The sequence below is a fragment of the Camelus dromedarius genome, chromosome 14, assembly GCF_036321535.1.
Source record: "Camelus dromedarius isolate mCamDro1 chromosome 14, mCamDro1.pat, whole genome shotgun sequence".
In the NCBI taxonomy this organism is placed as follows: Eukaryota; Metazoa; Chordata; class Mammalia; order Artiodactyla; family Camelidae; genus Camelus; species Camelus dromedarius.
Window position 1 is genome coordinate 53,225,174 of NC_087449.1, and position 275,969 is coordinate 53,501,142.

Consider the following 275,969-nt stretch of genomic DNA (forward strand, 5'->3'; position numbering starts at 1 on the left):
GGCTTGGCAGGGATTTAAAGTTGACTCTTTCTTGTTGTAGATGGGGGCACTTTTCTGGTTTCCCCCCAGATCAGAAACTGAGACAGAAACTTAGGTGCAAATAGTTTATTTGGGAGGTGATTCCAGGAAGCAAAGGAGGGGGAGTGGGCAGAGTGAGACAAGGAAGGAGGTAGAGTACAAATGAGGGTTTGTCTACGAGGTTGCAGCTTGAGGGGTCCAGAGACCTCTCTGGGCTGGATCCAAGGCTGCCTCAGGCTGACTCTCTCCTATGGACCATTTCTGGCCTGGGGGCAGCACAGACCCACAGCCTGCTTACGTGGGAGTACAGATCCTTCCACCACTGCCCTCTACTCTGCTGCTACTAATTCCTTTGTGATTCTCAAGCAGGAGTCAGATACCAGACTATGGAGTTCCAGGGGATGCTCACCATCTCTCTGATGGATCTCCTGATGCCCCCTCACTAGGCTTGAAGTGAGAGGAAAGCCACCCCACTCCACCCCACTCTATCCAGAGAAAACCTTCTCTCTAATCTCTAACTCCAGGCTATGCATCACCTTCAGGAGATAGCCCTCCCACCATGGTGAGGCCCTCTACATTTTCACCCCTCCCTACCTTTCTAATGTCATCTGCTGCCACCAGGTCCCCTATGCTCCAGCACCACGACGTGATGGTTCATTCCCTAAATTTACCCCACCACTCATACCTCTGCCCCTTTGCACATGCTGTTCCCTCTGCCTGAGAAGTTCTTTCCCCTCCTCATGGCTTGGTAACTTCCTCCTTGTCCTGTAAGACTCACCCCAAGTGGTCTTTAGGCAGTGAGTCTCTGGAGGAAATTGGTCCCTCCTGCATTGCACTCCCAATGCACCAGTCATGGTTGAGATTGTGGGTTTGAATCCTGGTTGCTATGTGTATGAGTCAAGGATTGCTTCAATGATGCTGTGTAACAAGCCACCTGGAAATCTGGGGGCTTACAGCAAGCCCTTATTTTTCTCAATTATTGGCAAAGGGAAGTGGTAAAGAATTGAAATAGAGTGATTGCTGGCATTTACCAAGCAGTCATTCTATGCCAGGCACTGTGAGCTCATCACATGTATTGTTTCATTCACTCCTCATGACAACACCATATGGTAAGTAGTATTAACTTGTTTTAGAGTGGAGGAGGTAGATGTCCAGAGAGGTTACATAACTTGCCCAGGGTAACACAGCTGGTTAAGTAGTAGAGCTAAGATGTGAACCCAGGCAGAATGCACTCATGTGCTTTACTACTTTGCTGCCTCCAATGAATGGCTGAACCTATTTTGGGGAAAAGACTAGAATGTGTTCCAGACAGCTCAGGCTACCTGACTTGTCCTTTCTCCTACTCTGAGTCCACTGAAGCCTGTCCTGATGGTCTCCCAGTTCAGAGCTTGACTTCTGAGGCTTTTGGCTCCTTAGGCCTGCCCAGGAATCCAGTCTCCCAGGAGACCTTGTTCCTCCAAGGGCTGAGCCTGGCCCTCAGAGGGCAGCTGGATGATGCACAGTTTACCAGATTGGTCCCCCTTCCAAGGTCTGGACTCAAAAGATTACAGGGCTTTGGGATCCTGGAGCAGTGGAATCTCTGGGCCTCACCCAGCTGGCCTGATTTGGGGGAGGGAAGGGAAGGGATGCCCTTGGCTGCCCTGCTCCCACCCTGCCTGGGCTGGGAAAGGAGTTGGAGCAGAACAGGGTAGGGAAGGAAGCGTCCCAGCCCCACAGCTTCACTCTTTGATACCAGCACTGTGCAGCAGATAAGAGCTGGACTTGGATCCAGGCCTGCCACTAGCCAACTGGATGGCCTTGGGCAAGTAGCATCCTCCCGAGCCTGTTTCCTCATCCACAAACTGAGATAATGACAGAACCACATCCTGGGCCTACAGTGCATCTAATGGGCTTTGCACATGGCAAGTGCTTCATAACTGACCACTCTCCTTACTTTTATTACTTTTATCATTCAGCTCTCAAATATCCACAGCCAAGTTTCACAGTTAAGTGGCTTTTCTCCCCCAGGAACAACTTCAGGTCCACTTCCCAGAGCCTGAATACAATGGGAGCTATGTGACCTGAAATAAATTATTTCTCCCCCCGGGCCTCAGTTTTTCTATCTCTAAAATGGGGGTCATCACGCTCACCATGCAGGAAGCAATGAGGCCAAATGAGATAATATAACAGTCTTGTGTCCCCTTTCTGAGCCTCAGTTTCCCAATTTGTAAAATGGGTTAATAGGGTTGTTCAGACCAAAGGAGGTAGTCATGGCAACTGTGTAGTGCACCGCTCTGAGCATGGCAAGAGCTTAATAAATTATAACTTCAAAAACAAGTCCAGGACAGGGCAGGTGTTTCAAAAATGGAAGCTGAGTCCAAGTCACCTTCCAAGTTTTTATTCACTGTGATAGAATATAATCTCAATAATGTCCTTATTTGTTTTCATTTCCTATATCCTACCTGTTCTAAATGATTGGATTTTCTATGCCACTTTTTCTATCCACAGGGGTAATGGACATTTAAGTAATTCTTGTGTGATTGAAATTGTTGAAGTAAATTGAACATTCTATTACCTCATGATCATATATGTTTTGTTATAATGAAGAAATATACATTCCTCTAGTACACTGCAGTTGACAAAGAATCTTAATATCCATTGCTTTATTTAATTCTCTTAACAACACTGTCAGGTTGATATTATTATCTCCAATTTACTGGTAATAAAACTGAGGCCCAGCGAGAACAAGGAGACTTGCCCAAGGTCACAGGATGAGTTGGGGGTAGCACCAGGACTTGGGTCCTGTCATCATTTCTGCAACCCACAACTGTCTCTCAAAGTTCCCTGAGGGCAGAGCAGTGTCCCTGCTAAACTGGCTCCTCTTGGCATTCCATCCATCAGGCTGGGTGCAAGCAAGATGAGGTGGGGGTATCTCCCCTCTCTGCCTGGTCCAGATCTTCACGCATCTGAGGAGCAGACAACCCCCGCCATTGTTGGTCCATTATTTACTGAGGGCCTTCTATGTGATAGGATTCCTCATCCTTCAGGTGCTCCCTCTCATGAGGGGAGATGTTACACTGAGTAGAAAGTGGGTGTTTTAATAGAAGTCCAAACAAACTGCCTTGGCTGGGCGGATCAGGGGAAGCTGCCCAAGGAGAGGGCTTTAGGTGGGACCCTGAATAAGACAGGGGCACAGAGATGAGGATGGGGAAGGTCGGGCGTATTTCGACCAAAAGTACCCTAGTGAGGTGAGGTATGTGGGTTTAAGTGGCTTCAAGCCTGGGCTGCGGGCTCTAGCTGGGAAACTTGGATGCTCCTGCTACAACTTGCTCTCTTCCCCTCAGGTCAGTCGGGTCCAGACTCGGGAGCTTGCGGTTCAAGTCGACCGGAAATCGGAACCGCTCAGCTGGAGCCTCTGCTGGACAGCCACTTCTGCCCTCTGGGCCTCCGAGTCTCCATCTGTACGAGGACCACAGGAACTCTCAAGACTGTTGTCGCCGGTGTGGGTGAGCCTGTCGCCTCCGCGTGCCACACGTGGATGCGGTGTGGGAGAGGCTGCTGGCGCCCAGCCAGGCGGGAGCTGTGGGCGAGTGAGATTGCCCTCGTCGGGGCGGGCGGCAGCCCGGCCCTGAGCACCGAGTCCCGAGCGAGCCCACTCCCGCCCGCCGCCGCTCCGCCTTTCCCCGGCTCCGGGCGGGGCCTCCGCCCGGCTGCCCCGTTAACTGCCGGCTCACTGCCCAGACGTCGACGGCCTCTCGTAGCTCCGCAGGTACCGGGCTGGGGGAGAGTGGGCGGGGCAGGGCGGGCGGCGGGCAGAGGGGGCGCTCCCGTAGGAGCGCGGGGAGCTGTGCGCCGCGGAAGCTCAGGGATGTGTCTGTGTGTGGCGGGGCGGGGGGAACGGTACGTGAGGAGCGAGTGAGGACACGCAGGACTGCGTAGCTGGAGAGGAAGCGGCTCCTGTGGAGAGTGGGAGGATGCCAGGGGGAATCAGCTGGTGGTGGGGGTGCGCCACTGCGGAGGGGCGGGTGCAGGAAGGAGAAGCAGAGCTAGAAGGGGAGCATCCCAGGGAGGAGTAGGAGGAGGCAGGAGCAGAGGGGCCATCAGAGCTGGAACAGGAGCACTTCATTGAAGGAGTGGGCGGAAGGGCTATGTGCCCTGGGAAGGCCATGGTGTCCTGGAGGAGGATAGGCACCGAGCACGCCCCTTGCACTGAAGGAGGACTCTAGGGAGATTCGGGGGAGAAAAGGGGTGTGAATATATGGAACTGGGTGATGTGGGGGGCTCCCAGTTGGGAAACGGGAAACAACGGTAAGAGCACTGTTGGGGGCGGAGAGGGGCTCTTCCTCCAAGGAGCTGAGGCCCTTTGGGATGGGGAAGACTTTCTTGGTGTCAGGAGAGAATGGGGGTTCCCCCACCCAGCGAGGGAAGCACTTGGCTCAAGACTAGGCATTGAGGACTTCCAGAAGTTTCCCTGGGGGCTCCCACTGTCCCCAAGGCCTGCTGGGAGTGAAAGGTCAGGTCAAGTCAGGCCAGGGCTGGGGAGTTTAAGAGTTTGATTTATTCTCAGAGCCTGGCTGCTTCTAGGTGGGTGTCACATTGGAGAGGGCCCCAGCCTCCCATCATGGGGCTTGTGTCACTTCGGGGCCCCTTGGTGAGAGGCTGCCTTTCCCCAGCCTTAGTTCCCCTGCCAAGAGGAGCCCTTGCAGGTCAGTGATGAAACCCAGGTCCCTTTTCTGTCCCCCTGTGCTAGGCACCTGTAGCTAGCTCACCCAACCTCTTTGGGTCTGTTTGCATCCACCAGGTTCTTCCTTGTCCTCACAGTTGTGAGCCTGAGATGCACAGGAATTCCTTTAAGAGTTATTTATTTCAATCTGATCACACTTTTCAGTGCAAATAGAGGCCCAGAGCAGTTACAAAAAAACAAAAACGGTTTCTGTTCAGTTTTGGAAGACATGGAGGGACTTTTTGTTTAACCACATTGGGCTGAACTGGGGAACTGGTTTGCATTGAGGGAGGTAACCCAGTTGCTGAGATATCAGGAGGTCAGCCAGGGATGAAAACTTTGCTTGTATAATCTATGGCCACCCACTGGGGGCTTGGGAACTGACCACAGTGGATAAAGGGCAAGGGCACTGGTTTTGGAGTTAGATAGATGTGCTCTGCCACCCTGCCTCTGCTGCCGTGACACCAGCTTAGCCGTAGGTTCAATGAGTTGCTTCAAGGGAGAGGTGAAGTGAGTATGAAACTTCTTTGTAAACAGCAAGCCACTGTAAATTATTAATGCTAGTGCCAGTCTTATGAATAATATCTCAGGCTCTGCTATATTGTGTCATTCTTGTCAGAACCTCTCAAGAGGGTTTGCCTCTGACAGCCCCCTTGTTAGCACTGGTCTGGCCTTATTATTTTTATCTAATGAGGTTAAACTCTGCCTTCGACGGCAAGATAAAGTTGTTTTGCTGAACCATCAGGGCCCAGAGAAGCAACAATGAATATTTTGCATGGCAGGAAGGAGGCAAAAGAAGAAGTGGAATTATAATCAATAGTATTTAGAATAGTTAGGTGCTATTTAGTTAGGCTATTAAGCTCTAAGAGGGCAGGGTATTAATACCCTTAGGTGTTACCCGCAGCTGTTAATTAGCTGGGCTCTTAGTTCTATAAGAGCAGTGTTTTAACTGCTTAGTTCACTGCTGAAGCTTCAGCTCCTGACATGTAGTAAACCTAAAACAAATACTGTTGGAATGTCTCAGGGCCTAAAGGGCCCATTGAAGTCACTGGTGAATTCACTCTCTTTCAACATTTGGAGAAACAGGACCAAGAGCAGAACGGACTTGTCCAGGTGTCATGCAGGGTCTGGGTGGCTGAGCCAGGACTAGAATCCAACAAAAATAGTGGAGCTGATGTGGTGCCAGAGCCAACACCTAGTATCCGTGACTTTGTTTTGCTTTTGCAAGAGCCCAAGAGGTAGCTATTATCATCCTCTGAATATAAATGAAGAAACAGGCTCAGAGGGATGAAGGGACTTTAGTAAAGTCACACAGCTGGCAAGTTCCAGACACAGACCTGAAATCCCATCCTCACACAAGAATGCGGACCTGGCTTCTCCTGAAATATCTGCCCGAAGTGAGTGGTAGTTGGCCTCCCTGGGCAACTGTCTCTAGTTCTCCATGGTTACCACATGAGTGGCTTCTCTCTGGGCTGGATTTTTCTGGGCCCACGGGCATTTCATTTATGTGGGTGTGACCTGGAAGGGCAGGGAGCCTGTCTGCCTCAGTCACTGTGTGCCCCAGCCTTGTAGCCTTGTGGCTGGCATATAGTAGGCCCTGAGTAAAATCTGTGGGATGAGTATAACTCAGGGCTTTCTTGCTCCAGAGCCCACTTACTACCCCATCCCCACAACCTGGTCTGCTGTTTTGCCCTCAGAGATATCAGGGGACTCTCTGACAGTGTGTATCAGGTGGAGACCAGGAGGAACTAGGGGGTGGCAAGCTTTGGCTGAGGAAGGAGGTGAGGAAATTGACCCTGAGTTTAGAAAAGGGGATGTGAATTGGGAGGGCTGGGGAGGTGAGAGGGGAGACAAGGAAGGCACTGCTCAGACTGACAGAGGAACTCCCACGTGGGCCCTGGAGATCTCAGTTCTGAAGTTCAGCCAACCCAGAACCTCCCAAACCTTCCAGATGTGCCCCAACCAGGCCACATGCCTTTTGGATTACCTGCTAGTACAATCTACCCCCTTTACTCTCCCGCTCAGGGATCTGGCTCTTGGGGCTGCTGGGGTGGAGGCCCTTTTCCCTGGGGATTTCACTTCTCATCCACTTCTCTTAGGTCAAAGGGCAAGTGCAAATCTTCAGAGCTCTGTGAATCCAGAGAGGTTACTCTGAATGATCTTTGCCAAGAACACTTTAATTAAGTAAGGTCAGTATCCGCAGAAGTCCAAATTCCAGCCACATTCTCTGGTCCCTAAATAAACCCTCAGAGAAAGGTAAATGTTTAAAGAGACACAGAATACTTTCTAAGACCCCCAAACCCCGTGGAATCAGCTACTGAGGGCTAGAAGAGGACTGAGTTTATTAAAGAACCCCAAGCAAATTATTCAAGCTGGAGATGTATTTTTTTAAATTTATTTTTTATTATGCAAATACAGAGGAGCATCATTATTATTGTTGTTGTTGTAAAACCAGGTGCTGAAGAGTTACAGGCTTCTTTTTTTTTAACTTTTTTTATTGAGTTATAGTCATTTTACAATGTTGTGTCAGATTCCAGTGTAGAGCACAATTTTTCGGTTATACATGAACATATATATATTCATTGTCACTTGTTTTTCGCTGTGAGCTACCATAAGATCTTGTATATATTTCCCTGTGCTATACAGTATAATCTTGTTTACCTATTCTACATATGCCTCTCAGTATCTACAAATTTTGAAATCCTATTCTGTCCCTTCCCACACCCCACCCCCTTGGCAACCAAAAGTTCGTATTCTATGTATATGAGTCTTTCTGTTTTGTATTTATGTTCTTTTTTTTTTTTTAGATTCCACATATGAGAGATCTCATATGGTATTTTTCTTTCTCTTTCTGGCTTACTTCACTTAGAATGACATTCTCCAGGAACATCCATTTTGTTGCAAATGGCATTGTGTTGTCAGTTTTTATGGCTGAATAGTATTCCACTATATAAATATACCACATCTTCTTTATCCTGTCATCTGTTGATGGACATTTAGGCTGTTTCCTTGTCTTGGCTATTGTAGATAGTGCTGCTATGAACATTGGGGTGCAGGTGTCTTTTTTGAAGTAGGGTTTCTTCTGGATATATGCCCAGGACTGGGATTCCTGGGTCATATGGTAAGTCTATTCCTAGTCTTTTGAGGAATCTCCATACTGTTTTCCACAGTGGCTGCACCAAACTGCATTCTCACCCAGCAGTGTAGGAGGGTTCCCTTTTCTCCACAGCCTCTCCAAAAAATGGAGATATTTTAAATACTAATGCTCAGACTGGAGACACTTCAAATACTACTGCTCTTAATAGTAATAATTAATTATTACTACTGTTAATAATCTATACTAATGATAGCAATTATTTATTGAGTCACCAAACTGTGCTGAAACTTTTTTCTAATAAATTTAATCTTTGCAGCAATGTATGAGGTAGGTAATATTACAATTCTCACAAGGGAGGCAAGGATCAGAGAAGGTGAGTCACTTGTCTTAGGTCACACAGGTAGTATGTTATGGAATCAGGAGTCAAACCTGGCTTGTCTGAATCTGAAGTCCATCTCCTTCATGAGCCTTTATAGTGTTTATTTTCTCCTTAATTCTTAACTTCTTTCCATTCTGATTCCCCCTGAGTAGGGGACAGAAGTCAGTCAGGTTTGCCTGACATTCATCAACCAGGCTCTAGACACCTGATCTTAGCCCAGCTTTGCCCACCTTACTGTGTGATCTTGGGTAAGTCACGGCTTTTCAGCCAGCCCTCGGGTTCCCGACATGTTTCATGCAGAGGTTAACTATGAACTTCCTTCTGCAGCTGAGGCCTGGCTAGAGGGGCAGAGTTTAACCTGGATTTGACCAATGTGGGAGTGGTGTTAGAGGAGAGGGGAGAGGGTGGAGGTTGTCTTTAGCTCCACCCTCTGGTGACATCACACAAGACACCTACAGTCCCTGGAAGCCCCGCCCCTAGTGACCCTCACCTGTGGAAGTGCCACCCAGTGCTTGGCATCTGGCGAATTTGCCCTCTTCCACAGCAGGTCATCAGCCCCCAGGTTCAAGAGAAACCCCTAGGTAACCAGTGCAATTAAGGAGGCTTGGAGGGGGGCCATGGAAGTGTCCTGGACTTGGGTGGGATGCCTGGTTCTGGCAGCCTCGAGGCAGACTACTCAGAGTATGCCCCGAGGGTGCCCTCTGGATACCCACTCTCATCCTTCCAGCTCATGCTAGACCCCTGCCCTTGCTCCTTTTCCCTGGATCCAGGGCCCCTTTCCATGGAGTCAGGAGATGGGAACTAATTCTGAAAATAGACCTATTCAAATTGAACAGGGCCGCTGGCTGAGGTCGAAAGTAAATAGGGTGGCTTGACTGCTGCCATCCCAGTATGTGGTCTCTGGGTTCTGCGCTTAGGGCCCACTGTGTCTGGGGGAGGTGAAGGGCTCCCCTGGGGGAGTGAGCTATCGACCACCTGAGAAGGAGCTGTGAGCTTCACTGGTGCAACATGAGTGGGTAGCTGTAACTGGGGGAGACTGAGGTCCCTGGATGCAAGTCACTTGTCAGAAGCCTCAGGAAATAATTTATGGGAAAGGACCTGGTTGCCTGCTTTAGACCAGTGTTTTCCAAAGTAGTTCTTTGGGATGCAGATAGGTATGACAGGAGGTGGGGCAGCAAGAGAGTATCTGTGCTCTGCAGTCAAAGAGCTGGGGCCAAATCCTGCCTCCATCTCTCTCTCCCTCCCCTCCCCCGCCCCTTCTCTCTTCCTCTGTAGGTATCACTTTGGGTAAGGAGCTCCTAATCTGAGTTTCACTATCCTCAACAACAAAACGGGCATAATAGTACCTACCTCACAGGCTAGTTATGAGAATTAATTGCAGCAAGGCTATGAAGAGTGAGCATATAGTAAATACTTACTGCATTTCAGCTAGCTTTAAAATATAATTATTACTGGGAAAGGAATCCTTGGTCACGTAAGCTCAGCAAATGTAGGTTTAACAAAGTGAAGCAGGTTTCTTTGGTACAGTACTTCTCAGAGCCTTTAACATGCTGTTAGGACTTGCGAAGTTCTAAGAGTAGGATATGGAGTATTAGACTGAACAGATCACAGGGGCTCAGCAACTAGGGCACCATCACGTGTCATCAGTCCCTGGTCTTTTCCCACGTGGTGGAATGGAAATCTGGCTGCACTGGGCAACTCTGGGAAAGGCCTTCCAGCCTCTGGGCTCTTGCTTCCTCAGTATAAAACAAAAGACCTGCATGAGATGTTTTCAGAGGTCTTTTCTGGCCCTCTGAGGTTCTGAGTTGGGAAGACAAAGCTGTAGACAAGGGCGGAGGCCTCGTTGAGGCTGAAGCCTTGTCTTTTGGGGAGGAGAAGCCCGGTGCTGGCTTCCCAACCAGCAAGTGGGCTGGGGGGTTCTTGTGCTCTGGATGGAAATGGCCCCACTAATTAGTTTATCAGCAAGGTCTGCTTCCTAAACCTGCCAGGCTCTTTGGGAATAGAAAGTAAAAGAGTCTTGTACTGCCTGTCATAGCATCCCTCATGCAGTGGTGTAATGACTTACTTAACTCCTCCCTCCCTCCTAGACTAGGAAAGGCCAGAGACTAGAGATGACTCCAGAACTGTCATGCAGAAGGAGCTTAGGGATGCAAATCTGGCTGGGGGTGAGGAGGAGTGAGGGCTGGGGGCTTGTCTTGATGTTGCCTTTCCATAGCAATCACTATGCATTTACCTGGACTGTGTGCAAATTATTGGGTGGCGTTGAGGGTGATCATAGTCCTGCTGGTGGCAGAGAACTTGACTGGTTTATCCAGCCCCAATCTCCTTGCCTCTTAGAGTGACTGGTGCAATAAATATCTGATGAATGATGGACAGAGTACATCTGGTTGCTGAGTCCAATAAGCTTGCTGGGGAGAATTTGAGGGAGGAGAGTTGTCTGGCAGCTGCTAGTTTTTCAATAGATAGTTGACCTAATGAATGATACAGTGAATAATGATAAGCCTGAATTAGGCAAATGGTACCAGGCAGAACAGTATATAATTATGAAATGATTAATAGTACTTGCCACCTTGTCTTGCAAAGGGCAGTTTAAGGCAGTGGTTAAGATTGTAAATTGAGTTTAGAACGAACCTCTGTTGCTTCCTAGGCAGTGTACTTAACTTCTCTGTGCCTCAGTTTCCTTATCTGAAAAATGGGCTTAATGATAATACCTATCTCACAGAGTATTATGATGTTTAAATGAGTCAAACACGCACAAAAGTGCTTAAGACAGTGTCTGGCAAATAACATGTGCTGTATAAGCATTTACTATGCTTTGTTTTCCTCTCTATAACCTCTCTCATATCATGAAGTTTCTGAGGGCAGGGATGAAATTATTTTCCACTCTGTTCTCCCCCGGACCCAGCACAGGATCTGAGGCAGAGCAAGGGATCAGAAGTATGTGCTAAATGAGTGAATGAGTATATTTACATGCTAAATTGTATAACCCATTATAGATTTCCCAGAGAGGAAAGTGAGGGGGGCAATAAGAAGGTCCCCTGGAGATGGCAGCTTATACTGGTATTAAAGGATTTCAGTAGAGGGAAAGGAAGTTGGCACAGGGTGTGACATTTGGGTTAGGTGGGAAATGAGGGTAGGAGCAGGTCATGAGTCTTGAATGCCAGAGTGAGGCATTAGATTGAATTTATTTGCAGTTAGCAAGTATGGAAGCGCTGGAGCGGGGAACTTTTTAGTGGGGGTGTGGCTAAGGGAAAGGGCTGTTCTTATAGGATCAGTTGTTACTAGGGACTTTCAGGGGAAAAGTGGCTTTTTGAGTTGGGCCTTGAAGGGTATGAAGTATTATCAGAATGCTGTTACGTTGTTTTTTAACTCAGCCAACATTGAGCACCAGCTACCTGCAAATCACCAGGGGTTCACAAAATAATAAGAGAAAGTGCTGACCCTGGAGGAGCTTGCATTAACAATTTAATGCCCATGAGATGTGTTATAATGGTCAAAGGATGGTAGGCATTCAAGTAGAAGGTCATCACCAGAGGTTTGGTGGACCAGGGAAACCAGGGCAAGTATCACAGACAAAATGTATAGAAGTTTGCCAGATAGGCAAGGTGACATAAATGTCTCAGGTAGAGGGAACAGCTTGTGCAAAGCTATCAGCTTGTGAAACAGCAGACCCAGGGATTTGTTGAGGCTGTGGCTGGATATGAAGTGCATTATGGTTGAGGAATCTGGCTTGAAAAGGTAGTAGGGACCAGATCACGTAGGGTAATGGAGGGTCAGTGGGAGACTCTGGCCACTCTGAAGGAGCTAAAGGTAGAGGCAGCAGGTGTCTTACCAAGGTCATTGTTGCCACCAGGTGAACACTGATGGCAGCATGAACACAGGAGAAAACAATGGGGGCTGCTGTGTGGAGCCTGGACTGGAATGGAGTTGGCTGAGGTAGTGAGCCTCATTACATAACGCATGCCTCACACATTTATTGAGCACCTATCATGTGCCAGGCACCATTCTAGGCACCTGGGACACATCAGGGAGCAGAACAATCATGAATTAGAGCTGAGGGCTCCCTTAGAATGACTCCTCTCCTCTTAAAGTCAGTGTAGGGAGAAGGGGGTAGGGAAGAGGGAGGAAGAACTGGGAAGTGCAGCCCCTAGTTGCTGCTTTTGGGGCAAGAGGGTGAGGACACCAGCCCCCTGATTTTTCTCTGGCCTTTCCCAGCTCCCTGCCTGGGTCACAGCCATGGCCACAATGGTGGCCCAGAAGCTCAGCCACCTCCTAACCAGTTTGCGGCAGGACTACCAGAAGCCTCAGCCGTCTGTGCAGCCAGAGCCTGTATTCACGGTGGACCGAGCCGAAGTACCACCCCTCTTCTGGAAGCCATACATCTATGTGGGCTACCGGCCGCTGCATCGGACCTGGCGCTTCTATTTCCGCACGCTTTTCCAGCAGCACAATGAGGCGGTGAACGTCTGGACCCACCTGCTGGCGGCCCTGGTGCTGCTGCTGCGGCTGGCCGTCTTTGTGGGGACTGTGGACTTCTGGGGAGACCCGCACGCCCTGCCTCTCTTTATCATTGTCCTCGCCTCCTTCACCTACCTCTCCCTCAGTGCCTTGGCTCACCTCCTGCAGGCCAAGTCCGAGTTCTGGCATTATAGCTTCTTCTTCCTGGACTATGTGGGTGTGGCTGTGTACCAGTTTGGCAGCGCCCTGGCACACTTTTACTATGCCATTGAGCCCACCTGGCATGCCCAAGTGCAGGCCATTTTCTTGCCCATGGCCGCCTTTCTTGCCTGGCTTTCCTGCACTGGCTCCTGCTATAACAAGTACATCCAGAAGCCCGGCCTGTTGGGCCGCACTTGCCAGGAGGTGCCCTCGGCACTGGCCTACGCGTTGGACATCAGCCCTGTGGCGCACCGCATCCTCATGTCCCCTAACCCTGCCGTGGACGACCCAGCTCTTCTCTACCACAAATGCCAGGTGGTCTTTTTTCTGCTAGCTGCTGCTTTCTTCTCGGCCTTCATGCCTGAGCGCTGGTTCCCTGGCAGCTGCCACGTCTTTGGGCAGGGCCATCAGCTCTTCCATGTCTTCTTGGTTCTGTGCACACTGGCTCAGCTGGAGGCTGTGGCACTGGACTACGAGGCCCGGCGACCCATCTATGAGCCTCTGCACACCCGCTGGCCCCACAACTTCTCTGGCCTCTTTTTGCTCACCGTAGGCAGCAGCATCCTCACCGCGTTCCTCCTGAGCCAGCTGGTACGGCGCAAACTCGATCTGGATCAGAAGACTCAGTGAAGGCTGGTGGCAGCTGGTAGGGAGGGAGGTAGAGTGGGGGCCAGGGTCCGGGCTTGGCTCCAGATGGGAATGAAGCCTGGTAAAGTTGTTTGTGTCTAGCCTGTGGTGACTCTCTGTGCATGCCTCAGCTGCCAAAGGTGGCACTGGCCAGTCCTTGGATTTGAGTATTGGCTGGAGCCGCTGGGGTGCACTTCTGGGCCTGCTCCAGCTCCCTGCCCTGAGAGAGAGAAAGAGAAAGATGTGGGCTACTCTGGTTTGCCTCCCCTCATTGCCTCTCACTAGGGGTGAGAATGGGAGATTGGCTGGGGCCAAGACCTTGGTTTGGGGCTTCCAGATTATTTGGGAGGGGGTGAAGCTGGGATTTAGGTCAGAGTCAGATCTGAGCTGAGAGACAGGGGAAGCATCAGCAACCCCCCTCTACCCACATGTCACTGGTGCATAGGGAAAGGACAGACCCCAAATGTGTGCAGAACCTTACTGTTCCTTGAACCCCAGCCTGGAGTTTTGGAGCTCCAGAGAGCCCCCGCCAAGGTAGAAGATTGTGCCAGATAGAAATGGATCCCACCCAGTGCCCCATACTTCTTCAGTCACTGTCCCAGATGGTGAGCCCCAACCCTCCTAGCTCTGGCTTCTATGTCCCACACATTCTGTTCCCAGTGTCTTTCCTCATTCCCTTGTTCACATTCAGTGTGTATCCATTCAATGTGTCTTGCGCCTCTGCTCAGAGGCAGATCATTGACTGGGCCCTGTGGATCAATGCAGGATGGTAAAGGCTTTAATATCGGAATGAACTCAGGAAGCACTGAGGAGGGAATAATTAGCACTACTTGGGACCCTTAGGGTCTTGGGTTGCCAAGGGTGAATAGGAGTTTGCAGATGGAGAAGAGGAGGGGCATTCCAGGCAGAGGGAAAAACCTGTCCAAAGGCTAAGAGGTATGGAAGGAGGATTTTACTGGGGCTGGAGTTAGGGGTGATATGGACTCTGATATATCCTGGATGTAATAAAGTAACTGTGATAACAGCTGCCTCTTTGTTTTACGTCTCCTGTCCTTGAGAAGGATCCCTGGTGCCCTCCCTGGGCCTGCTCCTGGTGTTGGAGGAGGTTTTCAGGGGGAAGCTGGGGGTGGGCACAGGGAGGAAGGAGCAGTTTCTGTTTTCTCTTTGCCTGGGGGTGGGGTTGGGGCCTTATTCACTATATATGTGAACTTTTTCTTTTTTGGTAGGAAAGGTGAAGTCAGTTTTATTACTAAATAAGTTTTAGAAGTTAAAAGAATACGTTTAAAATACATAATTTGACAAAGATCACATTTTTTGTCTTTCAATCAAGGAGAATCTTATATGTTAACTTTTATAATACTATTATACGTTAACGTTTGTAGCATTACCTTTTCCATAGCATACAAGCATACGGCAATATAAATAGTGAGGGAAAATTAGGAAGTACAGATAAGAAGAAAAAAAAAACTCCGAATGAGTAAGAAATGTCACTCCACTGCTAAAATATTCTGTTATTTATGTATGACATCTATGGAGATTGTGGTTAGGGATGGAAGAAGGACGGGTGGGTTGCCAGCATTTTTGCATTTCTGAAGGACTTTCAGAATTTACAAAGATTTCACATATCTTACATAATCCTCTTTAAAATCCAAGGCCATACAGTAAACACTGAAAGCAGGACTGAAATCTAGTTCTTGACTCCAACTTTTTAGTTTTCATTCTACTTAACGCGTTTCTAAATCTTCTCCCATGTGGTTTCATAGTTATGCTTAGCTTTTTGTTTTGAATTACAAAAGTAATTCATAAACTCGAGTGTACTGTAACCATTTAGGGCAGTGTTAAGGACCCCAGCTTTAGAGTTGGCGGACCAGAGTCTCGGCTTCTCTCCTTCTTTTTGCGATGTTTGTGAGGATTCAGCGAAGAGAAGAAAACCCTGAAGCTAGGGTAGTTATGAATAAGAAAATGCAACTAACTCAGCAAAATGAAAATGCACATTCCTTGTGCAATGTCGCGAACGCATCCAAACAGCACAGTTCCGGAATACAATTCCGGAATGAGAAGACCAGAAAGAACGTGGTCCTGCTAACGGTAAAGGCGCTCCACGCATCAAAAGATCTGTTGAGGTGGAGTTAAGGAGTCGCGTAGGATTTAGGGAAGGGGCGGAGCTTGGGCCTGGGCGGAGCTGACGTTGGGGGCGGTGCCTGCTCCCCGGCGGCCGCGGCGTAGCTCCGCCCCCAGCGTTGGCGCGAGATCTGAACTCCTGAGGAGTCTGTTGTGGCGGCTCCCTGAGGAGGCCCGAGTGCTAGCAGAGTTTCCCGTTGGCTTGTTCTCCTCAGCGGCCATGAAGCGCAGAGGCCCGGAGGAGGAGGCCTGCGGCGTGTGGCTGGACGCGGCGGCGCTGAAGAGGCGAAAAGCGCAGGTGGGGCGTTGGAGCGAGAGAGGGCGGGGGGAGGGGCTAGGGACCCGGCGGCATGAGAAGGGAGGAGTTTGGGGGGAATTGGAGGTGGTGGAGGTAAAGTCCGGGACCGAGAGCGAAACAGCTTTGGGAGTTCAGGAGAGAGAAAGATTGGAGTCTGAAGAAAGTTGAAAAATGGGGTTTGGGAAGTGTGAAGAAAAAATGGCGGAAGGCAGGCAGGCTGTGGAGGGATATGGAGAGACTGGGCAGCAATGTTTGGAGGTGAGGGGAGAGGGTGGAGACAAAATTTGCTCAGAGGAGTGTAATGGAGCAGACTCCTCAGGAGCTCAGAGTCCCTGCCGGACGGTAGCAGAGGCTGAAATACGGAAAGGTGGGTGCGTATGTAAACTCGGAAAGTTCTCGCCCTGAGGGTCCGCTCTTTCCAACTTGCCAGGTTGCCGGCTATCTACAGAACAGGTAACTTTAGGGGAAAAAAATAGACGAGACGAGAAGGGGAGCTGACCTAATACTTGTTGAGCATCCACTGGGTGTCACATACTGTATTAAGTATTTAATATGTATTATATGTATTGTTACGGAAACGACAGGCCAGCCAAGAAACAAGCACCACTCGGAGGGTAGGAGTACTCAGATGTATTACGCCGGCGGGCTCAGAGGGGCTTCTGCTCCGAAGCTCTGAGCACCTCCAAGATGTGCGCATGAGGTTTTATAGGGTAAAGTACAAGCTTGGGGTATCCGGCCAATAGGCATGGAACAGCTTTAGCAGCATCATTATCACAAAAGTGGAGGCAGGGAGGCAGCAAACCAACATTCCAAAGCCAGATATATATCTTTGAAAATCCAGCTGGCTAGCAAAAAAACATGAACAGCAAACGAACACTAATTAACTTAGATTTACAAGTTAGTCCAGTAGAACTCAGATCAGTATTCTGATACTTAGATTTGTGAGTTATCTTGTTAGACCAGCCCAGCCTCTCCTTCACATTCCTAGACTTGTGAGTTATCTTGTTAGACCAGCCCAGCTTTTCCTTCACACACACGGAGTAATTTAGTTTGGCTAAAGTGTAGGGTATATGTAGGGGAATTGAGAAGGTGAGATTAGGAGAGTAAACTCTTGCCATGTTGGAAATTCATGGAAGGCATCTGACATAATGGGAGGTGTCTCTAGGAAGATAAACCCAACAGTGGTTATATGAAAGCAAGTGGTACACTGAAAGGTAGGCTGGAGGAATTTGGAGGATAATGCAGAAGTTTAGGCAAGAAATAACAAGGGCCTAATCCAGGATGGTAGAAATTGAAGTTATTTATATTTGGTGGATCATTGGTCTCTGTAAGTGTTACTAAACCTGGTTTGTCTGCCCGATGCACAGTAGGCCAAATGCTAAGATGCTGAGGTTTGCTGCAGAGAAGGGGTTTATTCACAAGGTAACTAAGGGAAAAGAGGGGAGAACAAATCTCACATCTGCCTCCCTGAAACTAAGGGGCCTGGGATATTTATGAGATAAAGAGGCAGGGTGGTCTCAGGTGTGGGGAAGGATGATTGGCAGCAAGAAAAAGGTAAAGTAATTGGTGTTCTGTGCAGGCATATCTGAGTTACATGCTTTTATCATGGGACGCATGTTCAGAAAATGGCAGTGTTAGCATGATCTGAGGGTGGAGTTTTTGGCCCTTTTACAATAAAATGTCACCTATCTGACACTCGCAGCCCAGTTGAATGGTTGGTGGTCACAACTGGTTTGAACTGGGCAAGACTAGCTGCATGTTCTAGAAAAACAATTTAAGCAACCATCACTATAATGACCCATAAGTCAGAGGTGTTATCTATAGGGCGTGGTTAAAGGAATCTTGTGATACACTGTCTAAGCTATGTGAGGCTTGGAGGGTATTCAGTTTGTAAGTACAATTAAAGCAAACTTGGTCAGTGAAGGCAGGTTATAGTATGTTATTTCAGGTAATAGGATATTATTTATTAAGCAAGTTATAGTTCATGGGATCTAACTGATGACTGCCCTTGGTTTTATAAGTATATATCTGAAGTATATTTATGCTCATAAAGGACCTACATGTGGGCTTGCATGGGGGGAGGGAGGAGTTGCTTAAATATGTTTTTAAAGCTGTGAGTTTGATCTAGTTATCTGCAGTCCTCAGTGTCTCTCACTCTTTAAAGGTGCATCTTCCTTTCATTTCTGTTTACATCTAGGAGCCAGAAATTTGTACCTGAGTAAATAGAGGCTGGTTATAGAGAAAAAAATTAAAAATATAACTTGAAATAGTGCTTGGAAATTGGGAGAAGAGATACAGTATAGGCTGATTTTGTGTATGTATATTGTAGGGGCAGAAAAAATTTCCCTTGTTCCTTTCTAGGGTCTTTGGCTTGTCTAATAATTAAGTTGATATAAGACAGACTAAAAGGAGAAAAATCAAACAAAAGTTTAATAGCATGTATACTTCCTGTATACATGAGAGAGACCCAGGAAAACAGTAACTCTCAGATATGGCCAAAATTATCGCCTTAAATACCATCTTCAGCTAAAGACAAAAGAAGATGTTGAGGGTGGGGAGTCAGTTACGGGAGGTTACCAGGAAAAAACACAGTAAACAAGGGTAAAATTGTTATGCAGATTTAAGTTGTTGTCTTCTCCACTGATGAGAGTTTCTAGATACTGAGTCATCCTTCTCTTCCTGGTACAGAGAGGAAGACTTCCTTACAAATGGAGATTTCCCTTATGAATATAAATGTCTCTTATAAAAGGGTAATTATGCAGTTTTTAGAGCTTTTCCTGTGTCTGCTGTTTCTTAAAAATAATCAGCCTAAAATAATCCTTATGTCAAAGAAGCAGGCCTATTTTGGGGTGACAAATCCTGCTCCCCTTCAGAGTGTGTGTGTGTGTGTGTGTGTGTGTATGTATGTATAAAATACACACATCTAATGCTTTTATTCACAGAGTTGACATCTACTAGGTGGATTCAGGGATTTGTCCCAGAGCGGGGACTCCCCCTCCATTGCATTTCAGTTGAGGCACCTACATTACCATTTAAATGAGCACGGTGCTCTTTAATGGGATGGATCTCTGCTATTGGGAGGGTTACATGTGGCCATTCCTGTATTGGAAATAGTTCAAGCAGGATGTTTAAATAGATCTTCAATAAATAGTCTTTATTAGGGCAAAACTGATGATAAATGTACTAAAATATTGTACTGCAATTAATTCTGACATGCATGACATCCTTTAAGTGAGACAAATCTCATTAGTGAGAATCACCTTTGTAAGAGTATTGTTAGTGGATATAGTCAAATCAGGTCTCTAGTTTAGGAGTTGTGATACTTAGAAGAAATTGCTGTTCATTTATCCTTGTGAATTTTCATTAAGTTTAGATGAAAAACCAGTGCCAGGTGGTTCTAGAGAAGATTCTTGAAATAGTTTTCTATTACTAGATTACTTTAGGAGGAAAATCTTCAGTTTTCAGTGGGTATACCCTCCTATCTGTGTTCTAGACCTTATGTATATGAAACGAAAGTTAAAATGGAGTCAGTACTGCTAAGAGAGCTTTCTAAAATGGAGCTGGAGGCCATTAAGGAAATGTGACTTAATGCACATATCAGCCTGGATGGAATCTGACCTTTTGACCACCTGTTGTCCTAACGAAGACATCCAGAACATCTGCCAGAAATTCAAGATACTTAGCGGACCCTTACCCTAAAATAACTCGTGACAGCCTATCTACTTACGTTACTGAGTCCAAACTGGTTCTGCTTGATGCATGACAGGCCAGTAAATTGGGAGATGAAGTGTTGGGGCAAGGAATAACGACTTTATTCGGAAAGCTGGCAGACTGAGAAGATGGTAGACTAATGTCCTGGAGAACCATTTTCCCACAAGTTAGAATTCAAGCTCCTTTCATTCTAAAAAGGGGAGAGTGTGTGGTTGGTTGTTGCAAATTTCCTGGTGTTGGAGTCCTTTGTTCTTGCAGCTGTCTACATAGGGTCAGGTCAGGTCGTGGTGTTCCTGCAAACCTCCAACAAGACAAATGTTATTTTCTATTCTGCAACTTTTTTTCATTATATGAATGGGAAAGTGTTATACTTTTAAAGGTCAGTGTCTTGAGAATGGGCTATCCTGTATATTTCAGGCTGTAGGCATCATTCTTTAACAAAAGGTACAGGACCAGCATGACTCAGCACAGGAAGCAGAGCACAGGGTTAAAGTCAAAGTAACAGATCTAAGATGGAGTCAGATTTGTTCCTTTCTCTTACAGTTACTGGAACCCTACCCTAAAATAACTTGTGATTCCTTAAGGACAAATATTTCATGACTCACATCAGAGTCAAACACAGCTCTTGCCAGGCAACTTTGAACAACCTCATGGCTTTTTGTCTTTATAAGCCCCTGACTCTTTCTCTTCTCTGAAACACTATTCCAATTTTACCAGAATCGGTGTCTACCAAATTGCAGTTCTTAAGACCACCCCTCCCCAACTCTTATTTGCAGCTTTATGCATTGTTTTTTCGTTGACATGTGTGACATCAACTTACAGTGACAGGAGCTCATCTTAGCCTTGGTCACAGTATTAGAAAAGCCTTAAGTTTTTTCTGAAAGCTTTGGTGATGTTGAAAATGTAATGAGTAGGTATATATAAAATGGAAAACTTGAATGTATCCTTCCTGTATATCCACTTTCTTCCTAAAATATTTATTGAATTGAGTACCTGCTGTGTGTATTAAGCTGTTTTTGTGGAGGATAGAAAGCAAAGTTTGTGATTCAAATGTTGACCTCAGGATTTTGTAGTATAACTCAAGAAATACCATGTGATAAATGTCAAGTTCAGAAGAGGAAGAGGTCACATCTGCCTGTGGGAATCAGGAATGCTTGGCGCTAAGTTGAATAACGCGTAACATTTCAGAATTGGGTGTGAAACAGGCCCTTTTATGTGAAAAACAGAAGTGAGGAAGGTGGAGGCCATAACAGGGACTGGCATCTAGCTGAGTATTATGTTACAGTGTGCATAAGGGGTTTTTGGTAATAGAGAAAAAGGAAACGGGAATAATATCAACGTGTGCAGTCTGAGAGTCTACATTTTATGCTATAGGTTCTTGCCAGAACAAGATGGTATGATCACAGTTGTGCTTTAAGGTTAATCTAGATGTTGGATATGGGACTATTGAAACAGGTAGTAAATGGGGGCCAAGCACTTATGAAATCCTGAACTAGGATGGTATGTTATTTGTTTTGTGGGTTTGTAGAGTTTGAAGCAAGTTCTGAATTAATGCTTTGTTAGTAATTCAACAGAGCTGATTTATTTTTTTGGGAGATGATGAGAATTTCTTGGTTAGACTCCTTAAACAATCCTCCTTGGGGTGACTTATATTAGGTAGCATTATCCTTTCATCTTGACTTGAATGAAGCATGATAGTGATTGATGGGGAAAGGTTTTCATCCAAAACTTCATCAAATTAGTGCTATGAAAGACTAAAGAGGAAGGGGGGACTTGAAGATGATGCTGTCAGAGACTCTAGAAGTGGGAAAAGATGAGTATGGACCCTGGGAAGCAAAGGAATAAGTCGCATGGCAAAAAGAACTAAATAACGGGGGGGGGGGGGGGTACAGCTCAAGCTGCAGAGTGCATGCTTAGCAAGCACAAGGTCCTGGGTTCAATCCCCAGTACTGCTTCTTCAAACAAACAAACAAACACACACCTAATTCTACCCTCTCCCACCGCAAAAACAAACAAACAAACAAACAAAAAAACGCAAATTCATGTATTTCAAAGCTGTCACTTTATATGGAAATTGATACGTCATACACAAATTGAAGATCAGAGTAACCATTATGAAAAAAGGAAGTTGGATCAAATTATGTACTAGGCTTGAAGACAATATGAATTAAAAACGGGGGGAGATTAAATTGCTTTAAAAGTAGAATTTTGAGACAAACTTGCAGATTAATTATCAGAGAGATAAAGATAGAATGAGGGCTAAATAGAATTTAAATGCTGTGGAAGCATGGAAACATTTTCTAATAGTGAAGTAATGTATATGATCTCAGATTTGCTTTGATACCAGAGTTGTGAGTATTAAGAGTGGGTTACTCTTGGTGTGACTTACAGCACGTCACCCCCCCGCCCCAAAAAAGAAAAGTATCACTCTCTAAGAGAACATGTCATAGGGGGTCCTTGTAATAGCAAGAATAGCATGAGCTCCATAGATATAGGAAGTCAATTTTTCCTTCTACCTCTCTGAAAGAAGACAGCTTGATTGGACCATGAATGTGCTATACCAAAAGACTAGACATTCTTTGGTTTTGGAGGGAATGTGTTTCTTGAAGTTATGTTCTTCTTGGCATTCTTACAGGGTAAGATTGTCAATACCTAGGCTGTGGCTTACTAAGGGGAGGTCCTGTAGGAACCCTGTGCCTTTTAGTATGCTTTCTTATGCTATGTAATGTACATACAGGGTTTGTCTTTGTTTTGAGGTAGGGTAATCAGCTGAAGGACTTTGTACCTGGGCCCTCTTCAGTTCCAGATGACCTGTTCTCACGTGGGGTCTTAGTTGAGAGAAATGTAAATCCTTGAAGCCATGGGTTTTCTGAGAGGTCTGTAACTGGGACGGTATTACTCCTGACATTGCTCTGACCTAAGGAAGGAATCTTTCTAATCCTGCTAATAAGTATAGCCAATTTGGTGAAAAGCTTATTCCCAGATGTTTTGCTAATTGAGGTCTTACTGTTTTCTGATAAGCTGCAGTTTTCTCTAAGTCATCTTTATAAGATTTAGCATACTTGCAGCATTTTAAATAACTCTTTACTAGTTTGTCTGTTTTCCCCTTTAAGCTGTAAGCTTTACCAGGGCAGAAACACTTTTGTTCATCACTATTTCCCGAGTACCTAGCATATAGGTGCTCAAATACTTGTTGGCGTACTAACTCACGTTATTTCACATATCTTGGATGTGTTTCCCTTATAATTTAGAGAGCCATTTGCCTGCTTGGGCTTCCTTGTAGCATGGTGGCCAGGTTCCAAGAGTGAGCATCTCAAGAAAGCAAGGCAGAAGTACATGGCATTTTTATGACCCAGTTTTAGAAATCATGTAATGTTACTTCTGTCATACTTTATCAGTCAGGCAGTCGCAAAGTTCTTCACTAGTTAATGGTGAGGGAATATGGCTCTCACCACTTGATGGGAAGAGTAGCAAGGTCAAATTATAAGAGCCTGTGAAATGGGAGATTTTGTATTTGCCATCTTTGAAAAAGAGACTCAGTTGTTGTAGTTTTCATCAAATTTGGAAAGATTTTGGCTATTTAAGTATATTCTCTGCCCTTTCACATTGTTTTTTTGAAATTCTCATTGTATATATGCTTGATATCCCACAGACCATTAAGACTATTCTTTTCAGTTTGTTTCTCTCTGCTTCATTTTGGATAGTTTGTATTGCTGTGTCTTCAGGTCTACAGTTATTTTTTTCCATAGTCTCTAATCTGTTCTTAAGCCCACCTAGTGAAATTTTCATATCTTCTATTTCTCTCATTATTTTCCCATTTTCCTTTAAATCCTTGAAAATATTTGTAGTAACTGTTTCAAAGTTTGTCTGCTAATTCTGTCATCTCTGACATTTCTGAGTCTGTTTCCATTAACTGATCCCCCACTCCATCCCCCCACCCCCCATTATGGATTGTTTCCTTACTGCTTCACCTTATCTAGCAATTGTCTGTTGCATGCTAGGCCATGAGTGCTACATTGCTCTCATGCTGGGTTTTTTTTTTTTTTTTTTTTTTTCGGTCTTCAAAGAATATTGAAATTTGTTTTGGCAGGTAGTGTTCATTAGCTTGCTTTTAAGTTTTGTTAGGACAGATTTGGAGTAAGTTTTGCTCTGGGGCTAGTTTAGCTCTACTGCTAAGGGGTGATCCTTCTGTGAATTCTGTTGAATGCCACTGGTATTGAAAAGGTCTTTCTGCTCTGGTTAGTGGGAAGCCCTGTGTGAGTTCTGGGAATTGTTCGTCTTGCAGTTCCTGGCATTTCTTTGGCCTCATGGGGTTTTGTCTGACACATGTCTAGGTTAATATTCAGTAATGAACTGAAGGGATCTCTATGTAGATTTCTGGATGTATTTCTCTGTGCTGCAAATCCCAGGCCACCTTTTCTTCTCCAAATTCCAGCCTCTGTCTGCTCAGTTCATCAAGACTGCATTGTTCTGCCTGGGTACTCTATGCATTGCAGTCTGACACGTGTTTGCAAGCAGAAAGCTAAGGTGATCCCAGGGTTCACCTCATTTGTTATCCTGCTCTCTGTGATCCTGCACTGCCTATTATCCTTTGTCTAAAATCAGTTGTTTCATGTAATTCTTACCCAGTTTTCTAGTTTTGTATGGTGGAAGGGAATGTTCCATATCAGTACTACAAGTCAAAGCATGAATTTTATGTCCAGGATTTCTTTTGTCTTTTAACCACTTAAAGTGCATTTTAGTTTCCATATGTAAAAATTAAATGAAGTCAACTTTGGGCTAAAATTAATAATTTGGGTTCAAGTTTCAGGCCTACTTCCAACTTGGTGCATAGATATTGGCAAATCCGTTTTTCTTTTGTGGCTTTCACAGCCAAATTGATATAATCCTATTCTCCTTACTTCTCAGGCATTTCATAACAAGCAAATGGGAACAAAACCAAATCACACTTAAATAAGGATGAGGCATAAAAGTTGACATATCCCAGACCTCTCTGGCCCATCTACTAATTCAATTTCTAAAGTATAAAGGGGCCTCAGATGAAAGTTTAGTACGGCCGGAGCTGTTTCATTGCTCTTCCTCTTAATAATAGCCAACCATTATTGAGTATTATCTGTGTGCCAGAACTGTGTGAGCCTTTTACGTGAATTAACTCACCAAATCCTCATAACTGCCCTGTGGGCTAGGTACAATGATTGTCCTCATTTCACACATGAGAGTGAGACAGAGATTAAACATCTTGCAGAGGGTTACGCAGCTAATAATCGGCAGTGGCAGAATTGGTATTGATTTGAACAGAGGCTGTGTGACTAGGGAGCCATGCTATTAACCACTATGTGACTATTTGAAAACTACTGAGAATGTATCAACTGCTGCTGATGTAGAATCATTAACTATAAAGGCAAGAACATCATCCCTGGAATCCCTTCAACAAATCCTATTTATTTAGTCAGCCTGACTGATTTCCACGGGGAAGCAGGAGTAGGCTATAGTTGGAATGCGTGATTCTTGAGGAAAAACAAACACCATCAGTATGGCAGAAGGTGGTGGGAGATGATGTACAGCAAAAACTACCTAGAGAACAGGATATGAGTGGAGTCCAAAAGGTCCAGTGTGGTTCCAGCAGTCACTGGTGTTTATTGAATCTCTCCTATCTGACAGCTGTTTTTTTTTTTTAAACATTTTTTTTATTGAGTTATAGTCATTTTACAATGTTGTGTCATCTGGCAGCTGTTTTGATGTTAATAGGTTCTATTATTTTTCTCCCTCTTCTCAGACACATTTAACCAAGTCAAGCACCAAAATGCTAACACTCTTTCCTGAAGAGAGAAAGGCCAAGATTTCTTTTACTCAAAGAAGTCATCCACCTGCAGGCACTCGGCAAACCAGCATTGCTTCCTTCTTCACCTTGCAGCCAGGTATGGTGACCCACCTGGAAGCAACCAGGGAGCAAAGAAATTCTGGTATTTTCTGTGTACTCTGTATTAAAATCTTAGGCAAAGTTGAGAACTCTTATAAAACAGTTTCTGCAGTACAATTCTTGGAGAAGGAAAGAAGAAATCAGTCATTCAGCTTTGTGTGTAATTAAATTTTGGTATAATTTTGGGGTGGGGAGCAGGAATTCCATGTCATTTATCCTTAACGCAGACAGGACCATTCCACACCTGATAAAATGGACAGGCTGGACACTTTTGTATTGTCCTTTTCTACTGATTGACTTACGGTTCTGTATCTTTACCCCCTTTCCCATGAAATGTCTGGGCAGTGGGAGACCCACATATTCACAATGTCATCAGAAGGTTTCTTAGTTGGCTGGTTAATGTTATCTTCTGAAGACTTTATAAAAATGGTGTATATTGAACAGGTTTCTCAAAGGATAATATCTAGGAGTAATATTTGGCCAGGTTCATTATTTAGCAGAAATTACATTAAATTAAAGAAAAAAAGCAAAACTTACGTACCCTATGTTAAACCAACCTCACAAAACATGAAAACTCAAGCTGGTAAAGTGGGCTATGGTCTGATTGTATACCCTTTTTGACTATATCTATCCATATATTTGAGTAGGGGAATGGAAGCTGTGTTTTAGAAAGATCGTTCAGGAGAGAATAGAGTTTGAAAGCAGGAAGATCAGCTTCAAAGGTCTGTGAAGAGTCCTAAGACTCCTGCACTAGGTAGTTATGGTGGCTGATACTGATTTCAGAAAAAGCCACCAAAATCCTGCTCAGGTGTTTTCCTACAGAATAATGTTTGTTCATGTCTATTTTACTAGGAAAGACAAATGGTGGTGACCAGAGGGGTGTTTCATCTCATATAGAAAGTCAGACCTACAAGGAATCTAAGGAAGATGCAACCCAGCTACACCATCTGATCGAGGGCTTGGGGGATGATTGTGTGGCACCCCCTTTAGCCACTTCAACCCCTGCAGACATCCAGGAAGCTAGACTTTCTCCTCAGTCTCTCCAGGCTTCTTGCCACCGTGAAATAGGAACCCCATGCTTGTCTGTGTTGTCTTTGTTCCAGACTGATACCTTAATCTGTGCTGGAGAGAGAAAAGCCTCACCTGCCCATTCCTTCACCCAAGAGCTGGAGAATTCTTGCTTGCTGGACCAAAAGAAGGGAGAGAAGGATTCTTCCTGGAAAAGGGAATGGCTTCATGGATCTAAGAAAAAGAACTATCAGAGTGTGCAGAGACACAGTAAAACACCTGAAAGCAAGGGCTATCAGCTCTTGGACAAGACTAACTTGGAAGAGGTGTCAGCCAAAGGAAACAGGCAGGCCCCTGCCCTTCATACATACAAGGATTCTTGGAGTGGAGCAAATACATCAGTGAAACAAAGCCCTTGTCCTATTCCTGTGTTTTCCTGGGACAGCGAAAAGAATGACAAGGACTCCTGGAGTCAGCTTTTCACTGAGGATTCTCAAGGCCAGCGGGTCATTGCCCACAACTCTAGAGCTCCTTTCCGAGATGTAACCAATGACCAGAATCAGGGCTTAGGGCAGTTTCCCAACAGCCCTTGGGCTCAGTGCCAGGATAGGCCCACTCAGTTAAATCCGCAGCCTGATTTGCTCTTTACCCAGGACTCTGAAGGTAATCAAGTTATCAGGCACCAAGTCTAAATGTCTTTGTGAGGGTTTGGTTCTAAAAGTACCTTGAAATGACATGTGAGAAAGTATCTTCAGTGAGGTATGTTTGAATAGGGGAATGTAAGGTGATGTTTTAGAAAGATCATTCAGGACAATAATCTTGGGTGGGAGGCAGGCATGGGATGAAGTTGTTGTTATTAAGCATTTTCTTTGTGTAAATACAGCAGGTGGTGCCACTTGAGATACTGTGGTTGGCGTTGTGCTGTTCCCCTGAAGAAGTGGCTGGTAAATTCCCTGCATGAATCTATGGTGAGCATTGAGAGGGAAGGGCAGGCACTCATCCCTCCACTAAAGAGCCTGCTACTCAGCCTGCACAGAGCCACTTCTTTGTCCTTTCAGATGCCTGACTGGCACATTGCTTCTTATGGATGTATGTTCTTTGAATCTCTGGTTGTTGTAATCTTACCCACTCAACCTAAGCGCGGACCATTACTCCTGACACTGAGTGACAAGGCAGATCTCCCAGACCCAGGTGTGCAAGGGGCAGGGAGGATAGAGAGAGGTAGAATGATGGTAGTTTTGTTGTTTTATTTTTGTGATAACTTTACAGCATTTTAAAGTTATATACTCTGTTTAAAAATCTCCCTAAAAAGGCTGAACTGTATAACAATCTAAATGTGACTATATCACTCTACTACAAGGTGGGAGAGAACCCCTTTGTAAAACTATGAAGCCAAATAAATGACTGTGTACAAAGCTGGCTCTGATGGTAATTAAAACATTACCAATTTTATTTTTGGAAAAAAGCAACTTTTTAATAGTATATGCTCTATCAATCATTGCCATGGGTCTGATCTGAACACAAGTCTAATTTGACTTGTGTTCTACACAAGACATCCACCAGATAGCAGTTTCCCATGTTGCAGGTGTGGTAACAGGCTTAAAAATAAGCCTCTAGGGGGCAAGCTTGCAAGTTATAAGATGGAACTACTTTAAGAGCTTAGGACAAAATCTCTACTGAAAGTGACAAGAAGCTCCCTAGGGACGTTTTCTCTTATAAAGGTAGGAATATATATAAGGAAAGGGGTAGCCAGGAGCTTGTTTACAAAAGTTCATATACCTTAAAATTAATAGGAATTCTATACCTGTGGGGGATACTGGGTGATCACAACTCAGCAAATGCAGTATCTGTCTAAATCCTTCCTTTAATGTCAGGTAGTGCTTCAGCCCGAACACACAGGATACATACTGTAGAGAAAGGGACCCGAGGGCATCTGAGTCATGCATGGTGTGGTAGGTACAAACCTTGGCCCAACACAAAGGAGCAGTCAAGGGCCTGGAGGAAGGATGGTACTCTTCCCCCTCCCCATTTCTCTTTTCTACTGGGCTTAAAGTCCATGAGAGAGAAAGCTTTAAATCAGTGGAACCAATGAGGCCCCAGGGCCTTGGAGGGTAGATTTGGTTGTACAGTATTACAAAATATATGTAAGAAAAAAACAGCCCAGGCCTCCTGGCAGCAGCCCAAGTATCAGCTGATCCAGCGGCCTGACCTCTACATGTAAGTGTTGGACAGGGAAGGGGGAAAGTGATTGCTGGGCACTGGCATCAGTTCATGACGGAGCAGCGTAAGATTTTCCCTACCCTGTGAACATGTAGATAAACATTTATAGCCCCCTCAGCCCTGCTCTGCTGCAAGGAAGCGGCTGAGAGTGACAGCTGGACACAGAGTGCTCGGTGAGACCAATTATGTGGTCTAATGCTGTGAAGTCTTTCATTTAGGACCTATTTTCACACAGGGGCAAGGAAAAACCAGAAAATTCTATCTCACCTTTTAACCTGGGACATTCCAACCTACAGTTACCTGTAACGTGTCTCAGCTCAAAACAGGCCTTAGCTTCTGCTAAGGTTTTAAGTATAGAAAACATAGTGCGGCTCTTCTCTTAGTCTGAGCTCTGGCTTTCGGCAAGACTGTTGCAGAAGATTTGTAATTGAGAGGCAGAAACATCTGCAGTGAGGAAGGCAGCTATTGAAGGAATTCCAGGAGCGTGAGACTGAGTTTGCAGAGCTGAGTGCTATCAGTTTCCTTTTCTACTGATATCTTCTTCCTTCAGAGCAAACTTCCTCCTCAGGACCTCAGAGATAAGGACAGCAGGGTCTTCCTCCTTCAATAAACTCCGGTTCCTAGAGACACAATAATAGCTTCTATTTATTGAATACTTATTCTGTCCTAGGCAGTGTTGTAATTTAATCCTCACAACACTCTTATGAGGTAGGTGCTATTACAATCCTCTTTTACAGAAGCGGAAGCTGAAGCACAGAAAGGTTATGAATTTGCCTGAAATCATTAGTCACTCAGCCAGTAAGTGATGAATCCAGAGTTCAAAACCAAGCTAGCTGGTTACAGATCTCATCCCTTAACTAGACATGGCTTTACTATTTCCTGAAATGGCTGTAAAATGTTGACAAAGTAAAGGACCACCATCCTGTTAGCACTGGCCTGTGGTGGCTAAGCTTCTGCTTCTACCTTCTGGCCTTATCTTTTCTTAGCAGCATTTCCCCAGGTCAGTAGGGGAAGTGACTGATGACTCTTAGCTTTTCTGACCTTCATTTATTCTAGGGGAAAGGTGTGCTGAGGATATACTACCACCTTGTCTCCCCATCAGGGGAGCTGAAAGGTGTTTTTTTATAAGTGATCCAGAATTTATCGTAAAATGTTCACATGATAAAGGACCCATGGGAACAAAACCAGTTCCAGATTAGGGTAGGTTCACACTACCTGTTAACATCATAAAAGAGGTTCCTAGATACCTGGAAAATGGTTGCCTGAAATTCTAGTGAACTTACATATGTCCTCATGAAGACATTTTATTGGTCATTATGCTAGATACAAGGGCCAGGATTGATTATTAAACCTTAAAGACAAGAGGAACTGCCCTCAGTCTGTCACATTTCTGAACCTTGATGATGAGGCTACTTTCCCACTGTTAGTCATCAACCCAGTTCCTTCTATCAACAAAGGAGAAAAGATCCCATGACAAGAATGAGAGGAGGGGCTTGGCACAGGGGTAAGAGATCTAATATGGTACAAGAGGCAGGTATAAGATGGTTTGAGAGTCAATCTAGTAAACACTGACCAGATGAAGAAGGCTCAGGGTGGTCCAGAAGCAGCAGCAGCTGAATTTAGGAATACAGGAGACCAAAGAACTTCAGGTCAGTATGACCAGCCTGGCTAGGGCCACAGAAGGAACATAAAAGTAACTTTCCTACAGGATTGACTACCAGGACCCTTGTCCAGTTTTCAGAAGGAAATGGGGCCAGAAACACAAAGCGATCCTTGTGTGAGGTAACTGTCCCTTCAAGAGGAACTTCATCAACTCAGGAGACAGCCCTCACTTCCCTAGCCCCCAAAACAGTTTTTTAATTGCATTAACTAACACAGCTGCACACCTGGCCTCTGGACTTTGAGGTCCGGATGTGAGATAGTTCATTGCCCACGAGCCTTCTTTTAAATAAGCTCTTCTAGTATGTCCCGTGCAGTGGAGAAACACTGCAAGGTGCTGAATCCCTCAGGCTGGAGCTCTAGGGCTTCTTGACTAGATGAGTTTCTCACAGTGGTTATTTCCCAAATTCCTTCACAGGCCCATCAAAAACAACTAGAGCTCTACTCCTTGGGGGTTCAACTTTGGTATGTTTAAGGTATATTTTGAGCAATTCTGATAGGAAGCCAGGTTTAGGAACTATCTAGGAGTCTCAAAAGCTTTGTAAATCTGAATTTGCAGAGTTGGTTTGAATAATGGATCACTGTGATTAAAGGAAATGCTCCTTCTACCAAATAAGTCTACTTTTTAAAGATAATTATGTAACTGTACTTTGAAGGGTGGGGCATGGTGACACTTGTCACTAGCATTATGAAAACTGAAGGGGTGAAACCCCTCTGGGGGACAGAACTTGGATTAGATGAGCCTTCTTGTAAAATCCCTATTAGGCTAATGACATTTGGTTGGGTTAGCTCACGCCAACCAAATGTAAAGTGTTGCTCTTTCCTCAAACTGGAGCCCCAGGCATTAGCAAGCAGGCAAGCAAGCCCTGTGAACAAAGTCACACATGGCTGCCACCGAGGACTTACTATGTAAGTACCTTCTATTAGATAATTGGCCACAGGCAATTTAAAACAGTAAACAGACCATCATAGCTCTTTATAATGCTTACAGGTCTTGGCTCTGCTTCATCCGGTGAAAGTCCTTTAGGATACCCATCATATCTGCAAAGCTGCTGGCCTTGGACAGAGACACGCAGTCATCCTCTTCAGATGAGCTGCAGGTAGCTTTGTGTTCTGGTTTGCAACATTCAGGGCTGGCAGAACAAAGCAGGGGGACTGATGGAAGCTCAGGGACCTCTACCTCGGTCTCCTCGGTGATGTCACTAATGACAAAGGAAGTTGTAGAGTGGAATGAGGATCCAAAACAAGGTAAGGGAGAAGAGACATTTGAACTTCCTGGAGATAAGAAATCTGGCGTTAATGAAGCCGAAGCTGAAAGAGAAAACAATAGGCATGGATGGACATTGGGGCTACAATACAGCAGTAATATCTTCTCCCTACAAGCACCGCTCACCGAACACTTCCTGGGCTGATACCATGACATCCTGGGTTCCTCCACTACTTTCCCCTCTCAGGATGTCAAGAAGATGTAAAAAGCACTGGGCTCTTACAGTGCTCCAGGAGAGCAGAAAAACCCACCTCATAAAGGCCTTCCCTCCTAAAAGCTCCCATTCCGCTGTGGGCTGTGGAGTGACAGCACTGTCTATACTGAAGCAACAGTGCAGAACCAAGGCCTGACTTTGTCCTTTTCTCTAACTAGGCCAGTGCTTCTGACTATGCTCCTTTGACTCCAGCTATCTGTGACTGGAAGAATTGTTCTGCAGCAAAACAAACAAACAAAAAAACCCAGAGTGGTGACAGTCCTCCTAGTTCCTAAATTTTAATGGAGAGAATTTCCTCCATTTTTAAGTTTCTAGGGAACACTCTGATTTTTCCTAAACTACTTCAGCTTGTGTCTTAGAAGACAAAAAAAGTAGTCGACAAATATAAATTTAAGTCCAGTTCTTCTATGAGACTGCCATATAAGAGAATTAAATACAAGAAGATTTCAAAGAGAATACTATGACTTTTATGTTCTACCAACTAACAAGGTTTGGGAGCTACGACTTCGTCAATGAAGAACAGGGAAGAAACAAAACGGAATGGGAGGAATATGAGGTTAAACTCTGAGCATCCTGGGAGAGGATCCACCTGCTGGTATTTCATGCCTCTAGACAAGGCAGACTCCCATCCATTTCCAGTGGTTCTGCCTTAACTACAGACAGAAAGGTGGAGGGATGGAGAGGTGGTCTCTGGTAGAGAGGACAGGGAAAGGGAAGAAGGTTGCTTAAAAAGGGTTACGTCTGTTAGTGGCAGGGAATGCTTATTTCTTATATTGAAAAGGAAAGCCACTGAGCACTCATGGAAGATATGTCTTAAAGACACTCGAAAGAGGGAGTTTTTTGTAGCCAAGGGAGGGAATCTGGGGCCCCAGGTTAAGTGAAGATTTTGTTCTAACCCAACCAGTCAGCCCAAAATGGCTGACAGAAACCATCCAAGGATTATACTGGTTAGCCAGGCCTCAGGGCAACCTCAGCCAGAACCCTGGGCCCGGGTCCCCCTGAACCAGGGACCATCCTTATCCCTATCCTGTCCAAAAGCCAGGCAAAAAGGAACAGCCTGCTATTGCTTGGCCCTGGCGTCAGGGGCTCCTACCTGCATCGCCTGCCACTATCTTAGCAATCTGGCTGCGCAGGTGGCTCAGCTCATCCTGCAGCTCTGTGGTGCGGCTCAGGGCTGGCAGGGCTGGCTTCTTCAGGACCAGGAGCCTCTCCTCGGACCCACGCAGATTGGGCACTGAGGCATTTCGCTGCATGACAATCAGAGGGCTGGGCTTCCAGGTGTGCCGCAGGGGGCGTGTATCGCTCCTGGACCAGGGAAAGACAGGCATATCAGAGACAGAGGGTCACTGTATCCTTTCTAAAATTCCTTCACCCACTCCTACAAGACAAACACAACAGGGTTCTGCTCCTACTCTGAGACCACAGCTCTCATTCCTATTGCCTCTGCCTCTCACAAGCATTCTTCCTGCTGCCTACCTACCACCTCATCTGGGAAGAATTCCCATTCCCCAGCTGGCAGGCTATTGCCTCAGCTACCTGACCCGGGCATAAGTCTCTTCTTCATCTGCAGCAATCCAGGCGATGTCAGCCAGAGTTGGGACTGGGGGCACATCCTTTAGACACAAGTCAGAGACATTGGGCAGGGTCTGTAGGGAAGCAAAATTCATCAACAAACATTTACTGAAACCATGATGAGACAACTGGAGACGGGGCAAAATACATATGAGGGACACCTAACCCAGCCTGGGTGTCAGGAAGGCTTCCTAGAGGAGGTCCCAGTTGGAAACAGCTTGAATACGAGGCCAGAAGCAAGAGACTCTGTGAAATTACAAATAATTTAGCATGGCTGGAACATAGGATTAGGGGAGTGGGGAGCTGGGAGAGATTGGAAAGTGAATTAGGAGCTTTGATTCTAAGACCAGTAATGAACCACTGGAAGGTTTTACGTAAGGATCAGATCTGCGGTTTTAAAAGATTGCTCTGGCTACTGTGTAGAGCACAGATGGGAAAGCAAAGAGACCAGTCATGAGCCTTCTGTATCCTCCAAGCAAAATGTGGTGGTCTAGAGCAGGGATGGGACCTGTTCTTATATATAAAGCTTTACTGGAGAAATGGTGACACCCATTTAAGCATTATCTATGGTGGCTTTTAAGCTACAACTACCAAAGTAAGTAGTTGTAAGAGACTGACATGGCCCACAGCCTGAAATATTTAGGTCTAGCCCTTTGCTGACCCCTGGCTAGAGCAGAGGGGTCTTCAGTGGGACTGGCCAGAGTTACTTTTTAACAGAGATGGCCACTGTCTAAGAGTGTCTTGCCTTCTGGTTGTAAGAATATAGGTACGAGGACATTGACATCTGTTACAGCAACAGGAAATTTCTCCTGGCACACTCTTTACAACACCTTTTGTAGCTACTGGGATCTACACTGTTATAGCAACACTGTTAGAAGCACACCTGATAATCTGACTATTGATTTAAATAAAAAGACATGATTAATTATACAAAAGGAATCATAATATGACTTTTTAAAATTGCTCCTCCACCCAAATGAACAACTAGGGAACAGAGAGACTGAGTGACACTATGTTAAATGAAAAATTAGAAAGGTTCAATTATATACTGATTGATTACAACAAAGTAAAAAACATACATTTAGAAAAATATGGAAAAGAACTACACCAAAACATTAACAGTTATTGTGTCATGACTGTGTGATTATAGGAAATTTGTTTTCCTTTTCATAATTTAATATTTTTATATGGGTAAATTAAAAAATAATAAATCAAGATTTCCTTGAAAAAATATTTAAGGTAATCAACTTACAACAAATCTAGGGATAATTTTTCAAAAACCCCCCTACATGAGTTAAATTCAGATGTTTCTGCTACAGACTGGTAGGTAGATCAGGAGTTGACAGCTCTGGCTTTTCGATAGGGAAGCTGGGTCTCACAGGAGTGAAGTGATACTCCAAGGTTACACAGAGGAGGACTTCCACTGACCCAGGAGCTAATCCTCAGATGGGCCATTTAGGGATTAGCCAGAGTGCTCTGCTCTTGGCAATGAAATGAGTTAACATATACAGAGTACTCAGCACAGTGCCTGGTATATAGCATGGGCTCAATAAATGTTCAGTAGTATTACTACTACTACTCACATCTACTCCTGCTCTTGGAGCCTAGGCCCTTGATTGTCTCCGCCTAGCAGCATTAAGCCAAAGGACTGGAGAGGTTATAGCCAAGTGTGGGGGCAACCCTGACTGAGTCCCTCATGCTCCCTAGCTGTCCTTCCCTTTGTTCCTGATGCTTGAGGCCACATTCTGCCCTGGGAAACAACAGGCAGTCTGGGTCATGGGACAGTACCCCTCCAGACCCATGATTCTACCACCACCCCTGACATCAGGCTCCAGACCTAGCTCCTACACAGACTGTGCAGCTCCGCATCTAATACACAAACTCAGCTCTTTCATTTCTGTCTCCCCCGGGCCCACATCTTTTCAGGCATGTATTTCTGTCTCCTTTGTGTAGGCAGAAAGCTGAAGTATTTCTTTTGTGTCCCAGCTCCCCAAACGCACACACCTTAAGCACCTAGCCTGGAGCTGATACTTAACCATTAGTTCTTAGAGGGAGGCAGCTAGGACTATTAAATGCCACTTAGCTTTCCACTGCAGAAGAGTCTCGGACACCTGGATCAGGTAAGAATCTGTGCTACAGAAGGGGTGCTAAAGGCCCTCCTAGGCAGAGAGGTAAGATTGAAGTAGCCCAGTAGAAGAATGGCTAGATTTGGCCAGAAAGAAGAGGATGGGGAGTAATGGTCTCAGGGAAACAGTGAAAATAGGTAGCTAAGCAGGCAAGTCTTAGGGCTGGTGAAGAAAAGCAGAGTTCAACTCAAAATCACATTCAGCACTCAGTGTCCTGCATGGGGCCCTGCCAGGGTTATCGGCACACACCTCAGAGCACAGACATGGCTAGTGTGGAGATCTAGTTCAGCATGGGTCTTTGGCCTACTCTAGTAAGCTGGGTTGCTGGAGGCGATGAAATCTGAGTCACTAAGCAGAGGCACCAAAGATGCAAGACAATTAATTTATGAGCAAATTGGAAGCCTGGCTGTTGGGGCACAGGTTTGTGTGTGATCAGGAAGCCACAGTGACCAGGATCCATTAAAGGCAGTTAATAAATATTTCTTGAAAAAATGAAGAGACTAGGAGAGCAACCTGCCCTGGGAACGCCAAGGAGTCTGGGGCACAGAAGCAGCACCATTCTCCCACACACACGGAGCCTCTACTCTCCCTGCCCTTCCAGCACACTTACCTCAAAGGACGCCCGGGGACATGGTTTCAGGGGCAGGTTGGTCCCAATTCTTCTCACCACACTTCGAGCAGCCCCATGCGGCTTGTTTTGCCAGATTGGGATGGTCTAGAGCAGAGAGAGAGGGACAGCCACAACCTCAGAGAAAGTCCAACTACTGCCCCCATCTTCTCCCCCTCTTCCCTTTAGCAGGAGCCAACCTTCACCTTGGACAGCCACCTAAGGGGACACCTGCTGCCGCCGAGGCACAGTTAGTGCTGGGAGGGTCCAGTGAACGGGTGAGGGATTAGCTGGGTGTAGGGATCATCCAGGCTGCCCTCCCTTTCCTCAGCACAGGATATAAACACATTGACTCCTTTACTGTCCTGAGGTCATAGTTGGTTCTGCCTCTGGGGAGGGGATGGGAAGACCCTTCAATTCTAGGTCTCAGTGAGGGAAGAATTAACTTGAGAATCTCAGAACTTCCTACAGAACTTCAGCAGGTCCAGTGCTCAACCTTCCCCACCACACCCCTGCCCTGGGAATGCCCCTTACCACACTGGCTTCCATTCCCGACATTTCAGCTGGCTCCTGCACTTGAAGGACAAGGCAGCCACAGAGCAGCTCTGCGGGCTTGGGGAGGTGGGAGGCGTGACTCCTTCATATCAGGCCATCTGAAGGAACACCAGACGTCTCTTCCTGTGAAACAACCCCCACAACAGACTCAGTGGCCACCACACAAACCCCACAAAACCAGGTCCTGCAGAGCTATGCCAAACACCAAGACTTCTCTGATGTTTCACAGGGAGAAAACCAGCCCAAGAGGCTACGCTCACCCAAAACAACGGCCTCTCCAAACCCAGAACCTTAAAAGTTCTATTCCAGATTTGCTTTGTGAGCTTGGCCAACCCTGGAAGCCTTCCTGAGCCAAAATGTCTAAAGATGTAAATAGAACACTTAGGTGGTTAAAAAGCTCACAGGAAAGCCAGAGTGTAGATACCATCCAAGCCCAACATTTATTTCTAAAGCTGAGATGTAAAAGCCCAGCATGTGCCACCCAGTCTAGTGCTGCTGGGCCTCAACAAGGGGAGAAAGAATAGCCAGCCAGTGGTAGCCAATCTCATAGTGGGAACAGGGAAAAGAGCCAAAAGTTTTTATCCTGGTTCAGCCGTCTACTGGGTTAGTAGTTTTAAGCAAGTCACTTAAACTTTCTGAATACTGGTTTCTCCATCTGTAAAAAGATGACAGGAAGAGCAGCCACTCTAGGTTAACTTAATGGTCAATCAGCAAAACGGGATTTTTAAGTGCTTAATGAACTGTTAAAACAAGACACAGACGGGCGGAGGCACTCTGACTGGATTCCTCAAAGTTGCCCTTGCATGGTGAGCAGAAGTCAATGAGCTCATTCAGTCCCTTATTCATCAAACACTAACAATACTATGTGCCAAGCCCTGTGCTGGGCACTGCAGGGACTGTGGAAGGAGTAAGACACAGCCATGCTCTAATAAAAGAACTCACAGCCTAGAAGAGAGATAGGACCTGAATACATAATTCTAGCAGAGACTGAATATCACTGCTTAAGAAAGGCACTGGGCAGGTGGCCAGGTGAGGTCAGTCCCCTGGTCCCAAGGTGAGTTCAGAGGGGGTAAGAAGAGGAGCAAAGCAGCAACAACAGCACAGGTCTAGGACAGGAAGGTGACAGATATGTAAAAAGCAGAGTATGATAAGGCCACAAAGGTAGACTGGGGGTCAAGTCATGAGGGCTGGGAATGTCCCAGGGTGAGAAGTCACTGGGGGGCCAAGGGCAGACTCTGAAGAGTGGATGGGCTGGACTGACCAAAGCGGCTCTTTTTGGAAACCTCTCTTCCACCTCTAGAAGAGGAGGTACCACTCACTTCATGATACGTGGGGAAAAGAAGCTGCAGGGAGGAAGAGACTGGCTAAGTTCACTCGGCAGTCATATCAGTAGAAAGCATATCTAAGTCTGGTCCAGATCTTGCTGCCTCCTGCACGGTCTCCATCTTCTCAGCGAAGCCCCAGACTTTTAATCAAAGTCCCGTGTGCCAGGCTCTGTGCGGAATGTCAGTCAGTGCCTGCTCCAAGTTTCACGTAACAGTGCTTCCGTGTGTTTCTTACTTTAGTCACTGTAGCCACTTCCTCTCCAAACTTATGTCCAAATTCAGTTGGGCCTAACTCTCACATAACAGCCAGAGGCATTTTTCTACAACACATTGCTAATCATCTCCCGTCCATGCTTAAAACCCACTATGCTTGCTGGAGCCAAGAGAACAGCATTAGTTTCTCACCATGACCTGCAGGCCCTCCCCAGTCAGGTCCAACCTCATCTTTCTCTGCCCTGTCTACCCAACTCACTGCAGCCTACAAGGCTTGTCCATTTGGTCCCCGCACACTTCAGAGCCACACCTGCTTTCCCATTGCCCTCCAGCCACAATGGCCCTTGATGGCTTTGCCCACACTATTCCCTCTGCCTGAAACACCAGCACCCCCCATCATCAAGCTCATCCTTAAGTATTCTTCGAGCTCAGCTCAAGCATCACCTCCCCTTCCCTGACAGTCACCCCGCGCCACTCTGCGTTTCGTTCTTTGTTCGGAGTCCTCTCAGCAGTAAATAGGTAACGGTGTGATCCGCAGTTTGTCAGAAGGGCGGGGACTTACCAGGCAGCGTACAGCCCGCTCAGAACACGGTGGGCACTTGAGCATTTATTAAGAAACGGACGAACAAGAACACCGAATTAACCTTCAACCCTCCACCCCACCCCCAAGGGTCTGGCGAGAAGACTCTCCCTCCGCCCCCCTCCAGCCCCCGCTGCCCGCAGGCCGCATCCTCTGGTTCCGACCACCCCTGCGCCCCGACAGCCCCTTCCGAGGCTGTTGTTGCTGTGTTTACACACGGTCGCCCGCAGGAAACGCAGCGCCTCCCGAGCGGGGCCTGGTCCCATCATCCCTGGTCCCCGCCGAGGCCGCCACGCTCAGCGAAACTCTGCAGCGCCGACAGTCCGCTGCGCCGGGGGGGGCAGCCGCGGGGACCTCGCCCGGGACACGCCTCCCCTCCCCCGCAACAGCCCGACCCGACAGGGCCAAGGTCGGCCAAGTTCTCGCCGCCGGCTCAAGCGGCCCTTGGACCTACAGGCCGGGGGCGGGCCCCGGAGGGAGCGAGGAGGGGGCCGAAACGAGAAGGCTCCGGTGCAGTTGGTGCCCCCTGGGGACTCAGTTTCCCCCTCACCGCCAAGTAAGGCGGACAACACTGGCTCCTGCGAGAATTGGCGCGGGCACAGGAGCCGCGGGCACCGCACAAAGTCGCGTCGACGGCCGGGCCGGAAGACCGCGCTCCCGCTCCCGAACCGCACTCAGACCTAGACTCACCTCAGACTCTGACTCCGGACTCACCCACCTCAAGACCCCTCCTACCACAGCAGGCGGCCCAGCCTCAACAGCCCTCACTTCCGCTGACCCGCCCCCGGAAGCGATCCTTTGCAGCTGCGCACCGAGTCGCGGCCCCGCGCGCCCTCGGAAGGTCGGCCCCGTTGGGGGCGGAGCGAAAGAGCCTTCTGCGGGGGCGGGGGCGGGGGCACGTGCTGACACGCCCACCCGAGGCCACGCCCCCGACGAACCTCGGGGAAAATTGGCTGAGCTTGGAGATCCCTGATGCCTTCCCAGTGGCATCCTGCACTGGTCTCGGCCTCCTTGCCGCTGTCCACGCTTAGTCCCGATCCTTCCTCTAGATGGAGTCTATGTTGCTGCTTGGCCCCCAAACTGATCGGTGTCTGCTGTCCCCACACTTACCGCAAACTTCAGAATTCTCACTGTGGCGTTCAAGGACCCAGACTTAGTGCTTGCCTTGCCTCATCTCGCCTCTTGTGGCTTCACAGTTCATACTTTCCAGCAAGAGGACTTCTGCCCTCCAGCGCTACACACACACACACACACACACACACACACACACACACACACACAGTATATTTCAGTTTGGTTGATCAGATGGGTAGATTGACCGGTAAGACACCAGAGGCATTGGTAAAGAGACCCATATTACTCCCAGGCTCACTCACCCACTCTCTCTTTGTGCTGAAACCCTCAAGGTCCTGGTCTCCATGGCATCAGGGCCTGGATGACATGCCCTCCTCTGACCTCAGCATGTGGCTCTGCCTGGATCCCAGGCTGCAGTTCTTTCGTCTCAAAGTTTGCAAGTCCTAGCTGCCAGGGACAGGCAGGCTTCATGGGAGGAGGACCACTCTTGTGCTTGCTTTAATGCCCTGCTGTGGCCCTCTTGAAATTAACAACAAAACTTTTTTTTCACAGGATTCTGCACTTTCATTTTGCACTGGATCCTGCAAATTATGTATCTGGTGCTGGTCAGAGACCGTGTCCATCCTGCCCATATTTCAATTGATGAAGTTTGACTTCCAGGTCCAGCTGTCCTTACAGGATGGCAAATTATCACTTTAATCATTGCTGTCCCATCCTGGGCAATGGCAGATCTTGTAGATCCATCTAGTTGTCTTTCCTTGGTGTGGTAGATGCTATCTTGGTTCTCCGTGAAGGTCCCTTTTACCCAACCAGTGAATCCATCTCCCAGCAGACTGCTCACAGCTGCTCCATTCTCCAGAAAATTGACCTTGCCGGAGGGAGAATGGAGGCCCTAACATTGGAAGTTACTCTACCCCCAAGCCAATGAGTGATACAGGTTAGAAGAGGCCAGTTCAACTTGGCGGTGTGGTTTCTGCTCCAAAACCCTGCTCCTATGATCTGGCCAAGGCTTGGCTTTGAGACTCCTCTGCTCAAAGTTTTTCCTTTCCCCATTCTGCTTCAATTTTTCTTTTACAGGGTTTTCCTTAAGTTCACACCATCACAAAAATTACCTAATGACTGTCCTAGGCTTTGTTTCTAAGGTGATGGGTTTAATTTCAGAATCTTTCTCAACACAAAGCACGAGATTCTAAAAATAGTAAGTTCTACGACTATGACTATCACAAACTTATTTTAAGCACATCACTCAAGCATTCTGTTGACAGATAAAGTAGTCCCCAAAGGCATTCCAGCCTTGTTCCCTTGCCCATCTGCTAGGCCAATCCTAGCAGAGGAGTGAGACCAAGGACAGAACTGAACAACATCTGGCTCATTAGGACCACCCTAATCTCTCCAATTTTATTATAGGACATGTTGGGGTTAGGGAAGGGAAGTGGCAGAGGGGTACAAGAGGGCAGCTGGGGGCCCTCCCCCACCATGAGCCTTGAGGCACAGTGTGGGGGACGGGTGTCAGGCAGAGGCGTCAGATGAGGATGCAATGAGCCCAAGCAATGGGCGCCTTCCACGGGACAAGGTTCACTTAACGTGGCACCAGCCCTCCCAGACCAGCGTAAGGGGAAGAGCCTACTGGGTGGGAGGGCTGAGCCTCTGCTGACACTGGGTGGCTCATGGCATGGACTCCAGCCACCTATGCCTGGAAGTACTGAGACAGGTCTAGTGTCCTTCCCTCTGTAAGCAGTATGGAAGCACTGCTTCCCAAAAGGGACACAAGGAACGTAGCTGAGCTGGCTCATACCTCATTTGCTCTGGAGGACAGAGGGGATGAGACTTTTTGGTTTGAAAGGCTTTCTTTTTAACTCAGTGAAAACAGGCATGAGACAGAGGTAGGGGCACAGTGCAAGACAAAACACTCTGACATCAAGACACAGGCTGACTTTTAATTCTACAGGCTTACTCTAACTCACTGAGTGACCCTGGGCGAGTCACTTCACTTTCCTAAGACCCAGTTTCTTCATCTGCAAAATGGGAACGATTAATATCTGCCTCATGTTCATTGTGAGGTTTAAATGAGAAAATACATGTAATCTTACCGAAGTGCCTCAGATAGGGAAAGCTCTTGGTAAATGGCTATTATTATGATACTTGATACAACACTGAGAACAAGACAGTCCACGAGGAAGACTGGTGTGGCAACTCCCCTGGCAGGCAGGGGAACTCAGCAGGTGGGAGGCCTGGGAGTGCATCTGAGGAAACGTTTGCCTGCCTTCCTCTTCCAGGTTTCAGAGGAGCCCCCAGTGGGGCGGGGGAGGGCATAAGTGAGGGCCGGGTCACTTCCAGGTTGATGACAGCCCAAGGGCCCCTCGTAGGCCTGGCTGGAGGACAAGGATAGAGTTGGGGTATCCTGACCCTCTTGGGACTATTTTTAAAAAGCTGGACGAGGAGAAGAAGAGAGGGATGTTTCTTCCCACAGGAGCAACTGCAAAGACATCAAGCTGGACCCACCTAGGCTTTCAGGTCCGGCTGTCACAGGGCGGCTGCTGGGGGGCACCACCACTCCCTTCTTTCTCCTCAGTGCTGGGGCTATCAAAAATACATATAAACTGTGAGAAAGTTCACATAAAAACATTCTTTCTGCAGGTATAAAAAAGAGACTGGCCATGGTCAGTGGCTTGGGATGTGGACCAAAGCCCTAAGAGGGGCCAAGGAGAGTCAAAAGAGGCCACCCAACGGTGGACAAGCTGGTCTGGGCTGCCTGACAGCTGGAACAGCAACAGCTCTGGGGAAGGCTGTGTTCCTTGGCTGGGCTACACTTCTGTGGAGCTGAGGTCTGAGGGGCAGGTGTCATGGGAACACTGACTCCAGCAATCCTGCTATGACCTGGGGTAGGTGGTAGGGGCACCCTGGCCCTGGGCCTCAGCGACTCCATGTCAAGCACAGCAGCCTACTTCACAATAAACCTCCCCAAGAGCTGGCCCCCAGTAAGTCCTGAAGGAGGATCTGGGGTCCCATCATTAGGTTGGATTGAGTGGTCTGGGGAGCAGCGGGCTACAGTATGATTTCCCCTTCTGAAGGAGGGTTCTGCTCAGAACTTCCAGAAATCTGTCTCCAGCTGAGATGGAACCTACTGGGGACACTAGGCACAGGAGGGCAGCCAGGGCTATGGCCAGGAAGAAGGCTGCAGACAAACAGAAGTGCTTCCCTGGTAGCCTCCCCCCACCCCCAGGCCAGGGCTCTTGGGAGCGGGTGAAAGAAAGGAGGGAGGGCAGCCCAGTCTTTCTAGCACCCACTCCTCCCCACTGTTCACCCCTCAAGGGTCTGGACTATATGTGTCTGAGTGGGTGAGGTCCAGGGAGATGACCCCAGGCCCTGTTCTGAGGGTTCCAAGCCACTTCCGGAGCCAAGTAGGTAGTAAAAGGCTGATGGCAGCAGCCCAGAGCTAAAGGTTCATCCACCTGGTCAGCCAGGGACCCCCTTGTACCCCACCCCCATCACTGAGACAAAGCTAAGATGGCCACCCTTAGTTGACTTCGGACCCCCAGGCAGCCTGAGTTGGGGAGTGGGAGGGCCTGACGTGTGAAATGTGCAAAGACCACTCTGGCTTCGGGTGGAGGGGCCTGTCCAGCTCCCCATCCAGCCTGGCGTCTCCCCGCCTGGCAGGCACACTAGGACTGGAGGAGGGGCAGGCCACGCCGAAGGCCCTCCTTCAGGAACTGCATGTAGGTGGCCGTGGATGGGTCTTCAAAAGTTGATGAGAAGCTGAAGACATTGTTCTCAATATCCTCAGGCTTCATGGAGGTGATGTCCAAGAAGTAGTTGGCGTTGATGTGGTGGACCTGGGAGAAGGGCTAGGTGAGGAGCGAGGGGGCCACCCGGGCTCAGTGTCCCCTGCGGCCTCGATTGCCCTCCCTGAGGCAGACAGCAGACAGGGAGGGCAGCTGTGAGCACCTGCCAGAACCCAGCCCCTCTCCTCCTCTTCACAGGGCCCTCTGAGTCCAGGGCCCCACCCTTGCCACCAGGTGAAAACCTAACGCCTTTCAATATCAGCTTTCCCTCCCCCGCCTCCCTGTCCCATGACCCTCTCTCCTCTGATCCTGGGATCCCTGAACTTCACGTTCACATCTGTCAAAATTCCCAGACACCCAGGCCTGCGTCCCCATCAGCCTCCCACTCCAGCTACTAAGCACCTACAGGGCAGGTGCCTGGTAACGAGCAAATGGGCACAAACAAATCAACAAGCAAGTGGGAATGCACGCAGCACCTGCAGCCCAGGCAGAGTCCTGCCTGCCAGCTCCAAGCCCCTGGGGCCCTGCCAGGGCCAGGTCCACCACAGTGGGCGCCCGTGGACAGTGCGAGCTGGCTGGCTCCCCAGGCTTTTCCTCCCCTGAGCTTGGGACAGAAGCCTTCTGGCTGGCACCCTCTTCCTCACCACCAAGCCCTCACTGGACCCCAGTTCCAGGCCAGCACAGCTCCTGCATGGCTCTCCCTGTTCCTATATCCCTCAGTCCCAGACCGGCCATCCCTCAGGACCTAAAGGGTAAGGGGCAGTCCTGGTCAGAAGAGCAGGGATGCTGAGGCTCACAGACGGGCGCTTGTTTTCAAAAGCAGCTACACTCTTAATTGCCAACCTTTTTGAGCCTCAGTTACCTCATTTGTAAAATCGGCATTTGTGACCCTCTATCTCTCAAAGCTTCTGTGAGACTCACGAGAGGACATGAGTGCCCTATAAGGGACCCTGAGGGAGAGGTAGAGTCTTGAAGCTTGGCTGGCCTGGGGCGTCCCCTGGTCCCCTCTGCCTGTCACGAGGCCTGCCCCCTCCCTCCTTCCCTCCCACCACAGGGTTGGCCAAAATGGTGTGAGGTGAGCCTTCCCTTCCAGGCTGCGTTCCTGTCCACTCTGCTGCTGCTAGACTCTGCCCACTGCTGCCAGGTCCCCAAAGTGCCGCTGAGGTCCCCCTTTCTGAGGGAGTGTCCTGACCCCTGCATGAGGCAGGCAGAGTGGACATCAGGGTATAACTGAGGGTCAGGCGGGCCGAGAGACCAGCCAGGAAGCAGCAGAGCCAGCCCCGAAGCCTGAGGAGGTCCGCAAGCCCACGCGCCTTGCTTGCGGCTTCCTCTGCCCTCCGGTGCCTGGCCCAGGGCTGGGCACAGGTGGCGGAGGACCTACCACAGTGCCATTGGGGAGGCAGATCATCATCTCCACGGGGAAGCTGTACTTCTCCAGGTGCAGGCCAGCCAGCTTCTTGTGGGAAGGGTTCTCCTGGTTATTCTACGGGGACAGTTGGGCACACTCCTGATGCTTCAGCCCTCAGCAGTGTCCCAGGGGCTCCCATGGGGCTCCTCCCACCCACCTGCCACTCACCTGCAGGTCCTCCAGCTCCTTCACTAGGGACCAGGTGCTGATGAAGCTCTCATTGAGGAGGGCAAGGATGGGCGAACTTTCCAGGACGGTCTCCCGGAGAGTTCGCCCTGAACCTGTTCAGGGAGAGACAAGACTGGGCGGGTGAGGCAGCTCACGTGTCTTCCTGGGTTTTCTATCAGCAATAAACCTCATGGACTGTAGAATGGTCTGGGCACCCAGGTGAAATGACAGGTTCAAAGAGTCTGCCACAGGGGAGGTACTGAATAAATGGTAGCTATAATTAACACCAATAACATACTGGCAACCTGGGCTGCGACTTGGGGTGGGGCGTCTGCCTGGCCCAGGGGCTTGCATACAGTAGCAGCTTCTTAAATCCACTAAACTTTGTGTCCCAGGGCCTTTGCTCTGACTATTCTTCTATCTAAAACACTTCCTCCTGTCTTGTGGCAAACTCTTACTCATCCTTTAAAGTCTTAGCTTAAATGTCACTTTCTCTAAGAAGCATTCCCTGACTCCTCAGTTACACACTCTTGTTCCACTCTGGACCTTGCCTTGTGTAAACTCATCACACTTCACTTATTCATTCAAAGTCTGCCTTCTGCACACCCTGTGTGTTCCCTGAGGACAAGGACCGCTTCTGACTTCCTCAAGGCAAGATGTCCAACACCGGGCCTATGCTTGGCACAGGACGTGCCCAGGACATTTGCTGATGGCAGGCGCATTGTTTGCCCATCTCTGTAGCCACTATCAGGCACCCAAAGAACTTTACACCCAGCAGGTCTTTGTTGAATTTTCTGAATAAGCTAATGCAGCCCAGCCTCTAGCAGTATTTTCTCTGACACTTGACAGAGCACGGGCACTTTCATATCCATTTTCACAACTCTGGGAGGTAAGTGTGTTACTCTCTTACTGCTGAGAAAACTGAGGCTCAGGAAGGGAAAGTCACTTGGCCAAGGTCTCAAAGCTGAAAATGGCTGAGTGGGCTCTTTCTACTGTGTCCAGCAGCTTCCTCTGAGCTCAGCACAGAAAACCCCCGAGTCCTCACCCCAAAGCCCTGTCCCATGCCATCCTGGAGTCCCTCATGCTCCGAAGAGAAGCATCCCGTAGATCTCAGAGCCTTTTGCACCCACAAGATATGAAATCTCCCCCCATTCTCCCCTCAGACTGGTAGGCTGTCCCTCACCTCAGCAGGACTGGTCGTCTAGGGCCCCCCACAGCAGGATTGAGTGCACCAGCTTGTTCTTGGCCTTGGCTTGGTCAAAGGCCTCGGTGAATGGCAAGTAGGTGACCTGAAGCCAAGTTGAGACAGAGAGAAGCCATTGTGTGCGGCCAGGGTCCCATTCAGGGCCTGAGTGTGTAATGTGTACGAAGGTGTGTGTTTGTATATATGTGTATGTGTGTGTGTGGTATATGTATGTATGCGTGCGTACATGTGCATGTATGTTTATATGTGTGTGTGTCTGGGTGAAGGGGTGCTGATGAGCCCGGGGATGCCTCACCCATAATCTGAATGGCAGAGGGAAAGCCCCCCCCAGCAGGCTGGGCCCCACAGTGGGGCAGCCTCAGCAGCCAGCCCTGTGCAGCCTGCTGAGCCCCGTGTCCACCTGCTGCTCCCACGGTTCTGGCCCCAGCCCCAGGGAGCCTGACCCTGGCCCTCACCCCTGCCGGCCTCACCTTCTTGAAGGGGTACATGGCCACCTCCAGGCGCCGGGCGGCCTCCTCCCAGCTCAGCTCCTGTTGCCACTTGATCTCCTCAAACACAAACTGGAGGGGGTCCCCCGAGGGCAGGCGGCTGTCAATCATGTTGCCATCCTCGTCCAGGATCACGGAGGGCACTGAGGGGCCCATGGCCTCCAGCTCCATCTGGGCCAGAGGTCAGTGAGGGATGACATCAATGAGGGATGTCTCAGTGATGGGCAAGAGTCCTCCAGGGGCCCTGAGAGACCCTCAAAGATGCCCCACTCATGGCAGAGGTCAGAGACAGGCCCAGGGAAAGGCAGGGCCTGGTCAAGGCAGTGCAGTGAGCCTGGGACAGAGCCAGTGTGCAGCCAGGGTTCTACCACGTGAAGCTGTCTGAGAGCCTATGGCAGATGTTGGGATCTGTGTACAGAAACAGATGACTTTTCAGAATCCTGCTTTGGGGACAGTGGCTTCAGCCTTCCAGGAGCTCTGTCCTTCACCCTGGACACCCTGAGGTTCCTAGCCAGCTGGGCCCTCCCTGCTGCCAGGCTGAGAGGCCCTGAGGAAGGGCCGTGCAGCTCAGCCCCACCTTCCTACCTGGATAGGGACCACCTATGCACTCACCTGGGGTACGTAGCCGATATCCACCTCCATGTTGCTGCTCTCACTGGCCCCGTACAGCCACTCCATGTCCACATTCAGAGACCTGGAGCAGATGAGAGGGTGGCCAGGGCGGAACACCACCATCATCAAGGCCCACTAACCATACATCAGACTTTATCTCACTGAAAGCATGCAACTGACCCCATTTTACAGATGAGGACACCGAGGCTTGGCAAGGTGAACCCAAGGTCACAGAACCACTGGCCCTTTTCTCTCCCCAGGCTGTTTCTTGTGCAGGCACTGCAATCACACCACCCTCAACTGTCCCAGCCCTTTACAGTTCACCAAGGGCTTCCTCATCCATGTCTCACGCACTGCCCATGACCCATGACTCTGAGGCAGGGATCATCAGCGTCTCCCAGAGGACACAGAGTAGGGCAGAAGCGAAAAGCTGGCACTGTCCTCCCTGCATTGGCTTCTGCTCCCTCTCCAGGGGGTCTGGCCTGATCATGTGCAACCTGCATATCTGCCACACGAGGGCGCCCCAGGACCGACAACCAACCACCTTGGGCAGGTGAAGCAGGTGGGGTGAGTTGGGTGCCCTCAGAGATGGTCAGTGGTCTGGTAGCCTGGTCTTGAAACCCAGGCCCAGAAGCAGTTGCCCATCGCCTTCTGTTTCATCCAGTCCAGGACTCCCACATCCAACTGGGAGCAGACGTGCCCTGGGCTGAGCCCCTGTGGCACCAAGGCTTGCTTGCTGAGGGAGGAAGAGAGCTCATCCTTCCTCCTCATTTTCCCTGGGAACTGGGGTGCTCCCTCCCTCTGGGGACTGAGAGGAAACCGCTCCTGCTCCTGGGAGCAACTTACTCTTTCCAGGCTATCCCAGTGACCTCTTCACTCCTGCCCAGGAGCCAGTGTGCCATCTAGCAGATGAGGAAACTGAGGCCCAGAGGGGGCCAGAGCCTTGCCCACAGCCACGTTGCCCACAGGGGCCACAGCTGAGACTTAGCAATGGGCCCCTTGGCTCCCAGCCCAGGTCCTGTCCCTGTACAGAGTCACTCAGGCCCACTAAGTGATGACTTGCTATCGGGAAGGAATCTGGAAAGACGGAAGCCAGGGCCTTTGGGTCCCCTGCTCCCCTGACAAAAGGCTGACCCTGAGCAGGGGGGTTGGCAGGCAGGTGACTGGCATGGAGCCCTCCCAGAAGCCCCCTCCCCCTGTCCCCCAGGGTCTTAGGTAGCAAAGGCAGGCGAAGCCGGCCTGCCCTCAGGCCTTTGTATGTGCTGTTTCCTCTGCCTGGCTAAACTCACCTCAGCCCCCCGCGTCCTCCGGGAAGCCTTCCTGGACCCCAACTAGCCAGGTCCCTGCCCACCTGATGGCCTTCCTGTGGGGTGGCACGGACAGGCTGTAGCTCTGGGTGTGTGGGAGGTCTGTCGGCAGGATGAGGGCGGGGAGGCCGCAGCTTCAGGGAGGGTCTGTTGGCTGCTGCATTGGGTCCCAGGCACAGAGTTGGATGGCCAGGCCCAGCCAGAACCTGGGACATGCTTGTTGGATGACAGAATGACCCCCCCCCAGCCCACCTCAAGCTGCTTCCTCCTGGGTCAGCTCCAAGCCCCTCGCAAGAGAAGTGGCTCTGGGGAGAGACTGAGGGAGCTCTGGGCCCCTGCATCTGAGTTCCTCGAGTTGGTGGGGGGCAAACAATAGCAGGATGATGGGGCTGGGCCTGGCCAAGGCTCTCACCTGTGGTTGGGCACGAAGAGCCGGAAGTCACGGACATGGGTGGCATCTTTGGAGAGGATGATGTGGCCAGTGAACTGGCCGGGTGAGAACCAGAAGGGGAAATCGGGTGGCTCGCTGAGCTGGAACTCTGCGTGGATCCTGGAGGAAAGAGCTTGGCTGGGAGCAGGCCCCTTGCTAAGCAGAGCCCACCTGCCCTCCCACTTCTGTCCCCAAGCCTGGGAACCCCTGGCCAGACTCTGTGTGGGGCAGAGGGCTGGGCAGGGGAGGAAGGAGTGTGTGGGGCAGGCAGAAGGGAGGCCCTCCAAGCTCACATGCTGCCTTCCCCAGAAGTCTTGCCTGACTCTCCTCTGGGCTCTCACAGCCTCTCCAGGGTGTGTGTGACCTGGTGTCACAGCTCTCATGCACCCCCTTCTGTGTGGATGGCAATCATGGCCACCAAGCCCACGCTAAGCATGTTTGATGCCTTTTCTCTTCCTCCTAAGGAGGAAGTCACCACCTTGATACACAAAGAGGAAACTGAGGCTCAGACAGTCAAAGCTGCTTGCCCAGGACCAAAGGGTGGTAAGTGTGGAGCTGGGGCCTTTGAGTCTGGCCCTGCCCTCCCGGTGCTGGATCTTCTGTGCTGCCCTGGAGCCCCAGGCCTGGGTGGGAGGCAAGGACAGGGTTGCGAGGACAACTCACCGGAAAATCACAGTGTAGTAGAAGTCGCTGATGGCGGTCAGGCAGGCGACAGCCCCCTGAGGGGCAAAGCGGGTCTTCACGAAGGGCCGAGGGTGGAACATGCTCAGGAGCCGGTGAATGATGACCTGGGGGAGGGCAGTGGGGCGCGGGCTGGTTTGCTGAGCCCTGTTTCCCAGGGGGATGTTCAGCTCTGGACCTGCAGCCCCAGGGGCCCAGGTCAGGTGGGGCCAGAGGGAGGCAGGAGAATGGGTGGGGCAGGCCTGGCCCTGCAGTCCAGGCGCAGATGGGGAGGGGCTGTGCCACGGCTGGGGCTGCCCTCACCTCCTTGCCCTTGGGTGGTGGTGGGTAGAAGCGGTTGTTGGACAGATAGCCAGTGAAGACACTCAGCTCACTGGGGATGATCCACCAGGGCTCACCCAGCTCCATGTGGCCCCGAGGGGGAAGGAAGGGCCGGAAGTGGCGGGCGGCAAACACTGCACTTGGTGAGGCTGCGGTCGTCCAGTTGCGGAGGCCGGACAGGGCCAGGCGGGAGACCTAGGGCGGGGGAAGGCCAACGCTCTGGGGCACTGAGCACCTGCCATGCATGCATGGAGGTCTCCCTCGAGCCCTGAGCCAGCCCACAAGCCCAGGGAGCAGAGGGACATCCTCGGTCCCCAGCCAAGAAGCGGCCCCTCTGTGGCCCCTCACACCCGGCCCAGGCCAGAACAGCTTGCTGGAGGGCAGGGAAGCCAAGGTAGCTGGAGGGGCTGCCCAGGACAGGAATGGGGGCTCTTTGCAGGGGGTTCTGATTGCCTCCTCCCTTCCTCTCCAAGCCCAGGTCCCAGGCCTCACATGGTCTTGCCTCCTTCTTTTACATAAGCCAGCAGACCCACCCTGGTGGCCAGCGCCCTGCCCTGGGCTTCCTCACCCCCTCCACCCGCCTTGCTTTCTGCTCCCTAATCCCCCCTCCAAGTCTCCTTCCTGCGGCTAACGTCCCACTGACAGTCAGAGTCTGGATTTGGAGCTAAGTCTGTGGAGGGAGGTGGTAGCCACCTTTGGGTGAAATCTCTAGGGTTAAGAGCAAGATGAGACCACAGAGAAGGGGAAGGAAGGACACCCTGCAGAGCGCCCTGCTTCAAGTTAGCCTGCACCACGCTGGCTGGGCACCTGGGGCTGAAAGGCCTTCCCTGAGCTGTTTCCTCCTCAGTAATCCCCCGCGCTGCTGTCTGATGAGCTGATGGGCAGGAGAGAATGAGGCCTGTCTGCACATCTGCTTGGAGCAGAGGCAGGACCCTGGCACATGCAGGTCCCCTGGTAAAAGCTCCACCTTCAGTAGCTCCTCCCCGTGCTTCGGGGCCACCATCAGTGGCCACCATGACAGTGAGTGCCTGGTCCCCCTCAGGGGTCTCAGCTACCAGGGAGCTGCCCCACCTTTGATAGTAGCAGGTCCCCTCCCCCACCTCCCTGGTCAGTGGGACCTGTGGTCAGTGGGAGGCCAAGCTCGGAGGAGAGGGTACAGGAGAGGGGTTTTGAGGGTTCTCCAAGCAGGGCTGGCTGCACAGAGCCAGGCAGAGGCTGTCCACTCACTGGGTCCTGCTCATAGGCTAGGGAGCCCTAAGGGGAGCAGACTGCAAAGGGGGGCTGAGCTACAGGCCTGCTCCATACCGTTCTCCCCTGTGAGTGCAGGTGTGCCCCCTCCACCTGCCCCATCCTGTTCTCACTGCTCCTGAGGAGGGGCTCATCTGCTCGGACAGCCTCAACCACCAGCCCAGCAAAGCCAAACCATTCACACAGATCTTACTGGGCTCTTCATCCCCCAAGGACCTCAACTTCAACAGCCCAAACTGACTTCATACCCTCCCTTATCAGACCCACTCCCCTCCTCCAGCCCCCATCAGGCAATGGGCCGACCATGCACATGGCCACCAGCCAGAAGCCTGAGTCACCCCAACTATCCTCACCCCTACCCCACCGAACACTTTCCATTAATAGCCATGCCCTGCCTTTCTTCTTTTCCTGGCATCCTCCAGGCTGTCCTTCCCCTCCATCACCACGGCCTCCCCCATCTGCCTCCCCTTCCCTCCTGGGAACTAGTCTTCTTGCCTCCCATTTCTCCCCAGCTGCCAGCCTGGAAAGCTTTGATCTGATGAGGGAATCCTCCTATTTCAAAATCTGCTACAGTATTTTGCTGCTGCAGAACGAAGGCCAAAGTTAGGCAGTTGAGGCCCTTTGCTGTCTGACAACTTCTCTTCTGGTCCCACTGACCAGGATGCCCCTGCTTGTGCCCCCGGGCCCTAGGTCCAGCCATCCTCTCTCTCTGCCCTTGGTTGGCCCGCTGGCACTTCCTGCCTTCAGGTCTTTGTTCACCCTGAAGTGACAGTTCAGCTGAGATGTGGAGGCTGAGCAGGTGTGGGCTAGGTAAGGAGAAAAGTTGTTCCTGGCTGAGGGGACCGTGTGTGAGAAGGTGCACAGCTGCAAGGAAGCTCAGATAGCCATAGTAGTGGAAAGCTGAGGAGAGGGCAGGGGAGAGCGCGGGGAAGGCAGGCAGGGCCTGGGGTGCCTAGGTCCTGTGAGGGCCTGAGACTTTGTCCACCGGGGCCTCAGGTTGGGATGGGGCTGGTTAGGATGGCACTTGTCAGGGTCATCCCCACCCCACAGCCCCTGCTGGAAGCTGAACCTCAGATCCAGTTCACTGGAGCTCAATAGAGCTCCTGTTGGGCGCCAGGCATAGCGCTAGGGCCCTAGAGGTACACATGGGTGAGTTACAAGCCCCGGTGGTGGTGGGGGAACTAACTTACAGAAAGTAATGATTATAAACAAGGCAGCTAAATCAACAGAGTGTCTTGCTGTTTCCTGCAGCTGGATCCTTCCTACCCCTGCTGACACCTGGCTGAGCGCTCTTCCCCCTGCAGTCACTGTCAGACGTCATTCCCCACAGGAAGCCATCCAGGGCCCCCAGCTGGGTCAGAGGCTCACGCTTATCCCTCTACCTCCCCTACCAGACTGTGCGCCTGGACAGTGGGGACAGCATCACACCTACTTCAGGACCCCTGGGTACACCGGGTGCACAGAGGGCAGCTTGTAAAGGAAGGAAAGAAAGAAAGAAGGAAAGATGAGCAGAGCACAGACCCATTCTCAAGAGGTGAGCACACACAGATGATCCCCTGGCTCTGGGCCCGCCCGTGGGGGCCCCCTGCTGCCCCTACCCCAACTTACCCCTAGGAACCCGTCTTTGCTCTTGGTCATGGACTCTGGTAGCAGAGGCTGGAATCGGGCTTCTATGGTGAGTGTCTCCTCGCTGGGGTCAGGGGGCAGCTCCTCCTCCTCATAGCTGGCCGTAGGAGTTGACCCTATGAGACACAGGTCACTGGAGAGGGGCCCTGCCTTAGACAGCAGGGCGTCACTTCTCTCAGGATGACCACACGGCCAGTGATTAGGGCAGCCAGGCTGGGGAGGGGTGGGGGGTGGGGGCATTGTAGCAGGTACCGATTACCAAGGTAACAACGTAGATCACATTGTTTATCGAACACATAGAAACAAGTCACGTATGTCTGATATACATTGTGGATATATAATGCATAACGACATGGTGGATCACACATAGACATTTTCTCCAATGTATATCACGGTTCAGTTTCACAGCAGCCCTGTGAAGCAGTGTTATCAATTCCATTTTACAAATGAGAACTTGGAGGCTCAGAGAGGTGAAGTCACTTCCCCAAGGTCACGCAGCTAAGTAGTTGGGGGATCAGGATCCAAATCCAGGCCTGTTTTACTCTAAACCCATAAGCAACCACAGCCCTCTTTGGGGGGCATTAAGATCTCAAAAGTTTCCTCAAAGGCTCAGGAACCAGATGAACTGGGTTCAAATCCTGGCCCCACCCCTCACCAGCTGGTGGTGGCTGGCCCAGTGTCTTGTTCTCAGGATTAAGTGAGATAATCCACATATTGTTAGCACCAGGCCTGGTATAGAGTAAACCCATAATAAACTTAAGCTGTATTGCTGTATTTCAGGGTTGGGGATCCACAGAGCTGAGGCTCAAACCTAATTCTGCCTCTTCCCACCAGGCCAGGCTGCAGAAAGGCCACTCTCACTGCTTCCCCTCTCTTTGTCCTCCAAACTGCGTCCGAGACAAATTTGGTGCTGTGCCCGCCAAAGGTGGCATCTGGGCAGGGAGCTGCCTCTCCCAGGACTCGGGATCCCCCGCACCAAAGAGAGAAGCTACTTTCTGGGGCTTGGAGAGGAGAACGCATTGGGCTAGGCATCGTCAGCCCAGCTCCGATGCAAGGGCGATTCCATTTCCTGGACGATTTGGGGCAAATCACTCAGCCTCTCTGGTTTTCCTACATGAGAGATGGAGACCACGCTACTGGAGACCCTGTCCTGGGGTCTCAGGAAGAAACAGGCTGCTCGGAGAGGCACTTGGTCAAGGGACGCGGAACAATGAGCAACAGCAAGAAACAGAATCAGGAGATTTTGGTGTCTCAGAAAGAGCCCTGGTCTGGAAGTGAGGAGACCTGCTTTGCTGTGATTTCCTGGGTGGCCCGTTTCCCCATCTGTACAGGGAGGGGCTGAACTGGCAGTGTCTCAACTCTATTTGCCAGATCTCTTCCTGCCCAGAGACCTGCCAAGGCTGTAGTGACTCCAGAGTGCAGGGAGTCACCATGATGGCTTAATGGAGGAATGAAGCCTATTTAAGCAGAGCTGGCTAATAACAGGTGGGAACCCACAACACCAAGATGGACTGACTGACAGACAGAATAGGTGCATTAAAAGCAGTCCTTAACCAGAACTCATCAGAATCGCCCAGGATGCCTTTGTAAACCACGAATGCCCAGAACCTCCCTCAGACCTACTGAGTCAGTCTTGGGGGAGGGGGGCTAGAATCAGGAAAATGTGCTTTCAGTTAGTGCCCCCCAGTGGCTCCTGATGCAAACCCCTGTTCTAAAGAATCATTGTTACTTCTGCATTTGTAAGTCAATGCAGAAAATTTCAAAACAGCAATCTGGAAACCTCAGAGGAAGGGAATAAAAGGAGTGTGCAGGGTTATTGGTCTGCCTTCTTATCCAATTATTTTACTGTTATCACAGATAATTATTAATCATAATGTCCAGCATTTTATGGCTCTTTTTTAAATAAAAAGTTTTATTTCCTGACATAAGTAACATTTGCTCATTTATAAAACTTTTAAGGTGCAAAGCAGAAAATTAAACACATGTAACTGCCCCATCTAGAAAGGACTGTTTGCCTCTATTTCCTGCTTAGATTTGGTGTCTTTTGGTTTTGCTTTGTTTTTTTGTTCTCTCAACAACTTGGTCCAGTTTTGCATTCCCAGTGGCCTAGGAGGGAATGGAAGGAGAGATTCTTTTCCCCTGATGGAGAAAAAGATTTATATGAAAAAATTAAAAGTGCCCCCAAGCCCAGCAAGCTTGGCCAACAAGTCATTAGGAGGGAACTCTTGTTCTCTGATCATAAAAAAGGACAAGGAGGTGGCTGTGTGGATGCTCAGGGAGAAGTGTGTGCAAAATAAGAAGTCAATGCAAACCCAAACTGGGCGGACCTCTATACCTCCCCAGCTGCTTTCATGACAGAACTGGCTGCCCCCCACCCCTCCGCCGGGAGGCACTGACACGTCTGCATCTGCTCCAGTACATTAGCATTTTTCATCTGACCCTCCTCCTCTGACAGCGACCACAGGTCACCAAGTAGTCTGACCTACCAGACCCATCATGAGACACAGAAAGCCCATCATAGTCCTTTGGTGCTTACTCACCTGAGAGCAGTTGGCATCTCTGTCTTGTCTTTCCCATCTATTGACCTACTTACAGCAGGCAATTAGGGTAACAAGTAGATGCCCAAGATCACAAGTTCAGGAAACATCACAAGAGATGGACACAGAGGTTATGGTGGTGATGGAGTGGTGAGAGAGGCATTTTATAACCCATTAGAATGCTTCAGCCCCTCATCTTTACAACAAAAAAATCACTGATAGTAACCAGACAAAAATGGAAAACAAGGTGGGAAAAGAATCTGACAGCTCCTGGGCAGAGTTTAATATTTAGTGGTAGTAGTAACAGCGCCTGTCTGTTGAATAGCTACTGCATGTGGTTCACTTTTCACCTATTTTCTCTAATCCTCAAAGGACCTGGTGCAGGACAAATCCTGGCTCTGCACCATTCCAGACTGGGCAAGCTGGTGAGCCTCCCTGGGGACCCCAGTCTCCCAAACTATAAACGTGAGGATCAGGCCAACATCCATCTCACAGGGCACTGCGAAGATGAAAGAGCTAACTCACAGGAGGTGCTTCACTGATGCTTGGTCCTGAGGAGGTGGTCAGGGAATGTTAACTAGTACTATTCACATGAGAAGAGAACAGGCTAGGGGGTGTGTGTGAGTCTATATGTGTGCCCGTGTTGAAACAGCTTGCCCAAACCACCAGTTAGAAAGTGTCAGAGCTGGGAGGTGCCCAGGGCTGCCAGGACCCACCATCCTCCCCCTACTCCAGGCAGCCCTCCTGCTCAGAGCAGACACAGCAGACACAGAGCAAGACACTGAGGGCGGTGCCTGGGCTCCCACTTTCCTAATCCCCAGTCTCTGCTGGTACCTGTCAGCTTCTCAGCGATGGGCTTGAACTCCTCCGGGCTGATGTACATATCCCGGTCAGTGTCCAAGGAGGAAAAGAGAAAGAGGCCTTCCGTCCCCAGGGCTTTCAGTGCTGAATCCTGCTTGGGAGGAGGGGGCTGGGCTGAGGAGCTGGATACCCAGCTGGTATCCCAAACAGGTGGAGGGAGAAGCTCTTACCGCTATCTTCCTGAGAGCTCTCAGAACTTCCCAGTCCATCTGTTCAAATGCCACCATTGAACACCCCGGAGCCCCAGGTCCCTGGTCCCAACCCTCCTGGTCCCTGCTTCACTCTGTACATTCATACACGATCCACTCTCTAAGTGGCCCCTTTCTATCTGGACCAATCTTGGAGTCACCTTCTTGGTTCACCCACTGTCCTCTTTTGTCTCCCCTCCCCACTGTCCCAGCGCTCCCGGGCCCCATCCAGATGCTCGGGTCCTAGCTTCGCTCTATGCTTTGTCTGCAGTCCACTGTCCTAGTCAGCCATCTGCACTGTACCCCTGCAGCCTGTCCCAGCTCCTGCTGCACACTGGGCCAGTCCTTGCGTCTCTCCCATCAGTCCTCCCAAGTCTGCCCGATCCCTGGATCCCCGTTTTCCTATCCCCTCCAGGCTGCCCTCCCGGCCCTCCGGCCCTGTCCCCCTCAGGTCCGGCAGCCTTTCCACTCCCGCGCGCCAACCCCGTTCTCGGCCCTTTCGCGAGCCCTGCCACCGCCGCCGCCCGGGGCCCACCCGAGTCTCCCGGTCGCCGCTCCCTCCCCGCCGGCCCCGACCTGTCGCGCGGCCGCCTGGGCCTCGGCGTGTCGGGCGAAGGCCCGGGCTGCGGCGGCCGCCGCGGCGGCGGCGAGCAGCGCTCCGAGCAGGGCCAGGGTGCGGGCGCGGCGCGGCGGGGGTGCGGGCGGCGCGGCGGGGCCGGGGCTGGGCGGCCCGCGCTCTCCCGGCCGGGCCCGGCCCATGGCGGCGGCTCGCGGCGGCTCCGGGTGGCCACCGACGCGGACTGGCGGCGGCGCGGGCGCGGGCGGGGCCGGGGGCGGGCCCGGAGGTCCCCGCGGGCCGGGGCGGGGCGGTCGGGGGCGCGGGGTCCCGCGGGCAGCGGTGTCCGTGGGTGCACGAGTCAATAAAGGGACGCAGGGCCCCCGGCCTCCACAGGCCCTTTCCTGCCATTCGGTGTCTCCTCTCACTTCGTTCTCCCAAAACGAAACCAGGCTTCCGCGTCCCATCTTGCTTGGCGGAGCCGGGAAGCGATTCCAGGCCGAGGACTGGGAGATGGAAGGAGCCGGACGGGGTGGGGAGGACCCGCACATCTGAAGCTTACCCGGGTGGGGGCGCAGGGGCTGCCAGGCCAGTGTCCACCTGTGTTGGCAGATGTGAGGGAGGCGGCAGGAGGGCACTGCGCGTCCTCCTGCAACCGACCACGGGCACCCCTGCTCCACCTTTATCCTACTTGCTTTCTATTGCACATCTGCAGTCAAATAGAAAAAGAAACGCTACCAAGGCCAACCTTTCCTTTTCCTGTCAAGGCCCGGCTGGAAGGCCACCTCTCCAAATTCGTTAAGGGATGGGAACCACCTTTTCAAGGCCACACACAGGTGGTGCAGCTCTGATCCTCACCTAAGGGGCCAAAATTTCCTCACCTATAAGGAGGAATCAAAAGAGGCCCTTCTGTGGGTTGTGGTGAGGAGGAAATACCCAGGCTGGCGGTAGGCAGCCCCCTGCCCAAGGCAAGTTTGGGCTCTGAGTTACACCCCTGTCCCCCTCCCCTCCTGGACCTGGCCTGGCCACAGGAGTGGTTTTCGCGGGGAACAACACTTCGAGTGCTTGGAGGAGGGCCTTGGGAATAGAAGCAGGTGGATTTGGGGAAGTACTTTCACGTCTGTCAAGTCCCCAGAAAGTTTGGTTCCGCTGGGCCTCTCTTCCGTTATATGAAGGCCAGGGGCAGCCGGGGGATGGCTCTGCCTACATGTTCCCACGAGAGGGCAGCAGCTGCCAAAGCCTCCAGACAAGAACCCGGAGCCCAGAGGAGCAGCTGTGCTGCCCTTGGAGATCACTGCCAACCTCTGGGCATTTGCACCTGTCAGATCTGGGATGTCAGAGGGATTTAACAGGGACGGAGCACCCACCATGTGCTGGACTTGGTGCTGGGGTCTCATTTTGTTCTCAAGTCACTCAGTGAAGTGAGGATTGTTTTCCTCATTTCTAAATTAAAGAGCCTGAGCCCTGACACCCTGGTCTGAGTCCAAATCTCTCACCATGCTGCCTCCCAGGGGATGGTCCAGCTGACTGACTTGGGTTGGGGCCTGGCCTCTACCATCACTTCTGTCCGTCATGTGTAACCATCCATGACAGCACCATGTGGGCAGGGCCCTGACTTCCCAGTGCCCATGCATGGCCTGGCACATGGAAAGCACTCCCATGTCTTTTGGACGAATGACTCCCAGGCACCAAGAGTCGTGGACCGCTTACCCAGCCCTCGTCTAGCGTTCTGGTCCCACATCCTCAGAGGGACCCACTGAGGGCCTGACATCTGGTGTTGGCTTCCGAAGGCTTCCAATTGTGCCACTTCCAACTCATTACCGCTAATGTTTGGGGACACCCTGTATACGACAGATGCTATTGGAAAACCAAATTCCGTTCTGCCAGGAAGCAAAGCTAACAGAGCACAAAGCAGGTTAGGGGGGAAGACTGATGAGCTAAGTTCCCTGGAAAATAAATGAGGAAAGTTTTCTTTGCCAGATTACTTTTATTTATTACTCTTGTTAAAGACACAGACACCCCACTGATCTCTGTGGTGGAGGGCTGGATAGAATCAGCTGGGACTATGAGGAGCGTGTCTGTCAAAGCTCAGGAGGGTTCTAGGGGAGGGATGGGCTTACAGGATTTGACTCAGGTCAGTGAAAAGGATCAATCTTGGGACCCAGCTCTGGGGAGAAGTCAGCTCTCGGCCTTAGCAATGGAGCAAGGCTGGGTGTCCCGCCAGTGGGCACCCTTCCCAGAAGGGCTTGTCTCCAAACCAAGGATGGGAGCAAAGCAGGGCAGAGCCTTGAGAGATTGGGCCAGCCGGGCAGTTGTGGCCAGACGCAGCCCTGCAGGAGCTCTTTGGCAGCTGGTCTCTGGCCCCGGCGGGCGCACGGGTGGTAATTGGTAGTGGCAGCGAGTAGAAACTTCACCAAGCTAAGTGGCATGCTGGCCACACCCTTGAGGAGCTCACCAGTTAGCAGGGAGATCATTCATTCGCCCATTCAGCAAATATTCACCGAGGGTCTTCTGTGCTCTGTTCTGGGCACTGGGGGTCCATCACAGAAGAAATGGAGTCGCTAGTCTTCTAGACAAGTCAAGAATCTCTGACTCCCGGGACAAGAGATGCGCTGACTCCCCGAAGGTGAGCACTCAGACAGTATAGGCCCCTGGCTGTCAGGAGGAATCAGAGTCTTCACAGAGCATAAGCCCAGCCCGGCCTGAGGTCAGGTCACCAGCCTGAGCACTGGGAAAAGTATTCCAGGGGCAGGAAGAACAGAGGCAAAGGCCCGGAGGCATGAAACTGCATGGCCTGTCTATGGCTTTGTGAGGACATAGCGCAGTGGGTCTGAGCAGAAAGATTGGAGGTGGGAGTATAAACGGGGAGGAATCAGGAAAGACGGGCTGGGCCCAGACCAGCTTGTGAAAAGCTTGGCCTTCATCTTCAAGACAATGCAGCCATCAGAAGGGAAGGACATTCAGCCACTGAGGCATCCTTCAAACTGCTGAGGGAAGGGCCCCTGTGCTCTGAGTCCTTGCTTCCACCTGGAGGCAGAGGAGTTCCGGTTTCCAGTTTCCACACTCGGGATGTTGGTGTAAACACTCCCAGTGCTCCGCCCGGTGCTGCTGCCTTGGTAGCAGGGTCACGGCCTCAGACCTGGCTGTGGTTCTCTCTCACTGACACGCACCCACCCACACCTGCCTGCCTTCTGGAAGCATCCTCTTTTCTTCTGCTTCCTGTCTCTTGGGGGTAGACTCGCCAGGAAAGGGCCTTTCTCCCACAAGGAGCTCTGCCACTCTTCAGGGAGTAAGACCAAATTAGGGTAGATGGCGGTGCTGTTCCTGTGGCGGGGAAGCCTGGGAGGCCCGGTCTGGGGGTCCCTGGTCAGGTCTGCCGTGGGGAGTTGAGCCCCAGCCGCCCGCCCACGTGGAGCAAAGCGTGAAGCTGTCAGGGGGCGCGGCATGTGCAGGAGTCTGGAGCTGCGAGCTGTGGGAAGGCAATGCATGAACTATAGACTTGGGAGTCACTAGCCTCAGACTTAGATGACATCTAAAGCCACCAGATGACATCTAAAGCCACCAGATTCAGTGAGCTCTCAAAGGGGAGAGAAGAGGCCTTTGGCCTGTGTGGCCACAGCAGCTGTGCATGGCCACAGATGTGGCCATGCCTTGGAGTGCTGAGTGGCTTTGGCCAGACTCACAGGCACTGTGCTGGAGCTGTGATTAGCCAGAAAATAGATTAATTGTAGGGGTCACAACAGCCTTTGGCTAGACTCTCGTGCTGTCCAGGCAGGGAGAGAGATTTGTTTCCTGGTGTCAGGAAGGCCCCTGGGACTCTGCCCACAAGGACTGCTTAATTCTCAGCATCACGGGCTAAGGGGCCCTGGGTTATCTAGCCTGGCTGCCACCAGTGTCGCCTGGGGCCTTTGAACAGAGACCAAAGCCCCAGCCGCAGCCCCGTTGGTCTGAGGAAGTGGGAAGCATTTTTACCAGCAATTCTGATGCACAGTGAGTGTTGAGAATCACTAGGCTGGAGTGAGCACTAGCTGAATTTTCCTATGTGGGATTTTTGGAGAGCTAAGCATTGAATGCCAAATCCAGAAGAATTTTTCCTCTTTATAAAATCACCTTCCCGCAATCTTGTTGCTCATTCAGGACTGGAGGCTGAGAGTTTCAAGTGCAAAGACAGCCAAATTCCATACAAGCTACAAAAAATGAATCGGACGCCTGGAGGCCTTTAAACAGTCAATATCCAGCACAGGAAGATGGTGTGGGATTCACAGCCCCACATTCTGCTCCTTGTGTCTGTCTGAAGGAGAGAACAGGGGTTGGGATGATCAACCTCCCGGTTTGCACGGGACTGAGGGGTTCCAAGGATGTGAGCCACTGGTATGAAAAGCTGCAAAGCCCAGGGTGAGCTGGGATGAGCTGGCTGCCCTACAAGGGAGGGACATGTCTCAGGTGCCTCCAGGATGCTTTATTTCATAAGCTCTGATCTTAGTTGTGCACGTCAGAAGTTTTAACCACAAAGGGTAGAAAAGGGCTTTATGATGGCCAGACAAAACTGCATAAGGGCCCTTGTTATATAGGAGATAAGTTGTTATAAGTTGTCTCTTATAAATTGAGACAGAGAAAAATTCAGTGGAGTTTTTATCATTTAAAGATTAAGAAGGGAATTTAAAAATTTTGTGCTGAAATTAGGGGTGGCAGAGGTCAGCATAGGGTTCACTCTGGGATGGCAGGTGTTGACAGGAAGCAGCAGGAGGGAGTCTTCTGGATGCTGGGAATGTTCTGTCTTGATGGGGGAGGTGGTCATAAGGGCTGTACACGGGTCAACTTTTCTTGAGCTGTGCATTGTCCTTTACACGTGTTACTGGATCTACATTACACTTCAGTTAAAAAAAATTTTTTTTAAGTTTCATTAAAAACTCAAGAGACAGGACTAATTAAAAACATGGAAAAATGAAAGTAAAGTGAGGGAAGGCATGGTGATTGAGGTGGAGGAAGGGAGAGATTTCCTTAAGGGAAGGCTGAGCAGAGACAAAGATGAAAGGGAAGAAGCAGCTGACAGGCCGGCAAGGTGGGAGCAGGGGGTTGGAGATATTGGCATTGTTCCTCAACAGGAGGGATCCCAGAAAGGTTTAACAGAGACATAGGCAGGATTTCAGAGGGTAGGTCGGATGTTTTCTCCAGGGAATCGGATCAGGGCAGCTCTGGGGGAGGGGGTGGGGGGCTGGGCATTGTGGAGGCCATGTGGTGATGGTAGGAGGAGCCACATGCCAGAGGGAACAGCCTTGAAAATGTGTGGTGTTGGGACCCCCAGGAAGTGCTGGGAGGCTGACAGAGCCCAGGGGGTGCGGCAGGCACATGGGTGGAATCCCAGCCTGGGTGAGACACTCATGGAAGGTGGGCTCCTGGCTGGGGTTCCTGGTGGGGCCGGGGTGAAGGTGGACGCAGTATTATTTCTTAGACCCAGAACTCACTGATTTCTTATCTGCCACAAATCCAGAAGGTTCCAAAGAGAAAAGAGAAGGGCCCTTAACCCCACAAACAGCCTTGGTTCCCCATGTGCTGGAGAAGGAGAAGAGCTCCCTTAGGAAGTGGCTTCAGTTCTTAAAAAACACAGCCAGGCTTGCTTGAAAGGCGTGGGGGAAACAGAGGGACGTGGAAGCTGCAGGAACAAAGGTCCGAGGACGGCTCTGGAGGCTTGACGTCTCCCAGGCCCGAGACTGGACGAGTCCAGAGGCCAAGGAGAGGCCGTGCTGTGGGAACACATGGCAGAGGGACCTGGGTTCTCTCTGCGCCTCTGTGGGCACCGGTTCCAGAAGCTTCTGCTTAGGAGCCTGAGAATGGTTTTCCACTGAGACAGATGTAGGGGGAAAAAGAGAATTCCTAAGCCTCTCCACTCAGAAGTAAGAGGAAACTTTCAAAAATATAAAGTAGGTCATCTCATGCCCCTGCTTTAAACCCTTCCTAGTGTCTTGCTGCTCTCAGATTAAAATCAAACTCTGCCGTGGTTCCAAAGGTCCTGCAAGGTGGGGCTGGTCTATCTGACCTCCTCCAGCCCAGATGACAGCGCCCCCCTCCCCCCGCTTACTGCCTTCACGGTCCTTAAACGGACCAGTGCCTCCTACCCCTGAGCCTTTGCACTGGCTTTTCCCTCTGCCTGGGAATGCTCTGTCACAAGTGCCAGTGCCCTCCTCCTCCCTCAATGGGGCTGTCCCCGACCTCCCCATCTCATGTCCTCCCCCAGTTTCTCTTACATGTCCCCTGTCTGTGGCCTCCGCCTGTACTCACCTTACAGATGTGCCTGCATTTCTGTCACCAGCCTGGAAACCCATGGGAATAGCAGCCTTGCCTGCCTTGTTCACAGCTGCAGTTTTAGTACCTTGCTCATTGCCTGGCAGACATGGTTAATGGTTACTTGTCAAATTACAAAGCCCGGAGAATTCTGGAATAGTGTCTGGGGCAGCACCAGTGAGCCCCATAACCCAACCTCAAGAACTTACTGTATGGAGAAATGCAGAGAGAAAAGCTCAGACAGCCTGGTAGGGAATGGACCCATTACAAATGTGGGGTTCCCTGCTCAGAGAGGAATGGAAGCTGTGACCCTAGACAGAGCCCACACTCCAATTAGCACTGGGTGCCAGGAAGAGAAGCAAAGGGACCTAAACATTAAAAATATGCAGAATTGGTGCCTGGAGAGGGTCCCATGCAGGTCCTAAGACCTAGGACTGCCACAGTTGAAATTCTCTAAATTGTGCCAGAAGATGGAAGTATCCTTAATACCTCCCTCCTCGTAAGGAGCCTGAGCATCTATGGGGGTTTTCCCCCAGGTTAGAGGAAGTGGCCCCTGGATGCTCACCACCCGGGCCCTGGGAGGGCTGAGGCCACCCGTGACTCTCTGGCGCTGCTCTGGGCCCTGCATGATGCAGGCATCATGGGTCAGGAATAGCAGGGCTCTGGAGCATCATTTTGCTGGGATAATGGCCAGAGGGAAGGAAGTTTGCTGGTATCTAACCTCTCCTGGTGCTGGGATTCTCACGTCCTATGGAGTCTGACTCCAGAAAATCAAGATGCTCCAGAAAATCGGGGTCAGGTTAATTCAGCATTGGAGGAGGTGACAGGGCCACCCCCAGTAATGGAGGAGATGGCCCAGGAGGCAACTGGAGCCAGAGGAACCCCAACATCTGAGAGGCCCTGACATCTAAGGAAAAATATTGAGAGCAGAATTTTTATTTTGGTCAAGACTGAGCAGAATAAAAACTGGAGAAGGAAGAGTTTGGATTTCAATGTCTTTGGCTTTCAGCTTTTATGATGAAGGAGATTTCACTGTGAATTTTATTTTACTAATTTTTTTGAAAAGAGGCTTAAGTGATTGGAGGGTGTTCCTATTGTTCAAAGAAGGGGGCAGTTTTCTTCTTATTGGGTTTATGTGATGAGCCGCACGGAGTTGACGCAGGACTGATATGAGATGGAGACGGTCCAGGCATAGGTTTTGCTCTTGGGTGTTTGGTGGCCTTGGGGATCAGCCGGCATCGCTTCTCCCACCTCTGCCTGCATCAGAGTCACCTGAGGGCTTGTTAAAAACGCAGACTGCTGGGTGCCCCCCAGAGCTGCCGATTCAGTCGGTCTGGGGTGGGGCCTGAGAATTTGCGTTTCCCACAAGCTCCCAGATGCTGCTGTTGCTGCAGGCCTGGTTCTGTACTCTGGGAGCCACTGATCTAATGATTGTCCAGTTCTGAATCATCCTGTGGCTTAATGCAGAGCTCCTCCCTGTCTCCCAGTTCTCAGGGAACTCCCGAAGGAATAGGGACTGGGGATGGCCTGGGTGTGGTCCCACCCCGCTACCCTCAGGGAGACAGCCACACCCCTGATGACTGCAAGGCTGGCCAATAAATCCAAAGGCTTAGGAGAGGGAAATCAAGGGGTGTATGTACGTGCGTGTGTGCGTGTGCAAGTGTGTGCATGTGAGTGCATGTGTGTGTATGTGTGAAACCTTTTTGTCTACTCAGCAAGCTCTGATCTCAGCCCCAACATGAGGGGCATCCCGCATGGAGAGTGATAAACAGGTCTGGCCTGGCTCCTCACTCTCTCCACGGGACCAGGGGTGGACTAATCAAATCAGTTTCCTTTCCTGTAAATAGCTGCCGGCCTCACCTCCCTTGCATCCTAGGAAGGATTCAGGGTCTCCATGAAGAGGAGAGATGACTAGGACCTCAAAGCAGAGATGCCTCTTTGCCAGCTTCCTGGACAAGCTCTCAGCATCTTCCTTCAGACCTCTAGCCCTGAGCAACCTTCCAAACCATGCCAGCCCCTGGAAGCCCTTGGATGGCCAACAAATCTTCATCCCAATTTTCCAGTTTCGCAGATTCAAGGCTAATGGCAATCTGCTTGTTCTATGCGAAAAGCAGAAAATGTTCAGATTTATTGCTTTGAGAGTTTCGTCTGTCTCTTGGGCCTGGTTGATGCAGTTTCCTCCAAGTTTCATAGCATTTTGTTTAAAAAAAAGAATTTTTGACAGCCGTGTTTTGCCTCACATTTACGCAAGTTTTACAGTTTACGAAGAACATTCACAAACTAGTAATAATGATCATCACTCTGTGTGTTGAGGTCCTTCACTGGGGGCTCAATTAACCCTTGAAACCACCCTCCTGTTCCACATGTGGCGAAGCAGAAGCTCAGAGAGATGAGGGGCAGGCCCAAGGTCACACAGCCCGGGGAAAGGGCAGGGTGGACCTGAACCCGGGTCCACTTGGGTTCAGCTTGTGCTTCTCCTCTGTGTCCTGCCATCCTGTCTTTCTTATCTTCAACCTGGCCAAATGCACGCCCATCTGCAGATAAAGTTAGTGAGAAATAAAACAAAACAAAACAAAACAAGAACGAGGGGATTTTGCAGAAAACAGAGGTTAGAATGTGCATAAAAATAACCATGTACGTTCAAGCAAATCCTCGGGTCTCCAAACAATATATTTTGTGCTAAGATTCTTTCTGTGATGATGCAGGTGGCGGAGGGTCTGGTGGGGAGTCAGCATGTGGAGGACTGGCTTTCTAAGTTCTAAGACTACAATGTTCGAACAGTGGCCAGCAGCCACACATGGCTATTTAAATTTAATGAAAATGAAATAAAATAAAAAATTTAGTTCTTCAGTTGCACTTAACCACATTTTAAGTGCTCAGTATTCACATGTGGCCATCCTGTTGGCCAGCAGGGATTAGAAGATTTCCGTCATCACAGAAAGTTCTACTGGACAACATTCTTCTAAGCCACCAACGAGGCTGCTCCTGTCTTATCCTGACTGTCCTGGGGAGGGGGCGCCACTGGTCTAGGTGATAGACACCTGTTTTGAGGTAGGTCCCTCTGCAGCCAAGGTACCTATAGATGTCATCCCCACACCCAAACCCCTCTACATTACTCTGGAGAGGCCACAACTCCAGGGGTGCAAATAAAGGGCAGAAACCAAAAGAGTGACCATTAGCTGAGGCCATGCTACTCAAAGTGTGGTCCAAGACCAACAGTATCAGCATCTTCAGGGAGCTTGTTAGAAATGCAGACTCTCGGGCTCTGTGTCAGACCCACTGAGTATGAAACTGCATTTTAACAAGATCCCCAGGTGATTCAGGTGCACATTCAAGTTTGAGAAGCCCTGGCTTAAGAGGCAGGCTGAGCTGGATCAAAATATTGTCCCAAATATAGGAAACCGATTAGATATTTTTGGATACCAAAAAATAGCATCAGCGCCCCATCCCCCGAGTAGTGTGTGATTAAGCATGAGTCACAGAGGGCTGAGCATCTCTGCGCCACATGATCAATCAGTATATCCCCAAGGAGAGCCCCCCAGGGAGGAGCTGGGGGGAGCTGGCCCATTCCCCATCTCCAGCACCTTCTCTAACCACGATGGGGTCACCTCCACAAAGCAAACAGAGCAGAACAGAGCATCACATCCTGGATCTCAGCGATGCTACCTTTAAATCAGATTTTCTATTTTTTGCCTTTCTTTCCCATGCGTTTGGCTTTTGAACTTTGCAAATTGCTGAAGACACAATGCAGTGTATGAAGCCAGTCTGAACAAACACAGTCTTTAAAAGGTGGTATCTGGCAAAGGACTGTGTCTCCCCTTCCCAGGGACATGATGCCCTGCGGGCCCCAGTCCCTAGAGCCAGGTGCTAATGAAGCTTTCTGAGAAGGAACCAGCATCGAGCCCATCCATGAAAAAACAAGTGAAAAATGTGGTTCTATCTGCACAGTGAGGGCAAAGAGGAGGCTTAAAATGAGACTGGCAGCATGCTTGCTGGCCCCCGGCTGGGGAAGGAGGGAATGGTTCCAGAGCTTGGATTCTGCAGCTCCTCCTTTAATGAGGATGACTCATCCCTTAATTCCCCTCTCCTCTCAGCCTACCTTGGGTCTTAACTTATTTTTATCCCCGAAAGGAGTTAAGTTGCCAAAAGGATGGTATTTCTCCACCTGCAAGCGCCCTCCTGGAGGATGAATTTTAAAATAATCATTTTTACAACTTGCTCCCAGTGATAATGCAGAAGACAAGAATGCTGTGGGGAGGAGAGGGGAACAGCGACATGGGCCCAAGGGGGAGCCTGGGGCCTTGGGGAAATGCAAAGTGGCTTTGCCTGGAGAGTCAGTTCCAGGAGTTGACTCCAAGGAATGGTACCAGGGAAAAGGGGGAGGGTCCAGCTTGCTTTCATAACTCTCTTTATGATGCCGAAAAAATTAAAGCCATGCATGAGAACAGTCGTGCTGTTTCTGCCGAGCCAGCAGGCAGGCCTGTTACTTTGGTAGCAAATCCCTTTATTCCTCCAGGAAACAGCCTGTTGTCCATTGCATGGTGTCTTGGTGGGTCTGTCAGTCAAGATGCCTCGCCCCACTCTTGGCTGGGTACACATGACTCAGACCAAGTCATTTGGAAGCTCATGTCCTTGAATGGAGACAGTAGGATCTGGAGCAAACATTTGGATTCACCTGTCCTGGTGGTGGTACCTGGGAGGCTGCCCACTGAGTTTGGTAGCCTGGGTCCCTGACCAAGTCATCTTCCTAGTCCTTCCAGAGGTCTGACTGTTCACTCTCCTGAGATTCCATGGCATTCCACTCCAAGGCATTTTAATATATCCTTTTTTTTTTTTTTTTTGCTTAAGTTAGGCAGAGTTGTCATCTATTATTTGTAACTAAGAACCCAAATGGACACAAACCCAAATGCCCAGCAGGAGGGGCTTAGATCCAGAAAGCATGGTACAGCACATGATGGAGTATGACACAGCCAGGGACAGCAGTGAGATTAATGTATGTTGACAAGGAGAGACGTTCACAATACATAGTTTAGTGGAGAACAGATTATAAGAAAACAGGTTGCCAGGGATAATATCATGTTTGCAAAAATATATTCTGAACATTCATAGAAAAAGATCTAGAAGAAAACGTAACAGTATCCATTCTGGAGGGTAGGAAGGTGAATGTTTTTTCTTTCTGCTTATCATAAAGATACTCCTCATCTCTCTATAATGTTTGTGTAATTAATTTGTTTGTTTTGCCTTTTTTTTTTTTTTTAAATGGGCCCAAGCAGGTCACTGGAGCCACTTTCTTGGTGCCTGTTAAGATTGAAGTGATTTGCTGGGTTCAGGTAGCAACTTACTGACCAAACACCAGGGCTCCTGCTACGTGGACAGCTCACCTGTAGCTCTGACTGCTGCTTAAGAGGAGGCTGGAAGCACGCAGAGTCTCCAGAACAAGGCCGCAGCACTTCTCACACCCCAGGGCACCGGCAGCTTCTCGTTGTGAGGTGGAGGGCCTGCCCTCTACTTGATGGAAAGGAGTGGCCCAGAGAGACAAGTGACTCGCCCAGGTTCCCACAGTGGAGGCTTAAAGCCAGGTCACCTGGCCCAGGGTTCCAGCATCCCCGGGGCTCCTTAAGTTTACTAACACGCAAAAATGAAGCGGCTGAGTCTGAGGAGGGACTCGGAATTGCCCTGTGAAGTCAGCCACATGTACATGCTGCAAAGGAGTGAGGGTGACGGAGAGGAAGCTCTCTCCTCACTGTTGGGGCCTGAACTCCTTGCTTTGCAGAACGGCCTCCTCCTGGGGTGATGGTTGGGGGCCGGGGAGTGGGTTTGGGGGATACTCTTCCTGCTGTTCCTTCTTACCTTCCAGGTCTCAGCTTAAAGGTCATCTGCTCAGAGAGGCTCTCCTTGACCCCCTAAGGTAGGTCCAGGCATTAGTACCTCAGCCCCGCTTGTCCCCTGTGGAGCATTTCATGTAACTTGCAGTCATTTTACTTTAAGGTCTGTCTCTCCCTGCTTGACTGTATGCTCCCTGAGGGCGAGGCTTATGACTGTCCTGCTCACAGCTGTGTCCCTGGCATCTAGCCTCGTGTCTGTGCCCCTGCAGGCACTCACGACGTATCTGCTGAATGATGGAATAGATGAACACAGGACTGGGGTGGTGCACAAACAACAGGGGCTCGGTTCACCTCTGCCTTAACTGGCTGTGTGACCTCAGGCAAGTTGCTGCCCTTTTCTGGGCTTCTTCCAAGCCTTGATGTAAGTATAAATATCCAACTCTATTTAAGGATTGGCTTTATCCCTCCTGAATATATTAGGACCAATTTAAGGGAAAGTGATAGAAGTTGGCATCTTTACCAAATTATACCTTAAATCAACTGCTGGTTGATTATTCTGATGATAATATTGCGATGATTTCCCCAGGAGTCACTGATCTGCAATGAACCAAATTGTATTTCTTATTCAATAAACTCTTTTATTGTAAGTTTACAGATTTTTCCATTACAGTAATGAAAACAGCACTAGTGATTCGTTAATACTTCGGCCCAAATCAAAGGGGACCCCCTCCTCAAATTATAAGGTAAATGACACAAATGTTGGGCAAAAGGAATTTCAAATATAGAAAATGGGGTCAAAATTTTGTGTGAGTATGCAAACACATTAAGGTTTAGTTTATTGGGATGATACTGTTTTTGAAAACGCATGATTTTGAAAACTATATTTTTAATCTGTGATAAAACATAACCATAGAGAAAAGGCAAATCAAGCAAAAACCAAAAAAACCCTCAAAACGAAAGGAAGTGGATCAAATACACAAGGTTGCAATACAAACCTCTGGTGCTGTGGCCCTGGAATGGCAAGTGATCGGGCTTCACAGAAATTCTCTGTGGAAAGGAATGTTTGGGCCTGGCGTGGCCTTGCTGCATCTCCAAGTCCTGTCTCCTCACAGAGGAAAAGAAGTTGCTTGTCCAATACATCTGCTGGGATGGCCAGGCAGGGACCACATTCCCAGTCCCTTTGAGAACAGCCCCAAATCCCGAAAAGGCATCTCAGGGAGCAGCAGGGAGTCGGGTCAGCCCCCACCCCTGCCAGAGCTGTCTGAGTGGTTCACAGGGAGTGGGTGGGCCTCTGTGTTGAACACCCAGTCTTCCAGGGAGAGCATGTCATCTTCAGAGAACAGAAGATAGAGGTACCTGTGCCCCGGTAGAGGGTGGGGAGCAAGACACAGCCTGTCAGCACTCCAGGGAAGGGGGTACCTGGTGGGAATGAATTTTGGGGGCCCCTGGGACAGGCCCATTCTCAAGGGTGCAGGGAGGTCAGAGATCCCAAATCTGCCTGCAAGAGGTCTCTGGGAAGGAGCTGTGGGCACCGAGGGGAGCACTGAGCTTTGGGCAGAAAGACCCGGCTTAATCCTGGCCCTGCCCGCAGCCTCTACTCTGTACCTCCCGCCCAACCAGCTTCATTCTGGTACTTTCCCCACCTGTTAGGACCCCTTACGGCCTGGGCTCTCTTTTATTTGCAGGGGGAGCCTGAGTACTGCACCGGTATTTGGGCTGCCTGCTCACGTTCCAGGAGCCTCGACACTCAAGTGGACTTTCGGGCTCTAAAACGAACAGGGAGTTGTGACTCCAGACCTCCAGCTTTCCCAGCCATTGGGTTTTTTAATGGAAAGAACAGACCATTCCAATCCATTCTCAAGGACTTAAGCACAAGGGGATTGCTTGGGGGAACAGCGAGGAAATGAGGAGGCCAACTTCCATCACAAGGAAGTGAGGGCCCCGTGCAGCGGCAGAACTGCCGAGGGACAGGCAGCAGCAGTGACTGGTATTGACACCATCGTGGTTATTATTCTACCCATTTTGCAGATGAGGAAAGAGTTACAGGGAATTTAAGTAACCTGAAGAGACAGGTTAAAGAAGTTAGCTTATCACACAGCAAATGCTTAGGGGCCTTGGGTCCAACCTGGTCTCACTCTCTGAGTGGAGAGACTGGCCTGGCCCAAGGCCTACCCCTGATGGTATAACCCTCTGGATCCTAAGCCCCCATCCCTCTGGGGCTCCTCCTGGGACAGCAGACTCTAACTGCTGGTGAAGGGGGGACTGCTGACTGCCCCCTACCCAAGAAGAGCCTGAGTTGCCCTCTTGGAAGGACACCGGCCAAGCCCCAACTCACTTTAGTGTCTCTGCTAGAAAGAAAGTCTGCTGCTTGTTGTCGTGGTTGGGAACCTTACTGTATACATCTTGGATCCCGGAGAACCCGGCTTCTGTCCGACAGTATTTCTCTAAGGCCTGAAGGAAAGGAAGGCAGCTTTGGTGTCAGGAGAGAGGCTCCCCAAAACCTGTGCCTGCCCAGCTCTTGGGCAGGCAGGCCCCCCCCACCCTTGGCTGGGGATCTGGCACTTGTGAAAGCAGCAGGTTGAATTACTCTTTCAGGGTTCATCTGCCCTGCCCGGAGCTGGAGGAGCCATGCTCCCTGGATCCACACCGAGAACTCAGTCCCCGCCTGCCCTGAGCTCTTCACCTGGTGTGAACTTAGAGGAAGCTTCTCTGCCTCTCAGGAGACTAGACTGACCTGGCAGACTCACCCACAGTGGTGGACAGAGGTCAGGGAAGGCACTGGTGACGTTCGTGGGCTGGGATTTGGGGACTGGACTTGGCACGTCCCAGGGATTCCCTGTAGAGATGTAGTCCCTGGGCCAGAGGCTGTGTCTGCCTTTTGTATAGAAATGCAATTTTTACGCACAGAGGGTCTGTAGGTGGGGCCCAGGAGCACAAAATGCTCGGCCTTCAATCAAGAAACAGGGTCTTCAGGAAAGCAGGGGGACCCTGGCCAATGAACATGTCAGTGAACCTGAGCAGGCCCCATGCCCAGCTGAGTACGGTGCTCTGGGTGTGGGGCTCTCCCCAGGACAGTCTGTTCCTCCGAGAGCAGTGGGCCAGGGGAGAACAACAAAGAAGGCTCAGCATCCATCAAAGAACCTTCTGAAGTACCCCACACCTGGCTTTGACATCTACACCAAAGGGGAGAGTGGATGGGGGTGGGGGCAGAGCACAGAGATGGATGGGGCTGCCCAGGGATGGTCTGGCTTTGGGAAGAGGGAGGTGAGCCAGCAGCCCTTTCCTGTTTGAGAGGGAAAATCTAAAGTCATCTGTCCAGGCTCCAGGGTCAAAAAGCAGTGACCACGTGTGTGCTGGGCTGCCTCTGGCTGTCACCCTGAGTTTGCCCCTCTAAGTTTTCTGACACTGGCACAGGCACCAAAGGCTACTGGGCACTCAGAACACTCTTCACGAGTTCCTGGCCTGCTTCTGCGCAGCTGGGGGCTCTTGGCTCTGCAACCAAACTTTGACCCTCTGCACTCTGAATCTTAGCCAGATGCCAGCCTGGCTTGACCGACTGTGAATTCTGCCACCAGTTTACGCACCTCCCCCTGCCACTCACCATGACCACTTCCCAGCCCCACTCCCTGTAGATGGGGTTGTGGGTCTGCCGCCACAGGTACATGTAGCTCTCCACCACCTCGGGCCGCAGGATGTAGTAGCTCTCACTCATCTGCGTGGCCACAGCCTCTCTGCCAGAGTTGAACCAGAAGGCCTCAGGCCCCAGTTTGGTATCTGTGGAAAGACCAATCCGGAGCCTGGGTCAGAACTCCCACCTCCTGCTCCTCAGGATCCACTGTCCCAGGAGAGATGGACGTTGTCTGGGAGCCCTGGCTGGGGTGCTGGTTGATGATGGACTGGCATGGGGTGGGCCTGCGTGGTTTGCCCAATGAGGCCGAGCCTGGCAGTTGCACAGCTCCCCTCTTGGTCCAGGCTGGCCAAAGCAAGACCCTGAGGCCTCAAAACTTTCATAGTTTTAGAACCCAAGAATCCAAATGAACTTCCCAGCAGTCCAGGGAGACAAAGGTTTGGGTGGGGTTCTCCCAACTGTGTATTGAGACATTAGCTCTGCAAGATGTTAACCAGAGCTCAGCCAGGAAAGGGTTGCAGGTTTAAACACACTTGGGGAGCAGTGGGTTATACAAAGTGAAGGTCTCCTGCCTGCAGGACTTATCAGACCCTTTAATTTGCTAACTTGCAACTTCTCAACTGATCCCCTTTCTCTGGGAACTGCTTCTGACACTTCCCAGAACCAGCGTTCCAGAGCTGACAGTTTGGGAGACTGCTGAGGTGAAGATGAGGGAAGATTTGCCCAGAAGGGACATATTCGGGCAGAGGGAGCTGAATAAAAAAGGCCTTGATGAGGTCTGGGCTTTGTTGTTGTCACTGTTTGTTTTTGGACAATTTGCTGCTGTTCCTGTTTTCTGGAATGACCACCACAATCACCGCCACCGCAGCCACCATTTATGGTTTCAAGGGCTGTGCTGGGTGTTTTACGTACACTATTTCAAAACTTTAAAAATGTTATTTTGGTAAGGCAGATGTTATCTCCCTCTCACACATGTGGAAACTGAGAGTCAGAGAGGCTATGTAATTTGTCCAAGGTAACACAGCAAGTTGTGGCTGAGCTGGGATGTGACCTGGGATCTGTCTGATGCCCTTCCCCCAGGCTGTCCTCTGTTTCTCTTCTGGGTCTGACTCACTAGGCCCCAAATTTAGGGTATGTGGGTCCGATCGTTCTTTCTCTAATGCCTTCACATCCTACAGGTCAGCTGAGGGCCCAGCCCTGGTCCTCATTCGTGCCCCCCACCTCCCATCAGGATTCAGGACCCCTAGAGATCCTGGGCTGCTTTTCCTCAAGATTCAGATTGGAGCTTTGCAGGACATCCTATTCTCTCATGGAGGGCTTCCTGAAGCGGAATTAGGCAGACCTTAGCCCCTCTGATCCTCTCAAAGGGTGCAGCTGCTCCTGGCCATCAGGGAGCAGTCGTTTTGCCAGGCTGCTAATGGGGTGAGGGCAAGAGCGCCTGCTGCAGCCATCCGTGGGCGAGCCGGGCTGGCTGGAACAACACGCTCTATTAAGTGGACTGTCTTTTATGGTCTGGGTTGATTGTCCTCAACAAATAGAAAGCTTTTTATTATTCCTGAGATTTCCTGTTTGTTTATGGTGCTGGCAGAGACAGCTCTTTGAAGGAAATTGAAGACCAGTTGTAAGGACCCATTGCAAACGGCTGGCTTCCTGCGCAAAGCTCCAGGAGCTCCGGATTCCACCAGCGCTCACGGTCACGCTTTCACTGGACTGTGAAGAAACGCCTCCCACGCTGTGGGCTGAAGGTGGCTGGCCAGGTACTTCCTGTGGGACCCTCTGCCTCACCTGGGAGACTCATGTTACGGTCCCCATTGAACAGATGAGAAAACGGAGGCCACCACCTGGTGAGTGGCAGAGTGGCACTGGAGCCAGGAATTTTTACTGCAAAACTTGGGTCCTCTCCTCCAACCAAGGCTCAGATTACAACTCAGAGCAGTGGGCCCCTTATGGGGTCACGGGTGCTAGGGCTTTTTCTGAGGGGCACCGTTTAGAGAGGCAGCACACAAGGTGGGGCTGGGCATCAGAAGACCTGGGTTCTAGCCCCAGCTTAGCTACTCAGGTGCAGTGTGGCTTTGGCTGAGTCACCACCCTGCTCTGGGTTGACTCAGTTTCCCCACATGTAACATGCAGGGTTGGGCTCATGTTCTTTAACGTGGCTTCTGAGTCCTGCATTTGACAGTTCTGCTGTGAGTGCAGGTGGGGATGACCCAGAAGCTCTCAAGCTCTCTGGGGGTCTTAGATCAAAGGATGATGACAGGGTGGTGCCAGATGGTGGTGAGATCCCCTAAATGGGAGGGATCCAGGGAGGAAAGGCAGAGATACATTTGGCGGTAGGAGCTCAGGGAGAAGGAATTTGTTAGGCTCAGGAGGTCAGCATTTCTGCCTCAGGGCCTGGAGGGCCCTCTGCTCTGTGCCTCTCACATAGGACCTTGGCCCTGTCATCTCTGAGCCTCAGTTTCCTCATCTGTGTTTCAAGGTTCAGTGATGATGTGTGTCAGGTGTGAATGACACCTGGCACACCCAAAGTTCTAAATCGTAACTGTGTTCCCTTTAATTGTGACAATCTCAGTGTGGGGATAACACACTCCTCATTCAAATTCTGCGTCAAGTCCCAGGTGAGGCTTCCCTAAGGCCAGTGACTTTCACTCACTGCCACTCTGCAGGTCTTTCCAGTTCTTTCCGGTGTCTAGCCTCAGTCTTTCCTGCTGCCCCTTCCCCTTGCAGGGTTACCTGAGCGGGCGTACGATTCGTGGCACGTCTTGGTGATCTGGGCTGCGAGCTCTCGGTAGTGGGCCCTCTTTTCTTCCTTGGCATCCTCAGCGCCGAGGGCGATCATGCCCCCGGAGAAACAGGCCAGGTGCCCCATCTTGTGGTCCAGAATCCCCCCACGCCACTCAGCAATGTAGGTCAGCCCCCCGGGAGAGACATTCAGCAAGTGGGTCTCTATTGCCTGGGAGCAAGGTGGGAATTGGGCAGGGAGGAAGGGTGTGGGAGGGTACAGAGAAGGGAAGGGAGAGGATGGAAAATGAACATTCTGGAGACAGCAGCGAGTGCAGCTCTGTTGAGCCCTCCATCCCAGGCAAAGAAGGCCTGCTGACCTCGGTTGGGGGCTGTTCTTGATGGGGCTGGCGGGAGGTTCTGCCACTCACCCAGCTGAGGCCTGGCGCCTGCTGGGGGCTTAGACACAGACAGCTCCCCAGGGCAAGTCTCTTACACAGACTTTTAAATCTTCCACATTCAAAATATTTTTAGGAAAAAAATCTTTAAAAAATCATTATCATTCTCCATTATATTCTCTGATAGGGAATCTGAACCTGAAGCCCAGTTGGCCTGTGGATGGATGAGCTTGAGGTGATCCAGAGTACCCTCAAATTTGTAGGAGACACTTTGAAGGTATTTTCATGGGAAAAAGGTCCATATATTTGATCAGCTTCTCAAAAAGGACCCGCAGAAAATAAGAGCTGCTCTTACAGGCCCTTCCTTATCACATGCTTCCTCATTCAAGGCCCACAAGTCAGGTACATGGGCTGTAGTGGCCGGTATGGACAAAGGGGTCAAGTGGCTTGCTCCAGGCCGCCCAACACACCAGGCTCAGGACAAGGACCCCCAGATGCCCAAGCACAGTCCTTTCACTACCCGACGGCTGCTCCTTTCGGTGGCAAGGGGCTTTGAGAACACTCTGCTGCTCCCACAAGAGGTGATGCTGTTGGAAAAGGCCCCCGGGATGTTGGGGGGTGTAGGTGTCAGGCCATTGTGTCCCCAACTCCCTGCCATTAGTCCCTGGGAGCCACCCACACAGTCACAAGGCTGGACTCGATGAGCCTGTGGGTCCTCATCTAGGGCAGAGCCTCTGGGGCCCCGGACTGGGCCTCCGACTCTACTCTTGCCCCTCCAAGCTGTTCTCCGGGTTGGGGGGGGGGCGTGGTCTCCGCACTCTGTAAACAGCAGACCAGACTGCATCTCCTGCCTGTTTAACAACTCCCACGGTTTCCCAGGGCTCTCAGACAAAAGTCCAGCACTCCTTGATCTGTATATTGAGGTTTAGCCTAATGCCTCAAACATGACGCCCAGGTGCCCACTCCTCTGGTTCAAACCCCATTTCTACCAGATCCAAGCTGTGTGACATTGGGCAGGTTCTATGTTCTCTCTGTGCCTCAATTTCCTCATGTATAAAATGGGGATAAGAGCATGAACCGCTTCATAGGATTGTGAGGGTTAAACTGGATGTGTCTGCAGAGCTTAGCATGTTTCTCAGCACAGGGAATCTTTAATAAATGCTGGCTATTATAATTCCTCTCCAGTCTGCCCCTGGCCCTCTCTCCTTCTGCCCCTGCCCCAACCACATCGGCCTCTTTTCATTCATGTGCCACCCACACCCCCACCCTTCTCCCTCAATGAAATTTTCGGAGCGCTGTGTTCTAGGCAGGGGACACAGCCCTGAAGACCGGCCTGGACCTAGCCTCAGGGAGCTCACCTGTAAGTGCAGAGACTTTCCAACAAAATCAAATAGAAGCAAGAATCATGATTTGTGATCAGTTCTTTGGATGAAACAAATTGAGGGGCCAGACAGAAGCTTGGGGAGGGGTCCTACTTTGCAGAGTGAGGCCACAGAAGTTCTCTGCCCCATGACCGCCACGAAGACCATTTTCCACCTGTCTCAGGGCTTTGCCACAACCACTGCTTCTCCTGCAAGCTTCTGTCCCAACTCTACCTCCAGCTCTGCCTTCAGGTCCCTCCAGGATGCCACTTCCTTGGCAAGGACAACCCAATCTATCCCACTGCAGCCCCGTTACTCTACTACCCTGTTATCTTTCTACATGGTGCTCTTCTGACGTGTGTGCACCCATTTTTATGTGTTTCTGTGGAACATCTGTCTCTCTCCCAGGACTCTGAGTGCTGGGTGATGGCAGAAGCCACCACCACCAAGCTCCAGCCAATGCCTGGCATGTGGGAGATGCTCAAACATTTGCTCCTTGATATGTTTTTCCCTTTTCCCTCTGTAAGGCCCAGGCTGGTGGGCTGGCTGCAGGACCCTCGCTGAGTGGCAGATGGGGAAGCTCTGATCATGTTAACGTGTCAGGGCACCTGCTCCCCATGGGGAGAAGCACTGGGGAGGCCAAGAGAGCTGCCACCTCTAGGCTGGGCCATGGTTCCCGGGCAGAGTTGAGTCCACTGCAGCTGCTCTGCATTGCTAAGCATGCTGGTGTGGGAAGGGGTGGCAGGGCTAACCCCGGGTGCGGAAACCTGGTTTAGTTACTCGTTGTCAACACTTAAGAGAGAACACAGACACCCGGGGAGATCCCAGGAGGCCTCCCTACTGCAGCTAGAAATCTGCACCTTCAAGACTGTCTCCCACCAGTTCTTTCTATTTGGGGTTAACCTCAAGCTAAATAATTGTAGTAAAGAGGAAATGATAGGACAGTCTCTCTTTGAGGTTACAAATGAGACAAGCAAATGCAAAGGTTAAAAACAAAACAAAAAACCAAGGCTTTCTAAAACCCTAAGCAAAACACAAGACAGAACAGGCTGGCAACTGACTGGTAAAAAGGCTAAAGTCATAGCAAGAGGCATAGCAAAGAGTTGAGTTTGAATCTCAGTTCTGCAGTCTGAGAGTTGGGTGCCTTTGAGCAAGTTATTTCACTTTTCTGAAAACTCCATTTCTTCATCTGTAAAATGGGAATAATAACTCCTGGGATGGTCATGAGGCTGGCTATTCAAAGACTGGCTCAGCACCTGGCACTGACTGTTCCTTCCACTGCCTCCTGGAGGGCTCTCCACCTGCACACTCCTGAGAGGGCCCTCAGGCCAAGCAAGCTCCTCTGTGATCTGGCAGCTGGTAAGCGGAGGCAGGAGCCCTGCATCTGGAGTCAGTGAGACTCGTGTTTGCGCCCTGGCTCTGACACTTGTTGCTATGTGATGTTGGGTGTTTCTGAGTCTCGGTTTCATTATCTGCAAGAAGCGGGTAAATAAGACCAGGCACCCAGCATACCTGCCCAGAGGAGCCTGTGGGGACAAGAGCTCCCTGTTCTTCTCGTTGCCCCCTCTCCCATGACCCCCAAGGGTGTGCTCGGCCAGCCTGTCTGAACCCCCCACGCCCATCCTAGCTGGGCATTGCTCTAACCAGCACACAGGAGCCCCTGGGGCAGCTCTCAAGGCTGTTGCTTGGGCCCCAGCCCAGAGGTTCTGAAGTAACCTTGTTGGGGTGCAGCCTGGGCATTGGGATTTTATAGCTCCCCAGGTGATTTTTAACATGGCAACAAGGTTGACAACCACCAGAACATTCTTCAAAGCCCCAGACTCGCCAGAGGCCCAGCCTTTATCCAGGGTCAGAGACACTGCAGGCTCTTCACTGGGGAGATCAAATGCAGGAGCAAAGCTGAGTTCTCTCCTGTTCAATCAAGTGCTTCTATAAAGCTCCCCGTTTCCTTAAATAATTCATGGCCATTTCTTCCCTTGAAGCCTCAACTACAGTGTGCCCTGAGGGCTAGAAACCGGGCTGCTCGTTAACTTTATGTTTACTCTGCAAGGAAGGCAGAAAGGGCAGAAAGGGCAGAAAGGGCCTCTCCAGGCAGCACACCCTGCCACTGGCTGAACCTGAACGCTAATCCCTGACAGGAAGTGCTGGCTGCAGTTGAAGCTCAACCGCAGAAGCTCAGAGTGAATGGGGCTGAGCCGGACTGAGCTGGGACTGGGGTCCCAGAAGCTGCTTCATGACTGAGGTCTTGGTGCCAGGGAGCTGGGCAGGGAAAATTTATCAGCAAGCCCACAGTTTAAAGGGTGTACGGCCTGGGAGGCCTGTTCCAATGTGCTTCTTTTAAAGACTACCATTCCTGGCAGGATTCATGTGATCAGACTGTAGTTGTATATCATTCATCCATCCAATCAACTGCCCACACCCATGTCTAACCACCCATCCACCCATGTCCACCTATCCATCCATTCACTCATCCATTTATCCATCCATCCACTCACTCATCCATCCAATCATCTATCTGCCCACCCGCCCACCCACCCATCTATATCCTTCTTGCCTTCATTCCTTCTCTCCCTCCCTCCTTCCATCCATCCATCCATCCGTTTGTTCACAAAATAGTGATTGTATGACTCCTAGGTACTAGGCAGGTACCACGCATTGTTTTGGGAGTGGAGCATTCAGGGTGAATGACTAGACAAGATCCTTGCTCTAGACAGCTCAAGAAGATAGACAATGAACAAGAAACAAATATGCACACATGATCATTTTAGATGCTGATAAGGGTGAAGACGACTAATAATAATAAGCCTAAAGTATGTGAAAGCGAGAAGCCGGGAGAGGCTAATTTCAATGGCACTTGAGTTGACCAATGAGCAGGACGCAGCCATTTGAGTTAATATTCCAGGTAGAGCAAGTACAAAAGCCCTGAGGTGGGAATGAGTCTGATGTGTCTGGGGAAGGCAGGGACCAGAGCTCAGAAAGTAAAGGGGAGAGAGTTCAGGTGACTGGCAGGCCCAGATTAAGGACGGTGGGCAGAGGTGAGGAGCTTGGTTTATTCCCAGAGCTAAGGGAGCCACGAAGGGAGGGACATGCATTTCCAGCTCTGGCTGCTGTGGAAGAACTGACTTAGAGGGAGGGTGAGGGGAAGCAAGGAGTCCAGTTTAGGGGACATAAGGTAGTGGCTTAGACCAAGGTGGCAGCATCCAACTTGATCAATGTACTTTTTGAGGAAACTAAGGCCTGGAGCGTGCCCAGTGCCTTTTGTTCAGTTGGGCTCAAAGGTATCTATTAATGGGCAGATGGGATTCCATAGGCCCCTTCCCAACAGCCCAGGCTAACCAACTCCCCATCTGTTCTACAGCCCCTGCCTCCTTGGAGGGACTCATCTGAGCCTAGCATCCTTGTTCATCCCACACTCCATGGACGGACCAGGGTTGCTGAGGGACAGGGGGGAGAGCCTGGGGGCTGGCTTAGGAGACATGGCTCTAGCTCCAGCTCCTCCAGTTCTGCCCTGTGTGGCTTCCCCTCTCTGGGCCTTGGTTTCCACCCACATAATGAGAAGGCACAGAACTGGAGGCCCCTCCCAGCTTGGATGTGCTAATTATGTCACCTCTGGTTCAGCAGGAAGATAACTGAAGGTCTTACTTTGGCAGCCTCACTTGGGGGCTCCTAGCCTACCGTCTGGCTGTGCTCTGGGCTCTGACACATCACCTGAAGCACAGACGCTGTGGTTTCTGAATCAGACTGCCTGCTGCTTCCTGTGAGACCTCAGACAAATGACTTCACCTCCTAGAGCTTGGTTTTGCATGTGTAAAATGAGGCCGCTCACAGGGCCCTACTTTCAAGGTGTTTGAGAAGAGTCACAAGATAGGGCGTACAAAGTGCCAGGCTGGGGAGGGGACTGTCTGGCTGTTCCTCTAGCCAGCTAACCCGGAGTGAGGGTGGGGGGTGGGGGTCTCTCAGGGGCCACGTGAGAGCCAGGAGCCAATGACCAACCACCCATGAAGAATCAGGTGCCCTCTTACCTCCAAAGCTTCGTAGTACATATCTTTAGCCTCCGTATCTGTCTTGGCCGACATCAGCCAGGATTTGATCAAATATTCATAAAAACTGTCCCCGAGTCCTCCAACCGAGACGTGGTCTATGAGGGGAGAGAGGACAGGAACATGATCTCCACTTGCTGAGGCCACCGGTGGGACTAACCCTGCACGACTTGCCCGCCAGCTTTGGTGGGGAGCGAGCATTTAATCCTCAGCCTGTAAGCCCTCAGCAGAACAGGGGATGAGGGAGGCATAGCCTCCGACTGGGGAAACCAGGGCTGACTTGAGCACGCTTGTCCTGCACAAAAGTGCAGAGGCTTATCCAGCTGCAATAAATCACATGGCTTTGGTAGGCTGAGGACGGCAGGGCCTCTGGTTATCAACTGTAAGTGAGTTGCATTTCTTTAAAAAGATAATCCGGTAGCAGGAAGTTCAGAGATTTTTATTACCTGGTGACAAACATGGTAATTAATGCTGGGCAGGTTCATAAAAGGCCATGGAAAGGAGCACTGAGAGGCTTAATTTAGTTGGTCAGAGCACAGAGCCCTTCTGAAAAAGCCGAGTTTAAATTTAGCAAATTGGGACAAAGGGAGTTCAAAGGAGCAGGGGGAGAGGGGGGAGGGAAAACCAGGTTGAGGACGCCTCCCTCTGCCCTGGTGGGGCAGGACCTCCAGGAGTGAACAGGTGTCCCCACCCAGGGCTGTCTGAGGAGAGAGGGCTGACAGAGGAGCACTTAATTGCAGAAGACAAGGAAACACTTCACTCACTGACTCTAACAATTAACAGCAGTGAAACATAAAGGCGTTTAATAGACACAACAAAAAGCAAACTGCAGTTCCCTGTTAAGCAGAGAAACAGAGAGAGGAAGGGAAGGGGGTGGATTAAGGCAGAGTTGGGGGAATGGGAAGAGGATTTTCAGCTCCTCTGGAGAAAGAGTGGGTAGAAAGAGAGAGGAGAGGGAAAGTGGGGTGGGGGAAGAGAGAAAGAAATTGAGAATACAGCAACAGTTACCATTTGCTGAGGCCGGGAACTTTACTGGATTATTTCTAACAATCTTCCCAAGAATCCTGTAAGGTAAGCACTATGAACCCTATTTCCCAGATGAGGAGAGTGAAAGTTGAGCCTAAACCGCTCGGCCAAAGCCACCAAGCTGGTAATGCTCTCACTTTCTGCATCTTTACACAGTCAATCAGAGAATGAAAACAGATAGAAAGAAAGGATAGGTGTGAAGAAAGAAGGACCAAGAGTCGGAGGGTAAAGACAGATGGGAACCAGGAAAGGGGGTGACAGGAGGCCCCCTCAGTAAACCAGCCCTTCAGGGCCCCTGCCAGCCCCTCCATAAACAAATCATGGCCAAGCAGGGGTTCAGGAACGGAACAAGCACTTATAAAAATGGGAACAGATCAGATAAAGCTTGGGGAGACGCGGGAGGGGGTGAGTATGGCTGGACTTCGTTAAGTGACAAGAGAAGATGGAACCAGCACAGCATCCTCTCCCCCTTCCTCTGCCCTGGCAACCCCGTTCCTAGGGGGAGGACACAGCTGAGGCAAGCACAGAGATGGGGCGGACCTGTGCCAGGCTCGGGATGTGGATGGTGTGTCCACGGCTGGGGCAGGAGGTCTGTGCAGAGGAGGGTCGGGGGGAGCTGGAGGTCAGAGCGGGTCAACCTCCACAGAAGGGGCCCTGGCTGGGCATACAGCCGGGGGCATGGTCACCACACTCACCTCCCGGGCCTGCCTCCTCTCACTGTTTTTCCTCCACCCCAGATACTGCTAGCATCTCCCTCCCTGCTGCCTTCCATGCTTGAGCTCACCTGTGATGATCCTCTGCCAGGGACACCCCTCCCCACCTTGTGTGGCTAATGCCTCCTTGCTGCTTCACCTCAGCTCAGGAAGGCTTTCCTCCATGTCCCACAACACTGAGGTTTCCAGCAGCAGCTGGCCCACGTTGCTGGGCATGAGCCTTGCCCTTGGCTGCTCCCAGCACTGTGTTCTCAGCACCTGTTAGTGAGTCTGTCCCCAACAAGGGCTGTGGGGAGGGACCACGTATGACTCACATTCATGCCCAACACATGTGAGGCACACAGCAGGTGCCCAGCGAGCCCTGAATGAGCAGAAGGCAGGCATGGAAGGGCCTTGAATGCCAAGCCAAAAAACCTGGACTTCATCATGTGACTGCACACTGTGTGAGTGACAAGATTGAGGGCTTCACCTGGCAGGTGTGTGCAGGAGAGGGTAGGCAGGACGCAGGAGTTCCACAGGCGACTGAGACATGACAGCCTCTTGGGGATATGTGTATAGTCTCCCAGGGCCTCGGCTGGAGGTCCCACTGCCGTCTAGCCATTGTGTGTGTAGTGTCTTCCCTGGCAACATGGGGCACACGGGGAGAAGAGCAGGAATGGGAATCAGAGACATGGATCTGCCACTGGCTCAGGGCCAGCCAGTACTCCCTGGGCCTCAGTCTCCTGATCCGTAAATGTGAAAGGCACACAGTTGGTGTGCTGAGCCCTAGAGCAGAGGTGTGTTCTGCTCTTTCTGTCCAAGTCAACAACTCCCATCACACTCGGCAGCAGAAGGCAGCCACCCTACAAGCCTGGGAAGCTGCCGGCAGAAAAGCAGCATCAAGCTGGGGGAGGCCGCCAGGCTGGAGCTGATGGGCAGCTCACGCTCCTGCTCCAGGGGAGAAAATGCACTTGCCGCTTCTCTCTCGCCAAGGATGTGGGATTCGGGCAGTGGACAAGGAGGACGGGCCACTCCAGGGGCCAAGATGAGGGGCTGGTGGCTCTGTGAGCTCTCGGCAGCTCTGCTGGGGTTGCTCTCATCTGTGTGTGGTGCCAGCAGGAGCCTGGTGGACTAATCCTGGCTGTGAAATCCTAGCGGCGGGCTGGTCTGGCCTCCCGTTACCCTAAAGTGCAGCTTCAGGCAGGAGTGGGGAGCAGGCAAGAGCAGAGGCCTGGGGCTGGGATGCAGCCCTGGTTGTCCCTTGACTCTCTAAGTTGCAATTTCTGTGGTTGCAAATGGGCTACACAGAGGACTTAAGGGGAGAAAAGAACACAAACTTAGCTTATACAAGTTGGGAATGTTATCATCTATTGAAAAAATACACAATCACTGTAAAAAAAAATGAAAACCACAGAAAACCTGAGATGACCCCCGGTGCCAAAGTCAGAGGAGGAGGAAGGCAGATGCCCAGATGAGCAGGGCTCTTTATAACCTTCCCTCTGCAATTCAGCAGGCCTCAGATTCATATTTTATTAATATGAATCAATTTTCGATATGTGACTGACTCTGTGACCCCTGGTGCAGCCTGAAAAGAAAATTATGCTTGTCAGCGGGTTGGGGGGCCTCCCCTATAATTTGCCAAGGTAGCTGTTCAGGCTGGGAAGCCACGCCCCTTTCTTTCTTTTTATGGGTTTTGCTGCATTGTCCTGGAGCAGCTAACGCTGGCAGTTTATCTCTTTACCCAGTCTGGCCTTGCAATTAAAGGCAGTTAACAGTTATTGAACTGTCTCTTCCTGTGGCCATAATCTGTAATTCAAACCTTCATTTTCTCCCAGCACTTTGGAATTTGGCACTCTGTTTTGGTTGAAAATACTTTGTATTTCTATAAGCAGTTTTTACAGGAGGCTCCTTAAGAGTGAGGTCATTACCAAGGAAAATTCCTGGGTCTAATTTTCTGGGCTTCCTGGACCTGTGGATCATGGAAGCTCTGGGTTAGAAGGACGGGCCTTTGTAGCTTCCTCACAGTATATTTGCAGGCTGGCCAGCTGGCCCTCCAGGCCCCATGGGCATACTTTTAGTGATGGGCGCTCATTACCTTTTGGGACAGCCCCACGTCATCTTTGGAAGACAAGTGAAATCTGCTTCCTGCAAGCTTCTGATCATCATTCCCACATCTCTCTAAGGTACATTAAGAACATTAAGAATCTGCTCTTCTCCCATTTTGCAGGAGAGGAAACTAAGGCTCAAAGAGATAAAGTGAATTCCCCAGCTGTGCAATGATTAGACTAATGTCTACTTTCTCCTGAGCCCTTGCTGATGCCATAAATGGGGTTGGAGGCAGGGAAAGGGAGACTGGCCCTTGTTTGGGTAGAGGCAGTGGAGGTGGGGCTCTGTGCAAGTGTTGGGAAGTTCCTAGAGGCAGGACCCACAGAACCCGCCACCACCAATTTCTGCTGTGACCACACGACCAGGGCTGTGGTCAGGAGGCCAAGGCAGAGATTTGCTTCTTATCAAGGGTGCTATCCTGGGGGCCCCTAGCCCCTTTCTGTTTCAGTGGGTGGAACTAGGGGCTGTGAATGAGAATCCACAGGTGACCCACAATTGTCTGGTTGAAAAAAAGCCTCTGAACATAGAACAGCAGGAAATCCTGGGATTGATTCTTAACAGGTGGAAGATACCAGTGATGAGTTCATGATTTTTATAATTGCTGTATAGTTAGGATCTGATTAAATATTTTTTAAAAAGTTAAAGTTGGAGGTGGGGAACCAGATCAAAGGGGCTGGGAGAAGATGCATGGCTTTTCTCGGAGTCCCCTTTGTAGTAAACATCTATCTGGAACACTCCTGCAAGTTTGGGGGATGATGAAGGAGGCTGCAGTGGGCATGGTAAGAAGTGGAAGGCTGTAGCCTTGATGGAAGGCTGGAGACAGCCAGCATGCAGGGGATGCACAGGGAAGGGCCTTCCTATATGGCAGCCATCACATCTGTCACAAGGGCGATGAGAGCAGTGAATACTCCGCCCGATGTCTGGCAGGCAGGTGGTATCCAGGAGCCTCGAGCAAATGCCTCGCTGGTAGGTGGCTCTGATAAATGCATCGCTCCTCACTCTGCCCAGGGTGCCTCGCACAGTGGGGCTGGGAAGCTTGGCAGGAGTCTGCTGAAGGAGGGGGCAGCAGCGGCCTGGTACTCACGTTGCATCCAGTTCCCACTCACTGGGCTGAGGAAGTTGGGGTAGAGGCCGAAGGGCTTGTCAATCTTCCTAAGGACCTTTCGGATATTCCTGACCTGCCGAGAGATGGACACCAGGCACATCTTCACTTTCCCTGGGAAGCCTGCCAACTCCCAGCTCACTGAGGATGGAGGCAGCTGGTTTGGGTCCAGAGAGGCAGGAAGGGAGAGTGGAGTAACCAACAGCTGGTTCCACCCGGAGGTGTGAGCTGGCCCTGCCCTGTTGCTCAAGTACCAGGTGGGGCATGACCCCCACCTCTGCACTGACCGCTCTGCCTGGGGCCCTGCCGGTCCCCACCCCTCACCCCTTCCTCATTGTGTGTCCCTTCTGGGGACGAGTCTTTTTAGGATTGGGCTGGTATAAGTGATAGTAACTCATTTGTAAGTGCTAGACAAAACTGCCTTTTTAATAGGTCAGAAATGGTTAAACTCTGGCAATTTCATATGGTTCAGCCTGGTAATACGTTATTTTATCTGACACCGTAGGAAACTTTCCAGAGAAGCCTGGGCTCCTCAACATTCCTGTTTCCCTAACAGGTATCTCAGGGTTTTAATAACAATAACAACAGCTGTTAACATGTCTCAGTTCCTCTGAGCCATATATGATCTCCAACCCTCATAACTACCTATACAGTACTATTATCTCAGTTTAACAGACAAGACACCAGATCTCAGAGAGGTTCAGTCACTTGCCCATGGTCACGAGGTTTTAAGTGGCAGAGCCAGGACTTGAGTCAGGTGTGTCTGATCACTCAGAGCAGCCCCTAGGTCTGACATGCATCAGGGCAGGGACCATGCAGCAATGCGTAGCAGAGGTCACTACATCTGGAGCAAGAGGCTGGATTTGCAACCTCTGGGGGTAGGAAGGGCGAGAGGCAGGATGGAGGAAGGCATTATCCATCGGCGTGTGCTGTCTGGCAGTACACGAAATTCTCCCAGTACAGACTCTGCAGGACAGAAGGGCCCTCGGGGACTGAACTGTATCATGCTCGCAGATTTATCTACAAGGCGAGGAGCAGGGAAAGCAGCCTTTCAGCTGTCAGACCTTTCTTTCCAGGGGACGGCACTTTGCTTTGCCACATCAGATCTCATATCCATTTATGTTAACGGAGTCCATTATCAGGGACAGGAGTGTGCTTGTACCTGAGTTATTCTCAACTGTTTTGGTGGTGAGCAGTGAAGCAGGCTAAATTAGCTCCCCCAGAGGGTGCGAGCGCTTCTAGAATTTGGGCCAATTTGTTGACTGCCAATAATCGCCTCTGTGGGAGGCATGATGGGGGATGAAAGTATCTGGAGAATGTAAATGTAGAGAGAGACAGACAGAGAGGTGGATGGACTCTTGAGATAAAGCCTGAAGCCTGTTACACTGATCTGGTCTTGAAAGTATGTGGGCTTCAGAGCTGGAAAATCTTGGGTTTCAGTCTCTACTTTATCACTTACCAGCTGGATGACCCAGGACAAGTGATTGAACCTCTCTGAGTCTCAATTTCCTCTTCTGTAAAATGGGGATAACAGAAGACACACACCTCATAGGGTTGATGGGAGAATGAGAGCTACTATTTGGTACCCTACACATAGTAGGTGCCCAGGCAGTGGTATCTCCAGACTAGTAGGGACTAGACTGAGCCCTTGTGTCACTCCAACATCACGGCCATGACATTCCTAGAGGAGCCTGGCTCAAGAGCAGTGGAAATAGGGAGGCTGTGGGGAGGGAGGGCCTGGAGGCGGGAAAAAGGATCAGAAAATAAGACCCATTAGAAGTGGGACTGAATTTATTGCATGAGCTGTTGAGCTGGGGCATCCCAGGGAGGCAGAGTCCCCTCAATATAAGGAAAAGCTTCTGAAGGGAGGTCTGACAACATGAGGGGCTGTTCAAGGGTGGTAGTGAGCCCCAGCACAGAGAAGCGACCTTAAGAACACTTGGGTGGATTCCCACACTGAATAAGCAGTGGTCCTAAAAAGCACATGGATGCTTATTTAAAATGCAGATTCCTGGGCCTGGGCGACATTCAGAAATCTTCACCTGTGCGCTAGGTGATGCTTTCAGGCTGGCTGGCTGACACAAAACTGGGAGCCACTGGGCAGAGGTGTGACTCTGATCTCCCAGCTCCCTTGGCATTCTAAGAGACTAACATTTGGGGGAAAGTGAAGGGCTGGGGAGTGGGGGCCTCCTTCTTCTTGGAGGGCAGGACTCAGGAAGGGACAAGTGGTATCTGAGGGTGGTGTGTGTACATTTCCCTTTTTTGCGTTTAGGGTTAGACCTATGGAGACACTTCCAGATAGTGGGACTGCCAAGGGCTGTGACACTGAGGAACTGCTCCTGGAGGGTATCACAGGGGGGCAGGAATGGCCAGCTGTCAGGATGGACGAAGGCCTGGATGCCAGCTCTCTGCACCCCTTGTGGCCATAGCCAGCCCAGTAACAATAAGAAGGAACAGACGTGTGCCTCTACTGTGGAGTGAAATTGCTTTGCCAGCCTGCTGACAGCACGAGCTAGACAGGCATCTGGGAGGAAAAAGCAGGCAGATCTCACACGAAAAAGTTAAATGTCTCTGGAAAGAGGACTCTGCGCTGTGTGGCCAATTCCTGCCAACACAAGCTGATGCCTAGTTTTCAGTTGTTGCACGTTCTCCAGATTTCACATACGTGTGGCTGCCACCGAGCTCACACATACCAGGGAAAACCTTCTTGCCGGCAGCTTTGTCTCTTCCCTGCCCTTTGAGGAATCCTGGTTACTCCCTGCACTCACGATCCCTGCCACCTGGCATCAGGAACAATCACTTGCTACACTGGTGGCGTCTAGAGGCCTGGGGGCTCCCCACCCACCCTCCAGCCGGCCCATAGTCCATCTCCCTGCCACAGGCTGGGTGCTCACCCTCTGCTCTCTGTGGGGAAGGGAGAGGGCAGGGGAGAAGACTTGCCTTTTCTGCGAAGACCTGGTTGCCAGAGAGCTCGGTGAGGTGTAAGAACTCTAAGTGCAGGGATCCAAACTCTGCCAGGATGCTGCTGCTCCCTGCCATGGCCCAGCCCCAGCTCCTGTTGGAGCCGCTGAAAAGACAGAAGCAGCCACGGTCACCCTTCTGCCGGCAGGACTGGCGCCTCTGCTTCGTGGGGGAGCACCTACTATGTGCCAGGCACTGGACTAGGAGCTTTGCCATATAATCCCAGTTAATCCTCCCTGGCTGTCAGTACTATTCATACCCCCATTCAGCTGATGAGGACACTGAGGTCGGTGAGAGGATGTAACTTGCTGAAGGTCATTTGAACCCAGGCCAGTCTGACATGCAATATTCTGTGCTTTTATTGTCAAGCAGCTTCTGTAAGACGTGTGGGTTCCGGAGGGACATTAGCAGAGCTGCCTTGGTGGCCAAGACCTGATACACACGTGATGCTAAATTTACAGCTGAGATTGATAATGCCGTTGGGGACCACAAAGACCCCATGGAACACTTCATTTCCGTCCACTGGCTGAAGGCAACCCAACGGCTCACAATCATTGCTGCTGTGTGTGGAGGGTAAACAGTGCATGTCTGGGGTCTGAAGAGGGCAGATGAGGAGCAGGGACCCGACTTGGCCCTTTCCCTCCTCCTACAGTCAGTGCTGCCTATGGACACACAATGGCCCCCACCTGGAACTTCATGGAACCCACACCTGAAGAGGGGGTGGTTCTGCTAAGAGCACACAACTGGGGTTGCTGGACCCTGGGGAAGCCCGAGGTTACGAATGAAAGCAGCAGGGGCTCTCAGAGCAAAGATTTCTGCACACTCTAACCACACAGGTCTCATGAACACCTTAGATGGTTGCCAAAATGACCCTGTGACCTTGCTGGAGAAGCCTGTCAACTAACCGCTTCCTGGTACTGAGTGCTTTTAAGGCAGCAGAGTGAAGAGGCAGGGCCTCGGGTAGTCCTCCCATCTGCCCCTCTCATAGATGAGGAAACCAAGGCACAGGACGGTGATCACACAGTAGGTGGAACAGACCCAAGGCTGGTCTAATGCCGGAGCTTGTCCCAACCACCATGCGGCGGCATCTTCTTTCATTATATAATAAGAGGCAAGGACGCTGCCTTTCTAGGAGCTGTCACTTAAACTCTCCCTTAGACCTGCAATCAGGAGGCACAGAGTCAAGATTGTGAGCAGTGAGGCCTTGGTCAAACCATTTCCTCCTTGTGTACCTTAGTTTCTGCATTCATCAAACTGGGTATGATAATTCATCTCCATCTCTGTGCCTAGGACTTTGTGGGGATTTGGAGAGAAGAGGAAGGTGCAGATGGGGGGTGGCCTTGGACAAGCTGTTTCCTCTCCCTGACCTCAGCTTCCGCTCATGCATCATGATGCTCTTACCTATGGGATGTTTAGGATAATCGGGGACAAGAGGGTCAACCTCCCTCTGCAGGGTTGTGGGGGTCTGGGGGTGAGGACACAGTGGGGTGGAGTGAGTGCCCCCTATCTGTAGGGGCTCCAAGGTGCAGCCAGTGTGTGGCAGGCTGGGGGGCTGGCTCAGCCTGGGCCTCTGGAAGCCCCTCAGCTTCCTTGCTGTGGAAGCTCTGGCCCATGTCATCCCTCTGTCTTTCAGGGACAGGACTGAGGAAGGCAGGCATGGGTCTGGCAGGTCACAGTGTGCCAGCTGAGGGGCACTGCTTTATCTGAGGTGGGCTGGGGCTCCCAGGAGGCTGCCCTTCTCTCTGATGTGGTTTCCAGGGAACTCAGGAAACTCACCAGTCTTCCAGCTTCCAGAAATAATAGAATCGAGTTTTTGGCTCTTTTGGAGCAGGTGACTTGGATAAACATACCCACTTCCTTAGGTGTTTTCCTGACTTGGGGGCAGGTGGGGAGGGACAGGTTACACAAAGAGGGGAAACCTGACTCCTGTATAGTAAATAAAACACCTTCTGTTTATTGAGCCTTTCCAGATGCAGGCACTGGGGCAAGCTGTTTGCATCACGACTTCATTTAAAGCCCACAAGGGAAAGCATCATTAATCCCTGAGGAAACTGAGGCTCAGAGAGGGAAGTGAGTTGCAGAGGTCAGAGCTGGTAGGTAGTGGAGGCAGGATACAAACTGAGATCTGCCAGCCTCAGCCTTAGAGGTCACTTCTCTCAGGGGTCTCCCTGAGACAGCCCCATATCCCCCTATAATGAAGGGGGAGCTGACCCCTCTCTGTCCCTCTTCCCCTCCCCCCAGGCCAAGAGACTTCTTCTCCAGTTTGTGATCTCAGTGAGAGCCACAGGTACCCACAGAGGGTTTCCTGAATAATTGATGTTTCCTGCCCTCACAGAGGAACTCAAGGTTAAAAAAAGCCACCAGCCACCCAACCATCTTTTGTTCTCATTTCCCTCTTCATGAGCCTCTCCTTCCTCTTTCCTCTCTCCCAAAGCTTACCCTCCCAAGTGGGCCTTCTGTAGTGGGGCTGCCTGAGCAGAGGCGGACAGTGGGCCGGCCGCCTTCCTTCTCTCCTGCCGGGCTTCAAACACTGACTCCCCCAGTTCCCAGCTAGGGGACTTAGGCAGGTCGGTGACTTTCTCTAGACCTCATCAGTTAAATAACGGTACACACCCCTCATAGAGTCAATTTGAGGTATAGATTATGTGTGTAATTACTGTCATTGTTACCATTATGTAATTACGAACACCTAAATTACACATTGTTTGTTAGAGTTAAGTTCCTGGTATGTGCCAGACAGCTGTGGTATCTTATTTTTACCTTCACATCCAACTTCATAGGTAGATACCATGATTCTTATTTCATAGGTTAGGATACTCAGACTCAGAGAGGGGAAGACAGTTTTCCAAGGTCACACAGTAAGTGATAGAGCTGGAAGAATTGTATCCAAATACAAATTCTAGGTACTTGTGCCCCAAATGTATCTGTTCTGGTCAGCATCCAGAGACCAGGTCTTCTGATCAGCCCTGTGAAGCAATGGGAAGCTCTGCCCCCTGCTCCCCAACCTGCCTTTGAAGTCTGCAAGTGGGCCTGCAGCCCGTGTTCTCTCCCCTGGGGGAGGGGCTGCTCCACAGTGCCCCTCCCCAGCCTGGTGGAAGCTTCTGAGTATGTGCGCACCTATGTATGCATGCACACACGTGTATGGTGTAATCATTAACTCTAGAGCCAGACAGATTTGGATTCTAATTCTAACTCTGCTTTGCTGCTATGTGACCTTGGGTAAGTTACCTCATCTCTCTGAGTCTCAGTTTCTTCACTGTTAAAATGTGGCCCATGTGGTTGTTGTGAGGTGAAAAGAGAATCTGTGTCATCATGCCTGGGACACAGTAAACATTCAATAAATGCAAGCAATTATTACAATGTGTGTGTCTGTGTGTGACAGGAGCATGTGCCTGTACATTCATATTTGTGTGTGAATCTGTGCATAACCGTAGAGATGCGAGAGTGTGTGTGACAAAGGAACCCTTTGTTTCTGAGCCTTTACAATTTGGGTGGGTGGCAGTAGAGTGTCTACGTGTGTGTGAGGCTGTGGGTGTCAGAGAATGAGTTAGATTGATTCAGCCGCAGAGGCCCTTGGACTGGCCACTGCCCCTCTCCCAGAGTCTAGTGGTCCCTGTAGGTCACAGATCATGGCTGCCTCTGCCTCCAGGCCTGCCACCAGGGAGCAGGAGCAGTCACACTCACCCGGGGACCACCTTCTCTCAGGGCCCTCCTCACCTGGCAGTTTGGGGATGAGGCCTAGTTACTGCCCCTCCTGCTGGGGCCAGGTCAGAGCTGCCCAAAGCCAGCCCTGCTCTGAGCAGAGGCAGCAGTGTGGACTCAGCTCCCACAGCAGGCCCTCTCCAAAGAGCACACTCAGCGCCATGCAGGCTGTGTACACCCCTGACGTTTTCCCTGGTGGAACGGGGAGGCATTTTTAGCAACAGACTTTTACCCAGAAAATGAGAGGGAGGTGTTGCCAGGAAATAAGCATATACATACATATGTATACAGCACCAGCAGCATGCAAACAGCCTAAAAATAAATGTACTTTCTTAATCAGAAATGTCAGGATCTGTGTGGCATCAGGTCTGGGCTCTGAGGGACACAGGTAAAGCTGACAGCCAGGGTCGTGGTTTGTGGGGCTTCCTTGGGGGCAGGGAGTGCCATGCATGGAGCAGTGAGGTGTGTCTGAGCTAAGGGCTTATCCTGGACACTGGGGGGGGGGGGGTAAGGCCCAAGAAGCTGGACCCTGGACAGCTATAAAGACAGGGTGTTTGTGTCTTGGCTTCAAGACATCTGGCCGTGTTTCTCCAAGATCAATGTTTGTGGGAAAGCAATCTGAGCAGAGATCCAAGTGTCCAGCTCTGAAGAGTCAACTTTGGCACCGAGTTGGGGATTTGATGGGCCCTGAGGGCCCCTCCCTGGCCTACTGTGAGGTTTAAGTGACGTCACACTCCAGGAGTGCTTTCCAACCACAGAAGTGGGAGGTGAAGATGCTAAGCAGGCCGGGTCCTCCTTTCTTCTCAAGGCCCTAGAGGGGGGACCTCCCCAGGACAGACAGGGGGCCGCGGGCACTCTACCCAAAGCCCATGGCCCCCACCTCCCCTCCAGGTTCTCCTTCCCTTCCCTGGGGAAGTAACTGTCGGACCTCGATCCCTGAGGTAAGAAATCACTTCAGGAGACCGAAGGGGAGTTCAGTGTGATGGAAATATTACAGCCTTCCTCCAGGCCCAGGTTGTAGGAGGGCCTCGAGGACGGCCCCAGAACTCCCCGGGTGCCTTCACTTCCTAGGTCTGCTCCATGCATCACAAGTGGCAGGGTTCCTGTCTGAGGGGAGGCCCGGCCGGCATTAGGAGCAGAGCTTTTGATTCTGTAACAAAATGGGTTAAAACTTGGCCCCAATGCCTGTGAGCTAGAAGACAGTGGGCAGTGGGGATAATATAAAAACCTACCCTCGAAGCACTGCTGTGAGGAGTACTTTGGTGAGTCAGAAAGCGAAACCCTGAGCATCACGCCAGGCACTGAGTCCCTGCTCGATACATGGTAGGATCAGTTTTCATCACTATCAGTCTTTCCTCCTGCATGCAGTGTCTCACATGAATGTTTGATGAAGGAATGAACAAAGAACTAGATATGGATCCTGCCCTCAGGAAGCTCGCTGGCAGGTGGGGGAATGTGAAGATGAGGGTGACAAGGGCCACAGGGAAGCAAATAAAGTGCCTGGAGGCCAGGAGAGGCCAAGACGCTTCTGGCTGATGGAGAGGCTGGGCTTGGAAGGCCTAGGGGACTGTGAGAGACAGCAATCCAGGGAGAAACAGAGCAAGGGCAGGCAAGACAGTGGGGCACACTGGGGTCTCCAGGAGCAAGAGTCATGCTCCTCAGTGCATCTTAAAGCTGGCTGGCCACTGTTTCCTTCACTTTGGCCTTGTCCCTTCTCCTCCCCCAGGTCTCAGTCACTACATCTGGAAAACGAGTGGATATAAATACACTCCCACTCTCACTAGAGGGAAGCAACAGGGGCAGTCCGGGGCAGCTAAGTGCCCTGAAGGCTTTGGAGCTGGACTGAGCTGCAGCCCTGGCCCACCCTGCTCTAGCTGGGTCCCTTCTACACTCTAAGCCAGCTCTTTGACTTAGTGCACACCCAGAAAGACACTAGTTCACACACCAAATTAAGCAACCGTTCAGGAGGGTAAATGATGGAAGTGACCAATAAAGATCAATGTTTTAAAACAGCCAGTGGAAAGAAATATACCAGTGGTTTCTTGATTAGTGGAACCACGTGTGATTTTTTTTTTTTTTGGTCTTATCCAACAGTTTTGGTATAATCCACATTTTTTTTGCAGTGAGAATTTATTATTATTATGGGGGAATTATAATAAATGTTATTGAAAATGGAGTTGGAAATACTGGGTTCATGTCCTGGATAGTTCATTACTGACTTATGTGACCTCGGCCAGGGTCTTTTCTCCTCAGAGTTTGAGCCTCTGTGGCTTGATGTTCCCAGAAGCCCCTCTGGGTTCTGATACTGGGCTCCTGAGACCCAGCGCTGACGGGGACTGAGGGTGCAGGACCCAGGGGTCCCTCTACCCAGGGCACTGACCTCCCAGAAGCTTTGGGTTCCTGCTCATGGTGGGAGGGTGTGGTGTGCCTACTGGCCTGGGACTCTAGCTGGGAGGGAGGGTGGCAGGGGCACAGCTGCAGGGCTGTGAGTCAGGGCAGTGTTAGTGTATGATCTCAGAGGCACAGCGGCCCCTCTCTAGGCCAGGAAGATCAGACCTTGAGCGACCTACACCCAAGAAGCTGGCACTTGTGTGACAAACACCAGCTCAGGTTGAGTCCTTGGCTAAGGCCAGTTTTCTCTGTGCCACTGACTCCCCATGATTCCCATGCCCACGGTGGCACTGTCCCCTCCCTGTGCCTGTTTCCACAAAGATGCAGCCGAGGCCACAAGTGTGGTATCAGAAGGCATCCTACCTTTTGAAGTTCACCACGCCTTTTGGGATTCCTGTGGGGGTGTTGAAGGCTGGCAGGAGTTTCTCCCCCAGCTGGATGGCCTTTATTCGGAACACCTGTAAAGGAAGGGTCAAAGGCATTGTGAATCCTGATGGATAAACCTGCCAAGGCTACTGGGCCCAGAGTGGGAGGTGCATTAGGTTCCGGGGTCAGACAAGCCTGGACGTGAACCTGACTCCACGAATTCCTGGATCAGTTTCCTCCCTTATTTAGAAATCAAGGAGAATATTGCCTCCCTCAGAGGGTTGTTGGAGGAATGAAAATTAGATACCAGTTGTAAAGTACTTGGGACAGTGTCAGGGCTATGAGGAAGGCTTAGTGATCATGCTGGGATCAGGGTGACCGCTGGGAAGCTGGAGCAGTCAGGGCAGTGGGTCACCTGTTGTCAGTGCCTGCCTGCCTGCACTCCAGTGCGGGACCAGCGCGCCCCAGGCTGAGCACATGGGAAAGACCCTTGGACACGCATAAAGAGCACTGGATGGGGAGCTCCAGGCCTTGCTTCCCAACTTGGCTTCCATATGCTGCTCAGCAAACCTGTTTCCCCACTTGTAAACCCAGGGGAAGGGCCTTTCCCCTTTGACATTCTGATTCTGCCCACTGTTCTTATTTCAAATACGGGAATGAGTGGCGAAGGTGAATGGCTAAACCGCTGATATGATGGTCAGGGAACCACAAGGAGGTACCAGGAGTCAGGGCCCTTGCCAGAGGCTCTGATCCTTCAAACTGTTCTTCTGATTAATCCAAAAGCACTTGTGACCTTCCGTCTCAGTGGGTTCCCCACTAGGAATTTATTCTAAGAAAATAAATCATCAAGGATGTTGTAAAGACTTAACTTTATGGCTAGTTATTCTAGCGTTGTTTAGAATAGTAGAAAAACTGGAAATATGATTATATTATCAAGCAACAGGGAAATGGTGAAATTACGGCTTATCTATGTAATGGAATACCATGCAGCCACTGAAGTGATGTTGGAGAAGATGATTTCATATCAAAGAAAGGGTTTATAATCTATTAAGAGAAAATATTTCAAAATAGTGTAATTCTACTTTCGCAAAAATTATATACACATGGATGTGTGAAGAAAGGCTGGGAATACACTGAAATATTTAAAATGGTCTCCTTGGAGGACTAGGTTCTTGGAGGATTTTCTTCTTTTGGCTTATCTCTATTTTCTGTGCTATTTTTATAATAAAACAAACCCACAATAACTATTTGTTTTTTAAAAGATGAGATGCAAGTCCCCACGCAACCACTCCTGGTGGGGCAACAAGCGTTTCCTTTCACTTCTGGGGCTCAAGGGGGACCAAGTGTGCTGACTCCCTGCATGTTGTTGCAAACAAAGTCACCGTGAGGTCTCTCCTCCAACATGTGCAATTTAAAGACGCTGAGGCAGCTGTCGGGGACTGCAGTGGGGGATGAATTCGTGGGCACTATGTGGGATGTGGGTTAGAGGCCTCTGTGGGGCGGTGTGATTCTTATTTAGGAAGGATGGAGGGAGGGAGAAGGAAGGGAGAAATCACACCGGGGATGATGTCCAGTGCTAGACAGTGGGTCCCAGAAGTGGGCCTGGGGCAGCCACAGGAGAGTCCTGGTGGGGGTTGTCTAGAATTCAGATTCTAAAGCTTTGAATCACCCTAGAAGCTGCTGGCTTAGCAATAAGAGGCTCTCATATCTTTATTTGACCCCCGGGCAGGCTGAGCACAGAGGCACAAAGGAGCAAAGGAGCAAAGGAACCCATGGAAACGTGAAACCAAGTCTGGGGCTCCAGGCTGCCCTCTGCCCGAGGACTCAAAGCTAACCCTTCTGAAGTGCTCCTCTCCGTCAGCAAACCACGTTTCCTTCTTTGGAAGGCCCTGCTGCTGGCTGGCACGGCAGGGTCTCAACCATCCCAGGGAGGATGCTGAGTGAGTATGTGGACAGGAGTGGCACACCCGTCCTCCTCATCATTTGGAAGTGGGTATGTGTGCCCAGCGTCTTATCCACATGACCTTCAATCCTTGTAGCAGCTTTGTGGGGAAGGTGTTGACCCTACTGGAGGAAGACAAAACTGAATCTCAGAGAAGCAATTTGCCCAGGGTCGTGGAACTATTAAGTGGCCCTCTTCCAGGACACCAAGCAGCCTCACCAACACAGAGAGATGTAGCCTCAGACAGCCACAGCAAACAATAGGCAATGGCCTAGTGGTTCCAAAACAGAGGTGAGAGAGAACAAACAACAGCAAGAGACAACAGCAAACATTACGTTCTGTGGCACGGGAAGGGCACTGGACTAGGGGTCAGAGCCCGGGTTCAGATCTCCCCACTTAGCCGCTGGGCAAACTTGGGTGAGCCATGTGCTGTCTCTGAGCCTCATCTGCACAAAGGAATAGTAACATGTGCCGTGGCTGCTCCAAAGTGGCCTTCTAGAAGTCAAATGAGAGGATGTACATAAATAAATGTGCTTTGTAAACTGTAACTGTAAATGTGCAAATGCCACCCAGTGCGGCTGTGGTGGTACTTATTCTCATGGGAGCTGAGTCTCTGTAGGGCTGCCCTAGCCAGCAGGGGATTCACCTCCTGCAGTTTCCCTCTGAAGCAAAGAAAGGCCTCAGCCTAGTAAGGGGTGGAGGCTCTCCTTCACCATCCATTCCACAAACACTTGTGGGAAAGACCCACTCCACAGGCACCCACCACGTGTGAGATGGAGGACAGAGAGGAGGAGGCCTCCATCTGGTGTGGCTGAGTCCTGGTGACAAGCAGTGACGCTGGGCCAGGCTGAACAAGGGCGAGAAGCCAGGCTCACGGTGGAAAGGCCACAGGATCAGGACTGGACCAACACAGCCCTCAGAGACCGTGCAAGCCTCACTGGTCACTTTTCAAAGTCTCGTTTCTGCAGTTGTCGGTGTGGCCGGGGGTCTCTAGTCATGTGGTGGCGCTGGGGCAGAGGGGTCAGGGAGGTGTGACTGGAGGACAGGGCTGGTTGGGGATTCTGAGCCACGTAAGCCTCCCCTTGGGCCCTCTGGACAAGGTGCTCCTACCACACCCCACCATCTGTTCTGCCCCCTGGGAAGCCAGGGTGATGGTCTCTTCTAGGGAGCCTTAAAACAAGTCCTCAGAATCACAGGCACCCTCAGAGGAGGGAGGAAGGGACAGGAAGGGACAGGAAGTGTCAGATCTGAGGAGTCCCCAGCTCCTTCCAGGATCGCTGGCCCCCACACCCAAACCTGCCAGCTCTGAGCTGCACCACCCCACCCCCACTCCCATGTCCCAGGTCTACCTCCCATCACCTGGACGGGAGGCTGGCAAGTGCCTTCTTTTGCTCCATGTCATCTTCCTGTGATGGGGTTTTCAAATGAAATTCAGGCCTCGGGTGGCTCACAGGGTCCCAATGACAGTTATTTAGGGACAAACTGGTACAAGCAGTAATCTCTGCCGAGGAGAGTAGGCTAGATGGAGATGGGCCCTGAGCTCTGGAGATAAAGTCCATGCCTGTTGCCTCCACACTCCTGGCTTCAGCCTGGCTGCTTTCTGTTGAAGGGAAGCAGAGTGGCTCTCTCCTGAGAAGGGCCGGGGGAGGTGAAGAGGGTCTTCTCTGACACTTGCTTGCCTCACCTGCACAGCTCCCTCACCAGCATGGGGCACGATAACTATTTGTCTCTGGGAGGAGAGAGCAGCCATCATGCTGAGCAGTGCAGCCCCTCGGGTAATGGGGACTCCCCCCAGACCCTCAGGCTGTGCTCACAAGGGGATGGAGAGTCTCCTGTTTCTGTGGTTCTCAAGATTCTCTTGCAGTGCGGAAAACATGGGCTTTGGAGCCCTCCAGCTCTGGGGCCAAACCCTTTCCCTCCCGCTCCATTTCACAAGAGCCCTTTGACCCCGGGGGGATTAGGACCACCCCTTGGGGGAGACCTGAGGCCCAGATGTGGGGGAAGGGACCTGCTCAAGGCCACAGGCAGGCGCGGTATGGGGACAAGACACAGGTTTTTTGACTTGGTGTCCAGGGCTCTGCCTTCTTGCCACATTTCACAGCCCTCCTTCTGGAAGCCAACGTGGCTCGCCTGGACTGAGTGGCCAGCAGTGGCTGCCCACCTCCCCTGTCGCCCTCTTGAGACCTGGCGCTGGTGTTTGCTGGTGGCTGGCCCAGAGTGGAGGGCAAGGGATGGCTGTGGAGCAGGCCAAGGCCAAGGGGCCCTGGGGTGGAGATAGTGAAACAACGGTCTTGGCTTTATCAGTCCTGAGAACCAACATCTCTGAAAACCAGTCCAGCAGCAACACAAGCCGGGACAGAGCCCAGGTATCATGGGTGCTGTGCAGGATGGGAAGCTGTGCAGATGGTGGGTAGACCTTAGAGAATTAACTACCAACTGTGGGAGCCAAGTGGGCTCCCCTGGGCAGCAGAATTAAAATATCGGACACAAGAAGGGGAAGAATCTGCAGGTGGTACCATGGCAGTGGGATTCAAATCCTCTTGAACCCCTGTTTCTTTATAGATAAAATGAAGGGGTGGGGTTGGATGTTCTCCCAAGCCCTTTCCAGCCTGGATGTTCCAGGGGCCTCAAATGGCAAACTCACCTCCTCTCCCGTCAGGTAGAAGGCTGAGAGGAGTCCTCCGATGTACCGGATATTCACTTCGAACAAGGATGCTTCTCCGCTCTGTGGGGCAGAAAGACAGGGAGGGCAGGGGGAACATTGGTGAGATGACTATAGGGCTCCCTGAGGCATCCAGGCCCTTGAGACAGGTCACACCTGCCACTGCCCCTGCCCCGCTGACCTGGCCACACCTGGACCAGGCTCCAAGCTCTTGCCCAGTGGGCCAGGCTACCCTTGGTGGTAGTTTTCAGAGCAAAAGGAGAGAGGGATCAGCACCTGCCTGGCAGGCAGCTACTGCACATTTACAGAGTTCCAAATAAACACTGGGTTTGGCTTTCTTCCCCAGCCCTTGCCAGAGGCCATCGGAGCAAAGTTATGCCTGGCTGCTCTCCAAGGAGCTCAAGAACTCATGTGGGGAGCTGCTTGCTGAAGCTTAGCCTGAGGAGAGGCAAATTCTCCTCCTGTCTGGTCACCTCCCCTCCTCAAGGGAGCCCCTCGGCCTAGTAAGGATGATGGCACCTTTCTTTGGGGTGACAGGAAAGTGGAAGCTTCTCAGAAGAGGTTCTGGGGCAGAAAGGGCAGGGCCAAGGCTGGGAAGGAGGGGTGCCAGGCAGTTACTGGTAGGAAACCAGCAGTTTCTCAACCTCAGCTCTGTAGCCCTTAGAGTACAGTCACACTTGCCTTAATTATTACTGTTTTCTTTCTGAAGTCTGGACTGCAAATCAGGGGTATTAGTGCATCACGTCAAGGACCAGATCTGGGTAAACTTCCCACCTGAGCCACTCAGTTGGTTTTTGGACTTAGGGCAAGATATTTAGCTTTTCCCTGCCAGAATTTCTTCATCCGGAGCAGGGTAGATATGAGATGCTGAGTGGGCAGGTGAGATGCCTGCCCAGGACCTGCCCAGCTGGGCATGGCTTCATAAAGGTACCTGTTATTACCCCTCTGCCCATGAGGGCTCCCCTTGGCACACTTCCCACATCATGGTCTTTTATTATTAATAACAACAATGATCATCCTTTTATCTCGGAGAGATCTTCCATTAACAGAGCACTTGCAAAGCTATTCTTTCTTACGCTGCACGGTACTTGGCGAAGTCGTCACTCCCATTTTTCAGATGAGAAAGTTAAGGCTCAGGGAGGTGGAGACCCCCCAATCTTGCTTTCTTCCTAATTTGCCCCCCCCCCACCGCCTGAACGTCCCTAAGCTCTCCAGCCCTGCCACCACCTGGCCCTTCAGGCTGTTGCCTGGGACCCTCTCTACCTACCATCTGTACAGAGGACAAGGCGGGCTATGAAGACACTCCTTTTTTCTCCTGCCTCTGCCTTTCTCCCATTGGATACAGGAGGAAACAGGAGGATTCTGAACTTCCTCACCCTGTACAGACTAGCAGAAATCATAACAAGCCTCAAAATCATCACAATGATGATAGCACCACTTTACATCTGTATCGGACTTTATTGTGTTATAAAATGCTTTTTTACAACCCACTGCAGTAGTCAAGCCTCACAAGCCTGTGAATTAGGCACTACCACTGTTCCGTGCTTTGGTTGGAGAAACTCAAGTTCAGGAAGGTGAAATGACTTCCCCAGAGGCTCTCCTGGAGCACTGCTCTTCCAGACTTTCCCCACTCTCTCTGTCTGCCCTGCTCTGTGCTGACATGGGCCTCTCCAGGGGCAGAGGCCTCAACTCTGCCATGAGCTGCAGGAGCTGTCCCAGTTCACAGCAGGATCTGTCACTGGTGGAGCCCTATAGTGCATTTTAATGTGACCCCTCCCAGCTCCCATCTGTCTCCACGTCTTGCTTCCCCAAACCATCTAAACAGTCTCTCTCCACGGTTAGCTGAGACCTCCAGGATGGGCCTATTACTTCAGCCTGGGCTGGGAAATCAGTGGGAGTGGCATCTGGTATTTAAGGCTTTTGTACCATCCATACACATTAGTGTCCCTGATCAGGGATCCCTGCAAGCCTGGAAACCAAGAGGGTCCCAGACCTGGCCATGGGCCTCAAACCAGAGGGCCCCCAGCCCCTCTCACCTATCTCATGATGGCAGTATGGCGGTGAACGGGAGGTCCAGGTTAGAGCAGCTCCAAGCAGATAACCACTTCCCCCTTCACAGAATCACTTTCTCTGATGCTGCTGTTCTGTCTGACAGATTCAGTCTCAGAAGTAGCTTCCTGGGTGTGCACAATGTGCCTGGCACCCCAAGGAAAGGAGGGAACACCTGTGGCTGTCTTCCATCCCAGGGAGACCAGGCTGGCAAATACTCATGGGCTGGCTAGGGTAGGGGGGACATCCCCCATCTTAAAGCTGGTCTCAGCGAAGGGGCCTCAGCATGGAGTGCATGGAGCCCTAGTTCCGAGAATGCTCTGCTGTGTAGCTGGTCTTAGAGACAATGGAGGAGTTGGTCAATGACCTCTTGGGCCCTTTCTGGTCCTAATACCCAGGGCGTCTGACTCACCACGTTCAGGTGGAAGCTCTCTTCTACCCAGGCCTTGGCCTCCTGGAACTCCTCCTTCAGCTCCATGAGGTGGAGGGTGTCGAGGGAGTCGATGATGGTTGCCCCGCTGAGGCCTCCTGCAGGCACAGAGGATCGAAGGTGTGACCGAGGGTCATTCTTATCCTTTCCACCCCAACCACACAAGCCACCATTCCTCAGGCCCTCTAGACGCCTGGGCAGGCTCTGAGGCTAAGGTTGGCCCAGGCATGATCCACGAAGACTCCAGGTCTACCAGCCTTTGAAGGCACGTCTAGGACCCAGCATCCTGCCATGGGCTGCTTCCTCCTCAGGGCAGCAAAGAATGGGTGTCAGATTGGGGAGACCAAGTTCAAGGGCTGAGCTGCTTCCCAGATCTTGATCTGCTCTTATATCTGCCTACAAGTCAACCACCAGTACAAGCCAGGCACTCACCACTTTTCTGTGGTGCTGGGGAGGGGGGGCAGGCGAGTGAACTGGCATTTGGTCTACAAATCTTAACAAATGTACCAGTCCTCTGACTCTTCAATTCCATTCATTATTTTATTCTAAGAGAGGAGAAAAGATGTCATAAATATTTATTCCAGGAAGGTATTTATTGCAGTGTTGTATATAATGAGTAAAAGTTGGGGAAAAAACCCTCCAAGTCCAACAATAGGGGATTAGTTATACAAATTGTGGCTCAAATATAAAATAGGACACTATGCACTATGCAGACATTCACATGGGTGAGGAAGACCTGTGTTAACTGGGGAGTTATCCATGGGATCTGTTAAGCTTAAAAAAAAAAAGTAGATTGCAAGGAAAAAAAAAAAACCCAAAGCCCCACAGCATAATTTCTCACCTGTACACCATTGTGAATGAGCCTGCACAGAACTAGGTCTGGCGAGGCATGATTCAGTGGTTATCTCTGAGTGCTGGGATTATAGGTATTTTTTGATTTCTTTCACTCATGGATTATTTTTATAACCAGAGATGTATTTGTGTTTAAAAAAAAAAGGAAAGACATTTTGGGCAGAGAAACCAAATAAATGTACATACCAAAGATTCTGTGGTCACTCTTGCTCTAAGCCAATGAGCACAAAAAGCACAAGCAACAAGGCCTGGCCCCTGCCGATGGGCCTTAGACTCTCGTCTTGAGAATAAAGGCTGAGCAAATTGTGCAGTTTTTCACACCACAAGCTGAATGGGTGAGTAATGAAGAAGACCTGCCTACATGGGACAACCAGAGCCTGGCATATAGAGGACTGTGAAGGAGGAAAGAGGGAAGAAAGAGATGAGCCTGGTGCTACCTGGAGGGCTTCCTGGAAGAGGTATGAATGCCTCTCATAACTCCTTACAACTATAGTCATTGCCGGCAGCAGCAATTTCCTTTAGGGATCAGAGGGTAGCTTAAGAGGAATAACGCTTCCTTCAGTGTGCTTCTTGCAGAGGCTCAAAGCATTGAGACTTGTAGGCTCTGCCCTCCCCTAGTGGAAAGCTAGAGCTGGCTGACAAGTGCTGAGCCCCACTTGAGTCTGAAGCACGGCTTTGCGGGCACTCCTGCATTCAGAGTCAGCGTCTAATCTCCTTAATAAGTGCTTCCCTAACTGCCCACTTATGTTGACTTTGCAGGCAGAGAATCCTTGTGAAACTCAAAGACTTAACCACTTCTCCAGGCTGAGCAAGGTCTGGCAAAGGGTTAAAGAACCATTTCCAGAAGGGAGGGTTTGTAAGGAAGAGTGGAAGGAGGGGAAGGCAAGGGGACATTGGCTTCCCAATCTAGAGTCACATGTCGCAAGATGGCTTGGACATTCGGGTTGAAGTGAATTTCCAGAATGTCAACCCCTCCTACACTTAAGGATTGGTAGGAAAATATACTCAAAGCCAAACAAAGTTGAACTTTTCCTGGTTTATCCTGGCTGCTTCCCCTGTAGGTGTCCAAGGCTGAACACGGCTCCTGGGAACTCAACCTCCTGAGGTGCTCAGGCCCAGGGACACTGACGGGCCACAGGTGGACAGAGAGGTATTGAGACATGCCCAGGCCAAAAGGCGCTGGCCCAGTGTCCACACTCCTGGATCTGAAGAATGGGCCCCTTCCTGTTAACCACAGGGCCTCAAACCTGACTTCTTAAGGGCCTGGAGGGGTTTTTGAGATCCCACTGCCTCACCCCTAAATTTGAGAGATTTCCCTCCCAGAGAGGTCCTACCCAAGATTAGACCAAGGGAAGAGTGGAGCCCCAGGCTGGGCCTGGTGTGATGTGTTTTCCACAAGGAGAGGGGCCTCTCAGTCCCCTGTGAAACATTTTCCAGTCGGCCTGCTAAGCCCCCTCCCCGACGGGGGCGGGAGACCGCTCTGACCAGTGAAGAGAAGGGAAGCCCAACTGTGTGTCCTTCAAGGCCAAGGGAGAGACGGCCCAGAGTACGTGACTTCTGAATCCTGCCCTGGGCTGACTGGTGTTTTCACCCCATGGGCACTCCTTCTCCTGGGCCGACCCTGAGCCCAGAGGCCCCAGGGCCTGGGCTGCTTGGAGGGCAGCCAGGGCTTCTTGTGACCAGCTGTCCTTCCCAAACACTCCCGAGGCAGCCAGCTGAGAAGGCAGCTCACTAAGAGATCTGTTGGCAAGGTTCTTCCCTTGCTCTCAGGTTCCTGAGTCCTCCTCTCTGTTGCTCTCTCACCCCCGCCCCCACCTACTGCACAGCTGGGCTGCAGGCCAGCAAGGCACTTATTGGAACACTTCTCATTTCAGGCCAGAGGTTGCCCAACGGCCAAGCTGGGCAGGAGAGAAGGCCCTATCCCAAATTCAGTTCTGTCTGCACCTGCAGCCGGCCTGGGTGGCTCCCCAGGGGACAAGACACCTGCCCATTCAGTAAACAGGCCCACGATGATTTATATGTAAAGAGCTGGTGGGGCACAAATAGTCAGGCAGCCAGCTTGGAAGCTTCCCTGGACCTGGACCTGGGGCAGATTCCCTGGTGGCCCACTCTCCCAGCTCTTGCTCTGAATCCTAGCTGTTCAGAAAGGACTCCAGCCCCGTTCCCCTTCCAGCCAGGGCAGGAGGCAGGGAGGTGTGTTAAAAGAACACAGCTCTGGGTTCAAATCCAAGCTTGGGCCAGCAACACAACTGCTGTAAGTGTCAAAGTTCTCATCTGTAAAATGAGGTATAGATGAACGGGCTGGGGTACTGAGGAGCTACTGAAGGTTCTTGAGCTAGGATAAAGGTATCATAATGCCCAGTCTAAATATATCTGATAAAGATATCTGTACATGCCTGGCACAGAGTAAGTGCTGGACAAATCAGTTTATTGTTCTTATTTCTGGGGCCCTTAGCTCACCTTGAAACACTGGCCTGGCCGGGGAGATGCAGGTTCAAATCCTAGCTCCATTATGTACTAGTTGTGTGCCAAGGCAGACACTGTACCTCCCTAAGCCTCATTTTTCTCATCTGCAAAATGGGGAGGACTTACCTCATAAGGCTGTTGGGAGGGTTACATGGAGCAGATGGAAAGGAGCTGGTATGATGCTGGGTACATGTGAGCTTCCCCAGTAAACAGAAGTGTGGCCCTCCTTGTCCCTGACTGGCCCTGGGCAGCCCCTCTACGAAGTCTTCTGGGGTCACTGAGGCCTTGTGATGTTCCTGCATTACTGGCCTTTCACCACCCTGCAGGGCAGCGTGGGCACGAGACACAGCTTGCAAAAAACCTTGGCCCAACTTAAAGGACAAGAGTCACATGGGTCCCACCTGTGTCTGCTGCTGCTGAGGCCTTCTCACCCCTGACCTGAGTGTTTGTGTCCAGAAGGGTCTACCTACTACCAGGACCCCTCCCTTTCCCTGCAACTCACCCTGTACATTGTCACTTGACCAGTCTTCCTAAAACCAGATTCACTGTGTCCCTCCTCAGCTCAGGAATCTGCAGTGGTTTTGCAGTACTCATGCAATAAGTGGGGGCAGTAAAGTCTTTTGGGTCTGATTCCAAAGGATCTGGCTAACCTCATCACCCATCTAGCTCTGCTTCCTGGACATGGGCTGCTACTGCAGCTTCCCAACCTTTGCACATGTGGTTTCCTCGGCCAAGAAAGCTTCTCTGTGTATGTGGGCATATGCAAAGCCTACAACTTCTTCAAGGTCACCTCCCACTGGCAGCCTTCCCTAATTGCACCCAGCCAACCTCCTCCTGCTCAGAGAGCTCCCAGGGCACTTTCTTGGGCTTCCCACTTAGGTGACCTCCATTCCTGCCCTGTACTGGGGGGCTGTTTTGCCCCCTAACTAGACTGTGAGCTCCTTGAGATCCAAGGTTCCCATCTCCTCTCACACCCCTTCCCTGCCTTGTCTCCAGGCAGCCACAAAGGCCAGAGCGCCCAAACCCAGTGGGCCACTCACCATTCCCTGCAGCCTCAGCATATGCCCTGACTCTGCTAGGATTCGCCTTCCCCATTCTATCTTCTCCTGTGGGGTCTAGAGCCCGCCCCAGTGTCTCCTCGCCCAGGAAGCCATTGTGATCCTCACCCCACAGTCTGCATGAAGTCTCACCCTCCCCTGAGAAATCTTCCCCAGCCCCTCAGGGCCTGCCCTCTGTGCTTCTACCCCGTGCACCTCATCTTAATAGTGCTGTCAATTTACTGTCCCTGCCCTCTGTAACAGCAGGGGCTCAGTCTGCAGCACAGTCATCTCCATGCTCAAGAGACAGCAGCCAAGTGAGGGTGGGCAGGCAGGAGGGCAGGAAACCAGACTGGCCCGTCTCCAGAGCCTGCACTGACTCCCCGGCATCACACTTGCTCTGTGCTGGGTCTTGGCCTTTAGGACGTCACTTGCTCTTGATTCTCCTTCTCACTCTGTGGTTGTTTCTTCAAAGTCTCCTTAACTGGTTCTTCCTCATCCCCAGGCCTTGGAAGACTCTGTCCTTGGGCCTCTACTCTTCTGTGTCCTCCTTCCTTCCCTTCATGATTCAATCTGTTCTCCCAGCTCACCTACCATCCACATGCCAACGATTCCCAGATTTAAATTTCCAGCCAGAGCCTTGACCTCAAAGCCCAGACTCATTATCCAACAACCCCCTACTCATATTTCCACTTGGAGGCCCACAGGAATCTCACCTTTAACATGTCTGAAAGCAAATCCTGTTCTTTCCTCCAAACGTGTTCTCCCACAGTCTTCTCTCCTTGGTTAATGCCAACCTCCTCCTCCCAGGAGCTGCGGCCCCAAGCCCTTGACTCTGCCATCTCTCACCCCCACATCTGGTCCCGAAGCAAATCCTGCTGGCTCTATCTGCACAACAGTTCCAGCCTCCGCCCACTCATCACCTCCTCCAGGTTACCACCTTCAGAAATGGGAGTCATATCATGCCACTCCTCTGCTCAAAACCCTCCAGGGCTCCTCTCTCACTCAGAGGCTGTGATCTGGCCTTGGCTTCCTTTCCCCTTGCCCAGCTGCTCTCCGTCCATTCCTGCTGCTCCATGCTCCTGGAGCCCTTCAAGCCTTAGAGCCTTGGCCTTGGCACTTGTGCTTGCTCTGCTGTAAGAGCATCCCCATCACTCGTCCCTTTCCCTCTTTATTTCCTCAGCACCTTTATCCCTCGCAATGTCACACATGGATCTGCTTCTGTTTATTGTCCTCCCCTGATGGAGCATAACCTCCTGGAGGGTGAACTCTGTTCTGTGTACTGCTGTCCTCTATCCTCCACTGCCTCGAACACCCTCCTGCCCATCACAGGTGCTTGATAAGTATTTGGGAGTAAAGGGCCCCGTCTTCCTGGATGGAGAGGGCTTCGAGGGGGCTGTGGCTCATTTACATTTTTCAGGGCCTGGCTCCAGTCTGGCACCCAGAAGCAATAAAGGTCAGTGTTTTAGTTGAACAGACTAAATCTACCACACAGGCCTCTGCAGTGACCACGTCCAAGGCAGCTTAACTGTCCGCTCCAGGGGCTGGTGCTAATAGACAGAGACACCCTCTCACCAGGCTGCGGCCAGACTGGCCAGGGTAGGCTGAGTGTGTCCACACCACTGCCCTGCACAGAGCTATCTGTTGGTCTCTACAGGGTGAACAGACCCTGGGCTCTCATAACCGCTTCCCCTGGGGGCTGCCAGGCCAGGAACCACCCTGCCCTGCTGGACTGTGGTTTGTATCCCCTTTCCTGACTCTGCCGTATTAATGATGATGAGGTTTTTATATGACATTATATTAGCAAAGAGAAATGGATCGGGCTGGGCAACATCAACTCCGGGAAGAATATTTAGAAGGAGAATAATCACCCAAGGTGTGGCCTATTACTGAAGTATCCTCAGAGCCATGTACTAATGGTTGCATTTAATCTGATGATATAATCCACAGAGACTTTTTTTAATCTGTAAAGAAACAACACAAATGTTTTCTCAGTTCCCAAAGAAACCAATATGGCTGTGTGGCAAATTACAGTTCCCAAAGATGAGTGCCACAGGATATCCCATCCCACAAGAGGACCTCTTTCCACAGGTCCTCTCCTTGAACCAGGGTGGAAATTTCTGACTACCTGGAACAACAGAATAGAGCAGAAAGGATGATGTGCTAGTTTCCAAGTCTAGACTTAAGAAACTGTCAGTTTCTACTTTCTTTTGTTTTTTGGAAGGGGGAGGTAATTATTATTTTTAGAGGAGGTAGGTACTGGGGATTGAACCCAGGACCTTGTGCATGCCAAGCATGCACTCTACCACTTGAGCTATGCCATCCCCCTTTGTCTTCACCTCTTGTCTCTTGGAATGCCGGCTCTTTGGGCCAGCCACCATACTGTGGGGAAGCCTAAGGTAATGGAGAGAACACATGGAGAATCCATACATATGTTTTCTGACTGACAGCCCATCTGAGGTTCCAGCCAATAGTCAGCATCAATTCCAGACATGTAAATGAAAAAGTTTCTGGATGGGTCCAGCTGTTAAGTTACCCTTAGTCTTCAGCCTTCTTAGCTGAGAGCCCATACACTGTGCTAGGAGATAGATAGGCTGTCCCCACTGTGCCCATTCTAAATTCCTAGCCCACTGGATATGTGAGCATAATAAAATAATTGTTTTAAGCCATTCGGTTTTGGAGTAATTTGTTATGCAGCAGTAGCAGCTGGGATGTTCTGCCACATGGATTTCTATGAAGATTAATTAAAGTGATATACCCACCACCCCAAAGTACATTGTTTAAAACCACATCATCTTGCCTGGTGAGGTCTTCTGGCTGCATGAAATCTTTTTAGGGATTAGGACCTCTCCATTTCTATCAGGTCTGGGTTTTGTTTGTTTGTTTGTTTGTTTTCTCCAGTAGGAATATTTTCCTTGAATCTTCCCATGATAGTTATTTCCTGGGTCACATAAAGTTGTGTTCAGAGGCTGTTTCCAGACAAAGGTTTCTTGGAGCCTCTGAAGGACTAACAATATTTTTTAGGAACTATTCCTGGAACTGAACAAAATGCTCTTACTGGAGGTTGATAAATAAAAGATGATCAGATCTGACCATGTCACTGCCCTTTAAATAAGCTCTCAATGTCCCCTGTTCTCCAAGTTCAAGTCCTGGGCACAGCATGCAAGGTAGCTGTGGTCCAGGCCTTGGCAACCTCTTCAGCCTCACTTCTCTCCTGCTCTCTTTGCCTGTGATGCTCTACCCAGAGCAGGTCACTAGCAGCTTGCCAAACACCCTGGGGTGTCTGCTGACACAAGAGCATGGTGTCTTCTCTCAAGATGTTTCAGAGCCATCAAGCAGCCCTGACCACTCCCTCCTTTGCAAGCCTGCTCTGCTCTGCTGCAGGTGCCTCCATCACAGTGCTATTCACACTATCTCATATATTTTTGCCTGTGAATCCCAGAGGGCAGCGGCTGGACCTGACTCTTCTCAGGAGACCCAGCATCCATCTCTCGGCCAGGCACTGAGAAGGCAAGAACAAATGGCTGTTGAGTGAATAAACAGCAGGTAGAAATGCCCACAGTGCTTTCTGAGGAATCTCCAAACATTTTACAAGCCCTCTTGGCCTTGGAGAAAACACACCACTCAGAGCAGCAGCCAGCTACCCAAGGAAAACATTGTCAGAGGGGGCATGATGGCCAGTGGCAGACATCAGGGCCCTGGTGGAACTAACGGCTTCCTCCACCCTTCCCAGATGCCATGCTTGGCTGGAGAGTGCTTGCCATGGCCGACCGCTGGATGAGGTTCACTGCGACGAACAGCCAGACGCATTTCACTGAAGCAGTCTACTGTACACTGTACAGCGTTCCTCATTGGAAAACAGGTACACTTAAAAATGTTAATGTTTGTTTGTTTTTAAATAAGAGCTGGGGGTGTTGTCTGACCTGGAAACGTATTCAAAAAATTCCCTCCATCAGTGCTATGGAGCGAGCTCTGAACTGCTTTTATCTCAGAACATCTCTAAGAGAAGAAAAGGCAGGTGCAGAAATTTGAGCCCAGGATGCTCCAAAGTCACAGTGGCTCAGTGGCTCAGGGCAGAGCTGTAACCAGACACCACCTTCCAGACCATGTAACCTTGGAGGCTTCGTTTTATCCCAGCTTCGTCCCTTCCCAGCTATGTGATCTTGGGCAACTGAATTGACCTCTCTGGGCCTCAGAAAAATGGGACAACGGGGTCTCCTTTTTAGAATGGTATGGCCAGTTCAGATGAATGTATACAAAGGGTACTCAGCAGGCACTCAGTACAAGAGAATTTGATACACCCAGCACACAGGAGGTGCTCAATGCACGGGGCTGTTATCATAAGGCTCAGTTCCAGCAAAGGAAGGCAAAACTAGGATGCCTTGCATCTCCATGGCCTGGCCTTTGTGCCAGGCAGGCAGGAGGTTAAGCTCTTAGGAAGGCAGGACCGAGCTGGGTGGGCACTGTGGCATTTTTAACACACTTCTTGCCTCAACAGGAAGAAGAGTAAAAGTTGGAGCCCTGGCTGCTCACCTCAAGAGAACTAAGCCCCACTGCTGCTCTGGGCAGCTCCTGAGGGCGGACCCAGAGTCCCTCTGTACTCTGGCTTCTACCTGCAAATTAGATGATTGCTCAGCACTGTCCCTCCACCTTCATGGGAGGGGTAAACATCCCTTTCCCATCAACCTTGGTCTTGTCTATGTAACTTGCTTTGGCCTCATGGTGGGTAGGGAATTAAACTTGGCTCTGACTTTAGGCTTGGCCACAACACTGGCCAATGAGATTAGTGGATGTGACTTGAACAAAGGTTTGAAATAAGCTTGCATAGTTGGGTTTTCCCTCCTGCTTGCCCACCTTTCACCATGAGAAGAACAAATCTCAAACAGCCAGTGGTGCATGGAGGATGAGAGACAGTGGAGCAGACCTGGACCAGCTGGGCACAGCCTAGATAAACCAAATCCCAGCCTATCTGCAGCCACATGAACAAGAAATAAATGTCCACTGTTGTCTGCCACTCACTGTGGAGTGATTTGTTACATAGCATTATTTTGAAAATAGATGACTGATTAATGCCCTTCCAGTGCTATTTCTTAATAGTCTAATCATGGTCTCCATTCTCTAGCTAGACCATGGAGTCTATGAGGTCCATTTTTTCTTACCTTCCAGGCCTTTACTTAAGCTGTTCCCTCTGCTTAGAAGGCTCTGCTCTAACCCAAAATGTCTCACAAATGTCCAAACCTAATGTCTACTTTAAGTCCTGGAGAAAATGCTGCTTCCTCCATGAAGACATCCCTGATTGCCCACCTGGACCTGAGGTCTTCCTCCTCTGAACTTTTATTAAAAGAAATGCTTTTCCAGTTGTGGTATATATACATACAATGGAATACTGCTTAGCTATAAAAAAAAAGAATAACATAATGCCATTTGCAGCAACACGGGAAGACCTAGAGATCATCATTCTAAGTCAAGTAAGTCAGACAGAGAAAGACAAATAGCATATGCTATCACTTATATGTGGAATCTAAAAAAGAAAAAAAAGACACAAATGAACTTATTTACAAAATAGAGACAGATACAGAAAACAAACTTATTGCTACCAGGGGAGAAGAGAGATGGGGAGGGATAAATTGGGAGTTTGGGGTTTGTAGATACTAACTACTATATATAAAATAGGTAAACAACAAGGCCCTACTGTATAGCACAGGGAACTATATTCAATACCTTGTATTGGCCTATAATAAAAAAGAATATGAAAAGAAATATATTTTTATATTTAATATTCATATTTATACATATATAAATGAATTACTATGCTGTAGACCAGAAATTAACACAATTGACTATACTTCGATTAAAAGAAAAAAAAAGAATTGCTTTTCAACTTTCATTATAGTAATCTGTGTCATCTGTGTCTTTTTCTCAAGCCCCTCCCAGGCAGTAAGTGTCTTCAGGGCTGAATCTAAGCCTGGTTAATTGAAGCGGGCTTAGGCCCTGCAAAATCAAGGCACTGTCAGGATCTACTGAATGATGCTGTCCACCCACTGCCTCCTACCTAGACGAGGAAGCCTCCTGAGAGCCAGTAGCCCTCTCCAGAGGCTGTTTCTATGCAGTGTGAGGAGTGAGGGGACAAAGACCAACTGCATGATGGTCTGAGATCCTGGCCCAGAGCAGATACTCCACCAAGGTTCACCAGTGGAACGTGGAATTCTCCTAAATGCCAACCACAGAGGTTAGCAAGAACAATTGTAGATAGTGCTGACTGAGCACTTGCTTTGTGCCGGGCGCTGTCTTATATGTGTACACGTATCTTTTTTGAACCTCATGACGACTCTATCGTCGTCCCTCTTTACAGATGAAGATGGAAACTTCAAGGCATTAAGTTACTTGCTCAAGATTTATTCCTTCACCCAAAAACATTTTTTTGAGTGCTCAGGATGTGCCTGGTTCTGCACAGTGGGGAACGGACAGTCCTGGTCCCCATCCTCAATGAGCTGAAGATCTGGTGGGAGAGAAAGACACCAACCAGGTATTGCACAGATGATGTCTAGTTACAAGGGAATGTGTGTGATAAAGGGAACAAGAGCAGAAGCATGGTCAGGAGGGGGCAGCATTTGTGCTGAGGCATGTTTGTGGAGCAGAGGGGAAGTGTGGGGTGGTGAGAAAGCGAACATAGTGGGTGGTGAGGTGGGTGGCCAGACCACATAGGGCCTTGGGGGCTCAGGGAGGCTCGTGTAAATGACTTAGGGATCCAATCTGCCTGGTGTGTTAAAGTGACACTCTAGTGGGGTGAGGAGATAGTTTAAGCACTAGAGCACATGCTTAGCATGCACAAGGTCCTGGGTTCAATCCCCAGTACCTCCTCTAAAAATAAACACATAAATAGACCTAATTACCTCCCCCCACAACAAATAAATAAAATAAAAAAATACATAAAGTGATACTCTAGCTGCTGTGTGAAGAGTGGTCTGGAGGCGGACCTAGTCGGCACCCCATGTAGAGTAACTCAGGGAGCTATCCATCCTGGTTGGTGAGTGCCCACTAGTCACTTAGGATGGGTAGGAGGGAAGCAGGGAGCACCTGGACCTGAGCTTTAAGATCCTTTGAAGGCAGCTGGAGACGCTCCACCTTGCAGGGAGGCAACTGTTTACCAGTCCAGGGGCAAGAAGAACTAACGTGGAGCACAGGGCAATATCAGCCAGTCTCCTCACTTCAGCCCTGTTGGAGGAGCCTCCAGCTGCTCTCTGCAGGCGCCAGGGCTGCCCAGGCCCATGGATGCAGGGTCACAATGTCATCTTGGGCATGCACGGTGGCCACACAGAGCTATGCATTGATCATGGCAAACACAGCCTGTGGACCAGAGCCAAGAGGAGCAGATGCGTGGCTCTGGTAACAAGATGAATGATGATTATTAGAAAGGGGAAAAGAAAGGAAATCAAAGAGGCCCTATTCACCCCAAGAAACAGAAAGAGATGGCAGAGACAGTGCTGGGAGAGCCTGGTACAGAGCTGCACTCCAGCACAGGGTCCTTCCATCACGGATGGCTGAGTTTCAGGGAATGGGCCAGCAGAAAGGGCTGAGCCCTGGAGCCACACACACTAGCTGCCTCAGTTTCCTCATCTGTACAATGCCGACAGCCATGCCTCCGCCCTGCAGAACCATCCTGAGGGTTAGAGATCACATAGCGGATGCAGCAGCTGCTGCACGGCCAGTCTCAGTTGAGTCTGTGTGGAGGCAGATGGAGGCACGTCTTTAAAAAACCTCCCAACAGCCCTATGCAGAAGGTGCAACTTGTGTTGCTGTTTTCCAGATGAGGAAAATAAGGCTGAGAGGTCATATAAATCTCCCAAGGTTGATGGATGGGTGAACCAGGATTTGACTCAGGTTGGCTTCTTCAGAGGCTCTGCATTTCACTGCTGTGCCATTTTGTTCCTATGCAATTTCTGGGAACTTGGCCAGGTTCAAAGGATCCAAGAGGGTTTCAGGGAGGTGCCCACAACCACAAGACCCCCAGCCATTTCCTTAGGGCCTGGCAGCACCTCCCACCTGGGGGCTGGAGCAGTGCCCCTCTGTAGCAGGTATTGCCAGTGTGAGAGGAGCTGGTGCCTCTTCTTGTGGGAGCCCCGCCCATGATGCTCAGCCTCCACGAAACCTTTCTGGATCCCCTCAAGGGAGTGATGCTTCCTCCCTGCACCATTCTGGGTCTCACTGATGATAACCTGGCCAGGCTGACTCACAGGAGGTCCCTGTTGGTCTGTCTCTCTGACAGGCAGGAGCTCTGGAAGGCAGATACTCTGCCACATTCATCTTGGAACCATCTATGATGTTGGCTGCTGAGTAAAGTCTGAGTAAATATATACAGAATTAACCTGGAGACAGAGCTGCGAGAAGGAGGAAGGAGCCAGAGCAAGCATGAGGAGAGGCCAAACCAGCTGGCCCTCCCCCTATCTCCCCACCTGATTCACTCTCAGTATCCAGGGAAGAGGAGTGGGCCAGCTCACTCTCCTCTACAGACCAGGGATCTTTCCTTTCTTTAATCCAAAGGCCCCTTCCAGCAACCCCACAGCCCTCTCCTTAACTGAAAGGACACTTGCATGCATTTTACACAGAAAATAATGCAGGATTCCCATTGGCAGACCTACCTGTGTTGACCATCTAACTGAGATGGAGGGTCTCTGGGCAGATTTTTATTTCCTACAAAGGATGGACTGAGGAATTTATTTTTGAAGTCAGATAGATGTAGAATCAAATCCTACCTTGTTATTCCTAGCTGGGTGACCTTTGGTTACCTCTGGTTACCATGTAAGCCTCAACATCCTTATCTGTGAAATGGGGATAGTGTCAGACAATGCATATCACTAGAGAAACGGCACTAGTGTGTACAGGGAGGGTTTTTTCCCCTTTAAATGTAGATGGACTGCAGGAAGTGCCTCTGGGTTGCTTTTCATTTATTTTCATTTGATTTTTTTTCTTTTTTAGAGGCAGCAGTGACAGTGGAAAAAGCATAGGCTTCTAGCCAACATGTTTGAGCTTTGGCTCTGCACGCTAGCTGTGTGACTACAACCAAATTACTTAACCTCTCTGAGCCATGAGTCTGCATCTGTCAAAAGGGACTAATAACATCGCCTTTGAAGGTGTAGGCAGCTTGGATGAGGCACAGAGTCTGGCAGAAAGAGGGATCAGGAGGGAAAGATTCTGCACATGGGTTGAACAGGGAGAGGCCCCTCACCCCAGTTGCCCATGTCTACCCATTCCTCATCCTTGGCGTGATAGCCCTGAGTATGGTTCCTGGGTGAGAACTGCCTCTGTTTTAGATCTGAGGGCCAAAGCAATTCACAAATGCAGCAAACGTGCCACGGCCCAGAAGACAGCTCTCTCTGCTTCAGAGAAAACACACAGTTCAATTTCCTAAAGATCGAACCCCAGGAGCCTTTCAAGGCTTTCCCGGCGAGAGCAGTTCTCGGAACCTGGGAGGCGCCACCCTCACTAAACAATTAAAGCCGAGTATCTGTCATTCTCAGCAAAGGTTTGCAAGGATGCTGGAGAATATGAAAAAAAAAATCTGACTTCAGTGGCACAGTTTTCAGAAATATATGGTAATCCATTTTTGTCAATCCACGGAAGGCACAGCTCAAATCATTAAAAAGCCATCGTACTTAATCATGCATGGAGAAGGCTGGGCTATGCCTCTCAGATCATTTTCAAATGGTTTCAGGTTAACTTTCAAAAACTGACAGGCAAGCAGGGAGAGGATTATGACAGATGATAATCTGAGGAATTTCTGGTTCTGGTTCTTGGAGGGTGCCAGGGGTTTATTTGAGAGAAAGTCACCACCCAGGCCTTGGAGTAGTGGCACAGTGGGGACAATGGTGAGGGAAGTTCCAGGATGGATCAGCCATGACTTCTGCCCTCAGGGAGCCTGCAGCGGCTTTTTCAGAAAGACAGAAAATTCAGAGCAAACTATTAAGTAAGCGAATAATTATGATGAAATGTGACAGGTGCTAATAAAAGGTGAAGTTTACCCAGGGGTTAAGTCTCAGCTGTGAGCATACAGACCTGGGTTTGGAATTTGTCTTTGCCCCCACTAACTGTGTGACCTCACACAAGTTTCTGAATCTCTCAGAGACTTGGGTTCCTCATCTATAAAACGGGATGCTCATAGGCTCGGGAGGTTATGAATGAGTTCATTCCTTAAAGCCTTTCACATAGTGCCTGGTATACACTGAGCTCTCAGTCAGTGCTTGCTAAGCAGCTAACTCTGCTGAAGGAAGCCTCACAGATGACCTCTGATTTGGATCAGGAAGGACAAGGAGGAGTCTACAGGGTGGAGAGTTGGAGGAAGGACATTCCAGGCAGAATATGGCACGTGCAAAGGCCTGGAGGTGAGAGGTTGGTCAGGAAGGAGCACAGGGTATGTGGGGAGGGGAATAGAGGAGGCACACTGCAAGCTAAGTTGGGGGTTCTCCTGTGAAGGTCAGTGAATGCCAGGCTGAGGAGCCTGGACTTTACTGAGAGGGCCACGGGGAGCCATGGAGGTATGTTAGCCGGGCCAGGCCTGTGAGCAGCTGTGTGGATTAGAAGTTAACTAAGGGGCAGTGGAGTGGTGGTGGAGAAGACTAGGACAGTTTGTGTGATCCAGGCTCTTCAAAGGGTCAGGAACATCCTGCGTCTTCTTCTGGGTCTCAGTCCATGTTGGCCACTTGACTCCTAAGTGGCTACCTCCCATCAAACTCTGATCCAGGGTCCCCAGTCTTTGTTTAAGGAAAACACTCTCTACTATGCCCAGCAAAGGTCATGCTCCCCTTTCTTAGGGTAGAGCCACTGTGGGGAAACTACTGCCCAGTCAGTTGTGGGAACTGTATTTCTCACCCCCTTGCATTTAGGTGGGGCCTGTTGACCAAGTTCTAGCCAGTGGAATGTGGGCATGTTACATACACCAAATTGAGGCCTGGCTCATGAAACCCCTCCATGGGATCCTCCAAGGCTGAGGCAACCTTGGGAGTCACAATCTGAAGAGGACGGAGCCTCCATCACCCTGGGTCCCTGAGTGACCATGACCAGCAGAGCTTCCTCCCACTCCCATCAATTTGACTTTACATGAGCAAGAAACAAATGTCTATTCTCAATCCACTGAGATCTCTGGGTTTATCTGTTACAGCAGCTAGGATTGCCTTAAATAAATACACCCATTACACAGAATGACCTTGGGCAAGTTATTTTGCCTTTCTGAGTCTCAGTTTCTCTAATGCAGATTGTTGTGAAGGGCTAGTAAGACGACAAATATGAGTGATGCTTTGTAAGCAGGGAAGTGCTACAGAGATGCCATTCATTGCTGGCGTTATGGCTTCAGCCTTTCTGAGAGCCTGAAGAAGAGAAGACCTTGTACAGTCCCTGCTGAGGCAGGGGGAGTGCGGCCAAGGGCTTGGAGAAGCTCCAGGCAAGGGGTCAAGATATACCAGCAGATCCTGACCCAGGATGGAGACCCTCACTCCAGGCTTTAGTTCTTCCCTTTGGCAGAAATGTTCCCCACACAGCTGACGCCCCTAGGGGTGGGGGCTGGGGCCTGGCTTCAGTCTCCTGGTGGCTCCTCCTGGGAAGGAGTCGGCCCAGCCTCCCTGATAACTTGTTCCAACTCTCACAACTCATTAACAGGAAATTGCATGCCCTGCCAGGAAGATGCACGTCTGGTTTTTCAGACATGTCAGGTAGACACTGTTATCAAAAACTTGTCATGTCTCTGCACAGCCCACACCCTCCTGCTCTGGGGGCCTCCAGCCAGGCTCTGTGCTCAGACACACTTGCTGTTTTTGGAGATTTGAAAGCCTTGTGCGGTTGAGCGTTCTGCCAGCCAGTCAGCATGGAGCAGTGACTCAGGATGAGGAATCGCACTGGTGGCCGAGGCTCACCCTGCACCCAACTCCTAAGCAATCCTGCACTCCCAGCCCAGGAATGATGCTGAGACCCCAAAGGAAGACAGGAGGAAGGCCTGAGCAGTATGTGATGCCCTGAGCTGGATCTGGCCAATGACAACTTTAAGAGGACCCCTTTCACTGAGGGGTTTCCTCTCCCATAGCTTGGAGTAGGGATGGAGAATGTCCCAGCCCCCTGCCTCTGGAGCCTGGAGTCAGGGGCAGGGCCTCCTCATCCTGTACACATGGCCCTGCAGCCTCGTTCTCAGGCAGGCTGGTGTAGACACTGGATTTCTCCACTTCCCACTCTCTCACTGCTGTCCACTGCCCACTTGCCAGCTTTAGGGGTGTGTAATGAGCTCTCAAATCACCTGACAGAGTAAAAACCATCAGCACCCTGAACAAGGCTCTGTGGAGAGAGAGAAGACACAACAACAAGAAGGAGAAAAAGCAATGATTTCCATGGTCTTTTCACACAATAATGAACCTGTTTGATCCTTATACCCACCCCAAGGAGTGCCAATACCCTCATTCCACTGAGGCTCCTGGAGATTAAATGATTGGTCATCAAGGTCACTCAGCTAGTGCACTAGGCAGTAATATGAGCTGCATCCTATAAACATCCCATAATAATTGTTTAGTAGGCCCTACATACCAAGCATTAAACCAAGCATTTTGTCAACTCTCAGCAGAGGCTATATTATCTACATTTCCAGGTAACATAATGGAGGCTCAGAGAGGTTAAGCAACTTGTCCAAGGTCACACAGCAAGTAAGCAATAACCATAGCTTTAATGTCTACAGTGTTGGTAATTGCTCTCCCTACACCAGTTGCCTCACTGGCAAGAAAGGTGCCACCTGAGCAGGGAAAGAGGTTACCAGATCCTATCAAGCAAAAGAGCAGCATATAAAATTGCACACATGTTGGTCATCACTTCATTAAAAACTTGAGTGTGCATGGATCAGATGGGGTGGGACCTGGTAGACAGCTGGGTGTGGATATCAGAGTGAGGTGGGGCCTGCAACTTCTGTTAGTTCATGGTCTCACTTAGCTGGATTCTTCTTTGTAAGGATGGCTGAGGGTTAAGGTGAATAGGAGCCAGGTGGGCAAAGCTGTGGTGGCTCCTCTTTCCTTGGCCCTGACAGCAGGGGGTCCTCTCTCCCTCTCCCAGGTGCAGGAGCCACCTGGTCAGGTAACCACTCCATCCCACTGCATTCCAGACAGCCTTCAGTCTCAGGCAGAGACCCAAGCAAACCAGTGACCACTGCTCTGAGTATGTACAGTTTTTGAAATAGTGAAGGCTTGTGAGAGAGGGGCTGAAGCAGCAGCTACAGCCCAAGCAGTGTTAGCGATGCCCCCATGTCTGCAGTCCCCCCATCATAGACGCCAAGGCCTAGGAGTTGGTCTCCAACTACTCTTCAAAAGGCCCTTTGCGATGTAGCCCCTGCCCACCTGGGCAGTTCATTACCCACCCTTCCTTTCATGCTATAGCCACACTCAATTCAGCACACTGTCCCGCCAAACCTTTGCCTAGGCTGTACCTTCTGCCCAGAATGTCCTCCCTTCCCCACCCACCTCTTCTTCAGCTCCAGAGGACACGTCTGTTGTTCCTAATGGCCATGAATCCAGCCTCCAGCTTTCAGGTTGTTCAGTCTCCCTCAAAAGTCATAGATCTTAAACTTCTGTTAAACACTTTAGGAGAATCCTCCTAGAACTCTTTCTAAGAGGCAAAGTGGGGTGGAGAAGGAGGATCAGGAGGGAGAGAGGGGTACTGGAAGGTAAGGTGGGATGGTCCAAGGACACACTGCTCACCTGTGCTCTGGGAGGCGGAAGGATGGCCTAGGAGGCCCTGGGCAGCCTCGCTCTAACCTGCCTCTACAACGGCTCCGATGCTCTCACACCACCACAACCTTGCACGTGCTGTGCTCTCCACCTAGAATGTGATTCTGTTCTTCTCTGCCCAAGGAGCTCCGCGCTCATCCTTCAAGGCCCAGCTGGATGTCACCTGCTCTGTGAAGGTCCAGAGGGAGAGTCTGCGGCTTGTTCCTCTGTATTTCCAGCACTTTGTGTCTCACAGTCGCACATGAGTCTTTTCCTTTAGGAGGAGGACTCTTCGGGGTCAAGGGACATGGCCAATTTACCTTTGCATCTCTGGCATCAGCCTAGAACTGTCTTGGAAATGCCTCATGGATGAATGAATGAATGAGCCTCTTTCTCTAAGATCCCAAGATGCCAAATTCCTCACTTCCTGCCGGGCCTTCCTCTCCAGTCACGAGAGAAGCAAATTGTGCCCTTTGTCTTCACAGCACATTGGTATTGACCAGAGTTGGGTTTTAATGGTGCTCTGACAAAAGGCAGAGCCCACATTCATTTTCCTTGGCTAATTACATTTCCCAACTGAAATGCTTATCTCTGGGCTGGTGTTAAAGACATAATCAGTTTCCAGAATGGATTCAAAAGAGGTGAGAAGCAAGAAAATAATTAAGCTAACTTCTGATTGAATCATATAATTAAGCAGATTAAATCGGTTGCCTGTGATCTACAGCCCAGCCCAAGCCTGGGGAGTGCATTTCTCTATCGGAGAGATCATTTCTGATCGTTTTAGAGGTGGAGAGCATTTCTTCTGAGTAGTAAGTGAAGAAATGTCTCTTTCAACTGAATACAAATCAGGATGGCAGGACCCTAGCTTTCTGGTTTAGGCAAAGTATTCTGGGTTTAGTAGAAGAAAGCTCAATGCGGGGTGCTCTGTTTCAGAGCCATACCTGGACACGCATGGCACTGAGGTTGCATTGACGGCCCTAGCTCCTCACCCCTCCCTGTGTCCATGCCTTCTGCCCCACTGAGGAGGGTTTCCTGCCCTGTCCTCTTACTCTAGGCATAGCTACGTGGCTAACTTAGGCTATGATAGCAAATCTAATTAAGCAGAGGCTTGAAGAAACACATGTTTCCACTTGCCTTCTTGCCCCTTTGCCATCACCATGAGAACATCTTGGGACTAGACTGCTAACAGTGAGAGACATGTGGAACAGAGCTGAGTTGACCAGCTGTCGCAGCCAAGGGTCTCCTAGGTCAGCCCGCAGTCAGCCTCCCCCATTCAAGATCAGCAGAGTCACTTAGCTGAGCCAGCCTGGAGCTGCTAAACCCTAGACTCCCAGGCTAAATAAAAACTTAAGTGTTACATGCCAGTGAGGTTTGTATGTGTGTTATGCAACATCATTGCGGTGATAGATAGCTAATAAGGTTTCCCTCAGCCTGGGTTGACCTATTCTCCAGTCCTGGCCTCTAGAAGGTAACTTCTACCATCAGGTATCACTCATAACCCTGATTTGAACAGTAAACATTTACACAAAAACTCATCTGATCCTCAAAAAGGCTCCTGAGCAGTTGTCAGAACAGGGATAATTTGCCTTATTTTATAGATGACAATGTTAAGGCTTGGGGAACCAAGCAATTGGAAGAGCTAGAGATTATGGTTAAGGACAGTGTGTTAGGTGAATGTATTAGCCTTTATTCCTAACCTCCCAGAAACTCCACTAAACAACAGTATGAGATTTTTTTTTAAAAGGCATCAATTCACAAGGACAAAACAAACAGAGAAGGCAACAGCAACAAATTCTTGGCCTCTGTTAAGAAGAGAGACGTGTAGCACTGACTTAGCAAAGCCAGGAAAGCAGAATCTTAAGCCATGATGCTGAAAGCATGTGCACTTGGGTCTACACCAGAGAACCTCATAGGGTCTGGAACCGGTGCAACACCAGGCATCTCTGGAAGGATTCATTGCAAGTTAGCTTAAATTTAGGCAGTAAGACCCCCAAGATCTCCTACGTCTACCCAGCCAAGACAATGTCTCCCTGTCATCAAGCAGAAAACTAGGGTTGAATCTTGGGAGAGGTTAAGACAGAGGGCCTCTGGACTATGGGAGACCCAGCAGAGGCGGAGAACCATCCAGAGAGCATGGGGATTATGGGGACATTTTTGGACTGTCCTGCTTTGCCCCCTGCCCTTCTGCTCACCTGGCTCTCAGCAAGCAGGAAGCCAGGAGTCCATTCTCAGATAGGAGAACGGAAACATCTTCTATGCAGAATCTGACCAGCCCTAGAAAGCAAAATCCTATATCGAGAGTTCCCTGTCGCACCACCCTACAGTGAGGCATCAGCTAACAGAGTCCACTCACCACACCAGAGCCACAATCATCTTTTCTGCTTTGCCTCCCGCCATTTAACAAACATACAGCCAAGGATCCCCAAACATTTGGGGGGAAACTCACAAGTGAGATAGACATACATACACACAAACAGGGAAAGTATATTTAGGGGGCACAGGCTCTGGAGGAAGAAGGAGCTACAAAAGAATAATATCCTCAGAGAGACGAAAGAAAATGTGGCATCCGTGAGGTAAGAATGGGATGCTCAAAAAGAAAGATTCACATAATGAAACAGAACTCTTGGAAATTAATACACAGTCTGACAGAAGAAATGAAAAATTCTACAGAAGAGTTAGATGATAAACTGGAGGAAACTTCCCAGAGTAGAACCAGAGAGAGGAGTGTGTGTGTGTGTGTGTGTGTGTGTGTGTGTGTGTGTGTGTGAGTAAAGCTACAATGAGATATCAATACATATCCACTAGAGTAGCTAACATTTTTTTTTAAAAGATGGATTATACCAAGTGTTGGTGAGTATGTGAAGCAACTGGAACTCTCAGACACAGCTAGGGGGGATGGAAAATGGCCCATCCACTTTGAACAAGACAGTTCAAAGGCAGTTTCTTACATAGTTAACCATATACTTAACATGTGTCCCAACAATGCCACTCCTGGGTATATAAACAAGACAGATGAAAACATACAACCACACAAAAACTTGTATATGATATGCAAAGCAACATTATTTGTAACAGCTCCAAACTGGAAACAACCCAAACATCCATCAGCTGGTGAATGGAAAAAACAACTGTGGAATAGTCATACAATGGAATTAAAAGGAGCAAACTACTGATACATACAACAATGTGGATGAACTTTAAAAACATCATGTTAAGTGAAAGAACCTGACACAAGAGTAAATACTGTATGATTCTATTTATAAGAGACTCTAGAAGGTTCAAACTAATCTAGGGTGACAGGAAGCAGATCAGTGATTGCCTGGGCCAGAAGCTGAGAAAGGACAAACTGCAAAGGGGCATGAGGAAACTTTCAGAGGTAAAAATGTTCTATATGTTGATTTTGGTGGTGGTTAAAAGCATCTGTCAAAAATGCATTGCACTGTATACTTAAAAATGGGTGCATTTTATTGTATGAAATTATACATCAGTATAGTTGATTTGAAAGTGGAAAAAAAAAAGAAGACAGAGCAATTGATTCAATTGGGGTTAAAACTAAGTAGATTTCATGAGGCAGGCAGTGTGTAAGCTTGGTTTTTAAAATGACTTTGAGAGACATATCCAAGAAAGGGCAGGGACCTGTCAAGCAGTATGTCAAGTAAGTATGACCGAGACTGCTAGTTGCTCTCTAATATCCATTCTCCCTTGATGTCTGTAGAAACAGAAGCTACAATTTTATCTGAGCACATGGCCGTGAGAATAAAGACTACATCTCCCAGCCTCCCTTGCAGCTAGGTGTAGGCATGTGCACAAATTCCAGCCAAGGGGATATAAGTAGAAGAGGAGTGTGCATCTTCCAAAGAGTATGTTTAAAGGGAAGGGGTGTTCCTTCTCTTCCCCCTTTTTTTCCTTCCTGCTGGCTGAAATGTGGACATGATGACTGGAGCCAGAGCAGCCATCTTGGACCACAAGGTAGAAGCCACTACTGAGGATGAATGGTGGAGTCTGAGTCCCTAATAAAGTGGAGTTATCACATTCCTAGACTGACCACCTGGATTTGTAAATGACAGACAAATAAACTTCTCTTTTGTTTAAGCTACTGCTATTTTGAGTTTTCTGTTAGTTCCATTAGAATCCAATCCCAAGGAATAAAATGAGGAAAGGCAAAGAGAGGTGAAGTGAACATGTCTCCAGTGCCATAGACTCTTGGACACCACCATCATGGTTTGACTGTACTGCTTGAGGGCGGAGCCCAGCTGTTCCTCATTTTTCTGTTTCCAGGGCTTGGCACGCAGCAGGGGCTCAGGAAAAACATCAAGTTGGCTGGAAAACCACAGCATGGCTCAAGCCCCATCATGATGTTAGGGACTGAATGCTTATGTGTCCCCGAAACTCATATGTCAAAAACCTAACCCCCAGTGTAATGGTTATTTGGAGATGAGGCCTTTAGGAAGTAATTAGGGATAGATGAGTTTGTGAGGGTGGGGCCTCTGATGGGATTAGTATCCTTGTAAGAAGAGAGCTTGTGTATTCTCCTTCCCTCCCCTGCCTGCCCCCCTGCCCCCACAAGTACACAAAGAAGTAATATGAGATGTGAGCATATGGCAAGATGGAAGCTGTCTACAAACCAAGAGAAGAGGACTCAGAATGAAACCCACCTTGCCAGCACCTTGATCTAGGACTTCCCAGCCTCCAGAACTGTGAAAAATAAATTCCTGTTGTTTAAGCCACCCAGCCTATGGTGTTTTGTTTTGGTACCTCCAAAGACTAACACACACAAGGCAGACTATGTGTTTGTTCTCTGAGGGCAGGGCCTGAGCCCTCCTGTTCACCCCCATAACCCTCATCCCTCACTCCAGAAGGCTCCAGAGGATTTGCTGAAGGAAAGAATGAAAGGCTGATGTAGCAGAGATCTGAGGTTTCACATCTGCCCATCCTTTCAGCTAACAGGTCCCCAAATTGCTTTCTGGGTACTTCCTCTCCTCCCTCACTCCTAGTCTATGTCCTTCTTGGGGTGGGACTGTCTAGACCCTCAGCAATGGGGATGAGGGATCTAGACCTAAGCCCATCCATACCTTTCATCCCTCTGGACATAAGGATATGTTAGGGACAGACGGAGCCACAGGCCCAATTAAAGCTTGTCAGAGCTAATCTTAGGACTTCAGCGGAATAATCAAGAAATTAGCATTAGCTCTTTTATACCACACACAAATTGAGTGGATGGAAGATAATGTAGCTGTAACCAAATTGCTATAATCAAGGAACAGCCAATCTGAGAATGAAGTTAACTGAGAGAAAGTAGAGCAAAGAGATGGAGAAGGAGGAATGCACTTCACACATAATGCACTTCAGCTTGGTGACTTCATTTGATGCCTGGATCCAGCTGTGCCTGAAGTCTAATCCTAGTGATTTCAATAAGTGATCTAGTAAATTCCTTTGGGGCTTAAACCAAATGGGTCTTTGTGCAACCTACAGAGTGCACAATAACACAATGGACCTTAAGGGTCAATGTCACCCTTAAAATATGTCATTTTGGGAGCAGTGCTGCCATCTAATACAGGGACCAGGGCATTACTAGGTTGTTGCATTAACTTCGCTTCCTTTCAAGTGAGGCTACCTCTGAGAACTCAAGCAAGGCCTTGTTGATTCTACCTGGTATGAGACATTGTAAACCAATCTCACATTATCAGCATTGCAAAAATTCTCCTAGAAAAACACAGGAGTCTAAAATGCTAATCTGGGAATTAGTGGACATTTATCTTCTTCTGGATCAGTATAATTTCCTTCCATTTTTTTATCTGCTTTCTGAACCACCTCATTTATCTAAGCTTTCAAAAGCTTATGCAAGACGCATAATGCACTTCAGCTTCAAAAATCAATGCCTGAGGATGTGTTCACCAGGGATTGCTATGGAAATTCTTCTATTGCTTTTCAGAGGCCTCACTACCAAAATTTTTATTTGTGAATAAGAGCCAGAATATTCTCACTTATAAACAAAGCTTTCCCCTAATTATCAAATCAAGGAAAAAAAAAGTAATTTAAAAATATATTCTTTTTTTAATTTTTGAAGGGGAGGAGAATTTATATTAGTTCGGGCTTCAAACAACCTTCACCTCCCCACATCCACCATGACTGACTTTAATTAAAGACCACTTACCCTGGGAATGGATTGCTTGCTGCAGTTTGTACCGAAGAGACACATGTGCAGACAAATGGACTGAAGTCCTTAGATTTTGCTCAAATGACAAAAGAAGCGATTATGTTCCCTCGTCACTTCCTCACTCTGAAGAACTCTATTAACAGAATAATTTGAGTAGTCTCTCTGCTATTCTGCATTTTAAAGTGTGATCTATTTCAGTGCCACCGACATTTCCCCTCCTTTTAAAATGAGTGATATTTAAGGAAAAATGCCAGCTGGGTATCTGTTTGAGGAGGGGCTGCAAGAAATGCGAAGGTTTATATAACTCCCTCCAAAACCCCAGTTGCTTGCAGGTTCATGGATAACCCATAGCTTTGGTTTGTGGCTGCAAATAGCTGACAGAGACAGTCCTACAGCACAGGAGGAGACTAATCACATTCACATGCTGGTTCTGGACACCTTGTTCTATTTTCCATTTCTCGGCTGCCCGGTGCCAGAGGGGTTTGGATGGGGCTGTCTAACTCTGGAGCCATGGAGTTTAAATGGAACTGTCAGACTCTAAGGCTTCCAGATCCATATGTGGTCTAAAAGGAGGCCCGTGGATGTGCCTTAGCACTGGGCTGAATGAAGCCCAAACTGTAGGGAGGTCTCTGGTGCTGTGTTAAAACAAGCCCCATGGGTGCCTTTTCCATGACCCCAAAACACCTGTGTGCTGCATTATAATACTTTATGTGTCTGTTATCCTAAAGAACTAAGGGTGCCTTGAGAGGCGGGGCTAGTCTACCTCCTCTGGGATTAGCTCGGGACCTGGCACACAGTGGTGCTCAATAAATGCAGAGTGAGTGACTGAATAAAAGCATGCCCTTTAGTTCTGTCCATTTGGAGCTGAGCTCAGCACCAATATTGACCGGATACCTAGTCAATTTATCCCAAATCCAGGAAAAGCCTATCTAGCCTTGGCCTGAGATGATGGGAATTCAACTTCCTTCTCTCACTCTGATCAATGAGTTATTTAATTTTAGAGATGGCAGGGCAGGGAGGAATCTGAATGTGGTGGATTGCAAAAACATTCCCGATTCTCCACCCTTCCCTGTATCCATGCCTTTGGCAATGTGATTTAGCAGCTGCTTCCATTAAGAGATGGAGTCCATCTCCCTACCCCTTGTGTCTAGGTTGGCTTTTCAGCTTGCTGGACCAACAGAATGGGAAGGAGGTGATGGTGTGCCTTCTGAGCCTGGGTCTTAAGAGGATATGCATGCTTCCACCTATTCTTTTGGACCCTTGTCTCTGCCATGAGAAGAAGTCTGAGTCCACTGGTAGCAAGGTTAGGTCATCAAGCCAAGGCCACCCTAGACAAACGGCCCCCAGCTGACTTACCAGCTGACTACAGATGCATGAGTTAGCCCAGCCAAGACCCACAGATTCATAAGAATAACAAATGGTTTCAAGTCACTAAGTTTCAGGATGGTTTGTTATGCAGCAATAGCTAACTGATACATGGAGTTACAGTATTCCAAACAAGTGGGTACCCAGAGAGAGGAGAGAACTTTCCCGAAACCACATCTGCCAGTGACAAGTATCCACATATGGGAACTACTCATTCAGAGCCCTTTCAACTAAACCAAACACTGATCTTTCTTCAAGAACCCTTTTTTGTTTTTAATATTTCTAAGTCATCAGCCCTCAGGTTCTGAACAAAGGGCAAGAGTAGGTACACGAAGGTCACTGAGTAGCCATAAAGAGACAAAGTACATGTCATTAATTTCCAGCTTGCTACCTCGGAGGTTCTAGAATCATGTTCCTAGGAAACCATCCCACACATTATTAACATGTGTTCTGCCATGAAAATCAAGCCACAGTGACCTTTTCCCAATTTGTAAAAAGTTACAGAAGTTTTTAGGTAGGATTTTTAATATTAGTAGTAATTTATAAAAGGCACTTAGAACAGTGATTGGTACACAGTCAATTTTCAATAAGTATTAGCTATTATTATTGTTAAAGTCTCCTCTCACAATTTTTTTCTTAAAACTTTGGTGCCTGCTACTGTATGTTAGCCAGCAGGCAAAATGAATAGATAATGACAGTCACAGCTAACATTCACTGGGTGCCTGTGCAGGCTAGGCCTTTTGCATATACATCATTGCAGTGAATCTCCACATTTCTTTGCGGTACCAACCCCCTCTTACAGATGAGAAAATCAAGGCTCAGTGAGATGAATGTGCCCCAGGTTAGTAAAGCTGGGAAGCAGAGAGACTCATACCCCATCAGTCTGATGCAAGCCCGAGGATGTATCATGATTATTCGTCTCTGTTCTCTCTCGTGCTTAACCAAGAGTGGGCACTGAACAAAAGCACAGAATGAATAAATTAATTTCAAGAAGGTCAAAGAAAATAGTGTCTCCCCTTGCCTGCCCCAGGAAGGGCTTAAATTTTAAAAGACTGACAATATTAAGCACTGGCGAGGATGTGGAGCAACTGGAACTCTTGTACACTGTCTCACCCTCTACCCCTCCACCAGATCCCAGGCTCTCGTACTTGAAAGGACATTTACTGTAACCAAGAAGGCAGGGCAGCAACCCATGTCTGATTAACTCAATTAAAGAGGCCTTACAGAGCTGCAGTTAAGAGCATGGGCTTTAGAGCTGGGTGGGCAGAATGGACAAGCACTATCTACGAACCTCTACAGTGCCAGTTTGATCCAGTGCTGTTCCTTTCCACAGGACTCACTTCGTTGCTTCTATGCACTTCATCGAGCACCTACTATGTGCCAACATGGCGACCCTGGAGCTGCTACTGCTATAACTGCAATATAAGTAGGTGGTCCTATTGGACTTTTCTAAACTCAACCAGCCTGCTTGGTCTTTGGTTACCTCCTCTACGAGGCTGCATCAGATCTCTGAGTGTCCTTTCTCTTTGAGAGCAGGAAATGTCACTTACAATTCAAGCCTCCTCATCTTAGAAATAACCAAAGCAGGAGGGACTGCCATCCATACCTGCCTTTCATTTCTCAATCTGTACCCTCCTTGGAATGTGGAAGCCTAAGGATTTTTCCTGTTCAAGGGTGCTGCAATGGACTGAATGTTTGTGTCTCACCAAATTTTGTATGTTGTAATCCCAACTCCCAATGTGATGGTATTAGGAGTGACGCTTTTGGGAGGTGATTAGGTCATGAGGGTGAAGCCATCATGAATGGGATTGGTACCCTTGTGAAAGGGACCCCAGAGAGCTTTCTTGACCCCTTTGCCATGTGAAGACACAGTGAGAAGATGGTCATTTATGAACCAGGAAGCCAACCCTCAAGTAGACAAAAAATCTGCTGCCACCTTGATCTTGGACTTTCCAGCCTCCAGAACTGTGAAAAATAAATGTTTGTTCTTTAAGCCATCCACTTAAAGAACATTTTTATTACAGCTGACCAAGACAGGTGCTATTTTGTGGGGCAATATGATCTTCCTCCTCCACCAGTTCTCCCTTGCTTAGTGCCCTGGGGTTACTCAGACCAGTAGGTCCTGGACTTCTGCACGGCAGTGAACATTGGCAATGTTTCATCTGGGCAGATCTGTGGGTTCCTATGTTCCTGGGCTCAGAAAATGCCAGTGCCCAAGCCCCAAGTGATGCTGAATGAGTAAGAGACTTTTTCACATGTTTTCTAAGACAGTGGCTGTCTGGTACTGTCTGGGGATTGAACTCCCCACCACCTCAGGTTCTAAGATCATATATGTAGTTGTCCAACATTTTATATTTAAAAAACACTGTTATGTTGGGGGAGGGTATAGCTCAAATAGTAGAGTGCATGCTTAGCATGCACGAGGTCCTGCGTTCAATTCCTGGTCCCTCATTAAAAAAAAAAAAACAAGCTGATTACAAATAAATAGACCTAATGACCTCCCCGCCAATAAAAAAAATATTAAAAAAATATACTGTCATATGATTTTTCTTGTTTAATCCTTCTAACCCTGACCCTGGGTTGAGGCTGGCCAGAGTGAGGAAATGGTCTCCGCATTTTACAGATGAGGAAACTGAGGTCTGAGAGGTGAATTTCTGGCCTAGGATCACACAAGCTTCCTGTCTGACTCAATCCAGTGCTCTTTCTACTGTATAACTTGTAAACAGGGTGGGGTGGGGAGCAGAGAGATGGGGAGAGAGGAGTTAGTACTATAGCACTCCTGGCACTAAGTTAGGTGTTTTGTGTGTCATCACTGACTCCTAAAAGCAGCTCTTAGGTGGGAGGCTAGAGCTGCTTGAGGCTGGACGGTGTCAGAGAATGTGAGCCAGCCTTTGAAAGGAATCACCTTGAAAGAAATGAGTCACTTATGCTATTCTAGTAGGTTTATTTCAGAAAAACATAAGTTTTGAGGTCAAATAAAATGAGATTGTCAGTCTGGAAGGATGAAAGTCTGTTCTGGAATTATGGCTCCAGTGTGCCTTGTTATCTCAGGCCATGCTCTTTGGTTTCTGCCTCAAAATACTTATTTCAGCTGGAGACCTTCACCTTCTCTGTACTCTGGGGCTGCAAATTAGTGTTACTGGCCCTGGGAAACAGGAAGAATCTAACTGAGACCTGCAGCATAGCTGTCACCAACTCCTGGGACACTTTTTCCATCAACCAAGCTCTGACCCACCCCAGTTTGCAACATCTGAATGCTTCACAGAGAAAGGAACAAAAACAGCTTCTCCTCAATAGTCAGTTCGAGACCTCTGACGTGGCCTATCCCAGTCACCTGCAGATAGGAAGCGGAAGCTGAGCACTTGCACCGAGGCAGGGGCTGGAGGCCTCTTCCTTTTTGCTCCCAGCACTGGTTTCCTGACATCTGCATCTTAACCATTTGCAGCTGTCTCCCCAGTGAGATATGCACAATATCAGGCCAGGGCCTGGGACTGGTTTCTCTCTGAAATCTCCAGTGTCTAATCTAATACTTGAAACTCTGTAGGAGTTCAACAATGGTTTGTTGGATAAACAAACGAGTGAATGAATGATAAGTCTTTCTGGGGACTGCTTCCTTGTACCAGGGGCCTGGCTGGTGGTGATGATTGTGATGACAACGATAAGGATGAAGTGGTGAAGTAATTCAAGGTTACAGCAAAGTTCTGGCAGGGAGAACAGACACCGACCCTCCCAACCTCAAAGCCTGCAGTAGCTTTTCCCAGCTGGCCTACAATCCTTTTGAAGCCCTCAAATGCATTTTCTCCCCCAGATCAAGTTACTGCAGAGGCAAACCAAATCGCTGGTTAAGTAAAAAGGATGTGAGCAGGTTATCTATTGATTGTCATCCTCCCAGGTTTCATGGATAAAAAGACCCCCTACCTGGGCTCTGCATGGAGCACTGATAGGCCAAGTGGCCGCATGATGGGAGGTCCAGAGGCCAGAGCTTTTGAACAGCCTGATTTTAGTGCTTTGGAAATCTCTGCTGTATGTGATGGCTTTCTAGGTTGGCACTTCCATTCCCTGGATTTTAAAGAATGAGGAATCTGTGGCTGATCACATATTCAGCAACCAAATGTACTTATTCGAAGACCTAAATTGCAGAAATAACTCACGTGATTAGTTGAATGAATATGAGTCAGATCATCAAGCTCAATCTATGGATAAATCAGGAAGAGACAACTAGGCCAAGCGGAGGGCAAGCCCTCCCCATTAGTTTCTTGTGCTTGCCTAAGACACACGTTCCCTGCAAGGTGGCCAAGGTAAGAATACTTGAGCCTCTGCTCCTTAGAGATGCTTTGCTTTATTCTGTTTATGTACTAGGACCAGCTCCACCCCGAGCTCCAGCTCCACAACAGTGCTTCAAGGTCTGAGGCATCTGGTTATTCCCAAAGGGCAGAGCCTCTGACAGTGAGTCAGGCCCAGTGGTGATTATGAGAATAGAGCCCAGGTCTCACCCCAGGGCCACAAGCCTGTCCTCCTAGTGCTCACTGGTGAGTCCCTGCAAAACATGCCTTACCTTCTAGGCTCCAGCCTTGGATTTGCCCAGTCCAGCAGCATTCTCACCAAGCAAATCTCCACAGCCAGTGTGCACGCCTGACTCTCTGAGTGATCAGCAAGGATTCTCCCAGCCAGAGCCCAGTTCCTGTAAGGAACCTGCTCTAGGAAGAGCATAGATTCTCTAAGCACAGCGCTCGCTCAGCCCAGCCGTGCCTCAGCCCAGGCCTGGAGGCCAGCCGACCCTGCTGAGTTGTGAAGAGACCTCCCAGCTCCCCTAAAGTGGGTCTCCAGCCACCCCATGTTCCTCATTCTGGATAGTTCCCGAGAAGGGACTGGGAACCACATCTAGGTCATAATGGCACAGCACAAACACCACCAAGTCTTCCTTTCCTGTTCTTGTTATGCAGTTGTGGGTGTGACGGGACTCCAAGAGGCCAGGCATCAGGCAGGGCAGTCACAGAGCAAAGAGCTGCAGGAGACGAAGTAGGGCACAGGCACCCTTAAGCCACTCAGTGGAAGGCTTTATAGACTTAACCTTTTCTACCAAAGCTTCTAGGGTCAAAGAGCTTTGATTCTAATCCTGGCTCTGCAGTTTGCCAGCTGTGCAACACTGGTCAAGGCACATAACCTCTCTGGGTCTTAGTGTCTTCATCTGTAAAATTCAGATATTTCTGTATAGAATCATTTGTAGGATTCAATAAATAATGTATTTTAAGCACTCAGTAGAGCAGCATGTGGTAAATGCTTGAACATGTTAGCTAGCCCTATTCTAAAACTTATCCTAAGAAAACATTAAGACAAGTATGCAAAGATTAGTGAATTGAATTAGAAAATTCATCTTAGAATGGCAAAAAATCAGAAATAACCTAAATGTCCAGTAATAGGAAAGAATAAAATATAAAATGTTATTTGCATATACATATAATCTGTGTAAGTATACACATTTTATATATATGTGTGTATACATGTATACACATACACACATATAATCTGTTCATATAACAGACTACCATGAAGCCATTAAATATGACAATACAGTTGTTTAGTGTTTAACAGCTCGAAAAGTTGATCACAAAATTCTGTTAAATGAAAGAGCTGATCATAAGACAGTATTTATGATACGATTCCATTTATGTAAAAATACATATTTATATCTATTCATTTTCATGGGGACATACCTGGAGAGATACACACACCACAGGTCACCTCTGGGTGGTGGGAGTTTAGGAGCTTTTCTTTCTGGTTCTTATTTTGAATTTCTAATTTCTCTACAATGGGCATATACTACATTGATTTTTTTTTTTTAATGAAGAAAGAGGTGGAGTAGTCTTAAGGGTAGAAAAGGATTTTCACACTCAGAAAATTTCAACACAGATAAAGGGATTTGTTCAAACTTCATCACTCCCCAACTGAGAAGAGGCATGAAGAATGGCAGCCTTCAGAGAGAAAATCCCATGTTTCAAGGTTTAGTGTCTGAGGAGAGTAATTTAAAAATGAGAGTATCTCCAGCCACCTTTATACATCCTTCTCTATCACTCCATCCCGCAGGACACCAACCTTGAAAGTCAGCAACAAATCAGACACGAATGTGCCTTCCTTGTTGGGAACACGAAATCAGAGTATCAGAATGACAACAAATTTCTACTTTACCTTGCAAAGAGACCCTTCCTGCTGAGATGGGAAAACGTGGGGCACAAATCAGCTCTCCGGAAGGAGGAGACATTTTCACAGTATCAGCTGGAGGTCGGGGGAAACTGCAAAGTCTAAACATTCTTCGTGTCATAACTTTGTCAGCTGTGTTGCAGTCGATAAGATGCTTACCCAGCACCTCAAGTCATATGCCAAATTGAAGTGGTTAAATGGGTAATTTGTAAAAAACTACTGAGCTTCTTTCACAAGCTTGTCCCAGCAGCCTGCTTGCCTCTGCTCCCCACGCTGGGTGCTGCACAGCCCCTCTGCCCTGGGATTGGATCTCAGGACAGGAGCAATTGGTTAATTCACCTGCCCATTTCCAGATCTGGACTGCTGCCGGGGCCAGCACTGGATGGCAGGATAATTCAGAAGCTGTGCCAGCCCTCAGGAAGCAGGCTATCTTGTAGAGTGTATGCTTCAAAGAGAAAAACACAAGTCTGATTTACCTCACAAAGGGAACATCGGGGACTGGAGGCAGGAAGGAAGATGAAGGGGATGGATGGAGAGAGAGAGGCTATCTTGCCCCTCAGCCTTGGGAGAGAGAAAGGGGCCAAGGTTTCCTCCTTTCCTGTCTGGTTCCTATGATCAGAGAAGGAAATGGAGTTATGTCGAAGGGGTAAGGGGCCAGGTCAGAGTGCCAGACGAGAAAACCATGGCACAGAGAGGTTAATTCAATCACCCAAGGTCACATAGCCAGAAAATGGTGAAAATGGTGACCAGGCAGCCTGGTGCCAAAGCCTAGGCTCCCAACCTGAGCCATATCCCAAGTAGAAAGAAGGATCCCACTATTGGATTTGGGCAAGGTGGCTTTCCCCAGGGCAGCCCCTGTGACATGCTCTCAGATGGCGGTGAGTGTCATGCAATAGCCTGGGCTGTTTGGGATTTTGTCCTCCTTGGTTTGGGGAAGATAAGTAATACTTTGGCTTCACATCTATAGCCTAATACAGGGAAGAGGGACATAACTGACCAAGGCTGAGCCGTGTCAAGAGAATGTCACAACCTCCTTTTAATCAGTAAACACACACAGACCCTTCTTTGCCATTCACTATTACCTCTGGACATCCCAAAGCACCGTCTGGGCCTGATGCCACGCTGGTACTGCACCAGGCAGGTTACACAGGAGTCCTGGCCTATGGGGGCTTCTCAGTCCCTGAGACAGAGGAAACAGGATGTTGGGGCTTTGGAGGCAGACAAGCCTGGTTTGGAATTGCTGTTCAGCCTCTTTGCAGGTGTGGGCTCCTTACTCCTCTCAGTCTGTTTCCTTGTCACCCAGATGGTACCTCAAAGAGACACTGAAAGGAGGAAATAAAACTCATGAGAAGGTGCCTGTGCTGGCAGGTGGGCACCTGCAGCAAGGCCCTACCAGCACTAACAGAGACAAAAATCCTCGAGTTGTCAGTAGGTTTACTGCCAGCTTTCATGACAAAGGTGAGAAGGAAGGGAATCCTTGCCATCAAGTCTGAGCAGTTGCAGGCGAGGAAGACAAGGATGCAGGAACAGGGCTGCACGATGACTTTCACGGGCCCTACCTCCATAAAAAAGGCTAAAAACAATCTTTCACAACTGCATTGGTATAAAGAAGTTGGGTTCATTATTTTAATTTGTTATATTCATATTTTTTTCCTGATTTTAGAAGAAATTAAAATTAAAATACTTTCGTGATCCCTAGGCACTGTGTGTAGCAGAGAAGGTCGGGCCTGTGCAGGGAATGCCTGGCTGGTGCTGGGTGCTCAGACTAGTTCTCTTCCCTTCAAGTCTGCAGCCCCATCCTCCCCGCCACCCACCCACCCCGATCTGTCTGAGCACCAACATTCTTCCCAGCAGGACCTCCTAAGCTTGGCCTGTGCTGTTCCCCTACCTGTAACAGAGACTTCATGGATGTTTGTCAAAACCTACCCGCTAAGCAACTCTGGGGTAGGATCTGCCCCCTCCCATATGACTCGTCTCAAGTGCCACCATCCTTGTGAATGTGGGGATGAAATGTGGGGAACTTGATGAAAACTTTCAAAATCGTCTCAGGAACATGCTCAACTGCTCTCCCTACATCCTGACATTCTCTCTCATGGCCGTGCTGCTCAGGCACATGTTCTGTCTGGCCGCACAGGCAGATGTCACTTGTCTCCTCTCCAGTGAGCTCATCATGTCTTGATCTTTTGGCACCCTCTTCCCTGCTTCATACCCAGCTCATAGCCTGGCACATAGTAGGTTCTCAATGCAAAGTTGCAGAATTGAATGAAAACTCTCTGTGTCCCCACGTGCTATCAGTTACTTGTTGCAAAACAACATCCAGATGCATTTCTGGGTGACTGCTATTTCGGGAACAGGGTTATTTGGGGAGCCGAGCCCTGCCTGCTGGAAGTAAGAAGCAGGCAGAAGGCCCCTGGCACGGCGGCTCCCTTCCTCCCTGTCCTAATCATTTGCTTGGCCATTGGTGGGATTAGACAACAGCAATTATCGCCACATGGTTTATTCCCAGAATTCAAAGTTATTGGGGGAGAAAATGCAATTGTGCTTTATCCAGTCATTAAAAAAGAAAACAAAACAAGAGCAGTGGATTTCCAACTGCCTTTCAGACTTGATGAAAAGAAAACCAAACTTGAGTATTAGCCCCAAATTGTGCTGACAACACATTTCCGGGTCTCTTTGTCTTCTTCCAGGCTCTCTTCAGAATTTTTCAACAATTCCTATTGATCCCCGCGTGGTTCTCATGCCAACTGTTTATGCTCGGGAGAGCAGCCGTCTCTGGAGCAGGGGACTGATCTGCCGGCCTCGGAGGCCCTGGTGGGGGAAGTGAAGTCCTGGCTTCTACCTTCCAGAGAAGTGGCCACCCTGACAGTGCAGCACCTCTGCTTCTGGTGCTGAGCCCGCTGCCCGCTGGGCTGCACCAGGATTTCATCAGCCAGGGTGAAACACACCCAGAAGGGGCCCCATCACCTACTATTTTAGGGCCTAGAAGTAACATGACAGACCATATGCCAGACGCCCCCACTGTATAGTGGAGAAATGAGCCCAGAGAGGGGACAGGACTTGTTTGGGTCACAGAGTAGACTGGTGGCTGAGAAGCTATTAGAAGCCAGGTTTCCATGCTCCTGGGGCTTGGGGTGGGGAGAAAATACTAGGGAGCATTAAAGGGACCCTATTAAAGTGCCAGTTGGTCACAGATGGTCTCTTATCATGCCTTCACCCTCTTCAGCCACACTGAACAACTTTTAGACCCCAAGAGGCCATGGTCTTGCTCAGTCTCCCTGTAGGCCTTTGCAAGTGTGTTTCTGTGCCCCTGAACCCTCTCTTGTGCTTCTTCATTCATGCTTCAGGACTTGGTAGCAACTGTCTTCCCCAGGAAATCTTTCTGAAGCCCATCCCTCTGAAGATGAGTTAAAGAGCCCTCCATGTGAGCTTGTATCCCATGGCACTCATACTGCCTTAACTGAAGCTACAAGTTCATGCATTTGTCTCCCCACTAGCCTGGGAGGTCCTCGTGGGTGTCCATCTTGTTCCCTGTTGCTTCACCTATGTCTTGAACAGGGTGTAGTGGCACACCATAGGCAATGAATAATCAGTAGCAGATAAGGAAATGGTCTCATGTGATCCCAGTGACAATATGTGAGCAGGTTGTCATCATTCCCACTTCACAGGAGAGAAAACTGAGGTTCAGAAAGGAAACATGACACCTACCCAGCAAGTTAGTGGTGGAGCCAGGATTTGGACAACTCACATCTTCTGACTCCCAGATCAACATTTTCTCTATTTTCTCCCTTTTCTGGCCCAGTAACTGAAATACAGAAACTTTAGTTCATGCCATCTCAGTCCGTGCATCACAGCCAGGTGGGCATGGGAAGTAGCCCATCCCGTGGCACTGGGGAGTGGGTAGTGAAGGGGGGCTCTGCTGACTGTTCCTTCTGCTCCAGGGAGCACTCAAGACAGCTGGCCTGAGAGCCCTGATTCACCCATAAGTTAAGGCAGGGACCCTCTCCAGACTAGGGCTGAGCAGGTAGTGCAGGGCAGCTCTGCCTTTGGGAGCACAGGCCCAGGAAGCTGAGGCTTTGAACAGGGGGTGAGGGTGAGGGCTTGATTAGGAAGGAGGTAGCATTCAGCAGGAGGCTAATATTAAGCATGCTGGCAACAGTAAGCATTCATGAGGATAATGGAACTAGAACTCTCATACACAGCTGGTGGTACTACTGGTTTATCCATTTCGGAAAACTGGTAGCATTTAACTAAAGCTCAACATACAGAAGAACCCAGCAATTCAAATCCTGGGTAGATCTCAACACAGATGACTGCTTGTTTCCACCAAAAGCACGTACCAAGGTGTTCATTAACCTCAAACACTCTTCATGGGAATGTAAATGGTGCAGCCACTGTGGAAAACAGTCTTGTAGTTCCTCAAAAGGTTGTACGTAGAGCTACCATACAATCCAGCAGTTCCACTCCTAGGCATACACCCAAGAGAAATGAGAACCTACATCCACACAAAAATTTCTACATGAATGTTCATAGCAGCATCATTCATAATAGCTAAAAAAGACACAATCCAAATGTCCATCGATGGTTGAATGGATAAATAAAATATGGTATGCCCTTGCAATGGAATATTATTTGGCAATACAAAGGAATGAATTACTGACACCTGCTACATTGTGGATGAACCTTGAAACATTATGCTCAATGAAAGAAGTCAGTCACAAAAGGTCAGTATTGTATGATTCCTTTTATATGAAATGTTCAGAACAGACAAATCTATAAAGAGATGCAAAGTAGATCAGTGGAGGCCTAGGGCTGGTAGGGGAGGGAGCGTTGGGGAGAAATGAGGAGTGACAGCTGATGAGTATAGGGTTTCTTTGGGGGATGATGAAAATGTTTTAAAATTGATTGTGGTGATGATTGCAAATATAATCAAAGTTACTAAATTTTAAACAAATAAAAAGTATTTGTAGCAGATTTACTCATAATTACCAAATATGGGAAGCAAAAACGTCCAGCAACAGTAGAATGGGTAAACTTGAAAAAGAATGAACCCTTCATGATATAATTATTAGTGGAAAGAGTAAACCCTAAAAATACATACAGTATGATATGAAAATTTAAAGCAGACAAAGAGACTCTGAGGTGACAGAAGTCAGAATAGTCGTGGCCCTTAGGGACTACTGACCAGGAAGGGTCGGAGGGAACCTCTGGGGATAACAGAAATGCTCTCTATCTTGATCTGTGGTGTGGTTACAGGGGTGTATCCACATGTAAAATTCACTGGACTGGGCACTTCAAATTTGTGCATTGTATTGTACATAAGTTATAAGTTACATCTTAACTTTTAAAAAGTAATTAAAAAGGAAAAAAAAGATAGAGGCTCAAGTTAAAGGAGCAGGGTTCAAGCCCTGGCTATCAGACCTCCCCAAGTCCCTGTTCCTCTCGTGCCCCTTTCCCCATCCTTAGACAATGGACCAGATGGTATCAAAGAACCCAGCTGGCACGGACAGTCTCAGATTCTGCGAATTCACATACCTATTTGTCACTGAGTTTTCTGGGAAATTTGGCAAGTGCTTGCCATCAATGTGGCGTGAAGAAAAGAAGGCTGGCTGTCTGCTGTGGGCTCTGCCTTGTTTCCAAGGAAGGAAAGGCCTTTAGGAACTGGGTAGGAACACGTCACCCCCAGGAGGGAATGTCAGTTTCAATATGAATCATCCTATGCATCCCCAGCAACGTGCTCTGGGAATAGACATCCTGAATCACTCTTCCCCAACAGGAGCAAGACTTGCTACTAAAATTTCAGATTTTAAGAGAACTGGTATAGTCCAATAGCCTCTCAGAGGTGAAAGAAGAAATCAGCCCAGTAACTAACCAAGAATTACAGAGACGACAGCGAGGGCCCAGGGTGCAAACCTCTTTGTACTGAAGCCCAGAAGAGGCCCAGAGGAGGTGGCCGGCTCACATGGCTTCTGGCGCCAGGGCTGGGATGGGGACCCAAGGCTCCAAACCTCGAGTTTTCTTTTTACAACAACCTGCTGTTATATTTTCTAGAGAAATAAATTATGCTCTGTGTTGGTGGGAAGCCTTTTAAACAAAAAGAAAAAGAAAACAGCCAAGATGCATCTTAATTAGGAACTACTTGGGAAAAAAAATCTTTGTGGGAGGAGGGTGCAGAGCAGCACGCACTGAATGGTCAGCAGCGTGAGAGCGTGAAAATCCAGCAGGCTCATTTAGAGGTGAGCGCTCTGCTGTGATAATCACCCAGTGTGACCTGAGGGACATTCTGGTCGTCAGAAGGATCATGGTGGATGTGTCACTCAAGGCCATGAGAAGGTCACCACGGGGCTGCAGCATCTGACCAGCAACTGCCAGTCCTGCCTATCCTTCACACATGTGGCATTAATATTTTCATACTATTTCCCTCCTTGTGCTAAAGGCCATTCACCAGTGACTGGTGCTTCTAATCCATTTCCTCTGTGCTTTGACAGCCTCTGGCCTCCGGAAGGAACAACCCCGGGCTCCCGAAACATGTGACTGCCGGGAAGGTTTGCTTGCTGCCCTTAAGCCTGACCCATTCTGCTCAAGGAATTGCAACATCACCACTTCTCAGGCTGATGACAGCTCTTTCTCAAAACAAACTCAAAGCCTGGAATGTGCACCATGGCCTGCCAGAGTCAGGGAGCAAACGGCCTAACATCGATTTCCCAAGAACTATGGATACTGGGTGTTTTGCTTTTGTTTTTGTTTTCCAGGGGAAAAAAAAAAAAAAACTCCAGAAAACAAAACTTATAAAAGCAGATATGGTATTTTCAGCCAGATAAGTCCAAGTGCTCTGTTATCCAATAAAAGAGGAGACAGGAAAGGGACTAGGAAGGGTGTATCTACACTCGGGGAAGAAAAAACTTACCAGGACTTACTAGGTGCCAGGCACTGTACTGGGGCTGCCTAACCCTGCCCTCCCCACTTTCATGTGAGTAAACTAAGGTTCAGAGAACTCTGTGACTTGCCCAATTTAATTTAGCTGGTAAATGCCAGGGATTTGAACCTGAGCACATTTCCAAAGTCAAAACTGCTGCCACCCAGAAACAAATTCAGAGATCATGGAAACAGTGTGGAGATAGTGGAAAACTGGGAAGCAGGTGGTTTCCCCAGGCAGCCACACTGCAGAGTAGCTCTCATGTAAGACTTGTGTGTGTGTGTGTGTGTGTGTGTGTGTGTGTAGGAGGTATGTGTAGGAGACTGAACATTTTGTGGAAGGCACTGCTAAGTCACACGCCAAAACGAAATTGTAAAAATTACATCTTGGGGCCTAGATTTATTCCCTCTTCAACATCATATTTGCTCTGTTTACAAGGCAAAGATGATTTTTCTCTCTGCCAAGGCCGAACTTTCCCAGCCTGTGATCTGAAAATCATGCTGTGTTCATTTTTCCTCTTAACTCACCCAAGGCCATAAATCAATCCCTTGAAATGGGGATCTGGTTGGGCAGTTCTAGCAGGGATTCACCAGGCAGAGGCAGAATCCAAGTTGGGGCTCTTACGGTCACCCTGGGCCAGCTTCTGCCCATGCAAGCACCTCCATCCTCCACCAAGAAAATGCCCGAGATCAGATCCACTGACTAAGCAGGACTGCTGCTCTTTCAGGGTCAGTTTGTTGATTCCTAATGCACTTTGTGACGGAGGAGATCAAGGCAACTGCAGAGAATGAGAGGAATTGAGCACAGCAGGACCAGGATAAAGGGTGTTAAGGGAGGGGGCAGGCAGACCACAGGGGGCAATTCATTCATTCAACAATATTTACTGAGCACCTACTATGTGCCAGGCACTGGTTTTCCCCTTGGAATATAATTATTCTCACAACTATTTTTATAACAATGTAGTAATAATGGCAGCAGTTTACAGTTAATGAGTGCATATGGTCAAGTATGTTTAAGCACATGGGCAGGTACTCTGCTGGGTGTTTTACACACATCAGCTTTATCTAGTCCTCACAACTGTTGGGTGAAGTAGGTATTATCGTCATTGTACAGATGGAGAATCTGAGGTACAGAGAGGTTAAGAAACTCACCCAAGGTCACATGACTAGTAAGTGACAGAGCTGGGATTCAAACTCATACTGGTTTGGTTCTCACATCCATGCTCCACTCAGCTCGTCACGCTAACAGTCAATGGCATGTTTTGTAATTAAATATTTGCAGATTATGGGGCAGGGATAAATATTTTCTTATGGTGGGAGAAAAGTGGGAAATCTGAATCTTTTCATCAGGCCCTGAATACTCAGCTGATGTCCAATAAATAATTCTGTCTATCGATGGGTGGCTGTAGACCCTGGTCTGTGGTACATGTATTTCTAGGCTTTGAGGGCAGTGGAATAGAAGATGCAACACCGCCAACCCTGAGACCATCCCTCTGTCCCCATTCCCTTCTCTGCAGCCATCAATGTGGTCACTGGGGCACAGGGCAGCATGCTGGTTTATAGATTGGGTTTTAGAGTCCAACAGACCTGCGATCAAGTCTCTGTTTGATAACTGTGTGACTAAGCAAGTCCTGGAACTCAAAGTCTCAGTTTCCTTACCCACAAAATGGGGATAAGTGGGTAATTTACACCTTCACTGGGCTGTGAGGAGGACACACAGAATGTAGCTACAGTGTCTGGCAGCAACAGTGCCCAGTGGGATGCATGCACAGGAAGCAGGTGGGCTCTTGGCTCTCGAAGCATACACATACTGAAAGGCAATTCGCTCTTGTTACAGTTCTGAGAATGTCTAGTTCCTGGTGGTGATCTGTCTGTAGGCCTGTGTTTTGACAATCTGGCCTTGCACAGTTTGGCTAATCTCAGAGTGGGTGGTGCAAAGAGCCCTGGGCTGGGACTCAGGATATCAGAGTTCAAGTCCTAGACCTACAATTAACAACAGTGTCACCTCGGGCGAGTCCCTTCCCCTCTCTGATCTTGGTTTCCCCAACTCTAAGATGAGGGAGTTAGATTTGCCATCAAAGGGCCTCTCTGGTGGCAGTCTCCCAAGACTTTGTGCCCGTTACCTACTGATCTCCCCCACTGCCAAGGGAGAATGAAGTTCTTACAATTGCTCTGACTTCTTGGAAGGATTAATGCTCATTAAATGCTTCAAGGCCGGCAGCTGGCACTCAGTGCGAGATCTGTCTCACTGCTCTCCTGGAAACCCTCCTGCTGGCAGGGGGCCAATTTATTCCACAGTCTTGAACCCTAACCTTCCCCTGACTCTTCCTTGCTTAGAATTCCACTGTAAGCTGCTTAAATGAAAGGGCGAGAGGTGCACTGCCTAGCAGTGGGCTGCCCACCCATGATGTCTGCCACAGGTGCTTGAGGGCTGAGGAGAGCAGGGCAGGAGGGATCAGGGCTGAGTGAACCCTGGAGCCCTCATGTGGGTCCCTGGATCCAGGAGACTTGGTCACACCCCAGTCAAAATGGGAGAAGCACACACTGTCCCAAGGGCCTGATGTCATCCTCATAGCAGCTGAACTTGAAGAATGCTTCCTGTGTGCTGGGCATGAATATAAGCACTTCTCATGGATTACCTCATTTTGTTCTCAGAACAGTCCTGTGAGTAGGTACCATGGTTGTCCCCACTTCATAGCTGGGAAACTGAGGCCCAGAAAGGGTAAGAAACTTGCCTAAGGTCACACAGCTAGGAAGTGGCAGAGGAGCATGCAAATCCAAGCCATCCTGCCTCAGACTCCATGCTTTTCAGCTGGCTTACTCAGTATCTCCCAGGCCCTAGCAGCAGCACCTTGTACGGGGAAGGAAGCTGGGCCTCTGTGCGCTGAACCCCTGTGCTTTACGGTATTGCTGGCTGCCGTTCTGTGGCTGGTTCCTCTGCCCTCCCCTCCTCAAATGTCCTCTGCAAGTGGCAGACTTGCCTCTGTGACTGAATATGATAAGAGCATCGCCATTGACGGCCAGCCTTGTGCCAGTGAACAGGCTGTGTCCTCTCTGCTCACAGCTGCTAGGGTCTTGGGGGCATTTCTGGACAGGACCTGCTGAGTCAGATTGTGGTAAACAGGAAGCCACTTTAACACCAAATTTCTCAGGACACCAAAACTGGCTTGAGAGGTGCCTCACCTAGAGGTCTTACTTTCAAAGTGAGGACAGATTCAGGGAGGGGCACACAAGTGGCTGGGAGGGGAAATTCAATTTGGTGAAATGCTAAACAGGGAGACCAGGATTTGCATCCAACGTCTTTGCTGCAGCTCCTGTATATCCTGCAAAGCCCGGAACCAGCATGAACTCGTTTCTCTTCCCCATACACAGCCCTCTTGGCCCCGCAGGCCCAGGGAGGAGGCTGCAAGAGCCCATGTCAAACTGATATGCACCAGGATGCAGGAAGCAGCTCAGGGTCCCTCGTACATTGACTCAGCCATGTGGGACAGGGTAGGGACAGCTGCCACCTGACCATGCCCTGCAGGGCCCAGCTTACAGTGAGGTCATTGATGACAGCAGCTGCCAGAGCCCAGGAGTGATGCCGCCCAACAGCCCACGTGAGTGCAGCAAAAGGATGGTGTGACAAGCAGCTCAATTCAGGCCAGTTCATCTCCTATCTTCAAGAACAGTCTGGATTCCAAGCCCCTCATGGTTCCACCCCAAACTAGAACCTCCTCCAGTCTCCTAGAATGTCCTTAAACCCTCCTCTGGGGATGTTCCCATAAGCCTCTGTATCATCAGACCCGTTTGCGGCAACAATAAGCATAGCCACCATCTATGAGAAGGTTCTGTGTGTCAGACAGGCCCTGGGCTGGGGGACTGATGTTTTCATTAGTTCCACTTTATAGAAAACTCAGGCTCAGAGAGAAATGCCTTGCCCAAGGTCACTCAATCAGGAAGCAGTGAAGTTTGAATTTGAACTTGTTGGGCTCCAGGGGACCAGAACCACAGCCAGTGAAGCACTGTTCACATCACTGATTATGACCCCTTCCACTTGTCCCTCTCTCTGACAGCACCTAGACAGACCCCAGAGAGGCCCCGAGGAAGGGTTGACAGTGTATGTTTCAGTAGAGCTGGTGGTTTTGCTGTGCCACTTATCCCTGTATCCCCAGCAGTCAGCACTGAGCATCGCACTAGACAAGCATCCGTTGAGTGAAAGAGTGAGAAAATCAAGAGCAGCTTTTCCCTGCCCAGTGCCTGAGTCCCTACACACTCTCTTTTCCCAGGAGCCAGCCGCCCACTGTGGCTCATTTGCTGGCTGCAGAAGGAAGGCCTCACTGCCAGGACTGATGTAGGCACGGGGTGATGAGGCATCCAGGGCCTTGCCAAGGCTGCTTTTGGGAGACAGACAACCCAAGGCACCTCAGAATCCTCCATGGGCTCACCTGGGCAACTGCCAACCACATTTATTACAATGGAAATCCTAAATCACGCATATATACTTGTTCTGCATGCTCTCATAGCAGCCTGAGTGTGAAAAAAGAAGCAACAGGGGCCCAGAGAGGTCAAGCAACTTGAACTTGGCCACACATGTAGTTCAGGGCAGAATGAGGACTCGGGCCCAGGTCTTATGGCTCAAGGTCCAGGTTTCTTACCATCATTCCAAGCTGCCCACTCTCTGTCAGGCTTAGTGATGGGAATAAGACCAAAAGGTTGAGATTTAAATCAGAGCCCCTGAGGAATTTCACAAAATGGGACTTGGTTCAGCCCAGTTCCTCCCATTAGTGCGCCCCATGAATGGCCCTCGGATGGTCCAACCAACAGCTATGCCTACGCTGGGCAGTTTCAGAAATCAACAGCCTCCCCCCAACCTCCAACAATTCCCTGAATATTTGCAAACTGTATAGAGAGAAGGAGAGAAGCTTCCTTGATTATGTCCCTCATTGACACTAGTAGCCAAAGCTCCAACAACTCTGATGAGAGCCACACCAGCCATCTCTCCCCAGGGCTGATGTGGGTGTTGGAGAAGGTCTATGTTCTAGGCGGGTAAGGCAGTGAGCCTCCGAAATTGGAATCCACCCATTTCATATTTGAAGCTAAAGGAGTATCTATCTTCCTGCCTTCTGTTCCCTCTCTCGGAACCTATCCTAAGACAACACTTTATGAACAAAGATGATAACTGTTGCATTATTTTTAATAGCAAAAATTTACAAATGACCTTTGTCCAACATTAGTGGCATGGCTAAATGAATTATGACATATCCATGCAATAATTGCAACCATTAAAAATATTCTTCATGAAAAAATTTACATGAGTTAGGGAAACACTTATAACAATTAATTTAAAAAAGAAACAATATAATATTGTATATAAAGGAGGGAGGGGAAAGCATACAGAAGATTAAAAGGAAATGAGCCAAGATGTCAACAGAGGCTGCATCTACATGCTAAAACGAGTTATTTTTTTGTCTGCTTTACACTTCTTGATACTTCCTCTTTTCCTCTACGTGCCTATGATAGCCAGGAAAAGAAAAAGCAGCAGCAGCAGCTACCTCAAATCACAACCCCCCACTCAAGAAGAGTGAACTGTCTGAACAGCCAGAAAGGTTATGATGCTGCCTGGTTAGAGGGAGGAAGGTAGGTCCTGTGTCCCTTTTCCATAACACAAATATTCTTACAGGGCCATATGTGTAGGGGGACGTCCCTTGTAAACCTGCTTTCGAAATTTTGCAAGGAATTTTCATCTGACTTAGTTCTTGGGTTCTTACTGTCAGGAGTCTGTGTCTCTAAGTGGTGGGGAATATAGGTGATATATTTCCATCTCCAGACACCCCTGTCTCTCAGAGAAGAAGAAAGCCAGGTGCCTCCAGCATCTTTTCAAAGGAAAGGCCTGCAGAGAGGGGAGCTAGCCATTTGTTCAGGAGTTACATTTGAAATCTGAAGCTGTGCCCACAATAAGGTACTTTGCAGCCTCTCCAGCTGAGAGGGGCTTTGGAGGCTCTGGCTTAGGAGGATCTCACAGCTGCAAAGGGCAGAGATGTCAGCAAGCGAGGCTGCAGATAAAACTTGAGCTGCCAAAACGCAGCAGCACCCGTGTTGCTCCCTAATGTGCGAATGTCTGTCTACAAGCCAGTCAGCGGGAGATACCCTCCCAAGACCCTAAATGCACTGTGTGTGCCCACCTCGTTAAAAATGTGTTTGGTTTCTCTAGGGAAACAGCTAAGATCACTTTACAGGCACTTGGAAGAGTGGATTTAAGCCCAATCCTCTGTGTCCTTCAAAACTATAAACCTCTGTGGAAACAAGTGTCCATCACTTACCATCCCCCCTCACATTTCCAAGATTTTTTGCTCTGAAAATGAACAAAAGGTGCATACAGACAAGCGTATAAAGTAAGGGGGAAGTGTGTGGGTTCCCCCCAAATCTAGAAGGCTCAGAAGCCTACACAGCCCCACAGGAACTCAAGCTTGGGACCCCCAGGTCTGGAGAAATAGGGAGACAGCTCAGGAGGTGAAAAGCCAAAACTAAAATCCCCTGCTCGGCCCCCAGGGCAGAGGTCTCCCCGACATCCACTCACCGAACATGCTGCCCTCGTAGCCGTCTTTTGTGAGGGGCCGGAGCTCGTTCTTCCCCATCGCGTAACGCTTGTAGCTCTGCCAGGCAAACTGCATCATCTGCGAGAGAATGGGAAACAGCAAACCTGAGCACGGTGACTCCCAGCAACGCTCTTTGCGACAGGACTTGAGACCACGTTTAGAAAACAATCTTCCACATTAAGAAAGATGGCTTCCTCTCACCATAATTTCACTCATAATTACAGCTGCCTGGAAGGCCATTCTCCTCAGACAAGCCCACACATCCAGTGCCTACCCATAGATTCCTTAGAGAAGACACAAAAAGCACTAAATATATTCCAGCCATCGGTCAGTGCCAAAGTGAAAAGCCACCTCTTTCAGGAAGCCTTCCAGTGACTGGACCTCCAGGGACCCTCTGAAGGGAAGGAAATGGACTTCACCGAGTGAGGCCTGTTAGAATCTGATAGAATAATCCCCCTGAGCTAGGGATTGTTAACTCAATTTTATAGATAAGGAGACAAGTCAAGACATAAGGTAACTTGCTCAGGGTTACCCAGTGAGTCAGTGAGAATGCTGGGAATTGAACACATGCCCTCTGGCTCCAAAGCCTTAGGTCTGTCCCACAAAGTCACTGCATGAGTCTCTCTGAACTCCTCCAACACTTGGCTTGACCTACCCTGGCTTTCCCAGGCCTCCTAGCACCCCAGTTGGTCACTGTCAGTTTTTGTTTCCCTGGCTCTGGACCATAAGCTCCTTGAAGCCAGAAACTACACTTTCCTTGCCTCAGTTTCCCCAAAGCTCCCAGCATAGGGCTTAGCAAAGAGTATTTGGGGGCTCTGTCATGAGTGCATGCATGAGTTCTTATTACATTAAGGCAACTATGTCAGCCCCTTAGGAGCATCATGCAAGCACCTTGGTCCCCTGCTGCACTGAGCACTGAAGGCTGGAGGAATGCGGGTAATAATCCGTCCTTAGTCCTGTTTCCTCGCCCTGCCAGGGTTTCTCTTTTGCCTTTGATGGCAGGGTGCAAAAGGAGGACAGCAGAGCAAGGCTGTGGGGTGACCCTGGGGCAGAGGCAGGAGCCAGCCCAGGCAGTGGAGGCGCAGCTGAGGGACAGGGAAGTGGGAGGCAGCCTGCGGTAGTGGAAAGAACTCGGGCTTCGGTGCCAGAGAGGCTTGGGTTCTAATCCTACCTCCACCACTGTCTCTTTGACTTTAGCAAGTGACTAAATATCTCTGAGATGCTTCCTCTTTGAGATGGGAATAACAAGGCTTGCTTTGCCACAGCCCTAAAAAGTTTAAATGAGAGAAAGTAGCTGGAAATGCCAAGTTTCCGACCTGACACAGCAGTGATTGACAAACGCTAGTCTTCTTCCCTCCTCGGCCTTTAAAGTCTAGTTCTCTGAGCCTCATCTGTTCACCCCTCCTTTCATCCATCTTATTAGTTCTCAGACTTTGGCATGCATCAGAATCATCTGGAGAGCTTTTTAAAACACCGTTGGGCCCTTTGAGTTTCTGATTCAGCAGGTGTGGGCTGGGGCCTGAGAATTTGCCTTTCTAACGGGTTCCCACGTGGTCCATGGGCCACATCTGAGAAACACTCATCTATCAGAAGTGTTTCTTTCTGTCATCTCACTTCCAGACACTGTCTGGAATCCCTTTGCTTTTCTCCTTCCATCTCCCAGCCCACCTTCCTGCCTCAGCTCCATCTTTCTGGACACTGCCATCTGCGTTCTCCATGCCCTGCCACTCCTGGTGCCAAGGCCGAGAAGCCATCTCTTCCAGGCACATCTGGACAGTAACTATTGCCATGTTCACCACTGCAGCCCAAATGCACAGACCAGGAGGGCAGACCTACAGGTCTACGGCCTGGGCTCTCCATGAAATGGCAGAATAATCTAGTACCATCTCTCCATTTCACAGATGATGAAACTGAGGCTCAGAGATGGACAGTGGTCAGAGTGGCACAGCCAGCAGGGCTGGAATACAGCCCTTTCGACTCCCAGGCTAGCAGACCCCTCCTCCACGCTAGGCTTGATGTGTGGCTTCCCATGAGACACACGTGCAAATGTCATGGTAATGCATGCCAAGCACTTGGCACAGGCTTCGAGTCCTGGTTCCATTCCTCTGTTATTTTCTACTTATCTTGAATTGGCAATAACAGAAACTAATTGCCGGGTGTGAGCACTTAAGGGAGACTGGCCTCTTCCCTGGGTCTCTCTTATCTGGGGGGCCCCTTGATTAAGTCAATGTGAGGGAGGTGGCTGGGTAGAAGAGCAGCAGGAGGCTGTTAAAACACAAATGGCAGCAGGAAAGCAGAAGCAGAGGTCTGGAGGGGGAGGACTGCACCCTACCCTCTAGTCCCTCCTGCTTGAGAGAGAGAGAGAGGGGAGAGAAGTGGGTGTACAGGAGTAATTAAGAGAATCATAGGTATCTACATGTTCTCAAAGGAACTGTCACGGCAGGGGCGTGGGGGTATTTGGAACACAGCCCGTTCTCACCGTCATCCACATCAATGGAGGGAAATGCAGGCACAAATAATCCCTGTGTCACTTGGGAAAGGATTCAGAAGGCAACCAGAGCTACTTTCAAAACACACACACACACGAGCACAAAGATACACAGGCCCTCAAACGCTAGTTCTTATGTCTCCACCTTGGTCACAAGCCCAGGTGCTGGATGAACAGGGGTGATGCGGAAAGGCTCCAGCCAGGCAGTCCTTACTTCTCTTCCTAATCCTAATGTACTGGGTGTCCTGTCCAGCGCTCAGCCGCAGTTTGGGCTACAGCCATGGTGGGAGTGCTCCTTCGGCCCACACCCTCCACTTCCCTGCCAACTGCTTATCTGCCTTCAGATCCCAGCTGAAAAGGCACTTTTGCAGGGAGGCCTCCTCCCCAGCTAAGCCTAAGTCAGGCCCCTACTCCGATCCTGCATTCCTGATGTCAAGTCCCACATCAGCCTGCAGTTATGCTTTTATTATGCATCTATTTGGTTAGTGCCCCCACCCCCATTCACTGCTGCATGCCCTGCAACTCAACCACGGACTGGCAAATAATAGGTGCTCATTAAATATCTGCTGAATGAATGTAAGAACAAATAAGAAAATTGGCTCTGGAGCTTAGCACAACCCTGGGAGACTCATGGGAGCCATATATGTCACAGGTAAAATAGGCAATGGGTGGGGGGAGGGGGGCTTCTGAGCAATGTAGGTGCTCAGACAAAGGTAAGCGAGTGTCTCAAGGGACATTTCATGGGCACCAAGTGTCCTGATGGACAGGTAGGACTATGAGGGACACAAAAAGAGGCCGACAAACAGAAAGGCTAATCTCACTCTACATGTCTTGGGCAACCCCTGGATTTGGCTTTAGAGACGCAGAGTCCCTGGCTTCATGCTTAGGCAGTTCTAAGACCTCAGAGGTCACCCAGGTCACCTCCTGCCCCACGCAAGTTCCTTAATAAAAGACTAAGTAACCTCTCTTTGAATACCCTCAGTGATGACAGCCCATTCAATTGTGGTGTTCCACAAAGTTCTGCCTTACTCAACCCAAATCTGCTTTTCCCTACGGGCTGTGGGGAAGACAGCTCATGTGCTTCCACCAGAGATCTTCACGCAGGGGAGCCCACTCTCAAGTCACCTTCGGCTGCCTGTTGGCTGGCTGAACAGCCCAGAGCCTTCAATGTTCCCCCAGTGGCAGAGCTCTGAGTTCCTCGAAACTGCAGGTGCACATCATCATGGTTTTCACCCATTTATTATGGTTGGCTGTACTTTTGGTAACTAGAAGAAACCAAAATGCAAAGTGGAACCAAAGCGGTTCAGTTACATCTGAACCAGATTCTGTGGGTGTGGACTTGCCATTTGTCCCTAATAATTCCTTCTCCTTGGACATGGATACCATTTCATGCTGTCAGGATCTTTCTGGAACCAGATCTTATCATTCAATGTGTGTGTGTCTGCCTGTTTTGGGTATTCTGCCTGCTTTGATGGGACCGCCATCTGTGTCTCCCTCCCAAGTTTTGGACAGAAACATTAAATAGCTGGGCTGGGAACAGAGCTGGAGATATAGCAGCAGGAACCCCTCTGCTGGATCCAGCACTGCTCTGAGTGTCATCTGTTAGCAAGTGAGGAATCTGCCAATCAGTCCAAGCCCCGAGTCTCCATTTTTGTATATAAAGATATTGTAAAGGATAGGACTGAAATACAAGAACACTCTGCCCCAATAAAGCTAGTACAGAGGAAATAGACTGCTTTTTTCTTTTTTCTTTTCTTTTCTTTTTTAAAGAAAAATCAGGGGTTAGACTGGCATGATTTGTTCTTAGAGAACCGATTTTGGCTCCTATGGATCATCATTTTTGGTTCTAAATGCTTGCAAATTATTAACTTAGAAACCAATCAGTCCCACTAGGATGGCTGTAATAAAAAAGATGGACAATAACAAGTGTTGGCCAAGATGTGGAGAAATTGGAAGCGTCATCAATTGCTGGTGGAAATAAAGATGGTGCATTTGCTTTGGAAAACAGTTTGGCATAAAAAGTTAAATATGGAGTTGCCATGTGACCCAGCAATTCCACTCGTAGGTGTACACCTGTGCTGAAAAGAGTTAACATAGCAGGCCTGAGACTTCTATGCTTAGAAGGGCTCTGCTTGCAAGTTTGGCCCTTGGCTGGCGTCTGGGAACTTGGATTTAGTGAGTGTTCTCACCATTCTCTGGCTGGTAAGGGTCGTTAACTGTACTGAGACTGTTTGTACAAACAATGTGGCATATGCTGAACACCTGCTTTCCTTCTGGCAGTCTGGAATTTTGGTTCATGTTAACCAGAGGGTACTCACATGACCAGCCCCCAATAAAACCTTGGGCACTGAGTCTCTAATGAGCTTCCCTGGTGGACAATGTCTCACATGTGTCATCACAACTCAGTGCTGGAGGAATTTAGTGTGTCCTGTGTGACTCCATTGGGAGAGGACTCTTAGAAGCTGCACCTGGTTTCCTCTGGGCTTCTCTGTATGCACTTTCCCCCTTTAGTGATTTTATTTTGTGTCCTGTCACTGTGGTAAATCACAGCCAGGAGCAGGACTATGTGCTGAGCCCTGTGAGCCCTCCCAGTGAATCACTGAACCTAGTGGTGGCACCCCAGCACATACCCAAGAAAGTTAAAAACATATGTCTACACAAAAAGTTGCACATGAATGTGCAAAGCAGCACTATTTGCAATAGCCAAAAGGTGGAAACAACCCAAATGTCCATTGACTAATGAAGGAATCAACAAAAAGTGGTAAATATGTACAATGGAGTATCATTCAGCTATAAAAAAGAATGCAGTGCTGATACACACTACAACCTGGATGAACTTTGAAAACGCTGTGCTTAGTGAAAGAAGCCAGATACAAGAGGCTACATAGCATGTGATGCTATTTGTATGAAATGTCCAGAATAGGCAAATTCATGCTGGCAGAAAGTAGATTAGTGATCACCAGGGTCTGGGGAAAAGGACATGGAGAATGCTAATGGGTATGGGGCCTTTTGAGGGTGATGCAAATGTTCTAAAATTGATTGTGATGATAACTGTACAACTCTGGGTCTATACAAAAGACCACTAGATTTTATACTTTAAAAAGGTGAATTTTATCATATGTGAATTATAACTCAATGAAGCTATTATTAATTTATATTTTTTAAAACTATTAATGGGGACAAATGGATACCCTATGCCTTTTGAAATAACACACTGAGAAGGACACACCATCATTTCAGTAGTATTCCTGCCAAAAATGCAAACCTGAACCAAATCATGAGGAAAGATCAGACAAACCCAAATTGAAGAACAAGCTACTTTACTCTTCAAAAACATTAAGGTCGTTAAAGAAAAGGAAAGACTGAGGAACTGCTACAGAATGAAGGAGACTACAGAGACACGAACTAAATGCAATACAGGATCCGGACGTGCTCCTGGAGCAGAAATAACAACAACAATTACTCATTATTATTACTACTACTATAAAAGATAATTGTCAACATAACTGACAAGATGTGAGTGAGGTATAGGGATCATATAGTACTGTATCAACCTTAATTTTCTGGTTTTACTGTGGTTATGCAGAAAAGTAGAACCAACCTTTTGGAAATACACAATGAAATGTTTAGGAGTAAGGGGCATTATGTTTACAACTTTACTCTCAAATGGTTCAGAAACCAATGTGTGGGGTTGGGGGGCGGAGAGAGAGAGAGAAAGAGAGAGAATGCACAAAGTAAACAGGGTAAAACGCTAACATTTGAGGAATCTGGGTGAAGAGTAAATTTGAATCTTTGTAGTATTTTTTGCAACTTTTATACAAGCCTGAAATTCTTTAGAAAAAAAAAAAGTATTAAGGAACTTTGCTGGAGGTTGATGTCTTTTCACCCAGATTTATACATGAAAGAATTCTGCTTTCCTCCACTTTTATAAGTTATGACAGAATGTACTTGTTGCCAGTCCCCGTGTGGCTCCTCTTACCCCTCAGTGCCTCAAAAGCCCTCCTGGGCTTTCATCCCCTCACCAAGCCTGTCCCACCCACTCTGGTCAGAGGATGGAGCAAATGAGGAACTAGCAATTTGGGTTTCTCTTTTTATATTTATATTACCATGTTCAAATGAAGTGCCCATCCTTACTCTGTTCTTCCTGCTCCAGAAATAAAATAAAAGGCACCTTTTGTGGTTCTAAACATTTTCCAGAAGTCCCAGCTCAATCCAGACTTAAGCCTAAGCCCTTTTCTCACACCTCTGGGTCACTCCTTTTACTTGAGCTCAGTTCTGTACCCCTACTTCCCTCTTCTGCCCACATCCTTTCCAATAGTTTTAAAAAGTAAGGTTGTTCGATGCATGGATGGATGGATCGATTTACCTATCTTTCTTTCTTTCTTTTAATGTATCCAAGGTATAGAATCTCACTGCAGAAAAGCAGAGAGAAAGAAAACAATCACCCATCATTCATATATAATAACTACCATTCCCACTTTGGTGTCTCTCTTCCCATTTTTTTCATTTATCTTTGCTTCTCCCAGTGATGATGATATAAACATTTTCCATTTTATTACAAAGGCTTTGTAAACATCATTTTAGATAGCTATATCATAGCCTGGCAAGTAGGTTCAGCATCATTCACTTAATCTGCCTCCCGTATAATTGAACATGTCAGTGATTTCTATTTGAGGGCTGCTGTAAATAATGCCATAATGAACATCTTTGTGCACACTCTTTTTCTATATTTCAAGTAAGTTCCTGAGGCCAGTGCCTCTAAGAAATTTCTAGGAATAAAGTAAATGTTATTAATGGGTATGTTTCCTTTAAAAGATTAAATTCATGTTACGAAGTGAAAGAAGCCAATCTGGGAAGGTTCTGCAACTGTCTGATTCCAACTGTACGGTGTTCTGGGAAAGGCAAAACTACAGAGACTAAAAGATCATTGGCTGTCAGAGGTTAGAGGGGAAGGAGCAATGAATGAGGTGCAGCAAGGAGCATTTTTAGGGTCACTAAGATAGACTACTCTGTATGATGCTGTGATGGTGGACACGTGTCTGTACATCTGTCCAAACCCACAGACACTTTGTTTTGCCCACCACTGTGCAAAACTTGGTGACTAGTAAAGTATATAACAATTTATGACAACACATAAAGTAGTTCACTTGAGAAGATAAAACTAACATCATGAACGATCACTGCTCACATTTGTACAACTCTTTGCACACTTTCTCTCATAGATGTTGTTCCCCTTTAGAAATAATCATGCTAAAGTATGAGATGTAAAGTATGAAACAGATATTAAAAATTGTGTTTCCAAATGTTCAGTAATATAAACTAAATATCACTATATGAGATACAAAAATGCTCATTATATAATATTAATTGGAAAAGCATGATACCAAATTGTATACTATGAAGATATTGGACTATGTATGAGTATTTTAAAAGGAAAAAAAAAGACTGGAAGGAAAAACACAAAAATGCTGACAATGGTTATGTTGGATAGTGAGAAGCTTAGTGGTTATTTTTCTCTTATTATTGACCTATGTTTTCTGGATTTTCTGTAATGAATATCTAGAAAGTTTGTAAGGTGAAAATTGGAGATTGTTAAAATGAAAAACATAAGGACCAAATGATATGGTGCTACGCGTAAGTCAAAAGGGAGCATGTGGGTGGTTGGCCGTGGGTTGGAAGGAAGGAGCGGGTTTTGATAGAGGAGGCCTTCACAGCTGGGAGTCAGAGAGGAGGCCAACCAGCAAGAGAAACAACATAAATAGAAGCAGAGAGCCAGAATCTCAGAGTCAAACATGATTTAGCACCAGAGACATTATCTATTTCCAAAGCCACTTTTTACAAGAACTGTGTGAGACCAGACAGGGGAAATGATTTGCCATCGTCTGGATGCAAAAGTTAGCACAGGGATGGTAGTGCTTCCAAAAACATGGGCCAGGACAGTGAAGCCGCAGATGGGGGTAGGGGCAGCCTGAGATATGGCAAGAGAAATCTGGGACAGACTCAAGAATGTGGCTGTTAAGAATCAAGAGCTATGAGAAATAAACACCAAAAGAAATTATACCTCTGCCCTCACTGGGTTCTAGAAATACACACCAAGCCATGATTATTTGTATGTGTTTGTGTGTGTGTGTGTGTGCATGTGTATGCATGCATGTCCATGCTAGAGACAGAAGGAGTTCTGGATGGTCTCTGGAAGCCCCTCCCTTCCAGCAGTCTATGATTTATAGATTCAAAGAACACCTAATAATAGACCACAAAGCCTTCCCTTCGCCGAGTTCTGCAGAGGCAGGAAACAAAGCCCCAGTGAAAGAGAGACAGGCAGAGCAATCGGAGATGAATCCTAAGACACCTCTTTAGTTCTTTCACAAACAAAAGCTGTTCTTGTCCACCTGAACAAATTACAGTGACATGAAATCTTAAAATGAAAAATATTTACCAGTTTGAGGCAAACATTATTATTTTGTTTAAGATGTTCCTTCTACCTGTCTCAGAGCTCTCCTAGAGCTAGAATCCTCTCCTGCAGAAAAGCAACTAAAATCCACTGCATCACCAGGGCACAGATGCCCACCCCAGGCTAAGGAGCCCCAGAGCGATGGAACCAAGAGAGAAAGGAGACATTTGGGGAGAGAAGGAAATGGGAATGCCAGCACACTGCCTCAAGAGTGGGAAACTGAATAGAAAGTTTGCCTTGGAAAGTTCTTGGGCAGCAACTGGGGAGGAAGGAGCGATCACTGAAACAGGGAGACATTCTCCCTGCCTTTTTAAATAAAATATGCACACAGACAGGATCAGGTCTGGCAATGACCCAGAACCACATTTGCAACATCTCAAAACTGCCAAGAAGGGAAATGGATTTTCCCAGTCATTAAAGACAAGCACTCACACTGTGACTTGCAGCCTTAGTGGCATCTCCCAGTGGCGACACCTGTCCCATCTGCAGGGGCTAAACGGGAAAGGGCTTGGTCTCTAATGATACCTGGATCTAATAACCACACAGATTAAGAGATTAGAATGTTGGGTTGATTTCTTTTCCCTTCACATTCAGCACAGCCCAGATAAACAGCTGACAGCTCATTACCTAGAAACCATCCATGTTAGATTTCTCAATCCACCCCATCTTTTGGTGCCCCACAAAATGATCTGATTGGCAATTGCTGATGAGACATCTGTGAACATATAATCCCTGGTCTATAGTTCAAAAGCTGGATGCAGGATGGGGTTTGGTTGCGTTGAGGGGTTGGAGGGTGGGTTGGGAGTAGATGGAGACATGCTGTCTCCAACCCTCTCACTTCTGGGTTTGCTTGAGCTATTGAAGGGCAAATGTAGGAAGCGAAAATGTGATATGACTTCCTACCTATCTGAGGTCCAGACAGCAATCCCACACCCTGCCCACAGGACCCAGGTTTGAGCAGTCTCAGAAATCTCACCCCATCTGTAGCTCTTCTAAGGCACTGTAGCTGCGGGTCCTGGAGGCAGACAGACCCTTGCTATTCAAAGTGTGGTCCAGGGACCAGCCATTGGCATATGCATGCAGGGAGCATGTTAAGAATGTAGCATCCTGGGCCCCACCCCAGACCTGCCAAATCATAGCCAGTATTTTAACAAAATCCCCAGATGATCCAAATATACAGTAAAGTTTGAGATGCTGCTATAGGGCTCTGCCACCTGCTGGCTGTGTGGCCTTGAGTGAGTGACTTAACCTCTCTGAGTCTCAGTTTCCTCATCTGTAAACGGATATGAGTATTTAATCCTTATAATAACCCTGAGAGTAAGTAAGATAACACACGTAGGGTACTTAGCACAGCAGCTGGTACATAATGTGTGCCCAATAAAAAGCAGCCACAGAATGATTGCTACCCTGTTAATTTACCTACTAAATATCTCTCCATCCACTTCTCTCTGCACCACCACTCTAACCCACACCCCTCCCATCTCTCCATGGGACTCTTGCAGTAGCCTCCTGACTGGCCTAGAGGAGTCCTCTCTGGCCTCGTACACTGTTCTCCATATGTAGCCAGGGGGATTATCCAAAGTGCAAATTTATTCATATCTCTGCCCTACCCTCAACACACACAAACACTTCCATCAGGTATAAAGATCAAACTCAATAAGGCCCATCAAGCCCTGTAGAGTCCCACATACTTATGCCTCCAGCTTCAGATTATCTTACCAGTCTCTGCCCAGCCATACGAGCTTTCTTTCTCAGTTCCTCAAAGAACTGTGCCTCCTCCTGCCACAGGGCCTTTGCACATGATAATCTCTCTCCTTGGGTCACTCCTCCCTCCACTTTTTGCTTGATAAACTCCATGCATCTTTCAGATCGCAGCTTAGTTGCCATGTCCCAGTGAAGCCTGACCACCCAGTCAGGATCATGTTGAATCCTCCTATTATAGAAGACTATTAAAATCAGAACTTTACATTCATTGTGTGATTGGTTGATTAATATCTCTTCCCCCTGCCCACCAGAACGCAGGCTCCATTTGCTCACTAGTGCTCCCCAGCACCTAGAAGAGTGCCCAGCACATAGAGGTCCTCCATAAATGTATGCTGAATAAATATCTAAGGATGATGACAACACAGCAGGGGCTCCCCTGGGCTGCTCGTGTTGTGAGGACCATGGGAAAGGAGGATGTGTGGAACAGAAACACCTACTGCCTGGTTATTTTGCCTCAACAAGGATATACAAAGACTCAACAAGGGAACAGCTCCAACTATGAAGCCATAAAGGATAGCAAGAATGGGTGAGATACTTTTCCATTGGATACCTTTTTTATCTTGGTGCAGAGTCTGCTGATGGAGTAGGTCACAAGTAAATCTGAGCTCTGCACTGCACTGAGATTGGTTCCCTGATTGCAAAGGATCTTCCCTACTCATCTATTCTATCATAGACAGGACATCGGAGTAGGGGCAGGGAGACGGGGAGTTTGGGACAAAGATGAATAACAGTAGGGAAGATCTCAGTGCATCTGAGTGAAATTTCAAGGGAAAATGGTTCAACAAGGCCATTTTGAAGAAATTTAGAGTAAAAACCACCCACCTATATGCAGGTAGCTCTATCATTTCCAAAGTGCTTTTCCTTCCTGACTAGAGCCTGTGGTCACCTGTAAGTGGGGCACGGTGCCATCATCACCCCCATTTTACAGGAAAATGCATACGTTTACAGAACATATAGTATTTACCTCAGCTCTGGGAAGCCCTCTCGAGGAGGAAGTAAGGCTTAGTAGTTAAGAGCCTGGCTTTGGATACCAGCTCTCCCCAGTTGTGTGTCCTTAGACAAGATACTTAACCTTTCTGTGCCTCGATTATCTAATTTGTTTAAAAATAACAATACTGTTTTATTATGCTTATCCAGTGTTTTCCATGGGTCATCAGTACTTTACATATATATTAACTCTTTCATTTTCACAATAATTTTATAAGATTAGTGTATCACTACTCTAATTCTCATATGAAGAAGCTGAGGCACATACCCAAATGTCACAGCAGGTAAGGGGCAGAGCCAGGATTTGAACCCAGGCAGTCTATGCTCTTGGCCACAAGGCTTAGAGAATGAGCCAGTATTTCTTGAGCACCTCCATGTACCAGCTCCTGTGCCAGATATTATCTTACACTTTACCTCATTTAATCCTCCACTGCTGCTCCAGGAAGCAGGTGTTATGCCCATTTTATAGCTGAGAAAACAGGCTCAGAAAGGTTCAGTAATTATTCCAAGGACACACAGCCAATAAGTAGAGGGTTTGGGTTCAAACCTAGGTCTGATTCCAACCTTTGCCTCTCTTTGTTCTTTTCTCAACCTCCCGTCACCTGACATCCATTTAAAAAATATGAATTGAGTATCTACTAGGTACCCCCTGTCCTGGTACATGCAGTAGTAGACAAGAAGGCAAGGTTCCTGCCCTCACTGCTCCTGAACCCTAGTGTGGGGAGATGGATGATAAAGAAACAAATATGCAGGGTAATTTCAAATAGTGATAAGCACTATGAAGAAAAACCAAGGAAGGTAAGGGGGAAGAAGATGGCTGAGTGGGTAGAGGTGGCCAAGGAAGGCCTCCAAGATGATAATTGAACTGAGATCTTAATTAGTATGTGAAGAAAAAAAAAATCTCCTTCTGTTTCCCACGTGTAGCCCAAGAAATGCATTTGACTTTTCTCTTTATTCCTCCTAGGCCCCCATCAGCTGAGGTTCCAAAGTACATATTTTCTGTTTTTTGGCAAGAAAGGCTTGCAAAACCTACTGATAAGGTTACCCGTTTACACCAGGAGAGAGAATTTCAAAGCAGTAAACAGACCTGCTCAGCCTTACAAACACCATATAAAATGACTCAGGTCCTGGAGCTCATTCATCCTACAAAGCCAAGGAGCTGCCACCCCATAAGCATTCCTTGGATTTGCATTAATCAGACAGCTCATTTCTTTTCATTTTTCTAGGTCTGCGATGATGGCTGATGTGCGGTGGCACTTCTGGATTCATAATAAGGGGTTGGTGGTGTTTTCTCACTCCTACAAGACTAAATTTCATGGGACCTTTAGGACATCTTCCTTGACAGTGCTGAGCTCAAGTGCTGTGTTCTTGAAAGGACTATAAAAGATAACCTAATCACACAGGAGAGAGTAAAACATCAAGAAATTTGATTTCAAAACCCTGGAACAGAATACCAAAGAATAATTAACTATGAAAACCAACCGGCTCTAATCTTGATGAACTAATGGGACACACTAGGAAAGAGAGAGAAAACTCAGATCCTCAAGTTTCACAGGTTTTTGAATTGTTGGAATGATCAGAATCAAAGCTCATGCAGGCCTTCAGCTGGCTTGACTTTGAGCCTTCTCCTCCCACCTCCCTCAAATCCACACACCCTACTCCCAAGTAACCTGAGGCACCTGTCCCAGCTCTGCTGCTCTGGCTTCTAATAAAAGCAGAATTTTCTCTTTCTTGGCTGCCTACAGATCTGGGCTTCCTGCTGGGGCCTGTAAACCTGCTGCAGGAAGGGGGCAGCTCCTGCGGAGCTGGCAAAACAGACCCTTTCACAGAAGGGAGACAAATGGACTGACGGCCAGTGACGGGTGATTCGATAAAACCTTCATAAAATTCTTCTTCCCTGTATTTGCTTTTGAGATACAACTCTGGGTGATGGTGGCTCCCAGGGGGCTCTTTCATAAATCTCAAAGACAAGCCCTTTCAGACGTTCCCTACAAAAGAAAGGGCTTGGTGAGATTTCTGTCACCAACAGCCGTATATTCTGAATAAAGGAGAAAACCGTCATGTTTTCCCAATTTTGAGCATGGTGGCTGAAAAAAACATTGCATAAAAAGATCTGAGTTCAGCTGGCAGGCGGGGGGACCAAGGTGAGGGTTTACTCTAGCTGCTGTTATTAAAATAACACCCAGTCTTGGGTGCCTTTCCTAAGGAGGATGGCTTCTATTCAAACTGCTGACCCAAGAAGCTGCTCTTTTTGTCTTTATTTTTCTGTTTTTTTTCCATTTATGGACCGGAGAAAGATGTGATAACCATTCACTCTCAGATCTGACTCCAGGCCCGGCTGGTACGATTTAAAATGAATAAAAGGGATGAGCCTCATTAGCTGGAATTCAATGGCCCCCCTTATAGATGTGAAGTCACTAAGTGGGAAAGCTTCATTCGATGGTGATGAAAAGGGGGTCAGGGATGGAAAGGATGCAAAAAAGAAACTGCAAATGCACCGAATTTCCTGAGTGATTAGCTATGGCTATTTAAACCATTAAAAGTTTAAACCCTCTTGAGGTCAGGGAAAAAACTAGTGGAGAATCAGAGGTACATTTCCTCTCTTCCTAGGATAAATCCAGCACAATTTTAAAATGCAAAGCATCTCTAAACAGCGATTTGATTAGGTTTTTTTTTTTCCAGCTAGGCTATGATAATTAGCAAATGCCTGGGAGATGAGATTTAAATATGTCAATCAGTCCATCTCAAGAGTTTAGCACGAACAATGTGGAATGTAATTATCTTTAAGCGATAACCACTTTGGTGGGGTTATAGCCTTAACTAGAGATCTGAAACCCAATAGATGACCTCTCCCCATGCCCAGAGCAGCTGCTTTCCCACTTGAAAAAAAAATTGCAATGCCAAGTGTTATCTGAAAATTCTGCCAGTGTGACCTTTAAAGAGAATGATTTTGAGTACTTTAAGTGATAACTCTGCCACTATTTCTCCCACTAATGGGGCATTTTCAAAACCAGCAGGGTGATGAAGATAACCTGACTTCACAGAGGTACAAACAGACTTTACCTGCATGATCTAATGCACCATTTTCTCCATCAGTGATCACTTCTTAGGTTGGAAATCATCAAAAACCTAAAAATTCACAACTTCTGGGTTCTTGTGCAGTCTGTATGGACGTGCAAAGTGGGTCCTGCAGTAGAGATTGGTCTGTAATGGGACAGAACGTTACCCAAAAGAGGAGAGGAGAATGCAGTTAACCATTTAGGAGCGTTTTTCTGTCTTGCTACTGGGTAACGTTGCATTGTGAACTACTCTGGTTAAAATGAAGTCTTTTCAAAGACTCAGGCTCTCGTCACACTGGGTCCATTTTTCACCCCACAGGCTGGGCTCGACTATCTCTCAAAATAGCTTTTTAGACTATTGTGATGATAAAATGGCTAAGAGTGAGGAAGGTTTCACTTCTTTAGCCTGTAACTACAGAAACATGCATGTCTTGGGCACAAAGAGACATTACCAGGCAACATGACAAAAATGAATAACATTGATAATCATCCCATAGTAATAGCTTTTATGATTAAAGATTGCTGCAAGCACAATAGATCCCAACACAAATGGGAATAATGGAGACACATCATCTCTCTGCCTCTGTCGGCAGCTTTCCTCCTGTCTACACATAGACCTGCACATCCACGGACTGGAGAAGTCTGTAATTAACCACCTGCCAGTGTTGCTGGCCATAACTCTAATGGGGCCAGCACTTTCTTGACTAAGTTCTCACAAGTGATAATTAAATCCACCAGCCTCGCTTGTGAGGTCTGCTCACAACTGAGCAGTTCATGTATACATTGGCATGGCTAACAGTGATGGATTCTCCAAGTACCACTGGCTGGTGCCTGGGCCGCCAGCACTCTCATCATGAGATAAGTATCTCCTCGTGTGAGTGCTTTGAGTCACAGCCTCTGCCCCATGAGCCTTCACCTTTTCTTTTAATCGAACAACGTTTTGCAATTTCAGCTCCATCTATCAGGAGCTTCCATTGTCTGCTAATAGAATTTACAGAATCCTATTCCCTGGTCTATAGCCAGGGCCAAGAAATCTTCCGTCATTCCTGTAAGTCCAAGAACATTTAAGATGCACTATAAACTGAACTTGAACTTCGTCCACTGTCAACTGCTGACCTGAGAACGTGCCAGCAAGGGCTTTAATTCATTATTAGATGTTGGCCAGACAAATTACCTGCCAGTTGTACCTTTGCCTACCGCCATTGCCCAGGAGAATAATGTTCAGCGTGGGGATACATGGAAAGGGAGAGCTCTCCTGGGAGGAAATGTTTGCAAAATCTATTTCCTTGACAACTGTTTTCCAAGCAAAAGCTAGTACTGTAGGGTTTTTCCCCCATGGTTTTGAACTACTCTGGTGTCTAAAAACCAACATTGTCAAATGCCCTAATGTGAAAAAGAAGGACTTAAATAGAAGCAAAAAAAAAAATTTTAAGATTCCAGAGTTGAACATCTTAAAAGGTAGGAATTCACACACACCACCCTTTTTTTGGTGGTGCAGTGGGGGTGGTAATGAGCAGATGATGGACAGAATTTCGTGGTGTCACACTAGGAATTAGCTACACAGGTGACCATAGAGAAGAATGTGAAGGACAGATGGGCTGCCCTGCTGGGCCCCTCTACCCAAACTTGGAAGACTAACCTAGTCTCTGTGGGGAGCCTAGACCTTGATCATCCCCTTCTGGGAGTTTAAAGAAACTCCAGAACAACCCAATCAGCCTCAGGACTAAGTTATGTTCCCTTAAAATCACACAATCCCTGATTTTCTGAGGTAAGTCCAATTTCAAATATTCCACTGCATTATCAGGCAATGTGTTAGATACTATGTTCTAAGTTTTTATTTGGAAAATGGTCTTATGTAGTTGATGGGACTCTCAGGTGTGGGCAGAACCACACTCCTATTTTCTACTCAAGCTGACCCTCTCCCCTGATGACGTCAGTGGAATTTTGAGCTCAACTCTACACAGGTCATGGCAAATCAGGACACTTTTTAACGTACCCATCTACCCATTCAATCCTTCTATTCATCCGCCCAATATTCCATATTAGGTACTGCCTATATGCCGAGAACCGTGCTAGATATTGGGACTACAGAGGGACAGTTTGTGCCTGTTGTGGGGAATCACATTTTTTAAAGCAGGGTTCTTGATTTGGGGTTTATGGATGGAGTGGAAGCCTGTGAAACCCTTGAAACTGAACAGAAAATTGCATGTTTGTGTCTGTGCACATATGCATACCATGAGCATTATTCTGGGGAGGAAGGTTTATAATTTTTATCAGATTAGCATAGAGGTATGTGACTTAAGAAAGATTAAGAATTGCCTAAGAGCTATAATGCAAATTGCTGTGTTCTGTCACAGATCTCTCTCCAGAGAGAAGGTGTAAGAAAAGCTATGAAATGGAGGTGAGGCTTGGGTAGGACCTTGACAAATGCTAGAGTTTGGCTTCACCTGCTGGAAGTGAAAGAATGAAGGCTCCATTCTTCAGGCTCAAGCCGCTCCCTCCAGATGCCCTCTGGGCCTCTCACCGACATCAATCTCCCTCCTCCAAGCTTCTTTCATCCTTCATTCACTTATTCAACAAGTTTTTCCTGATTACCTGCTGATGCTGGGCCCTGTGAACAAGACAGACATGGGTCCCTGTCTGCCCTCCTGGAGATGACCTTCTTCTAAGACGGGCAGACATCCATCAAACACACACTCAGACGTACAACTACTACACACTGAGACCGATGCTAAGTAGGGGGAGGACAGGGAAAGAGGAGAATGGCTGCCCGAGGGGGCCTGATTCCAGAGAGAGGGGGAAGGCTTCCGGGGCATTCTGACCCCCTGCCCTCACTGACCAGCAATCTGGATTATAAACTGCCCCACTAGTTTGAAAATCCCTCAACGGAAGAGACTGCAGATCATCTGGCATGGCAGCTCACAGAGCTTGCAAGCACCTGGCTGGGTAGGCGCTTGTATTTGCTGAACAAACAGATGAGTGAATCAGCAGGCTATCCTGTGATATTTCTTATATTAAATATTTTTAAGCCCTTTCAGGTGCAGAGGTCTCGTTTTAGATCTCTTTCAGCCCCACAGCACAGAGAACAGCTAACAATTCTTTAGATTGGGAGGATGCATCCCATTTTCACAAACTCTAAAGAAACTGATTTTGCTTTCCTCTTACTGGCTTTGTCCCACAAAGCCGCTTCTATATTCCATCGCGGGCCCTCTCTCAGGTTCCAAGCCATTCACACATGACTCTGCTCAGACTCTGTCCTCGAACTGAGGCTTGTGTCCTCATCGGCGCAGAGTTGAAAGATGAGATCATGATGGAGGCAGAGCTCACCCTCGGTCGGGGAGATGAAGACACACAGGGAGAACTTGTGCCTTGAAGGAAGGAAGGCTTTGAAAATGGAGTTGACGTGTTTATTCTGTGTATTGTCTCTGTTCACTTCTGTGTCTCTGGTGCCTGGCACATAGTACACACTCAATATGTATTTGTTAAATAAATGAGTCGGTAAATGAAAGGGGACTCGGGCATGCCAGTCAAAGTCATGGAGCTGGTAGACGACATGGGACCTGCCCAAAGCTGTACCCTCCAATGTGCTGACAGATGTGTGGTTCCCACATGAGCCCTGGTCGATATTTTCATTTACTTCAAGAAGACACAGATGACATAACAAAAACACACAAGAATTTCATTTGTTTGCCAATGATGTGAGCAAATTCTTTGCTGAATTGGATGGTAGTTTTTGAAAACTGGAAGAATCTTATTTTCAATTTTTTGTGCTTTTTACAATGATAACATTTTAAGTTTACTCTGCACCAGTAACATTTTTTCCACCACTTTCCTAAGTCCAGATAATCATCAAAACAATAAATAAAATCCTGATTTATAGTGTTGGCCAACTTCTGTGGTGTAAATATTCCCACCAGTCTATTTCAAGCTACCAATGCCTCACTGGGTAGAGATGTACAGTAGTACACGATTACATATGTATACAATAGATGTATGTAACCTCAGGAGCACAGATAAATAATAAAGTGTAGTCAGTGAATTAGGAAGTAATGAGATTTGAGTATCAGCTACGTTTGCTTTTAGTATGATTTATTTAATTGTAAATTTATATAATTAATTTAAAAATGACGGCTGTTTTAATAATCAGCTCGCAGAATTTCTGAAAATTTAACAACGGCTCTCACGACCCAGCTCGAGTATGTACGTCACTCGGCACATCCCACAGGCAGACCAAGCCCTGCTTTGGGATCACAGGAGATGCAGGGTCAATGGACTCACCCAGAACCATGCAATCAGAAAAGCTAGAAAGCGGCTGTATCAATGTGTGTACAACACATAACTTTTGTCATTAAAGAAAAGGATTTGTTACGAATTACATTTTGGGATTTAGGGTTTTTAAAAGCCATGCCCCAGCTCCACCCTGGGCCTGCTCAGTTCCCTGGAGGAAGGGTATGCCAGGGTGTTCTCTAGAGGGGCTGGTGCTGCCTCTGGGAGGGCTGGAGAAAGACGTAGCCAGCACTGTGCTTTTTAGGTCATGATGCACATCTTGTGGAAAATTATAGCCTGAGGGCCAAATCAGAAGCTTCCGTGAATCAGCCAAGTGAGAGGTAATTCTAGGTCGGAGGCGGGGGTGTGAGGACAGAGCTGGGGAGCTCCAGAGATAGAGCCTCTGTAAGCTGTACAGACTCCATGGGGCACAGGGAGTGGGAAAACAGTCCAGGAGACAGTGAGCTAGAACAAAACGGCCCTGACCTTGCAGGCTGCCCGTGGTGCCATCTCAGCAATAAGACAAACCCCCAAGCCCTGCAGATTGTGAGGCTCCCTGTATCATGTGTGAGTCCCAGCCGGGTGCAGCTGTGGTGATGCCTGGAACATCCCGGCAATCAGGGGACTGCACAGCTTGGTCCTCAGTCAGGTGCTGAGAATGAATACCCTCAGCCTGTGACGGCTCTTGCGATCTTTCCTATGCTTCTCCCCAAGCCAAGGCCTCAGGAATGAGGTAGGCAGGCTGGGCAGAGGCAGGTAGTACCAGCACTGTGGATGCTGCTGCTGGCCAGGACTGAAAAATGGAGGTTAACACCAGGAAGAGGACCACCTCTCTCAGCATCTTCACAGCACGTGCAGATTCTGTTCAATAGATTGAGGAGACCCGGGGAAACGAGTGAGGCTGAGAGGTGCTTTGGGAAGGGCCTCAGAGGGCCTGGGGGTGGAAACAAGAGATAGGCTGAGTGAGCCTTGGTTACTCCAGGACCCAGCCCAGGGTCCCTCCCAAACAACAGTCAAGGTAAGATTTAGGAGATACAGGAAACAGCAGCATGGCAGGGGTGGAGCTGGGGGGAGTGTGGTAGGGGTTGGGTGGGGGTACAAAAAATGGAGAGAACATGACTCAGGACCCAAAGGTCCTGCTAACTCTACTGTCTGCTACACCATCTTGGACAAGACCCTCTCCGTGAGCCTCAGTTTCCTCATTTGGAAAGAAGGCCGCTTGTGAGGACTATTTTAAAGACCAAAAGAGAGAATGAAGAAAGGCTATATAACGGGCAAAGCAGATGGGAGAAACCTCAGAGAAGGGAAAGAATATCTGGAAGTAGGTTTGGAGGAACAGTAGGCTGTCTCCTTACTAGACACATTCTAATCCCTGGATCACTGCCCTTAGTTCCCAGGAAGCCTCCAGCCCCGCCCTACTCGTGCCAGCTCTTAGAGTCTAGTTGGTGTATCTTGTGCTCAAGGGCAGAATGGGGTGACCAAGGCTCCCACTCTGGCTCTGCCACCTTCTAGCTGTGTGACTCTGGGCACGTTGCTTAACATCTCTGAGCTTCAGCTTCCTCAACTGTAACACAAAGCGAGCCATCTCTGTCAGCTAGAACCATCGTGAAGATTAATAATGTATGGGAAAGGCCCACTCCCTGGTAGTGGTTATTGAGTTTTGGCTTTGAATGACTGACATCTGCTAGGCCACCCAGAGTGAGACCAGGTGTTCTTAGGGAGCAGGGGATGTGGTCTTGTTTAGACTGTCCAAGGCCTTGGGGGAAGGGAAGGAGAGATGGAGAACAGTGAGGAACACAACAGGGGCCTGGCTGTAAGTGCTCCTTAAGTGGGTGAGCTCTCCAAGTGGGCAGGTGTCTGGGTGGTGGGCCAGGCTCTGTGTGTGGTCATCTATGTCCTTCCTTTCATCCAGAGGCAGGCCACAGCCTAGAGTTCATTTCTACTGACCACACTCTGGGGGGGTGACTCACTGTGCATGCTAAATGGGTGTTTTTATTCTAGTAAGGGTGACATGAAGGGAGGATAGTGGTAGCCACTAATGACTTACTGAGGCCAAGTCCCTGTGGGTAACAGGGTCTAACCTGAGGTCACCGAGCTCCCCGGTCCTGCCTTTTCCTTTTTCTATGGCTCTTTCTGTATCAATATCTTTTTTGTGTGTGTTTGTCAAAGGGCAGCCCCCAAAGCTCCCACATGGGACATAAATAGAACGGATGTACAAAAAGCTACTATATTCCCAGCACAGGGAGTGGAAGGCCCTTAGTCTTCAAGTGACAGATGAGCAGGAAATTATTTCTTGCTAAAGAATAATGAAGACCATAAATTGCTGTGTACATGGATGATTCACTAGAAGGTGAGCCTCTCCGACTGGAAAAGGAAGGTGCCACCATTTTAAGCCTCAGGGCCTTGCTTCATGGCCTTGTTCTTACACTTGAAGCAGCCCCCGCCCTCATAACCCTCGCCCCTCCTCCCCATCCTCTGGAAAAAGGCACATGTTGAGGGCGGCTTTCTCTGTCAGAAAGTTCCTTCACTCCTAGACAAGGGTGTCAGGACACAGGACTGTCCACAGGGCAATGGTGGCCATGCAGGCACTTGTTTTGAAGGTCGAAGGCCCTGGGATCCATTTTCTGACTGGATCCCACACACAAGACCTTTCCTCTGCCTGGTTATGATCCACGTTGGTCTGTCTATCAATCCTTCTCTCTCTCCTCTGACTACCCCCGATCAATGAACCTAAATAGCACAGGCATGAACAAACGAGTGTCTTCTTCCATTGTCTACTTCTAACAGCACCTTCAAATGAACCACTACAATGAAGCAAACATAGGCACCGCTTGACATACAGCAGAGAAACACACCTGGAAATACCTGCACGAGGTAGAGACTCAGAAGGAATTTTACACACGGGCTTATTTACTCCAAATATGAAGCTGACCCTATAAAACTGAGGAAACTTTCTGCCAACACTTCAGCAAAGTACTACTAAAATCAACAAATAGCTTGCCCTGGAGAAGCTGTCAGATGTGCCTGTAGCTTATTATGAAATGATGTCTTTTAAAAGGACGTGATAATCCCAACCATATCATCTTTACAGACAGCCCACTGGAGGCACACACACCCCCTCCCGTCCCCAGATGAGGAAGCAGCTCCTGGGGAACCCCGGTCCAGGCCCTGGGCTTGCTCTTCTACCCCCAGGGGAGCTATTTCACACTGTCAGGCTCAAGGATAAGAATTTTTTAAGTTAAGCTGCAACAGGAGAATTGAGGTTTCAAGGTTAAGAGTAAATTTCTTTACGTTCTTTATGTTGTCCTATTAAACCCTGGCACAGGTCCCCTAGGGAAAATTGGCATTTTCCAGAGGGTTTTAAAAAGGAAGAGATTTCAAGCAATAGACGGTGAAGTCAGTAGCCCCGATCCAATGCCGACAATAGAGCCGAGGAGAGAAGCTAGGAACTAAAGAGGGATGTGGGAGGAAGAGGCTGCCTTCTAACCATCTACACTCTGCTCCCCGACACATCGATCATCTTCTGTCCCCAAGGGCAGTGGGAAAGAGCCAGGGAAGTTTTCCATTTGTATTTTTCAAACTTGGCTCACTCTCTTGAAGCCAAGAAAAGAGATTTAAACCACGCGTGTCAGCCAGTTCCAAGTAACTAAGCCAGTCATCTGGTATTTTGAGAGCATCTGAGAATCATAATTACGAGGCGAGGAGAGAGGGTCGTTTCTTCAACTGGTCCTCACCTTTCAGCAGGGGCGATTTTAGCCGTGGAAGAGCGGTCATCAACCACGCGTTCCCTCCCTAAGCTCCATGAAATCTAGGAGCTGAGCAAGAAGCTGTGGTTGGAAGGGGACTTGGATATCTAGTTTGGGCCCATATTTTACAGATGAAACTTGAATCTGGAGAAGTTAAAAGACTTGCCCAAGATCATGTAGTAAATTAATTCCTTAATCCATGACCTTTGGGGATGAAATAGGTTGCAGACCTCAACCAGAGATGTGCCCCAAGTTTTGCTTTTGTTTTAAAATAGCCTACCTCACAAGATGGTTTATTTCAAACCAATAAGGCCTTGCTTTGTTTTAAGCCACTTCAATTATCAGAGGACAGCATGTGCTCCAGTGAACTCCACAGCACTTTGGAACCACGGAAAATTTACAGCCTAAACGTGAGCAGATTACGTTCGGCATCCATGGTGAAGTCAGGCTTCCCAGTGCGGCCACACACAGATTAAGGCAGAAGCTCACTAAGCATAAAGAAAGGACAATTATCTGGAGGAGAGAAAATCTGCTTTGGCAACGGCACAGTCTGACACCTGGGAGGGTTCAGGGGTGAGCACCAACCCACTCCATGGGATGGCACTTAACTCAGAGCCTGGATCCAGCTCAACAGTCCCCCCAAAATAACAATGAGAACTGCTTTCCTTTTACAAAGCCTTGCCCTCTGGAAGGAAGCAGGTGCTTCATGAATCAGTATAGCAGCCTGGGGTCCCCTAAGACAACAATGTCTACATCAGACTTGAAGTTTTTGACAGATTCTCATCTGGAAAGGCAACCCCCAGCATCCCTATGGACAGGAATAAAAAACTAAGGCTCAGAGGGGTTAATTTGTCCACAGCTGCAAAGCACATCAGTAAGAGAAAAGTGTTTCTAGGTTCCTGGGCTGGGGGAGGGGAAGGAATGAAGGACTCGGGCTGATCTATCTGGACAATGCTGCTCCACAATCCTTAGAGTTCCCCAAACTTCTCTCTGTCCGGCCAGAAATAGATCAAGGTTTCTCAACCTTGGTGCTACTGACATTTTGAGCAGGATAATTCTTTGTTGTGGGAAGCTTTCCTGTACAATGTCAATGTTTAGCAGCATCCCTGGCCTCTACCCACTAGCATCCTCAGTTGTGACATCTCAAAATATCTCGACATTGCCAAACATTCAGAGGCAGTCAGGGGAAAAATTAGAGAACCAAGTTGAGAACCAGTGGAATAGACGGATTGCAAGTTTCAGAGAGAGAGAGAGCAGTCCCCCATACTGTTCTCCCAAATATGCCTCACTGCTATTCCCTAGAAAAGAGCTGGGCCACTTAGCAAATTTCCCACAGGAGCCAGACTAGAGGGAAGCTGAGTCCAGCCACAGCAGCCTAGTTCTGGGGAAAGCAGCTTAAGACCAATACCCACTCTGACAAGGTCTCTCAGCTCAGGACATTGCACCTGCTGGATCCAAGAGAGTTCGGGAAAATCAGGGTGTCTGTGGAGCTCCCCACCTGAGAAGGCCCAGGACCTCATCCAGGGCAGGGCGACAGGACATCTAATTAGAAGGCATCTGAATGAATGGCACATAGCAGTCACATTACAACACAGAAGGATGGTTTCCTAAAAGCCCTTGGAGAGCTGGGCCATGACCAGCAGTGCTGGGACGTTTTCAGGAGTCCCAGCAGTGACATGACAATAGAAGCTAATACTCATTAAACATCTAATATGTGCCAGGTACTCTGCTAAGCACTGGCTGCAGACTCCAACCCTGAGGATGGTCCCACTGTGCATAAAAGGAAACTGAGGCAGCAGTTAAGTACTTTGCTTGAGGCCCCCTGTTCATCCTGCAAGTTGGTGGGAGGGCACCCAAGCTCTGCTCAAGCCAATGCAACCTCAGGACAGTGCCTTAAGAGGCTCTGGTCCCAACTCACAAGACCCATCGAGCCAAAGGAAAAGATGGCCTGACTTGAGGTCAGCAGCAGGCTTTGGTCTCTGTTAAACAGTCCCGTGCCAAGTGCTGCCAGCAGCTCAGCCCCGTGCCTGAGCGGGTGCTGGGGGCCTTCCAGCCTGCAGAGAGGGAACGGCTGATGCCAGCTGGAACAGAACTTGAGAACACATTAGCAGAGTCTCACTTCCTAGGAGAACGCGATTCCGCCGCACTGAGCAGACTTCTTTGGCAGCAAGGAGTACTTGCAAGAGTCCCAGTGTCACTCAGAGAAGCCCTTTGTTTCCCAACAGCCACCTGGAAGGCAGCAGCAGTCCCTGGAGCTGCCTGAACCTCTGCTCGGGAGGCCTCTGCCGGGAACCACACGGCCTCCCAGCCCTGACACAGGAGGAGCCAGGAGCAGAGTGTCCACCAGGGTCCTCAGGAAGTGGCTGGAGGCCTTGGGGTCAGCCAGGCAGACTACTGGGAGTCAGGAGCTGCTATGAAGGAGCACATTGGGAAGATAACGCACTTGGCTTTGGGTGGCCATTACTGGGAAGCAAGACAGGACCTCTGGGTCCCCAAAGCACTCAGCAATTGCTGCAGGCAGCAAGGCCTCCCTCCCCTACAGTACCCACCATAGCCCTGATAGGGGCCTGTTGCTAAGATGCCTCAGATGGAACAGGACTTAATCGCTTTTCTAAATCCCACAACCCAGGAGTGGGAGGATACGTGAGATAAGCCTCCTATAGCCCCCTAAAGCACATATTTTCCCCATGGGGAATATCCGTCCTTATTTCTGACAGCTGACCTCAGGCCCCAGCCAAGGTGGGGATTAGAATGCCTTCTAATAGTCCAAAAGGATCCATCTGTGGTTAAAGGATAAGCATGTAAATTCTGTTCCACCTGCTCAGTGATGAAAAGTCAGAGGCTCACATGTTCATCTCTCCCTGCAGAGAGCATCTTCCTCAAAAAAATGGAGTCTTGGCCACAGGGCTGGGCGTGGGCTGTCCTTCCCACCTGCAGAGAGCCCATCACAACCAACAAGGGCAGTGAGGACAGGAAACTGTCCCACCCAAACTACCTGTAGGGTAACCAGCAGTCAGGAGCAACCCTCCTGGCCCCAGAATGAGGCTTAGAGTACAGCTGAAGAGCCAGGAAAGCTTAGGGTCCAAGCCCAGAAAAACCAAGAACTCTCTTGCCTCTCAAGATGGGCAGTTTGTCTTTCTGGCCAGCTGGGTCCAGTTGCATCAAGAGTCTCGGCAAGGGTGGGTCTGCACCTCCCCTCCAAGGGTGAGACAGCAGAGAGAACTGGAGAGGGTTTCCAACTGGCAGTCTAGAACTCAGCAGTGGCTGGCCCCTGGTTCTTGGCATCCGCTGATTTCTAGGATGTTTGCTCATTAGTCAGGGGACCCCATTCTGTGTGTCCAGCAGGTGGGAATCTCTCCAGAACCAAGCTTCCCTCCCCGACTCTTTCTGGGTTATTAACTCCCTTTCTCCCAAGTCAATCCCCTCCAGCTCCCCTTTGAGGGGTTCCTATTTACTAAATGGACAGGTGAAAAAATAAGTTTAAAAATAAGCTCAGATAAAAGCAATGAAGCCTTCTTTTAGCCTTTGCCATAAAACTGCTTTGAAATTGGAGAGCCAGGTTCTCCAGGTGAGAATTACAGGGTTTGTGGATTAGGGAGACAATCAAGCTTCCTTAATTCTTCTTCTATAATGACTAAATTGATATTTACTTGCACAAGCCAAGAGCAAAAAAGGGTAACCAGCTCTCCTAACAGTCATTTATACATCCAAGTGTGGTAGATTGATACCAGAGTCTAAAATGGCAGGAAGAGAATTCAGGACGTGATACATCAGAGACAAGTTCTATATTGTCCCAAAGAGAGTGTTCTATTGTTGGAAGCCCCTGTCCCTTGCTAGAAGGGAGATTTGGTTAGGCCACAGAGAGGCCACCGAGTCAAGTTCAATGTCTGATCTGGTCTCTTCCCAACACAGCCCCCAAACAGAAGCAACTACATGGAAGTAGCCTAGAGCAGGGTTTGCCACAGAGCCGGACAGGTCTCTTAGAGACCTCAGCGATGTAAGCATCGGACACTGATTTGGCAACAAAAGGCTCCAAACTCCTACAGAATTTCTCACTAGATCCTTTAGCTCTTGGTCAAAATTACATGTGCTCATCAAGGTCACAGCCCAACAATGAACCAGATGCCTTTCTATCCACCCTTTGAGGGCAGGAGAAATAAATGTTGGGTAAGAAACAATGCTGAGGACCTGATTTATAAAAGCAAGAAGGACAATCTATCTTGTGGCAGAAAAGATCTGCCTCATGCCCAGGGTAAGTGGAGACCTGCAGGACCCCGACTGCATTGGGGATGCAGATTGTTGCGCATGGGGGCTGAGAGCATTTATACCCTCTGCTTTTTGAGTCAAAAGCTGGTTTAGTCTCACCACTTTGGCAACGGCATGGCCAGTGGCTAAAGGTCTTCTTGGGAGCCAGTACAGCTATGGGTGAGATGGAATACCCTAGGGTTTTCAACATTAAAAGCAATGAGGCCAGAATATGCCCAATCTCTGGGTTCACCCTGTGACAGTGGACAGGAGCCAGATCCTTCCATCAGAGGCAGGACAGCTGGAATAGAGCAGCAGGCAGGCTCTCAGAACCCTAGGAACCACGAGGTCCCTTGGAGGCAGGGAGTTCAGCATTCTGGGACCCTCCAGCCCAGAAGCCACATGTGTACTGGATCCCAGCAGGAACAGAAACACGTGTACAGACAGATGGCCTCTGAAGCCCCGAAACCACCTCTAACCTGTGAAATGACAGCAGAGCCTCACAGGGCAAAGAGGCCCATAGAGGAGTGCAGAGCACCTGAGAATGGAGTGACAAGTTCTCAGGCAGGTATTCAGGGCAAGAGGCTAAGGTTCCCATCTCAGAGCTCACCACTGGTAAAGTATAATATCAAAAAGATCCATCAGTTTGAACTTCAGAAACATTAAGAACAGCTATCCAGCCCCAAGACTGGGAAAGCAGGTGCAATCAAAGGGTCAAGGCAGTATGAATCAAGGATCCCCTCAGACATCAGTAAAGTCCAGAAATACAAGGACTTCTTTGCCCATAGAGAGGCTTGGTCAGGAAAGTCAAAAGGACAGAGGTGAAAACTGAACCAGGATGAGCCAGAGAGACAGGAAGGCATCAGCCAGACTGCGGTCTCAGGTCCTTCTCCATCTCTCCCCACACTCTGTGGATTCACACCACTACCAGGAAAATACTTGGGATTTCTGACATTCAAAAGATGCCTTAGTATTTGCATGCGTTTTATGTCTTCATATGGTGCTTTTGTCACAACGACAAAAACTGAAGCTCAGAGTCTCTGGTGGAAAACACAAAGCATCTTCAGAAGACTTGCTCAGCCTGCACGTTCTGCAAAGAAACTGGTGCCAAGAGTTCTTCTGAGACTCAAGTGCTTACGAGTAGCGAGTGTTAGATGGTCCGGGAAGGTACCATTTCTGAGCTAGGTGAAAACTCAAAGCAAGAGTCTTGGGGTCTTTCCTGGTACGTGTCTGGCATAAACGTTAAGAAAAATGTTTGTGAAATTCCTAAGGAAATGCAGCAGGCTGATTTGGCTTCCACCATTATGTCGTTGACAGGAAGTAGGAGACAGGTAGTCAGGGAAGAATGACAGTTTGGGGATTTGTGTGATGACAATTAGCCAAGTTTTGCTCTGCTTCTCTTTACAAAGAAAACTTCCCTTCTCTTTGCTCTTGGAATGCCATGTTAGAAGAGAGGCATTTCCATGGCAACCACATACACATTTAGTGATGTGTCACTAAATTTGTGAGTGCACAAAGGCACATTAGGAGACTTTTTGAATGTAGCGAGAGAAATAGATTTTCATAATTGAATGCTGCCCTCAAGTAGAGTTTACCATTTGCTGAAAGCTGAGGCTGCAGCTGGAGATGCTAACGCTGCCTCGTCAGAATCGAGGCTTCACCCAAAAATCTCAGCCGACTTCTGACAAGGGCATCTCTTTGGGAGGCTGCTGCCCAGAAAGGGGTATAGACAGAGTGGGGCATATTTGGGGGCCAGGATGGCCTTGGCATCCAGGCAAAACAGATCCATCTCACATTCCACCAGAGCCTGGGGAATGAGAAAGCCACCTGCATAAGAATCAGACATGACCTGAGCCTTCCCCAGGTCCTTAGCACCTCGTGACCCCAAAACCATCAACTGTTCTAACAAAGAAGAATGTAGGAAAAGATTAGCACCAATATCAGATAGCTTCCCCAAGAAGTAGAACAAAATAAAAAGAATGCTGAATCTGGAGCCAGAAGTCCCAGGTGTGTGTCCTAGTTCTGTCTCTTCCTAATCATGGCAATTCGAAAGCCATTCTTTTTCTAAGCCTCAATCTGTAAACTGGGAATATGCTTCCTGATTACCAGATGCTTCAAGGAGGCAAGAATGTAGAAGCATCACTATTAAATTGCAGTGCTTCTGAACTATGACACTGCTTACAGGGTGGCACTAGCTTGGCCCACATGCAAGCTGGGCTCCCAGAGCGTGGGAATGGCAAAGGGGCCACCCCAACTCTGTGCACACTGGGGCTGCTGTGGGTCTCTGGTGGCCTGACTCCACATTTCTACAGGAGCTGGTACAGCATAGGTGAGGGTATAGCCCTGCAGCACCTGGCCAGCCCCAGAGGCTCTGATGTCTCCCTTTCTTGTCCTCCCTGGCACCACATCTACCCTAGGTCCTAAGCCAGTAGATACGTCAGCCAGAAGGCCCCACATATTCAATTCTACCTACCTGTCACCTCCCCCAGTCTCTTTATTCTCCCTATTAATCCTTCCCAAACTAGAACTTGGCCTCCACTGCTTTAAGGACAGAAAAGCCACCACTGGAAAGCAAACAAAAGAAGATAAATTTTGGATTTTGAGTTTCCAAGGGCCTGGATCCTGGCAGCGAGAGGTTTTCAAGAACAGTTTTGACTACCTATGATTCACCCCACATGCTTGATTCAGAACTTAACCCAGATGCCTCTGCCTCAGGAGGAGGGCACTGCTTCAGGTAAGAGATGGCACGTGCACACTAAAGCCCAGTGAGATGCCCCCAACCCCCTATCACCACACTCCTCTCCTGCCCACCCCCCATTAGCCTAATCTGTGGGCTGGGCTTGGATTTCTCTTCCCTGGGGTGAGGCCACACTCTGCCACCATCCCAGGCTCAGGGTCTAACAATTCACAACCACCTGGATCAGCCCTCCCAAGCTCACTGTGTGCCTCCTCCCCTGCCCAAGTCACTGGCCTGTACACTTCCCATCACACATGCCCACCAAACTGGAGAGGCTCAACCACCCCTGAGGGCTGGGCTCTGTACTGCCCAGCTGCACTTGTGAACTCCATCCAAGTTCCCCAGGCCCTGCGTCCTCCCCTCCCTGCTTACTCTGGATGCCACTGGTCCAACCACCCTGCAGAGGCTTACCCCAGATAACTCCTTTGGTTTATGCCAGAGGGGCTGGCATACTTGGCTCCAAAAGTCACTACCTCCCTTCATACTGCTGATGAAAATATAAGATGGTGTAGCTGCCGTGGAAAACTATTTGGTGATTCCTCAATAAGTTAAACATAGAATTACCATATGACCCAGCAACTCCACTCCTAAATAGGTACCCCCAAAACTGAAAACATATGTCCACCCAAAAATGAGTACACAAATGTTCATAGCAGCTTATTTATAATAGCCAAAAAGTAGAAATATTCCAAATGTCCATCAACAGGTGAATGGATAAACAAAATGTGGTACATCTGTACAATGGAATATTATTCAGACATAAGAAATGAAACTGACACGTGCTACAACATCATAAAGGCCACATATTGTATGATTCCATTTATGTAAAATATCCAGAATGGAAAAAATGCATAGAGACAAAAAGCAGATCAGTGATTACCAGGGGCTGAGGTTAGAGGTAGGGGTAGGGAGTGGCTTCTTACCGGGCCCAGGGTTTCCATTTGGGGAGACAAAAAAGTTCTGGAATGAGACTGTGGTGATGATCACATAATGTTGTGCATGTACTTAATGCACACTTTGAATTGTACACTTTAAAATGGTTAAAATGATACAACCAATGTATATTTTACCAGCAATTAAAAAAAAGTCACCACCTCCCAGAGTGGTCTGTGCAGTTCCTTGGTGCCCCCCAGCAGCTAATGGGAGACTTTGGGGGTCTTGGAGCCCCAGGACTGGAGGTGGGTGGGGTGCTGGCTTGGGGCAGAAGCTCCGGGCCCAGCAGGGGGTAGTACTGCAAGTGTGCACAGAGTCAGGAAATTGGACACCTTCAACTTAGCTGGTGGGGCTGCTAAGAGGTCCTCTGCCAACATAAATAAATCCTATGAGGACAGGCATGGACAAAGGAACCGGAACTCATGTTAGCTTTCTGTACCTCTCATGTCACTTAAACATTCCTTAGATGGCAATTTCAGCAGGGACTTTGCCAAATGACCCTCCCTTCAGTGGTCAGAGGCTTGGTTTTGAAAGAACACTCCCATTGAAGCAGAGGATGCTGGCCACAAGCTGAGAAGAACATGGTGGTATCTATCTGGCCACCACCTGCGGTAACAGGAAAAAGACAAAGTGCATCTTCAACACTCCACAACAGCAACAAAGATTAAATTGTGCCTCCTCCCCTGACACGTGGCCTCCCCTTTCACGGAGGAAGGAGAAGGCTTGTGAATCTTTGGTGAGTGGTCAGGCCAGAGGATGCACACATCCTATTTCCAGAAAGGAGGTGGAGGAATCGTTCCCTGTGTTCTGCTAAAAGGCTGAGCTCACTCAGCATCTGGCTGGGAGAAGAGACACACTGCCCTCAGGTTGGCTCTTGGGCTCTCATTTGGAAAACAAAAAGCAGACAGCTCAGAGCACTTGGCTCTTTTTAGCAGAGGTCCTCCTATACCATCAGAAAACAAGGGGAAAAACAGACTCTAAGGAAAGTCATTGGGTCTGTGGCTGGTGAAGATAGTAATCTGAAGTTGGGAGGTGATTGAGGAAAAGAGGGACTAAGGGCAGCCCCTCAGGAGAGGACACTGGGCTGCAAGCCTTCGTGAGCTGGAGAGCTGTGCACAGGGCTCAATGGGCAGCCAGGTCTGGCAGGACCAGTCAGCAAAAGGAAAAAGGAGGCTGGACATGGCTCTCTTGGTCCCTCATCCACCTGCATCTACCTTCTCCTCAAATTTCTGTTCCTTCTTTAAAACACTTACACTCCTAAAGGCTGTGACCTCTGTGCCTTTCAGCCCAGGTTTTCCATGAACGGTTGTATGCTCAAGTCTTCAACCCCCTGGCACGCCATCCTTCTAAATCCACATCTCCTGTGCCATCACCTAAATCAGCCTGAAACCCATAGTTCCAACCACCTAGATTTCACAAGCATATAATTTTTATTATGTCTAGAATTCAATTCATTTCCCCCTTTCAGGATTTCTCTCTGTCCCCACTTCCTGGTGTACCCATCTACCCCAGGTAGAAACCTTGGTCATTCCAAACCTCCCACATCCACACCTACATCACCTGCCCAATTCCAGCACACGGAGCCTCTTGCTATCCTACAAGCCCACTATGCCTGATATCCCCCACATTTGCCTGAAACACCGACCTACCCCCTGAACTCAAATCAAGTTGATGGACTCCTGGTCCCTTGTTCACCCTCCGATGTGGGCACCTCCATGGTGTTACAGTTGTGTACACACAAGTCTATCGTGCCTTGCCTAGATGTGGTACCCACGGGCGGAAGTCTCACCTGTGCATCCTCAGCATCTAGGGCATTGCCTGGCAGGTGGTGAGAATAAGGTAAGTTCTCTAGAAAAGTTAAACTAGAACAAAACAGATAAGCAGCAGGTAATTAATATTCCTCTCACTGCGTATCAGTTCAATGACATTATTTCATAAAGTCTGGTTTGGACCTGTCTGACAGCTAGATTTCCAAAACGAATCAGCTCTGCAGATTCTGGCAGTCACACGAAAGCGGTTTCTAGAACAAAAATGATAGGGAGAGAAAACAGCAGCGAAAAGGAGGAAGGACTGAGGATTGCGTCAAGAGAAAATGAGGACCCAAAAAAGCACCTGGCCCTCTCCAAACTAAGGAATGGCATCCACCCGGGGGGACTGGCAGAGAAGGACCTATGCAGAAATGCCTCAGCATCTAATTAAACATTTTAGGCTCCACTGCACACGAGAAGGAAACCTACACCCCCCATGGAACCCCGACAAATGAGTCGTTTCCAACCAATCTATCACCATAGCATCTGGGCACCTCGGGAAGATGAAAATAAGACCAATACATAAATGAAAACCAATATACAAACAATCATCTCCCCGTACAGGCCTCCAGGAAGCCACAGCTACAGCCATCTGCCAAGTTCCATCCTCGTCACTGCTTCCTGCAGCCAGAGGCCTCTGAGTAAGCACAGTTTAATAGAAGATTTAACAACAGAAGGAAATTTCTTCTCTGAAGTCTGGCTCTCCATTAATGCTCCTACGCTAAATGTCCACCCCTTGAAGCTGGAATGAAATAAGTTTGGCATTAATAGGACTTGTTCTATATGCCACGTCAGCCAAAGAATTTGCTAGAAATAGTTGGGACAGATTGAAGAAAGATTGCAACTTGGCACAGGTTGAGAATTCAAAGGTTTTTCTTACATGGAAACAGAGCTCTCGAGGGGACCGTCACTAAGCCGTGGGAAGGATGCTCACACTCATCGGTAGCATATTCTCACCTCCTGCAGTTTCCATGCAGAGGTGGCCTGGACAGATTTGATCCGATCAACCCAGGACAGCAATTCTCAGGTTAAGTCACATGCAGCTCCTGGCAAGGCAGTGATACTATGAAATTGCAGAGACTGCGGCTGTGAGTCTGAACACCTGTGATGGGTTCAGCAATTTCTTTTCTTCAATATCTATTTTTTTTCCTGAGCATTTGTTACTCAATTTTAAGGCCCAAGCAGCAAAGTGAAAGGCTGCTCTGCCAAATGGAAAGGGGTAGAGGCAACTATAGGAGGGAGGGTGATGGCCTTTGGGGAAATTTACTTCTGGACAAGAAAATATTTTCATTCTAGATGTTTATGTTCTGTCTGCTTCCCAAAAGTAGATTTATGTGGGGATAGGCAAATATTTATGCAGCTAACCAATGTTTCCCTCCCTCTACGTGTCTGTATGTAGTGGGAAGTGACTTAGACACATGAAAATACTACACTGCAAAATTTCTTAAAGCCAGAGATTCACCTTTACCTTTAGCTCATATAGCCTTCAGCATATAACTGAGGCTCAACAGACAGTGTTTCCAATAAAATTTTAATAAATTTATGGCTTCTCTTCTCTTGATGTTAACAGTATATGTTCTTAATGCTGGAAAACTCCATTTTAATCGAGTCTTTTTTCCATGTCATTTTTTTTCCTTACCTGATCCTGGTCTTAATAAATATAGAAAATTCCCCACCTCTTAAATAAGCAGGTAAAAGGGAAATACAGCCAGAAAGAAGATATAGCCTAGGTGAAGACAAACCTACCATAGGTGAGTTCTAAAACATAGCTGCACATTAGAACCATCTGGGAAGTGCTTAAAAATCCCAATGCTCAGGCTGTACTCCAGACCAATTAAATCAGAACCTCTGGGGTAAGAACTCGGGCATCAGTATTTACTAAAATCCCCCAGGAGACTCCAGGCTGCAATCAAGGTTAGATTCCCTGTTTTAAAGATTCATGAGACCAGTTCTCTTGAATGTCTACCAAGACCATGACAATTTCTACTTTATTTCATCCCAAAGCAAAAACTCTTCCTCTAAATTATCACCCTTGAGCCTTCAGATAATGTAACAGAAAGAATTTCAACCAAAGAATCAGGAGAGGAGGTCTGAGTCAGTGCATCACAATTTAAACTGGTGGGGCCTAGAATTGGGCACTGCTTTTGCAGGGTGTTCATTCTCTCAGCTATAAAATGGGATTACTGTTCATGCCCTGTATGCCACAAGGCTGCTGTGGGGATCAGCTAAACTCTTAATGGGATGCAAGGGCTCTATTAAAAATACCACACACACAAAGAATCTTTGATCTGATCTGTCCACGAGGGGGTGGGCATCAGCACCCCCAGCTCCCACTCCCCTCCAAAACAGACCCCCTGGAAATTCTCCCTAGAGATTTAAAAGACAATGGATGGTAGAGAGGCCAGACAGTCAGAAACTCCTGTAAGAAAACTTCAAATTCCAGGGCTAACAAACTAGAATTCTGCTCCCACTGGCACCAAGATTAAGAGCACTTTACTCAGAGCACAGAGACCTAGCGTGCTTTAATCTAATCTGGTGCCTAATCACAACAAATGTCTAATGTTGTTTGTCTCCCTCAGCTCCATCTGGATTGACACCACTCTGGTACCACTCTTAGTTACTCAAGGATCAATAATCAGACACAGAGCTCCTATTGTGATTATAGGGAGGCTGTTACACAAGACCACCTCTGAGACTACAGCACCGTGACGTCTCTGCCCTTTCATAATTGTAGACCCAAAAAGGCCTGTATCTGAAACTGCTAGAAAAATCTCTAGACCGAGTTGCTATTTTCCTGTACCAGCATGAACCTTTCTCTTTCTCTATAAAGGGTTTCCTTATACTCTAAAGTAGCAAAATTGATTATATTTATAAGTTGTTTTCTAAAAGGTACAGTTTTGAAAGCAAGAAACTCAAGTCTTCTTTTCCCACTGATTCTTAAAATTAAAAACCAAGACTACTCCAGAGCTGTAAGGTATGTGACAGACATGGAGAATGGCTCTAGGAGAGGTGGAAAGGAGGAGGATTTAGGTCAAGAACACAAGTACAGAAAAACAAAAACGGTGCCAAAATGTCTTTCCAGGAGATCAGTATTTACTTGGCAAAGTTTAGGTTTAACCCCTGAAAACCTCATTCTAGGAGTGAAAATGGGGGAGAGGATCTTAAATAAGAGACTTGTAACTTTTATTCAACACTCCCAACCACCCCAAATGAGATAAATGAAATTAAAGGTAGTCTTTGCCATAAGATACTACATTTACTTCGTATTGAACTTCCCTGAATAAGGGGAGATAAAAGATTAGATCCCATAGAATATTCCTTGGAAATCCTTCAGCCATGTATATTTAGCTTACTTCTGACCAGTAATCAGCAATTTGGCCTATATAGTTTTTTTTTTTTTAATGTGGGGACTTACAAAAAGTTTTTAAAATCATCATTAGACTTAAGGTAGAGAGACCAGAGAAAATAAATGACAGGTTCAAAAATCCTGAGAGGAAAGTCACACTAATGGAGGCTGCTGGAACATCACAGATACCAACAAATATTTTTTCTAACACCTAAAAGCAGATGAGCAGAAAATGTACAAATAATTTAAGATGACTTCAATCAGAAATTAGAAACCCTTTGAGAACTATTGAGGATATAGTTTTCTAACAAAACTATATATCATGGATCCAATATCAACTACCAAAATTGAGTAAGAATCTTTAAATATCTAAACTACACTAAAATATGTACATTAATGTTTGTGCATTTGATTCAGAAGTCTTTAGAGATCTACTCAAGGTCTACTTATTTGTACTTTACATATAATGCTAGCAAGGCTAGACTGAATGGTTCCCTAGCCAACTGCAAGTTAGAAAATAGCGAAAGTAGAGAATAAAGCAGCCAGAGGCAGGTATCTTGACAGCTGAAAGAAGTGACAACTGACAGCCTAACAGAAAGAAGGGAGAAAAACTGCTTAAAAGCAGATGAATCCAGAATCTCAAAAAGGTAGCATTCATAATTTTGGGCATAAAATTTAAAAAACTAGTAGATACATAAAGATGTAGGAAAATGTGACCCTAATCAGGAGATAAAAGTCAACAGGGACAGAGCCAATGATGATAAAGATGTTGGAAACAGCAAACAAAACTTTTTGCAAAGCTGTAAGTATCCATAGGATTCAAGGAAAACATGAAAACAATAAGTGAACAGATGGGAAATGTTGGAGAAACAAAAAACAACGAAAAAGATCTAAATGGAAATTCTAGAAGTAAAAAATATACTTGAAAATAAAAAATTCACTGGATGGTCTCAACAACAAATTATGCATTAAAGAAAAGTTCAGTGAACTTGAAGATAGGTTAATATAAATTATCCACACCAAAGCACAGAGAGAAAGAGAGACTGAAAAGAAAATGAACAGAAACTCAATGACCTCTAGGAAAATATCAAGCAATTTAACTTATATATAACTAGAGTTCTAAAAGAAAAGATGGATTGGTGTAGAAAAAATATTGAAGAAATATGGGAGGACAGTAATCTGTATGTGCAAGTTTCTTCTGTAAAAGTTACCACTAATGGTACTACATCAAAACAGATGGACAACTGCCCTGGTCTTAGCATTAAACTAATGAAAATTCAGAGTTAAGAGACATACTCAGACCCCCTTGTGAGTAAGAGCTGTTCGGACCACCTGCCTGCCAAGTTTGGGGTGCTTTCAACCCAAATCTTAGAAAACTGCCTTCTCAGGGGAGGAAACACCTACAACTGGGCCACCACACTGAGGCCACAGCCTGCAGCTGCGGTCTCCGTGGCTTCTTTTCTCTTTGGGAATGGAGACACCAAAAAGCAGGTCTGACTTATACACAGCCATCTCGGCTGCACCACACCCTGCATTTAAGAGAACCAAAGTTATACTGCCTCAGCTATTAACTAGCCCACATGGCCGAGTGGGGATGAAGGAGGGAAGAGGAGGGGGACCTAGGTCCTTGAATCCTCAGAAATCCTTGAGGAATCTCCACTTGTTTCTTACCATCATCTGTCATGAGAATACAGAGCTTAAAAAAGTCTGTTGTTTTCCCCAAATTATGCAAACACTTGTGCCTAAGGCCTTGGCCCTGGAGTAGTGAGAAATTAAGAATCAGAACTTGTTTGAATGAGACTGGTCTTTTGGGACTGCAGTTGCAAGAACTGGAATAATAATAATCCTTGGTTCATGACACTCAACTCTGCTTCAAGCATGGCCCCTCTTTGAAAGTTAATGTAATAAATGCCTGGGAATTCACCTGCAGTAACTACTCTCCTGAATCCTGTCCATCATTCCCTTGTGAAGACTTTCTTGACCTGGCGAATGAAAGCAAGGCAGGGAAAGAATTTCCTGAAGCTCCCACCACCTCCCTTAGTGCAGACTCAACTTAGGATGCAGAGGCAGGCATCTTCCCCATGCCAGAGACAGTACCCACAGGCTGGGTGCCCACCTAGATTACCAAACAGCTTCCCTGCATGGGGCTTTCCAATCTGCAAGCCTTATTTATCTTTTTCAATAAGAAAAAAGATGTAAGTCCCTTTGAGCAAAGTATGTCTGATATATATCACAATATTTATTTTTGGTGGAGTAATGGATCAGTCTTTGGGGAAAGCTAGAGAAAAGGCATTTCTTGAGCTTGGATGTAAATCAGTCACTCTGAAAACTGCAGGAGAATCTATATTCTTACCCTTCCGCTAAATACAGTGTGAAATAAGCAGCTGACTTTTAGAAATCATTGTACTCTTTGTTTCTAAACCTAGCACAAAAGACAGAGTTAAGGATGTGAGGCCTGAGGAGCAACTGCTCCTGGAATGCCTGTACCAAGTCCCTAAAATAATGGTGCTGCTCAAAATCAAAGAAGAGATCCATCCAACCTGTGGGTGTTAAGTCATACACCTGATGGGGACAAGTTCTAAGCTTTGTTCTGCTTGAAGTGCTCAGTTCTAAGGAAGAAGGATAAGGTGTGTGGCTGGGCTTATGATGTAAGTGTCTCCCCAGGGACCTGTCTGGTTATTATAGGCAAGTCTTCCTGTCTATATTAAATGTATCATAGGGCAGGACAAGAAAGAAACTGAAGGACAAGGGGGAAAAAAATCCTCAGTGGATTTTAAACCTAAACAGAGCTCTTGGAAGGAAAGCTATTTAAATCTGAGTGTTCCTAATATTAATTATCCTGAGCATCTCACCGGCTCAGATTCACATGCTACAAAGAACACAAAGCCTTTTAATTTTCCTACCTGTCCCTGGGACTAGTGGTGATAAATCAGATATACAGAGAAACCACATATGACTAACGAACCAGCCCATTAATGGGGAGCAAAGATCACTTGCCAAGATGACTTATTCAGACATGGTCACATATCATAACCAGCAATATCCTGTAGGCTTAACACAGCGGACATGGAAGGCAAGAGCTGAGGCATTCCCTGCCAAGTCTTAAGGACTCCAGGGTGACTCGGGCATCCTTCAGATGCCTGCTATCCAGACATGAAAGACTTTACTCATGGCTGCCACCTCCCCATCCCCTTCAAGTTAGACCTGCACTTGGAAAATCACTGCAACTTCTAAAAGGCTTCTTGGGTCATAAAGCTAAGCTCCCAAACCTTGCTGTGGCCCCTACTCTGTGACTCATAGAATTCCAGTACCCTCAGGAAGAAGATACAGCCTCTGCCATCAGCAACCTTAACTGTTAGCTTATAGATCTTTACTGTAGCTGCTCATTCAAGTAGCTGAGTTCCAACTAAGTGTCAGACCCTATTCTAGGTGCTCAGGCAGATCCATAAACAGAACAGTAAACAGCTGGGGGCAAGGGAGAGAGGAGTCTCCTAAATGCCAGTCTCTTCATTTTACAGTGAAAACTGAGGCCCAGTGATAAACAGGAATTGTCCCTTGAGGTCAGGGATAATGGCATGGCTAGGGCTTGAACCCAGGTTGGACTCTCAAGGGAACTGTCATATACAGCAGTGCATAAGAGCACTGGGCAGAGGGGATGGAGATGAGAGTGAAATTCAACCCACATTCTTCACATGGGCCAGGGACAGCCCCACTCCAGTGTTATGTTCTCGCTGCCCTAGACTGCCTAATTCCTTTAACCAAAGCCCCCTTCATGGAAGGGACGTCTGAGGTTCTCCAGATCAGCAACCAATCATCATTAGTAGGACTCAAAATAGTTTGAAATCTTTCATTGGGATGTAAACCTGATAAGCTAGTCACTCCCAACTCCTGTCACATGTGAGAAAAGTCTGTTGAACTTGAATAGAAACCCACCTATGGCCAAGATTCCCTGTAATAATTATAACAATGATTTCCTATATTATCATCTCTGAGAGAGAAGGCAACTAGCCAGCCATTTCACATTCTCATCAACCCCTTTACTCTTCATGATCCCAAGATGAGGATGTGTCACTGTTCAACCTCATCTCTAAAGTTCAATATGGGTGATAGGAATAATTAACTTATTCACCTATATGAATATCCACTCCTGACTAGGTGCTAGGGATGCAGTCCTGAACACCATCACCATCATCAACTACAACACAACATTGTCCCTGACTTCATGGAACTAAGACATGTTGAAAACAGAGCTGGGAAAAACCCAGCTGCTAAAGAGTCCTCAACCAGACTGGCAGTCTACTTAGGGGACATGTCTGGAAGCAAGTTTGTGTGACCAGCCCATTCTCCCCTCCCTCATTCCATTTGACAGCAGGGAAAATAAGGCCCAGGAAGGAGAGGAGGTGGCTCATCCAAAGTCAGACAGTTGATCATTGAGCTGAGACTCGAACCCATGTTCTCTGGGCCTCCCCTTGCCACCACACTGCCTTGTCCAAGGTTCCCAAATGGCAAAGTGATGAGAAATTGTTGCTTCTAGTGACAGACTGTTTCCTGATGTATGTACATCCAGAATATGCAGCTTCAACCCATCTTATCAGCACAGAACTTGTGCCCAGGTCTATCTCTCAAACTGGAATGTTCATAAATAACCTTCATTGATCTACAGCCTGAGTGTCCAGTCTTCATTCGAGCTCATTTTCACCCTCTCTGAATCTTTCTTGATGATTACTTTCACTTTAAAAAAACTCATCTTAAAAGAACAGAGCCCTTTTTATCTGACGCTAGCTCCCCCTCTGCTCCTGGGGTCTAATCAATCCATGTCTGGAAATAAACAAGCCAGAGAGGAAAGTAACAGTCCCTTTTATGAAAGCAGGCACCTTTCTAAAATTGTCTATCCCTGGGCATGGCACAGAGAGAAATTCAAATGAGAAAGAAATCAAGACATCCTCCAGAAATGGTCATACGCATTCCTCATCAGGTGGGACACCAGGGAAGTTAACTCCATGTTAACAGCTAAACCAAAAACTCAGAACTCAGTCCCACATTTTTTCAGGTTGTTTGGAAGGCGGAGATGTGGGACAGGGGTGGTGAGTCGTGGGGGGTCCAAACTCAAGAAGCCTGAAGAGACAATAGGCTACAAAATATAACAGTGTATAGAGTCCAATCCCCTCCATTCTGCCAGAGCTTAAGGTCTTCAAAATAGTGAGAGGGCTTGCTGAACACCAGCTGTAGGTGTAGACAAGCAGGCCTCCAGCTACTAACAGGGGTGTACGAAGATGCCAGACAGAAAGATCCAGACATCTGGCAACCAATACAGACTTCCACCCATTGTGCTATTTTACCCCCACCTGCAAAGCAGAGTCTCCACACCTCCCACCATCCCACAGCCACTGCAGCAAGTCACTGCCCAGAGCCTCTGCCAGCAAGGGAGGTTCTCTTTGTATAAAGGAGCAGAACCAGGCTCCCCACTAGCCTGCCTGTCCTTCCTACCATGGCTCCCAACCACAGACTGTCAGAAATGGGTCACATACCTAGATGCTAATGCAGAAAGTACTTCCTCTGAAAAGGACCGTAGTTAATTATTAATCCTTTGTGGGGGGTCCTTTTGAAAATCTGACGGCAGCTCTACACTCCATGAAAAACCACATGCGTGCAGTTTATATGTAATTCCATTGAGAGGTTACTGCCCTCCAAGGAGGTCTGAAAGGGTAACATGATCAGAGGCAGCTTTGGGAAAGGGGCTTGGGTGGTTCAGGTGAGTATTCAACAACAGCTCCTTAACCAACTGTGAGGAATGATGTCCGTTCCTTAGCTGCTGCAAGTTCCAGGCATCAATTAACCTTTGGGATTTCAACAAGAATTTGAAAACAGAGTATGCACACATGAAACAAGGACTGATCTTTGTGATTTCCTATCTTGATATCACCGAATGTCCAGTGATTACTAGTTAAGATAGTCTCCACAGGGCTTAGCATAGAAGACTGAGCAACAACAGCAATCATAAGTGAGGGAGAGGTGGGAGTTGAGCGGGGACAGATTGGACAAGAAGAGGGGGACAGCTAAGCTCCACTGGCTCTGAGTAGGTCCTGGCAGGGCAGGTCCTGACCCTTACTATCTGCTCCCCCTGGAAATCAGGGCAGACCTGCTGTCTGCTCTGCAGCAAACCAAGGAGTCCAGATAGAAGCAGTCCTTTCCTTCTGGATCCACGAGGACGGGGGAGCATCCTTTCATCTCTAAGGAGAAGACCCTGGTCCACTGCTTGCCCGCAGCCCCTCGTGGCCCAGGGTGTCACTGCAGCCCCCTCTGCAGTGCTGGGCAAAAACCTCACGCAGGCAGCTCCAACAATAGTCTAGTAGAACATTTAGTTATCAAGTGGTGGCTTAGCAACAGTCTTCAAGCCATGGGGAGGCTGCATTTGCTTTTGACTTCTTAAACTAAGACTAAGATTCAGACTCCAAGTGATCCTTCTAACCCCCATCTGGTACAACCCCTACAGGGGACAAGTCCAAGACCTGCTTCATTAAGCCAATAACCTCAGAGCTTCTGTAACATTACCACTGCCTTATTGATCACTGCTCCTTGCATCACATGCAATTATGTACAATTGTTCCAAAGCTCGATAGAAATAGTTAGCAAGAATGCACAACATCCTCTGGTTTGTAGGTTGCTGGCTAGATTACAAAATACTTCCAGGACACCAAATACCCTCCAAATACTGGATTTCCAGTTACCAGATCCTACAGGGGTTTGGGAGAAGTCATGACTTAAGGACACACAGTGAGAAAGAATGTGGCCCTTGGTCTCTTCAAACAGAAAAGATGTCCATTAATGAACCTTACTAGCAACTCCACAAAAATCTTATTAGCTACTCCACAAAGGGAGGGAGCAGGGGCCACCTGGGCTGATGGCTGGACAGAAAGACTAGAGTCTGGGGATGGGGTTAAGTTAGTCCAGCCATTCAGCTACCATCCATCAGGGGTGGATGATAAACTGAACCCAGCAGTGGAAAACTGTGAAGGAAGGAGTGAAGGTGGGAAGTTCGGGAGGAGGGAGGAGAGAGGAGAGTGTGCCTGGCAGCGCAGAGTAAATTAGGGAGCCCTGGAGTAACTGGGACCACGGCAAATGGATGGAAACACAAAAGAATCTTTTTTTTCTGGAGGGAGGAGGATCCTTACCTCCTTGATTTTCTCCCGCTGGGTCCGAACTAGGCTCTGGGGCTCCATACTCTCATCCCCCCTAGTCCCCAGGACTGGGTGGCGAAGGCGGCTCCGGAACGCGTTGAAGTCAAAGCTAGATCGGATGCTCTCCTCCTGGGGTCTGAGGACCACGACGCCGCTGCCCCGGGCCACCGTGGCCTCCTCCCGTGACCCGGTGGGACGGGTGCGCCGCGGCCACCCTTTCCTGCGGTGAGGACTGGCTTGACTGCTGGGGTCGTCCTCGCCCGGGGCTGGAGCCGCGGGGGCCGGGTTGGGCGGCGACTCCTGCTCGCGGGTCAGGGGGTGGCCGGCGACTTGGGCCACTACCTCCAGGCCGGGCTGCTGGGTCCGCGGGGCCAGGAAGAGGCGCTTGAGGCGAGAAGAGTTGGGCAGCAGGAACAGGGCCCCGAAGCACAGGGTGACGAGGCCGGAGAGGAAGAGAAGGAAGAGAAACTTGTGCGGGAGCCGCAGCCCCCACGGGGAGGCCGGAACGAAGCCGGGCACTTTCCTCATGAGCATCGTGGCCGGGCAAGACAGGTCCGGGACAGTCAGCTCCAGCCAGGCCCCTGAGGCCCTCGGAGTCCAGGCACTTGTCAGCAGGCGACCCTGCGAGGGGAGGTCGTTGAGGGGCGTCGCCCAGGGTCGGGGTCCCTGAGAGTTTCGCGCTTGGGGGACCGCTCCTGAAGTTCAGGGAGTTTAGAGAGAGTCCGCCCGCGCTGAGGCGGGGTCGCAGTGGCCTCGGCGGGGCCCGGGCGAGCGAGGCGGCACAGCTCTGGGCCCGGGCCCGCAAGGGTCGGCCGCGGGCCGCAGCCTTCCCTGAGGCGGCCGCGCAGCCCCTCGTCGCAGCGGCCGGAGCCCGCGGGGCCCGCGCCTTCCCGCGCTGCGGCCGCCGCGGAGGCCGTCACATGCCGTCCGCGGCGCCCAGGCTGTCAACGCGGAGGGACGCCCACAGGCCTTGTCCCCGCGTTGAACCGCCCTCAGCCCCTCTTTCCAAAGTTTCAGCCTCAGAAGCAGTTTCCAGAGAGGGCCGGCTCGGAGGGCAAGGCGGCGGTAGGGCCGGCGTGTCAGCGCCGCTCCGAGAGCGCGCCGGCCGGGCCAGGTCGCGACAGCGCCAGGGCTCGGCTATCGGCACACGTCCACAACTTTGCTCAGCCACGGAGCAGGCGTCGGGGAGCGGGGGCAGGTACTTCTCAACCTGCGGGGGTAGGGGGCTTCCCGGGCCCCTGACAGAGGAGGGATACCCGAGACCCGGTCCGGAGCCGGGCGCCGACCGCGACCAGCCGCGGTGGGGCGGCTGCAGCTGCGCTGGGGAGTGCGGGCTCCCGCCCCGCCAACTCAGTAGGGCTCCGGGTTTCTGCTGGGATCACCTGTTCCCGGTCCCCGCCGGCTTAGCAGAGCACGCAGTCCCTGCTGCGCCTCCCCCGCTGCAGCTGGCGTCCTCGCAGCGGCCGCTCCAGACGGGCCGCTGCCGCCGCAGGCTGAGACGTTGCCGCCGTTGCCGAGCCTGCGCCCCACAAGCGCGCACACCGGCCGGACGCCCCCACCGCCGCCGCCGCAGCAGCAGCTCGGGCTTTCACTGAGACAGCGCCCGCGGCCCCGCCTCCCGCCGGGCCACGCCCTCGGGCCACGCCCCCTGCGCGCGCCCCGCGGTCCACCTCCGCCGCGGCGCCTCAGCAGGCCAAGGGTCTCGCGACTGGAGCAGAGAGCGCGGGGCCTAAGCGCGGGTGGGGTGAGGGGACAGGACTCCAAGCCACGCCCCCTCCCTCAAAGGGCCAGCTCCGCGCACACTCCCCTCCATCCCACCAGCACCAATGGTCCAGCTGCGCGGGGTTGGCGAGGGCGGGGGTGGAGAGCAGAGCCAGGTCATTGGCTGCCTTGGAGGGATCCCCGTTGGGCCGCAGTCGTCCATTGGTTGGTGCCCAGCATTCGCTCGACTGGGAGCGACCGAGACACTCCCTCTTGCCCTCTCCCTTGCGGCTCCGGTTGTTAGTACCCCGGAGGGCGCAGGAGACCCAACCAGTCTGGAGGGCTTTGGTGGTCGTTGGGTAACCTCATTCACCACTCAGTGCCAGCCCAGGATTGGCAGGGAGTTGGGGGCCTGCCCAGCGGTCCCTAGAGCTTACGCGGGAGCCGCGGTAGTGCTGTTGTGGCAGTCTGTGAGGAAGGGCTGGCTGGAGCCAAGCCAGGGAGCTGTGGCCGTGGTTGGGCCAGGCTAAGGCAGTGTTTCCACTGGACACCGCCCGCGCCTCCACCGCAGACCACAGCTCTGCCTTCCTTTTCCCACAACCCCCAAACAGGACGGGGCCCCTGGATGGGGCAGGGAGAGATGCTAACCGCAGCAGTGCCAGGACAAGGAAGGAGAAAGAACCCTGATCATGTGCATAGAAGACCACACACATCATGTGACATGCGTACTCAGATGCCTGCATGTGTTTATGTGCACGTGTGCTCCTATGCAGTAGATACTGATGCACTCAGAGATTGAATGTGGGTACGTACCTGCACGCATACATTTAGTTTAGGGATGGACGCCAAGTGATTACATCAAATCTATGGAGACATATATATATGTATTAGTACAAATATTGACTGTACACACATGCCCACAGACACACAACAGATAAGTCCCAAAACATGCACACGTACACACTGCCAGGCATATAGTCCCAGACACAGGTGTGTCTTCACCCCAAGGTCCTCACACCCTCCTCCTTGGACTCAAGTCTCTCTGTGTCTTCTCCTGTTAAACCTAACCCAAGGCAAAGAAACATTGTGCTGTGTGGGTCTTTCATGCAAAACACTTTATAGAGACAAATAACAGCAGAGGGAGAGACAAATTAAGAGGTGTAATAGGCAAGAGGGAAAATATCTGCTTTCAGCTGCAATTTAAAATGAAATGCAGTGTTGATGAGAGAAAATACTGCAGGGAGGCCTTTCCGACAGAGGAAGCAGCCCAGGCTGGCTTTCACCTCGTAAATCTTGCTTCTTCCCTGAGGTCTGTTACTGATGGGCCACTGAGATTCAGATATTCTTCTACCTCTGGCCAGGCCACTGACAGTAGACCCCCCCCCTTGATATTTAAATACCCTTGGCCTGTACATTTCTTTCAATTGAAAATAATATATTGTTCCGTGCAAATATTTTTGGTCACTGGAGATGAACAGTCCCTCCTAACCCCACAAGTACACCCAGCTGAAATGTAAAATTCTAATTGAGATGTTTGTCTCTCATGAGTTTGATTGGCAGGAGTCAGTTCCCTGGAACCAGCTGCGAACATCAGAGACAAGCACATGATCCACTTGGAGGCAGGAACCCAGAGACCTGACCTGGCCTCTTCCTATCTCCATGGCCCAAGCATCTCCTTACCAGTCCCCCCTTTGGGAAGGGGTAGGCTTGTATTTGGAGAAACAGGCAGGAACCTAGCATTCATAGGAGGCACCCCACATTGTTTCACACTGAGAGTGTGGGGGAATCACTGTTAAGTCCCCTGAGAAGGTAGGACTCAGGAGAAAGGGAGGAGGGCAAGGCTGAGTCTCAGAAGGCTATATGTGTCTGAACTGGATCCTGATAGTCATACCTAGACCAGTCTCTGGCATGCTGGTGAGCCAGGGGAGAAATTAAGGTTGCAGCAGGATTCCACAGACTCAGGCTACGAACAGCAGAACCCAGAGGGACAGCTGCATTTCAAACTGATGTCATGTTGGTGATTAAACCAAGTTGGTGATACCATAGCCTTTTACAATCTCCCTAACAAGCTCACTGAAACTCTGGAGGGTCCTACTCCCACACCCCTCCCCTCCATAGACCTCACAGACACTGTGGCTCTTCTCTCACTGGATTTTTCTATCCATATGCTGTCCCACAGCAGACTTAGTTCCTCACAGCAGGGACCATGGCTTGTTCATTTCTCTATCTGCCCTAGGTCTTAACTACAATGGCTTGCACATGGGTGCTGTGTTTTTTAAGTAATGAATGAATAAATGAGTGAGTAGATGCCCATTTCACAGATGAGGAAAGTGAGGCTCAGGGAAGGGAATAATAATAAACCAACATTTTCTCTGTGCTGAATAAATATTGCTTCATTTGCTTTTCAGAACACTCTGATAAGGTAGGTGTTATTAATAGACTCATTTTACAGTTAAGAATACTAAGGTTAGAGAGATTTAGGATAAGTTAACAAGTATCTTTCTCCACTTAATTCAGAACTTTCTCAGCTTAATTCAGAACTTTCTCAGCTTAGTTCAGGGACTGGGATCACTGAAATTAGATGCTAGATATTACACTAGTCTTGAGTTGGACACAGGAATGAGCAAAACATGGTCCTTGTCATGACTGATTCATTCATTCAGTAAAGAACTACTTATTGAACACCTACTATGTGCCAGGTACAGAGGAGCTTGGGATAACAGCCCTAAATAAGGCAGATGTGAAGGGAGCTTCTTGTCTAAGAGGCAGCAGGGACCATTTCAATTCAGCACATCACGAAGGAAACCACCACACACTGGGCACTGTGCCGAGTGCTTTGCTGTCACCCTATCTGACCCTCACAATGGCCCTCTCTGAAGCAGGCTTTGCCGTACCAACTTAACAGATGGGGAAACACAGGCTCAGGGATGTGATATGACTTGTCCAAAGTCACACAGGGAATAATTTGCAAATATGAAAGAAAACCAGACTCATCTAATCCCAGAATCTATGCTCTTTCTGTTAATAATATTAATAGTGATTATGATTAATGGGGCAAGCCCTTATAGTAGTATTTTATAGAAGCTCACTTAATTTGATCCTTACAACCATCGCATGAGGCAGGTACTCTTATTACTGGCATTTCACATGAGAGGAAACTAAAGCACAGAGATATTAGGGAACTTACTCACTGTCACACAGCTGGGAAGTGGCAGAGAGGGGATTTGAACCAGTTGGTCAGGCTCCAGAGCCCTTTATGTCTTTCAGAGTCTATTGCTCCCCATCAGATAATGCCAGCAGTGCAGGTGCTGTAGGAACTCAGAACAAGGAAGAGCACTGGCCTCAGGCGAAATTTTCGTAGGCTTGTTGGGAGGATTCTATGAGTTCATTCAGCCCTTCAATAAATATGTATAGCGCACCTGTTATGTCCCAGGCACTATACTAGGCTTTAGCGATATAATGATGAACAAAAATAGACACATTGTTCCCATTGTGGAGCTTACAGTCTTATGGGGAAGAGGAGTTTAAACAAATATTGCAACCCCCAAATAAGCCTGAAAACTGAGATAAAAGGAAGGAGAGATAAGAACATGCCCTAAGAACATGTAATAGTGGATCAGACTCAGGTTGAGTGAGAAATGGCCAGGAAAGACTTTCCCTAAAGATGAGTGGAGTTACCTAAGCAAAGAGGGAGGGATAGTGAGAACATCCAGGCTGAAGGGACAGCATATGCAAAAGCCCTGGGGTAGAGGGAAGATGGTGCTTCTGGAGTAGAGAGAGTGATTGGGAAATATAGGAAGCATCACTGAATGATTTAGAGCAGGAGTGGGAATGTGTGTGTAAGGGTAGGTGGGTGGGTGGATTCAGATTAACATTTTAAAAAGGCTACTCTAGCTAGTGTGGAAAACAGAATAGAAGGCAGGAATGAAGTGGGTGCCTTTCAGAGGCTATTTCAGTAGTCTCTGGTGGCTTGGATTAGGGAAAGTGGGAGATGGACAGGACCACTAGATCCAAATCATAAAATTAGACTCCAAAATTGAGAGGACTTGGTGAGGGCTTGAGATTGGACATTGATAATTGTCTGCGATGATTCCCAGGTCTCTAACTTGCCTGGGGTCAGGGGCATTTGTTGAGATGGGAGAATTGAATTAGGCTGTAAGGTGCTTCCTGGCTGCTCATCCAGAAGATTCTGAGCAGTTGGAAGCTGAATGGTCATTAGTCCGATTTAGAATCAAAGACTAGAGATAAAACCAAGTTAAGCCAAGAGATAATCATCATGCAGCTTCCTTAACGGCCTCCAGACAAATTCTACCCTGGCAAGAGAGACACTGATGACTGGGGGCCTACTAGGTGAGAGCACACCAGGTTAGTCCAGAGATAAAAGTTCCTGCAGCAGTCCTGGGCTCTCTCCAGCAGGCTGCAGGGTCCAGTCTATACCCCATTGTGCAGAGCGTGGCCAATTTCAGAGTCACAGAGCTGGAACACCTGACCTCAGATTCTTATAAGAAGATCATGAAAGTTTCCCTTCAACTCTTCTTACCTCAGTCCCCAGTCCTGAAGTGGCCCAGTCAGCCAGCCAGAAGCAAGAGTCCTTGATTGAGCAATTTTTCACCCACGGAACACTTGACAATATCTAGAGATAATTCTGGTTGTCACAATTGAGGGAGGAGTGCTATTGGCATCTAGTGGATAGAAGTCAAGAATGCTATCAAACATCTTCCAGTGCACAGGATAGCCCCTGCCCCACAACAAAGAACTGTCCAGCCCCTAATGTCAGCAAAGCCAAGGATGAGAAACCCTAACTTAAAGCCAAAACTTTGAAGTCAGAGAGGTCTGGGTTTGAATCCTGGCTTTGCCACACATTCGCTGGTTGATCTTGGGCAACTTGTCTGACCTCTCTGAGCCTCAAGTTCTCCATCTGTCAAATGGGGCCGATAGTAATACACACCTCAGAAAGATGACGTGAGGATTAAATGAGATAACTGGCTATAAAGAGCCTGAAGCAAATGTTACACCCATTTTCCAAGTGAGCAGGGCTGGGCTGGACTTGTTCTTGATCTACCTCCCAATCCTAAATCCTCAGTATGCTGGAGCAGGGAAAACAGGGTGGTAAGAGCCAGGACCCTGGAGTCAGAGCACCAGTTTTGAGCATGGACTCAAATCTCCTCCAGTAGCAAGACCCTGGGAAAGCTGCTCACCTCTTGAAGCCCGAGTTTCCTCATCTGTGAAATGGAGATGATCACATTGGGTGGTTTTGAGAACTAAAGGAGCTAATCCTTGTAAATATCTTAATGCAGAGTCTGGTAAGTAGTGAGCCCTGGATAAATGCAAACCAATATTATAAAAGACAAAAATTAGTGCCGCTTCATATTTAGAGGCAAACAAGCTAGCAACCAAACCGAAACTTTGTAAATCAAATTTTCCAGGCAAACTCCCATTTCAGATACTCTCTCCATGGTCCCTATGAGGACTTTCATTTGTCAGACTGTACAGACTGATTTTCATTTCAGAAAATATGGTCTCTGTCTGGATTATAATAATAGTGCTCTTTATGCAGTCCTCTTGTGCTAAGCACTGCTCAGGTAAGTCCCTCCTCTCCAGGAGTTTCTAGATCATCCAGCTCAAAGGTAGAACATCATAGATGTGAAATCTAAGGAACAGAGTGCATGTAAGTAATTTGCAGTTAGAGGCAGAGCAGAGGCTGGATCTCATCAGTAATTGAGAATCCTAGCTGAGGCCACTGGGTTCTTCTCACTCCCACAGTCCTGGGTTACATTCACCTCACTGATGTTGTGAGGGTTAAATGAAATAATTCATGTTAATCTCTTAGCAGAGTGCCTGGCATATAGCAGGAACTAGTTATTATTATTTATGATGCTGGCACTTTTAAAGGGCGTGTAAGATAAATATCTTTGAATTTCACAGAAGTACATTTCCAAAAGCTTACATCAAGTCCCGTAAAACTAGAAATGAAACAGGATCTTTAAGATGTACCCCCAGCATAATTTAATCATCTGGTTCCACTTACTACTATCAAGCAGTCTTTATCTTTTGTTTAATGTGTGTGTGTCTGTTTCCTAATGTCCATGAGTTGTTGAGGCTCCAGATTCTATGCAGGGTCTCAAAGTATCTGCCCCTCTGGGGTTAGGAATATAAGAGCCCCAAGGCATTAGCCACTGGGACCATGTGGACCAAACAATCATGGGAAGTTCCTGCAAACCTTATCCATTATGCCATTCAAGTGATTTCTAGAACCAGATCAAAAAACCAGAGTGGCAAAAGAGCATTGCAGTTACAGCCTTGAATCTCATAGACCTACGCATGAACCCAAGTCCTGCTAAGGTTATCAGGGGCTATGAAACCTTAGGTGGTCATCTCATTTGTTTAAGCCTCAGTTTCCTTGGCTATAAAATAGCAAGGATAATAGTATTAAACTCAGTATACGTTAAATGTTAGTGTTATTAAAAGAAGTAAAAAAAAATAGCAAGTTATCAGGGTTGATAAATGAAAGAGAAGAAAGATTGGGGTTTGACGAGGGAGTTCCATCAGTAATCTCACTTGTCCCAAGTCCCAGCTCCACCATTTGATTGCATGACGTTGGCAGATCACTCCTCTCTCTGAGGCAGCCTTCATCCATAAAGGGGGCCTGTAATACCCTACATGAGATAACCAATGAGCAAGCACTTTGCTAGTGATAAAGCAAAAAAGACATGTTTGTTGTGGCTATGATCCCTTTTCAGAAAGAATTTTCACCATCTCACAAATATTTATTGAGCCTCAATCATAATTTTTAAATTTTGTGATGTCCTCTGATATTTCCTATTTCACTCCATTCTACTTTTTCTATTATTCTATTCTATGTATTTTAAAGAAATTTTAAAAGCTGGTAGAAACCAAACTAGTCATTTGCCTGTCCACCAAGTATTTCTGGATCTCCATCATTGGGGCACTGGGTAGGATCGCCACGCCCCCTTGTGGTTATTTACAGCCATGTGACTAGTTCTGGCCAATGAGCTGTGAGCTGAAACTACAGGTGTCACTTCTAGGCCAGAACACTGAATTGTAAGTGCCGTATCCTCCAGAGCGCTGGCTTTCCCTCTAGCAAGGTGACTGACAGTGATCGAGATGGCAGCTGCTCCATCAGCCAGAGTCCCCGTGTGACTATGATGAGCGGAACCTTCTGCACATCTGCTTTGGCTACACTGGTGTGGAGCGTAAAGGAGAAATTAATATGTGTTGTGTCAAGCCAGTGAGACCACGGAGCTTTAAAAAAAAGGTTTTAATTTTAAAAATGTTTCAGGCTAAATTAACTAATAATACTTTTTATTTAATCCAATAGATTAAAAATATTATCATTTCAATTGTTTTAAAAATCAGTAATGAGATAGGCTACATTCTTTTGTACATACCAGGTCTCCATGATCCAGAGTATATCTAACATTTATAGTACATCTCAATTCAGACGAGCCACATTTCCAGTGCGCCGTAAGCCCCGTGTGGCTAGCAGCTACTGGACTGGACAGCATGGCTATAATGGGTAATGACCCTCATTTTGAAGCACACTCTTCTAAGATCCCTGAATAAATACATTTTTATCCCAGTCCAAAGGATCTTTAGAAAAGAAAATCCAGTGTCTCGTAAAATAGCCTGTGGCCAGATTTTAGATCCATTTTATGTCATTTAGTCTGCAGTGGGGAGCGTTTCTTTCCAGGATTACAAAGGGCTGCCACTTCCCTCCCTTTAGCTAATTCACTCATCTTGACTCTTCCTCAAAGGTAAAAAACAGGGGGGAGGACTTCAAATGGCTCAGGTTAAAAGTAAAGAGAAAAGTATGATTTTTTTTAATGGAGGTACTCAGTATTGAACATAGGACCTCTTGCATGCTAAGCACTGAGTTATACCCCCCAGCCCCTGAGGTGGGGGGGAAGCTTTCAGGTGCCCCAGGTTAAAAGTAAAGCAACAACTATGATTATGTAAAGTGTTCTCAGTACCTACAGCATTCCAAGTGTAGCTTCACTAAACCCCAGGTGGACGTGAGGGTAGGGGAGCAGCCTCAGCTGAATATGAACCTTAGGCCTCAAGATCATGAGGAATGTGGGGTGGGAGTGGGAGGAGGGTGAGACTAAGGTGTTAGAACTTGATCTCATACCTTGGGGTGGGCAGGATCTCTTTTGACTTTGGATGTTGGCTTGGGACCTATGCTCTAGGATTGCTGGTAAATGTGAATTCCTTTTTAAAAAATTAATTTGATATTATATATGTGTTATTGTTGCTATACTGCACCTCCTGCTTAGAAAATGTGCATCTTTAATTTCCCTATATATCACAAGCATTTTCCATGAAATTAACTATTCTACATCATCATTCTGATAGCTAGATAGGATTTCTTAAAAAATGGATATACCATAATTTATTTACCCAACCCACTGTTGTGGGGCATTAAGGTCATTCCAGTTGTCAATTGTATTTGACAATGATTTATCACTCTTACAATACCCCGCTGCTACAGAAGGCACAGGCAGAGGACACATTCAGATGGAGGAAGGTGTGATTGCCCCAAAGCATCCTTCTGGTAAACTGGGGTTTTACCACATAAGATGCCAACTTCTGTGGAGGTGAGGAAGGCACAGGCTTCTCTGAGCACTGCCAGGGGAGCTGTGCAGGGTGAGAAGAACACTGGAGACAGAGGGCTGTGGGTGGTACCAGGTCCCGCCCCTTCTTAGTTCTGAGGACATCCTCTCTGAAGTGGGGGAGGGTGGCAGACACAGAAACACAGCAGAAGCAGTCTCTCCTGGGAGGGAGACTCCAGCAGAAAGGCCAGGCTGCCTTGGAGAGTTGGAGGTGATGAGGAGGCACTGGGACAGGGTGGGCTGGTGGGCAGAACATTTGCTCCAACAACCCACATTAACATGGGAACCATGAGGCCCAAAAGGACAGGGCCTGGCTCCAAATCCATAGTTGTTAGCCTGTCCCTGCTCACCGCCTCCCACCCCCTGCCCCCTGTGCCTCCACTTTCTCTACCCAGGTGGACAGTGGCCTCCACCAGGCCCTGTTCCAGGTGCTTCCTCTTCAGCCCTTGCTCAGAGAAGTATACGGAGGTCCTGCTCAGCCAGCAGCTGGGCCCATGATCCCCAGTTTGGGGTCCTCCCCACCCCCTGTCAGGCCACTCCCTCCCTCCTGATAGCACTGCACCCCCGTCCAGGAAATAACCACTGAATCCCCTTCTCAGAAAGTCCTACTCCCAGTCAGATGTCAAATAGCATGCTATCTGATGTGGCTTTAACACTCCCAGAGGCAAAGGAGCGCTGCTCAAGTCTCACCTGTGGATGGTCAGCCTGTCCCAGAAACAGATAATGTCAAATGTGCTAAAGGGAAACAGGTGGGAAAAGGTATTCCTGGACCCGACCGCTCACCTAGAGTCAGATGCCTTTGGCAGAGGCAGAGACGGCTCATACTCCCACAGGACAAGGACAAAGGCATTTCAGGTGCCATGATTTAGCAAATAAAAACACAGGAAGTCCAGCTACATTTGAATGTCAGATAGGCAACAAATAATTTTTACTATAAATATGTTCCATGCAATATTTGGGACTTACATATACATATATCAGATCAGTTGGTAATTTATCTGGAATTCAAATTAATGGGGTTTCCTGTATTTTATCTGGCAGCTCTCCCTGCCCCCAGCACAGCATTTGGCACATAGTAGGTACTCACTGGAGGGATTTGTTTGAGCTTTAAACTGGATGAGAAATCAAAATGTTATATTTTACTGGGTCAAAGTGAACTTTCTAGTTACTGGAAGTGAGTTTTAAGTTACCAAAATGAAACTGTTATTTTGCCCAAAAGGGACTAGAAAGTCATGGATCTGCCTGATTATCAGCAGGAGTCAAGGGAAGAAAACCTGCCCTTGACAGAAGTTTTCAGGAGGAGGAGAAAAATAAGGCCATTTCTTCCTTGTACCTCATCAATTCCAGCCTTTAAATTCATTCATTCAACTTATATTTATTGAATGCCTACTGGGCAGCTCCTGACTCTCCAGTAACACAAAGGCAAAAGGCCCTTTTTTAAAAGGCATAAAACCACAAGGATAATTAGGAGGAAAACAGAAGAGGAGATGACATTAGCAAAATTTGGAAGGCAAAAAAGCAGATCAATGCATTGTAACTTAGGCCAACCAAAAACCTTGAACCCTAAACTGCCAATGGAGAAAGCTGGAAGTAACTCAACATACACTACAGAACCCCCAAAAGGCTGAGTGATTACCTACAGAGGCCAAATACAGCACAGTGGGTCCCTTTTCTTCCTTGCTCTGTACCCAGTTACTGCATCTGAGGACCTGAGGTTGGGTGAGAGAGAGGCTGTGTGTGCCCATGGGAGGCCTGCTCCGTGCCAGCTCTGTGGTTCTTCTGGGGCTGGAGCCATCTGGAGGTGTGACTGGGCTGGGGCTCCGAGGTACTCACTCACATGTCTGGTGGTCGATACTGGCTGTCCCCTGAGAGTTCAACTAGAGCTGTCCACTGGAGGCCACATAGGGCCTCTCCATGTGGCTTGAGATTCTCATTGCATGCCAGCTGGATTCTGGGAGAGAGTGTCTCAAGAGTGAATGTTTCAGAAGATAAAAAAGCAGAAACTTGTAGCTCTTAACTTCAAGGCTCAGCGTGGAATTGATAAGACTATCACTTCCGCCACTTTCTTTGGATTAAGAAGTCACAGGGCCAGCCCAGATTGAAGGGAGGGGAAAAGCTCCATTTCTCGATGGGAAGAATGCATGGCCCTCTTTTGTCCACCATGGTTTGTCTCCACTGCAGACCACAGAACACACTGTAGTTCATTTGAGCAGAAAGGAATTTAATACAGGGAAGCGGTGCTTACAACACCGTTGGGAGGGCAGGAGAGGTTGGCTCTAGGCTGAGCTTCCAGGAATGATCCTCAGAGTAACGCTGCAGCCTCCGCCATGACCAAAACGCCGGGAACCCAGATGCTGCCACCACCAACGCTGGCTCCGGAACTATACCCTGCCCTGATCCCAGCCACCAGAAGGGGTGTCCCAAGCTCTTCTCCTACAGTCACCAACAAGGGGCCAGACACTGAGCCTTCTGCAGCAGCAGCTGCGGAAAAAAAATACCCCGTAACTCTGCTTGCCTGAAAGCCAGAGAAGCATGACCCCGGCCTTCCAGTGTTAATGTCCGTGGTACATCAGATTGACAGAACCTAACCACCTCTGGGTGCTTGAGTTCAGAAGTCTAGCTTCTTAGTCCTTCTAGTACTGGAAGTCCTTAGTCCCTCTAGTACATATGACAACAGACCCTGAGCAAGCCAAGCTATGGTGTCTCCACAGTCCTGGGCCTTCTTTCAGTCCCCTAATAGGTGCTCTGCTTCCTCTTGCCACAGGGCCATTGTACATGCTGTTCTCTTCTGCCCATGATTCTCTTCCCCCTCCTCTTCTTCCCCTCTTCCTTCAGAGCCCAGTGAAAGTATCTTCTCTGATCTTCCTATTATTTTATATCTCCATTTTACAGTCATCTGTAAACTGAGGCCCAGAGAGGCAATTTGACCAAGAGCTATTGACCAAACAATGCAGCTGGAATTTGGACTCGGGCAGCCTGACTCAAGCCCACTCTTAACAGATGACTGTGTTACACAAAGAGAGTTCACCTGTGTTAAAAGGCCAAGGGCAGGGCAAAACAGCTGCCCCACAAGTAAACAAGGATGACACTTCAGCAAATATTGACAAGCCCAGAAAACCGAGTGGCAGGAGGTGCAGGTGGAAGGTCTCAGGACAAGGTCGGTGCTGTGGAACTTTGGCCCCAGCTCCTGGAGAACATTGATAAGCTGCATTTCAAATACAGCCAAGCTAGAGGAGTCCAGAGCCCCGACACGGCCTCCCTCCACGAGGGAGCAGACAGCAGCGCATCCTGTGTGTCATAGGAGGAAAGCATCTCATGTCTCTCCCAAGAGGGATTTCAATTTCAGTGGCAAAGCCCACAGTCACAGTGGACAAAGCTTGCTCAGTTCCCATTACTTTAACAGGCAGAATTTTGCAGAGTAAAGAGACAGCTACTAAGGAGAGGAGGCCATCAGAAAACAGAGGCTGGGGATATAATTGGGGCCCCTGCTCGCCTACTCTTGGCAGCCAGGTCCCTGTGAAGGGAGCTGAGGAATCCAGAGGACCACAGTTGATTTTTTTTTTTCCCCATGTAATACGTCCTGAGTCCATAAAGCAGCAATTGAGATCATTTGCCCTCCCTAAGCTAGGTCTGGGAATTCCCAGGATAGGAGAATAGCGTTCCCTCCTCCCTGGCCACCATAAAGCCAGCAAATGCTCAGCCAAGGAAAGAGACAAGACCCCAAAACCTGGGTTAGCAAATTGCTCTGCCCCTCACCTGCTGTGTGACCTTGGGCAGGAACCTTCTCCTTTCCGAACCTACTTCCTTGTCCATGAAATAAGGGCACTGGATGAGAACAAACGATTCAGACTTTTTTCCCTTAGTGGCAAAACCCTTTGTTCAAAAAAAAAAAAAAAAAATCCCACACCATCCCATCCTCTAGTTGAATAGGGATATGGGGACTCAGAGATGAGACCACTCACAACCTGACCCTGTGAAGCCCACCAGAAACACTCAAGGAGGTGATGTCTAAGCCCTGACATTTTATCTTTTTTTAATTGAAGTATAAACAGTTTATAATGTGTCAATTTCTGGTGTACAGCATAATATTTCAGTCACACATGTACATACATGTATTTCTTTTCATACTCTTTTTTATTACAGATTACTACAAGACATTGAATATAGTTCCCTCTGCTATACAGTAGAAACTGGTTGTTTATCTATTTTATATATAGAAGTATCTGTAAATCCTGAACTCCCAATTTACCCCTTCCCACCCCCTTTCCCCACCCTGGTAACCATAAGTTTGTTTTCTATGTCTGTGAGTCTGTTTCTGTTTTGTAAGTAAGTTCATTTGTCTCATTTTTTTTTTTTTTAGATTCCACATATAAGTGATATCATATGGTATTTTTCTTTCTGGCTTACTTCACTTAATCTGATGATCTCCAGGGAGCCCCGACATTTTAGAAATCCATGAGTCATCTATGGGCACTGGAGGATTTATCTTGGGAAAGAAGAAAGCTCCTAACACAGTGACTGGCTTATCCTGTAACCTCACCCACTCTGCTTTCCTATCTAGAAACCGAAAGCTTTGAGTTCAGTGATCTCTGCAGTCCCTTTCATCTTTGACAGTCTGGGGCTCTGCCTGGTAAGCTTATGGAAAAGTAAGAGGCATGATGGGGAGAGCATGTGAGGGGAAGAGGTCAGAAATAGCAAAGATAAGGTGGTTTTCAGAGATTCTGTTCAGGGAAACCCCAAGGACAAGCTCAGGGAGGACTGAAGCTTGTGGGAGACAATGAACACACAAATCAGAACTCAGCTAAAGAGATGATAGCCACAGTTTCTATTTTAGAAGGAATAGGAGAACTAGGGGTCAAGACACTAAGTGTGGAATATACTGTATGGGATGTGTGGATGGATGGATAGTAGGTAGATAGGTAGACCGGGGAATGGATGGGGAATGTTTAGGAGAGCAGTTGTGTGGAGGGACTGGGTGCATGCCTTTGGCAGGTGAGAAGATATTCAGGTAGTTGAGCAGGCAGGTGAGCAAGTGGGTAAGCAAATGGATTTGTGGTGGGCAAGAAGATAAGCAGAAAGGCCTATGGGCAGGCAGGTGGATGCCCAGGTGGTTGGATGGGTGGGTAGGTTTTACAGTGTAAGGGGAGGGAGGGGATAAAATTTGGTTGACTGGCTTGTTTGGTTTTCTTGGCCATCTACCCCATTTCCTCTTCCACACCCTACTCCTGTTTCGTCAAAGACACCTGAAAGGTCTGCAGTGAATCTCTGTAGACATTGTACCTCTGGTCATGTGTGTAAGATTATTATTTTTTTTAACATGTTTTTATTGTGTGTAAGATTATTTTATGTTGTTATGAAATAATCTTAGAAGAAATCCAGATACAGCTTGAAGTAACACTGCATCACATAGTAAGAAAGATATTTCTTTTGAATCCTCTTTGAAACTTTCTGATGACTGAGTCAAGGAGAAAGTCCCATTTGGTGCTATGTCATCTTTAACACCTTGCCGACATGTTGATCTCCATTTTTAACAAGAGAAGGTAGATTTTGGGATCAGAACCTTAGGCAGGGGATGGAATATAATATTATTTCATTTTCATTAGGTTTAGTTTTACTGTTACTTTGTGTATATGACACAAATTAGGATAGTTTACAAGGGGTTTCCCTTTTAAATGAACGTATTTAAGTAAATTGAGTGAGTCACATGTAAAATATTAAGTGAATAATATTTATCACTGGGACAAGAGATGCCGGATATGGCAAAGTTCCTGAAGATTGTAAATGTTTAGAAAACACCAATATGTAGAAATATGATCTGGTCATGTCACTTCCTGGCTTAACATCTGCTCCAGATCCAGACACACAAACCTTCTTTACTTTCTATCACCTTTCTGGGTTCTCTTCTTGCCTTCAGGCCTTTGGACATTTACATCCCTCTGCCTGGAACTTTCTCCTCCTCCCTTCCAGTTGGAGAACTCCTACTCAGCTCTCGGGTCTTGGTTTAGATGTTGCCTCATCCAAGAAGCGTTCCCTCGCCCTCCTGGCAGGGTTACATGCCTTAACTTGCTGCCCCAGCTTTCATCACACCACGTAGCCCTCGGGAAAGAAACTGCCCAGTGAGCCTCCAGCACTTCCTACTAGAAGGGGAGCCACTTGAGGACAGGGACTCTGTCCAGTTCACCCTCCACTATTCATTCAGTCGCTGGTGGAGTGCTCACGTACATGCCAGGCGCTGTTCAAGGAGATGGAGCAGTAAATGGGACAGAAAAAGTCTCTGTCTTCATTCTACAGGGGGAATTTGGACAAAAACAAATAAATAAAAATGTCTTTAAAACCATGTATATTCTATACACAATTTCAAGTTGTAACAGGTCCTTTCAATAAATTGAAACAGAGTTAGGGAATTTAAAAAAAAAAAAAAGGATGGGGAACGATATTCAATATCTTGTAATAGCCTATAATGAAAAAGGACATGAAAAGAAGTATGTTTGTATAACTGAATCACTATGCTGTACACCAGAAACTAACACAACATCATAAACTGACCATACTTAAAGGAAAAAAAATTCTTAAAAAGGGCAGTGATGGGGGCAGGGGCTGCTGTTTTAGATTGGGGTCAGAGAACCCCCTCTTAGGAGGTGACGTTTGCACAGAAACCTGAGGGAAGTGAGGGGAAGAGCAGGGGGAGCACCCCGAGGGACAAACCAACAGGCTCGGCATGTTTAAGGGACACATAGGGGGCAGAGGGGTGGGGCTGGAGTGGGACGAGCTTGCAGGAAGCAGCAGGCCTGGGCTGTGGCCCCCACTCTGGGATTCAGGGAGGAGGCTCCCCCCAGACTGAGGCTGTGCTTTGAGCAAACAGGAGAAAGGATGCCTCTTGGCCTGCGTGCCGGCCTGGCCTGAGCCCTGCCTGAGCCCTGCCTGAGAGACTGCCAATGTTTGCAGAGATACTTCCTGTTAACATTTACCTGGGCTGATGCTTATTAATCGAGTCTATTAATAGACTTTTTTTCCCCTTCCTAAGGAATAAATTTTAGAAGAAGCATTTCTCCCCTGTTATCCCCTGCCTCATCTAATGCTTCAGGTCTGTATATTGCTTTTCCATCCCTTATCTCTTGATCTATTCATTTATTCATCCATAACACACATCCAATTTACTGAGCAGGGAACGAGACTGGCTTAGCTCCTACCCTCACGAAGCATATATTTTTGATGAGAGACAGTCTGGAGGGCCTTGGAGGCTCATTTTCTTTCCGCCTTTGGAAGATTGGCAGAGAGCTGGCCTGGCTGGACCAGGGAAGTGTGCAGGGAACAGTTGACACCAGCTTTGGTAGATATCAGTGTCTCCGTGTGCTGATGCTCTTCAAGGTTCTTCAGCATCCTTGGGGTGCAGCCCTGGGCATTGGCAAAACTTCTTCCTAGTGTCATTCACATTCAGACATCTCCTGATATCTTTCTTGTTACTTACAGAAATGGCACATTCCTGTTTCCCTCTTTGGCCAACAGGATGGAGTAGATCCTTCCTCTTGGCGATGGTTGCATGTCCAGCTGACTGGCTGGGGCGGGCCCCTCTGCTAGAACACTGGCCATGTGGAATACACATCTGCCATGCTGAGAACCCACACTGGGGACAAAGAGAGTTCAGGGGACTGTGGACACGCTACTACTTCTCTGCCTCTGAGTTCCCCCCAGTGATTTCCATCTGTACCATGTGGTACTCATTCAGTGTCCAGACCCGCTTGCATGACAATTCCAGTGGAAGGAGACAGGAAACCAGTAAGGATCCTATATCATCATGAGTGGGACAGAGGAGATGACCAAGTGCCATGGAAGTAATTTGAGTAACTGAGGTCTTGGACTGGGGGTGTCCCAGGCTGGGTTCTCTGGAGGCAGAATCTGAGGTGAAGGTCAGCATGCAGGTGTTTATTGGTAAGGGGTGGGGGAATGTTCTGAGATCAACAGCTGTTGAATTAGGGTGGGAAGGGAGCTGTATGGGGTTGATTGGAGATGGCTGAGAGGAGGTCTTTGATTCTCCTCCCTGCCATCGGTCACCAATCAGTCACTGGCTGTGGGCGGCCCTGAAGGGGGTGACAGCTGAAGGGGGAAGGCTGCCTGCAGACAGCACTCCAGACCCCGGGCACCAAGTCGTCTACTGCAGGGCGAGCTGGGTGACGTACATTATGTCCACCACCAGGCACCTCAGAAAGACCTCCTAGAGGAAGGGGCATTTGTCTTTGGGGATGCAGAGGCGGGCAAAGAGAGAACAGTGGTCCAGGCAAAGGGGACAGTATGTAAGAAGACCAGAAGGCAAGTTGGAAACAGCAGTCTCAGGGAGCTACATAACCCAAGCAGAAAGCAGGCGGATCCACTTTAAGATGAAGAAACAGTGTCGGGGAGGCCAGTGGACTCCTCCCAAATAAGGTTACAATGAATGAGGGAGCCTCAGTTAGAACCACAGCTGTGGATTCTGAGTCCTTCCACCCCCTTTCCCATGTGGACAGCAGTCCCTGGTCATGCCCTTCTCCTCTTTGAAATGCCACTTCATTCTCCACTCCCCTCCGTCCCTGCACCTCTGTACATCCAGTTCCCACAGCTCCGCACGGTGAAGCACTAGCATTCCTTCTATGTCCAGCCCCAATTATGCCATTTGAAGTGCTCCTGGGCTCCCGCTTGGATTAGGTTTCAGGTCAAGGGTTGGTGTGTTGTTTGGAAAGCAGAGGTCAGCCTGTGGCCACCGTCACAGTTCAGCCAAGGACTGAGGTCAAGACTGAAATTAGAGCTGGACTGTGACTGCTTTCTGAACAGTGTCCAGTTGGTTGGGGGGCTAGGTTTAAAGCTTAATCTATAGGAAGGGCTCAGCCTGGAATCAGGCGCAGGGCTCAGTCTGGGACCGTGGTCAGGGCTTGGAATGGAGCTGGGGGCAAGTTAGGGTGTTAGCCTGGAACCAGAGGCAAGGTTAAGCCTTAGGCTGGGGCGTGGGGATGTGAATCTGTGTTTGAAACTGGATGGAGGACTGCCAGAGCTCTGGATCCCAGCCCCTCAGGCCTGGAGTCTGAGCTGTGCCCAGGGTGGGAGGGGACAGAAGCAGCCCAGTGAGCACAGACACAGCCCAGACTCCACTCCCGCTGCAGAGCTGTGCTCCAGATCCCCTAACACCCCCCTCCCTCCACCTCCTCTGGCCCAGCGCACACACACATACAGTGTGTGGGATGCAGGGATCTGGGTACGAGACCCTTCGGAAGGCTGTGGCACTGCTGGCACAGTCTGGTGTCTGCGGGCAACAGTCTGCACAGATTGGATGGGGCCCCAGGGAAAGCAATCAGCTCCCAGGCAGGCCCAGAGATGGGTGTAGGGACAGGGGTGGCTCAGGCTGCAGTACCCCCAGCCCGACTATCATGAGAACCCCAGTGTCATTAGTCTTCCGAAATCTGTGCCTCTGCATCGACTGCCGTGAGTCCCACAGGACCTGCCCTGCCCAGGCCCCTGAGAGGACAATGGCCAGATGTAGAGGAAAGAGCCCTGGGCTGGGTGTTGGGGGCCTGGAGCCACTGCCTTGCCTCCTCTCTCTGGGCCATTTGTAAAATGGGAATGAAATAAACTAACAAGGGTGAGTATTTGACAAACGAGAAAACTGACAATCAGAGAGGGGAGGGACTGACCCCAGGTCACACAGCTCAGCGGGGAATATCGTGGGGACCAGAACCCAGGCCTGCTAGCACCAAAGCCCATACTTCTCTTGCCAGTCTGGACTCCTTTGACGCCGAGACTGGCCACATGCTGCACACATCCCACCCCATGCAGTCTCCCGGAGAAAGGCCAGAGAAGAGAAGGGGAGGGTAGGGGGAAGGACAGATACTCCACTTGGATCCATTGGGATCGTGGAGCACAGAAGAGTCGAACAGGCCCAGAGGCCAGGCCTGCCCTATGTTCTGTGTGTCCAGCTCTGGACCCAGATTCAAATCCCAGCTTCCCTGCATACCTACTGTGTGATCTTTAACAAGTTACCTCACTTCTCTGCACAAGATCCAAACCTCCGTCTATAAAAGAGGACAACAGTCATATCCGATTGTGATTATTAGGCAAGAAGTGCTGTAAAGGGTGAGTGCACTATAAATACTGGTGCCACTGCCACCACTGCTGCCACCAGCCCAGCCTCATCCCTGGTGATCGTCCTCTCAGCCTCACTGCCCCAAGTACACCTGCCTTTCTGTCTCCCCAACATGCCACCCCACCTCCTGCTTCATGACCTTGGCACAGGCTATTCTCTTGGCCTTGCCTGCCTTGTGAAGTCACTTCCTCAGGGCACCCCAGGTGGGACCAGAACGTTCTCCACACTTCCTTTGTAGCACTTGTCAGGACTGTCATGTGAGGGTGGGGTTATATGTGTGATAGGCTATTGACAGGGATGTCTCCATGTGCCCCAGAATTGACAGCTGGGGTGCAGAGCTGGGGTGAAAATTCACAGAGCACCCCAAGTCCTGAAGAGAAGTCTCCAAGCTGGGGCCATATGGCCCCTCTAGGGCTTGCCAAGGGGACAAGACGGGCCCTCCCACCGCGAGTGCCTCCCCTCTGCTCCCAGGGCATTGGGCTGGGGGAGAGGCATTCTTCAGGAATACAAAGCCTCAGTTTCATATGGACACTGTGGATTTTGCTCTCCCTTCTCCCCCAACCAGGCCCATGGGAGAGGCATCAAGAAAATCATGTATTATTACAGAAGTAGGGAGGTCCCTGCTATGGAAGTAGGCGAGGTTGGAGCCTCCCTCTGGGGAACATGTGCTGGTGGAGCGCACTTGTTTTCACCCCAGCCACCTGGGCTGGGCCGGGGTGCAGGGGAGTAGAGAGAAGCGGCGTGGACTGGCTGTGGGGAGCCTGCACACCAGCTGTTGGCTGATAGTCAGCAGACATCACAGAAAAGAGCCGAGTTGAGCCATCTTTGGTACCCATCCAGGAAGGCACCCCACCACATTAGGAGTCCTGCAACAGGAACAGTGGGCAGACTGCTGCAGGTGGGAGCTGCGAACGGGTGGTTGGAAGAGGTTGCGGAGGAGCCTAATACCCACGTCAGGGGACTGTGGAGGCCAGGGCTCCCCCGGGATCCACAAAGAGTGCACACACACGTGCCCAGTGGAGAGCCAGCACCAGACACCTGCCACGCTGTGGGTACTGGCAGATGGCAGGAGGATCAATCCACAGAAAGAAGCCCAGCTGCGGGTGGATAACAAAGGGATGTTGCCTGCTGAGCTCCGAGTCCCTCAGCTGCTACACCAGAGAGACTACACCTTAAAAATGGAGACAGAGAATGATGCACCAACCCCTGCTGGACGACACAGACCACCAACATGGATGGGCATTGAGACCACTATGCTAAGCGACAAATACCAGACACAGAAGGCCACATATTGTGTGATTCCCTTTATATGGATGTCCAGAATAGGCAAATCCATAAAGACAGAACACAAATTGGTGGTTGGCTAAGGTGGGGGTGCCGGTGGTGGAGGATGGGGTAGGGAGTATCTAATGGAAGGGAATTTCCTTTTGGGATAATGAAATGTTTTCAATTTGATTGTAGTACTGATTGCACAACCCTGTGAATGTACTAAAAACCATTAACATGTACACTTTAAATGGGTGAATTGTATGCTGTGTGAATTATATCTCACTGCAGCTGTCATTTAAAACTGGAAGGGGATTTAGTTTGGGATGATAAAAATGTTCTGGAGATGGAGAGTGGCAATGGCTGCGAACAATGAAAATGACCTTAATGCCACTGAGCAATATCCTTAAACATGGGCAAAATGGTAGATTATATGTTGTGTATATTTTACCACCATTTTTTTAAAATAAAAACTTTAATTTGAAAAAGATGGAGGGGGAAAGTATCCCAGAACAAGATCATGGACCCCCAAATACTCCAAGATACTGGAGTCAGGAGACCATGGAAAAACCAGCCTCCCCTTGATGCAGGGTCCCTCTCTCTCTCTCTCTCCCTCTCTCTCTCTCTCTCTCTCTCTCTCACACACACACACACACACACACACACACACACATACACACACTCACACTGCACTCCAAGCCCCACAAGCCTGGTGGCTGGGGACAAAGGAAGGGAAAGCTTTGAATTGCCTCTGGGACTGGGATTTCAAACAGATGGTCTTGTAATAACAATGTGACCACAGAACCCTGAGATCTGCCACCACACAGTTGGGGCCAGAGATTAGAGAAAAATGAAACTGCTTCCTATGAAGACCCCTGTCCTCTGAGAGCTCCATCAACTGCTACAGATGCTCGATGTCAGCTCCCCAAGGAGCAGAAACTACTTGAGGGCAGGGACCTCTGGGTCTGGCTCATGCCCACTGCTCAGCAGAGCTGGACACATCATGGGTCCTCAGTCAGCGTCTGAGGAAAGAATGAAGAGCCTCCCCCATTAGAGAGAGAAGAAACTGAGGCTCAAGAGGCCATGACCCTACCCAAGGCCACACAGCCAGGTAGAGGTAGAGGCAGGGACTGGAACACAGATTCCCAGCTCCCGTGGTCCAGGCTGGTGCTGGGCAGGGCTGGATTCCACCCAGAGCCTCTCCTCCAGCTGTGCACATCTGTTGGCCTCCGTGGGATGAGGGAGTTGCCAAGGAGCCTGGCCAAGGAGCCTGGCCAAGGAGCCTGGCCAAGGATTCAAACATCCAAGACAGAACAACAGGAGGCGTTTCCAAGGGGCGGGGTTGGCAGCCCAGGGCCAAACCTGGGTCCCCGCAGACTGCCTCCTCTTGCCTGGCTCTGGGAGCTGCATTCCTAAGGCCACACCTCACCCTGTCACCCCAGTTCCTCCTGGCTGGGAGGCAAGAGCCCTTGGATACTGTCTTGTTCAGCTACTCCCTGGGGGATGAACTCTGCAGGCCCCTGCCCCTCTCTGGGTCTCAACTTCCCCTTCAGTGTGGCCAGATTCCCTCCAGCTCCTAGTCCCACTTCTCCAATCTGCATGGTGCTGGTGACACAGACTTCTTAGAACACTCAGCCCTGCCTTCAGGTGCCCCTAGTCTGTGGGAAGAGACACCCCACCCTTAGAAGCCCCAGTCCGAGTGGGAGACACAGCCCTGCACACAGGATCCTACTCCTGATACGTTGGAAGAGCTATCACTCCATTTGTAGGAGGCTCAGTGAAGGAGGGAGACTTCCCTCAGGTTCAGGAACTCCTAGTCAGTCTGATGCAGGGGGACCTGGGCCACCAGAAAGAGGTGCTGTCACTGCTTGGGCTTTGGATGGCTTCTCTCTTTCAGATACCCACCCTCTCCTCTCTGCCGTTGTGGGGCGAGGGTGCTCACACCTCTCTGGTTCTCAGAACCCAGCATCTCTGTTTCGTGGCAACAGGCACCACCTTGGCCGCAGCCAGGTTCATGACAGGCTGCCAATGTGTGCTGAGGCCCGACAAGAAACACATGTTCCTGACATGCTGTTTACTTCCGGTGGCTCAGCTGTGTCTGCCACCGTCCCCAGGATGGTGCCGCCTTGGTTCAGGACCTGTTTCAGGCAGGCCAAGAGCAGTAGTGTCTACAATTAGGAAGTGGTCAGACTGGAGAGACTCTTCCTGCCTCTGTGAGGCCGAGAGGCCAAGGCTGGGGTAAATTCTTCTGGAGAAGCCTGGCTCTGAGCCATCCGGCGTCCGTGGCATCCAGCCTCACAGTACCCCCAAAGTCTGGGCTATTACTGGTGTGGAAACCCACAGCTTGTTTTCCCAGCTGTAACATGAGGTTGATAGAAGTAACACCTCTCAAAAAAGAATTGTGAAGATTAAATTGAGATAATGCGGGCACAGTGTGTTAGCACGGTGCCCAGCCAAGGTGAACATTGGCTGTTTTATGCTTTCGGTTTGTTTTCCTGCTCAGCATTCAAGCCCCCTTCTTGTTTGGGGGCGCTACCCCCTGAGGTGACCTTAGAGGGAGGCACTCTGTCCTCCCAATGCAGAGACTGACACTCCCCTGGACGGGAGGAGCAGGGACGGGACCTGACTCCAATCAGGACCCCACCCTGAATTCAGGGACCACCAAGGTGCTGCAGAGGACAGTCAGGATCATTCCTGCAGGCTAGAGGCTGTGCTCAGGCTGTGATGCCCAGCGAAGGCGGTCCCGGCAGCACTTTCAAAACCAGACATTTCCTGCAGGGGCCTCTTGCCCGAGGAGCCTCCTTCACCTCTGCCCTCTCCCTGAGCCTAGTTCTGCAATCGATTCTGTGAGCTCCTTGGTGTCCTTCCAATACATTCTTGTCCTGCTTAAATTAGTGAGTGTCAACTTCCATTGTTTTCAACCAAGACACTTGTCTGGTTTGGAAATTGGTCTGAGGGGGTGAGTTTCAGAACTCAGGGAAGTGGGGGAAGTAATCTGTTCCAGTTGGGGCTGAAGGTGGCGAAAACCCAGTTAGTATCCAGGGATGAGAATTCAGCAGCCTGTGGTATGTAGTGGTGAAACAGCTAATTAGATTAATTAATTAATTAATTAAATTATGGCCTGCAGCCATCTGGAAAAAGGTACCATTGAAGGCAAAGCAGTGAGGGCCTGAGCCGCCACTGCCGTTGAACACGTGAATGGCATGATTTCAAAGATGGGGGTGGCTGCTTCTAGGACCCTGGACAATTAGAAGAAAAAGAGTAACAAGCTTCAACCCCTAAATTCTTGGCTCAAGGCATAACTGGAGCCTAGGAACTTTCTATAACTGGGCTAAAAATTCTCTTATCTTTTTCTGCAGCAGGATTAAGTTTGTGGAAAAACAAAGCAAGGCGTGATCCTTTGCTCTGCCAAGCTACAATGGCAGCTGAGTTCACAGCCTCTTCCTCTGCCCGCTATATTCATGCTGACAGTTCCTCGAGGCTGGTCCTGGGTCTTCATTTTGCTCTGCATCCCTGCAGCATGCATGATGCATTTGGCTGCAGGGAACAGAAAACTCCGTGATAGTGGAGGTCCAGGCAAGGCAACTCCTGGCATGGCACAGCTCCTAGCAACTCCCAGTGCCATCAGAGGTGCCCCTGCGTTTCTCCTTCAGCTCTGCATTCTGGAGCTGGCTCATGCAAGAGGTGATTGTGTGCATCCTAAGTCTGTTTAGCAGCGTCATGTTGGCAGTTTGAAATTGGACATGGAGGAAATATTTACATGGAAATCAGCAAGGGCTACAAATCAGGGCTTTTTTTTTTCTTTAAATTGGAGAGGTGGTATACCAGCACACCACTGGCCTCATCCTAGCTCCAGTTCCCCAAGGGGTGGCAATGGAGCCATCTGCTTCCTTGTGTGTGTGTACCAAGGAGGGAGAGGAAGAGGGAGAGTAGGAGGAGACAGGGAGGGAAAGGAGAGGGGGAAGGAGAGGGGCACGGGGAGGTGGGAGGGGAAGGTGGGGAGAGGGAACCAGGCCGGCTCTCCAGCCTCACTGAGAACCAGCACCGGGCTGAGTCTCACCAGATCCCTCTCTGGAACTGGGGTGTGGGGTCAGCTGCCCTGAAGAGCAAGGGCTCTGTTAAGGGCAGAGCTCAGAACAAAACGTGTCCTTCAGGGAATGAGGAAAGAGGAAATGGAGGTGACCACCCACACGCATGGCTTCACCAACAAATACTACAGCTAGGACCCCTCCCAGACTTGTGTAACTGACCAGCCCCTGAACGTCTCCCCTTGGACAAGAAAAAGATGAATTCTAAGAGCTAATGCATGTAACGTTGACCATGTACCAGCTGCTGTTCCAATGCTGTCCATGTATCAGCTCATCCAACTAGTCAAGAGAACTAGGAGGTGGCTTCTGTTGTTGTCCCAACTCACAGATGAGGAAAACGAGGCTCGGAGGGGTGGTGTAACTTGCCAGAGCCCACAGTAATGGCGCTGGGATGGGGAACCAGCCACGTGGCCTCAGGTCCTTGCTCTGAACCTCGATTCCACTCTGTCCCCCACAACAGGACAACTGCTTGAAGCTCTTTCCTTCCTCTTTTTAACTGCAACTCAACATTCAGATGTCACCACAGGCAGGCATCCCTGTTCTAGAAAGCATTCTAACCCCAGCCCAGGTTAGACACCCCATCTATGGCTGGCACAGTGACCTCTGCCTCCCCATCAGAGCCCAGGGCACTGAGTGTGTAACTGTCTGGCTTTTTTGTCTGTTTCCCTTGAGGGCAGGAAATGGGTCCTACTCATCTCCACAGGCCCAGTGTTGGCCCAGGACCTGGCACATGGGGCTAGTGGACTGAGTGGGTGGGTGAGAGCCCAGCCTCAGGCCCTCAGCATGCTCCCCTCTCCTCATTGCCAGATCCCTGGGCCAGTGGTGCTGGCCCGTGCAGACCTCTAGCTCCACTCCCTGCCCAGCTGGGACTACTTCATAAGCTCAGCACGGATTTCCTTGCCTCGGCTTCTCAGCCTCCTTCCTACTTTACTCTTTTATTAAGATTCTAATTAAATTATTCTAATTAAATGTAATGAGCTGAATCGACAAACTTATTGCGATAAAGCAGCATTCAAGACTTTCTCTCTCCTGATCTTCCCCGGGCAGTGGAATTGAGATAGCATTGGGTCTTTCCTGCCTGGGGGTGACTCAGCAGGGCTGGGACTGGACGCTAGGCTCACAGGACATCACCACGGGCCAGAACTACTGGCCAGGCACCCATGGCTCAGCTGAGGCCTCCCCTGACCGAGCCACCCAGGAGCCATGCTTTAGACAGAAGTCGATCTGTTCGTAGAGCCCAAGCACTGGCCTGGGCCACCCTGTCTGGCCCTCTTCCGGCCTGTGCCTCAGGCCAGCCCCAAAGTCTCCACCTGATGGCACCACATGGTGTCCTCCACACCAGGAGGGGCAGGCAAAGATGCCAGACCTAAAACTGGGGTTTGCTAACCACGTAGGCGTCTGCCTCTGCCTTTCAGTTATGTGTGGCCTTTGTCAAGGTCCATCCCATTGACTCTTTGAAGAGACCGAGGCTCAGAGAGGTGTGGTCATCAGCCCATCACATGGCAAGTAAGCACAGCGCCAGGACTTAAACCAGGGCCCTCCTGACCAGGGTCAGTGCTGCTCTGCCCAGAAGCAGGGCTGGAGGCCAGGAACCAAGGCCCAGCTCTTCAGCTATGCTCTGCGGCCTCTCCCCATCCTCCTCTGTTCTCCGGGGCAGTCGCCCTGCCCTGCCTTTCTCTAGGGCTACTGGGGCTCACATCATATCCCTGGCCACATGGCACTTACAGGGGTAGATGCAGATAGTGGCTTGCTGGTCTCAGAGCCAGAGGGCCAGGTTCAAGTCCTGACTCCACTGCTGGCTGGTTGTGTCACCACCCCCTTCTCTGAGCCCGTTTCTTTGTCTATGAAATGGGGCCATGGACCGAGATCTTCCTTTCCTGAAGGATGGTGTGAAGGTCCAGCGAGGTCAGGTATGGGTAAAAGCTCAGAGGCTGCTATAACTGTAGGCTGCTGCCAGGGCAGGGCCTGGGAGTGGAGGATATAAAGTCCTCAGGGCACTGTGTCCCCAGTGCTGGCTGGTGGGTCTGGTCTAACCCATAGTGGAAAGGAAGATGGGCCAGGAATCTTCTTTGGGAAGATTCTAAAAGCTTTAACTCCCCTCCTCAGCTCCCCCAACCTCGGTCCTCTCTCAGCCCCTGGGGGTTGCTATGGGGAAGAGGAGATGGATAGAATAATTCAAGCACTGTGCCTCATTTTTGTTTTAATGTAATTTCACAACAGCTCTGGAGAGTAGGTGGTGGTGGTCCCATTTTATAGATGAGGAAACTGAGGCTTAGAGAGATTAAAATGACTTGCCTCAGGTTACACAGCCAGAAAGGGGCAGGGCCAGGATTTGAGGCCAGGCCTCACTCAACACACCATATCAGCCTGACAATTTGATGCCAGCTTTGGTGGGGCTAAGAGAGGCAGCGTGCACCCCGAGCCCTGAGAGGGGTGCCACCTAGCTCCTTCCCGGGAAACGACACTCAGCATCTCAGCATCCAGCTGCCTTAGCGTTGTGTCTGTGAGCATCTGTGCTTTAACTTGATTTATTTTGTGCATCCATTAGCAAGATGTGTCCTACGGCTGGGGATGCTTTACACCATTTCAGCTTACGAAACGTTTCCTAGGAACTTTGGGATAATGGGGAAACCTACACCACAAGGTGGGTGGCTTAGAATAACAGAGATTTATTGTCTCACAGTTCTGGGGGCAAGAAGACCAAAATCAGAGTGTCTCAGCAGGACCGTGCTCCCTCTGCCATCTGTAGGGGAAGATTCTGCCTTGTCTCTTCCAGCTTCTGATTCCCTGCATGTTCCTTGGCTGTGGGAGCATCACTCCAGCCTCCACAAGGCCTCCTCCCTGTGTTCTTCAAACAGTCCTCCCTCTGGGCCTGTCTGTCCCTGTGTCTGAATTTCCCCTTTTAATAAGGACACCACCTTAATGATCTTGTTTTAACTTGATGACCTCTGTAAAGACCCTGTTTCCAAATAAGGTCACATTTTGAAGTCCTAGGGGTCATGACTCTAACATATCTTTTAGGGGAGACATAAGTCAACTTTTGACAGGCTGTAAGCTCTTTCGCATCCATTTCATCCTCATAGGCAGGCCAGAAGTGAGTGTCCTCGTTGGACAGAGGAGGAAAAGTGGAGGTTCAGGGAGGGGAAGTGACTAGTACAAGGTCACACAGTGCATCGCAGAGCCAGGGTCTGAACTTCAGTCTCCCAAATCTACTGCTTTTCTGTATAACCTCTTTAAATGTAAAAGGAGAGAAGAGAGTCCAGAGCTATCCTTGGGGGCCAGGAGTTTGATCCTGATTAGCATTTGGCACCATCAATAACAACCACCATTGATGGAATACCCACTAGAAGTCGGGAGCTAGGCTTTATATTTACTACTTCACACTGCTGCTTTGAGGTCAGACTGCTTGGTTCAAACCCAGGCTCTCCCATTCCCAGCTGAGTGACCCTGGACCAATAACTTCACCTCTCTGCGCCTCAGTTTCTTTCATCAAATGGGAACAGCATCCCCTTTAGAGGGTTATTGTGAGGATTTAATGAAGTGATTCACACAAAGCCTGGCACATAGTAAGTGCTCATTTAATATTCATAATGACACCATGAGGTAGGTCCCTACCCTACAGAGGGGAAACTGAGCCACCATTTGACCAAGGTAATGAATGACCTGTTACCTTGGAATTTGTCCAGGTCCCTCTGACTCCTAACTTTGTGCTCTGTCCACAGTGCTGAAGTCCTGGCTTTTCCTGAAGGCCTCCAGGTTTAGGAATCTGACTCTTAGGGCCTGCAGGGCCCAAACTTTCTAACTGGGTGCTGAGAGCCATGGTCCAACTTGGTCCCTGGGGAGGAAGGGGTCTCTCAGTTTAAGGCACTGTGACGTGGGAACCAGAGACTGGGTGTCTTCCCTTCTTCAGCTGCCAGAGGCCCCAGGGCACAGACCCTCAACCCAAGTCCCCAGGGTGCACATGTCAACCCCACTAGGCCCCAGGGGCCATCTGTTCTGACTCGCTGTAAAAATTAGAGCTGAGCTCTGCAGAACATCAAACAAGCAGAGGACTCAGACAGCGAGGGGGCCAAAATCAAAGACATTCCCCACTGCCACCCCTATAGATAAGCAGATACCCACCCACACAGGCACAAAGAAATACACATGACTGCTCCCCCCAGATCCACACGCTCATGTTCAGATATGCATGCCTGTGGCAGGCACAGCACAGACCACGGAGCTGCACACTCTGGCTCCTCATGCCCAGGAATGACACACATGCCCAGGGACACCCGCCGCACCACAGCCTCACACTGGCAGGGTCTTTGAGATGCCAGCCCTTCACACCATACAAGGATGCACAACCCCAGACCCAGACCCACAGATTCCACAAGCCTGGGCCCCTGGAAAACAGAGGGGGACGAAATGAGTCCCCTTGTCAAGCTTCCACCCACCCCTGTTCTAGCCCTGAGCCCACTTTCTCTTGGGCCTGCCCCTGGATGACTGCCAAAGGCCCCGAGGTCTGCTGCCTCCGTGATCTTGTCTCTCTCTGCACAGAACCTTCCAACGGCACGTCTCACTCAGCTAGTTAAAGCCCCTTCCCGAGGTCCCCCATGCCGACCTGCTCCCTGACCTCATCTCCCAGCTGTCTCCTCCCAGCGACATTGTTCTCTTCACCACTTCTGTTCTCTGCACCATCCACTCTGCTGCCAGCCCAGGGGTTGCACTTGCTGTCTCCTCTGTCTCAAGTGCTCTTTCCTACAGGAGCCACGTGTGCCTCCCTACTTCCTTTAGGTCCCTCTGAAACGTCCCTGACCCCAACCCCGTATAAAGCAGCACTGCCCCTTTGCCCCCTCTGTCCCCTTCTCTTCATAGTACTGAGCACCACATAGAATATTTCCATACATGTGGGCAGGGGGAGGGTCAGCATCCCCCTCTCCCAGTGGGATGCAGCTCCATGGAGATGGAACTTTGTTATTTGGTTTGCTGCCATGTTCCAGGCACCCAGAACCCAGCCTGGCATACGGTGGGTGCTCAGTGGGTGCTGAATGAATGACTCCGGGAGCATCCAGGGGCAGGGCTCGAGGTGACATGCAGACAGTGGGTTCTGCCACTTCACCTCTCGGTCTCGCCTCTCACATGGCTGTGGTGGGGACTGAAGGTGATGTGCCAGCTCTCAGCACAGCACCCGACCTGAGCTGTGTGGCAGTGAAGTTTTCTCCAGTCCAACTGACCGAATTTCTCTCCCCCGCCTCCCCCAGGAGTGTCAGGTGGTCTCAGAACCAATTCCCTTCCTTTCTATGTGCCCTCCCGTATCTGGGGGGCTGGACACCTGCGAACCACGTTCAACTTCTGCCTGTGAGACTGGATCACACAGAACCGGAGAAGCAGCGGGCTGCCTGGCCACTGGTGGCAGCTTCCTCAACTCCAAACTTTCCTGACTCCCTGAACCCTTGCAGGGGCCTCGTCATACCTCTGGCCTTTCCCATGGATTTGCAAGCCAAATCTCTATTAAGAGACTTATTTCCTACTTCAAGCAGCTAGAGTGGAATGTTTTCTTGCCTGAATTCCGACTGGACTTTGAAGTTTCTAGAGTTTCTCCTGGGGGCATACTCTGATGGTGGGAAGGGGCCAGAGCATGCAGCTGGGTGGCATCAGGGTGGAAACTAGTGGGACATGACTTGTTTCCTCCCCCTTTACCATCCTGGGTGCGCCGCAGCCCCGCGGTGAGACTGGTCCTCCCCTCCTCCCCCACCAAGCAGCCCTCACAGCAATAATCAAGTCAAAGTGACAGTCACAGTGGATGGTGTTCTCAGCATCTTGCAAGCACAGACTCTTTCATTAACTCATTTACTCCTCACAACATCCCCGTGTGGACAGAGCTGTTATCCTATTTTATACACGAGTAAACTGAGACCCAGGCTATTAAGTCATTTGCTCTTCAGTCATTTACATGGCTAGTAAGTGGCAAATCTGAGATGCAAACCCCAGTCTGGCTCTAGGGGCCGTGCTCATAATCACAACTCTCAGCTCTCTTTTCCAGGCATCTGTGCCAGCAGCTCGAGCAGCAGATGAGACCTTGGGGCCTTCGAGGAGGGGGAAGAATGAAGAGACGAGTGATGAGTTGATGCTCATTACGTGCTTGAGAATTCACCAAGGCCCTCTCTCCCACCTCTTCTTATCATCATCATTTCCACTTCCCCACAAGCCCTGCAGACCTCAAGCATGTGGCCTCTTCCAGAACACGTGGGGAAGGGACTTCTCTCTCCTCTTTATGGGGTGGGTGAAGCACAGGGCATAGGGTCCCTGTAAAAGAATAAGGCTCCAATCTCAGCTCTGCTTCTCAACTGCCCACATGGCCTGGGGAGGTCCTGCCCATGTGTGGGCTTCAGTTCCTGATTGTAAGCAAAGAGGGTGGGATGGAGGACAGTTATGGGCTCTTCCAGCACTGACATTCTAGAATTCCACTTTAAAGACATATTGAAAATCAAGATCTTTGTTCAGGGCAGAGGAGTGGACCACACATATTTTACCAAACCAGGCTGGGCTGGTGTGGGAGGCCGCTGACTGTGTGATAGAGACCCAGAGAGCCAAAGTCCAGTGTACATGGGGAAGTCGACCACCAGGTGGCTTGGCCTCCAGAACAGATCACCTGCAAAGCGGATCATTGGGCTGCAGGGGCTCCAGCCTTGCTCGCTGATCCGAGGCTGCCGCTGCTCTCAGGAGGTTCTCACAGGAAGCTAGGCTGGTTGCCACCCTTTTGATGAGCTGACTTGAGTCACTGATGGCCACTCTGGGCTAGGTGCTAGGCTGAGCACTGGAGCTACAGGTGACTTAGACCCAGGCCCCGGCCTCTCAGAGCTCCCAGGCTAGTGAAGGCAGTCTCCAACCCTCCTACCCTCCTCCAGGCCCAGCTCGAACATTCCCCTCTTCTAGGACCCCTCCCTGGCTTCCAGCTGACTTCCAATGTCCCCCTGGTGTGGTACAAACCTAGCCCACACCCAGGAGCTTCCCAGGGCACCATGACCCACAATCCCTGGACTGTGAAGATGTCAAGACAGGCCCTGGCAGCCCAACCCCACTCTGGGGCTCAGCAAGTGCAGTCAGAACTGTTGCCTGGCAACAAGGACTTGTGACCCAGCCTGCATCTGTCCTGACTGGAAGCAAAGCCACTAGCCTGACTCAGCCAGCATCCAGGTGCTGGGCACTTGGCTAAGGTTACCCTGTGCTGGGCTCAGAAGCTCCTAAGTAAGCAAGAACACTGTGTTGTTCAAATGTTCCAAGTGATCTGCAGAGAGGCAGGGCCACTTTGGGACAGTGGAGAACACATGGGCTCTGAATCCCAGGCCTGCCTCTTACCAGCTGTGGGAGGCTGGCAGGTCACATAAGCTCGGTGGGCCTCAGTGTCACTGTCTCTAAAATGGGCTAATACTGCCTACTAGCATAGTCACTGTGCAGCAGCTTAAACTAGCTAATGGATTCAGATGCTGCTAGTGTCCCAGAGATATGCTCCCCTCCTTCCAGGCCCCTCTGAGGCTGGCATTCACCATCACAACACGAGTCTGCTCCTATTGGAAGCCTTCCTCTTCTGTGGGACACCAAACCTCATTCTGGGCCTTACCCCTGCCTCCTACCCACCACAGCCTGGCAGTGCCTGCAGCGGACAAGACAGCCCCAATGTGATGAGATGTGCCCTGTCAAGTCCTAACCTAGACGTGTGCAGAGGAGCAGCCCCAATGCACCAACTAGAATTGGGAAGGATCTGTTTGGACCAGTCTGTGAAGACGGCCCCTGTGCTAGGTACCTAGCCTGGCCTAGGCTCTGCCGCTCCCATCTGTGCCAAGCAGAGGCTCCCCAGAGCAGGGCATGGCCAGCGGCTTGGGTCTGCCCTTCACTCCAGAGTGGATGGTGCTGTAGAAATACACAAGCTCTGCCAACAGGCAGACTGGGGTTCAAATCCTAGGTCCACTCTTTACTGGCTGTGAGATTTTGGTCAATTCACTTATCCTCTCTGACCCTCAATTGTCCCATCTGGAAAATGGGACTAGGAACACCCACCTCTTGGCACAGTTGTTAGGAGTAACATCTCTGATGTTAGGTGTAAAGGACTAACAGGGCCTGGCATGTAAGCCCTGGAGAAAAGCTCACCCCTGATAACAGAGGCCACCTGGGTGATCTGTGCACAGGGAGTGGTAGAGGGAGGAAGGCTGGGTGAAGACCAGACCCTACATCAGCACCAAGGGCACGGAATCCACCCAGATGCCCTATCCAGGCTTGTCAGCAAGCGCTTGGAGAGATTTAATTGGGACAGTCTCTCCTCCTGGGAGAGAAGACCCCAACATCCACCCAGGGAAGCTGAAGGTCACATCAAATCTGAAAGGCGACTTTGTTCTCTGCGGCTTCATCCGTTATGCATGAAAGAGCAGATGGCGGATGCTCAAGATTCATAATTCGAGACATCCGGAGACTAAAGGCATTGGCCAAATTTAAACCGAAAGATGAACTTGTTGGGTGTCTTTTCAGATTATGGGAGAAGAAGAAAGGAGAGAATTTCTTAGTCATCTACCAACCGCTTGGATCCCTTCACAGACAGTCTGCCCGACGGCCAACATCAGAGGGCTCCGCCCTGGTTCGGGATACTTTTATCACTGTTTGAAAGGGACAAAGAGATAAATGTCTGAGGAGACCCCCCACTGGAGCCTGAAGAGAGCGGCCTTTCTGTGCAACTTGACAGGAGGCCATGGGCAGCACAACCCCAGACGTGGCTCCTGGGGGACCAGGACATGGCGGAGTCGAGGGTCACAGAGATCTAGGTCTGGGCTGTGGCTCTGCCACGTACTAGAAGCACGGACTGGAACCTTGGTGCCTATAGCAGTAAAGGGAGCTCGTACCAACTGGGCTCAATGGGACCTCTGTGATGAGATGAAGCTGAGAGCCCAGCACAGGCCCTGGCACAGAGTAAGAGCTCAGTTAACAGTAGCCACCATTATTATTAATTTTATTTTGACTCCCTTAAATGTATTTGGTCCAAAGTGCCTTTTCCTCTGAGGTTACCCTTGAGCCATCTAAGCACATCCACCAACAATATGATAATTGTCACTTGAGTCTCACAAAACCCAAGAAGGCAGAAAGGGTAGAGACTGTTGTGCCCCTTTCCCAGATGGGCAAACTAAGGCTCAAGAGAAGTGGCTGATCCAGTGTCATAGCCCCCAAGGGGCAGAGTCAAGTCACTAGGACATACTTTCCACCATCTCCCAACCCAGTCCCCAGCCAACCCAAGCCACACATCCTGGAGTGGTCAGGGTGTCAGGACTGCTGTCCCCAGCACTGAGCCCCAGGCCTGGTTTGGTTCGGCATGAAGTCTATCAAGTGAATATTTCGTGGACCCACTTGAGAATGTGATGGAAACAATAGACACCTTCCCTAAGAAAAATGTACATGTGGCCCACACACATATAGTACATTTCAGAGGGTCACAGATCCTGGTTAGAAGGCCCTGCCCTAAGTTTTCAGAGACCTCTTCATTGCTACCCAGAGATGACCTCATCACACACTCCATCTGCTGAGTGAGAAGGAAGCCCACTGACTTCAGCCAGGGGACCAGAGACCACTATCGCCCACATCCGGGCCTGTGGTCACTGCTGCTCCAACCACCCCAGGGCAGGCACTGCCCGAGGCTGCACTCCTACACAGCCACCAGGCCGCTCCATCCAAGTGCTCTTTGTATTTCAAAAAGAGAACATTTATTATTTATTTGTTTCCTCATTAGAACTTCCTTAATAACAACACAAAGTAAAGCACAACAAAACTTATCAGCAGATGCACTGGGAGCACACTGACCATTATCAGTCACAGACCAGATGAAGGCCACAGTGTGACTCACACAAACACAGCATGGCCTTTCTCAGGGCTCCTGGACCCTCGTGCCAAGCGCAGCGTGTTTCAGGTTCAACCTTTGCTGCCTCATGACAAACACAGGGGCTGACACCAAGGAGGTCTGGGGTGGGGAGCAGGGGTGCAGGAGCTGGGCCAGGGAAAGGAAGCTACTCCCCTATTCTGATAAAGACAATCCCACCCCACCCCTCACCCAGGCACTCTGCCTCTGTTCTGATTCAGACGCTTGGACAAGTAGATTCTAAGAAACAGTATGCTTCCTGGGCTGATGAGACCTGCTCCAACATCATCAGGGACATAAGCTCAGTAAAGCCAGGCCTGGTAGGCACCGGAAGATGGAGAAGGTGCTGGTGGCTTTGTTGGGAGCCCTGGGGTAGTGAAGGGGGAGGAAGGAAGGAGACTCTGAAGACAGGCTGCTGCTGGTACATCCCCGACCCAGAGTCTGAGCATCAGGAAGGAACAGTGTGATGCTTACGAAGTTTGGTTTTGTTTCACCCTCTGAATTAGCAGACTTCAAACACTTCCATCTTCACAGAAATCAACAGCGAGACAGCAGGGCATACAGGCTCATGCCAGTTCTGTGTGTAAAGGCACCAGATGGTTTGTTATGAAACACATTTTGGTCAGAAAATAGCTGGGGCTTTTTGGTTCTTGGGAGGACAACAAAGCTAGGAAAAAAGGAAGTGTGAGTGGTGAAAGGTGTGGGTGAGAAGGCAGCTTTGGCATCAGATCTGGGTTCTACTCTTGACTCTACCCCTTCCACACTTGTGGTCTCAGTTTCCTCATCTATAAAATGGCAATAACAACTTCTTAAACAAATCCAGTTGTTAGGTTTCACGCATTATCTCGGGAATAATGGGGAGGTGGGGCTCAGACAGGACAGAAGCTTGGGGAAACCTCGTCTGCATGGAAGGAGAAGGGAGGAGCTCTACCAGACAGCAGTCACACAGATGACCCCCACTGTCACAGGCAGGCTCTGGGAGTCTGTGGGCAGCCAGTTACACTGGTTCCAAGCACTGATGGGGACTTGCCAGGGGGACTTTGGGCCCCTTCTTGTGGAAGAAGGGCAGAAAGAAAGTTCTACGCAATGCAGCACCATGGAGGAGCCTGGGGGCCACACCTGCTGTGTGTGCTTTAAAGTGCCAGCCACGTGTTGTCTTTGGTCAGGGGCTGCCCTTCTGTCTCTGAGCCCCCAGGGTCAGGGGCTCAAGCCTGGGCCCGCTTGGGCCCCCACAGAAGGCAAGCTTGAGGATGCAGTCCTCTCCCGAGGCTGCGGTGCCCTCCTGTGTTCAGAAGATGACAGAAATGAATGATCCCACTACTTTCAGTAAGGAGCAGGGGCGCCTCCAGGGAAACCTGGGTCCTTAGAGAAAAGGGACAAGAAATGCTTTGGTTACCATCCCGACACCCACAGCAGAGCAGAGCTTGCTCGAGAGGGCAGAAAGCTGGCTATAACACTGTGCTTGTGCTGATGCAAAACCAGCTTCGGAGTTGAACCAGGAGTCACTGAATAAATATTCAAGGCATCTTTCAGTTCTCAGAGGAAGAACAGGGTTAAAAAAAGAAAAACCTCTCCTTTCTTCTGCTTGACTGGCTGCCACTTTGATCTGCAGGCTGACAGCACTGTCGAATGGAAGAATGTGGCTAGGGGTCCTGTAGCTGGCCCCTGCCCCCGACGTGGGTGGCTTTGGTCTGTCATGTGTCCTGCCAGTCCCAGGCCCTCAGAAGTTGAAGTGGTCATCCGGCTCGGCGCCACTGCTATCAGGCTTGTCCCAGTCGACAGGCGAGAGGCACTGGGCGTAATGAATGTCCTGTGGTGTCAGTCCGGTGTCCAGGACCTGAGGGTTCGTCCGAGACTGGGCCAGCCTGGAAGGCAGAGCTGTGTGAGCTGGGGGCTGAGGCGCCAGTCCAGCATGGCCAGTGCCAGGGTCAGAAGTGAGAGGGCATGGGTGGGAAAGTAGCTGGACACAGGGCCAAAGAAGAAAGTCCCACATGTCAGGAGAGGTGGAGCCTCTAACCAGAGAGCCAAGCCTCGAGGGTGAAAAAGCTCAGAAAACTGTGGGGCAGGTAGTGGCATTCACGCCATCCATGGCTCCATGAGGAAATGCCCAGGAAAGAGAAAGGGCAGTGCTGCAAGGACAGCGAGAGGCATGCGTGGGAGGGAGTCTGGGACAACCATGGAAGACTACTGGCTTTAAGTACATTCAACATACTGCTCTTCAAAAAGTAAATTCAAAAACAGGCACAACTAAATGTCCAAAGAATAGGGGAGAGGTAAGTAAATTATGGCCCATGTCCTTAAAAGAACATAAGGCAGTCAATGAATGAGGTGTTTACAGTTTCTACCATCCTGGAGAAATGCTCCTGATATGTTGGTGTTAATGAAAATCAGGATCCCCAAATACAAATATGAGAAGCTGATCAATGCAAAAAAATGTCTATGTATAGAATTAGCATGAATTAAGCCCCAAAGTCTGGGCTGTGGGATTATGGAATGGTGTTATTTCCTGTTTAATGCTTTTAATGCTGACTTTCGGAGTTGTTAATTAAGGGCATGTGATACTTGAGTAATCTGGAAAAAGCAAATGGAAGATTTCCTTCAAATAAGGGGGTTGAAATCAGCCAGGGAAGCAGGAAAGATGGTAAAAAGAATCATGAAGGGCCACACACGCTTGTTTCCACCAGCTCTGGCAGGATGAGGTGGAGAGGGCTGTAGTGGGTTGCTGAGGGTCCCAAGGAAGAAAGGGAGGCCTGACTGATCAGGGCCCAGCGCTTGGAAGCCTGAGCTGCCCGACCCTCTCCTTAGCCATAGCCTTCTCAGTGGTGCATCCCCAAGCTGAAGGTAGCCACAGACAGAGATGGCCCCCTGGGAAAATGGGGAAATGCCACCACCCTCAGGCTAGACCAAGTATCTCCCAACGGGCCTCACATCCCTCCTCTGTGTAACGCCCCATGGGCTCAATTAAACATTGTCTCCTCCCTGCCCCTTTCCATAAACGCAAAACCTCTGGAGGGAACAAAGCCTCCAAAAAAGCCCATTTTTGAAGGTGACACCAGGTGTAGGAAGAGGAAGCAACCTGAGCTGCAGTGTGTTCAGTTCAGCTCAAACTGTGGTATAGCAGCCACTAAAAATAGATCAACAGCAAGAACTTTCTAGCAGACCTGGCCAGACAGGAGCTCCCGCCCCTGGAAATATTCAAGTTGAGATTTTTGCTCTGGAGAAGGTTAGTTCATGTTCTCAAACATGGCAAAGGGCCCTGGAGACCAGCCCCCTAGTGCCAAGCCTCCTTCCCCAGCACAAGGAGCCCAGCTAATTTTACCTTGAAAATGCTTCATCCAGGCCATCATCCAGCTCCTTGGGGAAAACAAAGCAGGAGATATGAACCCTCAGTGGGGGAGCCCATGCTCACAGCAGGGGTCTGTCCCAGGCCTAGGTAAGTAAGCTACAGGGACTCAGGACACAAGCTTCGGAGTCTGGTGGGCGCCTGGAGGAACAGGCATAGGCAGGCCTCCCGCCTGGCTACTGCCACCAGCATTTCAGCGCAGGGACCCAAGCCTGGGATGTGGGACAGGAGAAAGGGCACCTGGGTTTCTAGACACTGGGGGTTCTCTGCCATGACTCAGCGACACCTTAGGCAAGTCACTGCTCCTCTTTGATTCAGCTTTTCCTTCCATAAAATGAGGGGCATGGACCAGATGATCTCTATGGCTTTCAAATTCCAAGAGGGAGAGGATGAGAAGGTTTTCTCGCTTTCACCCACTTCCAAAAGCCGAGCCAAAATTCTAAGCTCATGAGGGCTAGGAGATGGCAGGAATCCCACAGCCTAGATGGGAAAACAATGGGCAAGGCTCCTTCCACAGCCTCCTGAGAGGACGGGCAGGTAGCAAGGGTGGTTCCCAGCCAAAGAGAACAGGCTCACGATGCCCGCCTGGGGGACACTGGGTGACCCCCAGTAGGCAGTGGGATTTGACAGTTTTTCAAGCTCCTTAACATTCCAGGTTTTTTTAAATTAAAGAGACATGACAAGTAACATGTCATTCTGCAATGGATCCTAGACCAGAAAAGGACACTGGAGGGACAAGTTGAGAAATATGAATCAAGGTCTGTAGATTATATAACAGTGTGTATTGTATCAATGTTAATGATTTTGGTCTTTGTAACATAGGTATGTAAGATGTTAACAACTGGAGAATCTGTAATGTAAGGGAACAGTAGCTCTTCGTATTGTTTTTGTAAAATTTTTGTATGTCTAAAATTATTTCTAAATGAAAAATTTTTTAATAATAAAAAATCAGGTTCTTCTGGGAGATTCTGCAGGCAGAGGTCATCATCCTCATTGAACGAATGAAAAAGCTGAGGCAGAGAGAGGTCAGGGCACTTGCCCGGAGTCAGAGCGAGTCAAGGGCCAGGCTGACTGCCCAAGCCTCAGGCTCCTCATTCATGGCCGAGGGGGAGGGGTGTCAGCAGCAAACTGCCCGCACCGGGAACAAGAGGGCCTTTGGCTGGTCCTGTGGTGGGCAGAGCTGTGGATGCTCAGGCCAAGAGGCTGAGCATTGTGAGGAGACAGCTGTGCTGGGAACCAAGCCTGTTGGGGACGCAGCCCTAGGTTCAAAGGGGACATTGTTCATGTCCTACCCTGGGCCCGGTTGCTGTTAGCTGGGGGCTGGGCCTGGCCTTCCCAGAGGCCTGCAAGTCATGGGTGCCAGGGCCTGCACCCTGGAGCCACCTTAGGTCTCATCCAGGGATCAGGCCGAGGCTCGCTGGATCCTTGGGAAGGTCCCCAGGCCACACGAGCACTCACCCAAACAACGCTGCTGCTGTTTAAGGCTTGAGGCCGCTGTGCCTCGTCCATGTTAGTGGTGTTAGCGCTGACCGTGGACAGTGGGGCCTTGGCCATCTCTTCCAAGTCCAGCAGGTTCCCAGTAGCGACCACTATGAGGGGTCAGGCATGTCAAGGGGAGAGGAGGCTCCTGTGTCCAGCCCCATCTCTTGGCCCCACCATGGAGCCTCCTGGGCTGCCCTGGTCCTGACTCCCTCTGTGGGCATAGCCTTTGTAGGCCTATCACCCAGAACACCCAGAGCCCCACCCTGGCACCTCCCAAAGTAGCTGGACAATTGTCTACAGGGTGGGAACCTCTCTCCCACTCATGGTTTAGGCTGGCATTCATATTCACAACAGGTATTAAGTGTTCTAAGAGATCACACAACAGGATGTAAAGTGTATACGAAGAGATGTACACGCAGGTTTATATGTCATAGGGACAGGTCTGGAAAAACACACACCAAAACGAGTAATTTTTCCCCTTTACCTACATTTGCTAGTTTATCTACAATGAACATGTATTATTTACTTAACAACAAAACAAATATAAAAAAACCAGGAGTTTACCCCAGCCCAGGAGGGAGGGGGCCCTCTGGATGAAGGGCAGGCCCCCTGCCATGCAGATGAATCCAGCCCCTCCCCCTACCCAAGACTCACGGCTCTTCAGTGAAGGGGCACTGTCTTGGCAGCCCCCACCTAGGACGTCTCCTCTGTCTTGGCTGGCTTTCTCCCTCTTCTCCTTCTCTGTGGGACCAAGGCACAGTGTGTTGGAGCTCTCGACCCCAGCACTCCATCCATAGCCATCACTGGGCAGGGGGTAGGCTGTGGCCAATCTCAGGGGGCAAGTGTTAGGGCTCCAGGAGGGAGGAAAAAATCTTTGCATATTTCACTTAATCCTCACAAGGACCCTGACAGAAGGAGACAACTGTTCCCATTTCTTCAGATGGGAAAACTGAGACTTAGAAGTGAATGGACCTGTTCAAAACCATAAAGCAGGCAGGTGACGAAGCTGACAGTCCAGCCCTGACTCCAGGGCCCTTATCATCCTCCCCACCGCCACTGCTCTGCTAGTCTCCTTCAATGCCCCCTCTATACCCCACCCACCCACTACATCCACAAACCAGGCTCACCTTCCTTGGATACCTGCCAAAGCTCAAAGGCGACTTTGAAGGCCTGGGCTACTGTGAGGGTGACAGCTTGGGCCTGAAAAACAGGAAGTGGGGTTGGGAGGAGGGGTATAGCGTTAGGCAGGTAACAGCAAGTCTCAACTGGAGGCCCCAGGACTCCAGGCCAGGCCCACCTTGGCTCCATCCCAGGCTCCGGAATGCCTGATGAGAGGAGGCCCCTCCCAGGTCACCAAAGCAGCCCAGATGTAATGAGACCACACCCTCCCCAGGCAGTTGGGGCCCCATCTTCACCACCTGCAGCCCAGCCCAGGTTCCCATGGGTATTCTAACCCCCACCTTTGCAATGGCTGTTCACCCCCACTTTTTCCCTTCCCCTTTGGGCTTCTCTAAATGCCATTAACTGTGAGGCTTACTTCCTTGAGAAGGCCTCCCTAATTACCTGAGAACTTCACACAGTAACTCAGCCTTGAGAATTAGAGAACAGAAAAGCCAGAGTTAGAAAGGGCCCCGCCACTGCTGGAATGAGCCACAGATGAAGGACAAAGGTTAGAAGCTGGTAAGTACTATGCTGGGTCAGAGGGGCTTATAACTGGATACCAGAGAGAGAGAAAGAGGCTTCTACATTTCCTGGAAGGAGCAAGATGTCAATGAGTGTCCAGGGCAGAAGACCAAAACCATACAGTGCAACAACCCACCTGTAAAAAAGGGCCACACCTTGGCCCTTAACTCCAGGGGACTCCCATCCACCCCTTCTCCCGCTGCCGACCTCTCTGCAGCAGCATGCACCTGGAAGTGTTACCAGCTCACAAGCCTGTGTCACCCGACCTGAGTGCTCCCTAAAGGCAAGCGTGGGTCTGAACACTCCTGATTCTTAGAGCAGCCAAAGCCCTCCAGAGGTACCAGCAACGCTGGCTGAACTGCATGTGCCCGGGAGCAGGTCTCCTGAGGCCTCACACTCCAGCCAGGATCTACCCTTAGCCCACCTTCATCTCAGCCCCTTCCTCTCTGATTCCAGTTCAGGGTTAATCAGCTCAGCTTCTGGGAGTGGAAGTCCCAGAGCTCGCAGCTGTAGCTGGAAGTGACATGTCGCTTCCTTCCAAAAGCCCGTCCTGGGGAAGAAAGCACCAGACTCTTTCAAGTGCACAAGTTCAGGCCTAACCAGCCTCAGCCCCACTCCCTTCCCCTCCAACAGACAACTCAATTTAATTGAAAAATGAATCTGTGGCTACTGCCTTTAAAACTCTTTTTTTTTTTTTAAATTTAAAACCCCTAAACAAGCTGACTGATCCACGCCAATTAAACTTCACGATGTATAAAATCTCATTTGAATGTCTCCGTCATTTACATTTTTCATGCAAGTACAGGCGCTTTATGGAAAAACTTAAATATGGTAATTAAGTATGAAACTCTTCACAGCTGTTTACAATTTAAGCTGTCACGTCTGAATCAAGTTTAATAGACCCAGTTACCATTGAGAATTGCCCATGAACTAAAAATATGGGCTAATTACCAGCCAGCGTCAGATCACTATACACCCAAGCAAGGGTTGGTCACCCAATGTGGCAGGGAGATGGGAACACCATTATTTGTGCCTCCAGGAAATCTAGGGGCACAAGCCTGATACTGCTTTTGCATAAATCTGCTTATTCATTTGCATACGTCCCCGCCCTTTCACCCTGAAGTTCAGAGCTGCAAGTTAAACCAAATATAACTCAAGATGCGGATACGTGCAAGTGGCTGCAAGCCCAGGCTGGGCAGCCACTGGGAGCGGGGTGAGCCCTGTCTTCCCGGTGACGGCAGGAATCTGGGCACCAGCATTAGACAAAAGGACTGCTCAAGCCTGTCCATGGAAAAGCCTTCCCTGATTCCACAGGCCAGGTACCTGTCCCTCCTCTGAGTGCCTCTGGCCTGTGGGTCTGTCTTATTAATCTGACCCTTGCCCAGTTTTTGATGTCCTTGTCTTGTTCTGGGTAACCAGGCTGTTAGCTTCTCACAGGGGCCAGATATACCTTAGGGCTGCAGACCTGGGCCAGGAGCCCAGGATCCAGGATCCTAGCCAGGTACTCAAACCAAGTCAGGCCAGGTGCCCTGCACTGCCCTATTGTCCAGAAGCATATATCCTTGTACAAAAGGATTACCTGAGGAATGCCACTGACCCCGTGAGAACAGTTCTGCCCCACCCTACCCCAGGCAGAATTAGGAGGTATCACTTTGCTTATTATCGGCCCACCTGCACTGCAACCCTGGGCTCCCCATCGATGCTCGCAATGGCAACTTCACTTCAGATCCCAGAGACTGACGCGTTGGCTGAGGCCTCCATGGTGGGCAGATGGAAATATTTCGTTGTAGAGAACCTTATTCTGGCCGTGCTCAAAAGAAGCCACCAGGGAAAGGAGGCCTGCTGGTTGTGCTGCCTGAGTTGAGCTTAACTGGTGGCCAACCCAGAAGAGGACCCCTTTCCCCTCCACCCTGGGTGCGTCATAGGCCTCTTGCTCATTCTGGCAGCCCATGGAGGAAGGGTGGGGATGTGGAGACTCTGGGCCCCTGGCCAAAAGGAAGGTGATGTCAACATCCAAATTCAAGGCTCCCCTGAGGCTGACTCTACCTAGCTACTCACCCAGCCTCCAGTGACATCTGAATTCTCAAACCCCAATCAAACCACTTAATTTTGCACCTCTGTGTCTTTGCACAAGCCGATTCCTGTGCTCGAGGGCACCCACCCTCTCACCACTCTGTCCCCTGTTTCTCAGTCTGGCAAACTCCTACTTATTACTGATCCTTCAAAGCCCAGTTCAAAACGTCACCTTCTCTGTTAAGCCTTTCTGACCTCCAGCACGACTTAGCAGCCTCCACCCTAGAACAAGCCCCTGTGTTCCAGTTACTGAATCCGGGCTCTTTTCTCCCATTGCTTCCTTCCTATCTTCATGGCTAATCCCTTGGGTCCCCAGTGCCTGACACAGGGCTTAGCCTGTGACAGGCAGCAGCAAACATCTGTGGAGGTGTCTGCCAGCAGGTGGGATACATTACCTGAGGCACCCATTTCACCTTCCATCTCCTGCTCAGAAATGTCCACTCCGCCCTGAGAGTCTTGGGATCTCCAACATGACCAGACCACAAGGCCATAACACACTGGCAGCTTGGGCTTGGCTGAGGCCTTGGGAGCCACAAGGACACCCTCTGGCTTGGTAGTCTATTTACACCACCCTGGGCTGGGCTCTCTCTGAGAAGCCTCCCCAGGGATCCCTGAAGGGGAAAGGCTGGAGAAGGATAAGCCACGATCTAGGCAGTCAGCCCTGACACAGATGAGAACAGGCCAAGCAAAGCAAAGAGTCTGGGCCTCAGTGTCCAGCAGAAGCCCTTCCCTCTGCCTGATGGCTCTGCTGTCAGCACCAAGCAGTGGCTGGCTGTTTTCCTCAGTATCTGACCACTTGATCTGGGGCAGGCTGGTTTCGTTCAAGCCTGTCTGAGGTCCTCTGACCTGAGGCCAGGCCTCCCTTAGCCACTGGGCCAGAATCTGCTTTCTTTTACCCCCGACCTCCCCATCCCAGAAGTCTCTGCATCTTAGGAGCCCTCATATCTGCAGCAATGGCCATGGGCCAGTGGCCCCTTCCCAGTGCCTGCTCTGGTCAGTGGGGAGGAAGAGACAAACAATGGGGACATAATGAGCTTGTTCTGTGGGAACAAGGCCGTCATGGGAGAAGCCACTGCAGCAAAGGAACCTGGGGAATCACGAGGCCCTGGGTGAGTGTCTGGCGACACTGAGTCTGCAGGAAAGAAACGAGGTGCACAAAAGAAACTGGAACCTTTCAGAACAATCCTGAAGGTCACTGAGGGGACCTCATTTTGCTGAGGGGCACGCAGCCCAGAGAAGGACAGGATCTTATCCACAGTCACACAGGCTCAGGCCCCTGGTTTGTCTCCTATAGTGCTCCTTTCCAGAGACCTATGGTGGGCTGAATCGTGCCCCTGCCCCAAGGTATCCACATTCTAATCCCTGGAACCTGTGAATGTTACCTTGCATGACAAAGGGGGACTCTGCAGATGTGATTAAGTTAAGGATTTTGAGATGGGGGATTATCCTGGATTACCCAGAGGGCCCAATCACAAGGGGCCTTATGAGAGGCAGGAGGGTGAGTCAGAAATAGCAATGTGATGACAGAAGTAGAGAGGGAGGTGGGAAGACGCTACACTTCTGGCTCTGAAGTTGGAGAAGGGGGCTCTGAGAGGAAGCAGGAAGCCTCGGGAAGGCATTTGAAGACTGTGATGTCCTGGATGTATCCGTGAAGGGCAGGGTAGTGGGGAAAGGATCTTGTCTTGTCTCCTTGGCTATAAGGACCATAGGGGACAGGGACTGGGGCTCTGGGCTTTGTACACAGAGGTTAACAGAGGCCAATCCTAAATCAATAAATGTCAGGAATCTCCTCACAGGGCGGATGCTCAGACTTCGGGAAGAAAAGCTTCAGTGCCAAAGTCTGACTCACTCCAGCTGCTTGCCATGAAGTTCAAGAATGCGCAGAGACCACCGAGGTCCCACTCGTCCCAGCTAGATGTGGTCAGGGTGGCTTGGAAATGGGGCAAGGGGCTCCTGGCTCCTCACGAGTCATGCAGGGAGAGGAAGAAACATAGGTTTAGAACCTCACTCTGCCTGACTGGCTACATCATCTTCAGCAAGACAGCTGACCTCTGTGAGGCTGTTTCTGCATTAAAAATACAAAAATAATGAAGATAGTAAAAGCTCCCACCTCGCAGAGCTGTTCTGAGGACTAAGTGAGATGATACCTTAAAGATGATCCCTGAAACAGGCAAAGAGTAGGTACCAAATATGGCCATTTCCCTCTCTGCTCTAGCCAAACCAGGTCCCCTGAAGGCTCTCGCCTTCGCCTTTCACCATCAAATCACATTATAGAGAGGAAGGGGCCCAGGATGTTCACTCACTGAAAACATGCGCTTGTCACTGCCCACAGGCCAGGCTGGCCAGCTCACCCTGACAGGTTGCCCACTTGACTGCAGCCCTACTCAGTGCCCTCAGCCCTCAGCACCACTTGGGGTCAGAGATTTCAGATTTTCTTTAATTGATGTCACCTTTGGGCTTGCCTCCCTTCTCCCCCGACAGGGCCCCCAAGGGCAGCCAAGGCGAGCCTACAGCCTGCCCGAACCCCAGCCCCTCCATACTGACCATCTTCCGCTTGCTGCAGAGGAAGGCATGGCATTCAAGATTCTCATTGTGCTGGCTCTGCGCGATGTATGCAAACACTTTGTCATGCATCTTGTCTGCCGTGCAGTAGGAGATTCTGAAAGACAAGTGGTAAGTGTCACCAGACTCTGTCACAGGGGCCTGACCACATCCAGAATGCCCTTTAGAGCATCTCCCCTGAGTTCCGGGGAGCCTGCCATCCCAGTCCACGAGGGCAGGACTCTGGGCCTGGCATCCAGGCCATCTATGCGGGGGGACCAGGCCAGGCAGGAAGGAGTCGGGGCAAGGAATGGAGGAAGGGCACTTCCCTCCTCTATTGAGCCACATCTCAAAATAGCAGTAGCCATTTAGGCACACCAGGCAACATTCTAGATATCACCTCACTGAATTCTCAGAGTTGTCCTCTGAAATGGGTTCTATTACTCCCCTCACTCCTCAGGTGAGAAAACTGAGGCTGTCTCAGACCACCAACCTAGATTCCAGAGGCCATAAACACTATGCTGCCTCTTGAGGGTTTGGGTTGACCAGCTGGAAGGAGAAGCAGGACACTGCCCTGCCCTGCAAGGCCCTTCACCTGACCCCCTCTTCCCCTACCCTATCTGTCCCTGCTCTGATCACACCCCTACCCGGAGGTCAAATGAGTTCCAGGCCCATCTCTCCCAGGGTGACTAAGACTGCTGACAAGTTCTCCTGGAGCTATGGCCGGGGTAGAGGAGCTGAGGGTAGGGCGGGGGTCTGGGAGGGAGACACAGCAGCTCCCTTCCCTTGAAACACCTGTTCCCCCTTGTCTGATCCCTCCATGCTGTCTCCAGTCATCCTGGGAATCCCAATCAGGAAAGAAGTGGCAGAGTTCAGCAGACTCCCTCACCTCATGTGGCCCCAGCTTCAGTCTCAGGCATCAACAGAGGGATGAGTACCATGTAAAACCCCAATGTGGGCAGAGGGAGGGGACACCAGGTTCCCACCTGCCTCTTCTCCATCCCAGGGGATCCAGCCTCCTGTTCTAAATGTCCTGGGTTCTTGGTATCAGTCAGCTAGATCCTGCTTTCTTTAAGCCCCAGCAAGGTGCCACCTCCCCTGAGAGGCTTTCCCAGATTTCCCCAGGCAGGCCCCTCCTTCTCTGCCCTCCTGGGAAACACTTATACTCCCTTCTATTTCCTCCTCTCCATTCCGCCTTGACTGGAAGCTCCTTGAGGGCAGGGGCTGGATCTGACTCCTTACCTGGCCCAGACCTCAGCAGAGCAGGTGTTTGCAAAGTGTTGGTTAAAGGAGGCAGGTAGAATCAGGAAGGTAAGAGGAAGACACCAGATCTGGAAACTCTTAACATCACGCCCCCACCCCCAACTTAGTACTGTCTTGTGCTCTAGCCTGCTTAGCCTTCTGCTTGTAGACAAAGTCAGAGGGTGGAGGGATGCCTGCTAGATTGGGGCCTGCTGGACAGAACTCTGGCCTCAGTGTTCTGGTCCCAGATCAGCCATAACCTCACCATGAGACCTAGGGCAATTCCCTCTCTAGGCCTGAACTTCCCTGTCTGGAAGATGGACCTGAGCTGTCTCTTCCAGCTCTGAAATCATACAACTGACCAGCCAAGAGAGAGGTGGGTATAGCATGAGGCTCCAAGGGCTGGGCTCTGCCTCCCTGCAAAGAGCCCCCACCCCTTACAGAGATCATCTACACTCTTGGCCTCAGACTCTGCCTGAGGCCTCCCCGGACGCCTGGCCAGATGTCCAGAGCTGAGCTGCTGCATTCCTAGCAAAAAAGGCAGTGACTGTGCAGCTCTCTGCTCCAAGCCTGACTCAGCAGCATGCGTTGGGGGTGGGGGTGGGGCGGGGTGGGGGTGGTTCCCAGACCCGCTGCAACTAGTGATAAGGGCAGCAGCAGATGCCATTTAGCCAAGCACTCATTGTGACCCAGGATCTGTTTCCACCTACAAGTACAGATGAGGGGACTGAGGCCCCAAGGTCACCCAGACAGGAAGTGGTAGAGCCTGGATTCAGAAAGGGACTCCATCCACTGCCCTGAGTGGCAGAATGAGTATGGGCAATGCTGAGCATACCTGTAAATGGACACGTTCTCAATGAGCTGCTTGGTGATGTTGTCAGTCAGGATGATCCCCCGTGGTGACACCTTGAGAGTCACCTTCTGTAGTTTCTTCCCGCTGGCCTTGGCCTTGGGACAGACACGGGTCAGAGGAGCCTGCCTGCCTCACTTGGGACCCACCCTCGTGGGCTACACCTAGCTGCTCTAAGCCCCAGACTCAGGCCCACGTGAGGCCTCAGCTTAGGTGACTGGTAGACACGGTGGGGAAGACAATTCAGCCAACACCCTCTTCCGTAAGAACCAGGGACAAGTGCTGCTCACTGAGTACCTGCTGTCTGCCAAGCACTGGGCCTTGAGTCACCCTCACAGGAGGCAAGGCTTCGCCTTAGGAGGAAACAGACTTGGGAGGTTAAGAGACTTGCCCAAGGACACATAGCTAGGAGGGATCTCACACTTTGGGCTGAATGTGCTATCACAACCCAGCAGGATAGGGACTCTCCGCTCGACCCACTGTACCTGCCAGGGCCTGACCTAAGGGGGCCAAGGCTCATAGGGCCTATGCTCATTTAGTGCTGGGGAGCAAATCCAGTCTTGGAGGGCTAATCTGTCCCTCAGGCCACAGGGACAGGTGACAGATTGGGTGACAGCAGTCTCCCCACTACCCGCCCCTGGCACTAAGGTACGAACCCTAGGCAGGCGGCCTGAGCTGGGGGAGGGGAGGCTGGGAGAGGCCAGGGCCACACAGCTGGAGAGGAGGACACAACCCTGACCCCGCCAGACCAATGGCTCCCCTCTAGAGTCTCTAAGCTGGATGCAGAGGGATGCATGGGCAGGGAGAGCTCCGACACATTCAGTCAGGGTAACATGCGGGGATGGGTGCCACCCCAGGGAGAAGCTAGCCCTCGCCTCATGATCCCACCCGGACCGGCTCACCGTGGCCACGATCCTCTTGACTGCGGCGGCCGACAGCTCCTCGCCCTTGGGCTGCTCCACCAGTGTCATGCCCAGGTACTTGAGGCTGAAGAGCATGCCCTCGAGCAGCGTCTCCCGGGTGTCTGTCCAGTTCTCAGGCAGCTCTGGGCAGAGGAGGATGGGCTCTCAGACCCTGCTGGGCAGGACCCAACCACAGCCACAGCTCTCAGCCTCCAATCCCTAGGAAGACCCAGCAAGGGTTCCCCGCCTCTATTATTTTTATCTTTTAATAAAGGGCTAACATTTTCCAGTACGTACCAGCACCACGGTAAGAAGCTTTACATAAAATATTCTCATCAATCCTCATGACAACCTATGAGGTAAACACTTTTATCATATCCATTTACAGACAAAGACACAGAGGCCCAAGGAAATCACATGACCAAGTCCACAGAGTCAGCAAGTACAACAGCCAAGATTTGAAGCCATATTTTCAAGTTCAAAGCCCAAACTCTTAACTTCAGTGCTAACACTTGCTGAGGGCAAACCATACTACTTTCTGAGTGAAAATTCAACGCAATCCTGTGTCATTTGTGTTACTCCCACTTTCCAGATGAGGAAACTGAGGCTCAGCAAGGTGAAGTCATTAGCAAAGGCCACATATGACGAATAAAGGCCTGGAGTCAGAATTCAAAACTGGGTGGTTCCCATGGCCCCAGCCTGTTCTGCTTTCCTCCATTTGCACATCCACAGAGACCAAGAGGTAGGGAGGAGGGGACCAGCAGTGAGACAGCAGCCCAAGGACAGTGGGGGTGGGGTAAGGCTCAGTGGGGAAAGGAGGAGGTGATTGCTCAAATGACATCATATGAAGGCCACCTGATTCTGGCAGACCTGCACAAATCCCAGCTCTGGACACGAATCTCACACAGCAGGGCACAAGGAAAGGATCCTCTGGAATCTCTGACTGTGACTGAGATCAGGAAGTTTGGGAAATGAGGGGATGAGCCTGGCTTACTGGGTGGGAAGGAGACCAGGAGGGAGAGTCAGAAAGAGGCCCCTGCACCACCCATGTGGGAGAGGGCCCTGAGCAGGCGGAGGGGCAGGAGGGGAAGTGTGGTCTTCTTCAGTGGTTTTAACCACCCGTAGGGTTCCTCCCCAGAGGCTGGGAAACAATGAAGGCAGAATGGAAGGCAGGTCTCCAGGGATCCTTCCAAGCCCCCTCAGAGGACAAATGAACATCCCACACCCTGCCAGTTAGGGCCCTTGGCCTGTCCCTCGTCATCCTCTCTCAGATGCTGCACTAGGAGGAATTATGAATGTACCCATTTTGCAGATGAGGAAAATGTTCTTCAGCCTCATCCACAATTTTGATAGAGCAGGATCCAGACAGGAATCAGCTTCCAGGGACCACAGAGATGGCCAGGGCCAGCTTCCCCAGACCACTTCCTGGGAGGAGAGCTGGGAGAAATCCTGTGCCCTCTGTCCCTCCATGCCTCTTCCTGCCCCTCACCCCCAGCTCTGATGGAAGAGCCATAGGAAGAAAGTTTAGGACTGGGGATTGGTGGTTCCAGGGCAACTGAGGCCCTGGCAGGGCTGTGGGCTCCTCCTAGAAGGTGCAGCCTGGTTCCGGGTTCCTGACCTGTTGGGAGGGAAAACCTGGGCCCAGGTGGCCCTGTCTGGGCTGGCGCTGCCCCTCCTAGCAACTATCCGAGAGCCCCAGTGGCTCTGTTTCCTTCTCTACCAGCCAAAAGGACCCTTGTACACCCACATCTCTCTGCATTTGACTTAAGCAAGCCACTATCCCTCTCTGAGGCTGTTTCCTCATCTGAAAAAGAATGCATGTTTGTTTGCAGGGGGGTGGGGGGAAGAAGAGGTCATATAAGAACTCACAGATGTACCCAGACCCCCCAGATTGAGATTCAGGAAAGCAGGAACCTGTTAACCCATCATCCAGAGCCTAGCATACAGCTGGCACTCCATATGTGCTGAGTGAAGGAATGACCCAGACAACCCCAAGGCTCCTTTCAGGCTTGCAACACTTCCAGCCCCATCCTCAGTTCTGGCCCCTGGCCCACTGTCCCAAAAGTCCATTTCATTTGATCCTCCAAAGAGAATCAGAAAGTCCCCGAGGTGTCCCAGTCCTGGATTTGGTGATGGGAGCCCCAGAGCAACTCAGACATGGGCCTTGCTCTCAAAGGAACCAAGACTATCACCACCATCAGGCCAAAACAGAGCTATCAAGTAACATATACAACAATGACAAAAAAGCAGCAGCTCTTACTATTACCTTGAACACTCACAGCTACCTTGCAAGCTGGAATTCTTCCCCATTTCACAGATGAGCAAACTGAGGCTCAAAGGACAAGTAATTTGTCAAGTTAGTTGTCTACTTGACTCTAAAGCCCAAGTTCCTAACCATTAGGCAAGACTGTCTTCCCAGGAGGCAAACTACCCTCATTTTAGCAAAAGGTCAGAGAGAAGTTCCTAGAGCCAGGTATTCTGCCCACCCCTCAACACCAAGTCCTAATTTCTGAGGCATCCCCTCTGTAGGTAGATGCCCAGACCACCTCGAGATCCATCTAAGCAACGATAGCAAACTACGTGCTGCCATGCCTGTCACCTGTGTCCTTGGCAGACATTGCTAATCAATTCCAGCTCTATTCTGTCTGATTTATAGGCTTTGAACTGTTTCTAAACACAAGGCTCCAGGCAAGCAATACCAATCGATTAGAGGTGGCCTTGTTCATCTCATTATCCATCCCTGCCCCATGGCAAACATCCTTCCTCCCCCCAATTTCATGTCCCCTCTCTCTCATTTCCACCAGCTCAGCCCTTTCCTGGCCCCTCTCCAAAGCCACTTCCGCTCCCTCCATTCCAAAGGGCCAAAGCTTGTCAAGGTCACAGATGACCTCTTTGCTGTCAAAACATTTCCCAGTCCTCCCTGACCTCTGAAATGCTTGGCATTTTTCTGCACTCCTCCTTCCCTGGCCTGACCCTTCTCCTCTCCTATGGCCTCCTGGAAGAAGGCCCCGGTAGACTGGTTATCACTCATCAGCCTCAGAGACCCTCTGCCCAAACCCCTTTCCTGAAGGAGGGAGCTTGTATAAGGTCACACAGCAAGTCAGAGGGACCTCAGCTCTCAATCCACTACAGGTAATTCCCACAATGACTGTTGGGAGTCACAGGTTCCCTAGTGTCCTCTCTCACACGACATCTCTGCAAGCACGCATACCCACATGCACAACAGAGGTCCCAATCACGCAGAGCTTCTTTCCTTGATGTAACATTTACTTTCCCACTTCTGCGCCTTGCTCAAGTAGCTCCCTCTACCAGAAATGCCCTTCCCATTGCTTGATCAAAACACCTCACATCCAGCCTCTTCCAGGCAGTAGAGCCTAGTGGTCAAGAACAAGGGCCTTAATCCTTGCATCCCAGTTCTGACACTGAGTGATCTTGAGCAAGATAATTACCTTCCCTGAGCCTCAGTTGTCTCTTCTATAAAATGGGAGAAACAAAAGTCCCCAGTTCACAGGGCTGTTTTGATCCTTTGATGAGATAATAAAATAAGATAATGAGATACTAAAATACACAGGGCCCTGCTCATGGTTATGTCTCCTGGGGCCTGGTCTCTCCCGCCAGGGGGTTCCCTTGCCTCTCCTGACCGTGGATTTCCCTCTCTTCCTCCTGTAGCCACATTACCACTACCAAGCAGCTGCCTGATGTGTGCTTTCCTCTTGAAGGACTTCTGTTCCTGTCTATTTCCCCCAGGAGCTGGTATGGAGAAGGTGCGCTCCTGCCCAGTGTTGCTGTTCTGCCTCATTCTACTTCTCCTTGCCTCCCATCACGCTGCCCTCCAAGGCCCAGGTTCCCAAGATCCTCCTTCCCCTCTAGGGAACCCTGCTTCCGCTCCTGTACTTCTGGACATGAATCACCTCTTCAGTGAGGTGTAAGGTCTCGCATGCTCCACGTTCTCCCCGGAAGAAACCAGCAACTAGTAGCACTCGATCAGGTTCACTACCACGCCCGCCCTGTGCACCACCCAGCCGCCTCAGATAGCCACACGCTCCTTCCCAGGGGGAGCCCAGGGCTTCAGGAAGAGCTCCCAGAGGCCCGAGGCAAATACAGGCCTAAGTCCACAGCCCTGTTCCGGTCCTGGTTATTTTTGGCCTTGTGGTGGGTAATGACTATGCTATTTTAACTTTGTGATTTTACAGATGACCTGCTGTCAGAGTTAGCTAGGGAGGGATGGACCATATGCCCAGTTTAACTCACGGCTGCAAACATGAGTTCTTTCCTCATTAGGGGCCCCCTGCCCAGGAGTCAGAGCTGGGCAGGGTGCCCTCATGCTCCTTCTGCTGCCCTGGGAGACTCAGCCTGGCTGGTGTCTGGAACATCAGAGCTGTAGCCAAACCCATGAGCCAGGGAGCAACCTCCAACCGGTGCCCTGGCCTCCAGCCTCCTCCTGGGTGAAAGATGACCTCATAAGCCAGAGTGACATCTCAGAAGGGGACTCAAGCTCTGCCAGAGTGCAGCTGCTTCTCTAGGCCACAGTCTCCTTATCTGACAGATGGGCTCAGTCCCTCAGGATTGTCATCAGAAAAAAGGTTCCCCATGCGAAAAGTGCTGGGCAAATTTCAGAAGGTAAGATTATCAAAAGAAAATAATTAAAAAATGATAACAGCAGCAGCTACCATTTCCTAAGTTCCTACTTACACTGTAAGAGAAAAACATGCTGTCAAGGTCAAAATGATGAGGTCAGGAGATGGGCTGTGAGGTTCACAGTCAATCTACCTCCCTGGTCCTCAGTTTCCTCACTTGAAAATGGGGACAGTAACAGTAGCCACCCCATGGGACTGTTGTGAGGAAGAAATAAATATACATGAGATGGTATGAGAACCGTGCCTGGTAGATACCAAGTATGAGTGAAGTGTCATTACCAAGGGTCAAGTGCAAAGAGCTTTAATGTGTACACAGTCATTTGCAGTCTTTTATGAGAAGAGTCAAGGATATATTAAGATTCCCATTTCACAGATGAAGAAGCTCAGAGGAGTCTGGCCCTGGCTCAAAATTGACAATGCTGGGCCTTGAATCCCACAGTTGTGCTCATTACCCTCTTGCAGCCCGCTATGCCCCTTTCCATGCAAGGCGAGCCAGGCTCAGGACCACCCAGGAGAAGTGGGCATCCTTCCCTGCAGGGCCGCCAGAAAGGAGCGTCTGGCTCACTTTCGTTGGGAAGTGGATAACTGGACTTCTTCAAGCCACATACCCCTCCCGCAGCCGCCAGACCTGTGAGAAGCAGAGTCCCAGCCTCCAGTTAAATGTCCCTTGCACTTGCTGTTCTCTCTGGCTGGAATGCTGTTCCCAGATTCCTCCCTCTTTGTATTCACATGTGTGTTCCTTGTCACCTGCTCCGAGAGGCCTTCCCTGAGTCCCTGCACTGACATTCTCAGTGCCCCACCTTTATCTTCTTGGAGGGTACTATTTCCACATGTGCCACCTAACACACCACACTCAGGCTGCAGAGAAGCCAGTGCCTATGCAGACTAGGGCAGTAAGAGCTCCTGTTCCCGGCAGCCCTGCACCCACCACTGACAGGAAGTGGCCCTCAAACGGAGTAACTGAAGAGCACAGTCTACACTGCCTCCAGAGCTCCCCACAGGGTGGCGCTCCAGTCACCGAGTGGAAACTGGCTTTATCTTGTCCACTCTTTAGACTCCCTTCTCACTTCTCCTAACGGTATTTCCTGGGACCTCTTCCCAAATAAATGACTTGCACTCAGATTCCTGTCTCAGCATCTTCTTCTTGAAGAACCCAAAGCCACCACCCTATCTAGGGAAGCTGTCCCATTATTTTCTCATTGCTTTATCTTTTTTTCTTAGCGTCATCACTACCCACACCCCACACTCACACCACTCATCTGCACCCGGTCATTCTGTCTACCTCCTCCGCCAGATGGTAAGTGCTATCTGAAGAAAGACCTACTCATTCACCAGACTCCCCAACACCTCTATGAGAGCTCAATAAATACTATGTCTTGGGAGTTTATTTATATCTTTCACTGGAAACATTCTAAATAAGTATGAGTAGATCCTCCATCCCCTGCCTACCACCACGAACTAGCTTTACTGAAACCTGCAACTCAGATTTCCTTAACAGTTCTCAATGAGTTCTCTGACAACCCACTGAGGAGCCTGAGGGTCACAGGGACTCCTCTTAGAAATAAGGGTACTGAGGGGCCAGGGGGAGCCACCCTTCCAGGCAGCTGGAAAAAAGGAAAATCCCTGGCCAAGGACTGACAAAATATTTATGGTTCCTGAAGAGATGGGGAGAAAGCCATGTGTGGAAGAGGAAGAGAGGCCTCCTCGGAAGTCAGGACTAACTGGGAGACAGGGTGCCACGAGGTTCAGTGCAAAGAAGCCTGTCTACTGCTGGCTTTGCTCTGTGACTTCAGGCAAGCTGCCTCTCTTCTCTGGGCTTCAGTTTCCCCACAAATGAAACAATGATCATGCCAATCCCAGCTAAGGACCCTGAAGGGTGAGGAGCAAGTCACAGCCAATAGCAGGTGTCCAGTCTAATCCTAACTCCACTGGCTTCAGTTTGGTCCCAAACTCAACCACAGGGCTCAGAGTTTGAGGGCCAGGTCCAAGGTCTGGCTGGGATATACCACCCCAGGCCAGGCTGCCGCAGCACTCCCACCCCAGACACACCCCACAGCTTCTCTCTGCTTGTGGCCACTGCTTTCCTCACTGGCTACCAGCCCTGCCCCAGTCACTCTGAGGCCAGAGTCCACGGGGCAACAATTTAGACCCCTGGGCTAGGGATTTGGAGCGAGCTCTTGGAAGCTCTGTGTTGGGGCCAGTGACTCCACTTCCCTGAGACTCAGGTTCCTTTATCTGTACAATGAGTCTGCTAAGAATCCCTGCTCTGTCACCACACAGGAGCAAATGAGATAATGGAAGCAAAAACACTGTAAAAGGTAGAGTGACAAAAGCAGCAGTTACCATTTATTGAACTCTTTCTCAAAGCCAGGCAAGCAAAACATGATTTCATTTAACCTCCCTCCCGCAAAAAAAAATGAGGTGGGTATTACAGTTATTGGCAATTTACAGATGAGAAAATTGACTTAATAATGAGGGACAGGTGGTGATTCCCCCAGATCATCCTGGGTGTAGAAGACTCCAGGATGGCACTCTGGGCTTACTAGGGGTCTGTGTAGGAGGAGGGGGGCTCTCCACTTCTTTCCTCTGAAGATGTAGACAGCTTCGGAGCCCCCAAAACTTGTCCCACCACATTAAGAGTCTCCTCAAAGGTTCACATGACAGTTGAGGGGAGAGGAGCGGGGGAGAAGGAAACCACCAATTAGGTGCCAGAAGAAAGCATTACTGTCAATAATCTTCTCAACACCCCTGCCAGGCTAGAATTTTTATCCCAATTATGCTGATGAGGAAACTGAGGATCAGAAAGGAAGAGTGACTTGTCCAAGACCAGAGCAGGCACGAGGAACTCTTTTCTACCACCCAAGGTGGCTACCTCTTCCCCTTCCCAATATTAAGTGAGGCTTCTAAGATTCCTTCCCTTGCCCAGGCCCCAACCCTCTCCCTTATCGCTGGAGAAAACTGTAGGGTTTCCCCACTGGAACAGGCCATCATTCTCAGAAGTCCTGGTTAAATCCCACAAATATTTCAAGGAGTTATTCTGGGAGTCAATAAGTGTGGGAGATGGTGCATCCCTGGCCTGGTCCAGCCTTAATGATCTCTGACCCCACCCCCACCAGCAGGCACCAGCTGTGGTTCCCAATGCCAGGCTTGTCTTGGTTTAGGAGGCAGCTACAGCTGGAACAGCAGAGTGGGGCAAGAGGAGGGGCAGGGCCGGCTCCCTAAGCCCAGACACGCTGGCACTCCTGGGCCTAAGGAACTCGGGCTCCCCTGGTGGAGCCTTGGAAGGCAAAGAGGGAAGTGTGCGACTGTACTGACAGTGGTTTCCTGGTACTGGGAGAAGCCAGGGTCCAGGCGGTTGGTATAGGGGTGGGGTGGAAGTGCGCAGGAGTCCTGGCTTTGGTTCCCTACCTATCAGGAAGGCTTGTGTGACCCCAGGTAAGCCACTCCAGTTTCTCCTTGTGAAGAAGGAGGGACTTGGGCTGGGTTTTTCAGGCCTCAGGGGATGGTGCCAGCTGAGAGCTCCCTAAGAGTAACTGGAGACTCGGGGAGAGGTAGGGGAGCCGGATGAGGCCCCTCCCAGGATACCAGCCGCCCCGGCGAGAGGTAGCAACAGAGTCTGCCATTCGCCTGGGCACCCAGGGACTTCAGAAGCCCAAGGGGGAAGATGCGAGAAAAAACAGGTTTAAAAAATAGCCAGGATGCCAGCCTCACCACCTGGACCTATCTAGAGGAGAGGACAACAGGGTCTAGATGGCCTGGTGTGTGGTACCTCTTGAGACCCCAGGCTGAGCCTCGCCCCCGACTACAAGGAGGTACCTGCGAATCCCGGCTCAAGCCTGAGTCGGTATCTGGGCGCCCAGGAGTCAAAAGATGACCTCGTGGGTTGGACTGGGGGAAGGGGACAAGTGGGGTCCCGCTGGCCGCTGACCTGGGGCTAGGGTGCAGGGGTTCGGGAAGAGGGCATTTCCCCAAGCCCCTACCCTACTCCCCCTCCCCCAGGTACCGACGCTGAGCTCCTGCTTCCCCTAGCTGTCCAAAGCAGGGAGATGCTGGGGTCACGCAGGTCTCTTCCTGTGACCTGCAATCCCCTCTGACTGCAGCCCGCACCTGGGGACCCTGAGCTCCAGTCTCTTCCTCAAGCTTCTGCCCCTCCTCCCCAGCCGCACAGCGCTGGGGCGGGAGTGGGAGCACAACGTGACCCCGGACCACCCCCAACCCCACAAGGCCGTGCCAGGTCGCGCGGGGCCGCAGGTCAGGCCCCGTCTCTCCCCTCGTAGCCCGCAGGAGGCCGGTCCGCGCGCCCCGACCCCCTCCCGGCCCCGGCGGACGCGCACACACTCACTCCGGTGCCGGCCGCCGCCCCCCCAGCTCTGCTTGGCGAGGCTGGGGCTCCGGATCAGCGCCCGACCAGCAGACTTGAGCGCGTCCATGGCCGCTCCGCCCGACGCCGCCGCCGCCGCCAAAACTCCGTCAGGGAAAACTTTCCGCCGGGGCCAGGCGGCGCGCGGGCTCCACGCTCCTCCCCTCCCCGCGCGAGCCCCACGCCGACGTCCGACGGGGCGTGGCGAGGACAGGACAGGCCCCGCCCCGGCCCCGCCCCCTCTTCCCTGCCCCGCCCCGCCCCGCTCGGACTCTGCCTTAGCTCCTCAAGGCTATCCAGACAAAAGAGCGCCCTTAAGGCAGGAAGCCCAAAGCCCTAGACGCCCCCTCTTTTCCTCCCTCTCCCCAATCCCCCTATTCCCCACCAGGTAGGAGCCTGAGGGTCCGAGAGCCGCCGCCTCCGCCGCCTGAGGCAGGGGATTAGGATTTCTAGACACCTGAAAGTTACTTGGAGACCATTTGACAGACGAGGAGACTGAGGACTGGAAATAAGGGGCTTGTTCAAGAGGAGGGTGGTGCCCACGGCAGTGGAAGGCATGGAAGGAGAGATGGTGGTGGTAGAACTTTGCTGGGAATGGGGCAGGAGTATAACGTTTGCCTTAGCAAGACCCACTGGGCACTTTACTCACCCAACAGACCCAGCCTCCTCCCTAGCACAACCTGGGCACACTGGGCTGCCCCCTGTCCACCCTACTCCCCAAGTAGCCTCAGAGGTGGTATAGCCTAGGTGTTATGCTCTGAGGTATGGGGTAGAAGCCTTAGCTCTGACACTGACTTGCTGTGTGCTTTCAGGCAAATCTTTCTCCTTTCTGGGTCTGTAAAATGAGATGATGTCCTGTCCTTAGTGATCCTTCCAACCTGCCAGGGCCAAGTGCTTCATGACCTTGACCCAAAACCCTGCCCTGCTTGCTAGGGAGCACTTTGAAGGGAGTCTGGATTCTAGAATTCCTCAAGCACAGATTTTCCAAGTCCAATATTTAGAATTCTCTCTAGGATCCTGTGCCTTTTCATCAGGCTTTACCAAAGGAGTCAGAAGGAAAGTACTTATATCTAGGTCTTCTTCTTGAGGGTGGGGGTAGAGGGAGGTTTTGCCTCAGCAAGGTGAATTTCAGCCTCTGGGATTGCTTCTGGCTCAGAGGCAGGAGTTCTGTTCCTGTGTTGGGGGAAAGATGAGGCTATGCTGTCCCCAGCAGAATAGGGAGCCTGACATTCCTCTCTCACTTTATAAATTAAGTAGTTTTTTGGCCATTCTGTCCTTTGCTCCAACAACACTACAGCCCGTGGCAGACCCACTTTACAGATAAGAGCGCAAGGACTGGGAGAGAAGTACTCAGTACAGGTCTCTGCAAGTCAGAGGCCAGGACTGAACTCAAACCTAGTCCCTTAGGCCAGAGTAGAATGCAGGGGTCTGAACTCAACTTTCCTTCTTTGAGTGGTTGTGAACTCACCTTTCTGAGCCTCATCTGTAAAAGGAGCAACAATACCTGTTCCACAGGGCTGTCTGTAAGGAATAAATAACATGAGTCCTGTCCTTGAGAACTCACCTATGAAGTTGCCCCCTCCAGGAAGCTTTCTGAACTATCATCCATCAGTTAGGCTTCTCCTCATGGGATGCCACAGGCCTGAGCTTTCAGTATTGCAGGTGTTGTACTTGCCAGTTTCTACTCTTCTCACCTCCTCTGGACTTTGTGTCTTTCAAGGGCAATAAGTTTTTCTGATTCATTTCTGAATCCCAGATGCCTAGCAAGGGATCCAAATGGAGTTGGAATACAATCAGTGTTCCTTTCTTCGCTCCCTTCTTCCCTCCTCTCCCTCCCTGCCTCTCTCCAGTTTTTCACCACAGCAGGCTGTCTTCTGCAAAGGGCTGCGGTGATGGGTAGGTAGGTCCACAGGGCTGAGCCACCCAGCTCCCTTATCCCTAGCCATCCAGGTCCTGGGCAGAGAGAGTGAGCATTCTGGAGACTGAAGGAAAAGCAGTCACCCAGGACTGGCTGGTAAAGGGCAGCTGATGGTGTCCAGCTGGCAGGGGGCACCATATGGGACTGATAAGCAGGCAGGCTTGGGAACACTGTGCCATGATGAAGGCTGTTTACTGGGGCTGTTTACTGGGTCCATTGTGTCCTCCCGGAGGTTACTTGCTGGGAGCTGTCAGCCATGCATCCCCTGTAGAGGGGCAGCCTGCTTGTGCCCCTTCTGCCAGTCACAGAAACAGAAGCAGAAACAGACGGTCAGAGCTGCGAGGGGCCTCTTCTGAGGTCACCATATCCAAACACTCATTTCATAGGAGAGAAGCCTGAGAACCAGAAAAGGGCAGGGACCTGCCCAAGGTCACACAGCAAGCCAAGACCAGAAGCCTAGTCCTAGCTTGGATACTTATGAAAACCGAGAGGGAACGAAGAAATCTTGAAAATACACCAGTACAAAGGAGTTTTAATGTGGTTTTTCTTTTCTTTCTTTTTCTCTTTCTTTCTTTCTTTCTTTCTTTCTTTCTTTCTTTCTTTCTTTCTTTCTTTCTTTCTTTCTTTCTTTCCTTCTCTCTCTCTCTTTCTTGTTTGCCTTTCTGATCTAGCTGTAAAATTTTTTACAATGATCATATGTTCTTTAGTAATCAGAAAGAAAAATAATCATAAAAGGAAGGGAGAAGCTCCCTATGGGAATAACTGGCTTTTGTCTTTACAAAAATGTCATCAGAATTGTAATTTTACTGTTTTCTCCCCCACTGGGCCCTCATGGGACCCCAGTGAGGCAGTGGGCACCAGGAGCTGGAAAGGCTCTCAGCTTCTCTCCAGCTACCACTTGGGCTTGCAGTGGGACCAAGACAGAAGCCTTGGCTGGGATCAGGAGCCCTGATTTCCTCAAGTAATCTGTCCTCCTTGAGCCGGTCCTTTCACCTGACCAGTTCTCAGTTTTCACATCTGCAAAATGGGAGTTTTTACAGCAAAGTAAGTGTTCTGCCCCCAACTAGCAAAGCACAGTGGCGAAGCCCCATATATACTGGAGTCTGGGGCCCCATCTCCCCCACTTTTTTACTTCATGACCTTAGACAAGTCATTTAAATTCCATAGGCCTCAGTTTCCTTATCTGTAAAAATAGGTAGTTGTGAGGATTAAAAGAGTTAATGTTTAGGATGTCTTCAGAATTATGCCTGGCATATAATAAGTGCTATGTATGTTTCATATTTTAATAAACTAAAATAATTTTCCTCACTGGGTGAAGAGTGAAGATGGAGTGGTTATTATTATCATAATTCTTGACTGGCTTCCAGGGAAGGGAGCTCTCTTGGACTGGAACCAGCCTGCCCCAGTCTGCTGTGTGGGTAGTTCAGTCTCTCCCCAGAGCCTCCACCCCAAGTGCCCCTCAGGCCCAGGTCTGAGACAGCCCTTTCCCAAGGCATCAGAGGGAACCTGGGTTACTGGGGAGTTAGAAGCCCCAGGGATTTCTGCTTAGACTTGGCTCTGACCTTTAACGCAACCCACAGGGCCTCTTCAGCCAGTTGTGTCCCACTGACCCAGCAGCCCCAACCAGTCTCTGAACCCTTTGCTCCTCAGACCTTTTCCATGCAGCTTCCTCTTCCAGAAATCTCCAGCCAGATTGCCTCCTCAACTTTCCCAGCCTCCCCACCTTTGCCCAGAACATCCAGTTGGCCCCCTCTCCAACACCCACAGTCATGGCTACCCATACACCTATCGTCCTCCCCAACATGTGTGCACACACACACTCACACTCAGACACATACTCCTAGACAACAACTGCTTGACCTTGGAGTTCTACATACCTGGGCTCTAAAACCAAATCATATATGTATATATATGTAACCTTAGCTAACAGGCCTCAGGTTCCTCATCTGTGCAATGGGGATATTACCTGCTTTAGAAGGCTTTGCAAGACTTCTGTGGAATTATATGCAGGAAATGCTTAGCCCAGTGCCTGGCATGTGACAAGTGCTTAGTCAATGGTAACACTGGTTATCATTTATTTTTTATGGTTTTTGGTGAACCTGTTTGCTTTCCCCAGCAGCTGAGCATGCCTCAAGCACAGGGGCTGGAAACCATCTTTCACTTCAGGGTCTCCTGGAACAGCTGGCCAGTACCTGCCACAGGGGAGGATAAACATCCAAGGGCTTGACTTAAGTTCTGTACTCTGGTTCTCAGAGTGTGCCCAGCAAGTGGCTGACCCTCTGTAGCTGGAAAGCAGCAGCACCTAAAGGGGCTGGGGGAGGTGCTCCTACAGGCCCAGACTGCCCTCCTGGGTGGGACTAGCAGCTGTCCCCTCCTCTGCCTGGGGTCCAGAGGGATGTCTCTGGCTACTGAGCTGCTGAGCTAATTAAGAATGACAAAGCACCGTGTAATTGCCAGCAATTGATGAGTTCCCTGCCTCTTCCTGCCTCTCCTACCCTTGTTCTCCTTGATGCTATCTGGCCTGGAGGTCACTGCACGGACACAGGGGCAGGCTGAGTGGCACAATTGAGCATGGGCTGGTGTCCAGAGACCTGAAGGCTGGCTGCCTCTGCCACCCTCTTGCAGTGGGACCCTGGGCAAGGAAGTTCCATTTTTACATTGGCTCTGTTTCCTCATCTGCAGGGCTCTTAACCTTGTGTTAACGGGAGGGACAAGGCTAAGGGACTGGGCTGAGGGACTGGGCTGCACCTGCCACATGGGCCGAGTGCAGCAAGACAGAAAGCCCCACATTTGAATCCCAGCCCTTGCCACTCACCAGCTGCATGATCTTGGGCAGCCATGTACCTTCTCTGAGCAACAGATTCCTCATCTCCAAAATGGGGTTTGTTTGACAGCACTCAGCTCTTACTAGGAGAACCTGCATTTGTCCTAAACTTGTGCCTGTAAGAGAGATCCCTGGACAAGCTCATCTCTATCAAAGTGAGTGCAGAAATCAAGGCTGAGAACTTGTAGAGCAATTTGATAGAGTAATTTTATGTCTTGACTAGTGAGAAAAACAGGCTTGTACTTTTTTTTCATTTTATTTTTCTAGTAATTGATTTTCCTTGTATTTTACTAAAGCACTGGTCTGTGACAGATTCTAAAATTTTGAGGAACGGTCCTTCTCCACAGATGGCTTGAGAAGCACTGCTTTAGGGGACTTTGTAAAAACAAAACATCATAACAATCTCATCATAACATTTCCATAGTTCTATGGGCTTTCAACTTCTGTGGCTTCCAAAGTCTGCAGGATAAAGACTAAATCTCTTAGTCTGGCTTTCAAGGCCCTTCTCACCTAAATCCCAACTTACCTTGCCATCTTGCCTCCCTTCCAATCACACACCCTCCTCAAGCCACCCTGTTCTCTCTTCCCCCCCAACTTCTAATGCCTGCTTACAACTCCATGCCTTTTCCTATGTTTTTCCTTCCACCTGGAATGCCTTTCTCCACTTTGCCCTAAAACTGGCAAACTCTATTCATCCTTCAAAACCCAGACCAAATGTCACCCCTCCTGGGAAGCCTTTCCCTCTGCCACTCCTGTGTCTGCCCTAGTTGGGGTTAGGTTCTCCATGCTCTGTGCTCCACAGGGCAGCCTGATACACGGAAGCAGAACTTTGCAGCAATTAAGCCTCCCTACGGGCTCCAGAGTCAGAACACTGTGGATTTTAGACCTGACTTTGTCAACTGTGTGATCCTGGGCAGATGATTTCATCCTGTTGAGCTTATTTTTCCCATCTGTACAGTGGGATGTACTGCGAGGAATAAAGATGATGTGTGAAAATTTCCCAGCACCATGACACGTGGGAGACTCAAGATGTGGCCACTGTTTTTAGTGTTTTCCCTCTGATTTGTAACCTCCCCTGTTGTTTTTCTGTCTCCCTACTAAACTGCTTACTCCCTGAGAGCAGAGACACTTGACAGCATCCAACGTACCTGGATGTTTCCTGGGCCCAGTGCAGGGCTCACCCAGGCTTGCACAGAGGCTGTGTGTTGGACAAGGCTCTCCATCTGCTCCCTGACCCATGGTGCTTGTGGCTCCCTTGTCAGTGGAGTCCTGAGTTTTTAATCAGCTCTCCTAATTTCCATGGTGTAAATACACCCACTATGGCCAATTTTAAGTTACCAGAAGTTTAACAACCAGCTTGCAAGTTTCCTGAATATTTATTTAACAATCTGCTCCTGTGAGCCACCCAGCTCCAGCACCCCTCCGGGTGTGACCGCTCTGAGCAGAAGAGCTCAGTTGAGAGACTGGTGGCCTCTCCTGCTCTCCGCCCAGCCAGCACATTGAGGGCCACCCAAGGAAGGGCCGTAAGGTCAGCCATGCCCAGCACAGAGGTCCTCGCTCCTCCCCTAAGCCTCCAGCCCCTTTGTTCTCTGGGATAAAAGCCCTGAAATCAGTCATCTATCTCCTCCCTCAGAAGGAAGGAGAGAAGCTGGGTCAGTTGATCCATCCATCCATGGCTTTTAGGGGCCCAAGCAAGGAGCAGAGGCTACCTGTGCAGCCAACAGGGGCCAATTTGCAATAGTCCTGTCCCCCCAGCTGTTGCAGGCTAATGAAAACACCCCTGGTCACAGTGTCCCTTGGTCACAGTGGGATCAAAGAACTCTTGTGCACAACCTCCCCTCACCTCCTTTCCTTCTCTCCTGGAGTCATGCCCAGCCGCCAAGTCTTTGCCCAGGCAGCTCCCTCCTCTTGGAATGCCCTCTTCCTCCCTGTTCTCCACCCTGGGAAATCAGTCCCCATTCAGTGCCCAGCCGAGTCAGTGAGCTGTACTTCCCAGGCCAGCAGAAGCTGCTCTCCGCAGGTGCTGTGGAAGCCTGCTTCCTGGGAGTCCCTTTTCCAGCTGCTTGCACACCTGCCTTGCCCCGCCCCCTACAGCAGTGGTTCCCCTTGGGGTGCTGGTTAAAAATGCAGATTCCTAAGCAACACCTTCAGAGTTCCTATATCTACAGGTGGGCTCCCAAAAATTCATGCCCCAGGATATCTGGATCCAGAGGACCTGAGAATCTGAGCTTGAGAAACCCTGTCCTCACCCGCCAGGACTGGGGCTGATTCACACTGAGGCCTCATAGTGACCCTTCACCAGGGCCAGGGGCTCAGTAAGCTTCTGTTGGGTTGAATCCAGCATCTGCTTCTGAGGCAGCCGTGTATGGAGGGCCCATTCTCCTGGCTCAGCTCTGGGTCGCTCTCGCCTCACTTTCTGGGGGCCTGAGCACCCACAAGTGAGTGTAGGGCATCTCTGGTCTCTGAACATGGCTACTTGGGACTCTGTCTCATTACCTGTAAAACTGGCAGAGATAACATGCACCTCCTGGGACTGCTGTTATGATTAAATGAGATCATGCCCACGGGGCTGTTAGCACCAGGCCTGGCATTTGGGAAATGCTCAGAAATAGTCAGCACTTAGAGTAAAATCCAAATTTCCTAGCCTGTCTTGTAAAGGCTGTACGAGCTGACCACTGCCTGCCTCTCCCACCTCAGCCCCAAGCTCCCCCGACCATCAGCCTTCTCCTTGTCTTGCCTTGGAATGGCCAAGCTTTCTTCCCAACTCAGGGCGCTACAGACTGAATTGTGTTCCCTTCAAATTCATATGTTGAAGTCCTAACTCCCAGTGTGATTGTATTTGGAGATGGGGCTTTTAGGAAGTGATGAAGGTTAAATGAGGTCATAAGTATGGGGTCCTAATCTGATAGGATTGGTGGCCTTACAAAATGGGGAGGAAAGATATTGCTTTCTCTGTGTACGCACTAGGGAAAGGCTTTGGAAGACACAGCAAAAAAGGTGGTCGTCTGCAAGCCAGGAAGAGAACTCTCACCAGGAACTAAATCAGCGGGCACCTCAATCTTGGATTACCAGCCTCCCAATCTGAGAGAAATGAATTTCTATTGTTTAAGCCATCCAGTCTACAGTATTTTTGTAATGGCAGCCCAAGCAGACTAATACACAGGGCCTTTGCACATGCTATCCTCTCTGCTTGGGATGATTTCCCCCTGATCTCATGGTAGCTTCTTCTTGTCTCTCAGATTTCAGCCTAAATGTCATCTCAGGGAGACCTTCCTTGGCCACCCATCTGAAGAAGTATTCCAGTCACCCGATTTTAATTCTATGTAGAGCACTTATCATGTCCAATATTTTTCTTATCTTTCCTTTCTTTGCTTATTATCTGCCTCTACCTCACCAGAACATCAGCTCCAGAACAGCAGGAACCTTGTATTTCCTGCTTAACACTGAGCCTTGGACCATAGGCAGCATGATGGAGCCCAATAAATATTCATTAGATTGTTATTGTTAAATATGCAGAATATGACCACCATCCTTCCGACCTAGTCTGAGCCACCATCACCCCATTCCTGGATTACTGCAATAGCGCTCTGCTTGACTGCCTCCTACAGTCTGTTCTCAACCCAACAGGAATCCTTGGAAAACCTAAGTCTGACCATGTCACTCACTCCTATACTGAAAACCCTTCCTTGGCTCCCCCTCTCTCTCAGACTAAAAGCCTAAGTCCTTAAACTGTCCCTCCTCACCCCTGCACTCCAGCCGCATGGGCCTGCTTGCTGTCCCTTAGACGCACCAGACACGTGTCCAACCCAGGGCCTTTGCACTTGCTGTTCCCTCTGAAATCTAAGTGACTCATTCTTTCTCATTCTTCAAGTCCTTGCTCAATCATCACCTTCTTAACAAAGCCTTCTCTGAATACTCATTTAAAATGATAACCTTTCCTCCCTCCTGGGTCAGAATCGGGAAGTGCTGCCAGGGCACTTGCATGGGGCCCCATTTGTACTTCAGGCCCCATTCCCCTCCCCCTATGCCATTGTCTTTGGTGCCTGGCAGGACGCCAGTCATAGGTACAGGACAGGGGAGGGGAGGCAAGATGTATACCCCATGTGTCTCCGGGCAGGGCAGGACAGCAGCCAACCCCACCCTGGGCTGGGAGCACCATGCCACATCTGGTGGGTGACTGGCCAGAGGCCACATCTCAGTGGAGGCAAGACCCCAATCCAAGTACAGAGCATATCCTGGCATGGAAGCTTAAAGGTCCCTGGGCATTGCCCATCTGCCAAGGGTTAGAGCTGTGGACCTGTGGGAAGGAGGTGCCTAGGTTGACTTCCCCCTGCCCCGCCCCCATCTGGGGCACTCTGTATCAGTCCAGCATCTGACAGGAGGGAGGATTTGGGAGGGGGACTTGGGCAGCTGTCAGGCTCCAGTGAGAGGCTTCGGTGACGGGGCGGAGCCCCTGGGTGCCCGTAAGAGTCTTCACCCTGAGGGTATCCCTGTGCCCAGCAGCACTCCCTCACTCTGTGCCTGGGCCCGAGATTTCTTTTTCCTTCCAGTCTTCCTGTTTGCCTCTTCTAGCAAGCTTGGGGCACCCTTGGGGACAAGCCATGGAATACAAATTGTGTCATTTCCGTGATTACACATGCGAGTTAAATGTTGATATTTGCATTTAAAACTAGCATTGCACAATATAAAGATGAATATTAAAACTCATGCTAATAATGTAAATTAAAATTTTTTCTTTACTTAGAGCAACATTAAATAGCAAATAGAAGACACAGCGATGAGAGAGAGAGAGATAGAGAGAGACTGTGGAAGGAAGCTTCGTGTATACCTTTAATGGTACCTTTTCTCTTCTTCTTGAACAACAAACTATGTTTGCATTTTGCATTGAGCTCTGCAGATTACCTAGTTGGCCTTGTCTCTGTCACTCCTGGTCCTGTGGTTGTTTTAAATAGCTCTCATTGTGTCTTGATGCTACAAAACTGACTTATTTCTTATGATTATCTTTCATGGTCTGTTCCTCCCACTAGAATGTGGGCCCCCGGAAGATGGGGCTTTCTTCTGGTTGGTTCATGGCTGTATCCCCTAGTGCAGAGGTGCCCAGTACGTTGCAGGTGCTCAGTACATATTCAGGGAATGCTGAATGAATGGGTATGACCTAGGAAGACTGGGGCCCATCAGTCTTTCCACTCCCTGGCCGTCTGGGCTCCAGGCCCTCCCCTTGTCCATTTTGGCTCAGACAATTCACATTAGAGCTTCGTGGTTCGGCATTTCCTTTTCAGACCTCAGTGCTTCAGCCTTTCTGCCTCCTGCCAGCCCCAGCATTGTTGGTGTGAATGGTGCTGCCTTCCTAGCTCACCAGGTGCCTGGACCACAGGCTCCACTCCTTCCTGGAATTCCTTAGGTCATTTCCATCCATTGTCTTGGGCTGTAGCTTCTTGAGTTAATCTTTCCACCTCGGGAAGATTCCCTTGCTGGTTTCCCCATCTGCTACCAGGTTCAAATCCTTTTTGGCTCCAAATCCTCTCTTGGGGTTTCCTTGGCCCCTTCCGCCTCCAACGGCCAGGGTGACCTCGGGTGAGCCAGCTACCCTCTTCTGGGGAGACTCTTGTGAAATGGGCTGGGGAAGGGGCTGCCTTTTCCCTGGCCCCTGGGGAGGGTGGCAGGGGCCCAGGTCCTTTAGAAGAGTAACACTGATAAAATGAAAGTTACTTCTCTCACATCTGAGTCACTGTCATGCCTGCACCCTGGTGCCCCGTTCTCCCCTCTTCCCTTTGGTTACAGAAGGAAGAGCCACCTCTCACTGCAGCAGCAACCACCCCGGCTGTTCAGTCACACCTCACATGTGGGATGGGACGAGGCTCGCCATGTGGGAGTGGTCCAGACTCCACTCCCCCTTTCTCCTAAATAGCATTCTTGTTCTGACTACTCAGCCCCTTCTCCCCCTTCTCTGCTCTGTTATTTAGGGATAAGGCTAAGCTGCTCTTTCCTGAGGCAAAGAAACCCCCAAATAAAGCCGCTGAAAGAGTACAGAAGTGTGTTTCTCTCTCACAAAACCTCCCCAGTGAGTGTTCCAGGCCTAGAGGGCACTTCTGCTCTACACAATCATACAGAGACCCAGGTTCCTTCCACTGTATGACATTATTGTCACCATGTCTGGTCTCAGCCAGCAGGGAGGAAAAAGAGGACACCCGGTGACTGAGGGCTGAGGCCTGAACTCCATGCCAGGACTCAGTCCTGTGGCCACTCCTGCAAGGGAGGCCGGGAAACGTCATCTCACAGCCCAGCCAGGTGCCGAGAAGGAAGAGGAGGATGGCTTGGGAGGGCAAGCAGCTGATTTCTTACACCTGCCCTCTCTCTGTCAGGCAGATCTGGGTTTTGGACAATCCAGGTTCCAGGTTTTGTGTCACAGAACCAAGAAAATGGACAGAGACCCTGGAGTGGAAAGTGAGAGGAAAAGGGTCAGGGACATGGAGGGAAGCCTATTTTAAGAGTATTAGAGAAACACAAGTCACAGTTGGAATTATCTTAAAATTATTTTTGGTTAATGTTCTGTCTTATTAAGGGCTCCTGGATCCAAGACGAAGCCTCCTGGGGTCCCAGGATATGTGGGTTCCCCGTTTTCTGTACATTCACCAAATCCTGTGCTGAGACAGAGGCGACAAGACACGTTCTCTGCCCTCCAGGAACTCACAGTCCAGTGGGGAAGACAGACGCGGGACTAGAGGTGAGTCCAAGCTGCTGAAAAGACATCAAGGAGGGAATTAACGCTGCCTTGGCAGGGTCGGGAAGGGGCAGGCACGAAAGAGCACAACCAGGACATCATATTCTAGATTTACCTCTGCCGGTGGGAGATACTCGGTTCTCTAAAGTATTTAACCAGAGTGATAAAAATTAAAGGGAGGAAGATAGTCAAGAATCAAAAAACTTGGGTCCTCACCCATCTGCTTCGTGTCCTAGGGCCAGTCCCCACCCCTCTCTAATCACCTTCCCTCTGTCCTGTCCGCACATTTGGTACCCTGTAGGAAGTACTGAAAGTCGCCCTCACCAGTGGACAAAATACAGAAAGGTGCCCCCTTCTCCAGGCTGACACAGCCTCTGTGCTCAGACACACAGATTGGGGACAGGCTGTATTTCAACCACACTTCCCTCTTGGCTTTACACCCTTGTGCAGTGCACACCACACACAACTGTGTTGAGGCAGCCACCTTGCCGATCAGCCTCCCTGGGACGTTGTATGATTCCAAGGGGGCAACTGCTCTGAGAATGACGCCAAACCCCAGTGATGCCCAGAACATCCTTCTAACCAGCAGGTTTTCTTTCTCTTGGGCTCTGCAGCGTGGCAGGGACTAGTGTAGGGCAAGTGAGGCACCTGGGGCACACACATTAAGGAGGCACTCACTTTCAGACTGACCGCTGAGAACGGGTGCCTCCAGAAACCTTGTGCCCCAGGCACTGCATTAGCCTCACCCTGGTCCTGGCTCCACCCTGCAGGAGTCCCACAGTTATAGGCGGTGGTGGTGGTGGTGGTATTTTAAAGGAAGTTGCCAGAAAACCACCGTAGACTCACTGAGGGCAGCTTCTCTCAGTAGCAGGGAGGTGGGCACCCGGGAGTCATGGAAGGGGTTGAACGAGGAAGAAGAGGCCCAAGGCGGGAGGACCATGGTCCAGAGAACAGGATGCCAGGAGAGAAACTCATATTTACCTGGAAAGGGAGTAGGGAGGCGGAGGGCCAGGTAGTCAGACCCCTTGTTGTCATCTGAAGGTTTTGTTGGAAGAGCTACGGGGCAGGGATGGGAAGAGAGGAGGGTGATGGTTCTGGGTCCTGAGCCACAGGTGTCACAGCAGCACTGGGCCAGGCTGGCTGAGCTCACACATGAGGAGGAGGCAGCACCTGAGGGAGGGCGGCCTCCACCCAGGAGCCTGCCTTCAGGGCCACCAGCACCCTTCCTGTTGTTGCTCTGGAGACAGAGAGCTCAACACCCAGATGCTCTGAAGACAAGGACTTGGGCCACGGTAAGTCAGTTGTGATGCATCCAGGCCAGGGTCCTTCCAGCAGGAGCAAACCAGGATGAAATCACCCCACCACCCAAATCCCCGAAACCTTGGACTGTGTTTCCCAAACCACCTAAACGTGCAAAATCACTTTCACTTTTGCCCGTGCTGAAAGCTATCTTGTGTTTCAAAAACTCAGCTCATCTTTACTTAATTTATTTTCAAAGGAAGCTATGTAAATACAAAACTGTATGTTTGCCAAAAATAGTACGATGCTCATCACGCAGTGTTCTGACCTTCTAGCTGGATCCTGGCACCCCAGGGTTCTGAGTTTGCGGGCCAGTCTCTGTGTTCAAAGGGAGGTCAGCGGAGGTAAGAAAGGTGTTCAAGACAGAGAGCACCCACCTGAGACTCTTCCTTCTCATCAGAAATGGAATCACTTTGCTCCTCTGTGAGTCCACATCCTTTAACGTGGCATCTGTGCCCACCTACCCCATCTCATGAATGTGTCTCTTCCTTGTGAAAAACTGTCCCTGGGAGTCCTGAACACACGACAGAAAGAGCAACCTCTCATGGGTGCGGGGGGCGTAGGGCCCTTGGCTCTGGGAGTGGGCGGGGCCCTGACCCTTAGCCTGCTTACGTCTGTCTCCAGGGGGTCTTGGACAGGCTGGTTTTGATACCTTTTAACTTCAGCATATGGTATAGGAGCTGAAACACAATAGGTGCTCAATAAATGCATGAATGCAGTGCCCTTGGAAGAGGGAATGGGTCCAACTTCAGTGAGTTGGTGGCCCTGACTGCAGTGATGACTCCCAGAGAGGCTGGTTCATCTCAGGGTCCAGCCTTATCTCTGACATGGGGACCCAGGTCTGGAGGCCTGGAAGGAGACAGAGGGGAACACAGTCCCAGAGAGAGGCCGCTGGGAGGGGGGGCACTCATGAAGGGAAGCCAGTGGGTTTGGTGCTGTGGTTTTGCGGTGACAACTGTCTCCCATGACTAGAGCAATGATAAAAACAGGAAGTCCTAAGTGGCTGGGACCTTCCCTGCCTGACTTCAGCTTTCCCCACGCCCACCAGCCCGCTGTCTCCTCTACATCCTTACACACCAGGCTGGTCACCTGACTGGTGTGAGGGGCTCTGAGAAGACCTAGAACCTCTCAGCACTTGCCCAGCCCCACTGCCTGCTCTCCGACACGCCACCACCATGGGAGGGCACCGGGCCAGCTGTGGGGTGCCTGTGGTCTCAGGCCTGCTCTGCTGCTACCTCTCTGTGTGACACCAGGCAAGTCCTCCCTCCTTGGGCCTGGCTTCCTGACTGCTGGATGGAAGGGGCTGGATGGCCAAGAGTTCTTCCCTTCCAGGAATCCCACTGGATCCAGGGGGCAGCGGGAGGGCCCAGGGAAACCAGAGAGGGGAGGTGGCCCCTTCGATGGGTGCTGGTGTATGACCAGCTCCCTGAAGGCTCCAGGACCAAGCTGTGTGTGTGCACCTTCTGTATATGTGCAAACACATATACACATGCACATATAAGCACATACATACACATGAGCATATACATATACACACGTACATATACATATACACACATGCACATACATATCCACACACAAATACACATGCACATACACACACACACACACGGTGCAGGCACAGCTTTGTGAGTAAGAGTGAGAGTGTACTGCTCATACACCTGACCCTGCCTGCCAAGAGCAGGGGCCACAGAAAGGAACAAAAATAGCCAGGCTCTGCCATGGCCAGGGGAGACAGGCTAGTCCACAGAAATGACAACATAAAGATAAAGATTAAAGGGGAGGGGGGGCTCATAGTTGGGGTGGGGTGAGGGTGAACAACTCTGTAGGAGAGGGGAGTCTTTCTTACCCTTCACTTATTATTATTCTTAGTTTTTAATTTTTATACTATTGAGATACAATTCACATAACAGAAATTTCAACATTTTAAAGTGGGTTGTAGTACAGTCACAATGTTGTGCAACCATCCCCACTATCCAATTCTGCAACATGTCCACCACCCTAAAAGGAAACCTTGTACCCACTAGCAGTTGCTCCTAATTCCTACCCCCAGCCCCCGGCAAATGCTAATCTACTTTCTGTCCCTATGGGCTTGCCTATTCTGGACATTTCATATAAATAGAATTACAAACTATGAGACCTTTTATGGCTGTCTTTTTCACTTAGCCTAAGTGTTTTTAGGGTTAATTTATGTTGAAATATGTATCAGTACTTCATTCTTTTTTCTGGCTGAATAGTATTCCATTGTATGGCCAGACCACAATTGTTAATCCGTTCATCTGTGGATGGACATGTGGGTTGTTTCTGCTATTTGGTATTATAATCCATAACTTATCAAGTTCTTTATCCATCCTGTTCTAAGAAGTCCACAGTATCATGTCAGGTCGCCCCTCACACCTGTGAGGTAGGCAGTGTTCTAATCCCCTCTGTGCAGATGGGGAAGGAGGTGGGCTCAGGGATTTGCCTCAGAGAGGTGGTGTCTGCATTAGGATTCAAGTAGTTATGTGATTCCCTTTCAGGGCAGAGCACTTTCTTGCCCGAGTAAAACCCTGCCGAGCCCTCTTTCTTTTGGCCACAGGGGACAGCAATAGTTGAGTTTGAGGGCTGTTCCTTCAGCCCACATGCCTGATTGCCTACCAGGAGCAGAGCCCCAGCCAAGCCACAATGGACACGGAGAGTGACTGAAAGCAGGCTTTGCAGTTCTAAGCTATGGGGGCGTTTGTCACTGCAGCAGAGCCTGGCCTGCCCTGACTGACATGGCCCTCCTGTGGGCTGGGACCCACACAGCCTCTGTGCACAGAAGCAAGGCCCAGGCTTGCATATGCGCACACACACAGCTTGGGTATATTTTAGAAGCAATTAGCTATAGGCCCAATTGGATAAAAACCAAGATCAAGCTGTGCTGCTTGAATTTCCAAGGGCTCGCTCCACATGTACATTTTAGGAGCTGATTTTTATGAAAGATCTATTTGCACAGCAGCTGAAACTTTACCCAGAGGAGGATTTCTTCTGGATTAGCCTCATCCTTGAGTTTGTTTCCAGATACCACTCATTCTCCTCGAGAACAACCACTCACCTTGGCAGATAACCAAAGTCAACTGTATTTATTGAGAATTTACCAGATACTGGGCTGAGTACTTTTCATACATTTTATCCTCCTAACCTATGGGATGGGTACTATTATCCAGGTAGGGAAACCAAAGCTCAGAGAGATGACAGACTTGCCCAAGATCCCCAAACAAGCAGGTGAAAAGGTAGAGTTTGAACCCAGGTCCACCTATTTCTAGAGCTCACATTCAACTCACTGTCTCTTGACCACAAAGGTCATCTTAATAACTCATGGCTGACTCAGCATTGACCAGTGTCTTGTGCTGGGGTTTACAGTCAGGTCTTGGAGAGACACTCCATGGTATATAGACAGAACCCAGGGTTAAAAGTCAGGAGCCCTGGGTTCAAGTTTCAGATCCAGCTTTAACTTACTCCATGGCTTAGGACAAATTCCTCCTCCTCTCTGGACCTCAGTGTCCACATCCATGAAATGGGAACTTTGGACTAGATCAGTGGGTTCCAATGTTAGCTGCACATCTGAACTACCTAACAAGCCAGTTAAAAATGTTGATTGCTGGACTCTTTTCCAAACCTGCATTATCTGGACTGGGCACCCTGAATCCACAGGTGGTTGGGAACCCTGTTTCTAGGGACCTTCCATAGCTCAGCCTCTGTGAGTCTACAGAGGCAGAAAGGACCAACCCAGTAACTATGCCCAACAGTCTAAGACCAAAGTAAACAGTTTCTGGATAGTATGTTCTGGAAGAATCTAGAAGAGAAAGAAGTCAGCTGCACTATGGAAGTTGGGGGAGTAGAAGCAGAAGCTGGCTTTGTCTCATTTTCAGGGTTTCATATTCTCCTTGGAAGAAAATCACATTTCCAGTATGCAATCCTCCTTGGCCCCCTCAAAGTCAGGAGGGGCAGTTCTGGCTGACGAAATAGGTAGAAGTGATGAGCATCAGTTCCAGGGCTGTCCATAAAACTCTTGTGGGGCCCTTCATGCCCTCTCCCTATTCTGTGGTGAACCTGGATGTGAAGTGTTGATGATGCTAGCTAGCATTTAAAAGTGGAAGGAATCTGGGTTCCAGGGTGAGAGGAACCTTCCCTGGAGTGCAGAACAAAGGGGCAATAAATTTAGATTGTGTTAAATTACTGAGATTATGTAGTTGTTTGTTATAGCAGCTAGTGGTAATTATCCTGACTAATACAGCCTAGAGGAAGTGAGACCAGAGCAGGCTCTTAACAGGTGAATAAGATTTGGACACATGGAGAGGAAGAAAAGGGTATTCCAGAAGGAAGGAAGAGTTGGAGCAAAAGGGTGGGAGCTCGAACAGATGTGATGTGTTTGCACCATAGAGAGAAATTCAGTCTGATCAGTACTGAGAGCTATGCAGGGTAGGAGAGGAGACCAAAAATGTCCCAACCAGTGGTGTGCTGGAGCCAGCTCAGACCAGCTCACGAGAGCCAATTGTTAGCATCTTTTCCTAACTCTGTGTTCAGTGACAGCTATCGGTGTGGTAGCTTGAAATTGGCCATGGTGGGAGTGTTTATACCATGGCAACCGGTAAACACCATAAGCCTGGGCTTTTTTTTTTTCTCCCATAGTTAAACATTTATCAGCACGCTACTGGCTGCAACCCACATGCCTATACGTCCTGCCAATTTGGAAGGCAGTGGAAAGACCAGAGACCCGATTCTAATCCTTGCCTCACTCCTTCTGAGCTGTGTGGCCTTAGGCAAGTGAATATTTCCTCACTGAGCCTTGCATTCCTCATCTGCAAAATGAGGCTAGTAAGAGTACCTCCCTCATAAGGGTGATGTGAGGATAACAACGAACGAGATCATGTGTGTTCAGCCCTGTCTGCATCCCCTTAGCATCACCATTCCTGAGCACTTGATGGCCTCCTATGTAAATACCTGCAACCCTCTGAGGGCTTTCTCTCCCCAGAGGGCACGTGTGGCCCCCTCACAGGGAAGCTGGAAGTACTGGGAAGCAGCAAAGTGTCTTTGGGAACAGCCCTCAACCAAAGGCGGATGGGAGCTGGTGGATAAATAGCCCATCTTCTCACCTCTTGATTGGGACAAATCTGCGACCCATCCTACCCCATCTCCCAGGGCTCTCCAGAAGGGATGAGCCTCCATAGCTTGCTGCCATGTAGCCTGCTGATGAGCACACTCTAAACTGAATTCTTCCCTCCCTGTCTCATTTCCCCACTTTCCCACCAGGCCATAACTGCCCAAGAAGTTCCAAGGAAACTTCTCTCACCTTTGTCTCAGGATCTGCTTCTGGGGAGACCCAACCCAGACAGCAGCCAAGATTATCACTAACCAGAATAATGTCTCATGTGTGCCTGGGGATTTACCAAGCGAGATCAGGTCTGCTGCTGGCTCAGGCCTGATAGTAACCCTAGCAGGCAGGTGGTGGGGAGCATCCACTCCATTTTATAGATGGAGTAACTGAGGCTCAGAGAAGACAAGTTATTTTCTCAAGGCCATATCCCCATCAAGGAGAAGGGTGGGGTGTCTGTATCCCTAGTTTTCAGCTTTGAGCTGCTCTGGGCTCCCGGAGACCCTGAGCTGGCTGGGAGTATGGTCTCCACCCATCTGACCCACTCTCCCCTGACGGATGAGGCTGACTCTGGCCCCTGTGTGGGCCTGGGACAGTGGAGGGCAAGTGGGCTGGTGGTAGGAAAAGCTGGTTATTAAATCCATCTATCACTCAGCAGGTCTGACCCCATTCTGTCCTGGGAAAGCCAGCCTTGCCTGAGGGTGGCCGGGAGGGGAGGGCGGGGTGGGATGATGACCCTGCAGGAAGGGGTAGCTGGGGGCCCTGACAGCCAGAGGGTAGCTAGGGTAGGATGAGGTCAGAGGCGGCTCCCGGCCATCTGTCCCTACAGTGTGAGGGCAGCCTGGGGCTCAGGGACAGGCAGGGCCATTGTGATGCAGCAGCTTAAAGAGGGTCCTGCTAATTCCCAGATCACTGCCTGAGCCATGGAAGTTCTGAACCCACCAGAGCCAGTTGCCCAAGCCCCAGAAGACAAGGGTCAGGGACAAGAGAGTGGCTGTGACACAAAACCTGGGTGTGCCTATGGGTGCCCAGTATTTAATAAGCACCAACTGCAAGCCACACACTTGTGCTGGGCACTCAGCACAGCCTCATTTCCTCCTCGGCTGTGCAGGGAGTGTTCAGGGGCTTGAGTTCAGACTCAAGGCAGACTTGGGTGGGAATCCGGGCCCCATGCCCTGTCTGTGCACCTCTGGGAGTCCTTGCTAACCTCAGCTTCCACAGCTGTCAAATGAGCTTAACCATCTCATGGGAGGAATGTGGTGAGGATTCAGGGCCAGATCATCTGTGACTTGCTCAACTCAGGGCCTGGCACATGGGACACAGCAGCGATGATGACATGAGCACCGACTATGTACAGGGACCCTGCTTTCTGTGGGCTATTTATTTAACCTTCATAACCTTTGGGATTACTGTTAGCTTCCCTCTTTTTTAAAATAATTTTTTTCTTCTTTTCTTTTTTCTTGGAGGGGCCAGTAATTCGGTTTATTTTTTTTATTTAATGGAGGTACTGGGAATTGAACCCAGGACCTCATGCATGCTAGGCATGTGCTCTACCACTGAGCTGTCCCTTCCCCTCAGCACCCCTCTTATACATAAGGAAGCCAGAGCTCAGCGAGGCCCCAGGTCACACAGGTGCTGGGCAGCAGAGCTGGGGTTTGAATCCAGGTGGTCTCTCTGCCTTGGAGGCCTGATTAGCAAAAAATTCTCAGGCTTTCCCCCTTCCCCTCCCCACCCCCAATGTGAGGTTAATAACTCACTGGCTCATCTATTTGATCTTTGAAGGGATACTGCTGGGTGAAGCTGTACTGGAGGCCCAGAGAGGGCAAGACACCAGCCTGGGGTTGCAGACAAGATCGTACCAGGCCTGGGACTAAACCCAAGACCCTGGATGTCATTTCCAGCTCTGCTCTGGCCTCTCTAGGCAGGGCCTCTCAGCACCCTGCCCTACCCCCGCCTTACCCTCTCTTGTGGGAGAGCTCCTGGTCTCTTCTTCCCCAGGCCACCGAGGTGTGGGATTGAGGTCCTAATCTTTTCTTTTCCACTAAGAGGTAATTTGCCTGGAACATGTTGAGCACTTTAAAATTTTGGTCATGTTGCAACCGTCTGGGTTACCATGGTGACCTCACTTTGAATTTGCTTCCCAAGGGGGAGCTGGTAATAATTAATACGCACTTAGTGTTGGTGCCCACAGTGAGCGTGGGGGAGGATCAGAGTCCCCTGGGACCTACTTCTCCAGGAGAAGCAGTGCCTCCTCCTCCAAGCAGGGTCTTAGGGTTCCCAAGGAGGCAGGGGAAGGGAGAGGACACCCCGACCCTACCCACCCCTTCAGCAGCCCCAGCAGCCATGTTGTTGGAGCTGAACGACATTGGAGAGCTCCCTTTTACAGATGGGGATACAGGCTTAACGGAGTGAGCGACTTACCCAAGGCCACACAAGATCCAGGCAGCATCAGCATCGAGCTGAAAGGCTGGCTTCCTCTGCTTCAGGACAGGGCTCTGGTGGTTGCCAAGACTGGGGAAGCCCAGCTCTGCAATTTCTCACCTACGCAAGGACCTGGAACACCACCTTTTGTGAGCCATTTGAATGAGTTAAGTAAGCATTGCTCTCTCTGGGCCCCAAAGAGGGGCCAGTGGACCTTTGCTCATTCATTGCCCTTTCAGTGCTGAGTAGATTGATTATAAGATGATATAGGATGTTAGGGCCAGGCTCTGAAGAAGTTTGGAAGAGAGGACTGGATAAATTACGATGGAGAGCGCCTGGGAAGGAGATTGTGCAAGATCTTCAGGCAAGGCTAGGCCTTGGCCATTTCTGGAGAGGGGCCCCAAGGGGCAGAGGTGCTCCTCTCCATCCCAGTTCCCCTATCATTTCTCAGTCTCCACTCACTCCAGCTCTGGAAGAAAGAAAATTAGAAAGACATGTAGTAGAAAGAACAAGAAGTCTCTTGTTGAATCCAGGCTATTTCCTAGTTTTCAGATGGGGAATCTGAGGCTCAGAGAGGGCTTAGAGAGGTCCAGAGGCCAACAACCAGCTGGGATTTGAACCCACATCAGTCTAAGTGTAGCAACTGCACTCTTAACCATTACCCTTGAACTAGGTTCTCTCCATATTTTCCACATTCCCCTTTTGGGCTGGGCTCAGGGATTGGGGAGGTGTTAGAACAAATATAGAGCTAAGGGAAAATGGGCTTGAGGCTCTCCAGGGCTGATACAGGCAAGAAATACAGAGGAGGGGCAGGTTGACTTGTCTACTGGAAAACTGGAGCTGATGTGGCTCAGATAAAAAGCTGGGAACTTGGGAGCGTCAACTATGGAAGCTGGGTTTCAGTAAAGAGGTGGAGAGAAGAGGAATGGGAGGAATGGCTTTGATATCTCTGGTCATATCCAAAAACTGAGTTGGCAGTGTTTTGTTCATCTAACAAAACAAACCTGCATCTTTAGTATGCTGCCACCAGGTGGTGGTATAATCTGGCTGCTCACATCAGATACTAATGTCCATTAAAATAAAATTTTCACTCATTTTTCAGAAAAGATAAAGGTCTAAAGAATTAGATTTATATATTATTTCACATAGTTTGAAAAATTAAGATAATATTTTAGGGTAAAAATGCCTGAAATACAAGTTGATTCATTCTTCTCTGACCCTTAATTTATCTGCCTGCCCTAGCCCTTGGGCTCACTGGTGGTCTATTGTTCCTTTTCTGTCTGGCTCAGGTCAACAACTGGAGCCCATCTCAACCATTTGCATGCCAACTCAACATACCGGAAAGAGCAGGGGACGTGGAATCAATCCCATCTCTCACCTCAGTTAGCCCTATTTCATAGGCAGCGTCAAAGGTCACCCTACAGCTGTAGAGTTGAGTTTCCATAAGCCCTAGCTTTCCTCCCACTGGATTTTAACCCTGACTTATTATCACACCAGAAGATTAAATCCTCCAGGCACAGATTTGGCCCATTCATCTCTATAACTGCCCCAGATCTTAACCACAATGCCTGGCACACAGATGATGATCAGCAGTTTGTTGAATGAATTCCTATTTTACAGATGAGAAAAATGAGATCCCCCCGGCGGGGGAATGATGATGATAATAACAATAATAATTGACATTTATTAAGCACCTACTATGTGCTAGACATATATTAAATTCATTTTGTTCCCACAATAATTCTAGGAAGTAGATAGTATTATTACATTGACTATACAGATTGAGGAACTGAAGCTAGAGACATTTGGGATGGAGGAGCAACTAAAGGACAGATAACAAGTCCACTTCAGTAGCTCATTCAGGATGGGGAGCTGAGGGCAGGCATCATCCATCCATCTCTTCCTTTATTCAGGAAAAGCTGACTGCAGCTAGATGCCCAGTATCTATGGGATCCCTAGTGCTTGCTTGCAGGGCCTTGTTGTCGGCGGGTGAGCACTTCTTGTCTCCTGTCTTCACCCTGGCCAGCCTGTGAGTGAGGCTTTTCACCCAGTGCCTCGTGGACAATCCATGACAGGCCACCGTGAATGAAACATCCTCACACCAGGTGGCAGTTTGGGTGGGCGTGAAGGGAAGTGCTCTTTTGCTGAAGGCGGGTAAAGTCTCCCTGCAACTCATTGGCCCTTGTGGGGTTGAGTTTCCATCCCTGAACCAATCAGAGCAGTCTTAAGGATGCCATTGGTGGACTGACTCCGCCCCCAGAAGTGGGGAGGCATTAATTCCAGCCACCTGCTGGTTAGGAAGGTGAGGGAATTAAGCCCCTTAAAAGAAAGGCAGGGTCCAGGTAGAAAAAGGCAGAGGTGCCTGGAAGCAGCCCACTGGCTCTTGTCACCTGAGACTGAGAACTCACAAATCCTCCCCCCACTCTAGGAGCTGCTGGCCTCTGTAGTCAAGGAGGCCTACCTGCCCACCCACTCCTGCTTGGGTTGGCTGTGCAAGCTTGGACAGGGCCTCGGTCTGCTCGCGTGCACAGAACTGTGGTGAGGGCCTGACCCAGGCAGAGCCCAGGAAAGCACCTGTCCACCAGATGTCTCCTTGACTGTGCATGAGGTTTGGGCTGAATCACTCTGCTAACCTGTGCAGGAAGCCCCTCCTAACTGCAAGAGGAATCCCAGGCTGTAGCAGATGTGTGTCTCAGGGAGGCTGGTAGACTTAAGGAGGCCAGAGGCTTCACTCCCAGCCAGTGTGAACCTGCCTCTCTGAGTCTCAGTTTCCTCAGCAGTGAGGGCAAGCTAACTCTACCAACCCTCCAGGATTGTGGGAGTAAATGCGGATCAGTGGAACCTAGGGCCCAGGAGGGATGCACTCAGAGATTTTTGCACTCAGGGTGCAAAATATGGATGGAAGGGGGATCAGTGGGCTTACAGGCAGATTCTAGTGCTCATTTTTTCATCCAGCAAACATTTATGGAGCACCTACTACGTGCCAGGCATACAGCAGTGAGCAGAACAGATAAAAATCCCTGTCTTCAAGGAACTGACACTTTCTGTCAGTCCTAGATGGATCCTGGAACAGAAAAAGGATGTCAGGTCAAAACTGAGGAGCTCTGAATTAAGTATGAACTTTAGTTAATAATAATGCGTAAATATTGGTTCATTAATTGTAACAAATGTACCCTGTTAATGTAAGATGTTAATCATAGGGAAACCTGGGTGAGGAGTACAGGAATTCTGTCCTATCATATTAATTTTTCTGTACACCTTAACTATTCTAAAATAAAATGTTTATCCAAGGGAGGTGGGGCAGCAAATGGAAAGGCCCTGAGGCAGGACCGTGCCTGGTGGGACTAGCAAGGTGGGACTAGCAAGGAGGTACTGCTAGAGGGAGATTAGGAGGGGATCGGGGGGTAGGTGGTGGGGGAAATTGTGTAGAGGCTGGTGAGACATTCTAAGGACTTTCTTCTTTGCTCTGAGGAGTATATAGAACCTTTGGAAGGCTTTGACATCATACGGCTTTTGATCTAACAGCATCTCTCTGGCTGCTTTGTTGAACCTGGACCATGTGGGGCACGGGCTGAAGCAGGAAGGCCAGTGAGGAGGTTCCAGCAGAAGTCCAGGTGAGAGGGAATAGTGGGTCAGACCAGGATGGCAGCAGTGGAGGAGGTGAGAACAGGTCAAGTTCTGGAAATATTTTGTATTTCTAGGGGTACAGCTGACAGATTAGATGTGGAGTGTGAGAGAAAGAGAGGAGTGGAGGAGGATCCAGGGACAGCCTGAGCAACTGGAAGGTTGGAGGAAGACAGGTTTGGGAGGAAATGAGGAATTCGGTTAAAACATATTGAGTTAGAGGTGCCTGTGAGACATTCAAGAGGAGTTGTCAAGAGGCATCTGGAAATACAAGTCTGGAGTTGAGGAAAGAGGTCTAAACTGAAGATTATGAATGTGGGAATCATCAGCAAAGAAACACAATGTAAAACCCTGAAACTTGGAGAGGTGAGATCACCCCAGGGGAGGGAGGGCGAACGCTAACGTGTGGACACATACACACAGACGCATGTGTGCAGCCATTTAAATGAGCTTAGAGATTGACATGCTTTGTCTAGTATCATTCTTGCAACAAACTCCCAGCCCACTTCTTGTATGTTCCACCTAAAACAGCCGAGAGGACTAGTGAGGTGATGGGTGAGGTGAAGTGCTCACTAGCCCAGTGCCTGACAGGTACCCATTCACTGAATTCTCACAGTAATGCGTGGCCCGGGGACCATTTTCATCATCCCCATGTGACAGAGGAAAGTGAGGTGCCAAGAGTAGATGATTTAGTCCAAGCTCTGTTCGACAGAAAGCATCCTGGAATGTGGCCCATCACCCGTCCCCGCTCCCACTAGGAATTCAGTGTTTTTAGAGTTAGGGCTGATCAGTGGGCAGACAGCCTTACAGCAGGGCCTCCCCACAGAGGCCCCAGGTATCCACTGCACCCCCTGCTGGGACGCCTTCAATGCCCCTGCTGGGCTAATTCCTTTGGTTCTTGAGGACATTGTTGGCTTCCTCTGTTGGCTGCTGGAATAACGCATTCTCAGGAGAGGGAGCACATTAAGCCCCTACCTGAGGGCCCAGATAGCTAGAGGCCTGGGAAGTTGTAACATGCACTCCCAAGGCTATTTTTGATATTTCAAACAGGCTGCACAGGTGACTTGAAAGGTTGAATTCTCTTGCTTTTTTAGCTCCACTGGCCACGGTGGTGGATGAGAAGTTCCACGAGCAGTTACATCCTAGACTAACACAACATTGGTAGTAATCAGTTAATACATGTAGTTATGTCTGTTTTTTGGCAAAATCCTTAAAACACGGAGCTCATGGGAGAGGGAGACAATGAAAGGCAGGAAGGCTAGGACTCATTGCCTTGGGCTTTGGCTACTAGGTGTGGGGGCCATTTGGGGAATTCTTGGCCCCCCCATCCCAGAAGTACCTTGGTTTCTTTTCTGTAATCGCCTCTCTGTTAATGTGCAGCCTGGAGCAAGGGACATGAACTCTGTCCCCAACCATGAAGCTGAGGAGGCCCAGGCTCCCACTCTCTACCCCAGGGTTCAGCCAAGAAGAGGGCAGAGGACTCAAGCTTGCACTCTTTCTCTGAATCAGTCAGCTTTTGCTGTGGTAACAAACAGCCCCACATCTCAGTGGCTTACACCAATAATAATTTCTTCTTTTGGTCACGGGTCTGAGAGTTGGCTTTGACTCAGCCAGCTCCCAGCCAGGTGTGGCCCCTAGCTGGGAAATACAGTTCTGCTGGCAGAGAGAGCCAGAGGCTAACCTGAACCACTCAGGTGCATTTAAAGCTTCTGCTCAGATCTGGCACAAGTGATGTCCACTCACATTCCAGAAACCAGCTGACACCCAGGAGGGTGGATGTATAATCCTCTCAGTGGGGCTGGAGTGATGGTTGGGAAGAATAATACACCACAGACTCTTGCTCAAGAGGCTGGGTCACGGACTCTCACCCAGGGGCATGGCCCAGGCCCCGCTGAGTAGTTCCTACCTCTGAG

At 49.6% G+C, this 275,969-nt stretch overlaps 6 protein-coding genes across 9 annotated transcripts; 2 read left to right on the plus strand and 4 right to left on the minus strand.

Moving 5' to 3' along the window:
• Positions 1 to 3,718: 3,718 nt before the first annotated feature.
• On the plus strand, positions 3,719 to 14,509 carry PAQR7 (progestin and adipoQ receptor family member 7). The gene is made up of 2 exons (XM_031464397.2): positions 3,719 to 3,766; positions 12,412 to 14,509. The coding sequence occupies exon 2, from the start codon at positions 12,433 to 12,435 to the stop codon at positions 13,483 to 13,485; it is 1,053 nt and encodes a 350-aa protein (XP_031320257.2). The 5' UTR covers positions 3,719 to 3,766; positions 12,412 to 12,432; the 3' UTR covers positions 13,486 to 14,509.
• A 1,226-nt stretch (positions 14,510 to 15,735) lies between these two features.
• On the plus strand, positions 15,736 to 27,944 carry AUNIP (aurora kinase A and ninein interacting protein). The gene is made up of 3 exons (XM_031464395.2): positions 15,736 to 15,901; positions 25,389 to 25,530; positions 26,385 to 27,944. Exons 1-3 carry the CDS (start codon positions 15,824 to 15,826, stop codon positions 27,230 to 27,232), a joined length of 1,068 nt encoding a protein of 355 aa, XP_031320255.1. The 5' UTR covers positions 15,736 to 15,823; the 3' UTR covers positions 27,233 to 27,944.
• A 17-nt stretch (positions 27,945 to 27,961) lies between these two features.
• MTFR1L (mitochondrial fission regulator 1 like) lies at positions 27,962 to 39,692 on the minus strand. Its single transcript, XM_010993705.3, has 7 exons — positions 39,569 to 39,692; positions 36,740 to 36,883; positions 36,209 to 36,313; positions 33,437 to 33,546; positions 32,994 to 33,205; positions 31,409 to 31,730; positions 27,962 to 29,380 (listed from the first exon to the last, which is right to left on the minus strand). Exons 2-7 carry the CDS (start codon positions 36,761 to 36,763, stop codon positions 29,275 to 29,277), a joined length of 879 nt encoding a protein of 292 aa, XP_010992007.1. The 5' UTR covers positions 36,764 to 36,883; positions 39,569 to 39,692; the 3' UTR covers positions 27,962 to 29,274.
• Positions 39,693 to 41,869: 2,177 nt separating this feature from the next.
• Positions 41,870 to 57,998, minus strand: SELENON (selenoprotein N). Of its 3 annotated transcripts, none has more exons than XM_064493911.1 (13): positions 57,932 to 57,998; positions 56,599 to 56,716; positions 53,210 to 53,343; positions 50,336 to 50,548; positions 50,015 to 50,139; positions 49,334 to 49,471; positions 48,904 to 49,023; positions 47,615 to 47,696; positions 46,985 to 47,173; positions 46,494 to 46,599; positions 45,311 to 45,423; positions 45,116 to 45,217; positions 41,870 to 43,785 (listed from the first exon to the last, which is right to left on the minus strand). In XM_064493911.1, the coding sequence occupies exons 2-13, from the start codon at positions 56,645 to 56,647 to the stop codon at positions 43,615 to 43,617; spliced, it is 1,542 nt and encodes a 513-aa protein (XP_064349981.1). In that variant the 5' UTR covers positions 56,648 to 56,716; positions 57,932 to 57,998; the 3' UTR covers positions 41,870 to 43,614. The 3 variants fall into 3 exon arrangements, with proteins under 3 accessions (XP_064349981.1, XP_064349980.1, XP_031320253.2); XM_064493910.1 differs by lacking the exon at positions 57,932 to 57,998 and adding an exon at positions 57,390 to 57,572; XM_031464393.2 differs by lacking the exons at positions 48,904 to 49,023; positions 57,932 to 57,998 and adding an exon at positions 57,390 to 57,572.
• A 6,646-nt stretch (positions 57,999 to 64,644) lies between these two features.
• On the minus strand, positions 64,645 to 192,908 carry MAN1C1 (mannosidase alpha class 1C member 1). The gene is made up of 13 exons (XM_010993703.3): positions 191,345 to 192,908; positions 148,324 to 148,420; positions 103,033 to 103,148; positions 100,554 to 100,634; positions 95,965 to 96,059; positions 89,488 to 89,614; positions 86,530 to 86,623; positions 81,604 to 81,719; positions 75,835 to 76,054; positions 73,078 to 73,250; positions 71,812 to 71,927; positions 70,007 to 70,832; positions 64,645 to 66,185 (listed from the first exon to the last, which is right to left on the minus strand). Exons 1-12 carry the CDS (start codon positions 191,882 to 191,884, stop codon positions 70,712 to 70,714), a joined length of 1,896 nt encoding a protein of 631 aa, XP_010992005.2. The 5' UTR covers positions 191,885 to 192,908; the 3' UTR covers positions 64,645 to 66,185; positions 70,007 to 70,711.
• A 33,954-nt stretch (positions 192,909 to 226,862) lies between these two features.
• LDLRAP1 (low density lipoprotein receptor adaptor protein 1) lies at positions 226,863 to 250,298 on the minus strand. 2 transcript variants are annotated; one of them, XM_031464391.2, is made up of 9 exons: positions 250,116 to 250,298; positions 241,137 to 241,279; positions 240,220 to 240,332; positions 238,146 to 238,260; positions 232,973 to 233,045; positions 232,500 to 232,586; positions 231,822 to 231,952; positions 230,340 to 230,371; positions 226,863 to 228,885 (listed from the first exon to the last, which is right to left on the minus strand). In XM_031464391.2, the coding sequence occupies exons 1-9, from the start codon at positions 250,201 to 250,203 to the stop codon at positions 228,741 to 228,743; spliced, it is 927 nt and encodes a 308-aa protein (XP_031320251.1). In that variant the 5' UTR covers positions 250,204 to 250,298; the 3' UTR covers positions 226,863 to 228,740. The 2 variants fall into 2 exon arrangements, with proteins under 2 accessions (XP_031320251.1, XP_031320250.1); XM_031464390.2 differs by having other exon boundaries at positions 230,340 to 230,374; positions 250,116 to 250,297.
• Between the last annotated feature and the right edge of the window lie 25,671 nt (positions 250,299 to 275,969).

Bases quoted from the DNA above. Each gene is read 5' to 3' on its own strand.
- PAQR7 (XM_031464397.2), top strand. From the start codon at position 12,433: ATGGCCACAATGGTGGCCCAGAAGCTCAGCCACCTCCTAACCAGTTTG.
- AUNIP (XM_031464395.2), top strand. From the start codon at position 15,824: ATGAAGCGCAGAGGCCCGGAGGAGGAGGCCTGCGGCGTGTGGCTGGAC. The intron at 15,902-25,388 runs GTGGGGCGTTGG...CCCTCTTCTCAG, and splicing joins TGAAGAGGCGAAAAGCGCAG to ACACATTTAACCAAGTCAAG. The intron at 25,531-26,384 runs GTATGGTGACCC...CTATTTTACTAG, and splicing joins CTTCTTCACCTTGCAGCCAG to GAAAGACAAATGGTGGTGAC.
- MTFR1L (XM_010993705.3), bottom strand. From the start codon at position 36,763: ATGTCGGGAATGGAAGCCAGTGTG. The intron at 36,314-36,739 runs GTAAGGGGCATT...TCTCTGCTCTAG, and splicing joins CGGGAATGGAAGCCAGTGTG to ACCATCCCAATCTGGCAAAA. The intron at 33,547-36,208 runs GTAAGTGTGCTG...GCTTCCCTACAG, and splicing joins GTCCCCGGGCGTCCTTTGAG to ACCCTGCCCAATGTCTCTGA.
- MAN1C1 (XM_010993703.3), bottom strand. From the start codon at position 191,884: ATGCTCATGAGGAAAGTGCCCGGCTTCGTTCCGGCCTCCCCGTGGGGG. The intron at 86,624-89,487 runs GCAAGTCTTCTC...ATCTCTCGGCAG, and splicing joins ACCAGGTCTTCGCAGAAAAG to GTCAGGAATATCCGAAAGGT. The intron at 76,055-81,603 runs GTAAGAGGGCAC...CCTTGCTCCCAG, and splicing joins TGTACTACGAAGCTTTGGAG to GCAATAGAGACCCACTTGCT.
- LDLRAP1 (XM_031464390.2), bottom strand. From the start codon at position 250,203: ATGGACGCGCTCAAGTCTGCTGGTCGGGCGCTGATCCGGAGCCCCAGC. The intron at 232,587-232,972 runs GTGAGCCTGGTT...TTGGTCCCACAG, and splicing joins TTGGCAGGTATCCAAGGAAG to AGAAGGAGAAGAGGGAGAAA. The intron at 231,953-232,499 runs GTGAGTCTTGGG...GACCCCTCATAG, and splicing joins TGCCCCTTCACTGAAGAGCC to TGGTCGCTACTGGGAACCTG.